Source organism: Lepisma saccharinum, chromosome 8 (genome assembly GCF_977018435.1).
Source record: "Lepisma saccharinum chromosome 8, izLepSacc3.1, whole genome shotgun sequence".
Lineage (NCBI taxonomy): Eukaryota > Metazoa > Arthropoda > Insecta > Zygentoma > Lepismatidae > Lepisma > Lepisma saccharinum.
In genome coordinates this window covers 33,613,647-33,900,533 of record NC_139236.1, presented here as the reverse complement: position 1 = coordinate 33,900,533, position 286,887 = coordinate 33,613,647, and the positions used below count along the sequence as shown (strand labels likewise).

The 286,887-nt window shown below is 37.7% G+C and overlaps 5 protein-coding genes across 15 annotated transcripts; 2 read left to right on the top strand and 3 right to left on the bottom strand.

Annotated features, from left to right (window-relative positions):
- Positions 1-51,806: 51,806 nt before the first annotated feature.
- Positions 51,807-95,900, bottom strand: LOC145990925 (ataxin-3-like). Of its 2 annotated transcripts, none has more exons than XM_083126461.1 (6): positions 95,810-95,900; positions 86,621-86,785; positions 81,827-81,963; positions 75,708-75,862; positions 55,733-56,125; positions 51,807-53,192 (listed from the first exon to the last, which is right to left on the bottom strand). In XM_083126461.1, the coding sequence occupies exons 1-6, from the start codon at positions 95,831-95,833 to the stop codon at positions 53,047-53,049; spliced, it is 1,020 nt and encodes a 339-aa protein (XP_082982587.1). In that variant the 5' UTR covers positions 95,834-95,900; the 3' UTR covers positions 51,807-53,046. The 2 variants fall into 2 exon arrangements, with proteins under 2 accessions (XP_082982587.1, XP_082982586.1); XM_083126460.1 differs by having other exon boundaries at positions 51,809-53,192; positions 55,733-56,143.
- Positions 95,901-96,111: 211 nt separating this feature from the next.
- Positions 96,112-109,743, top strand: Nek2 (serine/threonine-protein kinase Nek2). Of its 3 annotated transcripts, none has more exons than XM_083126457.1 (6): positions 96,112-96,223; positions 99,798-99,978; positions 100,803-100,960; positions 102,535-102,784; positions 105,259-105,398; positions 106,971-109,743. In XM_083126457.1, the coding sequence occupies exons 2-6, from the start codon at positions 99,829-99,831 to the stop codon at positions 108,166-108,168; spliced, it is 1,896 nt and encodes a 631-aa protein (XP_082982583.1). In that variant the 5' UTR covers positions 96,112-96,223; positions 99,798-99,828; the 3' UTR covers positions 108,169-109,743. The 3 variants fall into 3 exon arrangements, with proteins under 3 accessions (XP_082982583.1, XP_082982585.1, XP_082982584.1); XM_083126458.1 differs by lacking the exon at positions 96,112-96,223 and adding an exon at positions 96,284-96,412; XM_083126459.1 differs by lacking the exon at positions 99,798-99,978 and having other exon boundaries at positions 96,127-96,223.
- Positions 109,744-110,874: 1,131 nt separating this feature from the next.
- On the bottom strand, positions 110,875-116,948 carry ND-MNLL (NADH dehydrogenase (ubiquinone) MNLL subunit). Its single transcript, XM_083127406.1, has 2 exons — positions 116,810-116,948; positions 110,875-111,137 (listed from the first exon to the last, which is right to left on the bottom strand). Exon 2 carries the CDS (start codon positions 111,134-111,136, stop codon positions 110,963-110,965), a length of 174 nt encoding a protein of 57 aa, XP_082983532.1. The 5' UTR covers position 111,137; positions 116,810-116,948; the 3' UTR covers positions 110,875-110,962.
- Positions 116,949-133,820: 16,872 nt separating this feature from the next.
- LOC145990922 (uncharacterized) lies at positions 133,821-162,538 on the top strand. 5 transcript variants are annotated; one of them, XM_083126451.1, is made up of 8 exons: positions 133,821-133,885; positions 137,894-138,039; positions 139,256-139,392; positions 141,844-141,900; positions 142,965-143,108; positions 146,003-146,145; positions 147,856-147,991; positions 159,505-162,538. In XM_083126451.1, the coding sequence occupies exons 2-8, from the start codon at positions 137,946-137,948 to the stop codon at positions 159,592-159,594; spliced, it is 801 nt and encodes a 266-aa protein (XP_082982577.1). In that variant the 5' UTR covers positions 133,821-133,885; positions 137,894-137,945; the 3' UTR covers positions 159,595-162,538. The 5 variants fall into 5 exon arrangements, with proteins under 5 accessions (XP_082982577.1, XP_082982578.1, XP_082982579.1 ...); XM_083126452.1 differs by lacking the exon at positions 133,821-133,885 and adding an exon at positions 133,966-134,046; XM_083126453.1 differs by lacking the exon at positions 133,821-133,885 and adding an exon at positions 134,073-134,230.
- A 24,129-nt stretch (positions 162,539-186,667) lies between these two features.
- On the bottom strand, positions 186,668-201,927 carry LOC145991408 (uncharacterized). 4 transcript variants are annotated; one of them, XM_083127403.1, is made up of 8 exons: positions 201,888-201,927; positions 197,528-197,686; positions 196,197-196,333; positions 194,426-194,479; positions 193,447-193,578; positions 191,746-191,891; positions 190,902-191,037; positions 186,668-188,023 (listed from the first exon to the last, which is right to left on the bottom strand). In XM_083127403.1, the coding sequence occupies exons 2-8, from the start codon at positions 197,619-197,621 to the stop codon at positions 187,934-187,936; spliced, it is 789 nt and encodes a 262-aa protein (XP_082983529.1). In that variant the 5' UTR covers positions 197,622-197,686; positions 201,888-201,927; the 3' UTR covers positions 186,668-187,933. The 4 variants fall into 4 exon arrangements, with proteins under 4 accessions (XP_082983529.1, XP_082983527.1, XP_082983528.1 ...); XM_083127401.1 differs by having other exon boundaries at positions 201,828-201,903; XM_083127402.1 differs by lacking the exon at positions 201,888-201,927 and adding an exon at positions 201,805-201,885.
- Positions 201,928-286,887: the final 84,960 nt, after the last annotated feature.

Below are 286,887 nucleotides of genomic sequence, written 5' to 3'. Positions count from 1 at the left end.
CGACCGGAAGTGGCGTTATCTTGGAAACGGTAAAACTTAGGAGAAATCTGTTTGCTGATTCATCACGTACGCCTATATGTGAGAAAAAGTATGAATAGAACCTATGCTCGGAAATCCAAAATGGCGACCGGAAGTGCGTTATCTTGGAACGGTAAGACTTAGGAGAAATCTGTTTGCGGATTCATCACGTACGCCTATACGTGAATAAAAGTATGAATAGAACCTATGTTCGGAAATCGAAAATGGCGACCGGAAGTGGCGTTATCTTGGAAACGGCAAGACTTAGGAGAAATCTGTTGCGGATTCATCACGTACACCTATACGTGAGAAAAAGTATGAATAGAACCTATGTTCGAATCGAAAATGGCGACCGGAAGTGGGGTTATCTTGGAAACGGTAAAACTTAGGAAAAATCTGTTTGGTGATTCGTCACGTACACCTATATGTGAGAAAAAATATGAATAGAACCTATGTTCGGAAATCCAAAATGGCGACCGGAAGTGGGATTATCTTGGAAACGGTAAGACTTAGGAGAAATCTGTTTGGTGATTCATCACGTACACCTATACGTGAGAAAAAGTATGAATAGAACCTATGTTTGGAATCCAAAATGGCGACCGGAAGTGGCGTTATCTTGGAAACGGTAAGACTTAGGAGAAATCTGTTTGCGGATTCATCACGTACGCCTATATGTGAGAAAAAGTATGAATAGAACCTATGCTCGGAAATCCAAAATGGCGACCGAAGTGGGGTTATCTTGAAACGGTAAGACTTAGGAGAAATCTGTTTGCAGATTCGTCACGTACGCCTATATGTGAGTAAAATATGAATAGAACCTATGTTCGGAAATCGAAAATAGCGACCGGAAGTGGCGTTATCTTGGAAACGGTAAGACTTAGGAGAAATCTGTTTGCGGATTCATCACGTACGCCTATATGTGAGAAAAAGTATGAATAGAACCTATGCTCGGAAATCCAAAATGGCGACCGGAAGTGGGGTTATCTTGGAAACGGCAAGACTTAGAAAAAATATGTTTGCTGATTCATCATGTACGTCTATACGTGAGTAAAAATATGAATAGAACCTATGTTCGGAAATTTGAACGAAGCGAACAGAGAGATCGAATACGATGTGGACGTAGGGGCGGTTTGTTCATCCTCACAGAGCAGACCTCTATCTTGAATTCGACGTGGTGAAGAAGAAAAGCGGATACGCGTTTCCCGCAGCAGCAAACTTGATACTCGTGGACAACTTCGTGCCTCGCCTGTTCTCCAGGTGGAGGTGAGGAAACACAACACCGTCATCGACAGAATAGATTATCCAGGCATCACGTCGCCGGCAGTGGGAACTTTGAAATTATCCAAAACGGACGCAGCGTACTACCAGGCCGGGGATTCGAAGCGGGGACCAAAATATCGACGAGAAGTCACACGGTGCTCTTTCCCATGCGTTGCTTCCGGGATTCTTCTCGGACTACAAGGAAATTATGTGAAGGGGGGGGGGGACTGCGCGTTACGTTTCGAAGAGCTGCCAACAACAACGACGTACTGATGCACTGATGCGACGCAGTTCAACAACATACAGTTCGACATGCCAGATTTCATCGTAGTGCTTTTTCAGACCGGGAGGGACAAAAATCAGGAAAAAGATTCCAGCAAGTTTGACGACTGCAAGATCAAGAATGTTTATCTGAAGAACAGTAGAAACGAAGTGTTCCCGCACGAGAATTACAACCTCGACGTGACCAAAAACGATTACCTCAAATTTTACGAAGCGTTCTCGGCTTACAAACGCGTGACCGAGGGAAGCGTGGACATGTACTACACGCCCAGCGAATTCAAAGCACGGAGACCCATGACCGTCATCAACACATCTAAGAGAAAGAAGGTTGTGGTCAACGATCGAACCAACCTCAAGATCGTCTGCGAGTTTCACGATGCCTTGCCCGAGGATATCCTATGTAGTGGAACGTGGAGAGAAATCTTGGTGATTTTTTCGAGTAAGATGTTGGCAACACTGCGAGAAAATAAGGCTTATGCCTTACAAGAGCAAACTATTAAGGCGAGCCTCACCGAGCCTCATTTTCGGTCGCAGAATTCTCCATTTGGGTCTACTAATGTTGCTAACTCACTAGGCCGTATCAATATTGCGCGCTCAAGCATGATTTAATTTTATTATATTTTCAGATTGACCACAAAACAAGGTGTTGACAGGCAGTGTGTATATATATTGTAAGAAGATGTTTTATTATCAACCTCCACTTCTTGCAGTACATCCTGGACACAGCGTTGCAGGTTAACAAAGGATTTTTGGTCAGTATATATTTTTTTCTTAAAACTGTTCGGTTACTCGCTCGTTCCTGACATCATACACAAAAGTTTTCTCTGCGATGAGGATGACGCTACACAGAGTGTCGGCAGGCAAGGCATCGTGGAACTCGCACACAATCTTGATGTTGGTGCGATCGTTAACAACCACCTGCTTTCTTTTAGATGTGTTGATGAGGAACATGGGTCTGCGAGATATGAACTCGTTTGGATTGTAGTACACGTCCACGTTACCGGAAGTCACTCGTTTGTAAGCTGTGTACGCCTCGTACAGTTTCAGGTAGTCCTCTTCTGCGATGTTTAGGTTGTAGTTCTCACGTGGGAAAACTTCGTTCCTGCCATTTTTGAGGTAAATGTTCTTAATCTTGCAGTTGTCGAACTGGCTTGAATTTTTCTCCTGATTGTTACCTCTTCCTGTCTGGAAGAGTACGACTGCAAACTCGGGCATGTCGTACCGAATGTTGTTGAATTGCGTGGTTACGTCAATTCGAATGATTGCCGGAAGCAGGTTTTTGCACACACTGGTAGCCATAAAACTGAATGGACACTTGAGGATTTTTCAGGATGTCGGCTTTGTACTTGAGAGCATAGTTTGATTCGTATTCTACCACTGGCACGCGCAGCTCATGGATTTTACAATACACTTGGCAGCGTCGGGTAGTGTGTTGGAAGCAAGGTAGTCCCGTCAGGGCCAAAGTGCTGTATCGCATCAGTGCGTCGTTGTCGTTGGCAGCTCTGCGAAAAGTAACACGCAAACCACCCTTCCACATGATCTCCTTGTAGTCCGAGAAGAAACCGGGCAGCAGACGCATGGGAAACAGTACTGTGTGACTTTGAGTTTTGATTTTTGTACCTGCTTCGAATCCCCCTGCCTGGTAGTATGCTGCATCGGTCTTGGAGAGTTTCAGTGTTCCCACGGCAGTCGAGGTAATCCCGGGGTAGTCAACCCTATCGATGACGGTGCCGTGCTTTCTAACTTCCACCTGTGAGAATAGGTACGGCACAAAATTATCTACGAGTCTTAGGTTTGCGTTGGCAAGAAATGCTTCGCCGTTGTCTCTCTTCACTACATCAAACTTGACGTACAAATCAGCTCTGTGAGGGTGAATGAATCCATCCCCGACGTCCACATCGTATTCTATCTCTCGATTCGCTTCGTTAAGGTTGGCAAACGTGCGACGGTTGGGAGGGAAGGACTGCAACTCGTAACTTTCGATTTGTTCCATGATGGCTATTTATTATATGTTAATCTCCACGACGGCAGTGGTCGCGGCTCCTGCAAAATCAACCACCTCCCTCTTTTTGTTTGTCACTGCTAATTCTATGTTGTCTATGCGATTACGAGATACAGGAAAGTATATCGGTGGGAGGGTGTGTAGATAATTGGCTCCATGAATTTAGAGTTTGGTTTGAACGTAGCGATAATACCTGTCTGCTTGTGACTCCCTGGGATGCCGTCAGAGGATTGGTGATCATATCTTGATCATTTTTTTACAGAGCAGTTCGGGTAGGTTGTTATTTATAACCCCATCCTCAATTTTTTTGTTTTGTGTTCATGGCGATGGTCGTACCTAATGCGGCGACCCGTTCGCCCAGCGAGACGTCTCTGCTGACGAGTCTCCCGAAAGCTGCGTGCTCTAACTTTCTGTCAGCATCATGACGTACATCGAGATCGGTATTGGTATTGTAGGCAATATCGTGATTCTTGCATGCAGCATCCAGGGGATTCACACCCTTGTCGCCTCTTTTTAGTCGCTGTTCGAGTTTGGTACCGGGACCGCGGTACTGGTAACCTGGCAAGTGCATCTTGAAGGGTAGCTTGTTGATGATGTCGTTCACGAGACCTCGACCTTCGGCCACGTTCCAAAATTTCGGAGGTAGGGTGTTGATGATTTTGATGAGGTACCCTATGCCTTTGTCGTTATTCACAATGAAGTTGGCAAGCTTGGAGCTAACCATGTCCACAATTCCTATCTTCTTGTTGCGAAAGTTGCTGTTGCCCGCATTCTCCTCCTGCAATAACCAACAACCTGTCTATGAGCTTGCGCACGTCGTCAACCCACACAAACTCTTTGGGGCAGGTTGTTGTAGAGTTGACGCCGCTGCCTGTTTTGACCTGGTTCCATATCGGCTTGATGAGGTTCTTGTATTTTTCGCCGCTGCTAGATTTGACGCGATTCTGCGTAGCGTCGTTGTTTTGGTACAAGGCATCCGTCATGATCAAAATTTCCTTGTAATTTTGGTAATCTTCGTCTGTGTAATCTCTTGGTTGCTTTTTTGGTGATGAGTTCCCACAGTCCAACCGTGCCGGGATACCTGTTCCAGCTGTTTTTCTCACCCAAATTGACTTTCACGTTGTCACCCTCGAACGTTTCTCACAACGTTGCAACGTTTAGAAAGTCGTTAATTTTGTTTTTGTATTTTCCGTCGTTGGGTTTCCTCGTCATGTCGATCGTCGCGAATTCGAAATCGTCACTGTTCCAGCAAGAAGAGCAACGTTCCGAAAATTGATTGATCAACAGGCCGTTGAGTTTAGTTCAAGAAAAACGAGGTTTTCGGATTGTACCCAACCATGGAACTCAACGAGGGCGTGGTTTGGAAAATCGGAAAATCGAAAGTCACGTTCGAGGGTGACAACGTGAAAGTCAATTTGGGTGAGAAAAACAGCTGGAACAGGTATCCCGGCACGGTTGGACTGTGGGAACTCATCACCAAAAAAGCAACCAAGAGATTACACAGACGAAGATTACCAAAATTACAAGGAAATTTTGATCATGACGGATGCCTTGTACCAAAACAACGACGCTACGCAGAATCGCGTCAAATCTAGCAGCGGCGAAAAATACAAGAACCTCATCAAGCCGATATGGAACCAGGTCAAAACAGGCAGCGGCGTCAAACTCTACAACAACCTGCCCCAAAGAGTTTGTGTGGGTTGACGACGTGCGCAAACTCATAGACAGGTTGTTGGTTATTGCAGGAGGAGAATGCGGGCAACAGCAACTTTCGCAACAAGAAGATAGGAATTGTGGACATGGTTAGCTCCAAGCTTGCCAACTTCATTGTGAATAACGACAAAGGCATAGGGTACCTCATCAAAATCATCAACACCCTACCTCCGAAATTTTGGAACGTGGCCGAAGGTCGAGGTCTCGTGAACGACATCATCAACAAGCTACCCTTCAAGATGCACTTGCCAGGTTACCAGTACCGCGGTCCCGGTACCAAACTCGAACAGCGACTAAAAAGAGGCGACAAGGGTGTGAATCCCCTGGATGCTGCATGCAAGAATCACGATATTGCCTACAATACCAATACCGATCTCGATGTACGTCATGATGCTGACAGAAAGTTAGAGCACGCAGCTTTCGGGAGACTCGTCAGCAGAGACGTCTCGCTGGGCGAACGGGTCGCCGCATTAGGTACGACCATCGCCATGAACACAAAACAAAAAAATTGAGGATGGGGTTATAAATAACAACCTACCCGAACTGCTCTGTAAAAAAATGATCAAGATATGATCACCAAATCCTCTGACGGCATCCCAGGGAGTCACAAGCAGACAGGTATTATCGCTACGTTCAAACCAAACTCTAAATTCATGGAGCCAATTATCTACACACCCTCCCCACCGATATACTTTCCTGTATCTCGTAATCGCATAGACAACATAGAATTAGCAGTGACAAACAAAAAGAGGGAGGTGGTTGATTTTGCAGGAGCCGCGACCACTGCCGTCGTGGAGATTAACATATAATAAATAGCCATCATGGAACAAATCGAAAGTTACGAGTTGCAGTCCTTCCCTCCCAACCGTCGCACGTTTGCCAACCTTAACGAAGCGAATCGAGAGATAGAATACGATGTGGACGTCGGGGATGGATTCATTCACCCTCACAGAGCTGATTTGTACGTCAAGTTTGATGTAGTGAAGAGAGACAACGGCGAAGCATTTCTTGCCAACGCAAACCTAAGACTCGTAGATAATTTTGTGCCGTACCTATTCTCACAGGTGGAAGTTAGAAAGCACGGCACCGTCATCGATAGGGTTGACTACCCCGGGATTACCTCGACTGCCGTGGGAACACTGAAACTCTCCAAGACCGATGCAGCATACTACCAGGCAGGGGGATTCGAAGCAGGTACAAAAATCAAAACTCAAAGTCACACAGTACTGTTTCCCATGCGTCTGCTGCCCGGTTTCTTCTCGGACTACAAGGAGATCATGTGGAAGGGTGGTTTGCGTGTTACTTTTCGCAGAGCTGCCAACGACAACGACGCACTGATGCGATACAGCACTTTGGGCCCTGACGGGACTACCTTGCTTCCCAACACACTACCCGACGCTGCCAAGTGTATTGTAAAATCCATGGAGCTGCGCGTGCCAGTGGTAGAATACGAATCAAACTATGCTCTCAAGTACAAAGCCGACATCCTGAAAAATCCTCAAGTGTCCATTCAGTTTTATGGCTACCAGTGTGTGCAAAAACCTGCTTCCGGCAATCATTTCGAATTTGACGTAACCACGCAATTCAACAACATTCGGTACGACATGCCCGAGTTTGCAGTCGTACTCTTCCAGACAGGAAGAGGTAACAATCAGGAGAAAAATTCAAGCCAGTTCGACAACTGCAAGATTAAGAACATTTACCTCAAAAATGGCAGGAACGAAGTTTTCCCACGTGAGAACTACAACCTAAACATCGCAGAAGAGGACTACCTGAAACTGTACGAGGCGTACACAGCTTACAAACGAGTGACTTCCGGTAACGTGGACGTGTACTACAATCCAAACGAGTTCATATCTCGCAGACCCATGTTCCTCATCAACACATCTAAAAGAAAGCAGGTGGTTGTTAACGATCGCACCAACATCAAGATTGTGTGCGAGTTCCACGATGCCTTGCCTGCCGACACTCTGTGTAGCGTCATCCTCATCGCAGAGAAAACTTTTGTGTATGATGTCAGGAACGAGCGAGTAACCGAACAGTTTTAAGAAAAAAAATATATACTGACCAAAAATCCTTTGTTAACCTGCAACGCTGTGTCCAGGATGTACTGCAAGAAGTGGAGGTTGATAATAAAACATCTTCTTACAATATATATACACACTGCCTGTCAACACCTTGTTTTGTGGTCAATCTGAAAATATAATAAAATTAAATCATGCTTGAGCGCGCAATATTGATACGGCCTAGTGAGTTAGCAACATTAGTAGACCCAAATGGAGAATTCTGCGACCGAAAATGAGGCTCGGTGAGGCTCGCCTTAATAGTTTGCTCTTGTAAGGCATAAGCCTTATTTTCTCGCAGTGTTGCCAACATCTTACTCGAAAAAATCACCAAGATTTCTCTCCACGTTCCACTACATAGGATATCCTCGGGCAAGGCATCGTGAAACTCGCAGACGATCTTGAGGTTGGTTCGATCGTTGACCACAACCTTCTTTCTCTTAGATGTGTTGATGACGGTCATGGGTCTCCGTGCTTTGAATTCGCTGGGCGTGTAGTACATGTCCACGCTTCCCTCGGTCACGCGTTTGTAAGCCGAGAACGCTTCGTAAAATTTGAGGTAATCGTTTTTGGTCACGTCGAGGTTGTAATTCTCGTGCGGGAACACTTCGTTTCTACTGTTCTTCAGATAAACATTCTTGATCTTGCAGTCGTCAAACTTGCTGGAATCTTTTTCCTGATTTTTGTCCCTCCCGGTCTGAAAAAGCACTACGATGAAATCTGGCATGTCGAACTGTATGTTGTTGAACTGCGTCGCATCAGTGCATCAGTACGTCGTTGTTGTTGGCAGCTCTTCGAAACGTAACGCGCAGTCCCCCCCCCTTCCACATAATTTCCTTGTAGTCCGAGAAGAATCCCGGAAGCAAACGCATGGGAAAGAGCACCGTGTGACTTCTCGTCGATATTTTGGTCCCCGCTTCGAATCCCCCGGCCTGGTAGTACGCTGCGTCCGTTTTGGATAATTTCAAAGTTCCCACTGCCGTCGACGTGATGCCTGGATAATCTATTCTGTCGATGACGGTGTTGTGTTTCCTCACCTCCACCTGGGAGAACAGGCGAGGCACGAAGTTGTCCACGAGTATCAAGTTTGCTGCTGCGGGAAACGCGTATCCGCTTTTCTTCTTCACCACGTCGAATTCAAGATAGAGGTCTGCTCTGTGAGGATGAACAAACCCGCCCCCTACGTCCACATCGTATTCGATCTCTCTGTTCGCTTCGTTCAAATTTCCGAACATAGGTTCTATTCATATTTTTACTCACGTATAGACGTACATGATGAATCAGCAAACATATTTTTTCTAAGTCTTGCCGTTTCCAAGATAACCCCACTTCCGGTCGCCATTTTGGATTTCCGAGCATAGGTTCTATTCATACTTTTTCTCACATATAGGCGTACGTGATGAATCCGCAAACAGATTTCTCCTAAGTCTTACCGTTTCCAAGATAACGCCACTTCCGGTCGCTATTTTCGATTTCCGAACATAGGTTCTATTCATATTTTACTCACATATAGGCGTACGTGACGAATCTGCAAACAGATTTCTCCTAAGTCTTACCGTTTCCAAGATAACCCCACTTCCGGTCGCCATTTTGGATTTCCGAGCATAGGTTCTATTCATACTTTTTCTCACATATAGGCGTACGTGATGAATCCGCAAACAGATTTCTCCTAAGTCTTACCGTTTCCAAGATAACGCCACTTCCGGTCGCCATTTTGGATTTCCAAACATAGGTTCTATTCATACTTTTTCTCACGTATAGGTGTACGTGATGAATCACCAAACAGATTTCTCCTAAGTCTTACCGTTTCCAAGATAATCCCACTTCCGGTCGCCATTTTGGATTTCCGAACATAGGTTCTATTCATATTTTTTCTCACATATAGGTGTACGTGACGAATCACCAAACAGATTTTTCCTAAGTTTTACCGTTTCCAAGATAACCCCACTTCCGGTCGCCATTTTCGATTTCCGAACATAGGTTCTATTCATACTTTTTCTCACGTATAGGTGTACGTGATGAATCCGCAAACAGATTTCTCCTAAGTCTTGCCGTTTCCAAGATAACGCCACTTCCGGTCGCCATTTTCGATTTCCGAACATAGGTTCTATTCATACTTTTATTCACGTATAGGCGTACGTGATGAATCCGCAAACAGATTTCTCCTAAGTCTTACCGTTTCCAAGATAACGCCACTTCCGGTCGCCATTTTGGATTTCCGAGCATAGGTTCTATTCATACTTTTTCTCACATATAGGCGTACGTGATGAATCAGCAAACAGATTTCTCCTAAGTTTTACCGTTTCCAAGATAACGCCACTTCCGGTCGCCATTTTGGATTTCCGAGCATAGGTTCTATTCATACTTTTTCTCACATATAGGCGTACGTGATGAATCCGCAAACAGATTTTTTTTTTTGCTAAGTCATGAATTGGAGGGTTCTATGACAACCTATATTAATTCTCGTAAGAGAACAGAACGTGTCCTACGGGGCAAGTTAAGGGGGCATGTGCATGGCCAAAGTAGCAGCTAGCCTCTCCCCTTTCAACGTGAACTTGGGAGTGGCGCAAATTCCACGCCGCCGGAACGGACGTTCCGCCCGGTACGGAAGTTGATGTTTATCGCAGCGTCACAAATCCCACACCGGCTGTACGGAAGCTGATCTTCACGTGTATTTTTCACGAGACACGCTAAACGTCACGTGCATACGCAAGATCATGGCCTTGCGTAAAAAATCAAAAAATTTAAAAAACAATAAGACTTTACCGCCAGGCAAACTGCTCGAAATGGACGCCAAACAGAACACAGCTAAATTGATGATGAATAGCATGTATGGTCAGATGTACGAATTGAAAAACATTCCAGAAGAGATTCGCCCGCACGTCAATCAATTTTACGTTCGAAGGCCGTACGGGAAAACCTTTACTTTTTTGGTTGGGCACCACGCCAGGGGGGCCAGGAATCCTAAAAAAACAACAATTATTATTATTTTGTCTGTTTGCTTGCGTCACAATACACGCGCACGCGTGTGTGTGTGTGACACATCGTTCCCCCGAGAGAGGTTTACAAAAATCACGATATACAAACATTGTCGGAGTTGGAAAATTACGATATGGTGTATTCGCTCATTACTGTTGCCAGCCATAAATCTCTCTCTCTCTTCATCTTACACCAACGTTGGCATCTCTATTTTTCTTAGTTGTAAGTAAATTGCCAACACACTCTAGTTAATAATGCTACATATTATACACACACACACGCACACACATACTGTGTTGCCATCCATCTCTCTCTCTTTTACGGCAGTACATATTTGTTGCCGGCTCTCCTTGTTTAGTGTGTGTAGGTTGGCAAAAATTGCTTTATGCACTGTAAGGCAAGCCTCAAGCAAATTGCCAGCCCCTTGCTTTAGGTTAGGTTAGACCAAGAAAAAAAATCTTGGTGATTTTTTCGAGTAAGGTGTTGGCAGCTGTCGGTTGTTTAACTCTTCCCTCTCTCTCTCCTTTTTGTAAAAGGTTATGGTAAAAGTGCCAGTAGGTTGGCAACCTTGCTTTATGCACTGTAAGGCAAGCCTCAAGCAAGGTTGCCAACTCCTTGCTTTGGGTTAGGTTAGACCAAGAAAAAAAAGCTGTAGGTAGACTGTCGGTTGTTTAACTCTTCCCTCTCTCTCTCCTCTCTCTCTCTCTCCTCTCTCTCTCACCTCTTTCTCTCCTCTCTCTTTTTTGTAAAAGGCCATGGCAAAAGTACCAGTAGGTTGGCAATTTTGCTTTATGCACTGTAAGGCAAGCCTCAAGCAAGATTGCCAGCTTCTTGCTTTAGGTTAGGTTAGACCAAGACAAAAACCTTGGTGATTTTTTTCGAGTGAGGAGTTAACAACACTGCGAGTCCCATTTTCGGTTGCAGAACTCTCAAGCAAAATTGCCAGCTTCTTGCTTTAGGTTCGGTTAGACCAAGAACTTTGGTGATTTTTTTTCGAGTAAAATGTTGGCAACACTGCAAGCCTCACCGAGCCTCACTTCCGGTTTTCTGAACTCTCAAGCAAAATTGCCAACTCCTTGCTGTTTTAGGTTAGGTTAGACCAAAAAAAATCTTGGTGATTTTTTCGAGTGAGGAGTTGGCAACGCTGATTTTTACTTGAGGGCGGTCAACCGGGTTGATTGCACAAGCAAAGTTGCCAGCTCCTTGCTTTAGGTTAGGTTAGACCAAAAAAAAGCTGTGGGTAAGCTGTCGGTTGTTTAACTCTTCCCTTTCTCTTTTTTTTTGTAAAAGGCTATGGCAAAAGTACCAGTGGGTTGGCAACCTTGCTTTATGCACTGTAACGCAAGTCTCAAGCAACGTTGCCAGCTCCTTGCTTTAGGTTAGGTTAGACCAAGAACTTTGGTGATTTTTTTTCGAGTAAAATGTTGGCAACACTGCGAGCCTCACCGAGCCTCACTTCCGGTTTTCTGAACTCTCAAGCAAAATTGCCAACTCCTTGCTGTTTTAGGTTAGGTTAGACCAAAAACCTTGGTGATTTTTTCGAATAAGCGGTTGGCAACACTGCGAGCCTCACCGAGCCTCATTTTCGGTTTGAGCCTCATTTTCGGTTGGTGAACCGGCCAATCTGTACTACTAGTAATAGTAATAATAATAATATTTTAATTGATTAAAGTAATACTAATTTCAATATATAAATTAATATATTATTATTACGTGACTAGGTAAAGAGGCAAACAGTGTATGTTCATTCTGTAGCTTACCTGTAGTTAAAAGTAGAAACATTTACATTAGAGCAAGTGCCTGGCAATTAAATTAATGTAAAATAGAAGAAGAATTGAATACTATTGCATAACGAAATAAATGTTAGATACAGTGAAGTTTCTCATTAATATTGTATACATATTGTTATGAGTTGAAGTATGCATAAACCTTCTTTCTAATATCATTGAAAGCCGTACGATCCCAATATAATCCTTGCCTTCTAATAAATTCACTAATGCTAAACGAGTATTGTTATTATTTTATTACTTGGTAATCTTTTCGTTTGGGGGAGGGGGGCCAGACGCCCTAAATAAATACTTTATGTCTTTCAAAGCCGTATGATGTCAATCCTAATCATTGCCTTCCAATATATTCAGAGTAAAAATAGTAGTACTTGATAAGTATTTCGGGTGCTATACTTCAAAGCCGTATTACATTTATAGCTATAATCCTTCCCTTCCAATACGCGTTCAGAGGAAATTATCCATCGAATATGCAAAAATTTCTAAAGGAGTATATTTACATTATTTAATTTTACTTCATAATCCTTTCGGGGGGGGGGGGGTCCGGACCCCCAGCAAACTTGTTCTACGTATTATAGCGTAATATTTGCCAAGGAGACCAATTTAATTGAATTACTCAAAATAACGTTACTGGTTTACGTACGTACAATGTAAACGTCTAATGGAAAGCGATAAATACTTCCCCATTTGATGATGTAGTAAACGGATAGGTATTATTTATATTTCATTCTGAACCCTTCCACAATACGTGAACGTCTGTTATTTTGCCGGCGATTTTGTAGCGCTTGAAACTTCATTGTTGTTTCTGCAGCAGACGATTTTCTCGGAGCCCACATCTTACGCCAAACACACTTGCTGCCGTCACCCATATTTTGCAATTGAACACGTCCAGTTGACGCATGCACACTTCCCTGCCTCTTGCGATCGTGTTTTGTCTTCACGAGCTATTTTGTTGTATCCCTCCGCGTTCTACTGTGGGTGGGGTTTAGAACGCTTCTAACCATCTGCACGAGGTGTCGCCACAGTGCAGGGACACTTTTACGTATTGCAAGGGTTTCGTTTTCCTCAAATAGTATCAAAATAGGAAAACTGACTTCTACGGTGATGATGTTAATGTCAAGTACAATGAACATTGCATGACCCCAACAAAACAGTTTTCCATAAGCTTGTGTGGTTAACGAGATAATTGCATGTGAAAATTACGGTTTTCCCCATTTTTATGCCCAATTTACTTATTAAGCAGGGTCTTTTTTAAAATTTCGGCTTTGTAGGGATTACGCAGCCATATTTTCTGAAGGATAGAAAACAAACCCCAAGGTCCTATCTTTGCTCGTAACTGAAAAATCTGTTTAAAACGGAACGGCTGCACTGCGCGTTTTCGTCAATGTATGAAGGAGCCTTAAAGTGGTATCCGAACCAATATGTGCCTCCACCGGGAATCGAACTCGGGACCCCTTGATTACAAGGCAACGACGCTACCACTGCACCATCGGGAGGCTATCAAAACAATACTCTAAGGCCGCGTTCACACGAGGCGACTTGTCGCGGAGACCGGTCTACGTACTTCTTCGCAGCAAAGCTTTTTAAATGGGAGCGTTCACACGTGGCGACTGCTGTTGCCCGACTGCCAGAGACCGTTTTTCAATTGCCCACTAGCGCAACCGGTCGCGGAATCTGGCAGTCGCTGAACTTCGACCTGGGGTATTGTCGTAAATAAGCGAGTTCACACGTGGCGACTGCAGTTTCGCAACTTCTCTGCTCAGTGAATTACGAAAGAGGTGGTTGTTGCTGTGGTTCTTGCGCTTTTTGCAGGCTTCTGTGAAAAATGGAGAAGCTAGTAGATTCAAAAGTAACACGGAAGACCTTATATGTGAAGTGGAGAAAAAACCCACAATTTGGAACTGCAGATCTGATAAGTATGCCAGTAAAATACAGAGTGTCCGAAAAGTCACGCAACCCGGTGTTTACGACCGTATAACGGAATAGCGAAACGGAATTAGAAGAAACGCTTTCTGCCAAGAGAATGCCCTGTATATTGGGAAAATTTAGAGAGACAAACATATGTAAGAACATGCATGTTTTAATAACAAATAAGCAAAGTGTTGCCAAAGGCGGGAAAAAAATATTTGCAAATCGTGTGTATTGATGCACAGAACTCACTGAGGTAAATTATTGCAACATTTCACAATACCAACGAACAATTTGGATGGCCATCTATTGAATTTGACAGAAAAAGAACTTTGACGAAGTTTCAAAAACATTGCAGAAGGGAATAAATGGGCTGTTCCAAAAATCGATGTTTTCACAATATTACGCAGGACACTGGCAACACTGTTGGTGTCACGTGTCACTAACAGACGTGTTTCACCTCAGGCTATCACACTAAGGCACTTTTAACGACAAAGGAGAAAGTTGGTTATTCTCGAACATATGCAATAAATTACATACACCTTGCAACCCTGAAATGTGGGTACAGAAGAACGTGTATCAATGTTATGTTTTCTGTGCCTTAGGTGGTTGCTGTTTGCCGCGAACGGCATTCCAGATTGTGTCTACTTATGCTGACGTCGTGTGTGTGTTTTTAAAATGCCATATTCTACACAGGAATGAGTGTTTATTGTTGAAGAATATATCCGAACATCGTCATATTCTTGGGTAAGAGAAGCATTTAGGGATACCCACATTTCAGTGGGTATCGCTAATATCTCAATATACATGTAATTGTCATACGTACAATAAGAAAGAATTTTCAACCTTTCAGAAATACAGTCTCTGTGTTTGTTTTCCATTATTAGTTAATGTGAAATTGAACGTGTTGAAATAAAATATTTGATATCTTTTGTTCCGACACAATTGCTTTAGCGCCGACTTCTACCCTCTTCTTTCGTGATTTACGAGGATAATGTGTTTGATATTACTACTACTATCACCACCACCATTACTACTACTACCAATATTATTATTATTAATAATAATATTTTTATTATTGGCACGTTTATCCTGGTGCCCCCAGGACATAAAAAAAAATCATACTTGCTGTTATTAGTGTTCCTGTAACGTTCAAAGAGTGTAGACACTATTTTGGGACACTTTATTGTTGGATAATTATGTCAAGCACTGTAAAAAGCCTAAGGTGATATCTACATTACACTTAAAGAATGATACTTATTTTGAATACATATCATTTTTAATCTAACATGTATCCTTAAACAATTGATGCAATTCATCTGTGTGTGTTATTCGTACTATTTTAATAAGTTGTTCTCGGCAGTCATATAAGATGAAATGTGGAATTAGAGGAAATCATTAGGGGCAGAATAGAGTAAAATACATAAAAACACAATGATTACAATGACTAGCACTTGCAGGGAAGACAAGATGAAAGAAAATTAAGAGAAAGAGGAACACCAATAAGCCTTATAAACAAAAAAAAATGTATTACATGTGTAAATAAAATAGAAATATATAAAATTATGTAACATTTCTTGAAGTTTTCATGCAAATAATTTTATAAAGTAAACACAAAAGTGAACCGCTCCGGGTTCGAATCCCAATCTTCCCATGGTGTCTCCCTTCATCAATTTCATGACATCATCACGATTAGCCAAACGTGGCAGAAAAGTGAAGTAAAATAAACCAAACCAATGAAAATAAAATCACGCTATCACCTATGAGCAATTAGCAGAACATGTTGAAGGTTAAAATAATTATGCGAGGTTCTAAGTTGGCGTTTCTTGGTTCGACGTTCATTATATTTAATTTACAAAACTCTAAAAGTTTGAAAGTGGCAATTTTTAGTATCATATCCAAAAAAAATTCTCGATTTTGATTTGTTTTTCATTGAATTTTGACACTGTTGTGAATTTGCATTCCTTCCAATAAAATAATATTACCAAGGTCACCCGCAGGATTTTTCTCAGGGGGCCAGAATCATAGAAATTTATTATTATTATTATTATTATTATTATTATTATTGCTATTATTTTCGTCGATGTTACTACTACTACTTTGCAAATCATAAAATTCAAATTGAATTGAAAATACGTACTTTGGCGATATATACAAGTTGAGACTCGATTCTACCATTTAGATAGGAAATGGATTCTTTTTCTTCTTTTCAATAATCACTTTGTTGATGAACAGTTTTTGCCTTTTTGTACTTTTTCACAATGCACAGATGTCAATCAGAGTCAGAGACCACTTAATCTACTGTCCTTCATGGTACCTTTGATCCATGTTTGTAAGTTCGAAAAAAGATAGTCTCATTATTTTAGGGAGCTACTTGGGGGGCAAAAAGACCATATCCCCTCCTTGATGATGAGTGAGGGGCACCTCTCGGGTTACGACGTCCCTGACGCCTGTGAAGTGGAGTGATTATTTCAAAATATGGATGTCTCATTTTTATTTCCTATGACTGTACATCTTCGGGACACAACAATTCGGAAGTAATAATTGGGCATTGTTGACAAATGAAGCAGTATCTTAGTAACTGCGTTCACATACTTATCAATTACTGATTGCGTGAGTACCTCTGTAAGACCTTAGAACTTGGTAAAATTAAATTTTCACTGTGCGAATTAAGCATTCTGCTTTTTTGGGGTGGGGGAGGGTGAATGCCCACTTTTTGGCATATTTGTATTTTCATTTTGGAAACTGTTTCTTTCTGGAGTACTTGAATTTGAATTTGTTTCAAGTCCACTTTATGTGCAATGTACCTCCATTTTTTGGTTACGTAAATTTTCATAATATATTACCAGTCAGTAACTTAAACAATTCCCTTGCAGTTCAAGGGACTTTCTAACATTGGTTCTGACCTAGGTCATGAAATCCCATTTATAATATTTACACGTAATTTAGAAACAGTACCCACTTTAAACTGTAGGTTCAGTCCCGATTAACCTATCTGTTCACAAACTGGGCTTTAAACAACAATCCAATAACTAGCAACATCGAAAACTTGACCAACTTTCTATTGCCAAGTTCAAATTTAACGTTCATCTAACTTACCTACGTGTTTCTTGTTAGTACATTAATACATGTAAAATATCAGCACTATGGCATGAAAACTTAAGTGGAAAAACAGTCTGATGTGTCTCGGTCGGTAGGTCAGTTGCAGAAAAGCGTCCTTCTTTAATCCACAAGGCTGCATGCTTTTCGGTAGGGAAATCTTTGATGGCTGGACCGATAATGATTTTTCAATTGTGGTGATTGTTTCATAGTTAAGAAATGTTATATGGTTTCAATCTCACTCATTGAGGGGCATAAAAGCATCCTAGGCAGTGATAAAAATAATTTTATTTTATAGGAGGAAATCCCCTGTACCCCCCCCCCCCCGCTCTCCGTTAATTCGCACAGTGATTATTCCACTCGAGTTATATGCTTGACCTCAATAAGTGCACTTTTGTAGTCGAGTGGATATAGTTGTCGAACGCGTGTGTTGTCCTTATGCGCTAGGTACGTTTAGGTGAGTAGATGTTGAATACGCCAACGTCGGTCGCTATTTAATATTCGCAATTCATTTGCACGTACTTATAACTAATTTGCACGGGTTTTAATTAATTTGCAGGTACTTAGAATTAATTTGCATGTACTTAGAGTACTTTACATTTATGTATTTGCATGTTTATAACTTTTTATGAATATATATTTATTTATTTTATGAAAAATATGTATATAGAAGGTAATTAGAGGTACTAAACGCTATGCATATGTTTTTATATTCATTACTACAAAGTATGTAATGTAGGAATCGATAATAATTAATGTTTATAATATTGAAAATAAGAGTTTATGGTTTATGAACCGCTATGAACGGTGGTAATGGGTGTAGGTACAGGTCCAATTACGATTGGGGACGGTCCCAGTATTCGAACCCGCGATATGTAATATTATTAATTAGTACTATGTAATAATGTATGTTATTATTGTATGAAACACGGTGGTCTCAGACGCTAGACAGAATACTGTCTCAGAATCTCGACTCGGCGGTGATGCCAGACAGAGAGAATGAATTAATATTCATACAATATATGACAGTATTCTGTCTAGCGTCTGAGACCACCGTGTTTCATACAATAATAACATACATTATTACATAGTACTAATTAATAATATTACATATCGCGGGTTCGAATACTGGGACCGTCCCCAATCGTAATTGGACCTGTACCTACACCCATTACCACCGTTCATAGCGGTTCATAAACCATAAACTCTTATTTTCAATATTATAAACATTAATTATTATCGATTCCTACATTACATACTTTGTAGTAATGAATATAAAAACATATGCATAGCGTTTAGTACCTCTAATTACCTTCTATATACATATTTTTCATAAAATAAATAAATATATATTCATAAAAAGTTATAAACATGCAAATACATAAATGTAAAGTACTCTAAGTACATGCAAATTAATTCTAAGTACCTGCAAATTAATTAAAACCCGTGCAAATTAGTTATAAGTACGTGCAAATGAATTGCGAATATTAAATAGCGACCGACGTTGGCGTATTCAACATCTACTCACCTAAACGTACCTAGCGCATAAGGACAACACACGCGTTCGACAACTATATCCACTCGACTACAAAAGTGCACTTATTGAGGTCAAGCATATAACTCGAGTGGAATAATCACTGTGCGAATTAACGGAGAGCGGGGGGGGGGGGGGGGTACAGGGGATTTCCTCCTATAAAATAAAATTATTTTTATCACTGCCTAGGATGCTTTTATGCCCCTCAATGAGTGAGATTGAAACCATATAACATTTCTTAACTATGAAACAATCACCACAATTGAAAAATCATTATCGGTCCAGCCATCAAAGATTTCCCTACCGAAAAGCATGCAGCCTTGTGGATTAAAGAAGGACGCTTTTCTGCAACTGACCTACCGACCGAGACACATCAGACTGTTTTTCCACTTAAGTTTTCATGCCATAGTGCTGATATTTTACATGTATTAATGTACTAACAAGAAACACGTAGGTAAGTTAGATGAACGTTAAATTTGAACTTGGCAATAGAAAGTTGGTCAAGTTTTCGATGTTGCTAGTTATTGGATTGTTGTTTAAAGCCCAGTTTGTGAACAGATAGGTTAATCGGGACTGAACCTACAGTTTAAAGTGGGTACTGTTTCTAAATTACGTGTAAATATTATAAATGGGATTTCATGACCTAGGTCAGAACCAATGTTAGAAAGTCCCTTGAACTGCAAGGGAATTGTTTAAGTTACTGACTGGTAATATATTATGAAAATTTACGTAACCAAAAAATGGAGGTACATTGCACATAAAGTGGACTTGAAACAAATTCAAATTCAAGTACTCCAGAAAGAAACAGTTTCCAAAATGAAAATACAAATATGCCAAAAAGTGGGCATTCACCCTCCCCCACCCCAAAAAAGCAGAATGCTTAATTCGCACAGTGAAAATTTAATTTTACCAAGTTCTAAGGTCTTACAGAGGTACTCACGCAATCAGTAATTGATAAGTATGTGAACGCAGTTACTAAGATACTGCTTCATTTGTCAACAATGCCCAATTATTACTTCCGAATTGTTGTGTCCCGAAGATGTACAGTCATAGGAAATAAAAATGAGACATCCATATTTTGAAATAATCACTCCACTTCACAGGCGTCAGGGACGTCGTAACCCGAGAGGTGCCCCTCACTCATCATCAAGGAGGGGATATGGTCTTTTTGCCCCCCAAGTAGCTCCCTAAAATAATGAGACTATCTTTTTTCGAACTTACAAACATGGATCAAAGGTACCATGAAGGACAGTAGATTAAGTGGTCTCTGACTCTGATTGACATCTGTGCATTGTGAAAAAGTACAAAAAGGCAAAAACTGTTCATCAACAAAGTGATTATTGAAAAGAAGAAAAAGAATCCATTTCCTATCTAAATGGTAGAATCGAGTCTCAACTTGTATATATCGCCAAAGTACGTATTTTCAATTCAATTTGAATTTTATGATTTGCAAAGTAGTAGTAGTAACATCGACGAAAATAATAGCAATAATAATAATAATAATAATAATAATAATAATAATAATAATAATAAATTTCTATGATTCTGGCTCCCTGAGAAAAATCCTGCGGGTGACCTTGGTAATATTATTTTATTGGAAGGAATGCAAATTCACAACAGTGTCAAAATTCAATGAAAAACAAATCAAAATCGAGAATTTTTTTTGGATATGATACTAAAAATTGCCACTTTCAAACTTTTAGAGTTTTGTAAATTAAATATAATGAACGTCGAACCAAGAAACGCCAACTTAGAACCTCGCATAATTATTTTAACCTTCAACATGTTCTGCTAATTGCTCATAGGTGATAGCGTGATTTTATTTTCATTGGTTTGGTTTATTTTACTTCACTTTTCTGCCACGTTTGGCTAATCGTGATGATGTCATGAAATTGATGAAGGGAGACACCATGGGAAGATTGGGATTCGAACCCGGAGCGGTTCACTTTTGTGTTTACTTTATAAAATTATTTGCATGAAAACTTCAAGAAATGTTACATAATTTTATATATTTCTATTTTATTTACACATGTAATACATTTTTTTTTGTTTATAAGGCTTATTGGTGTTCCTCTTTCTCTTAATTTTCTTTCATCTTGTCTTCCCTGCAAGTGCTAGTCATTGTAATCATTGTGTTTTTATGTATTTTACTCTATTCTGCCCCTAATGATTTCCTCTAATTCCACATTTCATCTTATATGACTGCCGAGAACAACTTATTAAAATAGTACGAATAACACACACAGATGAATTGCATCAATTGTTTAAGGATACATGTTAGATTAAAAATGATATGTATTCAAAATAAGTATCATTCTTTAAGTGTAATGTAGATATCACCTTAGGCTTTTTACAGTGCTTGACATAATTATCCAACAATAAAGTGTCCCAAAATAGTGTCTACACTCTTTGAACGTTACAGGAACACTAATAACAGCAAGTATGATTTTTTTTTATGTCCTGGGGGCACCAGGATAAACGTGCCAATAATAAAAATATTATTATTAATAATAATAATATTGGTAGTAGTAGTAATGGTGGTGGTGATAGTAGTAGTAATATCAAACACATTATCCTCGTAAATCACGAAAGAAGAGGGTAGAAGTCGGCGCTAAAGCAATTGTGTCGGAACAAAAGATATCAAATATTTTATTTCAACACGTTCAATTTCACATTAACTAATAATGGAAAACAAACACAGAGACTGTATTTCTGAAAGGTTGAAAATTCTTTCTTATTGTACGTATGACAATTACATGTATATTGAGATATTAGCGATACCCACTGAAATGTGGGTATCCCTAAATGCTTCTCTTACCCAAGAATATGACGATGTTCGGATATATTCTTCAACAATAAACACTCATTCCTGTGTAGAATATGGCATTTTAAAAACACACACACGACGTCAGCATAAGTAGACACAATCTGGAATGCCGTTCGCGGCAAACAGCAACCACCTAAGGCACAGAAAACATAACATTGATACACGTTCTTCTGTACCCACATTTCAGGGTTGCAAGGTGTATGTAATTTATTGCATATGTTCGAGAATAACCAACTTTCTCCTTTGTCGTTAAAAGTGCCTTAGTGTGATAGCCTGAGGTGAAACACGTCTGTTAGTGACACGTGACACCAACAGTGTTGCCAGTGTCCTGCGTAATATTGTGAAAACATCGATTTTTGGAACAGCCCATTTATTCCCTTCTGCAATGTTTTTGAAACTTCGTCAAAGTTCTTTTTCTGTCAAATTCAATAGATGGCCATCCAAATTGTTCGTTGGTATTGTGAAATGTTGCAATAATTTACCTCAGTGAGTTCTGTGCATCAATACACACGATTTGCAAATATTTTTTTCCCGCCTTTGGCAACACTTTGCTTATTTGTTATTAAAACATGCATGTTCTTACATATGTTTGTCTCTCTAAATTTTCCCAATATACAGGGCATTCTCTTGGCAGAAAGCGTTTCTTCTAATTCCGTTTCGCTATTCCGTTATACGGTCGTAAACACCGGGTTGCGTGACTTTTCGGACACTCTGTATTTTACTGGCATACTTATCAGATCTGCAGTTCCAAATTGTGGGTTTTTTCTCCACTTCACATATAAGGTCTTCCGTGTTACTTTTGAATCTACTAGCTTCTCCATTTTTCACAGAAGCCTGCAAAAAGCGTAAGAACCACAGCAACAACCACCTCTTTCGTAATTCACTGAGCAGAGAAGTTGCGAAACTGCAGTCGCCACGTGTGAACTCGCTTATTTACGACAATACCCCAGGTCGAAGTTCAGCGACTGCCAGATTCCGCGACCGGTTGCGCTAGTGGGCAATTGAAAAACGGTCTCTGGCAGTCGGGCAACAGCAGTCGCCACGTGTGAACGCTCCCATTTAAAAAGCTTTGCTGCGAAGAAGTATACGTAGACCGGTCTCCGCGACAAGTCGCCTCGTGTGAACGCGGCCTTAGAGTATTGTTTTGATAGCCTCCCGATGGTGCAGTGGTAGCGTCGTTGCCTTGTAATCAAGGGGTCCCGAGTTCGATTCCCGGTGGAGGCACATATTGGTTCGGATACCACTTTAAGGCTCCTTCATACATTGACGAAAACGCGCAGTGCAGCCGTTCCGTTTTAAACAGATTTTTCAGTTACGAGCAAAGATAGGACCTTGGGGTTTGTTTTCTATCCTTCAGAAAATATGGCTGCGTAATCCCTACAAAGCCGAAATTTTAAAAAAGACCCTGCTTAATAAGTAAATTGGGCATAAAAATGGGGAAAACCGTAATTTTCACATGCAATTATCTCGTTAACCACACAAGCTTATGGAAAACTGTTTTGTTGGGGTCATGCAATGTTCATTGTACTTGACATTAACATCATCACCGTAGAAGTCAGTTTTCCTATTTTGATACTATTTGAGGAAAACGAAACCCTTGCAATACGTAAAAGTGTCCCTGCACTGTGGCGACACCTCGTGCAGATGGTTAGAAGCGTTCTAAACCCCACCCACAGTAGAACGCGGAGGGATACAACAAAATAGCTCGTGAAGACAAAACACGATCGCAAGAGGCAGGGAAGTGTGCATGCGTCAACTGGACGTGTTCAATTGCAAAATATGGGTGACGGCAGCAAGTGTGTTTGGCGTAAGATGTGGGCTCCGAGAAAATCGTCTGCTGCAGAAACAACAATGAAGTTTCAAGCGCTACAAAATCGCCGGCAAAATAACAGACGTTCACGTATTGTGGAAGGGTTCAGAATGAAATATAAATAATACCTATCCGTTTACTACATCATCAAATGGGGAAGTATTTATCGCTTTCCATTAGACGTTTACATTGTACGTACGTAAACCAGTAACGTTATTTTGAGTAATTCAATTAAATTGGTCTCCTTGGCAAATATTACGCTATAATACGTAGAACAAGTTTGCTGGGGGTCCGGACCCCCCCCCCCCGAAAGGATTATGAAGTAAAATTAAATAATGTAAATATACTCCTTTAGAAATTTTTGCATATTCGATGGATAATTTCCTCTGAACGCGTATTGGAAGGGAAGGATTATAGCTATAAATGTAATACGGCTTTGAAGTATAGCACCCGAAATACTTATCAAGTACTACTATTTTTACTCTGAATATATTGGAAGGCAATGATTAGGATTGACATCATACGGCTTTGAAAGACATAAAGTATTTATTTAGGGAAATGACGGAGAAGCATCTTAGGAATAGCGAAGAATGCAAACAAGAAAAAGGAAAACAGAGAAGAGGAAGAGGAAGGATTATCTACGAAGCGAAATGTAAAGAATGTCAGAGTGTGTACATAGGAGAAACGAAAAAGAGGCTGAAAGACAGGTTGAAACAACATAGGGATGATGTACGACTTGAGAGAGAGAGATATAAATGAGATATTTAAACACACGAGAGAAACAGGTCATGGCATAGAGTGGGATGAGGCTAAGCAGATAGGAAGGGAGAAGAGAAGAGAATGCTGGTGAGAAAATGGAAGGAGGCCAAGGAAACAGATAAGAAAGGTGAAGAAGACACAATGAACTGGAATGGGGGACTGAAGTTAAACAGAGAATGGAAGCAGGTGTTAGAAAGAGTGGAAAAGAGAAGAGAGAAAGAGGAGAGGAGAAGGAAGAAAAATGAAGGAAAAAGAGCGTGAGATTAAAAGTCCAACCACATTCTATATGGAAGTAAATATGTTTAGCCTTTTAGGTGAAAGTACAGTTGACAAGGGAAAGCCACCTGCTAGAAAGTTCCAGTACAACTTTCTAATAATCTGGAGGGAGTAATGTTTGTGTGTATATATAATGCCCTGTTTTTGTATCTTGTTACATTTGTACTTGATAGAGAGTCTGAAGAAGACCTTGCTAGAAGGTTGAAACGTTACGTTTAGTTTATGTTTTTAATGAAATAAATTACTGCCTTGGTCAGCATATTTAGTTTTTTTCATAGCTGCACATGCAAAGTCTACACAAGACTGAACGATAACATCAGTATTTTTGCTCATGACTCCCTGTCTCAGCAGAGATTTTGCTCTTCCAACAATCCCGTCTACTACTCCTTTTCCATGGGATGGATGTATCAGAATATTTCGAGATAAATGACCTCTTAAACTTGTTTAGTAATTTTACCATGACCTTTTTTGAGGACGGATCATCACTCCAGATTGTATTACTGGACTGGATTACATTGTCTACATTAGGACTTTCACATAGGAAAATTACTTGAAATCAACATGAACAGGAAACACAAGACAATTTACGGTGAAGATATTCAACCATAATGGATAGTACACTTTCCAGCTCTCACACTTTTCGCCGTACTATAAATCTGTAACTGAAATAGATGTGGTTGAAAGAACTGTATGTAAACTAAAAACTTAATTGACTACGTACGCTACCAGTGTTAGTAGTCAATTCTAGTGTCGTAAATCCTAGCAATAGGATTCCTACATCATAGTGTTCACTAATAGTTAATAGAATTCCAAGAACTGGGTTGCACTGTACTGATGTGCCTTATAATTTCTCAAGTCACACACGTCACATTATGTGTGACATAGTTGTTTCCACTAATTCCAGGAACGGAAAGGAAGCCTTTAGGTGTCTACTTTATCCTCAGAATAATGTTGCTTCTAGCTCCCCCAGTTTTTTGTCCATATCAAAAAGTATAGTTTTTTTCTGACGTGTGTGACAATACATCAGTATGCAACTGAGAAGCATGTGACTAGTCTACAGAAGTGGCAACTAGGAATATTTCTTTATTATCTGCGTAGAGAAGATCCTGCTTTTGGATTCTACATTATTTCTAATGAGTTTACCAGATTTTTTGCTAGCTGGAAAACCGAACAGAAAATCAAATAAAATGTATCATTTTGGGGGGAAATGTTGAAACATCTTTTTTTTAATGCCTATATGCAAATTAACAAACAAAATAAATTCATATCCAGAAATTCAGACTGTTTATTATAAAATTTCAATGTTTTGATATCTTGATAGGGAAATTTTACTTTTGGTTGAATGGGTTCATTTCATTGACCGTGGAACTTGGGAGCGAGTCATAACTCTCGAAGCCCCCAATAAACAAGTGAGCCAATGACGTCATATCAACCCAGCACCTATTGCTAACTTCCTTGTTCACGCTCTACGCTGTTGGTAACCTCGCTACCTACATCAGATTCGCGGTCAGCTGGAGATGTTTTGAAAGTAATTGGGCTCTACCGTACGTGCTACACAAGAAGACTATATATCAATTTGAACTTGAGAAATAGAATTCTAAAAACACACGCACGTGGAATAACATGGCTCAAAGGGAACACACACAATGAAATGTATTTTTTTTATCTCCGAAATTATACGAGTACTAGTCTTTACAAAAGGCCATTTTCGTACCTTCAAAGATACAAGGTCAAGTGTCCATTTTCACTACACAATTACCGGGTAATTTCGCACCTAAAAATGGTATATAGTGCTTATAAAAGATATAATAATATAGTTGTATCTACCTGTTATGCAACTTAAGACCATGAGCTCGTTTTGTTTTGAAGAATGGAAAAATGCCAAGGCCAGTGCATACATAATAATCAGGTGCATTTTAGCTCGTATCAATACGTCCTGCGCCCCCTTTTTTCCCCCTCAAGAGAGACCATGCCTGACATTCAAAATATTTTTCTTACTGGTATCACCGAATATGATTGGTAATATTTTCTCACACCACAGATACTCGATTTGAATTTCTGGTCAGACGTCAAATTGTCCGTGGCTTAGCGTTTAACACAAATTAATAAGTTAGGTGCTCTAGGTTCGATTCTAGTTCACCGTACATGCTCGTCATATCGATACAGAGGGAGAAAAGAAGCGTTAAAAATCAATACAAAATACACTGTCAAGCAAGTGATTTATTGAACTCGCTTTAACTTACCAAGCAGGATTGATACAAGTGGAGACCCGTGGTTAACAACATAGTTAGGCATTATAATATGTGGAAACTAGCCATGTCCTTAACGTCATAACTGTTGCTTCAGGTTTGTCAGATGCTGATTTTTTCTCATATTTCATTCCGGTATCTCAATATTTTCATATTTCATACCACAAAACCATTGTTTTTTCCCAATTGACAACTTTTTGTACAGTCACCGGCAATAAAAAATGGGACCCGTATTTTCTGAAATACTCACTTCGATGCAATGTGTGTTGCCTAACTCTACGGCGGTGGCAGAAATTGCCATTGAATATTTGGTATTAAAATCCACTTATCGCTGTACAGTTAGGTAACACACATAACGCATTGCAGGGAAGAGAGTATTTCAGGATATAGGTGTCCCATTTTTATTGCCGGTGACTTTACATGGAGGCCCAGGGCTAAAGTTCCTCCAAATACCTCTAAATCAAGGCCTTGCAAATTACCTCCAAATTCCTTTTAATAAGCTGTAGGACCTGGTTCTCAAGGGCAAGGGCGCCGAAACCGGGGGGCAGGGAGCCCGCCTACAAATTTCATTGGGCCCCTTTTATAAGGGACTCAATGTATAACTCAACATTAATTTATTTTCTAACAAAATATGTCAAAATGTCATCACTCATCCCCATCTTCGCAAATTAGCCAAAAGTGACACAAAAGCAAAGTATAATAAAGCGAATCAATCAATTAAATGTGTGATGAAAATTTCATAAATTAATTGAGAATTCTGAGTGATAACATTTAAGGTCCTTATTTCCTCGGATTTCTCATTCGAATTATTTCTTTTATTTACTATTATAAAACTTTTACACACATGAATTTTGCATACAAATTAGCGGTAAATTAGGCAGGATTCTCTTCTGAAATGGGTGTATCAACTCAGTGTGGAGGATGTTACCAAGCTGAGCATTAATAGTATCCAGCAAGTATTTTTGCTTTCGAACACACAGCGAAATTAGAAAAACACATGGTATATTATTTTGATTTAAACTTTAAAAGATATACTTCCTCTTCTTTTGGTGGCCCTCCATCCAATATAAAACTGCTTTGTCCAACAAGATGATTCGCTCGTGCCTCACCTGTTTTAAGGACAATACAGGAATATGGACTTGTTCTCTCTGCTCTTGAACTTGTGAAGAAAGAGGGCAATAGAATGGCTTCTAGACTATGGAAATGTTTCACAAAAGAAAACATTGTTTTTGGGCTGCAAATTGCTATCGATGTTTTCGGTCCTCTGGAAAATCTTAACCGGGATCTGCAAGGAAAGCAGCAAAGCATTGCGGGTGCTTTTTCAGCTATTGAAGCTGTACAGTTATTGTTTCAAGAAGAAAAAAAAAATACGAGAATTTTAAGCACCTTATTCATGCAGCTGAGAAGAACATGATATTCAGCCGATGTCATCTAGAAAAAACGATCATCAAAGCAATACCCAGGTAATGAAAAGTGTTCTTTCAGGATGACGAAAGATTATTTTTAGAATTCAGTATAACCGACCTCCGTAGCGGAATGGTTATCACACCGCGCTACAACGCCAGGTGTCCCGGGTTCGAATATCTGCCTGGGCATGAGAGTTCTTTGTGAGTGTCCCTTGATCAATTTCATAATTTAATCACTCGTCCCACTCGTCCTCATCGTCGCGATTAGTGAAATGGCAGAAAAGCGACGCTAAATAACAAAAATTACATCAAAATCAAATTAAATTCCAATAAAGGATAGGCAAGAATAAGTATTATAAACAGAACGTGATAATCAAATTGTCAATCAAAAGTTACATGTAAAGTATTATGTTGTAAATTATATGATCAAAAATATAGTGATTTGAAATGATACAAGTTTTCAAATGTTTTGCTCAAGTGTTTCTTCTTAGATCCTTACTACCGAAAAGAAAACTTTCTGCCATACAAGCTACTAAGGTTCTTTACATAAAAATGCACTCCTTAAATCCACGTAGGAATCAAGAAAAAAATTAATGAAAATAGTCATGGGCAATTTGCCGAGTAATAATTGTATATCGCACTGTACAGTCGACAGAAAATATAATAGGCAAATTGTCCATCACTTTCATTTACTTTGTTTTATGCAATGCGAGGTTCAACAATAGAAATAAAATCGCCAACGAGAACAATCCATTTCTTTTAAAAACACCACGAGGAGTACAAGAAAAGAGAATAGAGCTAAGAATATTTCTTTCCACTAATATTTTTGTTGTTGACAAAAGAAAAACATTAACAAGTTGTTCAACTTCTTCATAAATTAGTTGTGAAGCTCCAAATTGGTTCAGTTTCTGTGATGAAGTACAGCTGATGAGCTTCCACAAAGTCAGATCGATTTTATTTACCCTCGAAGTCTAGAGCGAAAGCAGTGACCTCATCAAAATTCTAAAAGCAAACTTGGAAGTATCCTACACGCACTATGCTTCTGCTCTTGAGCCGCTTTCCTTGTTCTCTGTAATATATGGAGACAGCTCGATTCGTTGCGGTCTGGCCACACTGAATCTCCCCTCTTCAATCAACACCCACATTTCTATTCGAAACATGAACGATGTTAAATACTTCTTGTCTTGATTCCATTCTATTTCTGGATCAAGACAAACTCTATTATAAGTAGTGCTAGGATTTTTATGACCTAAAAAATCACCAAAATATGCAAAATAAAATATGCTCTTATGACCTAACTAGTGTGGCCGCGGTGGCTCAGTCGGTAACGCGTCTGACTACCATGCTCAAGGTCCCGGGTTCGATCCCCGGCCGGTTCAAATCCGGGAACTTTTCTAACGGTGGAAGCGGCCCCGGCGCCTACCCAGCGTCGAATAACATGGGTACCTGGGGGAAACCCTGGGGGGTAAAGGCGGTCAGGGGCGTGATGCTGATCACATCACCCCCACTCACGACCGGATCAAGAAAGTGTGGGGCGTTACCCCCACACCCCCTATACGCCTTCATGGCGTGGTGCTATGCACAGGGGAACACTTTACCTTTTTACCTTATGACCTAAAATTTTACAAAATATACACTATAAAGTGAAGTAAAGTGTTCCCCTGTGCATAGCACTACGCCATGAAGGCGTATAGGGGGTGTGGGGGTAACGCCCCACACTTTCTTGATCCGGTCGTGAGTGGGGATGTGTGAAAAATATACACTATAATTTGAAAAATATGCCCTTATAACTAGACTGTTTCAAACATCAATATCTAACTTATGCTGAAATATTTTCATATAGCCTACATACTATTTTTAGTTCACTTTATGGACCCTGATGAGTTGAAATGCACAATGAATACTTTCTGTAAATTTTCAATTAAAAATTAAAAAGATTTTGCAGCAGTCAAAAAAAAAAAAAAAAAAACTCGAGTGAACATGGGAGTAAGAACGAATCCACTTGGAAAATGACTGTATATTTCTTGAAAATATGCTGAATATGACCAAAAATCCATCAAAATATGCTTTATCACGTAGAAATGGCCAAATATGCCAAAATATGACCTTAAAAAGCACCTCAATTAAATTAGTTTCTTCACAATATGAATTTCTATATATTTAGGGAACAAATCACCCTTACCAAAAAAAATATTCTAAGTCATAAAACTCCTAGCCCAAATTATAAGACACTTTCCCCTCTCATAATAGTTCTAATAACTGTTATAAATGTTATAACATGGTTATACACCACAAATGAAAAATAGAAGAGATGATTGTCTTACCTTCAGAACTATGTGCAAACATTATTCCAGAGTATTTGTCAATTGATCCAATTTCCTACGCAATAAGCACGTCAAAGGTATTCGACAGACTACTTGAGATTTAATTGCCCTTATATTATTAAACATTATCACTGTTCACAGAAATACAATCTGTGGAAATACTGCCGAAAAACAGACACAAATTAACACTGATAAACTTGATCTCTATTTCCAAAATTCGTCCCTCGTTCACAAACCAGTACATATTAAACAAGTGAAAAACGGCCCAATCCAAATGAAACAAATGAAAAACGACTCTTCCCTCTTCTGAACTGAAGCAACGGACATCCTTATTTCTAAAGTTCTAACCCTGCATCACAGATGATACGCTTTTAAAAAATAGCCAGGGCATAAATGTTCGTTCATATGTTGTTGATTCTGTTTGATACGCATCCAGTTTGGTGTCTAAAATCAAAATCAAACAACCGTCCCTCCCACTCGGTACTTCTAAATCTAACAAATCTCCATTGAACATTGTGGAAGACAGCTTTTTTTGCGGGGGCTTATCTGCTCAACATATGAATGATAAAGCAGTTATTCGCGAAAAGATAACGAACACAACATTCAAATTCACTCAGAACGTGGGCGGCTTAATATACAATTTTCACCCGGACAACGTGGATTTTTGGCGCGTCCTACTTCCCCCCTTCCTCCAATAAAAAAGGGAGCATGTGTATTTACGGATTTATTTACGAAAATGTAAAAGGCCTTGTTTTAAAAATACTTTAAGTGTTGCTGTTAAGGAACAAGTTTGTTGATTGATTTGTTGTTTTAAGTCCACTTTATGCACAGTAAGGCTAATCGGGACTGGACCTACAGTTTAAAGTGGGATCCGAACTACTTGAGCCTCCACCGGGTATCGAACCCGGGACCCCTTGATTACAAGGCAACAACGCTACCACTGCGCCATCGGGGAGGCCCGGAACAAGTTTGTGGAAGATATGTGTTTATACAGGGTGTATCATAAGTAATAGCGCAAACTGACACAGTTGAAAGTACACGATAATAGAAACAAAAAAAGTCTCAGTAAACATGGGTCTGCAAACGAGCCGTTTTCGAGATAATTGCGAATGTGTGGTTACAAGCCGCCACTGACTTCGTTGTTTGTAAACGTCGTCCTAGTTGGTAAAATGCTAATAAATGTGTGCGAATGTGTGGTTAGAAGCCGTCACTGATTGCATTTTGTAAACACAGAGTGCTTTACTCCTTGCGCGTTCCGAGTTTTGCTCTTTGTTTACAAAACAGAACATTTCCGAGAGGTGGCGTTGTAATCAAACAGGATGGATACGATCAGTATAGAGAATTGTACATGCTTGTGACCAATTCCGAAATGAACCGGGGGTGTTCGAAAGATTTCGAAACTCAATGCGGAATCGCGTACAGTATTGCATCCAGATGCAAGGACGACACTTTGAACACCTCCTTTAACAGGTACGAGTGTACAGTAATTGTAACATGTAACATACTAACGTTTGTTAAAGTAAGTAGAATGTTCAATAAAAGCAATGAGATCTCTAATGTCTTTTCTTACTGTATTATTAGCATTTTACCAACTAGGACGACGTTTACAAACAATGAAGTCAGTGGCGGCTAGTAACCACACATTCGCAATTATCTCGACCAATTGCAGACCAATGTTTACTGAGACTTTTTTGCTTATATTATGGTGTACTTTCAACTGTGTCAGCTTTCGCTATTACTTATGACACATCCTGTATAATACCTACATAATGACAGCTTAAATTGGTACATGATTTTGCAATATGCTTATTATGTTATGCAGCAGTAACTTCAATTAATTCTTGTCTAAAACAAGTGGAGATGCATAGTGGATCGGAATTCGGATCCCACTTTAAACTATAGGTCCACTCCTCATTAGACTTTCTGTGGATAAAGTGGACTTGAAAAATAGACTCAGACAAACAAATAGGCACGCTTTTGTAATCATAAATAAGGTTTTGGCGCCGTCTCGGGCAGTCGCCCAACTCTCAAATCGTACCTGACTCAGTCAGAAGGGCCGTGTGAGAGAATCATTTTGTCTACTGCGTCGAAATAACAGTTCCATCTTTTTTACTACGTTCCATGTGAAAAATGTCGGGCCTCCCCAATGCCGTAGAGCAATTCTGTCGCCCTGCATAAAGTGGACTTAAAACAACAAATCAAAATCAAATTATGGCCATTTTGATGCTAAATTTACCTTTACATTCTCCTCCCCAGATTGAAAATTTTGTATAAATCGCAATGAAAACTAAACAAGATGGGAAGAAAAGGCAGTTCCTGTTGATATTCCTGCTAGAATGATCAACATTTCACACAATGATGTCCTGCTTTTAAAGTTTTTGTACAAGCCTCGTACATTGCATTTTCAAGGGAACTTAAAATATATTTTTACAAAAATTCGTTACGTAACCGCTGAAGAAGAAAGTAAAATGACCGATCCACTTGGGTGACTAAAGGCAAGTATTGTCTTTTCTCGTATTTAAATAAGGACAAGTTCCTCGAGTGCCAGTTCGTTTTCTTTTCTTTTTCCTCTTTTCGCTGTCTTGGGTGAATTAAGAGCTTTCAGGACGAAAGGGAGATTGCAGACGGTGGGAAAGAGGGGTGGGGGACTTGTAGACTGAGTCAGAAGGCTGAGCACGTTCTCTCTAAAGTGGTGCCTAATGGAACGAAATGACCGTCATAATACTCGCCGAATATTACATTTCAGTTGATAGTTCTTTGAAGGAGACTGCTTTCTGCACAGTTTCTTTGCAAAGGTCGCAAAAATCTAGTTTTTTAAAAAAATCGATTGAGGTTTTCGCAAAAATTCTTTCGGATATCAAAGCTATCTGGTTGGAAAAAATTAACCTAAAAAGGATTATGCGTAACTACTGTATTTATTAATTAGTTCCACTCGTGGACATCGCAATTGGACGGAAGTTGCTCCTACCTGGAAATTGGCATCGTTCATTTTAAGTTGAAAGAAAATCAGGTTTATAATTTTGAAAGTTGATAACAGAAAAAAAGTTCAAGTAATTAATATTCCAGCAATGTAACCAAAGGGGTAAAATCAGTTCAAAAAAATTAATGTAAAATGCAAGTAGCAGGCCAGAGTTTCATGTTCTCTAATTCAAGGAATAAATGACGCCATGAGTACTCAACGGACTGATTTATGCTTTAGCTTCATGGTCTTGAGTTCTCAACATAATGAATAGAACAAGTGCGACGACACAAATCTTGCCGAAGTTTGCAAACAGTTATTTAGCGCCCAACGTGGGGCCCAATAAGGCAAAAAAAGGTAGAGGTGGGGAGGAAAATTGGTGCTGTAGGCTAGGAACTCACGTGAAAGTCTGTTTAGAATCCACTAAAGTGAAGTGTGGATTTTGAATGCTCTGAAGAGCAGTGCCAGTGCCAAGAAAGAAGCACTGGACCTGTCAAGGTCGAGACATGGTTTCGGCATCAGCTAAGAGCATTCAATGTAAATCGTGAGCGTCAAGCAGCACTAAGGTTAACTTTGCTCGAATCAAACCCTCCTGGACAGCCTAATCTTGACTACTGGTTACTGCAAAGGTTAATGGGACAAAACGAAGAGAAAAAGGTAGAAAAGATGGAAAGAAAAAACAGAGGAAAAATCTCGCAGGAACGATGTAAGAAAGAGTTAATGAGAGAGTTCAGAGAGATCCAGTAAAAAGTAATTAAAGGAGTTCAGACAGGTAATAGTGTCTTTGGAGGAAAGGTTGCTACTGGAGGAAGCTGAAGAAGATACTAGACGTAAACAGAAAATGGAAAATGAGACAACCAAGAAAGAATTAGAGTTACAAGAACTTCGCTCTTCGATTGAGTTTCAGGAAGAAAAGAGAGAATGATAAATGGAAGAACAAAGACAGCAAAACAAAAGAGAAGCTGAAGAGAGGAGATGAAAGCGAGATAGTGAACTGGCGATGATTTGTAATTTCATGTAGGGGCTGGAAGAAAAGAGAAATTGAATGAAAGAGGGTGAAAAAATAGAAAAGCAGAATTAAGATAGCTTTATCCACAGAATAAAACAGAGCAACTCGAAGACCTCCATTCAGAGGTAGAAAAGCTAAGACTTAGCTGCCAAGAAGAGATGAGAGAACAAGTGAAGGAAGCTGTGCAGAGCAATTAGGCCCCATTACAGAATGGAGAGAACAAGTTGAGAAAGACCTAAACTCCTTACAAGTTATGAGATGTAGCAGAGAATGAGAAAAGCTATGATCATAAGGAAGATAAAATACAGAAGTTAGAGAAGACCAAAGTAGTTGAGATGGACTGTCCAAGAACAGAGACAGACAATATGACTAGTAACTTCATCTCTCCCGAAAGATTTAGACAAATGCACTGAAGACATGGTTAACTCTCTTAGAGAGAGTTATTTTAAATTATTATAAAATTAAAAATACTCATGGAATGGCAGGAAGAATGGGTAAAAGCCCCAACATCCTAGAAAAACTACAAAATGAAAGATTTTCTCCCCAGTAGGGGACTCATACATTTCTTCACTGGTCATGGGCAATTCGACACTCACCTGTCTAAGACGAACTCAAGACAGGAAACCCAATGTATCCATTTCGAAGAGGATAACCCAGAACATAAAATCTATGACTTCCCCACAACAAACACAACTACCATAGATCTTAGAAGTAAATTCCCACACAAGGATACTTCGCAAATTATCAGAAGCACACACTGCATTACCCAAGACAAACTGGCGAATATTGATTCTTTAGAAGAAATGAGAAGATTCAAAAATAGGGAGCTTAACCAACAAGCAAATAGGGTACTACCAGGACCCACAATAAATGAACCAAGAAGATCCGCAAGAATAAAAGATTGTTGCCCAGCATAGGAAACACCTGCAGCATCTAAACCTGGCGATTAGAAGAAGAAAACATTATACATTAATGGAACACCAGGAAGTGGTGGAAGTGCATGGAACAGAGGGTAAGAGCTCAGAAGGTAAACCGAACTCAATAGTAGGGTGACCATAATATTTTGACTCCAAAATGGGACATCCCAAGGAGATCCTGAAAAATCGATACGGCCTAATTATAAAATTATTGTTATTATTAAAGTTTTACGATTATTATTATTATTATTAAAGGATGGATCCATGAAGAATAACTGAAATATGAACTCCCGTTGTCAAAATGTATCAATTATTATAATCTCGGTATGACTTACATAGTGTTTCTTGTTCCTTCTGATCAACTTTTGATGTTCGTCCTACGCTGAAGTTGAGGACTGCCAGAAGTATTTAACAGAAGAACCAATCTTCTTGAGAACAGCTTTATTCTTCACCAACCCTTCATAAATTTCACCGAAAACCTTACCCCACATATTCGACACACAACGTGAGATTTGTCTTTTGAGTTCGTGTCAAGATGCAGGAACTTTAAATTCATGTTGCAATTCTGTATTGAAACTGCATGTACGCTTTTTGGTTATGCTTATTCACTGCTCTAAAAATAACAGAACACACACAAAACATCCTTTTTAGCATGAAATGTCTCTCAAGTTTAGACTTGGTTTTCAAGATAACTCCTAGACTTTTATAAACACACAATGGTGTTTTTTTTTAATATCAACGGGACAACCAGGACACACCTCTGAAACGAGACTGTCCCGGTCAAAACGGGGCGTATGGTCACCCTACCCAATAGACATCAACACCTACACTTCCACCTACCCAATTCTTTCTATATCTCTCCTTCTCCTTCCTACCTCACTTAATTCTTTCCTGGTGTATCCCTGGAAGACAGCACTAACTCTTCCTAGCATTTTGCCAGGAGAGATATCTACTGACGATAACTCAATTCTAATACAGCTAATCTCTAATTCAACTACTCTAACCTGGTAACCCATATACTGAAATCAATCACTCAGACTTGATATTAATTATGTATAATTTTTAATCACCCCTTTATTTTCATGCAATATCAATTATTTATAAATCCTAGTGAATTTTCTCATAAATATTTAATATCGCAATGTAGTATTGTAACTCCTTTTACTGTGTTTTATTACCTCAAACCTGGCATGGTAATGGTTAACTGTTTCTAATTGTATTAGATTTCTAATGTATTTTGCCTTTGCAATATCATTGTATTATTCACTAATTTCATGTTGTTATTAATACCACTTTTTAGTACTTTAGATATTATTTAACCAAACATCTCTTGCAAAATAACATAGCGTAACTGACTCTTCCTTTTCAGTTAATTTCACTACCATAACTATAACTACAAACTTAGTAACATACATCACTAATAAACTCACTTAAGACTCTATAAAATAACACACGAAAATTTCAAAATCATCAACATAAAATGTTTCAAAGATCTAATTCATATTCATACCAACATAGAACTAACAAGATATGACAAATATTTCTAAACCAAACTTGGCCTGGAGTCCAGAACAAGTATGGTCACTCACAAAACTCAAAATTTAATATTATTTGTCATTATAACTTAAGAATTTGTATTATTGTAAAGTAGCATATGTAAACGAATAAAGCACACACAAAAGAACCATCATAATTCTGAGGTAACTGATGTCGATTTTTATTACAGACACCAGGACATCAAGCCCATACCTCTGAACGTATGCAGGTGGGGGCAGGCCAGGGGCGTTCCCTTCCACTTTTTCCTCAAGACAGAAGAAACTAGAGGAAGAACTCCTTAAAGAATTAAGAGAACAAACAGGCTTAGTCACTCAGAAAGACCAACTTCAGAACAACCAGGTCCGACTTAACAGAACTCTAGATTGATTAAGTGAAACTTTTTGGTTGTGATGTGCATGCATCACATTATACAGAATCAAGCCCATTACCATAACTAAAATCAAAACATACCTCTGAGAACTAAAATCTCCTTACTCACGTTCAAGGTGGAGATTGTTATGGGGCACTCAGTACATAATACAAAACATAGGGCAACACACAACCCTCCGAGGATTTTACTGACTGTAGGTCCAGGCGCCAGAGAACTGTTGGCCTGCAACCCTGCAGTTACTGGGGTGTAATGGTGTACTACATGGAAGTGAGGTTGACTTTTGGGTGCTTTCTCAAAAGGTCACCTCGTACATGCAAACCAGGGGTGCCCACATGGTTTTTTTTTGGGGGGACAACATTTTATACTAATTCTATATCTTCATACAAAAATGGGGGGGATCGTATCGTTTGATTGACTTATTATTGATTTTTAATTTTGGTTATTATGTTTAGTTTTTCTACCTACCTGTGGGTGATCGCGGCGATAGGGTTGAAATGAAACACCACCTCTTATGCCTTTAGAAATGGTTTGGATGGAGGGGGGTGTGGTATTCGCATTAAAACAAGGTTAGTCGACTAGACAAACTGTGAAGAATAAGGTTCAGTACGCTAACAATGGCAGTGGCCTGAGCAGTTTTGTACGTTTTATGTTAGCAAACATGAAAGTGACCCTAAGTACCTAAAGTAAACATATATCAGGGTAGCTACGATTTTTTGATTATGAAATTCCCTGACTTTTCCAGGTTTTCCAGACCAGAAATAAAATTTTTCCAGACATGTTTGTCGTCATGATTTTTGCTTTTGAACCTCATGTTTTTCAATTAAATATACAGGCACGTTAATTATTATGAATATGAATATACAGTTATTAGCTGAAAATTTACCAAGTGATTAATATAATGCTATTCAATGAAAAAATAAATAACTATTGTACTTCCCCATTTTCACTAAGTCATTACAATTAAGGTGGTGTAAAAAAATCAATAAAAAAATGTGGCATATATCAAAGCTTTACAATGTAACCTGTATACAACCTTAATTAGCCTATATCAATACAAATGAGAAACAACAGAAAATTAGGTCATGTACCTTTAGAGTTGGTTTGAGTTGGTGTTTTAAGTCCACTTTATGCACAGTAAGGCTAATCGGGACTGGACCTACAGTTTAAAGTGGGATCCGAACCACTTGTACCTCCACCGGGTATCGAAAAAATTTAAACAGCTATCATGTATGTGACTTCACAATCATGTATGTGACGGAGTACAAAAACTTCATTATTTTTAAGCATATCTTTGCCTTTATTGGTATATATATTGTTGATCTGCATAGAAATACAACTAGGCCTAGTAAAAACTGGAACATTTACTGTTTTACAAAATTAGGTTTATAATATAGAATACACAGTTTATAGAATAAGAAGGCCTACAGCTACTTTCAGAACAAAACATCAGACTACGTCAGAGTCTACCCATGTGCATTAACTGGTTCACTAAAGACAACAAGTCTTTCTGAAATTGTAGGCATGGGTAGTACCTGAACTATATCTTCTCTAGGTACTTGATACTGCTTAGCATTCTCTACATAGGAAAAACTCATTGGCGAAACTTTCTTAAGATACAAAACAGATAAGTCTTCATTTTCACCAACAGTCTGAAACTTGACAAACAAAATTCTGCCATCTTTTTTTCCTGCAACTTTTACCAAAATGAATGTCCCCACCACAACTGACGGATCATCCCCTGTCTGAGATTACTTCAATGTGAAACAAGGTTTCTTACAATCAGAATAACTATAAAAATTCAGTTCAGAATTGGAAGAAGTAATTACATGTACACTTTGTATTCCTTTGACTTCTAAAGCTTTTGACCAGTCTATAGGTTCAGACTCATCACTGATTTGCAGTTGCATTATTGGTATGACACTGATGTTAGGCATAACTTTAGCAGCAACTCTTACAAAGTCTGTAGTAGTTTGAACGGTTTCTCGTCTGGCCATTACTTCTGCATGCACTCGTGCCTTTGCTGAACCACCGATACCATCTATGACCCCTTTGCCATGAGATGTGGCAGTGTATTTGCAACTGATGTGAAATTTTTCTTTAAACTTTAAATTTAGTTCATGTAGGAGGTACGCCATATACCTGTTCTTAAATTCACTTGATGGCCCATCACTCCAAATGATTAATTCTGATTTACATTCAGGTTTAATTACACTTAGGAGGTTGGTTAAAAACACAGCAATACTGTTTTTAGTTTTGTCACTTGTGTCTGAAATGATAAGAAATAGACCTACCTACATTAAACAACGCTGCTGTAAACAAAGTGACAGAGTTGCGACACCATAACGCTGACTGCACCTCTCCTTGCCACTCACATGCATAATCCATAGCAAAATCAAGTTGTAGCACTAAACACCAGTTTTAAAAAATAAATTCGTTCTACATGCACAAAACACGTGCATATTCGAACAATGACGTCACTGATACTGCATAAAATCACTAATTTCTTGGGTGTAACACATCTCTGCAATGTAAAAACTACGACGAGCAAATGAACTAGTTGATCAGGTTGCTTCTGAACGGGTCGCAAACGAAGGACTCAAATTCACAGAATGGGTTCACGGGGGGAACGAAGTAGTGAGCCCCTTTGTTTTTACTCGGCATCCGCACCCGTCCAGTGTGACGTCAACCACAGCCAGTTACATGAAATTCTGCTCTTCAAGCTTTATTGCAGATCCAAAACCAATGAACTGTCCGAACACCAACCTGCTCCGCTTCACATATCAAAAGAGAACTGGTTCCGAACGGGTGTGTTCTTGAAGAAAGAAAATTTCCTCACCACACACAAAGCTAAAGCAACATTTTTTCCGCAAGAAATTCTGAGGATGGCTGGTGCGTAGGTTTCGTCTTGAGTAGCTTGTTCTCTAAGGAAAAATCTCAGGGCTCTCCAAATTCCGGTCTTCAACACGTTCACAAGAATGAGTCGCAAAATGAACGGATCCAAGAACCTAGATCCGAGAGTGAATAACTATATACCGCGTTTGTTAGAACCTGTCCCGTTTCCCGCGCTAGCGATCGCTCGACAGTTTCGGTGCCAATGAGAAACGAGGAAAAAATCGTCTGCTGGGCAGCGAGGAGCGAATGGAAGCCAGAAGAGAGGCGCTTACGTAGACGCTGTTGCGACGTTGCGCATTTTAATTGGCTGCCTGGCTTTGACTTTCCCCAGCACGGAGTAAAGCCAGCGACCAGCTAGCGCGGGAACCGGGACAGGTTGTAACAAACGCGGTATAGAATTGAAATGCGAAGGAACCATAATTTTGTACGTAACAGACTAACTGAACTGAATCTTTTGGGGGGACTGGAATCACAAGAACCGAATTCGGAAGTGGAAATAAACCGTTCGTTCATTTTGTAACTGGTTCTCCTGCAACTCCAAACTGTGCGTAAATTCCAGAAAATATGCAAAATTCCCTGGCTATTCCCTGACTTTTCCCTGACCAACCAAATTCCCTGACTTTTCCCTGTTTTCCAGGTTTTCCAGTCACGTAGCAACCCTGATATATTGCTTAAATATGTCTGTATTATACAGTGATGCAACCACAGAAGGTCATTGCCCCCCCCCCCCCCGCCCAAACCTTCGACGGAAGTCAATTTTAGGGTAGCAAGGGGGGCCAAACATTGACAGCCAAAGGCACCTGCAAGGGGGCACAGAGGAGCAATTACCTCTTCGATTTCAAATTTTATGCAAATAAAAATTCATATTGTAAAATTTTCTTGCTTGCTTTGCTCCCATTATCTGCTTTTCTCGTTTTCGTCAAGTTCAGAGCTGTAGCTAGGAGCGGCGGGAGTCGGCCATGGGCGCCGAATGATCTAAAAAAATTTTGTAAAGAGAGAATGCCTTGGCGTCCAGTGAAATTATTTGAGCCCTATTAAATCAATATTGTTTTCAATTGCAAAAAATTGGATCTAAAAATATTCTTTCTCGCTTCGCTCGCATTCTACTTGTTTTCTGTAATGTATTTAAATAATATATGTTGTATATTTGTAATTTTGTATTGAATAAGCTTTGAATATGTACACAATTTAGTATTAGCTTTTTGCATATGTATTTTCTATTTTATGTCGCTCCATCTTGCATATGTGTAAAACATATGTTGTACATGAAAGTTACACATGTATCTTCGGAATGAATTTATCATTCATTTTCTGCCATTCAAAAATACAGTTTGTGTGCTTGATTTTCATTATTAGCTAATGTGAAATTGGCGATGTTGAAAAAACATTTCAAATCGTTTGTTCCAAACAAATGCTTTAGCACAGACTTCTACCCCCTTTTGCATAATTTATGAGGATAATAACATCTTTGATACTACTACTACTACTGGTGATTTGAGTAATTAATTCTGCATAAACGGAGGGGATTGTTCTACCTTTGGGGGGAGTGCATCATGGGCCTTGGGCACCCCTGATGCCAACAGAACTCTAGAGGCTGATTCAGAGTTCATTTCTTTTACAGGAATCCTGAATCCTCGTGCCACATCATCCGAAGTTTGCAAAGTTATTTGGCACCTAATGTGGGCAGAAAAAAGTGAAAATAGGTACTGTCCGTTAGAAACTCAAGTGAAAGGCCATTTAGGTGGTTAGAAGTTTATTCCTCTCATCTAACAAACCCTGTACCATTGGAGTTTAACATTAGTTTTGATCTGATCTAAGTTTGTTTTGAGCTATTTCCAAGAATATTTATTGGAAAAGTGGAACACCAACACTGGTAGGCTGGAAATAAGACAAAGCCAAGCAGTAGCAGCTAACTGCTTGAACAAATTGTGGATACATTTGTTTAAAGTGGGATCCGAACCATTGTGCAATATTCCTTCACTGGGAATCAAACCCCGGAAACCTTGATTACACCAAACTGTAGATATTCTGGAGCCATCCATGAAAACCTGGAAAGCTATACATGGAGTGTTAATGCAACTTACCTGAACTTGACTGATAATTTCAAATAGAGGGAAGTGTTAAATCGCATTTACAGGATTGCTGCCAATTAGTGTTGTTGTGTCTGGCACATGCACCTTGATCTGTCGAAGAACTGGCTCACTTTTTGAAGAACTTGGACATTTTTTATGAACCTGAAGTATGGCTCTCATAACAACACAGCCAAGAATCAAGGAGATTTAAAAGTCAATGAAGAGATGGGCCTGAAAGATTTCGAGCGAGTGAGCCTAGAAAGAATTTTGCTAGAAACCCAAGTTGAGAAAACAGATTGAAGAATGATGGAGAAGACTAGAAGAGTTCTTCCAACTGGAACCTGGTGGTATGAGATGAGTTAATTCAAGGCAAGGGTCGGAGGAGGATCGAAAAGATGATCAAAGAAATATTCAAGAACTTATAGTAAATTTTCAGCTGATGGAAACAGAACTAAAACAACAAAACCTAAAACGATTCATAACCATGACCAGATGTCAGCACCAGTGATTCAAGCCAAGCTTCTAAATAGTCCCGTCACCTGTGTAATCGAGGACTTTATTTTTAAGTCCACCTTATGCACAGAAAGGCTAATTGGGACTGGGACTACAGTTTGAAGTGGGAACCTAACCATGATAGGCCTCACCAGGTATCGAACCCAGGACTCCTCCTGTAATTAACACGGTCAGTGAATGTTCAATTGGAACTTTATGTGGATAAAGCTTGAAAATACAGAAGGTGTCAGATGTCACAGTGCTTGACTTTGCTCAAAGCCAAACAAAAAAAATTAGGACATGACATGGAAGAGGGCATCTGGTAACATTACTCACACTGTATTCAGTATTCTCACTTACTTTACTAAACAAACTCCCTGAATTCTTTTCCAGGTGTCTTCGAAATAAATTTCCAAACCATTCTGTAATGTTCAACTTACTTTAAATCTAGTTTACAGTAGAAATGAAAAAGCAAAGGCTCAAGGGGCAATAATGCATATTTTAAAATATTTCCATTTTACTTACAAATGAATGCTCTACAACTTTAATGGCTTACAAATTTATGAAATGTCCTTATTCCCTGCAAGTACAATAACTACATTTAATACTGTCTGATTTTTTCAGGTTTTTGTATATTTTTTATGGAATTTCCGAACTTTTCCAAGCTTCTTTTAGTCATAAGTAAGGCCAGGATTTTTATGTATGCAAAACATGCAAAATATGTTCATAAATATGTAGAAAAAAATCGCTGAAATATGTAAAAAATACGTAAATATATTAAATATCTAATATATGTATTTGTTCTCATTCCTGTGCTGATTTTTAGGTTCATGGCAGTAAAAAATGTAAAGGTAAAAAAAAAAAATAAAGTGTTCCCCTGTGCTTAGCACCACGCCATGAAGGCGTATAGGGGGTGTGGGGGTAACGCCCCAGTTTCTTGTTCCGGTCGTGAGTGGAGGTGATGTGATCAGCACCATGCCTCTGACCACCTTTACCCTCCAGGGTTTCCCCCAGGTACCCATGTTATTCAACTCTGGGTGGGCGCTGGGGCCGCTTCCAATGTTAGAAAAGTTCCCGGATTTGAACCAGCCAGGGATCGAATCCGGGACCTTTAGCATGGTAGTCAGATGCATTACCAACTGAGCCACTGATGTAATTAAACTAAATTAATTTCTCAATATTATTATATTCAAAGAAGTTTCTTGAAATAATGAAATTGTAATATGCTTAATTACATTGGAAAATTTGTAATCTGATAACGTAAATAACAACAGTTTAGAATGCTGTGTGGCCATATATTTTTCACTACGAGAGATGCATTTAAATTTCTAAAATGCTGAAGAATATTCCCATTGAATTAACAAAATAGTTTGTCTGGCAAAAAATAAAATGTACACTTCATGCAACAATACATAAAAAGTGTTTGTTTTAGAATGTACCACGTAAATGGTGATACATTCTTAAAATCCACATGACTTTCCTATGTACTATTTCTAGTATTTTTGGGAGGTACAGTGTCTCTCAAAAGTTTTAGGACAACGACATTTTAAACTAGGCAACCCAATTTAAACAAGGCGTTGGTGGGTTGCGTGTAGAGTTAGGCTCAGTTTCAGGGTTGCCACACGCACAATAGATATTTATGAAATACGCGAAAGAAAGAAATCTGAGTATTATTGTATAAAACTACAAAAAAATATCAGAATTACATTTGTTGCAAATGATAAATACTTTCTGAAAGAAAGAAAATCGATTTTCTAGTACTTCATTGCTGATGAGTCTACACAAAGAAAAGAGGAGAGAGGAAACGGAAGGGGACAAAACAGAGGAGAAGAGAGAAAGATAAAGAGGAAAAGTAAAGCAGGGTAGAAAATAGAGGACAAAAGTGGATAGGAGAAGTAATGAAGAAAAAGGAAAAAGTTTTGTGGAAAAATGAGGAAAATGGAGCAAATAAGATAAGAGAGGATGAAAACGAGATCAGGGGAGGGGAGGAGATGAGAAGAAGGGAGTGGAGAGTAGAGTAAAAGAGAGAAAAGGAGATGAACGAAAAGAAGAGGAGAAGAGTGCAGTGGAGTCGGAAATCGAAGACAGGAGAGGAGATATGAGGAGTGAAAAAGAGTGGGATGGAGACAAGATGCGAGAAAAGTAGGAAAGGTGTTATGAGATAAAAGCAGAGGAGAAGGAGGGGAAAGATGAAGGAAAAGAGATGAACAGAAGAGACTGGAGACGAGAGGAGAGAAGAGGTAGTTGGAGAAAATATCGTCTCAGCGTTAAGAATTGATGCATTAATCAAATTATCGACATGAAACATTCAATAACATTTTGAAATGTATTGGAGAATGTATTAGAGAGGTGCGAAATGCCTTTTGGCTGAGTACAGATCAAGAAAAAATCTTCCACGTAAGATCTTACCTGCGATTATATCACTAAAAGCATGAATGTAATTTTTTATATTTATCCATTTTTTTTCCACTTCTCGGTTCGTTGAATTGCAGATTTTATAATTTAATATTTTCCCTCCCCACATTGTTAATTCTAAACTGAATCATTCCGTTTCACACGGCGTGAACAATGAACACAGTGGGATATGTCTAAAACTTACGAAAATTTTCTGCCATCGGAGGGTTTCGAACCTACGACCATCAGCTTGTAAATCCTTAACGGTAACCACTACTCTACAAGCTACCGCTACTGAAAGCAGGTAGGAGCTACCCAATGTGAAATGTAGATGCAACTCTCCTCCTATATGTAATGTGCAAAGAATACTTGTTTGTAACAAAGAAAACGAAGGTACGCGTAGTACGAGTCGGCGAGAATATTTAATGGAGAATAGCACATGATGAAAACTTTTCAGTCGATATTTGTGAAGGTATCTTTGCATTGAACTCGAGTGGAAAAATGGGTAAAATTGATCAGGTTTTCACATTGGTCAGGTTCTTCAACCTCTTGACTAACACTGTCAAATGTGATGTGATTCTATGAATACAATTTTCCGCCTGTTTACGTATAACGTTTCATATATATATATATATATATATATATATAAATATAAATGAATTAACACACGTTCAAAGGGATATTTTCATGTATAAGATCATGAATTATGATACTCTAACGATAATTGTGTACTGCTTGAAAGACATTGACAAATATTAATGAAATAACTATTTGTGGCAATTCAGGACATACTACTAATCTTACCCATTTTCTCATTCGAGTTCAATGCAAAGATACCTTCACAAATATCGACTGAAAAGTTTTCATCATGTGCTATTCTCCATTAAATGTTCTCGCCGACTCATACTAAGCGTACCTTAGTTTTCTTTGTTACAAACAAGTATTCTTTGCACATTACACATAGGAGGAGAGTTGCATCTACATTTCACATTGGGTAGCTCCTTCTACCTGCTTTCAGTAGCGAAAGCTTGTAGAGTAGTGGTTACCGTTAAGGATTTACAAGCTGATGGTCGTAGGTTCGAACCCCTCCGATGGCAGAAAATTTTCGTAAGTTTTAGACATATCCCACTGTGTTCATTGTTCACGCCACACAGTGTGGTATTTTCGTAATCTAGCTGGACAAAATTATTTAGCCTTCAATATGTGAGTTATACGAGGGTGGTTCAGCATGCTCCGCCCCTGACCCATTTCCAGTGATAGTAGAGACCTGTAATTTTATATGTAACATTGTTCATTCTTTAGACTAATATCCACAAAGTTTCAAGAATTTACAACAATTTATCTTTTTGATACAAGTTCATGATCAGTAAGAAGTGTAGCCACATGTGAAAAAATGGAAAAATCTGAGGTCCGAGCAGTGATAAAATATTTACTCAAGAAAAATCTAACACCGAAAGACATCCATGCAGATATGGTGGGAACTCTTGGAGACTCTATCCCCTCATATGACCTAGTGAAGAGATGGTGCCATGAATGTAAATGTGGTCGGCAGACCTGTGAAGATGAGCATGGTGGTGGCACATCTGCAACGGTGACCACACCAGAAATGATTACAAAAGTGTATGACATGATTTTGGCAGACCGGCGAGTGACTGTCCGCCATATAGCAGATACATGTGGCATCTTAACTGGCAGTGAGCATTCAATTATTCATAATCATTTGTTAATGAAAAAGATCTCTGCACGTTGGGTCCCGAGAATGCCGACGGTCGACCAAAAGAGGACACGTTGTGTGACAAGTCAGAACCTGTTACAGACAATAAAGGCTGACAAGCCAAAGTTTCTGAAGAGATTTGTTACAATGGATGAAACGTGCGTTCACCACTTCGATCCCGAAAGTAAACGCCGAAGCATGCAATGGAAACACCCCCATCCTCCACCCCGAAAGAAATTCAAGGTTCAACCATCAAAGGACAAAGTGGTGGCATCTGTGTTCTGGGATGCAGAAGGAATTATTTTGATAGATTATCTCCAACAGGGAAAGACAATCACAGGTGTTTATTTTGCAACCCTAATTGAAGAATTACATACTGCCATCAAGGAGAAACGCCGTGGAATTTTGGCCCGTGGTGTGTTGTTCCATTGTGACCATGCTCCCGTCCACACCTACCAAGTTGCGGTGGCTGCAATTCATGCAGAAGGGTTCGAAATTGTCCCTCATGCCCCTTATTCTCCAGATCTGGCCCCCAGTGACTTTCACCTGTTCCCGAACATGAAGAAACACCTTCGTGGAAAACATTTTGCCAGTGATTCCGAGGTTATGGATGTTGTGAATGCTTGGTTGCAGGACCAACTAAAATAATTTTTTCTGCTGGGATTGAAGCACTGGAAGGCCGATTGGAAAAGTGTGTTAATGTTGCAGGGGACTATGTTGAAAAGTGACAGTGATTTGGTTTTACTACGAGGGTTCCTTCTATGTCAGGGGCGGAGCATGCTGAACCACCCTCGTATATGCTGTAAAGTGTTGTAGATGAAATACAAAAGCACTGCCAAGGGTTGAGACATATATTTCAAGAAAATATCTCATACTAATAATAAAATATATGATGATGATTGGCGTTAATTACATCCACTGTTTCCTTGGCAAACACAAACTTGATGGGAAGACAATATCTAGTAGAAGATGGGGAAGGGTTTTGCCATATGACGTGTTTGAGGTTTTGGCTATTCACTGAATACAATTGAATAGTCACCATTGACAGGCTAAACAAACTTTCGTCAGTGGAATTTTTATCAGAAAATTTTTGCTTAGATCTATTTTGTTCGGCTCCATCGCAACACCACTTCACAATTAGTTCTAAAGTCTTCAAGTCTGTAATACAATCAAGACATCTTCTTGTACTTTGCACAATAGCGTAATAGTGTAATCCAGAAGAGATTGCAGTTTTATTTCTGCGAACGTTTCTGTTACAGTAATATCACTAGGATAGCACAACTGTTTTGGCGCTTGGACTTTCTTATAACTAGGATAAATATTTTTCTTTAATTGGTTAGTTGTATGGCGTATTGCGTTATATTGATGTGTCGAGAGATTCGCATTGACCATTAATGCCAGGGCTTGGTCTTCCGACAGTCCACTTTGTTTTAGTCTTACCAAACACTTCCGCGCTGTTTTTATCTTCGTCCCTCTTCTAGGCGAAAATTGACAAAGCTCTTTTACAATTGCTGCTGAATTTCTTTTGCCTTCCTTCCGAAGCTGTAATTCGGCTGCTAATGATATCTCTTCCTGATTCGATGTTTCGAGGATGTGTTGAATTCGCCTTTCTTCTGTTTTATCACTAGCACTCTCAAAGTCTTTTTGCGGTCTTCCGACCCTTCTACTTGGTCCAGGTAGTGAAACACTTTCGACACTTTCAGTAATAATATCAGGAAGTGATATATATTGTTCTAACCACAAAGAATTCATTTTTAAAAAGCGTTCTCTATGTCTTGCGGACTTCAACCACTTTTGTTCTATTTTTTTGGCTAACACTTCTGATTGTTACTTTTAAACGTTTTATAATGTCTTCCGAAAAGGACGAGGCACCACATTTTTCCATTATATAATTTAACAAAGCATCCGTTATTGATTCTTTGGCGTTGGTATACCACACGTCGAAAACATTCCGCCGTGAAATTTGCGTAGCCATTCTGTAATTTTAAAAAAAGTACATGAGTGTTGCAAACATTCGCAAACAAATTAACATCATCTGTGTAGGTAACAAGTAACTCTTTCAGAAAACTAGGATAATAGATCTGTATAATGTGCTATAATGTACTAAAACTCTAGTCCAAACTGACTTATACGTTTTTTCATACAGAAATAAACGTGACTTTTTCTGATGCTGCTCATGCTTAAGCTAAAACATATAATAATACACCAACAAGTGTAACCTTACGTTGAAACACGAAAGAAAATAAGAACACCACATAATCACCACTAGCACACACAAACAGACCGTATTCATCGAGCAAACTCAGACGAATGACGCGATCGCTTTCAGCACTTGGCAGGCGGAACTCAGGTAGTCTGCTAGTGAGACCCTTTTTCTATTGTTCAGTGTGATTTCTTGGAATACAGAGCCTAGTTTCATGTAATATGGTTCAACTCCTTTGCAAATTAACAAGTATTTAACCCATGTAGCCAAATCCGAAAATTGACTTTCGTCCAGCTAGATTACGAAAATACCACACAGTGCGCCGTGTGAAACGGAATGATTCAGTTTAGAATTAACAATGTGGGGAGGGAAAATATTAAATTACAAAATCTGCATTGCAGTGAACCGAGAAGTGGAAAAAAAAAATTGGATAATTCTTATAAATATAAAAAATTACATTCATGCTTTTAGTGATATAATCGCATGTAAGATCTTACGTGGAAGATTTTATCTTGATCTGTACTCAGCCAAAAGGCATTTCGCACCGCTCTAATACATTCTCCAATACATTTCAAAATGTTATTGAATGTTTCATGTCGATAATTTGATCAATGCATCAATTCTTAACGCTGAGACGATATTTTCTCCAACTACCTCTTCTCTCCTCTCATCTCCAGTCACTTCTGTTCTTCTCTTCTCCTTCTTCTCTCCCCACCTTCTCCTCTGCTTTTATCTCATAACACCTTTCCTACTTTTCTCGCATCTTGTCTCCATCCCACTCTTCTCCACTCCTCATATCTCCTCTCCTGTCTTCGATTTCCGACTCCACTGCACTCTTCTCCTCTTCTTTTCGTTCATCTCCTTTTCTCTCTTTTACTCTACTCTCCACTCCCTTCTTCTCATCTCCTCCCCTCCCCTGATCTCGTTTTCATCCTCTCTTATCTTATTTGCTCCATTTTCCTCATCTCTCCACAAATCTTTTTCCTTTTTCCTCATTACTTCTCCTTTCCTCGTCTATCCTCTCTTTCTTCTCCTCTACATTTTCTCTTCTCCTTTCGCTATCTCCTCTCCTTTGTCACCTTTCACTTTCTCTAACCTCTTTTTCTTTCTGTAGACTCATCAACGATGAAGTACTATAGTGCGCGTCAAATCTCCTGCATATGGCGATAGCCAATAGCAGCGCACTGCAGCGGTGCCATGTCGAAATCTCACAAGGAAAAGAGACAGCGTGGTTGAGCGAAACGCCTTGTGACGGAGAGCACGGAACATTAGATAATATAACATATAATAAACTTAATGGGAGAAAAGAACATACCTGATTATGCCAGAGGGACTGCATAATTGTTTCAATATTCTCAAGGTGGAAGTTGTACAGCCTTTGTAAGATATTTTGTCCCGTGAAGAGTACGTTATCTTTTTGGCAGTAGAAAATTCGCCACAATCGTAAATTTCAAAGACGGTTCTACGAACTACGTCTTTTTCAAAGTCATCTAAGTTTGTCGTTCTTTTTTGGTACGTTAATGTGCTTTCTAGGTGATTGAAACATTGGAGCAGGCCCCGATCCACATTGTTTTGCCCCCGAACATATCCGAGAAACGGTAGCTTGATTCACACCACACGCTTGAGCTGTTAGAGCCTGGCACTTCTTAAAGTCGATTTTACTTCTCTCTTCTTCACTCGAACATTTTTTTTTAAAAAAAATTGTACACCTAAAAAATCACCTGTCGTGCCTGGCTTCGTACAACACTGCATTGTTCTCTCTTCTCTCGCTATCACTACCACTTGGTTTACTCAACGACATGCTGCGCGCGCGTGCACGCACGCACGCACAAACACACGCACACACACAATTCGTCAATTTCTCCTTCTACCATCACTGGGAACGAACCTGCTCTGTTCCCTTCGCTAATTGGAAAGTTTCGGAATGCGACAGGAACAAAGGGAGAACAAAAACGATACAATGCAAATACATTTATAATAACATTGCTTCTACAGAGGGAACGGTATAAGCTACAATCACGCTTGTTTTTCGTACATACTCGCAAAATCATTATCTTTCCATCTGTTGAACTACTGACACTTGAAATAATATATTTATATCCGAGCGCCAGGTACACGATTTAGTGGCGAGGTGAAACAGGTTCTGAACTAGGCAACGCCGCACGTCTGTGATTCGCTGGTGCTGTTCAGCAGTTCAAGGCCATATGCAGGAGATTTGACGCGCACTCTAGAAAACCTATTTTTTTTTTCTTTCAGAAAGAATTTTATCATTTGCGATATCATAGTGATATTTTTATAATTTTATACAATAATACTTGTTATTATGTCTTTCGCGTATTTCATAAATATCTATTGTGCATGTGGCAACCCTGATATTGAGCCTAACTCTACACGCAACCCACCAACGCCTTGTGTAAATTGAGTTGCCTAGTTTAAAATGTCGTTGTCCTAAAACTTTTGAGAGACACTGTACAAGTAAATACATTCTGAGATATTTATTTTTATTTTTGTTTTTTTGAAGAAATAAAAGTTTGAATGCTTATTTCACAATTATAGCTCCTTACTCAATAGAAAAATCTGAAAGATGGCCCAAATGCCGCATTTTATATAAAAATATGTACTGTAAATGGGAAATATGTAATAAACCTCAAAATATGTAACATGAAATTCACATACATTGTTCCTAACATATTAATTGACAGTTATTTTTACTTTTTACTGGCTACATAAAAATAAAAAAATACATGTAACTACACAAAATTCTGGGCCTTAGTCATAAGTCAGTTTCCCTAACTATTCCAGGTGTTACCCACGCATTGTCTTTGTGCAATAAAAACCAATTAAGTACGTGAACAACTGTTTCTACAGCAAAAGTGACCTCTTTGTACCTTGGGGGCAATGAGTAAAATAAAAGTGCACAGATAATATAAATTAATTTTATTATATTTTCTTAAGTGTCCAAAAATGTCATTAATGCATTAACAAAATAGGAAACCTAGAAAATGAGTTCACATCTTCCAGTCTCGACACATCCACATCAAAAATAATGTTAATTCTCTTTATTAGAAAGATGAACTTAGATGCAGAGGAGAAAACAACAACGTTTCTTGTTCACCACCAAAAAGGGCATGCACTGGATGTTCATAGATTAACAAAACTAATGTCAAGTAATTATACATTATTTCAGAATTCACAACTTTACTGAAGCAGAATATGAACACAAATAAGGAAAATATAGCTACTACTGGTCATTTCATAGTCATGTGATTTTTTTCTTATTAAAGTGGAATATAAATTTATGCTTTGTCATGTGAAATATGTCAAACAACAATGTATAATTTTAACCTGTTTATTCTTGTTGTTGTAACACAGATGTTGCCTTATTTAACTTTTTATTTTGTAATATTCATGTTAATTTATGAAACTTAATATCACAAATTACATACAGCTTCCCTTCCCACACAACCTTAGTTGAGGTTTTGAAAAAATATGAAAAGTACAAAAAAACCTTACAATTATACTTGTTTAAGCACACTTCATTTAACTTCATACAGCAATATTAAATAATTTTTAAAAAACAACAATTTAATGGTCTTCCTGTATAAATAATTGATCTGAGAAAAAAAACTTTGTTTGAAAAAACAAGATGGTGGCTTACAGACGTAATAAATATATATATATTAATATTTTTATTACACATAAACTTAATGATAATTGAAGCAAAACCTAACCCTCATAAAAAATGTACACTATTGTATATTTCAAACTGTGATTAACAATACAAAGAAATCTTTACAAATGTGCAATAGCACTCCAAGTGTCATTTTCTTAGACAAAAATAGTATTGTGTCTGAGGCAGTTATCACAAAATGATCAAATTAACAATGTACAAATCACATTACATGCACCATCGATTATGCCAGTATATATCCACAATATGAAGAAAATAAAAAAAAAAAATAATATTCATCTATCGAAAGCCTATATAATTTACACATTTGTATCACTTTCAAGCTTTTAGCAAACACCATCATTCACAAAACACACTTTCTTTCAGAATTTGATCTTTGTGACTAGAATGTGTATACACACGCATCCACACACATCTGTGCACATGCTCCCTTCCCCCAAACACACACGCATATTATAAAAGCCATACTTCATTCAACATGTGCTACGTATTCACTTTCTTGTCTTTATTTGTTTCACATGTTGATGATGGAGGAACTGCATTTGATTGTTTTTGATTCTTTTCCAAATAAGCTAGTCTTTTCCTTCTCACATCTTCTGCATCAATATGATTACTCTCTTCTTGGCAACCTGTAACAACAATGTAATGAAAATTATTTCAAAAAACAAATTGGCAAATTCGTCCTTCAACAACGAAGCACAGTATATGCGAGTGTGTGTGATATACACGAAGTATTCAAAACATTGCTCCTGAATCATCTCATTGCACATGTAAGTGTTGAAATATGGCAACTGTGCATCAACGTGTGATCCCTGCAACTTTATACTTTTTTTTATATCAGGTAGCGAATATGTTAGCATCACCCAAGCTGAGAAGGAACAATTTTGACTGGGTCTGATGGAAGAACAACTTTCAGAATAAATTTTGGGGTCAAGCAGAGAGTTTAAGGTATGCAATTCCAATGACTATCATTTTGTTCTCATATCATATATACACACACAACACTCACCACTATAGAGCGAACACAAACAAAAGAATCTTCAGACTAAAGCAGAAGTTTAATAAATAGTTTAAATTAATACCGTATTTACGTGTGTATAGTGTGTGTGCGTGTATAATGCGAATCCTAGGTTTTGATGGGTAAAAGTTACAAAAAATTATATCTCGTATATAATGTACATTACAATCGAGTTTCAAGAAATGGCTTTCTTAGTTATAGGTCATAAAGCTGTTGCTATGCTGATCAAGAGTGAATAATATAATATCTATTCAATGAGTCATCTGTTGCTATGTGGACCAAGAGGAGAATTTTCTCTTGTGTAAACAATAAGTCATCAACCCATGCCACCTCCCCCTCCCTCCACTGTGTTTAGCATCCCAAAGCTTTCACTCTTTAACCATCTTAATTATTCTGTAAGAGTAAAAAGCGAGATCAAATTTATGTTATGGATTTGCAGTGCTAGGGTACTTTCTATTATTTCTCGCCCAACAAATACTGCTGATATGCATCTCATGTGACGGAAGGTGCATGCTCGAATTTCGCAGAGTTGCACTGCTTTTCTTGGTGTTGCAGAACATTACATTACAAAGTGAACAATCGTGTGAAATGGCCTTCAAACTTTTATACGTGGTTTTGCTCATTCCTTCTTTACTTTTTAGAAGAACTTCAAAATATATACTTTTTCCGTGACTAATGTAACATTTATACAAGGCACATTTAGAATCTTCAAACTAGCAGTTAGCAGCACAAAATTTCTTCCATAAGGAATTTGGCCAGTAATACATTTTAATTATTGTTTTCTTCTTCCTTGTTTTTCTTTCATCCAAAGCACCATAGAAATCAGAACGTTGCTTCATTTTATGATGAACTTATTTCAACCGCATTTCACATTAGTGTCGTTATCTTGAATGGAATATTGTTGCCATATTCAGAAACTGCAGGATATAAGCTTTACAACGATATATAACATGATAGGGTTCCGTAACATGAAAAATCAATGCAAGTGTCCCAAATATCATGGAATGACCCTGTACGGTTTCATGTTGGCCGTCTGAATTATTCCATGCATAATACACACCACAGTTTTTGGGAGCAAAAAATTTTGGAAAAAAGTGCACATTATACATGAGTAAATACGGTAAATACACTTAAAATAAGTTACTAACTTTTTCCACAAAACTTCTAAAGGTTCTATTAATTTTTATTTACATGCATTTATTAAACTAAATCCCATGGAACAACATCCCTCTGAGGGCCGGAAACTGCCAGGCAGCTTTTTCATTGGGTGACACAAGGTCAGTGCATCAAGTCCCATAGCCGCTGTTTCCTGGCTTATGTTACTGCTACATATTCTTCTCCAAGAAACTCAATTGTCCTCACGATACTGGGTCAAACCTGAAATTTTGGGGGGTCCACCAGCTCGCATGAAATGCAAATGATATACTTTTGGTTATGCAGGAGCCTCTTTTATGCATCACCATTTTAACTAGGGCTGAGCCGATACCACTTTGAACCGATGCCGATACTCTTACCGATTACCACCAATACCGATAATTGAAAAATGTAATATTTCAAAGTTGTTCAAAATATTGATCAATATTAGCGTGCAAGCAAGTATTCTACAGGAGTAGAATACATGCTTCAATTTACCAAGAATTTTGCTCTAAAATATTTAAGAATTACATCAGAATATTACAATACATGTTATGTGATTACAAAATCCACCTTTCACGCAAAACTGGTGCAATTTTTTCTAAAAAATCGAATTTTGCATACTTTGCAGGATAATTTATTTATTTATTTATTTATTTCGTCTTCTTTTACATGGCGAAGTTAAGGCTGTGGAGCCTTTTCTTCCAGCAAAAGTGTGACACAACATTTTTGCAGACCCTGTGAAAGAGCAATATGCTGGAAAAGTATCGGCCAATACTGACACATTGGTATCGGCTCAGCCTTAATTTTAACCACTTTTTAAACCTTCCACCACAAATTATTTTCTCCTATCTCACTGAAGAAGGACCAGTCTGTCTGAAAATTTGGAAGACAAAATAAGATACATCTTATGATTTTACCTCATTTTTAATATGTTGAGAACTCACGGTGTGGAATACTACCTTTTAAAATATAAATAAACCTTACAATACTGATACAGTCGTACAGTATACTTACATTCTAAGCTCATTTGAAGAGCCTTTTTCAATTCCTCTTCATCCTCTTCTTCCTGAACACCCGGTGCTGTAGGTTCGCTTCCACCTTCCAAACTCATTATTAAGGCCTTTTCCAGTTCCTCATCATCTTCCTCTGGCTTTGTCTGTTTGCTCGTCATACTTAATTTCATCACTCTCTCTAATTGTTCCTTTTCTTCCTCCTCTTCCAGTTCCTTCAAACTAGTTTTTAACACCACTTTCAATTCATCGTCGTCTTCCACACTGGTACTCGTGGAAGCACCACCCTTCTTCTGCGAGGCCTTCACGTCCGCCAATAGTCGGGGCTTCACAGTCTGTACAGCTGGTGCCACTCGTAATAAACTATCAGCTTCGTTTTCAGGTAACTTCCCACAAACTACAAATATTGAGTAACCTAAAAGAAGATGGCTTTTACTTTGGACACAACACTTCATTCTTACACTGATGATATTATAAGTAATATCAATGCATACTGAAAAAGAACTTACAAATTTTAAATACGGATTTGCTCTTGCATCACTGTGTCAATTCATCTGGGGTGTATTAGGGGAAACAACAGCCTTCTGCTATTTTTGTAAGCAGGTTTAAACAGCTGTATTCAAGAAGACTTTCTAGTATCTGCTTTAAACTTAGAACTCCCAGAAGGGAGCTCTACTACTCCTGTAGAATCTTCTTCAGTGACCTGTGCTAATGCTTACTTTGTGGTAAAGTGTCTAATTGTCCTGAATGATGTTACCCACATTTTCAAGAAAATCGCCAGCAAGGTAAAAAAAAAAGTTAGGAAGAAAACTTCTGTTTTTCTTGTGGGATCTGTAAGCAGTCCCCTCTCATTCCTGCCCCACCAAGAATTAAAGGTATATTTTCTGATATGTAAGTTCTATGTTTCTCTATATACAGTTGGTAAATAACATATCATTAGAACATATTATGGAAACATTACTATGGAAAATATAAAAATTATAAACAATTAGCATCACTTCTGCATTCCTTTCAAGGCCTATGTTCATAATCTAGCTTCATCTTGAATTTAAAAAAAAAATCACAAAAATACACTTTCAAACAAAACATTATAACCTAATATTAAGGCAAAATATTGATGTAAACAGGTAAGCCACAGATGCAGTAGTACAGTGGGGTGCATAAGTATTACAAAGCAAATTATCCATCACCATGTTTATACTCTCTATTTTACGCAAAGAGAGCTTCAAAAATTGAAACAAAATGCCAAACAAACTGCTGAGAACCTCTGCACCAGTATATGTAAGAATCCTGTCTTTTAAAACACGTAGAATGCAAGAGAAAATATAATGAAAATGCAATACTTGTGCATCCCACTGTACAATAGTAGAATAATTAAGAACATTATAGAAAGAAAAATGTGTGGGTCATCATCCACCCTCCCCTTCTCAGGAAAGAATTTGCAGATAATAGCATGGGAGGTAAATTTGTTATGGATATGGTCAGTGCATAGGATATTGTGCATGTAAAGAAAATTATATTTGCAGTTCCTGGCAGCAAAAAAATCTAGCACACAGGGGATTATCAGTCACTAAGCAAGTAAGGTAGATGTCATGATTACTTATACATGATTCTTTAATTGCTATTTATAAAGAGTAGGGAATATGGCAATTCTAATTTCAGTGATACCAAATATTTTTACAACTATCATCAATAAAAACATTTAATATGTGCACTTTTGTACAACTTCATAACTAATAAGGACAGCATAATAATAAATTCCTTACAAATAACTTGTATTAATGTCCAAAATGCAAAGGGAAGTCAATAAATAGGTCACAATTGTTACTAAAAAAATACTATGTGAAATGCAAACCTGAAAAAAACATTTAATACTTCTAGACATGATTTCATTCACTATTTTAATGCACTGCACATGCATGAAAGCAAAAAAACCTACATGTAAAATAAATGTAGAGGTCATCCTTCAATCAGCGAACACTCTTGAACAATGTGCTCATTTTAATAAGCACTTGACTTTAGTCAGGATAATCATATGCAATTGTTTCATTCTGTCCCTCACATTCTATATTCTTAAGTGTCCGACTCTTACCACAAGCATTGAAAAATTTGAGTTCTTAGATCTTAATATTGTTTGCTTCAAAGACTTACTGACTGAGAGCTTTCGCTTATGCTTACTTGGACATACACCTGGCATTGGGAGGGGGGGGGGGGGGGGCTGGCCATTGATAAGTGTTGTGTAACTTCTATAAAAAATCTTAGGAATTCTGAAAATTGTGGTACCATTTGTTCTTTGAATTAAACAGTAAGTAGTATAAAAGTATATAGGATAAACCCAACTTACAAGTGTAGAAAAGGCGAGGCTATTTGATTGAACAATCAGATTTGCTTACACTTAAAACAATGCCAAGATGGGGCCTGTACCCCAATTCTTCAGGTGTGATATGCTCTGATTTTTAAGAAATTCTGAATTTCTAGTGTAGAAAAGGCGAGGGCTCAACAGATAGATTTACCCATACTTAAGACAATGGCAAGAGGGGCTTATACCCTAATTTTTCAGGTGTGGAGGTTCGGGTTTAAGTCCTCATAAAATATGAAGCCTCCCCTGATGGCAAAATGATAATATTGTTGCCTTGTAAACAAAAGGCTCGGGGTTCGAGTCCTGATAAAATATTTAAGATTGAAATACATGTGGCAAAATAATATGTCCACAAGTGAGATTTTGAGAATAATTACTGCTAGTTGATAGCCCCCAAATCTGAAACCCTGGTAAAACAATGTTTTACAACAATATATTGTACAAAAACTGAATTTCTCAATTTTCTTATTTTCTCATGTTTTATAACCACTTGCTCAATACAATAGAAGAATAGTAGGTAGGCATAATTAATTGCCTCCATGTCCTGCCGGCACGCAAGAGATAAAATCTACATGCTAGAAGGGAGCATTAATGATTTTTCTGTACGATTCACTGAAGGGGGCATTAATCTTTCTGTGCGACAGGGGGAAAAAGTGTAACATGTTGCAGACATGTAAAAGTGTAACAAAGATTATTGAGATAAAAATACATATTTTCACACAGTGGCAATGAACTGCACCCCCTTCATGCTGAAAGCAATTCTATTCTGATAATATGAGCCTAGGCAAAGACTTAGAAAATATTATGGCAGTTCAAAATCCAATTTTGTCTGTATAAGGGTCTCAGAACCCAGTAAAATGTGGGCATATTCCATATTGAGAAGTGTTAATATTGTTGCATTGTAATCAGGGGCTTTAGGTTTGAGTCCTGATAAAAGATTGAAATATATACAACTGCCCACACATAAGATATTCACTGCTAGCTGATAATACAGTTGAGGTTTCAAAGCTGGTAGAGTGTCTGGGACCTCTCTGACAGCAAAGTGTTGGTATTATTGCTTTGTAATCAAGGGGCTTCTGTGTTTGAATCGGATCTCTAGAATTGCTCCGTGACTCTCTCATTTCTTACATCATAAACATATGATTTTTCCCCTATGAGAATGACGCTACATATGGTGTCATCTGGTAAAGCCTCGTGGAATTCACAGATAATTTTAATGTTTGTCCTGTCATTAACCACAACTTGTTTCCTTTTTGAAGTGTTGATTACAAACATGGGTCTCTGTGTTTTGAATTCATCTGGTGAGTAATACATATCAGTACTGCCAGTAGTGACACGCTTGAAAGCCGAAAAAGCCTCATATAATTTGAGGAAATCATCCTTGGACATGTCTAAATTGTAATTTTCTCTAGGGAATACCTCATTTCTGCCATTTTTAAGATATATGTTTTTGATGTTGCAGCTATCAAATTTACTTGAATTTTTTTCCTGATTGTTGTGTCTTCCAGTCTGAAACAATACCACCACAAAATCAGGCATGTCAAATTGAATGCTGGAGAATGAGTTTGTAGCATCAAACTCATAATATGTGCCAGATGCGGGCTTCTGTACAGATTGATATGTGTAAAATTGCAGAGGAATCTGTGGATTTTTTACTATATCTGCTTTGTGTTTAAGAGCGTAACTGGCCTCATATTCAACAACAGGGATTCTTAGCTCCATAGTCTGAATAAGGCACTTGCCTGCATCAGGTAAGGTATTAGGCAGAGCTTCCCCTGTAGAGTTTAATGTGCTGTATCTCATCAAAGCATTATTATCATTGGCAGCTCTTCTAAATGTAATTCTTAACCCGCCTTTCCACATAATTTCTTTGTAATCCGAGAAGAATCCTGGCAACAGGCGCATGGGGAACAGCACAGTGTGGCTCTTGGTTAATATTTTATCACCAGCCTCAAATCCACCGATTCTGTAGTAAGAAGCCTCGGTTTTGGATAATTTTAGAGTGGCCAAAGCTGTGGAGGTAATGCCGGGATAATCCACTCTGTTTATAACAACGCCATGCTTTCTGATCTCAATTTCAGAGAACAGATGCGGCACAAAATTATCTACCAATCTTATATTTGAATTTGCCGGATAATCTGTTCCATCCAGCTTTACAACATCAAATTTGATGTATAGATCTGCTCTGTGGGGGTGTATAAAGCCATCCCCTACATCAAGATCAACCTCAATTTCTGTGTTGGGTTGATTTAAATTTGCAAATGTCCTCCTGTTTGGGGGGAATGATTGTAGCTCATAACTCTCAATATTTTCCATTGTATGTATTTTTATTTAAATATTAATCTCTATGATAGCAGTTGTTGTGGCTCCAGCAAAATCAACTAATTCTTCTTTTTCATTAGTGACCATCAATTCAATGTAATCTATTCTATTATGGCATACAGGAAAATATAATGTTGGGGATGGATTGTAGATGATTGGCTCCATGAATTCAGAATTAGGTTTGAATGTTGCAATGATGCCGGTTTGTTTGTGAGTGCCTATGCCATTTGATTTGGTGATCATACCCTCCGCCACATTACAGTGAATATTCAGAGTCTCTATGGCTAAGAATTTAGGTATATTCATAGCAGTGTGTTTGATGGCCGCTTCAAGTTTTGTGTTGTTCTCAAATCCTAACAGCTCTCCTATAGTACCCAGATCCACTGTTTCTGTAGCAGATACAATCTCTACTCTGTGAGTGACAGAATTTTGACTTAACACTACACCTCTGGGTAATTGAGCATTTAAAGTGGACAGATTATATTGCCCTGGAGTGATGACAATTTTTTGATCCCCTACTGCAATTTTGTTGTTGTGGTGTGTAATATTAGGTATCAAGTACATGCCATAAAATGCTCTGAGAGCTATTGTTTTGGGATACACTATGTCATCATGCAATTTGAGTTTCAATATTGAATTTTGGCTGGTGAGATGGAATACCCCCATGATGTTTCAGATACCACAAGGCTTTTTGAAAATTTTCAATTGATGGTTTATTTATTTGAGACATATATCTAAGAACAGATAAACACAAATGTCCACAATTAACATCTTTGAAGTTCTGAACACGGGCATTATTGTAATAAAGATTAGCTGATTTTAGATATTTTACTAAATTTTCAGGTGGAACACCTCCAAATGAATCAAACACAAATGCCTCATTGTTTAAATATTTAAGATAACAAATCCAGTGAGTGCCCTGATTTTTGTACTCATCCAAATTAACAATGCCACACTCTTTGTTGAGTGGTTGTTCTGGTAAAGAATCAGACATGTAAACACCTCTAAAATTTTTGATGCCCAGTGGCTTGATTAAAGCTTCAATATCTTGGTTTGTAAGCGGCTCTTGTTTTTTTTAAACTTATTCATGGCTCTCTTAACACCTTTGCCCTGTTTCTCCATGGCCAGGTTATGGCGCCTCTGCTCATCTAATTCTGCCCTATTTTTCTTGGCATCTATTACTGTTTTTGCTATGGCAGCTGATCCCCCAGCCAAGCTCCCCACAGCCCCCAGTGCTGCTAAGATGGCAGGGATAGTAAATATGAAACCCCCCACATGTGATTTTTTTCTTGATTGCTGTAATTTTTTTAATTGGGGGGTACTAAGCAACAATTTCATACCATGTCCCTTGGCAATACAAGAGCTTTTTTTCTTGCGCTGCTTTTTGGTTAAAAGACTGTCAATAGTTTTAAGAGATTTGAGACCTGCATAAGGTATTTGATACATAACACCCTTGGCCTTCATTGTAGGTTTATTATATACATATTTACAACCCCCACCCCAGTTTTTGTTTGGTGCTCATAGCTATGGTGGTTCCCAATGCTGCTATTTTTTCACTCAAAGAAGCATCTTTGCTTACAAATCTGCCAAATTCAGCCTCTTCTAATTTTTTGTCTGCAACATGTCTCTTGTCAAGATCAGTATGTGTGTTGTATGCTATGTCATGGTCTCTACAAGCAGCATCTAGGGGATTAACACCAGGATCTCCTCTGTTTAATCTATGATCCAATTTTGTACCGGGACCACAATACTGATAGCCTGGAATGTGTAGTTCAAATGGCAGCTTGTTTATAATGTCATTAACAAGCCCCCGACCCTCAGAAATATTCCAAAATTTAGGTGGTAGAGTATTAATAATTTTTATGAGATATCCAATCCCCTTAGGGTCATTCACTATAAAATTAGACAATTTTGTGCTTATCATGTCCATAATTCCAACCTTTTCATTGTAAAAATTGTGGTTCCCAGCATTTTCCTCCCCAGCTATCACCAATAACCTATCTACAAGTTTCCTGACATCATCAACCCACACAAATTCTTTAGGCAGGGTGTTGTATTGTTTGATTCCACTGCCAGTCTTGATCTGTGACCATATGGGCTTGATTAAATTGTTGTATTTTGCCCCACTGCTAGACTTGACTCTTTTTTGCGTGGGATCATTGTTCTGGTATAGAGCATCTGATTTTATTAATATTTCTTTGTAATCCTCATAATCTTGCTCTGTATAGCTGCCAGGCCTTTTCCTAGTCATCAATTCCCACAATCCAGGTGTGCCGGTGTACTTAACAAAAGCACCTTTTTCTCCGAGACGAGATTCTGAATATACAATTATATCATCTCCCATAAATGTTACTCTGAAATTGCCAATTCTATGAATGATGCTCCCATCAAGCTCTGTGTCAGCATATAAGCCAAAAACCTCATCTTTGTTGTCTTTAGGTGTGCTTAAATATTTTTGAGCAAGAAGACCCAATTCAATAGGATCCTGTGTAGCTTCAATTCTTCTAGGAGCAATAGGACTAGGTGTATGAATACTGGAAAGTGGGGTGAATGGATAATCTAATATGTTCCTTGCAGCTACAGGTACGAGCTCTGTGATCAAATCTTGATTTTGCTCTGTAACAGTTTTGATATTCTTACCTAAATTATTAATAGCATCAATTACAGGCTGTTCTGTTTGTTTGTGTTTTTCATAAATTCCCCGGTTCTCTGATTTCCATCCCTTGAATCTTTTTACAAGATAATCTCTTAACTTAAGATCATCAATGATTGGCCTTTTCATGGTTATTTATATACGTCTCAACGTCTAGAAAATCGTTGATTTTACTTCTGTATTTGCCGCTACTGGGTGTTCTTGTCATATCAATTGTGACAAACCCATAACTGTCCTGGTTCCAGCACTTGCTGCAAAATTTAGAAAAATCATTGTAGCTCAAGTCCCCACCTACATATTCATCATGTATGTGTTTGAGGTTGGTATGATCTTGATGAAACACACATATAAAATTGCTGTTGTCTCGGATCAGTTGCTTCGGAATTTTTGAAAAAGTCTGTGCCAGGTAGAAGCAATCAATGTTTTTGTGCCGCCCCTGTGTAAAGAAATTTCTAACCTTGTTTTGATTATCCAGTATAATGTCATCAAACACAACAACAGAATTATCGAGACATTCATGAAGTGGCTTAACATCTGGTTCAAAAGTAGCAATATCCAATCCATCATATAGCTTCATCAGCTGCTGATATTTTAATTGTTCCAAGCTCTTAGAGAAAACATACAAGTGCCTGTTTTTCCAGTCTAACCAGTTGGGTGCCAATAAAAAATTATCAACCATTAGTGTAGTTTTGCCACAAGCAGATGGCCCAACAATAAGACACCTAATATTTTCAGGCAGCAAGTTGCCATTTCTTTTATTCTGTTGTTCAGGTTCTGGCAGCCTTTTTATAACATCCCAGGTGCTCATATTATTATTTTGTTTGCATCGATCCAGCTGTTTTCCGGATGACCCAGCCATTTGACAAATAACTTGTTGCCTTTTCTGCGGATGATTTTTTCTATGAGATAAGTGTCAGGCTGTTTAGTTTTGGTGAGTTCTTCTTCATAGAATCTGCCTTTGAGAATTTCTCCTCGATGATCTTTTATTATATATGTGTTAAGGGTCCCGGGTTTAACTTGAACCACTGTAAATAATTCTGTGCTCCAGTTTCTTGTAAAGCCTCTTTTGAATAAGTGCTTATATTTGCTGATTCTTACTTGATCACCCACCCTGTATTTGGTCCTTCTTGTTGTTGGCTGGTATCTAGGATAATAAACAGTCCTGATCAATTTTTGCTCATCAGATGAAGTTACTTCAGAGGGTTTCATGTTGATTGTGGAATGGACCGAGTTGTTATATTTATTTAGAAGTTCTGGAAGAATATTAATCCATTTATAATTACCTTGGAGGGTAAATTGTTTATACATAAGATTTTTTAGGGTTCTGTTGAATCTCTCTACAATTGAGGCCTTGAGATCACTGTAACTCGAGTAATGTTTTATTGCTTGGCTTTTAATAAATTGTTGAAACACTGAATTATAAAATTCTTTGCCATTATCTGTTTGCAAATAGCGTGGTGATCTTCCTGAATGATTGATGATTGTCCTGAGGGCTTCTGTAACACATTTTCCAGTCTTGGATTTGAGTGGCACAGCCCAGGCAAATTTTGAAAATGTGTCTATTACAGTAAGTAGATACTTGTAGCCCTTGTTGATTTTGTCTAAGTTTTTCAACTGTCCACTTGACAACTCAATCAAGTCGCTCTGCCATAAATCATCTATGCCCTTTGTGACTACTGGGAGTCTCTTAAAATTATGTCTGGCCTGTCTGTGTAATTCATCAACTATAATTTCTCTAGACATAATATGAAAACAAGAATATTGCAACTATGGGGTGTTCAGCAGCTGATACTGCAGGATTTTCTAAATATAATTTGTCCCCTATTTGTATTTTAAATTCCAGAGATCCATCATCTTCAATATAGGCTGTTTCTAATGTATTGGGATCTGTAAAATCCTCTAACTCTACACTGGTGACCTTTGCTTTGTTCTCAGCATTTGTTATTGATAAGGTAGGGTAGTGGTGTGCCTGTGGCTGATGCCAATATTTGATCTTGATTGGTCTCAATGTGCCCCCAACAAAAAACTGGTAATAAAATTGTGCAGGGGACAGCATATATATTTTGCCACCTGGTGTAAATGGTGAATCATATTCTTTGTTGGGGATGCTGTACAATTCAAGAATTACTGTATGTTTTGGATTCTCGATTATGCCAGTTATTTCTTTTTCTGCTGTAAGCAATCTGCTTGTTACAGATTCAAGATGCTCATTGATGGTCCTAACAACATCATCGTGGCCTGGCTTGATTTTTATGTCCACAACAAGTTTCTTGTATTGTTGCACAATCTCTTGAAGCTGGGTGGCAAAAACAGACAGAGCATTTGCTTGATTGGATTCCATGGTCCCTAGCTGTTGCTTGATATTAGCTACAATTTGCTGTAAATTTTCAACAACTGCCAATTTTGAATTTTGAGCAGTAAGATCATGGACCTGTCTTCTGATATCCTCAAACAGGGCATGCAGTTCATTAATATGTTGATTGGTTGGAAGAGTGGCCACTGTCTGAGTGAGTTGTTTGATCTCTGCTTGGATATTCTTGATATCTTCTGATTTCAATATGCGATTCACTGCTCTCTTAATATTTTTAAGTTCCTGTGATGTAGGAAGATTTGATACTGTATTTTGCAAAGATTCAAGTGCCAATTTCACATTATTTAATTCAGATGCATCAGCCACATTTTGCATAGCATTTTGGAGCAGGGCTATATCTGCCTGAGTGGGTGTGGATTGTTGTAAAATTTCAAGTTTTGTTTGGATATCATCGATCAAGTGATGAAAATGTGATAGTTCAGATTCAGTGTTGAGGTTTTCAAGTTTTGTGATCTGTTGCTGGACACTAACAAGGGTATCTACAATCCCAGGCAGGCGAGATTCTAGTACATTTGCCAAATCATTTTGCACTGCTGCTATTGTACCCTCAAGATGGGTTATGGTACTTTGAATTTTTCCAAAATCTTCATATGTTTCAAGTTGCAGCTTGATGTTGGCAACACTACGAGTTATTGCACTCAAAGCATCAGAAGATGGCAAATTGTTCATAAAATTTTCAAGTGTCTCAATTTTTTCTTTAACCTCGGCTATGGCATTGTGCAGAGGATCCAGATTAGGTATCTGGAGTGACTGAATCTGTTCTTTTAGAGTGGAAATCACTAGATCAAAATCTTCTTGTGATTTTATGCTTTTGACAATTGTTTGGAGCTGTGCCTGGACATTATTTATTTGCTCTTCCAATTGTTGTTTCAATTGCTCAGAGTTGGTGGCCTGGGTCTTAAATTTGGCTTGAAGAGCTGCTACAGCTTCTTCTAAACTTTGAAAATTATCTAATGTTGCCAGATCAGTATATTTCTGAAGCAGCAATTTGAGTTCAGAATCAATTTTAAGAAGAGGGTCCATGCATTGTGATTGTAAATTTGTAATTTCTAATTGAAGACTGGCATTGAGTGTGGTTTGTAAAGCTTGTAAATCACTTCTTAATTTCTTGACTCTGACATCAAGCATCAGAATCTCATCACTGTGATCTTCATGTCTTGTATGGCCAAATATATCATTAGGCATTTTCTTTTAGTGGTTATTTATTATAGAGTATCTGATTCTTAATTCTATAAAAAAGGGTATAAGCTTGTCATATGACCCAGGGACCTCAATATATAAGCAGTCACCAGCAGAAACAGTATATACAGTGCCAGAAATCATGTTTGAGTGCTTAATTCTATAAATATTTCTCCCTATTGAAATCTTGACATTGCCCTCAGGGGTTGTAATAAATTGCAATTGCCCACCTACAGGTAATTGGTAATGATTTAAATTATTGTTAAATATGTACAATATTTTGCCTGTTTGATCATCAACATCTGTAAGTATGCTGTTCAGATGAATAATTAACAAGCCACTCAGTTTAGACAGCATATCAGGAGAGGGTTGTGGTGTCGGCAGCTCCATAATAGCCTGTTTCTTGAACCCAAATAAGTTCATAGGCATGTTTATTTATTTCAAATCATGCTCTGTCATTGGGCATTGTTTGCCACTTCTCAAATCACAATGACCCCATGGTAAAGTATGTATGCCACATGATAAAATACATCTCTTATCATCATGTGGGTCCAGGGCCACTTTTCTTACAATATTTGAAGTCAATAAGTGATCCACACTCTGGATTCTGGATTCTGATGTTTTGATTGAATTCTGGGATTTGAGGCAATTTTCATAATCTTCAAATTGAAGATCTTTTTCAACAGTTACTTTGCCAATACCCTTGGCCTTTTTGGCAACAGTGCCACTACATGTCTCAAAAGTGTACATCTTGGCCCTTAACCCTGCAAATGCCACAATAACATCACCAAGTGTCTCATCTTTTAACTTGCCAGGCACCTTTTTGTTGTGGGGTTGAATCTTTGTATGTTCACTGGTATCAAAGTATTGAAACAATTCAGGCTGTGACATATCTTGATAAACATCTTCTGTTTGAATATCAAGAATAAAACTATCCGTGTCCATGTACAATAATTTTACACGATCACCATAAAAAGGTTTCAACACATCATAATACAATGTTAACATATGTAATTTGGACAATTCCAATATCGCAGCCCCTACATAAATAGGTTTATCAAACTTGATCTTTGTTTTCTTCATGTTGAAAAGTGCCATGTGCTCATCATAAATTTTTCTGTAATTGAAATTAGGCTTTGCAACCAATTTTTTGCTCCGGCTGGGGTCAGTAATTATTTTAACATCGGTATGTTTTCTGACATTTTCAATAGTTTTGCCATAGACAGAATTCACCATCAATTTAAACAAGGCCTTATCAAATTGGCTCTTTGCAGATGTTCGAAGCTCCGTGTTTGTATCAATGTATGGTTTCAACCATTCTGAGTGCCTGAACCTCAAAACTTTGCCAACTTTGGTCACTTGAACACCATGTTTCATCAGGAACTGGAGGTTTTTGTAATATATGACATAATCCTGTTTTGGCTCCAGGGTCATCATGAGCTTCTTCTGTTTAGAGCCAGGTGAGCACTGAACCTCGGGAATTGGGGGCAGATCAGAAAATATGTTGTGCAAATTATCTGGAATTGTCAGATCAACCTCTAAGAACAGGCCATAGTTACTGTCATCAAAATCTTTAAGATCTTCAATATTGAAATCTTCAACCCACTCAAGCCCTGCATATGGCAGTTTTTTCATCATGGCGTGACCATAGAGGCTGTTTGCATCTACATACACTATATAATTTGATGGCCGTGCTGGATCATAATCAGGCAGCATAATATGCTTGTTATTTGCTCTGGCATATCTCTGGGAACATTGCACCATCCCCCCTCTTATACATTTCTCCATAAACAGATACGTATCTTGATCGTGGATCAGATCCAATTGCATTTTAGTGTTGAAAAACATTGCGGCCCATGCTAGGCCCGGGGCACTGTAAAAATACACTGGGTCCAGTTTATAATTTTGCATAGAAGATTTTCTGAATGCCTGCAATATATCAGCTAAGAGGGTCACATCAAGTTTCAAATATGCCATGTGGTAATCACCAAATGTCTTGCAATTTAAATTGTTCCACATCAACTGGGCATGGTGATAATCATCATCAGTGATTCCAGATCCTCTGATTTTGCTGTAAAACTCTTCTTGTGGTGGCAGGGAACACTCATCAAATTTAGAAAAATCTGTAACATAGTCATATGGATATACACCCTTCCGCCTAATTAATTTCAGGTCCTGATTTGGAAACATAGAACATGTGATTTTGAATTGATCATCAGATAATTGACTGGCCAATGTAGCCAGGCTAGCAGATAAAAATCTGTAAGAATCAAGAAATCTTATGTGAATAGGAATACCATCAACTTTAATTATTTTGCTAATAGATATATATTTTTCATCATTTTCAGCTAAAATATTTAAATTCTGCTTGTTAAACCCCTCGTACCTGATCAGATGATGGAAATCATAATTGGATGCTCCATGGCAAAATATGGGGACAAATCTTGGTCTCTTGATCTGAATATTGCAGCTATTACACAGGGCCATTAAGAATTTACCATCTGTATGAGAATGGTGTTTCACCTTGATATTTGTATCTGAAAATTCAGAATCACATACCGGGCATTTTTCTGCATTGTTGAAATCTTCAATCTCTTCCTCTGTTAAAGGCAACATGGGCTTTGATTTTAATAAGATGTTAGATGCTATGTCACGGCACTCATTTTCTATTCTAAGTGCAAATTCTTTGATGGCATCTGGTCCCATGTATAAGTGTGGCTCACTAGCTACACCATCCTGTACAACCATATAACAAAAACTGGAAGGTTCATGTAGCTGGTATGGTGTACTTGAAGATTCTTCAGGATCTGGATTGCAGAATTCAAGAGGTTTGACGTTCGATTCAAAATCACAGACAATATATACTGGGTGTTCCAACGAGGCTTCATACTTTTTGAATTTGCAATTTTCACTTGGATTGGGCATCACCATATGAACAGGTTTATGGTTGCCACAGTATTTCAGATGCTCAATTAACTTGTTTTTAGCAACTTCTGCATTCACTTCCCGAACCCCATTTATTATTTTTTTACCATCAAATTCAGTTAAACATCTTCTGCACGACTTGAATATTGTATTGGATTTGCCTTGTTGTTTTCTCACTAAAGCTTCAAGACTGTGTATCAGAGTGTAATGATATGTATTATTCCCTTCAATTAAGAGCAGATCAATCGGAACAGCAGAATCATCATCAAGTGTACTGATTCTGAGAGGTGCTATCAAGCAATTGCCAGTGGAACAAATAAATACATTAATAGATAATTGTTTGCCATTGATGTGCCTGGCCTTTTTTTCAAATTTATCAATATTCTGAACAGACATTGGATATTCCAAACCCTCCATTGCATCGTCAAAAAGATGTTCATGTTGTTTGTAATAAGTTATTCTCTCAGGATGCCTTGAAACTGGATACAAAGCAGCTAAAATACACCACAAAAAGCATTTCTGGTCGGTATTTTCAATATTGACCACGGCTCTTTTGTTTTTGATATTGGCAGGTAATGGCAGATATGTAGAACCTTGTAATGGGTTGAATTCAGAAATATTAACATATAACTTGTGTGATGAACCGCATAGGCTCCATCCTGACTCTCTTGCAGCAAATTCAGAGTGTTTAATATTCAATTGCTCTATCAAACTGCTTATTATTTTGTCTGAATTTGTATTTGAATAAACCGGTACAGTTTCTGTTATGTGGGGTTGTGTAAATTTTGTGCCATTTGGTTTCTTATATTGAGTATACAATTTGAGGGACAGCTTATAAGAGCCATTTTGTGCATTTAGAATTGCCTGTATATCAGGTTTTTTACTGTTCAAAAAATTCTCAATACCACATCTTGGCTCTGATACAAACCGATAATCCCTAAGTTGGGCATTAAAACTGCTATGGATAGGTGCATGGCGTGGCTGCTTTGCAGGTGAAGCATTAACAGGTGTTTCATGCTTCCTTTTCAGACCAGATGTGGATGGTTGTGAGGGCAATGCTGATGACTGTACATAAGAATTACACTTATGCCATTTGTAATATGCCTTGCTTAATATTTTATGGCATCTTGGACACATTTTTGTGGCTTTTCTGCATTTCTTAGAGTTACAAATACGGCAATGCCTAGCCCAATGAGAACTAGATATATTTTTATTACACCGATTGCAATATTTTTGTTTTGGCATTTTTTCTTGTTGTTTATTATATAAGATTTTCTGGGCTTCAATTCAAAACTTTATACTTAATAAAAAATATCAGTTGGGTTCAGCAGTTAGTGGCTGAGCTGGTGCTTTTATACCCAAACAACAGCAGTAACTAGGTTTTGGTGATAGTTTTGCTGATGTACAACACACTTCACCAGGTTTAAAACCTCATCTCTATATCAACTAAATACAATTCAAAATTGGATTTTGAACTGTGCAATAAATATTCTGTAAGTCTCACTTGTGTTTATATTAACAGAACAATACAAAACCAGAATTGTATTCAGGATTGTATGTGTTCATACAAAAAAGCCATATTTTTGACAAGTTTATAAACAACAATCACACAGATATAGCTTTTACACACATGGCCGAATCTGTCTGAGCAGAGGAGGGAGGGGGGGGGGTTTCAGATTTGGGGGCTATCAACTAGCAGTAATTATTCTCAAAATCTCACTTGTGGACATATTATTTTGCCACATGTATTTCAATCTTAAATATTTTATCAGGACTCGAACCCCGAGCCTTTTGTTTACAAGGCAACAATATTATCATTTTGCCATCAGGGGAGGCTTCATATTTTATGAGGACTTAAACCCGAACCTCCACACCTGAAAAATTAGGGTATAAGCCCCTCTTGCCATTGTCTTAAGTATGGGTAAATCTATCTGTTGAGCCCTCGCCTTTTCTACACTAGAAATTCAGAATTTCTTAAAAATCAGAGCATATCACACCTGAAGAATTGGGGTACAGGCCCCATCTTGGCATTGTTTTAAGTGTAAGCAAATCTGATTGTTCAATCAAATAGCCTCGCCTTTTCTACACTTGTAAGTTGGGTTTATCCTATATACTTTTATACTACTACAGTAGATAAACATAACATGATTCCTGCATTTTACACTTAATTCTTTCAACTTAATGTATTTTTTACTGTGGTTATTCTATTTGAATACTGACTGAGCTTATTTGTGTTATTAACAGACAGGATTTCTATGCAAATGCATGTTTTTATTCTTATTGGAAGGCTAATTTCAAAGATAATTGATTTTTTATTTTCTCTCATAAATGTAGCAAGAGATTAGTTATACATATAAAGGTAAGATTACTAAAATTAAAAAGAGAGAGGTTTTGCCTGTTTTTTTATGTATTACAATTACATTTGTTACTGAAAAAAAAACATTTCCAGTATTTTGTTCACACACAAAATACGTGCTTTCCACATCAATAATAAGACTTGAAACCATACGAGTATATCATGCTATTATACAGGGCTACTATAAATGATTCATTCGATTTCAAAACACTGTATTTTCGAAAGTATTGCAAATACATATTGTGACGTTTTTCTTAGTTGCATGATCGCATTTGAGCAATTGAACTTATTACGCAACATAAAACTGCACAACTTTGTTCCAGCATTGAAACGCTGTTACGCTATGTGTCTGTTTATTTCGCCGATGACGTAATTTGCCGGAAGTTCCAATAGAGGGCAGTGTGGGGGGCAGTGTGGGGCTCTCTGCAACGGCTTGGTTGTTCTTCGAGAACGAATACAGACTTGCCCGACGACTCGCAAGGAAGCAACCTTTTAGCAATAAGCTCTTCACAGTTTCAACTCGTCGATGGGGGGATATTTTCTGGGGGCAAGTTTTGAACATTGAAATTCTCACTTACCAGACCTACGAGAGAAGATAACTTGCAAAGTGAGATACGGCGAACCTTTACAACGGGGATTGTGGTTACGATAAATCTGCATGATTACGTGTTCGACTTGCTGAACGAATGGAACTTTCCTGCAAGGCACGTACAACGTCGACATAGATCGTTTGCAAGGCAGAAACGGTCTTGGAAGAACTACGAGAACACCAATCTCAGATTTGTCACGCATGAGGCGCGTGGTGAAGCAGAGTCTACGAGTGAAGCAAAGGTAACCAAAACGGAAGAGGTTACTCATCCCCATTGAATAGCAGCAGCAACGGACAAATTGGAAGGTGATTTGACCAGGTTCCACTACATGTCAAGTCAAGAAAGGTAACCATGACGGAAGAGGTTACACGGCATCCCCAGATGATTCCAATATGGTAAAGAAGAGAATAGGAGAGTTTCCACTGCAGAACCGAGTCTTACCACAGAGTGCTGTGAACGAGAATGCATGGATCCGATGTCATGTGGTTTGATGTCTAACTGAGAACTCAAGGTACGTAAAATTGAACTGTTTTTGCAATTGTAGTTATTCAGTGCCCGAATCGCCTAAGCATTATCCTTGGAACGATAAGTGCAAATTAGTTTCTTCGGCGAGTAAAAAACTGAATTAGCAACATGACAAAATTGGCATATGTCGTCCGAAAGACCAGAGTCCCATCTAGTAGTACCTTTACTGGGTTGATTTGAATACGTCAAAGTTGACAATATCCTTGTGGAAAAGTTGGTCGCATGTTCTCAAACGAAAATAAGCCACGCACAACGAATTGTTACAGTACAAATGAGGGAGCATCAAATTCATTCATGTAATAATCAAAAGGATCTATTAAGTAAATATTGGTTAGGGTTCCAATATGCGGTATTTTAATGATATTTTTTGAATGGTCAGTTTTAGTATGAATTTGGAAACGTCCGTGGACTGTAATTAAATTACTGAGGCTGTAAGAACCTCATTTGTGGTAATTCATTACACAATTTAAATTGCCATTGTTTTTTGACGCAGCTCGTCTCAATATTTAGCGATTGTTATATGAATGTTGTATTTGATTGAATTGATCACGGGCAATCTCTGTTGCGCAGTCCGTTGATAATAAATGACCAAAAACTTTAAATTTATGTTATCTGTGTATACCCAAGAAACCAAGTTGTTAATGTAGAATTAATTGGGCGGATAACTTGGTGGGCTGTAATATTGTAGGCAAGTAAATGGGGCTTATGAGCGTTAGTAACGCATCTTTGGGAGAGAGAATTTAAATAAGTATTTTGAAGACTAAGTTTCCTTTCTTAATTGTTTACTACAAGTTTCAAGTTTGTCCTGCACGTATGTGTTAGGCTCGTGGATCCCATCTACGGGACTGAAGTGAGACGAACAACGTTTGATGAACTTCAAACTCATTATTTTGTATGTTGATCGGCGCGATATTAAATAAACAATTCTACTACTTCTGGGTCACCTTCCATTAAATTAAGATATTTGCATGAGCGCACCGATCACGTTACAATATATGAATGATACATGAAAATAACTGGAAACTTGCCAAGTTTTCCTCACATTCTACAAATGTTCTATGTTCTCTGGCCACACGACACACATCCAAGTGGTAGTAGAGTTCCACCCATATATATTGTAGCAATCCCCTGTCAATGGTCATCAGAGAAGCACTGATGCATTCCCTGAGCCTTCCCAGGTTTTTTTCTGTACTCTCTTCTGAATGCATGCTGCACTGCAATAACAGATGAACATCTCACATATTCCAACACACAAAAACTCTTTTCTCGGTTTGTTGCCATTTTGTACAGCTCGTACTGCCAACTGGTGTGTCACGATGCAAACTTGGTGAGTTTACAGTTATTTTCATGTATCATTCATATCTGTATGTGAAATACTTTGGAAAATACAGTGTTTTGAAATTGAATTAATTATTTATAGTAGCCCTGTACATAAATATATTGTGTAAAATTTGTGGTATGCAATTACTACCATGGGTGTGTTGGATCAAATGAAAGGAAATTAATAAGTTGTCAGTCCTTACACATGATAAGGCTGGACTACTTAAGTCATGGCCTTCGACCTTTGCAGCAGCAGGCACATTGGAAGCAAGAAAGACATGGGGAAGTAGAGACGGAAATCTTCCATTTTACTTTCAGCGGCAGTCTCTTCCTGCAACCGGTCAGGTGGTTGAAAAGACTGCTACAGTAGCTTCTTACAGTCTGCCTGTTAATCACACTGAGGTGTGAGAAGCAGATGAAAAGAGGGTCACATATGAACTGTGGCTCTGACAAGAGAATAAATACATGATTTGAAAATATAGAGATGAGAGATCAACCGAGCTGTCACTGCTACCCTTGCTATTCCTCAGCGCACATCACTAGTGTCAGTCCACAATAATTTGTATCAGTTGTTGTTGGTTCTTTTTATACTACTTTTGGCTAATCGTGACAATGGAAATGAATGGTGGTAAAATGGAATGAACAGAAAATACAAATGCATATGGATGACCCAACACAAAACATTACTGGGTTACACCCCTTACACCCTGATTTGTATCAGTTGCGTACTAGTGGCATGTTGCAGAAATGGAGCAACAACTCTTAAACAAGAAATAGAAGTGTGTTGTCCACACACATGTTTTATTGATGGCTTTCATCAGAGAGGAGTTGAAAATATTAAGTAGTAACATTATTGGCATTCTGTTGGCAGTCATGCCCAATTTCAAACACATTACCTAAATACTAACATGATAGTGATAGAACAGCTCAAAAAAAATTTTCACTACTATTTTTAAACATAGCATAAAATGTAGCTGCAGCTACAGATTTTGTAACTACAATGGAATCTCAATTTTACATTTTACAGGGGACTAAGCTGAAGAAACTTAGATGCTGGAAAATGTAAAATCGAGGAAAATTTTATGACTATTGCTATATTGGGACCATCAAGATTGAATGTATAATGCAGAAAATGTAAAATATGGGTTCCACTGTAGCTACAGTAGTGCTGCTACAATGACTTCTGACCTATTGTTGAAGAGTTCAGGAAAAATGAACGTAGTATATGCAAGGGGAGGGGGAAGGGGAGGATAACTTGATGGCATACCTCTAGTTCCTTAAATTACATCACTAATTTTCTATCACATGCTTGACTGCAATCTGTTTTCTATGATCCTTTACCAAATGATCCATTGATAAGATTACTCTTTATGCCTTACCTTCCTGTTGAAGTTGTGCTAAAAACATTGCTAAATATGTATCCGATATAAGTTCTGGCCCCGTCAGAAGTGAATTTAGATTGAACCATTGATAACCTAACTTTCGTACTGTGAACCAATGATCTTTATAATTGCATATATAAGCCTGCATGTCTCTGAAAGAAAAAAGATAAATAGTCAAAACAGAAAATATGCACATCAGTGTTTCTTATATGTAATCTAAAAATAAAAGTACTATCAATTGCAAGTGGACTGGAATTAAATGCTTACCAATGCTATTAAATTACATGCGTTGAAAATATATTTGACAGAACCATGATATGTGAATTATACATTTGAAGATTTAGGTAGGTCAATTTTCTGTCGTAGGTAGTGCTCTCTTTCGTTTCATACATTTGACACTTAGATTCATCGAAACATGTGTTTTTTGTAACTTTTCATATACATTTTCAGTACAGTTTTGCAATTAAAAGTTCTTTTTCTGAGTTTGACAAGCGTTGACTTACGTGGTTTTCTCCCCTTCACTTACCTTCATAAAAGCAATAACAAAATAGAAGAACTCAGTTTCAGATTATTTGTAAAAATATTGGATCTACAATAATAATGATTCCCTCCACGTCAGATCGATGAAGCTGTGGGTAGTTTTGCTTGACCATCACGTAAATTTTCTTATATTTTCACTATTAGTAACTCAACTCAAAACTTATTTCATTTTTTAACTGCCCTCTTGGATATAGTTGTGTTTTTATTCACCATGGTAAACAAAAACAAGTGCCTACAAGAGTTTTGATAATTTAAAAGGCTGAAAACCATGGGTGGCAATCTTTTACAACAGAAATGAGGAATTGCAGCTGAAGTTCAAAGTTCTTCATGACAATTTTTCACTCCAAAAGTGGAATTTTTTTTAAATTTATGAATTATAAGGTCAACTGTCAGACACAATTTTGATCATGGATACTCCTACCAGGGCCGACGGAAGGGAAGGCGAACCGTGCCACTGCCCAGAGCTGCAAAATTTGAAGAGAAGGAAAAAAACAAGCCTATTGAAAACTTGCAAGTTATATTATAATATTATATTATATAACTTGGAAGTTAATACATGCCAACCCACCATTTTGGAGTAACATATCAGTAGTCTCACTTGGAAACCACTGGGTGCCACAAGGTGGGAAAGAAGATTTCGTGCCTTAACTCTGTTGAGATATCAAGTGGGAAAGGTCAATGATGCGCTCCTTCAATGGTGACAATAAAACTGTCCAAATGGTCGCACATGAGGCTCAGTGTATTGGAAACCAGTTGTGTGGCTTTACATTCCTTTGCTCACTAGTTACCTGGTATGACTTTTTACTCCACGTAATGTAATGAGCAAATGTCTTCAAAACTGTAATCTACGATGTGTTAGATGATTTCTTGCAAACATATCAGCACTTTGAAAAAAGCAGGAGTGACGAAAAATTTCAGTTTCTTAGACTCCACTTGGCATCTTGGCAGGATCTCCCTTCCTCCACTCGTGGGGGCATGGGGGGATGGCGACCTGTGAGTCCCAGTTGATGGGAAAGAATTGGCATCGAATTTAGATATAGATGATCCAAAGATAGGCAATACTGTACAGGGTCGAAATCGAAAGAAGAAGCAGTTTCAGTATGATGAAACTGTTGAAGATCCACAAAAACGGTTGATTTTTATTACCAGGTCCTAGATGATTATTTTAGCTCTAAGAGAAAGATTTGAGCAGCTTAAACATCATAGTGAATTTTCAATTTCCTTTATGATATTAGTAAGCATAAAGACATGCCATCAGATCTTTTGTCTGAAAAATGTAGAAAACTTGCCAGAATGTTAACACATTAAGGCTACTGAAATAAAAGATGAACTAAAAGTGCTTTCGGCTATAATAGAACAATAACACCAAAGGAGACCTTAAACTGATAAAGGGTCATGATTTTACACCTAATGTGTGGGTAGAACTTCAAATTTATTAACTTTATCGGTAACCTTGACAGGTAGCGAACAAAGTTTTTTTGGAAATTAAGGCTAAAAAAAATACTATCTTTGGTCAATCATGTCTGAAACATGCTTGTTTCCATTTTAGGCAAGATAGCATTATACGAAAAAGAATATTACATGCAAATTTAAAGGTAAAGTTTTCTGTGCATATAGCACCATGTCATGAAGGCACATTTAGGGGATGTGGGGGTAGGGCCACACCCATTCTCGATCTCGGCCACTTTGGAGGTGATGTGATCAGCACCCCTCTCCGGCCATCTTTACCTTCCAGGATTGCACCCCAGGTACTCACTAATTTGAGGTTGGGTGAACCCCAGAGATACTTTATGCGGGGCCAATGCAGAAAAAAAATCAGACTTTAGATCACCCACGCAGGAGATCCGGGAATATTACATATAATTATTTTAAAAATACCATCATATATCACAAACCTACAACGATAAACCCTATGAACTCAAGGCTTAATTTCTTCCCTAATACTTGTTACATTTAAGATAAGTTTAAGAAAGAGAGAAAGTTTCCATAAAATATAATTTATAAAATTACTGTCACATTTTTTAAAGTTTAACTGTGGTCAAGCGAGATATCCTTTTGTGCTTAATAGTATCGAAATAGCGTAACAAGTCCCATTATTTATTTTATAGTTTGATGATTTACTTAGGAATATATTGATTTTCAATTTAGTGTTGCTGCATAATGACAGAGGGGGGGGGGGGTTGAAAGGGAGCAGCAACTGCTGCCACCGCCCAGTGGCATTACTAGCGCCCGCCCTGACTCTTATAGTATTTAGTAAAACCTTTGGGTTTCATTTTGTGGTTCAGACTTTTGTACATTTTAAAACTTCTCAGATACCTGTAAAAATGACAATGCAAAAATGCATACAATGAAAGAGAAAGTATTCCCATTCCATAATTTTACATTTTGTGGCTAATGCTTAACATCCAGGTGTCATAGTTGAAAACAAAGTTGTCAAAATTTGAATAGAAAAATTAAAAAATTAGAACGAGAGTGTAAATATTTCATAAATCAACCAGTATATTTCAGCTCTTCTTAAAGACTTATTTTGATTTTGATTTGATTTGCTTTATTTCACTTTGCTTTTGTGCCACTTTTGGCACAAAAGCAGGTAGCGAACAAAGTTTTTTTGGAAATTAAGGCTAAAAAAAATACTATCTTTGGTCAATCATGTCTGAAACATGCTTGTTTCCATTTTAGGCAAGATAGCATTATACGAAAAAGAATATTACATGCAAATTTAAAGGTAAAGTTTTCTGTGCATATAGCACCATGTCATGAAGGCACATTTAGGGGATGTGGGGGTAGGGCCACACCCATTCTCGATCTCGGCCACTTTGGAGGTGATGTGATCAGCACCCCTCTCCGGCCATCTTTACCTTCCAGGATTGCACCCCAGGTACTCACTAATTTGAGGTTGGGTGAACCCCAGAGATACTTTATGCGGGGCCAATGCAGAAAAAAAATCAGACTTTAGATCACCCACGCAGGAGATCCGGGAATATTACATATAATTATTTTAAAAATACCATCATATATCACAAACCTACAACGATAAACCCTATGAACTCAAGGCTTAATTTCTTCCCTAATACTTGTTACATTTAAGATAAGTTTAAGAAAGAGAGAAAGTTTCCATAAAATATAATTTATAAAATTACTGTCACATTTTTTAAAGTTTAACTGTGGTCAAGCGAGATATCCTTTTGTGCTTAATAGTATCGAAATAGCGTAACAAGTCCCATTATTTATTTTATAGTTTGATGATTTACTTAGGAATATATTGATTTTCAATTTAGTGTTGCTGCATAATGACAGAGGGGGGGGGGGTTGAAAGGGAGCAGCAACTGCTGCCACCGCCCAGTGGCATTACTAGCGCCCGCCCTGACTCTTATAGTATTTAGTAAAACCTTTGGGTTTCATTTTGTGGTTCAGACTTTTGTACATTTTAAAACTTCTCAGATACCTGTAAAAATGACAATGCAAAAATGCATACAATGAAAGAGAAAGTATTCCCATTCCATAATTTTACATTTTGTGGCTAATGCTTAACATCCAGGTGTCATAGTTGAAAACAAAGTTGTCAAAATTTGAATAGAAAAATTAAAAAATTAGAACGAGAGTGTAAATATTTCATAAATCAACCAGTATATTTCAGCTCTTCTTAAAGACTTATTTTGATTTTGATTTGATTTGCTTTATTTCACTTTGCTTTTGTGCCACTTTTGGCTAATTTGCGAAGATGGGGATGACACGATGAACTTGATGAACGGACACTTACAAACATCTACACCCAGGCCAGGATTCGAACCCGGGGCCCCTGGTATTGTAGCGTGATGTGCTAAACTCTCTGCCACAGGTTTTTAAGACTTATGGAACAAAGAAGAATATACCTGATGCAATCAAATTTATCAACAATACTGGGATGAGCATATTAGCTGGCAGTTTTAAAATTGCAGAAATAAGACAAACACATTTCACTGGAGCATATTATGTGTATGGAATAAATTCTACGCTTCTTGGAGATTAATTCAAACAACACAAACGGATACTAACGAAAAATAATTTCTTATTAGGGTCCGTTATTCTTTTAGTTACATTTCTAGTCTAACATGATAACAATAAAGAGAAAAATCCTGCCAGATCTTATTTCACACAAGCTCATGCTATACACTACTAAGTGGTTTCCAACCTTTTTGACTTGCGAAGCCCTTTTTAGAATCAATTTCTGTGCCGGAGCCCCTTAGACCTACAGTACCCTATGTCTTACAAGTTCATGGTACTTAGAAGTAATGTTACGGAGCGGAGGAAGAGGAGGGTAGATAGTAAGGGAATGTAAAGTAAAGAGATATCTAAACAATTGCGCAATGTCCATGCAATGAAATTATATTTTAACTTTGAGCATTTGAGCGGCTTCTGTATTTTGTTTAGCTAAGTGGAGAATCCTGCTTCACAGAGATATGTAGTTGAGAAAGGCAGCAATACTAATTTTGCTTTCTCAGACAAGATTTTGAATTCATCTTGTAAATGCAGCCAGAACTCCGGTAGACTTTGGTTTTGAAATGCGATTTTTAGTTCGCTATGAGATGTCAAATCTATGAGGACCTCGTATTCCACTGAGTTTACGCTGGGTATTTCTTTGATCACGCTGAACACATTCAGTACCCATTTAAAGTCATCAAGCACCTTCTCTTGAGCTGTTGGAAAATAATGTTCAAATGAGTCTTTCAAAGCTTCGAGATGCGCCTGAATATTTTTCTATATTATTTCTAGAACATTGTTATTATTTTCAATCAATTTTTCTACATTATTTCTAGAACATTGTTATTATTTTCAATCAAGAAGCTTTTTGCAAGAGGGAAGCAATCAATATCTTCCTTTTCTACGCACTCCAACCAATACATAAGTTTCCTCTTAAACGAAGACACTTTAGAGTTTGCATAAAAAACTGTGGCAGTTTTTCCTTGCAATGACAGATTCATTTCGTTCATGTTGCTAAAAAATGTCAGCCAAATATGCCAGTTTGCACACCCAGTCTTCATCATTTAAAACCGTCGCCAATTGAGTGAGGTTCATCAAAAATGCTGCTACCTCTGCACGCAGTTCCATTTTTATGGCATCATTCAACACTATCATAAGCTCAGAAGGCATTTTTCTCGATGATAGCATGTAACTTGTGGCTCACTCTCGTTGTCTGTATGTCTCGCGCTACAATAATTTTGGAGCTAGTGGCAGCAGAATGACCAAGCATCGTCTGCTAGAGGAGGTGTGAAATTCAACTTGGCAAATTTCCGTTCAGAATGTCATTTCTAGTTTTCTTATTTTGATTCTACTTTTTGTTTCTTAATCTATAATTTCATTCCATTTTTATTTATTTTCCTGGAATGGCCGCAGAGCTCCTGAGAAGTGCACGTGGAGCCCTAAGGAAACCACAGGTTGGAAACCGCTGCACTACATCAATACCAACACAAAAGGAGATGGAGACCATCAGAGATTAGTATAGTTAACTTCAATTTCCATCACCAAATTTGGCATACATTAATACTTTCAGATTCCAACAAACATGTTCCGATTAAATGAGAAAATAGCAAACTTACGCTGGATTTCTCTGTGCAGCAAAAGCCCTAGGTTCCGAGCTAGTGTATGGAATGAGTTCTAATCCCCACACCTCCAATGCACTACTAATAACTTGAACAGAAAAATATCCACTGTCATCCATATTCCCTGAAGGTTGCTGAAAATATAATGATGTCATGTAATAACTAGAAACTAAGCAGAATTAAAAATAAAATGCATTCATTGGTAGTGAATAACTGTATCACAGTAAACACAAATTTGTATGAAATATAGAAAATACATCATCCATAAACATCATACAAACACTTTTATACTTGCCTTCAAATCTTGACAATCACGTAGAAAATATTACATAGGGAAGCATTTAATATGTTAATGAAAACCATGAATCATGAGTGTATTATGTGGGTTAATCAACGTAAGTTGTTTGTGCAATCATTACATGATCCTGCATAAATGGGGATATTCTTTGACAATTTATTACTGCTCTCGCATTTTAAGTTGCAAAAAAGGAAATATATAATACCCAGATTAAAAAAAAAATACACTATTGCATCCATTACCATTCAAATAATGAATATGAAGGGTTAGATGAAATAAACAGGTAAATCAATGTTTATAAAACACCAGAAAAATAAAATTTTAATTCCAAAACGTTGCTGAACATGTAAATGAAAAGGTACAAAAAACATATGCTTTGATGAATGAAGTGTCAAGTGTAGGGAACGAAAGAAAGCATGTTGTAAAGTCCAGTACAGCATCCACACGGCAGGAAATGACATCAATACTTTGCTTATGACAGAAAATTGACTTACCTGGTGTTTTTCCCTGACCCTTCATGTATGAAATACAAAACTGAGGTTTTCTGGCATATTTGTTGAACTTTTGCTTGATTAGTGTTCATAACTGATGCTGAGGCCAATTTCCCTGGTTTTACATTAATGTCAGAAGCATTTTCAAGTGGGGAAATTTGAAGTTCGTCAAAGATTTGAATAGTATTTTTTATCTTGGAAACTACGAATGCTACAGTTACAAATGATACCTCGTTTTGTTCAGTAAAGATTAGGCTACAACCCTGTAGTTGAAAAACCCTAATCTTACTTTACTAAATAGAAGATGATGATTAAGAAAAAAGTAAAAAATCTTTTATCATTTTTTTTTTAAATTTATTTGGCCCCTACGTAGACAAAGGCAGGATGTCAGGGTTTAAAATGTACCAGCATATTGCCTGATATGAGTTCCATTCTTGTGGCAAGAATTTCACACTTGCTGCTGATACTTTTGAAGAAAAAAAATTGTACAAGGTATGCTTTTTTGGCAGGAAATTCAAAATTACAAACGTTCTTTTATATCTCAGAAACTATGAATGCTAGAGTTATATAGATCTAGTTTTCCTCAGTACAATCTAGGCTATAAGCCTATGGTCAAGAAACCAAATTTTCATGTATCAAGTAGAAGAAGATTACATTTTTTAAAAAAAACTATTTTCTTATGAAATTTGAAACTCGTAAGACTACATTGGGACGTAAAGGTTCAAATCTGTACCTGCATATTGCCTGATGTGTGTTCAATTCTCGTGGCGCGAATTGCACACTTCCTGATCACCAAATAGAATAAATGCATGATGTATATTATTTAGATAATGTAACGTTATCTTAATGACAGAGCGACCTTAACAATTGGCTAACATAACTCAGTTTCATTTCAAAAATAAAGAACGTTTCTAGATTCTCCATCTCGGTTTCCTTTCGTAAACGTGCGAAATATAAACAAAACGTCATTGTTCTGCAGTGCTTATCCTCAATCGGTTTCCATTCTTGACGATTGTTGTTGTTCTCTTGTGTTCCTTGGAGCAGCGGCATCTTTGATGATTTGTTCTCGTTTGTTGGAATTCATTTATAATAGAACAAATCAATGTTAACAGCTGTGGTTCATTCGGTGGAGGAGTTGGTGGCATGGTACTGTGCGTTTACGTATTGTACTCGTATATATATTTTTTTGCTTTTATTTGGAGAAAATTTGCATGTAAATCAACGCTCTTTTGTGATTGCGTCTGTGTGAAGATGAAATTTTAATTAGTCTGGTACAGTGCAACCAGATCAAGAGGACTTAACATGTCATGTAAATGAGTTAGTACATCTGATTATTTACACAATATAGTAAAAAGTCAAAACTAGATAATGCCACCCATAAAAGTCATTCTGATGCCAGTGTCAAGAGGAATTTGAAGGTATTTCACCAGTTTAATTTGAAAGTGATACAGAAGACGCGAACAAAGGTGACCCTCATGAAACATCGCTCCACCTTGAAAAAATTCATAGGGCAAACCAGAGCCCACCTACAAATATTTTATCCACCCTTGTACCCACCCTAAGAAAAATTTCTGGTGACGCCACTGCATATGACACTCAAAACATGTATCTGTAAACGGAACGACTTAAGATGACCGGACCCCTCTCAGATTTTCTTCATACTTGACATGCTCACAAATTGATGCCTCCTAATCACGAATCTGAAGTTAAAAGTTGTTGGAAACGTCTAGAAATTGCAAAATAAGCGAAAATAAGGCGTTAGTTTTCGGAATGAAAACAGTCGATTTTCGCGAAATGTTCTGTTTCACAAGGAAATATACAGGGTGACTGGTAATTAGAAGTATTCCCTGAAAGGGGTTAAAGTAGAGACAATTTGCAATAAATTTGACCATATGATACCCCGTCCGAAAATTAGTAGTTTTCGAGATAATCGAATTTCAATTGTTTCTATAAAAAATGACAATTTTCCACATAAAAAGATGAATTGAGAAAAAACTGCTCATTGTATGCCACTTATTTCAGCGTTTTCTGATAGCTAACAAATAAGTGGTTCGTTGAAAAAAAGTTTTTCCCAAATAACAATCACATGTAAGTAACGGGTGGGTCTAAACTTACAAGTGATGATAAAAAAATGCACTCTTAGTTTACTTGGCAACGTATTAATAACAAAAATGGTATGACACAAAGCGTACAAATTACTTAAATTACTTCCTTGTGACATCTGCTATGCAACAAGGTACAAATGTTGCTAACATTCACATTTGTGTACAAGAAATAATACTTCATTCATCTTCATGTGAATGGAATCAATGAACAATACAATTAAAGAACATCACACATCTTGCTCAAAGTGGGCATCTCCATTACGAATGCAGGCACGCAGGTTTTTACGGACATTTGGTCTCTTAACTCGTGATGTGATGGTGTCCTTGATGTGTTGACCAGCTGTTAAGATCCTCTCCCTGAGCTCTTCTTGCGAGTTTACCGGTGTCTTGTCATGTGGCTCCAAATGTAAAAGTCGCAAGGCGTCAAATCGGGGGATCGAGCCAGCCAGGGAATCGGGCCACCTCGGCCAATTCATTTCTTTGGGTAATTTACATCCAGCCACTGTCGCACGACCAGGCAGAAGTATGGATGGGCGTAATCAACAATCACCATTTGATCGAGCCATTTTTCCTGCCCCAAATCTTAAATGGCATCACTTATGAACATTTTTTGAGGAACGGGATGGCAATGTTGTTGGGAGGATGTGCCTCTATCTAGTGCCTCTATCTACAAGACGTGACATGATTTATCAGCATGATGACTGCCCAGCTCGATCCCCCGATCGATTTGATGCTTTGCGACTTTTACATTTGGAGCTACATGACAAGACACCGGTAAACTCGCAAGAAGAGCTCAGGGAGAGGATCTTATCAGCTGGTCAACACATCAAGGACACCATCACATCGGGAGTTAAGAAACCAAATGTCCGTAAAAACCTGCATGCCTGCATTCGTAACGGAGGTGCCCACTTTGAGCAAGACGTGTGATGTTCTTTAATTGCATTGTTCATTGATTCCAGTCACATGAAGATGAATGAAGTATTATTTCTTGTACACAAATGTGAATGTTAGCAACATTTGTACCTTGTTGGATAGCAGATGTCACAAGGAAGTAATTTAAGTAATTTGTACGCTTTGTGTCATACCACTTTTGTTATTAATACGTTGCCAAGTAAACTAAGAGTGCATTTTTTTATCATCACTTGTAAGTTTAGACCCACCCGTTACTTACATGTGATTGTTATTTGGGAAAAACTTTTTTTCAACGAACCACTTATTTGTTAGCTATCAGAAAACGCTGAAATAAGTGGTATACAATGAGCAGTTTTTTCTCAATTCATCTTTTTATGTGGAAAATTGTCATTTTTTAAAGAAACAATTGAAATTCGATTATCTCGAAAACTACTAATTTTCGGACGGGGTATCATATGGTCAAATTTATTGCAAATTGTCTCTACTTTAACCCCTTTCAGGGAATGCATCTAATTACCAGTCACCCTGTATATATATTCCTGATACTACCACGACACCAAATTTTAACTATGTTTGCCTAACCTAACCGAAACTAACCTAACCACACGTCAGCGGTTCGTGGGGCTAGCGTCAATGGTTCGCAATTATTTTGCAATTTATAGACGTTTCCGACAAATTTTAACTTCAGATTCGTCATTAGCAGGCCTCAATTAGTAAGTATGCCAAATATGAAGAAAATCGGAGAGGGGTCCGGTCATCTTAAGTCATACCCTTTCAACACTATCTGATACCCAGGATGTTCCCAAAATCACACAACACTCCTTGTGACATGGGTGTCACAGCTGCATTATCTGCACACAGGTGTCACGACCAGCATCTAAGGGTTAAAGCTGCATTTGAGAATTGTCACAATAGTGACTTCTAATGGGCATACGTAGAACCAGCTTCCAAAATCTACTTTAAGATTTTACATGATAATTCCTACCTCCAAGAATTTTCTATAATCTTCGCTATCTACACCAGATTCTGCCATTCTCTTTCGTTCTTCATCGTCCATCTGTTGAGCCAATGTTGCCAAATCTACGGGTGTAAAATATGGCCCCTGTAGTAGTGCATTTAAACAATGTTGTGCGCACAGGGAACCTTCTTGCTGTAATAAAAAAAAAACAATGATAATATTTTTCTCTCTCACAAATATGATGGAAGTTTTAAAACTTACAGAATTATTTAGTTCATCTTAAAAAAAACACCATTGAAAAAAAAGGATGGTTGATTAATCAGTAATACTCAAGTAGAGAAGGTTTGCTTAAGTAATATGGGTTAACAATTTGGTAATTCAATGTCTTGTACCTGTTTGTATCTATGTTCGCTTTTCTGCCACTTTGGCTAATCTTGACAATGAGGATGAACGATGATCTGATGAAATTGATAAAGGAAGGCATACAAAGAACACCCAAAATTGACCCCTTTAGCTCGCAGTATTGTGAACCAGCATCTTGGCATACTGTAATTCGATTTCGGAACACAGGGAAGGTCACAGGTGTGAATTTTTATGACCAGTTGATGGAAATTGTGTGATGGGTCAGTCAGAAATACTCAGAATTTCTTACAGGGTGTGACAACATGCAACTTAAGATCATCACAGAAGCTATAAGGGTTGTTCAAATGAAACATAGACACAAAGATAGCATACTGGTATTACTTCGACAGAGGCTACAGATAAGCATCCCCTCCCCCTCTCTGTTCAGGCAACTGTCCCAACCCTGAACAAGTTTCTGGATACCCCCCACAAAGAAGGATGCCGGTTGCGTGTTGAACCACTCTTCCACAGCATCTTGAACCGCTTACCCTTCAGAGCTTTGTTCACTGGACCAAAGATGTGAAAGTCGCAAGGGGAAAGATCTGGGATGTATGGTGGTGTTCCATAACATCGCACCGAAAACAGCGCAGTGTGTTCATGGTTGCATTGGCAGTGTGTGAGCGTGCGTTATCGTGGAGCATGCTCACACCTCATGACAGTTTTCCCGGCCGTTTGTTTTTGATGGCCCTTGATGGATTCTCTAAGGTGCCAGAATAATGTTCAGCATTGATCGTGGCACAGACTGGCAGCCACTCCAGTAGCATCCCCGTAAACGGCACTTATTCTTTGCACATGAATTGAATGACGCCCCGTTGTACGTGCTTGGACATATCAATTATACACCCCTTGTGCTCTCACTTCCTTCTCTGCTGAGACGCATGCAACAGACTGTGCACATTATGTTCTGTTACCATGAACCACCAAGCCCTACAGTGCTGCCATCATCTGGTGTCCCTGCCAAATACTTGCAATGTTGCCAGTTCTGTCCATGTTTCACTTGAACGACCCTTATGTGTTAATAATGATGCACAGCATATCACATAAAAATAAAAAATTAATATATACCTTGCAATCACCCTTAGTTTCGAGCAAAGGGAACTAACAGGTGTACCCTTTACAGTAGATTTTCTCTATTTTATGCTGATCATGACTTAATATTTGCAAAGCAAAATATTTCTACAATAGTTTTTCTTTTATGTACGTATTGCTTGCATTCTAGAATTATTTCTCTTGTAGTCTACAGTTATATAACAGACTGTTTGTTTTTTCACAGTTATGTTGCTATATTACAACAATGTAACATTGACAACATCCACTGTATAACGGATTCTCTTTTTATTTTAAAAAAAAATTTAACCATTGTTATAAATGTATCTTTAGTCAAACTGAAAATAAATGTCTGATGAAGGGAGCGTGTGTTCTCCTGAAACGTCACAACGAAAAACTGTGTCTTTATGCTTGTAATAACCATAGACTACAAGAGAAATATTTCTACAAAAAAATTATCCACATTCTGCAGGTGCTTGGCAGACAGAAGGTGGATGAGAACATTACCATCTGCATCAGCAGACTTGGGGACAGCATCAGCTGTTTCATTCCCCTTCATGACCCTGCACCAAATAGTGCTCATTACTTTAAGGAAGGTTCAAGTTTCGTGTCAATGAATGCAAAAATTCTACAATAATCATAGTCTTTCTGCTAGAAGAATTTGAAAAAAAAAAACACCATAAAACAATCAAAACCGTTTCCACTAAGAGCCCTAAACCTGACTCACCAAACACAACAATGAAAGGATTTAGGAATATTTTGTTAATGCTAAGCCTGAAATCTGGCCTGTCTAACCAGTATGAATGCACAATATAGAACATGTCTCCAATTCCTTTAATACTTCTTATACTCACTAAATACTAAATATGCAGTCCTGGTAACATATATGTAAGTAAGATTTGGGGGTCACGTGTTAAAATTGTACACTTACGTCTGTCTATATATGTTGCAAAATTATGTTCTTCATTACTGCAATCATTCTCCATACATAAACATAACACCTATGTTTGATGATATGAACAAGTGACGTTCGGCTGTCTACAGCATTGGCACACTGTTCATTCAATACTTGCACAGCATTAGTTGCTGCTTGGATAGTGAGAACGACGAGGTTGAAGAGCATGTGGAATGTGGACTTTGATTAGAGATAGGTTTGGCAATAGTGTTCGAGCGTTATTCTAGAAAAATGGCATTTTGGGCAGTGAGGAAGCTAGTGCTACAAAACCTATATTTTGTTACAATATGTGCTCATTGGGAAAAGATTTGGAGCGAATTGACAATATAGAGAGTCTCCAATTTTGTTAATTTTCGGTATACTAATTTTGGTCTCCTAATCACGAATCTGTTGTAAAAAAACGGGGGTCACATCTGGAAATTTGAAAAAAAGCAGACTGAATTTTTTTTTTCATATAGGTGTATATGCGTAGTTTTACGAACGAAAATGTAATCTCCTGTCATTGTTTCCAACCATGCCTTTGTTTTACAAGAAAATGATTTATGATGTTCAATTTTAGTACAAACCCTACTTTTTCGATCAATTTAGGGGTGAAATGAATGCTAATGGAACCTAACCTAACCTCGTGTGAATGGTTTTTTGGGCTAACGTCAATGATATGTGGGGCTACCCGTGGATGGTTTTTGGGGCTAACGAACAATGTTTCATGAAAATGTACAATTTCCAGACGTGACCCTGGTTTTTTACAACAGATTCGTGATTAGGAGGCCAAAATTAGTTAGTATACCGAAACAACATTACAGACTTTCTCTATATTGTCAATTCTTACCAAAGATTTAACTGATATCCCCACAAAACTTTTTCCGGTAAGGTTAGGGTAACAAAGTATCTTGAATTTCGTTACTATTTGGTAGATTAACTAATTTTGGCCTTATGATCAGTACATTATAAATGTGTAGCTGCACGAACCATGCACGGGTAGCCCCACGAAACATTTATGGATAGCCCCACGAACCATTTCCGGTTAGGTTAGGTTAGGCAAGCTTAGTTAAAAAATTTGTTCGTAAAACAATGCGATACAGCTTTAAAAAAAAATTCTCAACTTACATCAGTTTTAATAAAAGATTTGTGATTAGGCCAAATTTAGTTAGTATACCAAATATTAACGAAATTGGAGACATTCTCTATATTCTACATTCGCTCCGCCTAACCTAACAAGGACATTTAGTGACAAAATAACACTGTACACACCATGTGCTTGTTAGAGAATAGGTGCTCCCACAAAGATCCATATAGGAGCATATGGAAGGGAAAAATCATTTTCCAGAATAAGGTAAACGTCCCTAAGTTCGACAGGTTAAGGAAAATTTTTACAGTTAATTGCTTGTAGTGGCTTTCGTATTTCATAAATGCGAGTAATTTTTTTTTTGTCTGAAAGTTTAAAGATTCTACTTTAACCCAAAAAGTATTTTGCATTCCAACAGTTATGTTACATAATTATTAAAAAATCAAAAAGTGAATTTTACAATATGTCCCTAAGTTCGACACCCTGTCCTTAATTTCGACAGTTTGTGTACCGAAATTCGACACCCCCTTATATCTCAACATCAGACACTAAATATGCAGATGTTAATAATACCAATAACTGCACATGTCCTCCTATTGGCATTTCATTATATTCAACTAAAATTACAGATTTATCAGGGCATGAACTGAACAAAAAAAGATTTGTTGTTAACCCCCCTCTTTTATGCTCAACAAAATTTAAAATATTAACATGAATTACTTACCATGCCAAAGGCTAGGTACATCAAAGCAAATAAAACACTGAAAATGTTGATTGTGTTTATATTACAACTTTGAAACATAGTTTTACAGGGTGATTCCCAATGGTGTATCAAAATCAAGGAAAAAATTTTGAGGACTAACTATAACATTTACTTAGCCAAGCCTAGATGCTAAGGAACAATTGCTGTTTGTATCTGTGATATTGATAACATTATACCTAGTCTTACCATAAATACTGTCCCAACGTTTGAGGGTGGCTGTACTTCCACCCGTACAAGCGAGAGACGGCAAGAGCGGCTGCGTGAAGCGTGAGTCATTGCTTGTTGAGATGGTCAAGTGGAAAGGTGTCTGTTGTAAGTGTTGAAGATGGAATGGGGTGAGTACAAAAATCGTGTGGCCGTGGTAGCGTTGCACAAGGTAGGCAAATTACCAGGGGAGATTTTCAAAACCCTCCAGAAGCTGAAAATCTCCAAGAAATTTGTGTACTGCACTATCCAGCGCTTTGTTGAGACTGTTACAGATCGCCCACGGCAAGGAAGACCACGCACAGTACGAACACCAGAACTTGTGATAGCAGTGGCAGCATGAGTGCGACAAAATCCTGTACGGAAACAGTCAGTGATGGCTCGTGAGCTAAAGATTTCAAGAATGTCGATGTCTCGTACGTTACGCAGTGACCTGGGACTCCATGCTTACAAACGACGCAAAGGACATCTGTTGACAAGTGAAGTCAAGCTCCAGAGGCTCCGGAAATCAAAGCGGTTACTTCAGCGTTACGTGGCAAATGGGCACCGTCAAACCCTTTTCACTGATGAAAAAATGTTCAGTGTTGAGGAGACTTTCAATGCCCAAAATGGCAGGGTGTATGCCACATACTATCGGGAAGCTGCTGACAAGGACCCCAGGATCCAGAGGGGTCACCATCTTGCATCAGTCATGGTGTGGTGGAGTGTGAGCTACGAGGGCACAACGGATCTCCATTTTTGTGAAAAGGGGGTCAAAACTTCAGCCAAAGTGTACCAGCAGACAGTGCTTGAGAAACTATGCAAGAGTCTTACCGACATCATCTTCCATGGAGAGAACTGGAGCTTCCAGCAGGACTCAGCCCCAGCACACAAAGCACGCACCACCCAGCAGTGGTTGGAGGCAAATGTTCCTAACTTCATTTTCACGTCAGATTGGCCCTCTGCCAGTCCAGACTTAAACCCTTTGGACTACAAATTGTGGCCCAAGCTTCAGGAGATGGCTTGCAAGAATAGACATCCCAATATTGACAGTTTAAAGTGGTCTCTTTAGAAGGCAGCTGCGGAGTTTCCACTTGATGTGTTGCGTAATTCCATTGATGAGTGGCCACGAAGACTTCAGAAGTGTGTCAGTGCTAAAGGTGGCCATTTCGAATAATTATTTGTGATTTTGGTTCATAATGCATCCATGCACCTCATGTTATTCTGATATTAAAATATCTCTCACCATTTTGTGTCTATTTACTTACAACTTTGGGACAGTATTTATGGTAAGACTAGGTATATAACACTAATAAGTAATTAACATAAATTTTAAACAAATGCAAAACAACTTTCTGTCTGAAGTTAGGTGTGAGTCCTCAAAATCAAAGACCTAACTCTTAGACATTTACTTTTTTTCTTGAAAACATATCTGACCCTTTCCCCCCTTCATTACCAAATCTGGCAACTCAACAGGACCAATAATTTGAGGGTCTGATATGAATGAAATATTACTTTCATTGGTGACAAATTCCTTCTTGGTCACATCAACACTCTTAAGTCCAATCACTTTTATTACATCTTCCAGGATCTCCTGAACAACACAGAGGTAAGTAAATTTTGATGCATTTCTTTTCCCCCCTAAAAAATCCACAAAAATGAAATCCCCTTTTACATCACTTTCATTGACAATCTCTAATGTCATTTCATCTGACTCCTCCTCTTGCCAGTGAGAATCACTTTTTTTCCAATGACAGTGCACTTTCATCTGAAGATTCTGAGTCACTCACATCAAGCCATTTCTCTCCCTTTTTGCCTAAACTCTTTGTCTTCTAGTTCTGTGCAGCAAGTTTTTTCAGCTCTCTAGTTCTTTTGTCTCATCTGCTTGATGCTCTTTCTCCTCCTTTGTTAGCAGTGGTAGCGTCATCGGCTTGTAATCAAGGGGTCCCGGGTTCGATCCCCGATGCAGGCACATAGTGGTTTGGATCCCACTTTAAGCTGTAGGTCCAGTCCCGATTAGCCTTACTGTGCATAAAGTGGACTTAAAACACGAAATCAATCCTCCTCCTTTGTATAGTATTTGATCATTTAAGGAGATGTAATCACAGCAGGCAGTCTTTCTCTTTGCTTTCTTGGAAATTTTTTGGACTTGGCCAAATGAAGCTAAAGTAAGGAACAAATTAGGCTGAGTTTAATGTAAATTAATTATCAAGCGGCTCCGGTGTACATCCTTTGTTCCTCAATGTTTCTGCATTGTAAATGGCTAGAACTTATCGAAAATTGTTCGTTTTTGTACCAGAAATGCAAAAACAATCACGTAAAGTGAAAATGACGTGTAGAATTTGAGATTTCCAGAGCTTTGGGAAATTTTGAACGTTTCCCACCCCGAACCAAAAAATTCTGTCCCCCACACACCTACATTTTTCACAAAATCGTAGAACAAGGAAAATCGTGTACTGTAAGAGGCCAAATTTAAGTTCTGTGTAATATTTATCATTAATCAGGCAAATTTTGCCACATTTTCACAGAATTATTAAGAACATTAAAAAATCGTACACAAGACAAAATTTTCATCATTCGGCTATTTAATTTGCATGGAGTTTTAGTTCAGTTTATCACATTAAGCCAATATAAACACTTAATTATAACGTGACATTTTTTGGTATTATTATTGCAATTTTGTATAGTTCAGGTCCCTAACATTAAGTGACGCAGGAAGAACGAGTGATTTCATGGAAATAGCAATGACACAAGAGAGAAAAAGTATGCAAAAAGCCCAGAAATGACGTTTCAGGGAATGTCCCAAAATTCGACATGCACGGCACCAAACTTCGACGCCCCCCTGTCGGATTAATGTTGCAATTGCCGTAGGGCAATGAAACTGGTATTTTCATGAATGGTAAACAACATGCCTTTCAATGCACATCAAAACCCAACATTGTGTATTTTCGAATAAATTTCGACACTTGTCGAAATTTGGTGCACCATCCATTTTTGTGCTCATATGTTCGACACCCCCCTTATTTTGTTACATGAACAACCTTTGTCTGCCACAACAGATTAGGAAGCTCAGAAAACAGCTCTAAAACAATAATAAAGTATTGAAATTTGTTTTGAAACAACACAAAACTGGTAAAAACCTTACGTAGAAAATTTACCTTCTTATGAAATCCACTAAAAATCAGTCGATTTTTCGCAGTTAGCAAATAGTGCCGTCATAATTTCTCCCGCGCTGCTGCTATGTCTCATCTGGTGCAACTGCCCTTTTCACGACGTGGGGTAAACCTGTACACTGTCGCATGATACATGCACGATTTTCTGCATTGCATAGTTTTCTTATCTTTTACGATTTTTCAAATACCCTGTCGAATTTAGGCACATTGTCGAAATTAGGGACATTTACCTTACGCACAGTAAGTAATCACTAAGACTCTGAAGTGTATGTTAACAGGCACAATTAGAAATTGAACCATGTAAAAATTGTCTCAACAACATGACAAATTCTGAATTAAACAATCGGTACTTGAACCTATTCGCTCAATGTAAAATATACAGCAGAAATTTTAAAAAATCGCTCTTCAAGAAAGACAATTAAAAATATGCCTTTTTAGATGTACAATGAGCAGATGAATCCAACAATCGAAGGTAGGCCCTCAAGAGGTATCGATTATATATATCGGTGGCTAACTGAGGGACGTGGGGGGAGACGTAATTCAGTGTGTGTGTTAATGATTACGTTCATCTAATTTAACATGCGAAAAGTCGAATATGTAAGCAATCGGTAACAGTTTCATACATCGGAGACACATTTCTTCATTTTTACAGAAGAAACTACTTACGGAAATGAGTTTCTCTAAGGTTTCCAACGTTAGTCGAGGTATTTTCTTCCATCGTGGTATCTATTTGACCGGGAAATCATGTCAAGTGTTTCCAATACCTTTTTTTTAACTATGCTTGCCTAACCTAACCTTATCGGAAATGGTTCGTGGGGCTATTCGTCAGCTACCCGAGCATAATGTACAATTTGCACACGTGACGAACACGATAGTAGGTATTTTTCGGTGAAGAAGGTTTGGAAACAATGATATTCGAAAATAAAAGAAGCGATATAATTCGCAAAGTAAGCAATATCGCACAGTTACGTGCGTTCGGTAGCACTTAGAAAAATGCGTTATTTTAGTAGAAAAAGTGTTTGTTTTCGTGTAAAAAGCATAATGGCACCTTGAACTATGTTCCGCAATACACAATTGGTAAGTACGAACCATGCGATACACAAAATATCCGATTTTAATGTGTCTCCGATCTATGAAACTGTTACCAAGTAATCTTATTTCCAGAATGTTCATGTCAGACATTTATTTTTCATTTTTAAAAAGTTGTAACTTTCCATTATCTAAACCCAAATTATGTCTTGTCAATTGAACTGTAAACTGGAAGTAATTATGCTTGTCAATAAATAGCGGTTTCTCGTATGGGTAACATTTTATTACTAGCTTAAAAGCTTCTGTGGCGAACGCTAAACTCTGATATTACAAGCAAAATACAACATGCATCTAGATTTATTATGAGTAAAACATTTATATCACACCGTGATTAAATACCAATATTTTCAATGAAGTACAACATCCATCACAAGAGATACGGTAAACAAGACACTCCCTTTATCACATAACAAACATATCGGTACAGTTACTACACGGTAGTACGTATTCTGATCATATATTTAAAAAGGGCTCAAGTCAACAACTATTTACAATTTATTGATATTTTTATTTTACACTATTTTGCAAATTTGCGTACCTTTTCATGAAAAATTGCCTCCATGTTTCCACCACTTATTACGTAAAAACATGGCAGTTGCGAATAGCGTATAGAAAACAAATGCCTGCGAATGCGAACATGATCAGAGCTGCAAACTATTATGATAGACTGCTCTACAATCGTACAATAATCTACAATGCAATGCCATTTACTTCTACACTAAAGATAAAACCTCAGCTTTAAATAGTCATATTTAACTAAAATTTTAACTTTAGGCGTAAAGACAAGTGACAATCGAAAGTGAAAAGAATTTATCTTCATTTTAGCGTTACGTCTAATAAGATGGATAGTTGGCAATCCTTACTGTTATCGAGGGTAATTTGAAACTTTACATATGAATTACGGAAAACAAACATGGGAACAAGTGTACAACGAACATTGCATTATGTTTAGGTATGATATAAGTGAAAACGTTATTTGTTCGTGTAACTGTTTTCCTGTAAATATGATCTGTCTAGGAAATAACGGCTTCTATATTTTGAGGCAGAGTATTTTCATTCGGTTGAATTTTGACAGTTAACGGAATGACAGTGAAATCCTTGACCGGCTACAGTGAATTTCTTTGGATTTATTTATTTTTAGGTAATTTCAGTTTAATATACATGTCACTTGTACAGTACGAAACAACTTGATGAGAGGTTTGGTTTTGCCTTCAATTATAGTATCTGAAATCAACAGATGTTGCGGGTTACTTCATGCAAAGTTTAAATTTTTATTTTATCTGTTCTTTTGACATCAATATTAAATATTCATGTTACGTGAGTATTTATGTATAAAAGAGAGAAACCAAACATTGTACATATTTTAATAGTCATTGGTCTAAAGGACGTAATCGCGACGATGGCGAATTAATTAAATAAATGAAGGATCGTACAATGAAACAAATTTGGCAGGGGATGCTGACAGCTGCAGTTTTGTGATGCAGCAATCTGATGACAATTTTATCACAACCGTATGTAGGTTTGCCATATGACCAAAGAAATGTTACTGTAAACATTATCATCATTCGATTTTTAAGGTAGTGACTAGCTTCACCGGGTGGTGAAACTAGCTACCAAGCTATTTTCGCAAGGTTTTAAAATGCATGCACGTGATCCATGACCTGGCCTGGCTTGTTAATGGATGTATGTATGCATTACTTGTTTGCGTGTATCAAGCTTGCATTGTTGTGCATTTATTTTCATGTGGGTGACAAGAACTTTTGTACATTCTGCACACCATGGAGTTGAAAAAATACTGCAAGGTCCAATATGGGTTGGTGCTGGTAGTATGTTACATGACGTAAATATGAAGAAGTATTACATTCCTTAATGCTTTCATTGTTAAGGGTAACAGTTCGCTATATCGGAGACACATTAAAATCGGATATTTTGTGTTTCACATAATTCGTACTTACCAATTGTGTATTGTGGAACATAGTTCAAGGTGCCATTATACTTTTTACATGAAAACAAACAATTTTTCACATACAGAGTGATTTTTTTTATTCCTTTCTTCACTTCTGCAACACACAATATGGCGGGCACATTTTGACTCAAGTTGTGGATATGCAGTGTTTCCAACCTTCTTCACAGAAATATACCAACTATCGTGTTTGTCACGTGTGAAAATTTTACATTATGCACGGGTAGCTGACTGATAGCCCCACGAACCATTATGCACAGTAGCTGACAGATAGCCTCTCGAACCATTTCCGATAAGGTTAGGTTAGGCAAGCAGTGAAAAAAAAAGGGGGTTTATGTCATGAAACGTACGCAGCATGCAGTTCACGTAGCGAAAGCAATGGCAATTGTGCGTCGGTGAGATATTTCTCTTGAAAAATACATGATTTCCAGGTCAAATATATTCCACGATGAAAGAAAATACCTCGACGAACGTTGGAAAGCTTGCAGAAACTCATTTCCTTAAGTAGTTTCTTCTGTAAAAATGAAGAAATGTGTCTCCGATATAATGAACTGTTACCTTGTTAGGTTTAGGGCTGTCGACATTAAAATTAATTTTGTAAATATTTTCCATGCCTGATTGTGCAGTTCTGATCTTCAGCACACTGCTATTCCCACCACCTGGTGAATGTAGTTTAATTTTTTAAATCCCAGTTGTTTTGGAGGTCATGGTACCATTGAAATTTACTCAGCTGTAACATTTGTAGAAAATAATTTAGGTAGGTGCTCGTTAAAAAAATCATAGATTGTATCATTTTTCCACTGACATTTTGTATAAATAAATGTCTTAGGAAAGGAACTTTCCCAAATGTATTGAAATTATCAAGGGTTGTCCCAATTTATAAAAAGGTGAGAAAAATTGTTTAGCCAGCTACCATCCCATCTCACTGACTCCAGTGTTTTCAAAAGTTTTAGAATCAATTATGTATTCTCAATTATGCAATTACTTGGACCATAATAATGGAATTTGCGAATCACAGTTTGGTTTCAGGAAGGTTAGGCTAACTGCTGATGCCATGGAGAGATTGGATTGATTTGGTGTTTAAGTCCACTTTATGGGACTGGACCTACAGTTTAAAGTGGGATCCGAACCACTATGTACCTCCACCGGGTATCGAACCCAGGATCCCTTGATTACAAGGCGAGGAAGCTACCACTGCGCCATCGGGGAGATTAGTCAAAAATATACTTAAGGCTTTCGAAACTAAGGACTTTGCTAGCTCCTCTTTCTGTGACCTGAGCAGGTCTTTTGATTGTGTAGAACACACTTCACTTTTTAAAAAAATGACGTACTATGGCATTGGTGGTGCGGATCTTAAACTTTTTCATTCATACCTTCCTGAACCGTAGCCCAATTGTATAGGAATGGAGAGGTCAAATGCGGTGTACCTCAAGGTTCGGTTCTTGGACCATTATTGTTTGCTCTCATGATGAATGATATATAATCATACATAACACACTTAAAGCCGTCACTGATAATACCCTGTATCAAACTTCTTTGTGGTTCAGAGCTAACGTTTTTTGCTGAATGAAAGTAAAACCCAACACATGTTTTTTTCAGTCTAAGAGACACCCCAATGGATAATAGCTCAGATAATGTGAAATGTGTAGGTATTGTCATTGATAATAAATTATCATGGGAGCCACATATTAAATACATGACTGCCAAGCTCTCCAGGGTTATATATTTGTTAATTGAATTTAAAAAGTCATCTATCTGAAGATTATGTAAGATCAGCTTACTTTGCTTTCTTTCAAAGCATTATTTCATATGGAATATTACTTTGGGGAACTGCAGTTATGTACAGGAACTTTTAATACAGCAGAAAAAAGCCGTGAGAATAATTACCAACTCACACAAATTAGTTCATTGTAAGGCACTGTTCGTTAAGTTAAAATTTATGACTGTGATGAATCTATATATTTATACTGTGTATGTAAATAAAAATTTGCCACAACTACAAAGTAGACAAGATGTACATTCCTATACTACAAGGAACAGCAGGCATATAAATATACCCTACCATAGACTCGCGAAATCCTTGAACAGTTATGAGGCTGAAGATTTAAGACTATTTAATAAGATACCTCTTGATGTGACAAATATGGCTGTGAATGTATTTAAACATAAACTGTATGCCTGGTTAGTTGCTACACCATTGTTCTCAACTCATGATTTTTTTAAAATTAAAAATATTGTATTTTAGTGCAACTTAGCCATAAAAGGGGTTATAATTTTATATTATTTTACAATATATTTTACATGTATTTTGTTTCTTGACCTTGTCTATTGCTGTACAAGCTTAATGATAATAAAATATTATTATTAATAACACAGATAATGAGTTTTGTTACCAATATCATCAGAAAACAAGCAAATGTTTGTACACTCCTGTTCAGATAAAGTGGCACATTCTACAACTGTTAAGTCCTAGAAAGTGTGCCACTTTATGTGAAGAGCAGTGTACCTGTTCTCCATTTTTCATGTCAATCATTTCTTACAACTGTTGGTTCCTTATTTGCAGAATCAACAATCACATGCTCATATGAATCATAATGCCAACAAAGCTTGAAGATTATGAAGTGCTGGATGTGATTGGGAAAGGTTCTTTTGGTGTGTGCTATAAAGTAAGGAAAAAATTAACAAAGGAAGTCCTAGTTTGGAAATCAATTGACTATGGAAAAATGTCAGAAGATCAAAAGCAGGTAGGTTGCGGTGTTTTCAACATTGGACATAAGACATATATATATATATTGGTAACAGTTCGGTATATCGGAAACACGTTTCTTCATTTTTACAGGAGGAACTACTTACGGAAATGAGTTTCTGCAAGCTTTCCAACATTCGTTGAGGTATTTTCTTTCATCGTAGAATATATTTGACCAGGAAATCATGTATTTTTCAAGAGAAGTATCTCACCGACGCACCATTGCTTTTGCTATGTGAACTGCATGCTGCGTACGTTTGATGACATAAGCCCCTGTCAGTGTTTCCAACTCCTTTTTTCTCACTATGCTTGCCTAGCCTAACCTTATCGGAAATGGTTTGTGGGGCTATCCGTGAATGGTTCGTGGGGCTATCCGTCAGCTACCTGTGCATAATGTACAATTTCCACCGGTGACGAACACAATAGTAGGTATTTTTTGGTGAAGAAGGTTGGAAACACTGCATACCCACAACCTGAGTCAAGATGTGGCCGCCATATTGTGTGTTACGGAAGCGAGGAAAGGAATCAAAGAAATCACTCTGTATGTGAAAAATTGTGTTTGTTTTCGTGTAAAAAGCATAATGGCACCTTGAACTATGTTCCACAATACTCAATCAGTAAGTACAAACCACGCGAAACACAAAATATGCAATTTTAATGCATTTTCGATATACGGAACTGGTATATTTTTTTTCTAATCCTTTTATTTAATATTAAGTTTCCAAATATGTAAATTCAGGTATGTTGATGGATTAGCTTTCGGTTGGTTTACATATATATATACGTATGTTTGGTTTTAATTTGCATGTTTTTCATTTTCAGCATTTGGTGTATGAAGTGAACCTCCTTCGCCAACTGAAGCACCCAAATATTGTGAAATATTATGACAGGATCATACATAAAGAAACAACCACTCTTTACATAATAATGGAATATTGTGAAGGTGGAGATCTAGCAACATTAATAAACAAGTGCAAAAGGTAAGAATTATACTATCCACGTCCCATGTGTCAAATAGTGGATTTGTATTGTCTTTCACCTCAATATACAGATGGGCAGTGTCCTGCAGCATGCTGTAAGCTCAGAATTCCTTGGTAAAAATCCAGGGACGGTATGGGCATCCATATTTCTTTCATTAGTTTTGTTATTTACCCTCTTGGTAGCTTCATGGTTAAAATCTAGCTGCATTTATAGTATACTAGCACCAGTATATCTGAAATCTTGGAAAATATGAGTACTACAAGCTTCGATGGCAGAGTTTAAAATTCAGTCAGTGGTGGCAATTAGGGGGGGGGGGGCAACTGTATTGTCACTATTGCTCCCGCGCTATGCTAAATGTTATGTATGAAGGGAAACTGAACTGTCCTTGCCCCCCAGTTTTGGATCCCAGTCGCTGTCACTGAATGCTGTAGTGGATCATTAAACTTTGTGACTTACAGCTAAAATGCTGCTGGATGCTACAGAAGAAAAGTGCTGCTCATTCATAAATCATCTGGTGTAGAACATCTTAAAACACTTTAAAAGAATAATTGACACACACAGTGACATACTGTGTAACTGCTGCAACCTATTTCCATCCATCTTCCCAGTGCTTGTCAGTACAACTGTCAGTCGACAGTTATTAAAAAAAATCGAAAAGAAAAACCAACTTCAGAGATTATAACAAACAAGGTGCATTTTGTATGCTAATATGCGTTACAAGTGAATGTGTGTATGTACAGCCAACGGCAAGGTAATATTAGGGTCATTCCATGTCAGCTCCAGGTCATGGTACCCATGATCTCACATTTTGATGCAACTTTGCAAATTTAATCCTTCCATGGTGAGAAACCACATATTTTTTTTTGTCTCTAACTTAACTGCTTTCATTTTTGTAATCCCTTCAAACTTTCAGTGATTTCATCTTCTCTTGTGTAAGCTACGCCGCCTTAGAAAAAATCTATCTTCCTTACAAATTAATCAATCTTTTTTTTAAAATTTCACAACAATATTAACCAAACCATGAGGATTTCAGAAAAAAAAATATGACTAGATATCACATATATTAGTACACCTATAAATTAATAAAATATTATTATCTGATTTTTTTTTTTGAAAACATGAATTGCCATTGTAAGTATTTTTAAAATGAACTCGGGTGTGTGATATGACTTACTCAGATATAAAAATTATGTTTTTTTATTAATTCTGAAAATATGACAAATTTATTTCTTAAATTTTCCTCAATAGACAGAAACCAACTTGTGCTCCAACAGTCCAACATAAGCATTTGGCAGGAACTGGCAAATGATGATGATGACGGTAAAAGAAAAATAAAGATATAATTGTCTTTCTTGTGGAAAAGCCCATAAGATCCCATAATGTACAGTCATAGACGACACAAGTCTGGATTGTAATGATCATATTGAAAGCAATGGTGTTATCACAACCCAGAAGTATCCATGACTGTACCTTTGAGTCTAGGCAGACAATAATACCAAGGGATGTTTTTGATGCAATTGTGGTGGTCCACTTATTTCTGTTAATTCTTAAAGAATTTTGAATCTTTTTTTAGAAGCAACACCTTTTTGGAAGAAGGATTCATCTGGCAAGTATTATATCAGACCTCCAAAGCACTTCAAGCTTGCCACTCTCACTTCCACCCAACGAGGAAAGTAATCCTACACAGAGACATAAAGCCTGCGAATTTGTTCCTTGACAAAGATGGAAATGTGAAACTGGGGGATTTTGGTTTAGCCAAGGTGTTAAACAGTGACTTCAGCTTTGCAAAGAGTGTTGTTGGTACTCCCTACTACATGAGCCCAGTATGTATTTTTTTTGTTTGTTTTTTTATGTTGTATTTTTCATCCTTAAATGTTTATTTTCATTTGTATTAATATATTCCATTATTACTTTTCCCACCTCCAGATTTTTGCACTGAGCAGATATTAGAAATAAGGATTTTTTTTCAAAATAGATGTATGGTGTTTACCTTTATGCAGCATTCTATTATATGTAGTTATGTATAGCACAAATTCATCAAAAGAAATTACATTTACAGTGGAACCTCGATTTTACGTTTTTCATTGGACCAAGCTGAAAAATCTTAAAATGCTGGAAAATGTAAAATCGAGGAAAATTTTATAGCATTTTGCTCTATTGGGAGCATGAATATTGAATGTATAATGCGGGAAAATGTAAAACCGAGGAACGTAAAATCGGGGTTCCACTGTATATTCATAGTACAAACATGGTTAAAATTCACTGTTTTTGCATATCAGTTTTGGTGACCCACTCTCACCATTAAAAAGATATTGATTGTTTTTGTTCTAGACTATTGATTACACTCTGTCAAAGTGTGTTAAGTACAAACATTTCAAATTCACTATTAAGGAAACTAATGAAAACTAGTAAGTACTACATGTAGTGCACCAGCTGCAATTAAGTGAACTAACTACAAATTGTCCAGTTTTGCCATACTATTATCCATAATGCACTATTGAATTCTATAATCAATAGATGTAGACTCATAACCTACAGCTAATTAACCAATAAAAATCTGTAACAGTTAACATGGATTTAATTCATATTTTGGGAAGTGAAAGACACAGTAGTAAATAAGTAGAGAGAGGTGATATACTCACTTCTCTGAGAAACTGGGTTTCATTATTGTTACATTAATTTCAATGGCCACTGCCACCATCTCATTGGAACTCTCACCTGTCTATGTATGGAATTAATATTTATTTATATAAATTATTAAGTGAAACTGTATTTAACATTTGATCTTTCTTTTTGTTTTCCATTTTTCTGGTTAATTCGTATCAGATTTGGATAAGTAGTTAAAATTAGAACACAGATAATATGGCAAATTTGCAAAGTGATACAATATACAGGGTGGTTGTAAAGTAACTCCCTATTAAAATACTTACAACTTTTGTAAGTAGCATCCTATTTATATGAAACAAAGTCTATTATTATCCCTGAAGTGGCATAATTTAATTGCTAATTTGTGCTTTCTGCTCACAATGGCACGAGCAGCTCATCATGACCCGATGTCTGACACTACATGAGTGTGCTCATGGCATCTCGTTATAAAGTGTGGCAATCTGTGGTACAGGAGCAGAGAAGGAAGGTGGCAGGGTGTTCAAGGACCTCGTTCTTCAGTGGATACCAAGATTACCAGAATTTCAATTCATAATATGTGGTAGATACTCTCGCAGTAGTGGTTGTTCCTCAACATGCAAACTGAAGGAGAAAATTTGCAGTGGTGCAGAATCTGTTTGTGCCCGACCCTGTGGCCGAGTGGTTAGCACATCGCGCTGCGACGCCAAGGGTCCCAGGTTCGAATCCCGGTCGGGCTTGGTTGTTTGTGAATGTCCATTCATCAATTAAATCATTTCATCACTCATCCCCATCTTCGCAAATTAGCCTAGAGGCACAAAACGCGAAGTAAAATAAACTAAATCAATCAATCAGAATCTGTTTGTTTGAAGTCCTGAAGTCAGTCATCAGCTGCAATTGCAGATTCTGGTGGTCTGGGCATCAACTGAAGAACAAGGTCTGTGAACACCCTGCCACCATCTCTGCTCCTGTACCACGGACTGCCACACTTCGTAAGGGAATGTCAGCTGGGCACGCTCACACAGTGTCAGTCATCAGGTCATTATGGGCTGCTCTTATCACCGTGAGGAGAAAGTACAAATTATTATCAATTAAATTCTACCACTTTAGGAATACAAGACATTTTGTTTCATGGAAATGTTTTGCTCTTACAAAAGTTATAAGTATTTTTCAATAGGGAGTTACTTTTCAGCCACCCTGTAGAACAAAAGTAGTCAGTATTTATCATTAGTATGTGATGTAATCTCTTCACATTTTCAAACATTTGTAACAAAAGAGAATACTGCAAGACAAACAGCTGTTTTGTGGCTCTGACTTTCACATAAAATCTTCAGTATTTGTTAGTTCTTATTTCAAGCCGGTCCATAAAGTACACGTTAGCATAATAAAAATCTGTGTTAGCTTCAAGACCCACTAGGAACAGCAAACTTTAGGGAAAGAAAGATTATCCTTTGGAATTAAATTTTACAGGTAAATGTCAATCTCTTTCTTCAAAGTGAAAGAACTTCAAAATAACATTCCATTTGCATATTAAAAAATTTACATGTTCTAGTTTGATTCATGAAAAAGAAATAAGTTTCATGAAATATGCCCTTTCTGATTATCTGATGAAGGATAATTTAGTAATCAATCAAACAACATAAGCAAAATTTAATATGTTTGTTCATACTTTCAGGAGGTAGTAAAAGGATGCCCATACAACAAAAAATCTGATATCTGGTCCATGGGATGCTTAATATATGAATTGTGCTCTCTTATCCCACCTTTTACAGGGTCTAACATAAGACAGCTCCTAGGAAAAATTAAAGATGGAAGGTAAGCACATTGGTATTTGCATTGAAAAAGTAACATTGCAGGATATTATAAATGTGAAATGTGAAATTGTTACCAACATTGATGACTGATATAAATGGCAAACATTTTGTGAAGAATATCAAAAGATGATCATCACTATAGCTTTCAGGGGCAGCATAAGGATTGGGCGACCAACAGGGTGTCCTCCTTAAGTAGTGACAAAACCTTAATTTTGATTACATAAGTGTCGCTATTTGTTTCAAGAAGAGTTTTTACAAACCAGATATTTAAATAACACGAGGTAGAAAGAAAGGAGTTTTGAAAAAGAAACACAGATGGCAGGACAAGGTGAAAGAAAATAAATTGTTAAGAGGATAAGTATTGAAATAAGTACCACACAGTAAGACAGTGGCCGCATAACATAAGATGACACCAGGGCTGGCTTTGTAGTACATTTGTGTGAATCAAATTATGAACTAGTCATTGACTTTCAATTTTTTTTTCTACATACAATGTTGGTGCAAAATAAAATGAAATAGAACATTTTGCAGGATAATAAGTCTACAAATGTGTTATGCAACATTTTTTTGCAAACTGAGATACCAAGCTTCCAGAAAAGTTTTTGGTAGCATCAAATTCAAATCCCTACTCTATATATCTATGTGAATATGTTCTTTTACGTTTTGTAATTCCAAACTGTTCATGAATGTTTCCATTATTGTGTGCGAGGTAACAGTATCTTGTAGCTGTCTTTTAAGTTTCATGCCCCATTAGGTTTTATTGCTTTCAGTTTATTAAGAGCTGAGCCAACACCAATACAACTGCTGATAATCTGTACCCAAAATAAAAGAGAACTTTGAATTTTGCATAATTTCCAGGATAATTAGTGTTGCATGCCATTTTTGTGAAGCCCGCAAGACCAAAACGTCATAAAATTATCAGTCAGTATTGGTAAATAAATTCAAACCGACACTTTCCCTTATGGATACAACTGGCATCAGCCAATACATTGGCATTAGCTCAGCCCTATTTAAAATATTCATAATTTTACATGAGATATCATCTAATCACAAACCCCATTTCTACCTGCAAACCTGTTGTTAAAAGAATTAAAATTTTGCATTTTTTCAGGATATTTAGATTTCACAAGTGTGTAGTGCAGCATATTTACGTAATTCAGAAAAATATCTGCCAGTATTGGTGATTCCATACCTTCCAATACTTATACATTGGTCCTACAATTGAATTGAATTGAACCAGCAACTGCTGATACTCGGCCAATTTTCACCGGGATTTTAAAATTGTAACAGTTCATAAAATTTAAAAATTGTCAAATATCAATTCTTGATTGAATTTTTTGTAGCAGAAAGCACAAAACAGGACAATTACAAGGGAGCTTCCAACAATCTGCAAACAGCACTTGAGTAAAATTTCTTTCAGCTTACCTATGTTTTTTTCTCCCTGATGAAAAGTTAAAACCTTGCTGTTGTACTGTTTTTGTGGTTTCTGTTGCAAGGTCGGTCAAACATGACTCCTAGCATGTGGAAATTAAGATTTTTGTAAAAAATTCAATTTACTGTATTATTATTTCAGATTTCACCGTATCCCTCCTCATTATAGTGATGACCTACAGAGGATCGTAGTTTTCATGTTGACTGTTGAAGATGATCTTCGTCCAAGTATCGAGATGCTTGTTCACCATCCAACAGTGCTTATGCATTTAAGTGAAAAGACTGCACAATCTCAATCATTCGCCAAACGTTTAGGTGCTGCTGGCAACGAACTTTCAGATGAATGCTCAGCTGAATTGGCTGATGAGTGTAATGGTGAAATGCATCCAGAAAGAGCACAGTATTACAAACAAAAGGGAAATTCAGTTGAAGATATTCAACAAGAAAAAGCTGAAATGCATAATGAAATTGAAAACAAGGTATCGGAATCAGTATTGCGTGAGAAACTGGAGGCAGTTAAGCACAAGGAAGCTGTTCTCCGTCTGAAAGAATTAACTCTTGTAGAGAAGGAAAGGATACTGGAACGAAGAGAGAAGAAAATATTGCTCTTAGGGAAACTTGTACAAGAAAAGCTAACACGGGCTGATGTGTATCTGAAGCAGTGCAGGGACACGAGGTCATCATACAGTGGTACCTTGAAGAGCAGCCACAGAGCAAAAAGTCCTCTGAGGGATGTATCATTGGACACTTCTTACAGTGCAGATCCTGGAGACACTAGTGTTCTTCCAACTTCAACAAAGCTGAATCCCGATGTAGTTACCAAGCCTCAATTTGTACAGTGTAAGCAAGAGAAAAGGGTTCATTTTGAGAAATTACCAGAAATAACACAGGGCAAGGAGAAAGCAAGAGAGCCATTTACGAAATTACAAAATGTCGAGCAAATGCCTCCTTTGCCCAGTTTGGATTATGCACCAAAATATTCTGTGCATGATCTAGAAAAAGCTGTTCTCGATAACTATAAAAAAGGAGTCTTATCCAGTGCAGGTACAGTTTTATCACATGATATCCATGACTATAATCCCAGAACTTTAGAAAGATTAAGTGAAAGGATGTCGTGGAATGAAAAAAGGTGTTTGTGGTTGGAAACAAAGAGATCTGCTCATAATAAGGCATTAGGAAAGGACAAGGAAAACATAGAATATTCTCTTCCCACCAGAGAAGTTCAAGATCTAGTAGTAAAGGACACTGTAAATAGTAAAGGTAAAACTAGGCAGGATGCTCTTCCTACGACATCAAAGGCTGCAAAAGTAGTTGGAAAGCTTTTGCATAATTTGAGATAAATTTTTATGTACCTGAGAGGTTATGATTGTATTGTACAAAATAGGAAGAGTTTTTATAACGAGTGGAAAAATTTTTTATTCCTCCGAGTTTGTCAGCTGATAGGAAAACTAGCCATTTTTTAAATGAAATCCTTACACATGTATAGCCATGGAAAAAATGTTAACAGGGTAGGGGGCAAGAAGGGGGTACAGTAACAGACTTCGGGTTGTAACAACCTTATTGAAAGTCTTCAATCTCACTACAATCAAGCAATGCTGGGCAGATGTGCACAGTATAAAAGGAGATACCCGTAAGTCAGGAGCACCCTGATAATGGGGATAATGAAGCAGATCAAAAACTGTTCATTGCACTCATGTGTCCTCCTAATTCCTCCTTCATGTATTTTCTCCATCCTTATTCTGGCACGAGGATCTCCTTTTTTGTTGTGCCTGAACATATGAGCATATGGGTCTGCAGAGTAAAAAAGAAACTAATTCCTATGTAGACTTTTGCTAAGAATAATTACCGGTAAGTAATCAAATCCAAGTGACAACAATTTAAACTTATATGACTTTACAGAATATGTGTCCATAACAAGAAAGTCTATGAAATTTTTCAGTAAATTAGTAATCACTTTAGACAGTATTAATTCCATGTTTATGTTTGTGTAATGATGTTGATGTTACTGCATTTCCTAATTCTTTGGTCTAATTCATACAAATAAATTCCACTGGCAAAACATTTCCTGGAGAAATACTGACATAATAATTCATGGAAGTTTTAACTTAAGAGCTGCACCTTCACAAAGTTGGATGGTGATTATGTAAATATTTTAAACAATATTGACACGCAGCTTCTCATGTTATGATTTATCTATACATAACAAAAATGAATTTTTTGGGTGATTTTTTTTTCATGTGACAGTAATTTACACAATGTCAGCTTTAAGTTTAGATCCTAATAATTTGGTGAATTGTGCATCCAGTGAATATTTTCTTCATTAGAAATGCTAACTATAGCATTATGTACTTTGTATCTACCATGATGTGTAGAAATGTATAATATGTTTGACTTGTGTTTCCTGCACAAGATGTGAAAATGGTTGTTGTTTGGTGCTATAATTATTAATTTTTATATCATTGTTACTACCTCAAAGTTTTTGTATACATAATTATATTTGTTACACATTAGAAGAAAAATGCAAATAACTAATGTTGGTGCTAAAAGTAGTTTATGAAAAGTTCTCTATGTACAATATAAGTAACTATTTTGCTGCTGCAGACTTCCATCCACTTCTTATATGCTAATACAGCATATATTTTTATTATGTACATGTGTGATTTTTTTGTTTGTTTATGCTCTCATATAATGGACTTGTGAGTTGGTATAATTTAATCACTCAAGTGCTTGGTATTTGGCAGTTTATTTAATCTCGGAAGTGTGCAAGAATAAAAGCAGATGTAGAAATGCCAAATGGAGCAAGTAAGTTGTATTTTTGTTCATTTACAAACATTGTATTGTAAATGTTAATTTCATGACAAAGAGACATTTTGTTTCATATGGAATTGTAATGAATTTCCTGTTATTGCTTTATTAACAAGATATTTTTGCATATCTCTGCATGTTATTTCTCTATCCACACCTTCATTAACCAATCACAGAAAGTAGTACAATAAAATCTTGTGCTAGTCTCACCATGTCCAATATAAGCAAGTACTTACTTTATCCGTGAATCAGATTTACGGATTAAGTAAAAAGATGTTACAAGTAAATTAATATTTCAACTTTTTCCCCATTTCTTGAAATATGACACAATTTTATTATTTTAAAAAGTTTTCTTGAGAAATGTGAAAAAAATCACAACCAAATTCCCTCAACATGAACTGTTCTAATAATACAGGATCCATCATGAAAGTTGGTGCCACACAACCACAGTTTCATTTGTTTGTTGGTACACAGAATTACATTGAAGTTGCAGCGCACATCAAAGGAGAATGCGTTTATTGTTGAGTGTTGTTTCTATTCATGTTGACTTGGTCGTGCAGTTGACCAAATGCAGATTGGACAGTATTTGAGCAATGTTGACAAGTATGCCAATGAAAAAATAAGGTTCTTCTTTGGAAACATCCGTAAATAGAAATTATTATCTACATGAATTAAGTACCCAAAGACCGAAATGGAGTTACAGTGTTTTGGCTAAATAGGGCAGTATAGACATATCACTGTCACATTTATTTTAGAGGGATCCCATGCCATACTCAATTGTGCCAGCAGGATGGAGCTATCTGCTCAGAATTTTACTTGCTTTTCAATGGACCAGCCTATCCTTAAACATTGAACTACTCTATACCATCTGATATGCTAAAGAAGTACGTTTTTAAGCACCCACGAACAATTATGGGATTTGTAAAAAAATAGTGTTCCAGATTGCATTTACAAACACGTTTAGGAATTACCCGAATGTAATTTGAAAAACAGTGGAAAACATTTTTTACGTTAAAAGTAGTCGGTGAACATAGCATTATTAGGTTTCCATGTGTAGGTTCAGGAAAGCTTATTATTCATTTTGGTGCATGCTGTATATCCATGAAGTTTAGTTTTCATGTGTAACAACATATTTACAAATATGGTAAGTGCTTGCTTTAATGATGGTTAAGTGTCCAACTAAAAGGCCACATCTCCAACAAAAATATTTCTTTGCTTCGGGTGGATGGATAAAAGAATCATTCTCTACGTGAATATTACCATATTTATTTACAAGTCTACCGTAACACAGAAATATACAGTACTAACAAAAATCATCGAAATAAATGTCTATGGCCATGATGGTGCCTCTCCTGGCTTCAACTGGCGTCCATACAGGGCACTTTTATCTCTGAATCTCGTCAATCTCTCAGTTTCCTTTACATCCAGCCACCACCCAATCCCATAGCCTGTGAGAGGAACTATGGTCCATGCATAGTACTTGACGACAGTAAAAAAAACCATCCTGCAAAACATAAATGCAACATGAAAGAATAAAATAGAAAGCAAAGCAAACATTTTGAAAAGAAGGAAATGAAGCATCAAGACTCGGCTGGACCTTTGGTTGATGCCAGGGCAGCTGTTTTTACATTTTCCTCTTTCGAAAAACTGTTACAATATTCTAAAATATGAGAAACTACATGTGCTTAGAATTCATATCAGCAGTTTTTCAAAAGAGGAGGAAGGAAGATTCGAAAATAGTTGCCCTAATGTTGGTCAAAGATCCACTCAAGCCTTAAGTTTATGGAGACGTTTGTATCCTTGGTACATGCAAGGCCCATTTACTGTACAATGATATATATTTATTTTAATACATATATTTTATATTATATTTAATAAATTACATGTAATTTAAAAGACAAAACTCTGAATATTGTATTTAATGATTTAAAATGTGTTTATATAGGGTGTCTGATAAGTCAATGCCTATTTTTAAGTTGCTAATACATAATGTAGAAACTATTGTATAATGGTAACTATCACAGGGAATGAAAGCTAATTCTGTAGCATTTATGTTGCAGGTAACTGAACATGTCACCAAAGCTTAGCACAGATGAGCAAGCAAGAATTGCTGCGAGGTACGAGGTATGGAAATCTGTAGTTCATGAACACCGTTGATGGAGACCTGAGAATGATTAAAAATCAATGCTGAATCCCAACACCATCAAAAAATGTCATCGTCAGGGCTCAAAAAATCCCAGTTGCCAGGTCGCCATGGCGACTAAAATTTTCAGCCTGGCGACTGTGAACTTTTGCTGTAATATTGCTTTTTTTTTTTTTTTTTCAAAATTTTGAAGATTCTAAGTTCAAATTGCAATACAGCAAAAGTTAGCAAATGTTTTTGTTTTTTTTAATCAACGTTGTGAACATTTAATAGAATCAGTAACTAACTATTCCTTACTCTTTGTCCCCCAACCCCATTTCCAGCTTTCTCACATGATTTAGCGATGTTTTGAATACGGTGATGCTCAACTTCTTATAGTATGCTGGTGCCTAGCTCTGAAGAAGATTTTTCGAGCACTGGTCATAGTTAATTTATGAGAAGAGGTTCTAGGTTGGATGCATAACGTACTGGTCGACTGTCAACATCACGATTGGAAGAGAATGTTGCTCACATGCGGGGAAATGTTTGAAAGAAGCGTCCGTAAGGCAAGTAGGGTAACATGCTATACCGTTGAGACTGTTTTGAAAAAAGGATTAATTTTCTGTTCCTGGAAGCCTCATTACATCCAGCAAACGTTTCCCGAGGGCTGTGAGCACCACATGGAATTTGCAGAAATCATGATCGGATGGAAAGATAATCCTCTACTGATTTCCATACCTTGTACCTTGCAGCAAATCTTGCTCGCTCTTCTGTACTAAGCATTGGTGGCATGTTCAGTTACACACAACATAAATGGTAGAGAATTAGCTTTCATTTCCTGTGATACTTGCCATTATACAATGGTTTCTACATTATGTATTAGCATCTTAAAAATAGCTATTGGCATATTGACACCCTGTAGATGTTTAATTATTGAAACACAATCTTGTATGGTTTTAACTGACGAAACCTGTTTGCAACAGGTTCTCACTGAACTGGCCAGTCAACTCATGTCTAAAAAAAAGTATGAAGAAAATGCAATTCCATGAAATCACTTTTAATAATTGTAAAAGATGGGAAAAGGACCACATTCATTGTGTTAAGAGCAATTGAAGTCAAGGGAGTTGGATCAAAATTCTGATGCAGCAAATTCATGGTGTTATTGTCTTGCAAATACACAGAGCAATGCATATGAGCTAGAGACTTCTTAACCAAGTCGCAATGTGTAATCGACACACAAAGGGCATGCAGATCTCTTTGAAATATTGTTCATATGCACAGGAGTGCATTCACAACTTTCTTGACACAAACTGTGGTAGCTCACAAGGATAATGGTTGACTGTACAGACAAAAAGAATCCCAAAATCTGGATTGCCTCAGATGGAGTGTTCCTCCATCAAGTATCAAACTTAACACCCCTTGATTACAAAGGGTCAACATTACCACTCGCTGTCAAATCACATAGTACAACGATTACATATATTTGTTATTCAATATAAAAAATTATCTTTACATTATGTTTTCCAGGGAACCCAGTAGAAAAAAGTTAAAATGTGAGAAAATGTATATTCCAGGAAAAATTTACTCGAATGGGTTAATTTATGAAGCAGGAAATTATAAAATCCAGGAACATAAACAACGGCTCTACTATACTATTGCCAGTCTTTACAAAAAAAAAACTCTTCCTTTGCTGAAAATTTTGAAACCACGCACCTAAACAAGAACAATGTGCATGTTTCATTCTGTGATTTATAATAATACATTTTGCCCATTTTTCCAAATACTAGGTGCAAGTGTAACTGCATGCATAGATATTACTACAATTTTCTTTTGTTTATATCTTCATCAATCCCCTGCTTTCGCAGGCTACACAATCACTACACACTGTCCTTGGAATCTGTGGAGCAAAGCAATGCACACTGCTGCACTCACTTCTCCTCTCACACGTTCATTGGTCGAGCCCTCTCAAGTCACCACTTGCGCAGACATTTGTGTCAGTTTGCCCACTCCAGATATTCCCGGGACAGCGTATATGTATAGCTTCCACATCAACTCTTGAACAGAAATTTGCCTGTCTTTTACTTTAATAGTGAGCATACCAGGTGTGCCAGTTAATAATTCTTAATTTCGTCACTGGATAGCGCTGGAAAGAAAGGGTTGGTGCACAGTCTCAACTGTTACGTCAGTGTGTTGCCAGGACAGTACCTGTCAAAATGCCATGGATGTGCAACCGAGTGCGAGTGATGGTGATGTTGGGTTTCTGTGGTAAACATGTCGACCTTCAAACCAAATAAGGAGCATGTGTGGCACGTCCTGCTTTTCTTGTTCAATCAAAAGAAAAACGCGAGTGAAAGCCATTGTATCCTTGTGGAAACGTACGGTGACAATGTCCTAACGCAAGATGCATGTGTGCGTCAGTTTAGACGATTCAAAAGTGGTGATTTCGACTTGAAAGACAAAGATCACTCGGGCCAGCCGAAAAAATTCGAAGATGCCGAATTACAAGCACTGTTGGACGAAGACGATACGCAAACGCAACAACTGGCAGAGAAGTTAAATGTTGGTCGCAAAACCATATCTGATCGTCTTCATGCCATGGGAAAGATCCAGATTGGGCAACAAGACACATAAAAGTGATTTTGCAGCACGACAACGCCTCATCACACACAGCGAAAGGCATCAGACACACCATTTCTGCACTTGGCTAGGAATTCTTGCCCCACCCGCCATACGCACCAGACAGCCCCTTTGGACTACCACTTGTTTTCATCGAGGTTTCACTCACTTTCCCAGCAACACTTCAACAATTACGAAGATGTCGAACAATGGCTTGCTGACTGGATCACCTCAAAATGTGAACGATTTTTCTGGTAGGGCATCCACAATTTGACGGACAGATGGGCAAAATGTATAGCTAGCGATGGCGCATACTTTGAATAAAGCATCTGTTACCTTTCTCCCCAGATACACTTGTTTTCTTTCGGATCAATTAAGAATTATTAACCGGCACACCTGGTATACATGTCGTTCATTTTCAATCCTCATAGGGAGATTTCACACCGAAGAGACATGTGTTACGCGACAACCTGCAAGCGACACCGAAGAGAGACTGCAAGCAGCACGTGTCGCTTGTCGCGTCTCTCGGGCTGGACCATTTTCTGAATACCGTGCATCGTGTTGCCTGAGTTTGTTGTTCGCATGCTTCACTCCAACAAGCTATATTTAAATTCTAGAAGAGAGCCCAACCGGAGGTCTTACAAAATGTTTGAAGCTATAATTTGTTGTTATGATAAGATATCGATATGTACAATGTTGTTGATACAATAACATATATCGATATGTACAATGTTTTAAGATTTAAGAACAACGTTCTTTTCGCTTTATCAAGTTTTTTGGTGCAGTTATCACCAGCTATTTGCTTTCAACATCATGTGGAGAGGCTGTGCTATGGCCATTTAGGACATGACTGCTTTTATTTGAAAAGGCCAGCAGATGGAGGCACGCTAGTCCAAAACTGATCAGTCAACATGGTAAAGTACTCCAGTGCAGCGTTTCTCAACCGCCGGGCCACGACCGACCCGGTACGGGGCCCTCGAATCAACTATACTGAGCTGCAAAAGGTTCTGCTGAAAGTGGTTGACAACTAACATAATCCCAATTTCATATTTGAGTTGTGAGTTTTCATTTTTTAAGTCCATTTTATGCACAAATAGACTTAATCAGGATTGGACATACAGTTTAAAGTGGGATCCGTGCCTCCACCGGGTATCGAACCAGGGATCACTTAATTACAAAGAGACAATATTACTGCTTCGTCATCCATATTTTTATATTTGTCAACAATCCTACACGTAATTAAACTATTACTCTTTACAATTACGCCAGAATTTATTTATCAATATTTAATTTCATGGTGCATGTTAGTTCTTGTATAAAATCTTAAATACTGGAAAGGTATTTATGAGGAAAATTCTTGGGATCCAGGCAGTGACTTTAAAAGAAGGTTGAGAACCACTTCTCTAGCGTTTAGGTCTTCACTTTATCCAGGATGGAAAGTCTAGTGTATACAGTTTGAAGTCAGTGTATATAATTTCTCAGTTTTCTCATGGACAACATGCCTCTCCCGAGTTTCAATAAATTGCACAAATTTTACAATGTGATTTACATTAACAATGTCTCTTGTCACTTTTTTTCGGGTGACTAATAACCTGATTAATGCAATTATATCAGTATCATCACGCTAACTGAGCAAAGAAACAAGTGTCGCTTGCAGCTTGTCTCTTCGGTGTGAAACTCTCATGTCGCTTGTCTCTTCGGTGAATAAGTACATAGAGACAAGTTTGCACTGTTAAACATTACAATGATATTTATATAAATATATATGTATATATACCTATATATAAGCAAGTTATTGAATGAAAATAAGAATTTTCACTTTTACAGGCAAAGGAAAAATAGGGCTGGGACAAGTATGTAAATGATATTAGAAACTTTGAATTATTTCTGATTCATGGTACAAAAAAACAAAGGCAACAACAAGGATATTACATATGTTTTTGATTATAATTAATTTACATTTTGTATATAAATTAGAATTAATTATTGTAGAAAACATAATAATTAGGGCTGAGCCAATACCAGCCAATACTTTTCTGGTGTTTAGGCTTTCACAGGGTCCACAAAAGGTCATGCAACACTTTCATGAAGTTTCGTCGGGGTAATAGGCAAAATTTGATGTTTCCACCAATATTATGTAGAAAAACTGTATTTTGTGATTACATCTCAGGTATTTTAATATTATGATTAAATTATTGAATATTTTGAAGAAAAATTTATGCTTATAATTAGAATGGAATACTCACTCACAAATATTAATCAATATTTTGAACAACTTTTAATTGTTACAATTTCAAGCATTTGCATTGGCTCAGCGCTAATAAAAATCATGACATTTATACTACATTTTAAGCTAAGATTATACACATCATTTACTATATTTCCTCCTTAACTTTCCATTGCCAACCTACACACTGCTCTTCAAAATGTTCACTTACCTTTATAATGGAGAAAATTAGACTTCGATTTCCTACTTATTCAATTGTTTCCTTTCCCTGCTTGAGTGCAGCCTGCTGAGCTTTCCACTTTTGAGTGTGAGAAAAATCAGCATAAATTGAAGATGTGGCCAAGGTGGGGAAGATTATAATGTACTTGTATCTCCTCCAGAAAGTTCTAACAACACCTATGGCCATCAATCTGCAATAGTACAAAAAATAAGTACACAGATATTTATATTGACAACGACACCTTCAGAGAGCTTTCACAGGGTTCCCACGCAAACTCCAAATCCATTTTCCCCGAGTTTTCCAGAATCCTCATATTTTTTCCAGAGTATTGAATGCACAGTAAATGACTACTATAATTTTACAATGGCCTCCTCCATTTCCCCTCATAGCCATACCATCCTCACCTTCTTTATTACTGTTTTCTGATGCAAATAACAAAACTAGTTCAATAATAAAATAAAATGACACTTCTTTGCATGTAATTAAGAACAAAGATGACCAGTTTTCTAGAACTTTAAACAACTCTGAAACAATTTCTAACATATCTGATATAGAACATTGAAATATTTTCACACTTTCATAGATGTTTATAAATGGATACAATATCAATTAATCTGTAATGCGTACAATAATAGTTAAGACAAACAAATTATTGGAATTTTTAAAACATATAAAAATGAAGTGACAATTATTAGTACCAATTTAAAAAGGAATAATAAGTTATTGAGACTGAAATATAAAACAAGAAATGTACTTAACGTCGAATACAGCAAATTAAGAAACTTTACTTCTCAGAAGCTTCAAGTTTCTTAATTGTTCTGCAATAGCCTTTGCTTCTTGCATCTTTTGTTGTTTGGCTTGTAAAGCACAGATCTCACTTGCTTTACATTTCATTTCTTTCCTTTTGTTTTCTTTGTGATCACATTTCTTTCTCATCTTCTGCAATGCTTCTTTGTATCTAATACATGCACCTGTAACACTCTGGATCATATCTTTGCTTACTTCTACATTTGACACTCCTCCTACCACTTTCACTGCATCATAAACTTGCCGAATAGCCACAACAGACTCTACTTTCAAGTTTTCTATTAAAACCTGCTTATTTACAGAAAACCCACTTTCCACATATGCATTATCATGTGATAAAATCAAAACCAACTTAACAGTGCTCCATAACTCAGAGAAGTCATCCTTGCCCTTCATGACACTTGTAAAAAAAGAATCTAGTGCATCAGTTTTGATTGAAAAGTTACAAAACTTCTCTTTCAACTCCTTTTCACTACTGACATTGTGCAACAATGTCTTAAACTGGCAAATTACTTTATCACCAGTTACAGCCTTCATTCTCTTTCTCCTGAGAAGTTCCTGTATCAGGTATTCCATGAGCTGAGCACATCGCTTTGGAAACTGAGTCATTTGCTTCGGAACTAAACAACTGGCGGCTCTCACCAACCTGAAATTAAGGAAACTACGTTCCACAATCTTCTCTGTTGTTGGTTGCAAAAAAATTCTACAGCTATTAAAAAACATAAGCTTCTTCTTTTCATTCACCTCTTTAGCTTCCAAAGCAGATTTGGCACCAATTCCAATATCAATCTTTGTCAAAGGAATCAAGTTGTCAGAATTCCTGACATCAATTTGCATTAATTTAAAACTATTTTTTGCATTGTTCAAGATGTCACTTTTTATTAATCTCCCCATTACATCTCTAACAACACTTTCTAGGGAGTCATGAAGAAATGGGAACATAGGTTTGGGGGTTTGGAACACTGTCAAATATGTCATTCTGGCATATCTGTTGAGAAAACTATTTCACTACATGATATTAATGTAGATCTGCTGGTCCTACAAGTAATTCCACTTTACACATATGTGAGCTATTGAGGCATGTAAAAATTCATGTGTCATGTCATGACTATAACAATAGTTGAACATGATCAAAAACTTAAAATATGAACAAGTATTTATGAACAGTATATAATTCATATATGGCACTAGTAAGTAAATATTTAAAATTCTGTTCTAAATGCAGTAAATACACAATCAACAATATTGTACAGTATATGAACAGTAAATATTTCATATATGGTACTAGTAAGTAAATATTTAAAATTCTGTTCTAAATGCAGTAAATACACAATCAACAATATTGTACACAAAAGATGGCAGAAAATAAATATTTCCCTAAACAGGACACTTTTTTTACTATTTTGTAAAAAAAAGAAGGAAGAAAAACTTAAAACTACTCCCTAATAAGGGAAATCAGATGAACACTGGTTAACTTTAGACATCAGGTTATTTTTATTATGCATTTTCCACATCTTGAAATATATTTTACGTCATGTAAAAGATCGAAATCGGTTAATTAAATTTTAAAAAGTGCAAAATTTACGAGGGTATACACTTGGTCACCAGCCCTGGAATCACATTTAAGAACATGAAACAAACAAACAAATACATATGAATTCCTTGCTGAAAGAGAAATGCTACAACAGCTTGTATTATCCACAGGCAGGAGCATATCATAATCCCTCAGTTTTGCTTCATTGGGAACCATTAATCAATTACAAGATTTTTCCCTGAGATTTGTATTTTTTTCAAATTCCCTGAGATTTCCAGTTTTTCCAGGTGTGTGGGAACCCTGTTTCAGATCAAAGTGGCAGTTGTCACTTGGAAACAAACTTACTGAAATAAGTACAACCTTTCGTATCAAAATGAAATTACAACCTGTACATATCGCTTCACACTTGCATGTCACTCAGACTGGGCAGTTTTCTCAATAATTTGCATCATGTTGCCTCAGCCTTCGGTCACACATGTGTATTGGATGTTTCTTTACATACTGGAGGAGTCCTTGCTGCTTGTCACTTCAGTCTGAAAGTTCCTGTGTATCTTCTTGTGACTGTGCATCAGTTCTTAGTTATAAGTAAGACCTTGTGGTAACACTGAAAAGCACTTAATATTTGTAAGGACGTTTGCAACAATATGTAGGTACTTATCACATTACTTGCATCCATGATAAATGGAGGAAAATAGCAAGTCAAGCCAAATGCTATGTTTCAGAAAGTTGCTGGTTTGTTTCCTTATGTAGTGGTCACATTCGACCCGGTTGCAGATGAACTTTTAGTCTGGCAAACATGACAGAACAACCAACTATGTAAATCACATTGACACTAAAGTATTCTGGATGCCCTTGATCCTCTGTACTTGCACTAGAAAGTTTGAATTGTTGTTTTAAGTCCATTTTATGCACAGATAGGATAATTGGGACTCGACCTAGAGTTTGAAGTGGGATCCAAACCACTGTGCAATGTGGTTCCACCGGGTATTGAACCCAGGACCCCTTGATGACAAGGTGACAACGTAACCAATATGCCATCGGGAAGTCCCCACTAGAAAGTGGAAAACTGCATAACGTATGGAGATTATGTTGTTTACAAAAGTTTTCCATTCTCTTTAGCTTGCAGAGATTTGTTGTAGTGAAATAATGAGTGGTTTTATGTGGCACTATTTATTACGTTGTTGCCAACTCTGTCTGATATGAACCATATGTGGGAAATGGTGTATTATGCATTGTTATTTAGAAAATGTTATTGGTCTTGTACAGCATGGCTGTGGAGTGGATTTATATGCATTCAAATTTTAAAACACCCTAAAAATTGCATATTATGGTCTACAATTTGCTTTATGTCTCCACCCCTGGGGTACACTACTCCCCATTCCAATAATTGATGGGATTCTCATCTCTAGCCCCATGTTTTGTGTGCGGGTTCTTGTTTAAAGTAGTGTTACAAAAAAGCCAGCTTTTTTGAATGGACGGTTTTTTCCAGATAAAAAGCCAGCCTTTTTTTTTTAAAAAAAATGGAAATTTTGTCTTTTTACCAATTGTGGCTAACCAATTTCACCTGCGGTGTTAGTTAAGAGATTACAGGTTCATAATGTCATACTTAGGAATTAGCTAAATAATTTTACATAGTCTAGAAGCCAAAAGACAAATATTCGCCATTTCTTCTACAGGGTGTCCAAAAAATCAAACAACCAAGACTTTGAACATTGTACAAAAAAGTGAGTGAGACATGAATCTTCCACCGAGTATTAGCTTTGTCCATGTGGATATTTTTTTAAATATTAAGCTAGAAAATTGTGTTGTACATGAACGTTAAATATGGGGGAAAAGTTACTAAGATGTAAAAGCTTTTGTACGAAGTAGCAAGTACTGTTACCAGTAACCCTTTCCTCTCCTCCCTGAAACTACCCACCCACCTTACAGTAAACACTGGTTAAAGTACTTTTCGTTATCTATCAACTGTTTCTGGCAACACTGATCGTAGAGACACTACGGTCAGTATTCTGTGCCTCTACTCCATGTGACGCCAATCTTTCTTTCTTCTATCTTGAAAATGCGACTCAGATCGCAAAATATAGAATTATTTCTCTTCGTGTAGTAAGTGTTTATTGTTTCCTTAATCATTTGTATTTATCCGCCCTTCTGGCACCTTTTCTGATCCTATTTCTGTATGTATGTGTATATATATATATATATATATATATATATATATATATACACACACACACACAAAGGCTGTCACAGAGAAGGGCTTGGCAACACTGCCTATGGTTTCGTCACTAGTCGCGTCATGTAGAATGACTCATTCTGTTTCCGTAGCAAGTTGTCACATGTGAAACCACGTTAGTGAGCAGCTGTGTTGATTTAGTTGGAACGTGTTTCGTTTACCCCTCCAGGTTTTTGTGTATAACATTGCTTTTCGCGATGAGTACTCAAGATGAACAGCGACATGCCATAAAATTTTGTTGGCGTTTAGGGAAAAGTGCTGCGGAAACATATGCAATGTTTCAACAGGCTTATGCCGATCAAGACAGACTGAGTAGAGCCACAGTATTACCAAGGAGTCATTGAGACTGCGCCACCACGTAGCAAAAAAGAGGCTGCATTTGAAGAACTCCTTCATACGATAACGATAACGCCCACCTGCATATGGCGCGGGCTTTTCAGGATTACGCGACGAAGTGAAAAATATAAATTTTCCCACATCCAGCATACAGCCCGGACCTTGCACCCTGCGACTTTTGGCTATTTCCACTTTTAAAGGCCACTTTACGTGGTCGTCATTTCATGACGAACAAAGAAGTGATCATCGCAGCGCAAGTTTCCTTCAGTTCGCTACCTGACGACGAATTTTCAAAGACATTCACAAAGTGGCAGGAGTGTATGGACGCTTGCTTAGCTGTTAATGGTGCCTATTTTGAAAAAGATGTACGTCGACTCGATATGGCTGATTCGGAATAAAAATTTTGTGGTTTGTAATTTTTTTGTTTCATTTTAATGATTTTTGGAGGGGTCCATGTACATGCTTGTCTTTTAAATGCTACACAGTCACGAGATTTTGACCTATTGCGCTCATTTTGGTCTCAATCGGCAGCTAATGAACCAAATTTTCACACTAGTACATTTGCTAGCCAATGGAGGTTGCTGTTTTCCTATACAGGAATTAGTCTCACCTTCTCTGCGACAGCCTTTGTGTATATATATATACACACGTGGGTTAAGTCATAAGTGATGGCAACTATTTTTTTTCTTGCCAACAGGGGACAACATGAAAAATCTAAGATATATGTTTGGAATGCACTTTCGAAAGAAGCCACCAGATGGTGTATGTGAACAACGATGGGTAGTAAGCATGCACGCAAGTTCAGTCGGTGAGTGACAGCGTTCAAAAATTATCCTACACGATAACGCGACAGCTCACATGGTGGAGATTGTTAGGCGCCACTTACAGCAGTGGGGATGGAAGGTTCTTCTCTTTATCTAAGTTCATGTGACTATGATCTCATCCCCAAAGTGAAGAAGCCATTGCATGGGAATCGGTTTGCCAACAAAGAAGAGATCGTAACAGTATTTTGGGCAGAGGTGGCACATGCAGCAGATGGTATTCAGCGCCTGCCCCATCACTGGCAACGAAAGTGGATAACCTGGGTGAATACTTTGAAGGTTGTTAAACAGTGTAGTCTTGTGTACTTGTTGTTTATGCCATAATAAAACACAGTTGTCCAATGTCCTGTCATTCGAAGGTGCATTCCATACACTTTCAAACGTATATCTTAGATTTTTCGTGTTGTCCCCTGTTCGCAAGAAAAAAATAATTGCCATGACATATGACTTAACCCTCGTATGTAATAAGCCTACTGAAATATGAAGTTAACACTTGGGGGAAAACCATCAAAAAAGCCATCATTTTTGCAACTACTGCTTGTGTCTAGTTGTTAATTCCATGTCGAAAGTTGTACTTTAAATTTAGATATTGGCATCTGTGGAACAAGAAAAATGTAGCCAAGTAATGTATTTTCATTAATTTGAAACACTTTGGAGAAAAAAGCCCAACCAATAAAGCAGCGGAAAAAAACTTAGTTTGTTTTCCACAGAAGCCATTTTCTTCGACCAATTCCAACTCTAGTTTTAAGCCCACTTTTGCATAGAAAGGCTAATCTGGACTAGACCTACAGCTTAAAATGTGATCTGAGCCACTATGTACCTACACTGGGGATTGAACCTGGGAGCTCTTGATTACAAAACAACATTATGACTACACCATATTTTTTGTGTGCTTGGCTAATATAATTCTTCAGAATGGTGAAAAATAACTGCATTTTATCAATACAGACCATTTACAAAGGAGGAATTGTTGGCTAGTTGCTGAGACTTACTTCATGGATTTGTCTCAAATAACGGCTACTACAAGCACGAGATATAAAACTATTAAAACTGCAAAGCAATAAGTACAATTTTTCATTATTAAAAATATGCACATATTATTAGAAAAGTATCTGGTAATTTGAATTCACACAGGGTATGAGATCCATTACAGAAATTGATTCAGCATTCAAAATAACAATAATAATAAATATCTGAAAATTGGAATTTTTTATTGGATGAATCCTGGACTGCAGATAAAAGTTCTTTTGTGAGCGTACCTTTATCAGTATATCTAATCACCACCCACAACCAGAAGTGACAGAAAAGAAGTTGTTCTTGCAAATTTCATTAAGCTACTTCACTCACCCTTTTCAATGAAGGGTTTTTCAATATTTATATAATTTGTGGAGCAGTGTATCGCAATGCTGGTGATTCATCTAAGGCAGCCAGGATTTAGAGAGGGGGAGGGAGCTACAATAGCCAGAACGTCCACTGGCTGAACACTGCAGAATACAGATTCGCCTGAACCTGGATGCAATGTAACCACAACCTTAGAAGTTCAGGTATTTAAATTTTTGTTCTTTAATGTTTTATTCAATTTCCTGGTATAGTACAAGGAATCAAAGTATCACTCACATTATGACCCAAATTAGAGTGCCATAGGGGATGTAGTGTGTAGAAATTTCTGCCAGCACTCTCCCTGCTCTACCTACTGAGCCAGCCTCAGTTTCACTTGCGTAAAATTATCCATCAATGCTACTGCAACAGGATCTGTTACCTTTGAAACACTGATTATTTTGACAGCGACAAGTGGCTGGCATTGGTAGAGCAGTGGCACATTGTGTGAATGACTCAGTTTCGAGTCCTGGTTGAGCCTGCATTTTTCACTGAAATTTGTACATGGAAAAAACTTGGTTTGGTGACAGGGATTTTCCAAATCACAATACTTGGTACTGATTTAGAAAGCATGTGTCTGTAGTTACAGGTTTTCCTGATCCGGCTAGTTAATGCTCCCCATGATACAGAAAATTAAGTTGACACTTGTCACTTAAGCTATCTGTATGCAATCAAATGACACACCAACAAGTCCTCGAAAGGGAAGTGACGGCAGAGCACACGTCACGTTCTTGTTTGCATTCATGGTTACTGTCCAAGAATTTCTAAATAGGAACAGTTCTAATTACAGCCTTTCATGACCGACTGTCAACCAATCAGAGCACATGCTATTGAAATCAATTATCGAAAAAAAGCAAGCTAATTCTTTGCTGTGGTGAAGAGAACGTGGCACGGAAAAAGAAAACACATGTTGTGACTTGCGAGAAAGGATAGGAGGAGCAGTGGAACATTCTCGTCTGTATTTATTCAACAAAGAATGATGTATATTTCTACAGCAGTGAGTGATGAGATAATAGAATATATTTCATAACCAACCATAAAATGTAATATTTCCATGTTGATCTTAAATGTTAGTTTAGATAAACAAAATGAAAAACTACTCCATATTTCTGTGGAAACTAGATTTTATGAAATTAAATTATATCATTGTGTTCACATTGCTTTGCTGGTGTCTCAGATTACAGCTAGATTATAATACCGAGAAAATACATCAACATCATACTTCTTTCAAGTTTCTAATATATCCTACACCAGTGGTTCCCAAAGTGTGCACTGCGGTGCCATGAAATGTTCCAATATTTTCACTGAAATTACACTTACTTGTCAGTCTACATATGGTTCTAGAATTGGACAATTGCATCTATCTGTTTATTCCATGATCGTAACATTTAGATGATTTCTCTAGAAACATAAATCTGTTTTTCAAGAGTATCTTTCACAGCTTATCAACTTGTTTGAGAAATACTTTGAACACGATAATATTGACAAGTTCGCATGAATTTAAGACCCGAGTACAGTCATCTCAATGCTCCATCTGAATTTACTTCTGCAGAAGAAGAAAATCTTTTTGAGCTGTTTGTGATAATACATGAAGAGCAAGCTTGGAATCACGGAACTAACTCAGGAACAGGAAGGAGGGTGTCCCTGTCTTCTTTGATACCAAGATTTGAGAAGATATGCAATGAACATAAGGCTCATCTGTGACATTAATTACAACTGTAAATTCAAACAGTGATATAATTGTTCCAAATATTTGCTTATTTAGTACTTTTTACAAATAAAATGTTTCTGAATTTGAAATATGTGTTTATTTTTTAACTTTCGGAAAGCAACCTAACCACACTAACTGACCGTTGCAACTGATATGTCTACAGTCTGACTTTGGCAATGCGGAAATATCTTGAAACACTAAGGCTGAAGTGAAACGAAAAGTTTAGGAACAGCTGCCCTACACCATCCTTTCGAAAGAAAATCGTTATCCTTGTTCTCGTTCAATGACAATTTGATTGTGTACAAATATCTTTACATTCTGTCAAAGATCTTGTCCTGAATGTCATCAAAGCTCTCACACTACATCATAAAAAAACATCATTTTTTAAAACTTTTATTACAACTAAATTAGTTGTCCGAACATACTCTTTTGTATTCCGGTACATGAATATTAACAACCAGGCTGAAATATTTAAACTAGTGATACAAGACACAGCACTTATATATCTTATTCCATATGTCAAATTCGAAATCTATCAGGTCCCTGCGACCTGGCAACAATAGATTGGTTACTTTGCTCAGGAATAACTCGAATATTTTAGAAGCTCTAACTGTAATCCTTAAAATACTGGCACTAGATGATATGTCACCTTAAATTACAATAAGAACAAATGGTGGCACTCGCACAAGGAAAATCTTTTTTTAGAATGAATTTCGTCACCGTGATTCCTAATATTGTAACATTTCCTAATAATAGATATACAGACGTACAAAATATTTTTCTTCAAAACTATAGCGATTCACAAAAAAAAAAAATTACGAAACATATTATGCGTGTTCTCTAAGGCAAAAATTATTCTCTATCGTTAAATGTATTTTGGGTATGATTTTACAATACCAGACCATTCTCCAATTTCGTCCATATTTCGCATACTGACTAATTTAGGGCTCATAATCACGAATCTGCAGTTAAAGTTTGGCGCTCTCGTGTGGAACTTTCAAAATAACGTGTAGAAGGTTGTGAATTTACAATACCAAAAAAAGGCATAATTTCGTTAATAATTCTAATACTCACTAATTATGGAGTCCTGATGACGTATCTGCAGTTACGATTTGGTGGTCACATGTAGAAGTTGTAAAATAGCATTGTAAATTACCACGGTGATTGTCGATACATAAACAACGAAGAAGCCATGTTTTCTCATGTGAACAAGTGACGTTCACAACTCGTTATGTTGTGTTCAGAAGGTTGCTAAAGTGTTGTGCGATAAGTGAGACCCGTTATTCGTTACGTTGCGTTCAGTACACAAGAAGGTTGATAGAGTGTTGTGCGATAAGTGAGACCTTCAGTTCGTCAGCTGTTCATGTGAGAAAGATGGTGTCTTTTGAAGGAGAAAGTAATGTCCGGAAATTGTGCTTTGGAAAAAGCCATTTCTTCTCAGATTTTCTTTATGGTACCAGTAGTATAAGCCGGAGACACATTAAACTCGTTTGTTTTCAAATAAAAATCATTGCTACTTACCTCATATGCATACCGGAAGATTTTTCAAGCTGGGGATCACTTTTTTTCCCATGAAAAAAGCGTTATTGTTAACATTATAATCATCTATTGGTCGTTGCTAATTCAGCGCGCAAATTTTGACTCATGTTGTCTATCGTCAGCTGATATGCAGTATCGTCAGCTGAGGTGCAGTGTTTCCAAACTTATGAACCGATAAATGCCACACAAACTATTCACAAAAGGTTTTTAAGCGAAAATTGAGGCTAGACTCTACTTTATGTCCATATCTGCATGGTGATTGCTTCTTTGCGTTCGCGGTGCGCGATCGTTGTGCGGCACCCGGCATCTCTTCAGGTAAGTACCTTTTTCTTTTTACACTTTCTGTTCACGATAGCCCCACTATCCATTCACGGGGTCGAGGTATGCCTGTTAGGTTAGGTTCCATTAGCACTCATTTCACCCCTAAATATGTGCTTCATCATCTAAAAAATTCCTCAGTACGTTCAATTGCGCATATCCGGACAACATCGGTTTTTCTCGATTTACTCCTTCAGGGAATTTTTGCTCTATTTGGGATTTACGTTGTTGAATTCCTTATAAAATAAGCTTTCCAACGATATATGACACGTATTCCTTAGGAAAGGACGTAAACTAGAGTCTTACCTTACATTGGAAAAAAAAAAAACTCGCTCACACGTCATCTTGTCAAACTACCGCGTGGTTGCTACACTGTGAGGGGGTTACATAACCGAACGCACGGAACATTTGATTCACGTAGTCGACGGTAATGGCGGCACGAGCTATCGTACAACGGAGATGCATGATTGATGAAAAATACCTTATTTACAGGCAAAATACGTTGCACGATTCTAAAAAAGAATTTCCCCGGCTTCAGAAAGTCCTCAAGAACGCAATTCCGTAAGTACTTTCTCGTCTTTTCTCCTGTAAATTTTAAGAAATCCGTCTCCGGCTTATACTACCGTTACCCTAGAAATTGCAAAATAATTGCGAACCATTGACGTGTGGTTATGTTAGTTTCGGTTAGGTTAGGCAAACATAGTTAAAATTTCGTGTCGTGGTAGTATCAGGATCTAGAAATTGCAAAATAATTGCGAACCATTGACGCTAGCCCCACGAACCATTGACGTGTGGTTAGGTTAGGCAAACATAGTTAAATTTTGGGGTCGTAGTAATATCAGGAATATATATTTCGTTCTTTAAGAATTCGAAACGTAAAATCTTGCGATAAATAATGAGCAATTGTGCATTGTCGGTTGCGATCACTGACCCCCTTATTTTGCAAGTTCCACACGTGAACGCCAAATTTTAACTTCAGATTCGTGATTAGGAGCCCTAAATTAGTGAGTATGCGAAATATGAACGAAATTAGAGAAGGGTCCGGTATTGTAAAATCGCTCCGTATTTTGCAAACGTATATAAGCAAGGCTATTACAAACAAATGTACTCTGTGAAAATTTTTACATTCATTAAATATAAATAATAATATACTGCACCACATATTAATACCACAACTTCCATTACAGTCCAAAGAGATGGATGTTGTGTCAAAAAAACCATGTATAAAATGTTTTGTTAGGCAAAGGCTTATATATAAAGAAACATTTATTTTATAAACAAAAACAAATGCTTCTCCCATTAGCAGATACATTTAAAATATATCACATAACTAAATCAATTAATTAATGAAAAGAGAACATTGAAATGCAGTAATTGTCCCTGTCTATCCGATTATGGATATTTTGCATTATACTAATGAAAGATATTTTCGTATGTTGTTTTAAGTATTATGCAATTTATCCGTTATCACGGAAATGAAATTTTAAACAAGGACGATGCGGGACAGAGATTTTTCTGTCGGGACTTGATCGGGAGAGTTTTTTTTTTTTTAAATCCTGATATTCAGGAAGGGAAACTTTTGCTACTTCCCGACGTCTCGGGAAATTTTGCGGGACGGGGTATGTTCGAAATTTCAAGGCGTCGTAGAAATCTCGAATTCTAAACACCATTTTTCTATTTAGTGATTATCTATGCATTTATCAAATAAAAACTAACAATTTCCGAGAAGTTACAGCCACTCACAATGCAGAAATCATCGAAAAATAACCACGTTTAAAAATGACCATTTGGAAAATCCTTTCCCGAAGTCGGGATCGTAAAGATTTTTTTTCTTTCGATGTGGTACCAACTTTCCGAAATCTTCACACCCTCATTACTAAATACTTACTTATGATTTCTTTTTCTTATCACAAGAGAAAGTTCGCCGAAAGGCAAATCAAGGAATGGGGCAAATGATGCCAACCTCATTTTTAGTCTAGTCTGTGATGCCAACTGTGTGAACCATAGACATACTACTACAAGATGTTACAGCTGCGGGTTAAAAATGGTTGACAGTATGGCGGCACTGGAAGGTCGTTTCCTCGCGACCACCGACGGCAGCACCGTCGGGGAAAAAACAGAAGACGAACGCTATGCGCAAGGACTCGCGGATTGCTCGAAACGACAAAACACTATCGTGTTCCGTACCATTCGCGTTTCGATACTTTCTAACCGCGTTCAGCCGATTTGCGCGTATAATAAATTATACGCGCAAATTGACTGAACGTAGTTAGAAGTGGCGGAAATTAATTATATGCAATTCTTTCGTTTAAGTACAAACTTTTCGTATTAAAATTGATTTCTATCACAAAAATAAAAGTATACGAAAATTATATGGAAAACGTACTATTACCAAAACTTCCTGAAATTGCACTCTTACTTTAAGCGGAACTATATAATTTCCTCTAAAGGCATTTTTAAAAACATTCTTCATCATACGAAAATGACAGTCTTAAAATAGGTGACTTTTTTTTTTCTTGGGTGGAGAAATGGAATGAAATAAGTATACAATAATTCAGAACGATTTATGTCATGCTAATCCATATTTGAAAAAAAAAAAAAAAAAAAATCCTGACTGATCCTTCCGCTATACAGGATTGTATTGCAAGATATTACACCGATCAATAAAACATTTTGTTTACCACATATTAAAACGAAAAAAATGACTGCCTACAGCAACTATGCTCCATTCAATAATAAAAATTTCAATACTGTCAGGGATCAGTTCACATACCTTATGGCCATGGACGTCCGAAAGGGGGGAGGGGCACGCCCTTCCCCCTGGATAATGAATGTCTGACAAAAGGTATATATTTCACACATAATTTCATTTCAGTCAGTAATTTATGTTAATTATTATAAGGGCGTTGAAGAACATGATAATTTCAGACTGAAGCAGTGTTTTTTGAAGGGACATCACTATTATGGGGGAAAATATGACTCCTTTGCCCCCTGGAAAAAAAATTGCTTTACTTGCCCCTCCCTGGAAAAAATCCTGTGGACGCCCATGCTTATGGCACTGATTAGAAATAGGTTAGTCTGCACAGAAACAATATAATAATTACCAAGAGAATGCTCGGAAGTTTTCTCAAAAATCAAATAAATAAAAAGTACTAGGTTGAATGCTATGAAAAGGTTCAGCCTTTTAACACAAATTTACTGTCATGACACTGACCATTAAGTTGAAGTGAAATTTCATACCTTATTGTAGCAAGTGCAGCAGCACCTACTATACATATATGCTTTTTACACTGAAAGAAAAGTATGAAAATATACTTTGGAAAATTAATAGTTGTTCCTTGAAGACTTCTTTCAGCATTTAAAGCAATTGAAAGAATGAAAACCCCTAATATTGAAAATTAATATTTCTACTTTAAAAAAAACAGAAAATATTAACAAAAATAATATCTACACACACACACATATATATATATATATATATATATATATATATATATATATATATATATATATATAAAATGATATCTACAATATCTCTTACATAAAACAGCTTATTTAAAAACCAAATACTCATCATTTACTAAATAGCTGAACATGAATGAAGAAATGTTGATTTATTTCCCTCCACGATGAACTTTGTGCCAGCTGATACGAGACTTAAACAGAGAAGAGCCATATTTATTACACTTCCCACGTCCAAGTCCCATACCGGACTTTGCATTTGTATCTCTTCTATCTTGATGTGTGCATAAAACACGCACACAGGTGGATAATTCCTAGAAATTAAATAAATGCTCTACAGTGCCGTACAGTAGGATTCATTTTCTTGCATTTTCATCTTCAAGTACTATGTACTGGGAATTGCCCAATGGGTAACATAGTTTCCCTGGTGACACTAACATTTCAGTAGCCAACATGCTAGAATGCTCACCACATAAATGTGAGTACACTTTGAAAAAATAAAGTTGACCGACGCTATGGCAATCAAACAAAAATAATGTACTTAATGTACTCACTTTAAGAAATGCATGACTTCATTATCAACTTTGGCTGCTTTTTCCTAAGGACATACGAGCACCATTACAAAAATGAAAAATTCATATTGGACCTTGCTACTCTATACCTCCTTTCTGTAGTTATTACGCATAGTTTTATAACATGAGCAACTAGTATTTAATGAAGTACAGCATAAACAGTGTGCAGCAGAGACTACTTACTTTCATACATCTCACTGGACTTGATTAATCTGTTATATCAGTAACTACTGTACTGCGTGTATCATGATACATGCATGTTACTGAACACAAAAATGTTCATCAAAATAGATAAATTGTGGAAATGATCACACTCTTAAGTGTTGTTTTTTTCCCACAGAAAGGTTTCTCCGAACTGCAAAGTTATTCCCACAGTTGTTTGCAGTACTGAAAGCACCTTTTCATTCTCTTGTATAGCTTCTAAAAAATAAAAAAAATCACACAATGGGAACCATGATTTTCTGTAATTATTCTCAAAATAAAAAAAAATGTGCAATTACATTCATGAGGTGTTGAGACTAGCAGAACAAGTTATTTTCACCATTTTTTTTATTATGGTAACAGTTTCATACATCGGAGACACATTTCTTCATTTTTACAGAAGAAACTACTTATGGAAATGAGTTTTTCTAAGGTTTCCAACGTTAGTAGAGGTATTTTCTTTCATCGTGGTATCTATTTAACCGGGAAATCATGTCAGTGTTTCCAACCCACCCTTTTTTTTAACTATTCTTGCCTAACCTAACCTTATCGGAATGGTTCGTGGGTCTGTCCGTCAGCTACCAGTGCATAATGTACAATTTGCACACGTGACGAACACAATAGTAGGTATTTTTCGGTGAAGGTTGGAAAACACTGATATTCGAAAACAAAAGAAGCGATATCATTCACAAAGTAAGCGATATAGCACCGTTACGTGCGTTCAGTAGCACTTAGATAAATTAGTAGAAAAAGTGTTTGTTTTCGTGTAAAAAGCATATTGGCACCTTGAACTATGTTCCACAATACACAATTGGTAAGTACGAACCATGCAAAACACAAAATATCTGATTTTAATGTGTCTCGGATCTATGAAACTGGTACCTTTATTATTAAGTACAGATGCTATTATATTTCACACATTGTCAATTTTTGCAAGTTAAATCACTCAACTAACCACAGAGCTTAACACAAATTAAAAATGATGATTATTGATTATTATTACCACTTTTTAAAGAGAGCAGTGATATCACATGGTATAGATGATTATTTTTTGAGACATAGAACCTAACAAGCAATGCAAAACAAAATCTTACAAGAGAACGTGACTGTTTTATAAAATAATTCCCACATTGTGAGGAATCATGAGTTTAGGTGAAAATTGCACAAAAACGAGGTTGACCACTTGGTGAAAATAGTAACTGAAAATATGTTGCTTTCAATACAAAGTTGCATTTACCTCAAATGATCCTTAAGCATTAGCTACATACAAATAGAAAAGGCTGCGACTATTTTCAAATAATTACCAGAATCATAACGTAAGTAGGATAGGATCATTAGGTTTAATTATCTGATTATTTCCGCGCGTGTGTATAATTATAAAAGTAAGAGAACCAAACCTGGTCCACCTAAACCATTCAAGCAAGAAAATACGAGAGGAATTAAAAAATAAGTTATTGTAGAAGCATAACATCACAGAATAAGTTATACACGTGGAACTTAGCCCTTACAGAACAGTATATAATATTATTACCATTTCATTAAAATTCCTGAGTTTTTATTTTAAACAACAAATGATACACAATTACAATCAGAAAGTTCGATTTCGATACTGAATGCAAGCCTGTACCACAGAGATGAAATGAACGGAAGTTGGTTCGCGTTTGGCGATACTTCTTCATCACTTTTTGAAAAATGCTTTGATACGTATTACACAGTGATTTCATACAATGTTAAATTACGATTTCATTAACTACATTAGGCAACACTTATCGCATCACCAAAATAATATTCTAATGACAAGAATCAGACGACACAATTTCAAAATGTAAACAGACTGGTCGGCCGGATGAAGCTACTTATCCAAATTAGAAACTAAATATTGTGTAAATGAAAGAGTTGTAGAATACGTACATTCCTGGTACTATTTGTAAATATTACACATATTCTACTCTTATTCTCGCAATAAAATTTAGTAGAAGAAAAGGTTCGTGAATATGGACACGAATTTGACTTCAGCCGGTTCGCGAGGAACAGTAGAAACACAGAATACTAACTACGGTCAACCAATCTCCCATAAGACTGAAACAGCCCTGGTGAGAACAGACTTCCGGCAACTGCTGAATTCAAATTAAAGACGAGAGGCGGAAATAGCAAGGGTATGTTTTGTTACATAAAGCTCAGCAATACATGGTAATTTCCATATGAATTTGTGAACGGAACCATTTCCGAAAAAAATCGCCGATTGTCATGTCTATCTGTTGATAAAATTTTGAAGTTATTGGTTGCTTTATGTCCTTGTCCAGCTTCGTGTGTAGTGGTATGATTTTCAATTTTTCAAGACTAAGACAAGTCAAGTTTTTATTATTTTAATATGCTAGCCAGTTTTCATTAGACATCGGGGTATCGGTTAAATTTATCAGCGCTTTTCTCTTGCTGCGAAGAGACTGAGTGTAGTTTGTACCATAGATCCACAAGTTGACAGCTAGACGTTTCAATGCGAGGTGTGTGTGTACCAAAGCTTTCAGCGACTGACAAGTTTATGAAAAACCACATGACAGATCCGGTATAGGCTTTGGTTGATTGATTTTGGGAGCTGTTTACCCACTGTCCCCCCTCGAGAATTACGACGATTTTTTTTTCTTTCAAAGAAATAGATTTCAATGTTTTACAATGTAAAAGTAGTTCCAGCGTTAGGAAAGCAGAAATAACAGAGATATTTGATTCGATTCCAAAGTATGGTCAACGTAAGTTAAAACCTGCAATTTCGGAGTATTGTCGCCGCTTTTCGTTAGTAAAAACTGTGTGTATGCACACTAAAATTCCAAAATAACACGTCTTGTGGAAAGTCATTGTGGGTGCTATATTCGCTTGCGCGAAGCCTTCGGGGTGTTCTGCTACACCGTAAAGTAAAACACTAAACTAACTGTAACAGTTTGATATAGCCAAAACACATTTCACTCGTCCACTTTATCTTTTTTTACATTCGTACTTACCTATTATTGCGAAACATTATTTAAGGTGGGGTTTTGCTTTTTTCACTGAAATAATTATAATTTTTCACATTACGAGTATTTATTGTTCGTTGCTTTTTTGCTTCTGTTACACTCAATATGGCAGGCAAATCTGGACTAGTGTTGTCTATCATCTGTGGGTATGCAGTGTTTCAAACCATCTTAACCGAAAAATTTCTACTTTCGTGTTAAAGATTTTTTTCCGGGTTCCTAGACCCCATGAACCATGCACGGATAGCTCCACAAACCATGCATGCATAGCCCCACGAACCATGCACAAATAGCCCCACAAACCATTCATAAATAACCCTACAAACTATTCACGGCAAGGTTAGGTTAGGCAAACATTGTTAAAATTATCATGTTCTGGGAAAACAATGGCATCATTGGAAACACTGTCCAGGGGTTACGTCATCAAATGCACCGAACATTTGGTTCACATAGTCGAAGGTAATGGAGGCAAGAGCTTTTGTGCATGACAGAGACATTAATGTCGAAAAATACGTGTTTTACCGGCTGAATAAATTGAACGAAGGGAGAAAACACTTCCACGACCTTTCAAAAGTCTACAGAAACTCGGTTCCATAAGTACTTTCTCCTGTAAAATTGAAGAAATGTGTTTTGCCTATATCAAACTTTTACCAAAATTGTTAATATTCACTGTTGGTTTAATTATAGAATGAAATCATGAAGTGCAAATATTTTTTTTATGTGAACGATGTAAATTTACTACAGCATCAAAATTCATTGAAAAGCAAAATCACTGCATGTACGTAATATTTACGTAGCGGTAGTTATACAGTAATATGGGAACACAGTAGTGTTCTAGGGTTTAGGAAGGTTCAAATTTCGTGTGACACCAATTGCCGAAATTCTACAAAAATTAGTCTTTCTGCTAGGAGAATATGAGAAAGAACAACATAAAACAATTGGAACCGTTACATATGTACAGTAACATTCTCTATCATAATTATCTTTTATTTATTTATTTTCTCAAATAAAGGTGTGTACCACCTTTCACTTTTCTCAAATAAACTGGGTGTACAAACGAAAACCACAGATACCTCCCATGAAATAGAGACAAAAGTGCCCCTTCCACTTTGCCGAGAGATGCCTCCGTGAGGAGCTAGACAACGCCGAAAACGTGTGAAAATGAACTTCACACCTCTGCACAGCCAGTATCAGTGAAGATAGAAAGGCGGAACAAAAGAAGTCAAAAGGAACACCAATGTCGCCCATCCGAAAAACACCAGACGGCAGCTGCGCAACACATGCGCATAGGGTTCCACAAAGGAAATAGAAGTGTCCCGCAAGACAAGTGAAGGAAAAGGGTAGCGATCGACAACGGTAGGGACAAAAGAAGCAATGAAGCATGAAGTAACAATTGCACAGTGGCAAACAAACAACATGGCTGAACCATGTACGCGTCTGTTGCCTGTCGAGTGTCACGGACCACTTTCCTTGCATTCTCGGTGTGTTTTTACATCCTACGTCGTCCTCCCGTGGTTCTGCAACTCCGCACTACTTTTCTCGACTGCACTGCTTCAGCCATGGTGTTTGTTTCCCGCTGTGCAATTGTTACTTCATGCTTCATTGCTTCTTTTGTCCCTACCGTTGTCGATCGCTACCCTTTCCCTTCACTTGTCTTGCGGGACACTTCTATTTCCTTTGTGGAACCCCATGCGCATGCATTGCGCAGCTGCCGCCTAGTGTTTTTCGGATGGGCGACTTTGGTGTTCCTTTTGACTTCTTTTGTTCCGCCTTTCTATCTTCACTGGTACTGGCTGTGCAGAGGTGTGAAGTTCATTTTCACACGTTTTCGGCGTTGTCTAGCTCCTCACGGAGGCATCTCTCAGCAAAGTGGAAGGGGCACTTTCGTCTCTATTTCATGGGAGGTATCTGTGGTTTTCGTTTGTACCTTACCTTTAGAATCACCCTGTATATGTGCTTGCACACATACCAATATTTTGTTGGAGTCATTATCGACAATGACCCCAACACCAAGATGGATGTTGCACATGCACTGATAAAATTGGGAGTATTGATTGGGGGGTGCAAGAAGTGATGAAAGCGGAGATGTCTTGTGCAGGAAATGAAAGAATTATTTATACTGCATTTGTTACATCTTCGATATAAGTACAACCTCGATAGATATGAAAGATGTTACTGGGTGCATTCAATAATCACATCAAGATCTCTGGAAGGCAGTTTTTATAACCTTTTCAGAAAACTACATGGCAATGAACTAAAATTTTCGGATTATTTTTCAATGAGTACAGTATTTTTGAGTACCTTGTGGAGCCCTTGTCGGTCACTATTCAAGCAAAAGAGAAAGTAATGGGTTTATTGAAAATTTTCCATTTGAGGGAGGTTTGTATGTAATGAGGTGTAAGGGTATATTTTTTTTTAGCCAAAACTACCATAAATTCGGCCCTTCTGAAAATTTTAGCAGTATTGAGGAAATTTAAGGATGTTGTAAGGGGTGTAGATAAATCACTGGATACAGTTATGGGACTATCCAGGAAATACTTGCTATGACAATAAGTGTGTAAATAAAGGGATAATGTTCGGCCTGTTTTCCACCATTTCTATAACTAAATTTTCTCACGAAAAGTTGAAAACTATCCACTTTATTGTACAACCTCCTCATTTACACAAATATGACTGGGTGTGTGTCTCTTTTTCATAGCCTGAGGCATAGTGGATGTTGGTCCAACTACTGATTTACTAAGGGGATCTCTGAATGCAAACCAACCTGTTGGTGCTCATTCCGGAAACTTCATCGCTGAGTGTGCATGTGTTCTGTATGCACGTGCACAGAATGGTCTCTTTCTTTGACTTGAACCCGTGACTATCCATCTCCCACCTAGCATGCTTCTCGCCACGTTTGTCTTTTGTCAACCTGACTTAGTGGTTAGCACATTGTGCAGGACCACATGTGCAGCTGTACCACACTGAATTTATTAGTGTGTGTGCAAACGTGCTTAGGCTAAAAAACTCATAATGCTGGAAAATAATTCTAACATTTTTTCATGTTGGAAGCATGAAAGTAAAATGTATTATAGATTATTTTTTCTTAATTTTCATGGAAACATTGTGTCACATTTTTGTACTTTGGTTTCATCATTGTATTTGTTCTGTCTATATTTGTAGATGCTAACTAGGATAGCATCTTAAGGGCAACACAAGAAGAGGATTGTTCAAAATGGCAGACGAAGAAGCATCCACACTTAAAAAAAAGCAATATAGAAATAAACAATGCTTTCTGAAAAAATGGCTAACTATCCCAGAATTCAAAGGTATGATTTTCTTCATTAATTCTTGTCTTTCTAGCTATCTACAGTTCATTTTCATTGTTTTATTTCTAGTCTTTGTTGTATGGTTTTGTTTAAATTATGTCTTTAATTTATTAATTGCTTACACTATTATTTTCATCCCTGAAATTTGAAGCTAGCTAATCAATTTTATTTTTGTAAACCTGCAATATTGTACCTGTTGTGGTAATTTTATATATTTTGCATCAGTGACATCATACAAATTGGAAATAACCAAATTTAAAATTACAATATGATTAATATACATTTTAATAAATCATTGATAAATCTTCTAATGAATTAATTTGTCTAAAAATTGACAATTCCTATTTTTTTGTATTTTTCTATTGCCATTATTTTACACGTTCCCACCTTTTAGTTGGTTTCTCTCATACACACTTTGTGCTTGTCATTAAACAACCTCTTTTCTTTCTCAACAGCGCACCCTTCCTCCAGAAATTCAAGTACTACAACCCTTATTGTGTTCCTATCAGGAGGATTAACCTCCAAACTGTCACAGAAATTGATGTTGAACTGTAATAAGAGATTTAATTTTTTGCATCTTCCACCACCCAAAGTGTTGTGTGGTTGGCACCATTTTGAACAAAAATAGTGGCCATGCCCATGGTTGTTATGAATTGAAACTTTGGTAGTTGAGTTGCAACCAGTGTGGGTGGCATGCCACTCCAAATATTGGTAACCAAGGGAGGAAAAAATTAATAGATATACTCTGTCCCGGGAATCTGTGGAGAGAGAACGAAAACAAGTCTCTGCGCAAGTGGTGACTCCAGAAGACTTGGCCAGTGAACTTGTGAGAGGGGAAGTAAGTGCAGCTACCAGGCCAATGAACTTGTGAGAGGGCAAGTAAGTGCAGCTACCAGCCATTTGCAGCAGCATGCATGGCTTTGCTCTGCCAACTCGCTTTCTCCCCTTCTCTTCAGTTATGCATGACCTTGCTCCAGAGATTCCTGAAACAGAGTATACATTCCTTTATGGACACCTGTATGTTAATGAGACAGGATCTACAAAATTAAAGTGAGAGCGAGATACTAAATCGTGGCCTGAGCAGAAATAAACTTTGGACCTCTTGATTACCAACCGATAGCATGACCACTAGATTGTCAAGTTGGCTCTGATGTGGTTTTAATTTTATATATAATATTTAACCTATATGTATAACACATTTGTTTCTCTTTCTCAGGCTGGCTATCTCCAGTTGCACAAGAACCTCATGCAGCATATTGTAAATTCTGCAAGAAGATCCTTGTGGCCGACAGGCATTGCTTACTACTTCACACCGCATCTCGGAAACATCAAAAGAATGCTACAGTGCATGAGGTATCACAGTCCCATCTAATTTAAAACTATAAGTCCACTCTTTTTAAACCTATAACAGGGTGGCTACTCACCAGGAATTCCGAGAATTATTCATACATTCTGCATGAATTTTTCTCCGTGGACGTGAAAAATTGCAGCTCTTAATACAAACCCCATTGAAGTTATACATATTTATAAATGCCCTGTGGCAAGTTTTTCACACTTTAGCTTTTATTTTTATCGAGGAAGGAAAGGAAAGCTGCATGGAGAATAAAACGAAATTCAATCTGTTTACTTTGCAAGAACAACCTACCTGACTGATGGAAGATTATTGCAAGATAAGATATCTTGAAGTTGATTAGGTAAATTTTAGTTCGAAATAGAGAAAACATCTGCTTGTGTCCTTGAATTTTTGGAAAGTTCGCCTTGATAACGGGGAATTATACTTCAATTTTATCATGGTCAGCCTGTATAATTATAAAACAAACCTTGCAGATGCTTTTTTTAACATGACATTAAAAAACTTCTTAATTCATGTACAGGCAACATTCTTGATAAAAACTGCACAAAACAAATAAACAGCATGCATGATACAAGACATTTTAAAAGTCCCAGTCCTCAAAATCAGGGTCAGTTAAGACACAGCAAAAAAGACGCAGTCAAGATTTTGCATTTACTTTGTTTTGTGTGATTTTTAACAAACTTTTTTTTAACCTCATTTATGCATTATTTTGATTAAAAAGCCAGTGGTTTTTTGTGTAGAGAGATTTTTGTGAAGCAGTTAAATTCCTGACACTATTTTCTGATGTAAATTCATTGTGTAAATCTAATACTGAGAAAACTGTCACAATGTATTTTGTGCATAACACCCCTTCCCAACACTTCCTTAGTAGTGAGCAATAACATTAAAACTGTTTACAGCAAACCCTCCGATGTGGAGTAAAATAATTGAAAGACTAGTGTAATTCTTCACTATAAGTTTATTAATCAATACCGTGATATACACTAAGATTACAAGACTTTGTATTTTTAAGTTTGTGTTCTTCCCAGGAGATATTGTCTAGGCCATTGAAATGAATGCCCTGTCTTCCATTTCCATGTGTATTTATGTTTTACCATTGTTAACCTGCTGATTCGTCATCTGGGAGATCAAAACCTTTTTTATTTTAAATATATACTTCACCAGGTGGCTACATACAGGGGAACCTTTTATCTTCTGATTCACCATCTTTTAATGACAATCTCTGCCACATTATTGTGGATAACTTGTGGCATTTGTCTTCAGTCATTATAACTTGAATGTTAGGTTAACAATACAGTCTGTGAAGTCTTGATTTTATATTCCCATGCTTTAAATTTTCCCCCTTTGTACATTGTACCTATCTGGTCTCTGTAATTGTCTAGATTACATGTATGGAACAGGTAAATTATATTTAACTTCTTCATGTTGAAAATAAATCGGTTTACCTAAATATTGAACATATTTAATCTTCGAAGTTTTAAAATTTAAGATTTAGTTGCCTGTTATAAACATAGAAGCTATTTTAAGCAACTTCATACTGGTAATGTGCGAATTACTCACAATTAAATACAAACTTTAGGCTAAAAGATTAAAAATCGGCAACTTACGTGTGTGAGTATGAGATTTTTCGTACTACGTTTCGGAGGTTACACTACCTCCTTCTTCAGGTTTAAAAGATGTTATTCAGACACCTGACATGGTGCCTCGTCGTGAAAGTGAAGGTTAAGGATTTAGGTTAAAAAGTTGCTTGAAGGACACTTTCTAAAAAAGAATATAAATTACACATCTAAAACCGCGCAATACTATAAAAACAAAAGAACATCCAAGGCTGAAGTTGGCGAACTGCTGACCAATGCTCAGGGTAGGCGAATGCACGGTGTCAGCCCGTACCTGGGGAAAGAGAACTTCCCCTCCTCAATTCTTCCAAACTGGGGCTCCTTGGATTGGTGACTCCCGAGCCCCAGTTTGGAAGAATTGAGGAGGGGAAGTTCTCTTTCCCCAGGTACGGGCTGACACCGTGCATTCGCCTACCCTGAGCATTGGTCAGCAGTTCGCCAACTTCAGCCTTGGATGTTCTTTTGTTTTTATAGTATTGCGCGGTTTTAGATGTGTAATTTATATTCTTTTTTAGAAAGTGTCCTTCAAGCAACTTTTTAACCTAAATCCTTAACCTTCACTTTCACGATGAGGCACCATGTCAGGTGTCTGAATAACATCTTTTAAACCTGAAGAAGGAGGTAGTGTAACCTCCGAAACGTAGTACGAAAAATCTCATACTCACACACGTAAGTTGCCGATTTTTAATCTTTTAGCCTAAAGTTTAAGCAACTTGAACTAGGATATAACATGTGGTGTTTTATTTTCTGAACTGTGTCTGTGAACACAGACATTCTCCATTTAAGTGGCACTTCATAGATTTCTTGCTGAAAGTTTTCTTTTTCTTTTTACAGATATCTTCTGACAGTGCAGGCAATCAAGTAGATGATGATTTGTCAGGGTGTAATAAGGTATGTGTGATTCATACATCAGTAAGAAGAGATAGTAAAAGGGGATAATGGATTCATTTATTCATTTCTGTCCAGAGGCAGGACTTTCCTTGCAACCTCCATGCTGTTCGATGTTCAGCTCTTCACTTTGTAGCACCCATTTATTTTGATGTCAATCATTTGGAATCTTCTTCTTCCCCAAATTTTCTTTCCCTCGACCATCCCTTAGGATGCAGTTTCCTCTCATCCGGTGACCCCACCAATTTATTTTTCTCTTCATGATTATCTCCAGCATTGATCTCTCTTCCCCAACTCTTTCTAGCACTGTTTCATTTCTCACTTTTTCTGTCCATTTCACACATTCCATTAGTTTCCATAACCACATTTCCAGAGCTTCCAGTCGCTTTTTCCTTACTTGTTCTCATTGTCCATGTTTCCACACCATATAGAGCTACACTCCATACAGATCCACATAAAATATTTTTCTTTCTATTGGAGGCTTCCTTCGCCATTGCTATTCTTACTTTTATTTCTTGGATGCATTTCATATCATTGCTTATGATGTATTCAAGATATTTAAAGCTGTCTACTTGTTCGATTTTCTCACCTCTGATATTCACATTTGCCTTCCTCTGCTTTCTTCCGATCACCATTGCTTTCGTTTTATTCACATTTATTTTCATTCTGTACTGTATGCTTCAAATTTCACATGTTGGTGATGTTATTAATTAATAGGTTAGCATGCAACATTAATTGGACATTATCAATTGTCTAGTGCTTTTAACTACTTAAATGTATATCATAAAATTACACCTATTAATGCTTTTTTACCGCATGAAGTTGCCTTTGAGAGTGGAAAAGTTGTGCATTGGCTCTCGGCATATTAAGAAAATCTTGATCAATTGGTCATGTACAGTATTACACTATGTGTACTGAAGATAATGCAGAGCATAGTAATAGCAATTTTGTTAGATAAAAGGCCATGACAGGTTGAATGTGGTCTGCAGACCTTTGGGTGACCCTGGTATAGAAAATCTGAACAGTATAGGAGTTCCTAAGATGTAGTATTTCAAATTGTATTCCAGGGTACACAGACTGATAAGGGACACACTGAAAAGAAGCAGCCAATTTTAAGTTTACAGTGTGCAAGTGACGATGATGATGACGACAATGATGGAATTGGGATCTCAGATCAAGCTGAAACAGAAGATCGGAAAGTTATAGAAAAGGTAAAGTTGCATTTGAACAAATCAGGGGAAAATTTCAAACACATATTTTATTAAATTACCTCAAATATTTTTTGTCGCCACATTTCATACTGCTATCATCAGGAATTGGAGTAGAATTATAAACAAACTGTTACTACATTTTCTTGTGCTATGAATTAGTGCATGTGTTGAAAACACTTGAGACTTGTGATGAGGAATTGTCCTAAGAGTTTTTTAAGTCTAACAATCTAATCTCAAATGACAATGCATTCAGTTTTGACTCATATTTTGAAGATTTTTTTTTCTGGATTTTTACTAAGTTTGGCTTAGTATCTTGAAGATAAAGCTGAAGAACAGGCAGGCAGAAAACCACATGTAGTTTTATCCTGAAAATGCTAAATTGATCGTACTAGAATATAGGAGAAATTCTTCAGAAATTGAGCCAAGATGATTCCATTATTGTTCGTATTGTTTGATCCTACTAGTGATACTTGAATTTGTACATTAAACGTATTCAGAATGATTGTAGTTCTAAGCACACAAATATTAAATTACAGTATTTTTGTTGTAGTAAAAATCGCAATTTTAATCACTTGTTATTAAAATAGTATTTTTTTGTCTGTCAATTAATTTTGATACTTTTGCATTATTTATTGGATATTAGTTGGAGCTCTTGTTTGAAGTGGGATCTGAACCACTATGTGCCTCCACCTGGTTCAAACCCAGGTCTCGGCGATTATAAGGTGATGGCATTACCACTATGCCATCACAGAGAGCCTCGTTGGATATTATACTGCAGGACATGAAAATGCAAGCTTCAAGGTCAACCATCTCTTTCCTTGTACAAAATAATCGGTGTTACGAATTGTGCTCAGCATTTGAAATGTTTTATTCATTCGTTGAGAGTTTCTCTTGTTATTTTCTGTCACATGATATATTTAATGAAAAGTATAAAATAAAACATAAAGAAGTCTAAAGTCTGAAATATGAAATCAGAGGAAAGAAGTGTCAGCACAACATGGCAACAGTGCCCTGGCTACGCATGACCATGAGGCTCACATTTTCGTGTCCTGCAGTATAAAATATTCTTGATTGAATTTGTTATATCCAATTCTACATTCATCAGTTCTGATAATTTTGTCTGAAATAACTTGTGTGTCATAGCTTCATGATGAATATATTTTTGTATGGTCTTGCCTTAAAGCAAATTGAAACATTCAATAGCACAAAACAGAAAAGAGAGGGAAGGGAAGGGGGATAGTGGAAATTTACCATTACATTTACCTGAACCAAACAAAGATCAAATGTTCATAACTATCGTAGCACACTTGCATGCCAAATCCGATTGCAGAAATGAATTTCCGAGGGAAAAAAGAAAAGCCTAACAATATGGCAGTCACGTTCGGTCATACCCTTTCTTTGCTGGGGTACTCAGATATTTCATTTTCCATTTCGTTTCCAAAATAGAAGTATAATGAATGCTTAGTGTCGTTACTTGTTGTAACCTGCCTTTGGCTCGACTTCTGTTGCTTTTTACAGTAACCTGCATTCATTACAAAAAATAAATCTAATAATCTGTTCTTTTGAATCAAAAGTTGTAGTACCAAAATATTTTACCCATGACCATGCATATTGGAACAACTCAGTACTTACTTGAACGTTCAGTTTAACAAAATACTGTCTGCTTATTTACAGAATAAGAATATATATTTTAAAAAGTTGCAAATAACTCCCACAAAAGTTGCACGATCCAATTTAATTGAGTGATATTCTCTGTTCATATGCCAGCCTAGACCTAATTGAAATGAACATGAGCTTTATACTCATACGCAGAATTGGTTCTTTTTTTAATCGAGGAAGGTAGGAATTATAGTCATACAAAAAGGTATTAAACTTGTTCTGAAAATATAACAAAAAAAGTAATTAATTATTTATGTGCAATTCTTAATTAATTGAAACTGATCTGATTGCCTTGCCCACTGTTATTGTTCCTTTAATCCAAGATTAAATAAAGTGACAACTTGACAGTGTCGAATCTAGAAAGTCAGTCAGTAGCTCTGGCAACGAAGTACTTAGCTCTGAAGAAACAACTCTTTTTGGTGGCTTGAAAAGAAAAGTATTCTCAAAATAACAACATACCCCAAGAAACTAAACGTTGGCTCTTCACCAAACAAATTAGAAATTTAGGTGAACTGTCTATGCATTTTTTAACCCTTAACCTTTAGCTGCCGAACATCTTGTGTGCCTGTATTCTCGTTCACGCTGGCGCATTTTCAAGCACGCACTTTTCAAACTTTCCTTGAAGTACAAAAAAAAGTAACAAGAACGATTTGTCGTAGACAGATGAAATTTGTTTTGTTTTCTTTCTTAGAGATTGGGCTTTCAGCAGATGTAAACGTTGTACATTCTGCCTCCCAATGTTAAACGAAGAAGAAGAAGGAGAAAGTTGAATTTTTTAAAAAAAATTGGCCTACGGCACCAGCATGCCCCCCTCAATGGATCAAAGTGAACAAAAAAATGTCGTATGTAGCGGTGGTACATTCCTACAACCGTGCAAGATTTTGTTGAAATCAGACTGATACTTCTTGGGAAAGAACTTAATAACCTTATATAAAGTGGCAGTATTGCAAGCTTCGTGACAATCTTCGAAATTTTGCTTCTAGAATTGGCCCTATGGATGCTGGAAGGACCAAATTTGGAGGGAAGCACGTCAAAAGACCACTCTATGAGGATGTGTAATGCACGTGCCACAACTTTCAAAAAAAGAAATTGAAATTACGGGGTTCAGAAAGTATGCAAAATTACGGAAAATTTCGAACTTTGGGCTAATGGTCACATTTAGCTAAATTGTGAAAATGTATATGTATTGGAACTGCAATTTTTGCAGTTGCAAATATCATATTTTATTATTTCAGGTGATAGATGTTGTATGGCCTCTGCCAAGGAGAGGGCTGCTCTCATGCTCGGTGACTGACACGTCAAGAGGCTTGCCTGCTGCAGGTCTCAGTGTTAGTCTTTATATTCTACAGGAGGGCAAGTGGATCCTTTCATGCGAGGGGTGAGGATTTTATCATGCTTTTTCCTCTAATTTAAATGGTATGTTATGTTGTTTTAATATAGATTGATTGATGCATATAGTGTACATATATATATATATATATTTTTTTTCATCGTTTGCTAAACCTAGAATGGTTCTCACATCAACTTACCCTTTTAAGATCTTTAAACATATTATTAAAAGTTTTAATATGTGGAACTCCCCTTGAGAAAGACTTTGCAATGGGTTTAATATGTTGAAAGAAGACAAAGTTGAGAGACACATTAATTGGTTTATTATTAGTATCGGTCAATTAATCACATTGGTTAAATCTAGCTTCCCCGATGGCATAGTGGTAACATCGCCACCATGTATCATGTAACATCCCACATTCAATACCTAGTGGAGGCACATAATGGTTTGAATCCACTTTATAAGTCCAGTCCCAATTACTCTATCTGTGCATAAGGTGTACTTAAAACAACCTTTTGTTAATTGTCAAAATTGCCAATTATTTTACCAATTCAATATTTCTCTAAATAACATGTAATTTAGTTCTGTTATTTTGCTATTATATGAATACAGATGTGTATAACTCATATACAGGGTATGGCAATTTTGCAACACTGGATATAGCTAGTTGTTGTGTCAGAGGTAACATGTGACTACTGCTATTTTGCAGCCTCTACTTTACTATTCACTTACGATGGAGTTGTGGAACGGGGTACAGCGTGCATTTGCTGTAAAAGAGTATTACAAGAAAAGAAGTCCTACCTGTTCGGCATGTTGGACTTCTTTGTACAGCACTTTCCATTCTGAGAATATTGTCTGGCATACATACACACTTTACTTTACCAGCACTTTTCTCCAAGTTCTTAACCCATGGTGGCATATTGGAACATTGAAATGTTATTGGAATGCACACGCTAAACGGAAATGCAACTATCATTATTTTTGTAATACGCTTTGACAGTGAATGCGCACTGTGCGACTCCATCATAACTGAATAGTAAAGCACAGGCTGCAAGATTGTGGTAAATCATATGTTACCTCTGATGCAACAACTAGCTATACTAAGTGATTCAAAAACACCCAATTCATTGCCGCACCTTCTACTTTGATATTTTAAAGTAAATGCCTAAAAACACACTTTCCTTTTTCTGAGGCAAAAACATATTTCACTTTCCTGGTTGCATATATCAATTAAAGAGGTGAATGAACCATCCCAGGTCATCATGAAACATTTGCAATTTTATATCAGAATTGGAAATTTTATATTAGTGCTTTATTAGTATCAGCAGAATTTCATATTAGTTCATCTCTTTTTTTATACCTAATTATTTTCCACATGTAAGTACCTATAGTAATTTAGTGCACAATTATTAATAATATTAATATACTGTAAAGTTCTGTGACCCAGGAAATTAACAGAACTGTTTTACATCTGTTTTGTGGATAAGTAAGTACTTTATTTCAGTATATTAATTTGCTACTGCATATCTCATATCTTGAAACATTAATAATAATAATAATAATAATAATAATGTGCAGAGTAAATAATGTACAGCAAAATACATATTCATAATGTTGCTTTTTTGTTTAAGTATTCATATTTAGTATGATTATGATCTTTGACTAATTACCTTTCCATTGAGAAATATTGTTGGAGTAGAAGTTTATTGATTGAAGAGATTTCTGATTTCTAGTAACATTGGGTTTGAAATTTTGCAGTGTTACAGATTCACTGGGACAGTACTCAGAGTTTATGCATCAGAAGGATGCACATGTTGGTAGATACAAGCTGCATTTCGATGTCGACAGATATTTTGCACTACGACGGCATGGGTGTTTATATCCTTTTGTAGAGGTAAGTCTTTTTTTATGTTAACAAATTTATACAACAACAACAACAAAGAAGATTACTATTTCACATTATGTATTTTAACCATGTTATACCCTAAAATTTAATCTATGTTATGTGATTTATATCTTGAATTATTTATATAAGACATAAGCAAGTTACTAAAGATATATCTGCGAAACTTACTTGTAAATATTCTATTAATTTCTGTGGCCTCTGCCACCATCCAATTGGGAACTCAATGCTTTACAGTAAAGCAGAGGCAGAGGCCACCGAAATTAATAGAACATTTACAAGTAATTACTTACGTGAAATTTAGAGAATTTCTCACTTCCACATTGCACAATTTAATGGTTAAATCCTATTAATTTTGAAGATCCACTGTCTTCATTCACAAAAGGGTACGACGTTTGAAGCGGAGAAATTAGATCTCCTTTTGTGAATGAAGACAGTGGATCTTCAAAATTAATAGGATTTAACCATTAAATTGTGCAATGCGGAAGTGAGAAATTCTCAAAATTTCAAGTAAGTAATTTTAAACTGCATTTACTGCAACCATCATGAATTTACAAGTAAGTTTCACGAATATATCTTTAGTAACTCGCTTATTTCTTATATTATCAACCACGTTGTTTATTCCCCTCAACTTGAATTATTTCTATTGTCATTATGAAGTGGACTTGGACAGGCAAATTTAGAAATTTAATGTTTAGAGGATGAGGGGTATCGTGTTTACAAGCACATGCATTCTTCAAGTGATGAGTGGTATCCCTGTCATACCACCTCCATGTGGCAGCAATTACCACGTCGTTTCTTCAAATAGGGTTGCTACGATTTTTTGATTATTTAAAATTCTCTGACATTTCCAGGTTTTCCAGTCCAAAAGTAAAATTTTTCCAGACATGTTTATCATCATAATTTTTGCTTTTGAACCTTGTGTTTTTCAATTAAATATATAATCTGGTAATCATTATGAATATTCACTCTCACAACTTTTTTTTTTTTTTTTTAGCAAATTTCATTCTACAAACACAAGAACATGTGAAAATTCTAAGAGTAAAATGTAAAATTACAATCGGCATCAAATGTATTAGGTGCTACAATCACGTTCATCTAGCCTTCAGGCTAAGGTAACAGAGGTACATTATTTCACCATAACAGATCTCCACAATATGGAAACAACAGAAAAAGTTCATAAACCATACACTTTTTTTTTCTTTCTTACATTTATTAGTACACAGCATCTGGAGAAATTTTTGTTGCATATAGGAATTCTCCCTCCGGGGAACGTGGCACTGACCGTGCTTTGTTGAGGCTGAGAGCTATGCCAGTCAGCCTTATCTGGAAAATTTAATTGTTCAGAAATCCCAACATGTGCCTCGAAAGGTGGATAAAAATGTTGACTTGCCAGCCAAATGGAAATCGGACATAAATATGACCACCTGGAACGTAAAGACAATGCTAGCCCCTGGGAATATGCAGGACATAGCACAAGAAATATTAAATAATGGTATACAGATAGCAGCATTACAACAAATTAGATGGGCTGGAACTCTACATTGTTCTGTAGAATTATTTTCCTGTAGTTTACGTGTGTTCTCGTGAAACGTCACAACAAAAAACTGTTTTCTTATGCTTGTAATAACCGTAAACTACAGGAAAATAATTGGACAAAAGAGACTTCACGTTGTTTTACAGTGGAACAGGACAGAGTGGTACAGGTTTCATAATAACGAAAGAAGCAAAATTTGTGCCGGTATGTGACAGAATATGCAAGATCAGAATTAAAAGATCTTCTAGAAATACAACAATTATATCAGCATATGCTCCCACGGAAGATAAGGATGACCAAGAGAAAGAGGAATTCTACAATAAGTTAGAGTAAACACTAGAAGAATAACCGAAGCATGATTTAATTACTGTTATGGGAGATTTTAATGCTCAAATTGGTAAAGAGGATAACAAAACAGGAATAAGTGGATCTTACTCTTTACACAGAGAAAGGAATATCAATGGTAATCTACTCGATCCGTTTGCAATTAGGAGAAACTTGATAATAAAAAGCACTTGCTTCCCACATAAAGATAAACACTTGGGGACATGGATATCTCCAGATGGAACAACAATAAACCAAATGGACCGTGTCTTGGTATGTCAGAGATACTCCTCTTCAGTCATAGATGTCAAAAGTTGTAGAGGACCTAATTGTGACTGATACGGTCCAGGTATTAAGTGTATAGCTACAAGGCTTGGCCATTACGGCCAGAAGAAGATAAATCATAAGCAGATGTATTCTGTGTATAATCTTGCTGTATAAGGATTCAATGTACTTGAATGTTTCGGACATAACGTCCAGTTTCTATTAAATATGTTAATTGTTCACCGTCTGGTTTTTATCTTGTGCAACTTATATTAATCTATATTACCATTACCATGTCCTTAACTCCGAACCTATCAATTTGGCGCTGCGGATAGTGAATAGAGGATTTGAATGATTCTAATTGTATCGTCAGGATGACTTTATCGGCACGGGATACTGACAAGTAAGGTTTCATGTAGCAAATCAACAAGACTGTGTCTTACAGGTAACATTTAAGTTGCTAATTTTGTTCACGCTTTTGCAAAAGCAAGTTTCAGTTACACATCATAACTTTCATACATGCCAGTGATTTCTATCAGTTAATGTAATTTGAAGTTTCAATAACATGGCTCTCAACATTACATTCAGCGAATTTGCTGAAGAAAATGAAGATATCGAAAATTATTTCATGCGTTTTGATCAACTCTGTCTTGCCTAGAATGTGGCAAATGAAAGGAAAGCCGCAGTTCTATTAGGAGTTATTTGTCCTAAGGCTTTTCAAGTACTTTGCAATATTACGGCTCCTGAAATGCCATGTAATCTAACATATGCTGTCATTCTCGACAAAATGGTTCAGCACTTCAGGCCCAAAACCAACAAGTTTACGGAAAGATTCAAGTTTCGAAAATTTATTCAGTCTCATGGAGAATCAGTTACTCAATTCGTAGTGAGAATCAAACAACAAGCAGCCAAATGTGCGTATGAGCAGTATTTAGATGAGGCACTTGTTGAACAATTCCTTGTTGGTGTACAGTCAGACAGTACTAGAAAAATATTATTATCTGAAAGTGATCTATCCTTTGCTAAATGTCAAGAAATTGCTTTGCATTGTGAGTTATTAGAACGAGAAGTTAAATTATTCTCGAATAAGTACAATGCAGATTCTGTGACTCTTGCCACCAACTCAAGAAATTTGACACAGATGAATCCAGATTGCCACACAGGCCCTTCGACGAGTTCACGCTCGGGCGAAATGAAGCAGAACAGCCGCAATCAACCTCAGAAATCAATAGATACCAGGCAAAAATTCACACTTCCAGTGCGGCAATTACACAAAGAATCACGCACAAGGTCTATGTCCGGCAAGAAACACAACCTGTAGCTACTGCAAATGAAAAGGCCATTGGAATATACAATGCAGAAAGATGCAGAATGATAGAGCAGTGAATAGAACGTCCAGTTCAATCTCACGGAGCACAACATCCGATGAGTTGTCTACGTTCAGCTTCAACCATCTCAACACTGATGCGCTCAGTCTTCATTCCACACTGGTTACTTCTACTCAACATATTTTGGATCAGCAATTCAGTTCGTATAGCTTCATAATAAAATCTCCAAATCAATAAGTGTATTGTTAAATGTGAAGTAGATACTGGGTCTGCTGTTACTCTTTTCAACGAAAAGTATTTTGACCAGTTGTTTCCACACTATGTTAAATCTAATTCCAGCCTAAGATTACGAGGTGTAAACGAAGGATATGTATGTGTTACAGCACAAACATCCGTCAAATTATACTTAGACAATAGGGATTATACTTTACCTGTCTTTCTCTGTCAGGAGAAACTTTTATATCATATCCATTGATCGGTCGTACATGGTTGGACATTATTCAACCATCTTGGAGGCGATTATTAGTTACAGCTAGTGTTCTTTCAACTAACACCGTACAAGGTAATATTACTAACGCTGGTGCCGACGACCTAAGGTGAGAAATTTATTCTAGATAGGAGAAAATCTTTGATGGTGATTTGACCAAGCCCATTGCACCTTATTTAGTCGATATACCACTGAGATCCAACTCCGCACCAGTATTTCATAGACATTACGAAGTTCCTTACGGTATTCACTACCGTGTTCAGGACTCCATCCGAAATCTAGTGAAAGTAGGGTTATAGGAACCGGTCGAATATTCTGATTGGGCCTCACCACTTGTCGTTGTTACCAAGAAAGATGGCTCACTTCGTCTCTGCACTGACTTCTCAGGAACGGTGAATAAAATGACTGGAAACGTCAAGTTTCCCATTGCTAGAGTCGAGGATATTTTCTCTAAGTTGGCCAGGTGTAACTACTTTATGGTAATTGACATTCAAATGGCTTACGGACAGTTGGAACTTGCCAAACCCATCACTGTCGTCAACATACCTTGGGGATTATATAAACCTCACAGACTACCTTTTGGCATCAACATAAGTGGAGATCTGTTTCAAATGGTCCTAGATGACATTCCTGGAGTTTCCTTCTACTTTGATGACGTCATCATCGGAGGTGAAACATTGCAAGAATGCTTCACATGCACGTGTGATGTCCTGAGTCGTCTGGCCAAACACAATGTGAAAGCAAGCGCCAGCAAAAGCCAATTCCTAACCTCATCTATCGAGTACCTAGGATACAAGATTGACGTCACTGGTATACGGCTGTCAGACAAGAACTTGGAAGCCATCCTAAATTCTCCACCACATCAAGACAAATCACAATTACGATCTTTCATCGAGATGATCAACTTTCATCGAGAGTTTGTTCCCAACTTAGCTTTGAAACTTCACTTCTTGGTTTCTTTACTCAAGAAAAACGTATCTTGGAACTGGGACAATAACTGTCAACACGAGTTCGACAGCATCATGACAGAACTTTGATAGGCAAATCCTATTGTGCCTTTCGACCCAACAAAGCCAATTGTACTTATCACCAATGGGTCTCCTTTCGGCTGTGGCGCACAATTGTGTCATCGAGCCGACGACGGTCTGCAGACCATTGCCTGCTCTTCTACCACCTTCAGTGAGATGGAGCGGAGATACTCCCAGGTAGAGAGAGAAGCTCTAGCTATAGTTCACGGAATCAAGCGATTTCACAAATTTTTACTCGGATCCAAGTTCGAGATTGTTACAGATGCACGTGCTGTAAAGTTTATCTTTTCTCCGGATCGAGCCAGTTCAAAACATTCATCCAATAGGTTGATGAGATGGGCTCTACTTTTATCTTCATACCGATATAATATAATTCATTCCAGCTAAGCTAAGCAGGTTGCCTATGCAAACACATGACACAATACCAGCTGGAGAAGAAGAACTTCATGTATATTTCGGGTCCATTGAAGACTCTATAGCTCCTCTTTGTCGAGACTCAATACAGAACGCCCCTTCAGAAGACCCACTGCTTTCATTAGTTGTCTCCTGTGTAGTAAATGGTTGGCCAGATCAACTCGACACGTCTACCAAACGGAAGAAGCTCGCACCTTTCTTCGAAAGAAGAGCTCACCTTACGTACAAGCAGGGAATACTCATGTGGTCGGGTAGACTTATCATTTCCACAGTTAAACGGAATTAAGTTCTTAGAGCTTTACACGATGGACACATAGGTTCAACTCGCATGAAAGAGTTGTGTCTATCCAGATTTTGGTGGCCAGGCATGTCAGCAAAGATTACGGATTTTGTAGCGAGCTGCAATACATGCCGAGCTAATGCTCCTAAGGTCCGCAACGGACCCGATTCTTCATGGCCTCTCGCTTCTTATGTGAACGAGACATGGCATATATATAGACCACTTTTTCTTTGCAGGGCGTAAGTTCCTACTGATAGTAGACGCCTTCAGCAAGTGGACAGAAGTATGGCCTGTACACACATTGGACTCAAAGGAAACGATCTGCTGGCTTATGCAATCTTGCGCCACGCTAGGGATACCAAATACTATCGTATCCGACAACGGCCCAACGTTCACTTCTCTCGAATTTCGTAACTTTTGCCTTAAGAATGGCATCAAACATGTTACTTCACCACCTTATCACAGCCCTAGCAACGGCTTAGCCGAACTATACGTTTGTACTGTCAAAACCGCTCTTGTCAAGCTTATAACTGACAAACCCAATCTGAGCACACTTGAACTTGATATGGGGATTGCCAACCTTCTTTTCATTCTTCGGAACACGCGACTGGGTGGAAAAGGAAGCCTACCAGCACTTTCGGTCTTGAAACACCGACCCAGATTTTGGTGGGAACAAAACAATCTGCCTCTGTCTAGTGAATCTCCGTTCAAGCTGAGGAAGTCAGCAAAGTTTCGCCATCAACTCAGCAGTTTGGGTTCAATCGCCTAAACACGGTACTCCGAATTTCATCCCAGGAGTTGTTATTTGTCGTATTGGGGATAGCATCCTCTACGAAATCATGCTAGAAGATGGAATGAAACGAGTGGTACATCCCAGGTGGTTGAAGAGACGTGTTTCACGTGACACTGCAGATGGCGACGACTTCAACGTTACAATACCAAATAGAAATTCAGCCAACCCCAGTGGAACAGTACCAAAACCTACACCAGATCGAGCCGGATACCCAGGACCAGGTCCTAACATGCCTCACTCATTTCTGAGAAGTCAACCAGGATTCGCCACCCAACAGATCGATACGGTTATCAGCATACCTGATTTTTTTAATGGGACACCTGGAGGGATGATACGGTCCAGGTATTAAGCGTATGGCTACAAGGCTTGGTCTTCACGGCTAGAAGAAAATAAATCATAAGCAGATGTATTCTGTGTATAATCTTGCTCTATAAGGATTCAATGTACTTGAATGTTTCGGACATAACGTCCAGTTTCTATTAAATATGTTAATTGTTCACCGTCTGGTTTTTATCTTGTGCAACTTATATTAATCTATATTACCATGTCCTTCACTCCGAACCTATCAGTGACTCGGGCCATTTCCTTCTGAAAGTAAAAGTTCGAGAGAAAATAAAAGTAACGCAACAAACAGAACAACTGAGAAGAATAAAATGGAATGTGAAACAATGGAAGAAAGAAGAAACTAGACAGAGATGCCAAGAGGGTATAACACAAAAAATACAAAGATGGACAGAAGACGAGAGGGGTTCAATCCAAAGACACTGGGAGAAAATACAGGGAACTTTAAAAGAAGTAGCAGAAGAAGTAATCGGAGGACATAAACAAACAACAGCCCCAAAACCATAGTTTGATGAGGATTGCGAGAAAGCAATAAGGGAGAAAAATGAAGCAAGGCAAAAGATGATACAAAAGGAAACTAGAGGAAACATTCAGAAGTACAGCGAAAAAAAGGAATATAGCTAATAAGGTGTGCAAACAGAAAAAGAAAGAGATAAGAAAGATGCAGATGACAGAGATAGATGACTGAGTAAACAAAGTGAAACATGGAAAGTATATGCTGCAATCAAAGAAGTAAACAAAGGCTATCAACCAAAGGAAATTGGATATAGAGATAAAAATGGAGCAATGATAGGATATCAGTATAGGAAATTAGAAAGATGGGCGGAATATTACCAAGAACAACTAGGGAAAGAAGTGGAAGAAACGGAACTAACAGGAGCACTTGGAAATACTGTATATAATCAAGGTAGTACCGAAGATACACCAACGTTGGTGGAGATAGAAACAACAATCAGGAAAATGAAAAACAACAAAGTGCCAGGAGAAGATGGTATAATAAGAGAAACGATAAATATGGCAGGCCTGCCAATGAAAAAAGAAATTCATGAGCTCCTGAAACAATTTTGTCCAATCCAGAAAAAGGGGGGATCGCACAGTATACTCTACCGATAGACCAATAAGGTTGCTAAATGTGGTGTATAAAGTCCTTACCAGTATTAATGAAAGATTGAAAAAATACACTGAATACATAATAGAAGAATATCAGCATGGATTTAGACCAGGAGGGGGCACAACACATCAATTATTTGTAATACAACAGAAAATTTGAAAACACTACGAGCACGCAATAGACCTGATTTTATTTATTGACTACCGAAGAGCATTTGACAGTATAAACACCTAAACTCACTAAAGCCATGCAAGAACTAGAAATCCCTAATAAATTGATAAACTTTATAGAAATGACAATGAAACAGACCAGCTCAAAAGTAAAAATAGGGAACAGAACAAGCAGAGAATTCCCCTACTATAGAGGAGTCAAACAAGGATTATCAATTACACTTTTCATACTGGCAGTACATGTAGCAGTACAAACAGTAGATAAGAGAGGGTCAATTTTCACAAAGAGCACTCAAATATGCACGTATGCGAACAATATTGCAGTAATAGCAAGAACAGGAAATGATTTGAAGAGAACGTATCAAAGGCTGGAAGAAGCTGCAAACAAGTTAGGATTAGAAACTAATGTCAATAAAACAAAATGCATGATTATTACACAAAAACCAGCTCAATATAGAGAGAAAAAGATAAAAATGAATGGGAAGGAATTTGAAAGAGTCTGCTCATTGCAGTACCTAGGTTGACTATAAATGAACAAAACAAAAAAGGCAGCATGATAAAGGAAAGGATATGCATGGGCAATAGAGCTTAGGCAAACATGTGGTTATTAAAAAGCAAATTAATATGCAGGAAACTTAAGATCACCATATACAAAATATTAATCAGACCAATAATAACACATGGTGCTGAGACATGGGTAATGAATAAAACAGAAGAGGAAGGCATTGCGCAAATTTGAGAGAAGGTGATACGCATAATTTATGGACCGATAATCGAAAACAGTTTCTGGAGAATAAGGACTAATGAAGAAATTAACAACATAATAGAGAAAGAGGATATGGTGAGATTTATTAAATCACAATGAATCCGATGGCTGGGTCGTGTACAGAGAATGGGAAAGGATAGAATGCAAAGGAAGGTGATGCAAGAGAAAAATTTACTCAACAAGAAGAGGAAGACCAAATGAAGAGATGGATGGATAATGTCCTAAATGATCTGCGTCACTTGAAGGTGAAAATATGGTGGGAGATTGCAGAGGACAGGGACAGATGGAGACACGTAGTTGAGGATGCCAAAGTCCACAAGGAGCGCCATATGGTAAGGTAAGGTGTATATAGGAATTCTATAGGAAATGCCGACTAAGATCTATAAAATAGTAGACGATAACCTCATCTTCACCAACCTTTCTGAAAATTATGATCATATTGTCAATGTACTTTAGGTATCAATCAGATATCTGGACTGTTTTTATATCAAAGTTTTACTTTGATATTCTTTCTAATATCTAGTATTATAAAGGTGAAAATTTATTACAGAAATTCGAAGGAACCATAGTTTTGCACAAGACTGAGAATCATAATAATGAAAGAAACAAGTTTCTAAACTGAATCTTTTTTGGGAGTGAAATCACAAGAACCAAATCCAGAAGTGGAAGTGAACTGCTTGTTCATTTTGCAACCTGACAAGCCAAATTCCCTGACATTTCCCTGTTTTCCAGACGTTTATCAACCATGAAACTATACATGATATTTCAGTTTTATCTTTTTGTTCATGTGCATACATAAACATACATACTCAAATCGCAAAAAAATTATTGTTACTATTAACAAATGCAATTTGAACATGTAGATTTTCCCCTATGAACATTATGGGATAGAATTCATAAACGCTGTATTACACTTCATCCACCACTTTTTTATGATGTATTTTAATTTTTACAGATAATAATGTAAACAAAATAACTTGTTCACAACATGCAACAATTAGGGGCCTACTGGGAAATACTCGATTTTCAAAATTTTCCCAAAATTATATGGTTTTCTAAAATTTTACATATTTTCCATTTTTTGTTACCAAAATTAGGGAACAGGGATTACATGTCCCCAAAGAGTTGTCCTTTGTCATGCTGCCCTGCAAATTTGGTCCATCCAGCATTCATCGCACCTTCAAAGGACTAGCATTACAGAATTTGGTTGTTGTTTTTTTCATTATCTAATGTTGTATACTCCTTGCCATTAGCAAGGGATTAAAATTTCCATTTGCTGAGATTTCAGTTCAGTTGTATTTTGACATGGCTGAAGAAAGCAAACCAAGATGGACTTGCTTGGAACACATTCAAATATCGATCTCTTCGTGTAATGGACCCAAAACTGATTTTCTTGCAGTCTTAGCAAGTTCTGAACCCACAGTTAGTGCGAGGGTCATTCGGAAAGTAACTTCTGTTTTAGTATAAAAGAAGCACCAGGACATTGTGAGAGTTTTTATTATATATAACTGAAAGAGACAACTCTAAGCTATTTTTCTACATAAGCACCATTTCTGTTGAGACACTTATCATATCGGCGAACAAGGTTTACAATACCCATGTCAAAGAAATCTGCTGCCTGTGTATTCAGCCACGAAAAAACTCATGGCAACTGTGTTTTTGGACAGAAAAGGGATACTCTTGGTGGAATTCCTGGAACGAGGCACAACAATCAACGCGCAAGTGTATTGTGAAACCTTGAAGAAATTGCGACGAGCAATTCAAAACAGGTGACATGGCATGTTGAGGTCTGGCATTGTTCTCATGCACGAACGCTTGCTCGCATACTGCTGCTCGAACCAAGGACATTCTCCAACATTTTTAGTGGGAATTGTTTGACCACCCTCCTTACAGCCCAGATTTGGCCCGTAGCGATTATCACCTCTTTCCACAAATGAAGAAGTGGCTAGGGTGTACAGCGCTTCAACAATGACCAGGAGCTCAAGGACAGTGTTCTGCATGGCTGAATGCACAGGCGGCTGATGTCTTTGACCTGGGTATTGTAAACCTTGTTCGCCGATATGATAAGTGTCTCAACAGAAACGGTGCTTATGCAGAAAAATAGCTTAGAGTTGTCTCTTTCAGTTGTATATAATAAAAACTCGCACAATGTTCTGGTGTTTCTTTTATACCCAAACGGAATACTTTCTGAATGACCCTCGTATAATCCTCTATGAGGTTTGTGTGTATGATGAGTACCCCTTAATCCTCTTTCAAAGTAAATTTTGAGTTTTTAGATGTGTTTTACTTTGTTCTTGATAATGAGTCAATGTCCATGACATTTGTTATAAACAGTACATTTGTTTTTGTTATTTTTGCCGACTCAAATTCATTTTATTGTCAAGAAGTTTGGGTGAAGGGGCAAAGAGCCTCAGTGGTGAAGTACTCAGGTGACTAAAAAACAGATGTAGTACACCAAGAAATTAACACATGAAAGTATGTTATGAGTAAGCATTAGAATTACTCTTTGAACTGCAGTCTTGAATGAACTTTACTATACTACTGAAAATATTTCAGGCTATGAATTAAAGTTTTACTTTTCATCCATTAAAAATTTCCATATGTTGTGTGTACGTAACGTAAGTCATGCGTGAACTCAAAATTATTGTTTTTATTTACAGGTTGTCTTTGATATCCAGGATGTAGAGCAACACTACAACATATGTCTTCAAATTAGTCCTTTTGGTTATGTCACATTTAGGGGAAGTTGATAAATTTCTCCCAATTTACAGGAACATTCCAGTTCGAAAGAAATTCAAACCAAAATATTTTTTATTTTATTGCTGTAACTGTGAATTTTCAGAAATATTTTAATTACACAGGGTGAGTCACCTAAAATTACCACCGGAAATATTTCGTGAACAACAAAAAATATTGAAAAACTACTTTCGCAGATATAAAGGTGTGAGAGGGGTTCATGAAATTTGTGGACACAGTATGTTCAACTAAGTAAGGAAGTATAATTTTCAACACAAACTTATGTTGTTGTTTTTGTTGTTTTTTTAAATTGAAACCCCCATATTATTTTAGTGCAATTCAAAGAATGGCTTTTGTTACATTGTAATATGTCAAGTAGTTCTCAAGTAATTGTAACGTGAAGTTGACGCTTGACACAGACATCTCTGAAGTAGGGCTGTGCGATATCGATATCGAGTCAATATTTTTAAAATATTGAAGCATTGATATCGTATACATATTACGGAATGAATTTTTCTCTACTTTCAATTGCACTAAAAATAATATGGGCTATCCATATTTTTTAAAAAAAGTTAGTCCCTCTCATACCTTTATATCTGCGAAAGTAGTTTTTCAATATTTTTTGTGCACAAAATATTTCCAGTGGTAATTTTAGGTCACTCACCTGTTTAGTTTTTAGTGATAGTTACAAAAGTGCTGTAAAGGTTGTATTTTATATGTTGATAATAACAGTATTTACAATTTTTTAAAGGGAAAACATTTTTATCCCTTTGGTAATTTTATGGCTAATTTCATAGTGATATGCTAATTACCAATATCAGATATCAGAAATAATATTTTTTCCATGGTACTAACTGATACCATTCAGGAATCCATATTGTGAATTAGTTAAGAAACGTGATTAATTATGTGGCAATATTATGTGCCAAAAAAATGGATTCCTTCAGAATAATTATAATGATAATAGACTGATTGTAATACTGTGTTTATGATGTAAATGAATATTAAAAAATATGTTTGTGTACAACTCTTATAGACTGACATAATAAGGTTTCAGTGTGTTTTTATATGTGTAACTAGTGAAAGTTTTTCCGGTATTAGATTTAATATCAGTAATCTGAAAAACTTTAATAAAAATATTTTCATTGACTGGCAACATTTTATGTTTGCCCACTGACATTTTGTCACACCAAATTTTGAATAATAATAATAATAATAATTAGAAAAAAATACTTTACTAATCAATTACAAACGATACAAGTTAGGGAGATTTCAGACCAAAGTGACACGCAAAACATACTGCTTGGGAACGAGCCAATCAGCAGCAAGTTTCACACCATAGTGGCATATCAGGCTGCACAAGCCAGTCGCAATTAGCCTTCCTGTGCATAAAGTGGACTTAAAAAATAACAACTCAAAACTTAATTCTCTCTCTTTGAGTACTGGCTGTTCAGTTTATATTAACTTAGCATGTAACCATCTGCTGTGCTTTCTGGTAGTCCTACAGAACAGTCTTGGTGGCCTAATGTGTTCAGTTCGATTCTCAACATAAATTACTCCAGGTTAAGTCATGCCTTGGGCATTGGCTGTCTTGGGAGTGTTAATTCATCTAATCACAATTCATGATTTTCGTTATGATTATCCAAAATAAACAGAAAAGCAGTGCAAAATAAGTGTGCTGCTCCTTCAAGGAATACATACACACTGTGTAATTGTCAGAACAAATAAGTGTATGAATTCTTTCTGCGTTGTTAGTTTGTGAGAAGGAGAAAGCAGTGTGCTTAAATAGTGATGTGAATAGGAAACATATGTTGTAACATGTATGTAAATTTAATAATCAGCAAAAGCAGAGTTGCCAACTTGGAGAATATGTGGGGCTAAATGACCACATTTTGTTCAATAGAAAAATGAGACAAGAACATTAAATCAAAATCCAGCATTTTTTTTTTGTTTGTTTATCTTAGTCATTGCAACCATTTCGTTATCATTAACTGATATTATATATACTTAAAAGTATGTAAAGAATTCACATGCATTATTTTTACCAATATTAAGCTTAATCTCATAGTCCTGCTAAAGAAAACAACAACTATTTTTGGTTATTAACATAAAAATGTTGGTTCACATTGATATGAATGCCATGCCCTCATGTAAATGATGAGCAGATGGGCACACTCCATGGAAGTTAAAAGTTTTGAAGAAATCAAAATATGGCACCATGCTTCCTCCCTCCCCTGCTGTCCAAATAAAAACAGGAACTGTGTAACCACAACTGAAAAATTCTACTGCGTTAGAACCTCACAATGCAATAATGTGTTCCTATGAGATTATAATTTAATATTAAATGTACTTTTGTAGGTTTTCTGGTCCCAATACTTAATGATATCCATAATTAGCAAAAAATTGGATGAATTGGACAAACTCTACAATAATACAACTAAGCTAGCAATATGAAATAACTTGTTCTAGAAGTTAAATCCTGTTTGAGTCACAGTTTTCACATAAATTTTCAATAAGTTAAAAAAATGTGTTATAATACCTTGTATCTTTGGAACAGCAATTGAAGAGAAGGAGGAAAAAGGAGTGTGTTTGTGTGTGTGTGAGAGAGAGAGAGAGATTTAGTGGGACTAAAATTTATAATAACAACCGATAGTAAATATGCGTCATCACAATTTTGTATAAGTTACCGTATATCTTTCCTGTTTTATTATTTGTGAAAAACATCAGAAATAATGTTTGTACTATTACATACATACATATATTTTGTAATATTGAGCATTGCATTTTGGTAGCCAAGTTTATTGAGTGGGTGTATGTGTGTGCCTTTTTACACTGTGTATGTATGTGTTGTATCTCTGTATTTGGTGTGTTTGCATGACTTTGGGTACATACCTACATTCAAGCTTTGTATGCTACTTTTTTTGTAATTGTATATAATAATAAATTGTTTAAATACGACATTGCTAATATATTTCTACTAGATGTATTCTGTTTTGGAGGGATGCATTATTACTTTTTGGTAAGTATACTGCAGGACACAAAAATGCTAGCCTCACGGTCACGCATAGCCAGGGCACTGTTCCCATGTTTGGCTGATGCTATCTCTCTCTGATTACAATATTTTATACTTTTCTTTAAATTCTGTAGAATTACGAACAATTTTTTTTTGAACCTCTGAAGTTTATTTTTCTTCTAAATCAAGTCTCAGCTTTTCAGCAGTTCAAAATTCTCCATGGTCATAAAAACTAAAACAGATCTATGCACATACTTTCTTATCAAAATCATCTAATCTGGTTATATTTCTCTCCATTTTGTAGTGTTTTCGTGGTATATGGATGTGGGCTTCATTTCCTTCCAAATTATCTATTCCCCTTTAAATGCTTTGAACAGTCATTCTGCCTCTCCAGTCAGCTTTTAAACTTGTTTGAGGTTAATACTACTTGCCATTTCTAGAATATCAGCTAACGTTTGGAAAAGAAGAAAAAAACTACACATGTGCAATAATACTCATACTTTATTTATTGAAGTTCTGCCTGCCGAATGGTTTCCCTCGATGTGGCATACAAGTGATATTTTCATTGTCATAGCACTATTAAGGTCACTCAGGGAGAGCCAAGGTAGCTGTCATTAAGGCATCTGACTACCATGCGAGAGACCCGGGTTTGATACCGGGGGGGGGGAGCCAGGATTTTTTCCACCTGTTCAAGTGGCTCCGGCACCCACCCAGCATAGTATAAAGTGGATACTTTGAGGAAACTGGGTAAAGGCAGCTGATGGTGCTGATCACATCACCCACACATTCAGCCATGATCAGGGAAGTGTGAGGTTCTAACTCAACACCCCTATACACATTTGTGGCATGGTGCAAATTTTAGGGGAGCACTTTATTTTTTAACATGCAATGAAATTAAACTCTCTCCTACCCTAATGTGCTTAAAAAACAAGAAGACTTGCAGCTACAGATGGAGGGGTGGTGGAATGACCGAATGTAGAAGAAATAATAGTTTGGATATTTTCTCTCTCTCTCGCTCTCTCGTCTGACAAGATGAGGTAGGCTGGTTTTTCGTGCCCAACGCTTTACTAAATGACTGACATAAAAAAAACCTCCTCTCTACAAATATGACTGCTGCTGGGAAGAGGTGAAAGAGGGGAGTGAGAAGACAGTTGACCTTGAAGCTCACACTTTAATATACTCCCAGTACAGTTCCTGCTGCTCAATGGTCTGCTGGCAGATCTTTCCAGCTACCACATAAGTGCTTCCATCCACTGAGAGGAGCCCTGGAAAGAGTGCTTTATTCTCTGCCACCCAGAACTCGTATTTTACCTTTATGATGGAAATTTGAATACTTGGGTGGCCACATTCCCAGTAGAGGGGAAGGGGAGCAGGTATTTCAGTAAGCGGAAAAGAATTTAGCATCTAATGGCTCAAATAACACACTGATGTTATTCCTTTGCCCTCTCAAAGGACTTGTTCAACAACATGGTCATTTGCTGTGTTTTCATTTGGCTACAACAGCCTGTAGGCAATAGATACTTATTGGGGAAATCTGTACTTGGATAAACCTGATCTATAAACCAGTAGCATATCCTGAAAATTTGACCTCGTTTACCACAATTGTTATTGTATGTATTTATTATGCACCCGCATGTAGGTTAATTGTCCTCCTCCGTGGCTGCGGGATGGCATGAGTTCGAGTCTGCCTGGGTTTAGACTGGTGGGGAAATTGGGGAGCTCTGAGTAGGGTAACCCAGTCTCAGGTATCTCCTATTATGGCTAGGGGTTCCACATGCTGACCCCCACGTCACCCCACCTCTAGGTAGGATTGTGGGAGAGAGATTGGCCTAGGCCCTTCAAGGGCTATCTAGCCATGGGTTATTTTTATTATTAGTATGTAGGTTAATTAGATATCATAGAAATAAAACAACCACTTGGAGTTCTCATATGATGATATATAATTAGCAATTTCCAGATATTAAAGCTAAATCTATATAAAAAGCATGGTAACATGGAGAATATGCCACTGCTATAAACTGTGGCACAACTGCATCTTCAGGACCAAATTCAGCCATATATAGTTTTTTTGTTAGACAATATACAGGGTTAGCCTAAAAGAAATAGACAGTTTAAACACTTTATAAATTGAAATTTGTTTGTTACAACAGAAAGCATTTAGTACCATTGCATAGAGAAAGTCTAAGTTTACAACCTCCTCTTCTCGTTTGTCTTCCTGACATCAGCATCACGTGAGCACCCTTACGTCAGTCGAGCAATATGGCTGCTAGTCAGCTAGAAAAGGTTTTCTGTGCGCTGAATTTGCAAAAACAAATCTGTTACTGTTGCGCACTGTCATTTTAGAACATTGTATGGCAAACGACCACCCACAAGGCAGTCCATCTATGATTAGAGCAAGAAAATTGAGAAAACTGGTTGTCTGTGAAAGGATAAAAGTCCTGGGATATAGCATTGATATTTGCCAGCTTACAAAAGGGTCACATTTGTAACTTAGCCATGTAAACTTCAGGACGTACTTTTCAAACCATGTAAGTATTTCAGTCCTATTATTAAAACCAGTGGCGGTCCCTCCATGGAATAGAGGGAACAGGCTGTTCCCTCCTATTTGTCGCCCTTTTCAACCACTTTCAATTCACTACGAGGACCGACAATTAAGTAATGAGAATGATTTTATATTGTCCCACATGTGCATTCTATCTCTGAAGTAACGCGTTCCTGATGTAGTGTGGTCCATAATCCACAACCTGGCAACACCTCATGAACTTGTGATAGGCATGCTGGGAATTATGCCGCCATGTCGGGATGGAGGTGCAAGGGTGTCGTCACGTAATAACTATGGAGCAGCGAGTGAACATCAAGTTTCATAAAGGACATTCTGAAAACTGCTTGCTGGAATAAACATTTCTTGAATTCTATTGTTGTGGAGGACAAAACAGAGCATTTTACTACGGTCCTTTTACGAACTAACAAATTGCTGAATGGAAGTCACTAAATTTACCAAGAGGCAAGAAAATGCATTCATGGTGGTTGCGGTAAACGCGGTTTAAAATTACTTACGTGAAATTTAAAAGATTTCGTAATTCCGCGTTGCACAATTTAATGGTTCAATCCTATTAATTTCGAAGATCCACTGTCTTCATTCACAAAAGGGTACGGCGTTTGAAGCGGAGATGGTACCGCGTCAGTACATTGTTTGTTCCCGGGCGGCGGTGGTTGCGATTTTTCCCGTTCGGCAGCACTGGCGCGCGCATCTTGGTTTGCGTCGTCTGCTTCCTGTTGTCCGGTGGCGTTGCCAGTTGGGGGTTGGGCCGTGTTGCTCGGTAATGTGCCGTTCCTGTTCCCCGCGTGGCTGGAGGGGGGTCGAGTATGTGTATAGCATCTTTTCTTTTTCAGGTCGGGGATCTTTCTGAGGACAGGGTGCCAAGTTGGGTGTGCTTGTCCATTGTCCAGGTTTAGTGCTGGTTTCTGCTGGATGATAGCATGGGTTTCTTTGATGGTGTTTTCTATGACAGAGCCGGTTGGGTGAAGTATGGATATGGAGGAGATGGTGTGGTTGGTGGAGTGGGGGTGTTGGGAGAGGCCTGATTTAGGTGTGTCGTTTTTGGAATCTTTTACATGTTCGTTAATCCGTTCTTGGACGGTGCGGATGGTTCTGCCAATGTAGGTGTTGTGGCATTGGCATGTGGTCTTGTAGACACCGGGGGATGCAAGTTTGGGTAGGTAGTATCTCTTGAAGTTGGGTAGTGCCCTTCCGATTTGGGATATGGGTTTGTGTGCTACTCGGATGTTGAAGGGTTTGAGGGCCTTGGCAAATTTTCCAGATGTGGTGGGGTGGTATGGAAAGGCGATCCATTTGGGTTTAGGATTTTGGTTCGGGTTATCTCTGTTTCTTGGATGTCTGAACTGGGTTTCTGTTTTTGCGCACCACATGGATAGTTGGCGCTCGGTGTAACCGTTGTTTAGGCCTATTTCCGTTACGCACGCTATTTCATCTTGCAGGTCATCTACTGTGCAGCTGTGTGTGAAGGCTCTTCTGTAAAAGTTCATCCATACTCCAGCTTTCTGTTTTGGTGGGTGGTTGGATTTTGCATGGATATACTGGGTGCCCGAACCTGGTTTCCTGTATACGGATGTGACGAACTTGTCTTGGAGTCGTCGGATGCATATCCATGCAAAATCCAACCACCCACCAAAACAGAAAGCTGGAGTATGGATGAACTTTTACATGATGCTATACACATACTCGACCCCCCTCCAGCCACGCGGGGAACAGGAACGGCACATTACCGAGCAACACGGCCCAGCCCCCCAACCCCCAACTGGCAACGCCACCGGACAACAGGAAGCAGACGACGCAAACCAAGATGCGCGCGCCAGTGCTGCCGAACGGGAAAAATTGCAACCACCGCCGCCCGGGAACAAACAATGTACTGACGCGTGTAACGTTTGTCCCTTGCGGTTTACAATCCTTACATTGTTAAAACAAAAAAAAATTGCAAGTTCTATTTTTTTGCCATCGTGGGCGTTTCGCCTCACGATCGCTCTCTGCTGCTGCCTCCTGGTGGCATATTTTTGCGGCTTACGCCCGCTTGTAAATCCTGCTGCGATTGCAGTTCAGTTCATCCTCCGACCTCGGTCTTTCTCGCTCGCTTCGAACGGCACGCACCAGCCAGGTGCTTCGTCATCCAGTCCCAACCGGCTAGAGAGTACCTGCCGAACCACGCCTGCTGCGCTGACAGCTAAATGGGAAGAAGGCAAATGGAGTGATCACTTGGATTTTTTTTGTGAAAGGAAGGCGTTGCAGTTCCATGGGACGATTACAATAGTGGTGAGGTACGTACAAACTTTAACTAGACCGAGAAAAGTGGGAACAAGGTTAATTCCTTGCCGTTCGTCGCGTAAGTGTCGGAAACCCCGTAACTTTGACATAACCCAATTGAACAAGCAAATTGCGAGAAAACTATATATATATATGTTTCTGCTTTTACGTGTTGGACCTGTGATTCACTATCTCGCTACCCTGTTGTAGCACGGCGAACTTTTTGTAACGACGCAAATCGCGTACGTTTGTGTTAGTGTGGCATAACTTCACGAACCGATCCTTTCGGTTGAATTTGGCTTTTTTGTAAAATAAACGCAAGAAGAAGTGTGGGGAATTGCTTATAATCTCTTGGTAATTTTACAATTGGGCAAAATTAGAAATTTGAAGCCTTACTGCGGAACTCGTGGTTGTAAGAAGCACTACCTTGTTCGAGCTACGACAAAGGCGTGCGTGTTCGCACCAGAATTAAATGAAACAAAAGGAAAGGACTTGCACTAATTGCAACCCCCCCCCTTTTTTTATTTCCTTTTTGTCCTAATAGCGATCCTGTATAAGTAAAGGTAGCACTAGTTGATGCGTAAAGGATAGGGCCAAACGATATATTAATATATGTATAAGCACGTACGAGTTACGTTAAAGATTGAGGCCGTCTAGGTCTTTTTGTTGGATTGGGCAAAGGAAGAACGTCACGTTCTTATTTTTTTGATATGCTACGTATACTGTATAAGAGAGATGAATGTTTTGGGAAGTAAAATTATTACATAAGATCAATTGATATCACGACAAGATTGTTAAGTGGAAGCTTTCTTTTGCTTCGTGTTCTTGCTGGTTTGTTAAAATTGAACATGAGTTTATGTAACGTAGTAGAATAGAGCGCTGGTCGCTCGGTTTGTTAATCATTGATCATGTTATTGAAATCACACCCAGTGCAATACGTGGGGATTTGTTGTAATATTCAAATAATGTAAAAATGGAGAACAATCTTGAATGCAATTATAATTGTTAATTGAATTGAGTAGCATCTTAATTATTGGTGAAACGTTTGAACAGTAAGAGTTGCCCGTTAGCAACGTTACGTAGAATCCTAAAATTAACTTGACAAAAAAAAGGAGTGTGTACACGTATTCAATTTTTTTATGTAATTTACATTACACGGAGAAGTGAGAAAAGTAGTTACGTTGGAGGAATACTATCCTTTTTTTTGTTACAGCGGAGAAGGTCAATGTTGCTATTCGCTGTCGGACCCCTTTGAAACCTTGAAGCACGGTACGTGCTAAACGTGAGTTTCTTTTATTTTTGGGTCACCTTCCTCCCCTTCTTGTCTCGTGCTTCCTGCACTTGTCGCCCGTAAACTCTCGCGTCACTGTGGGGGAAGCACGACGCAGGAGTAGGTGGAATTACTTCTTGTACGTGAAGAGTGGGTCTTGGATTTTTCCTTTTTTTGAAGGCGAGTTGCCGCGTGCGCTTCCAGACAATTTATCGCGTGCAATCTCACTTAAGCCCTCTCCACGCTACAAATTTTGGTAGCTAGAGCATTGTTTTTTTTTTTCGTTCCGATTACTCAATTAATACCCTTTTGTTAGCATTGAAAGCAAAATTTTTTTTCCCTCCCATTAATCCCCCCTTTTTTTTTCTTGTCCCTTTATATAACCTTGGCAGCAAACTTTGGTTCCTTTGATATAACAATTAACCATATATTTTTTTTTGTACTAATTGACGTAATTTTTGTCCCTCACATTCACCGCCCCCCCCCTTTTTTGTTGGGTATCATTTCCCCTTTTTATAGTCCTTGCCAGTTTTTCGATTCTGGTCGCCTACTATTCGTCCTTGACTTGTTATTTGGTGTTTAGTTTTTCTTACCTTCCACTCGTACCGGGTGTTTACATATTTCAGGATTTCCGTGTTTTTTTTTCTTTCTGTTAGCAACATGACATTTGATATTCCTCCTCCTTATACTCCGTCCCCTTTACCTCCACCCTCCCCTTCAACATTGGATTTTGTAAGTGGTCTCCTCTTACCTCAGCCACAAACGCCCGTGCGCGACCTTGTACGCTTTAATGCCTCCAAATTTCTTTTTCAAGACCTGCCAGTGTTACACGGACTAGATATTCCTCTTTTATTTACCTTTTTTTTACGACTTCATAAGATAGTTACCTTGGAATTGCTTGACATTGAGTCGGTTTTGCTATGGGCCATGCAGTACACCTTGACCCCCCTTAAAGAGATTTGGCTGGAAGGCCTTTTACAAAAGTTGCCTTGGAAATTATTCAAGTTAATGATTTGGAATCGGTTGATTCCACATTCCTTATTGTTGCCATTTCAGAACGAGGTTTTACATCGGGTGCAGCAACCCGGTGAGAGTTTGTACTCATTCGTTCGCGACATCTACGACGCTTATCAAATTCTCCCGGTAGAATGGTCGGAGTCACAATTATTAGGTACGATTATTGAGGGTATAAATTTTCCAGCGCGTGCCTTACTTTTGGGGCATTCCCGTCCACAAACTATTGGGGATTTACTTCTTATGGCCCAAAACATTTGGCAGCCGGAATTGAAGTGGAATCTCCAACGCAAACCGGACAATGTGGACATTTTGGCACATGTGCCTTCGGTAGACGATTCCTCAGTTCCAGATATTTCGCCCCATCAACCAGTTTCTGTTCCATCATGCATGCCAGCGGTAGCGTCATCAACTAGGTTGGGCCAGGATTCCAATTTACCTTTGGCTTTCGGTACAACACAGGTGGATACCCCTCCCTTTTTACTGCATGCTGAATATCCCTTCTTGTTGGAAGGTCACCCGACACCCACACTGCGGGTGCTTCTTAATCATTCTCCCGTTTTGGCATTACTTGATACCGCTTCTTCGGTATCTATAATCTCTTCTTCTTTGTTACATACTCTTAAAGGTTCCTTTCCTATTTTTTCTGACCAATCCATCGAATTGCGAGATGTTACTAACCATTCATTTTTTTTATCCTCCTTTTGTTACCTACCTTTGCGACTTGACCGACTTACTTGGAAATGGCGCTTTTGGGTGTCGGAAGCTCTCCCCTTTTCATTAATTTTGGGCACAGATTTTTTGGTCCATACCAAAGCAACCATTTCTTTTGAGACGAAACTTTTATCTTTTCCCTTTCATCAGGAGGGTGTACCTATTGCTTTCCCTGAACCTACCCAGACACATATCTCTGAGGCCCTTCCTGGTTCCTCCTCGAGTTCGCCGGAAACTTCTCCTGTGTCAGTCATTACCGATCCTCTTCCCGTTCACTTAGATAACCAATCCTTACAATCATTGTTATTTCAATTTCAGGATGTGGTTACGGAAAAGGTTGGTACTTGCACTTTGGATCCGGTTTCGATACCTGTTGTGTCAGACATCCCTTTCCGATCAAAACCCTTCCAACTTAATCCTGTTCAAACTGACATAATGAGGAAACAGATTGAAGAGTTGCAGGCTCAGCATATTATAGAGCCCTGCCGGTCACCTTACTCCAGCCCGGCCTTTCTGGTTCCCAAAAAGAACGGTACACACCGTCTAGTATGCTCATATAAGAACCTTAACCGCCTGATAGCGTATGATCAATTTCCACAACCGCGCATAGACTTATTGTTTCAACATCTACAATCAGCGGCAGTATTTTCTTGTTTGGATCTCTGCCAATCGTTCCATCAGATAAGGTTAGATGAGAGGAGTAAAGACTTGACAGCATTTGTCACTTCTTTTGGCCAGTATAGATATACTCGCGTTCCGTTCGGAATTAACCTTGGAACTCAGATATTGTCTAGGGTTCTCGATGAGGTGTTGGGCAAGTTTAAATACAAGTTCCTTTTGACCTATGCAGATGATTTATTGATATATTCACCCGACGAGTCGTCCCATATGGGACATCTTAGAGAGGTCCTTCAGGTTTTGCGATCGGCTGGTCTTACTGTCAACCCGGATAAATCTATTTGGAAGGCGTCGGAGATTAAGTATCTCGGTTATATCATTCGTAAGGGCCAGATGGTTATGGATCCGGATCGGATTTCAGCTATCCAAGATATTCCCGCTCCTACGAGCCAGAAGGGTGTTTCCCAGGTCATGGGTTTACTCTCGTATTATTCCCGGTTTCTTCCCCAATTCGCTGATCGTACGTCTTTTCTCACAGATAAACGGAAGAAAGACGCTACCTTTGTATGGACTGCCGATGATCAAATTCGGTTTGATAATTTGAAAGCCGCATTCATTGAACATACGGTTCTGGCCTTGCCAGATTTTACAAAGGAGTTTGTACTTCAAACGGATGCTTCAAGTTTAGCACTAGGTGCTACCTTAAACCAACGTGAACTGGATGGCTCCTTGCGTCCTATTGCATTTGCATCGAGAAAGCGTACAACCTTGGAACGTAAGCAATCTATATATGAAGCGGAGTGTTGTGCGGTGGTGTTTGGCTTCAAGAAATTTGAAACCTATTTAACTTCTAAACATTTTGTTCTCCAAACAGATAATCAGGCATTGTCTTGGCTTTTAAAACACCCTGAACAATTTGGTAAGTTTGGTCGATGGCTTTTGTATTTGTCTCGTTTCTCTTACCATGTGGAACACATTTCTTCCGCTAAAAATCCGGTGGCCGACTGTCTTTCCCGCATGCATTCTTCAGACGATTTTGCGGTAACGTCTCCGCCTTGTACCAGTTTGGCTTGTGCGGCTCCAAAATTCAATATCATTCCTTTCAATAAATCTGATATTGCAGTCTTGCAAAGACAGGATCCAGAATTGTCACCTATTATTACGCATTTGAAGAAGAATCAACAGGTTAAACATTATCATTTACATCAGGATCTGTTGATTTGGCAGCCGCCTCGTTCTACTTCTTCTCTAGTTGTTGTTCCTCAAGTGCTTAGACATTTGTTATGTCGTTATTATCACGACACCCCTGTCGGTGGTGCGCATTTAGGCGTCAATAAAACCATCAAGAAAATAGCGACGCTTTTCTGGTGGCCTACTTATCTCTCCGATATCCGCCAATATGTCCGTTCTTGTGACATTTGTCAGAGGGCCAAATTGGCTGTTCGTAAACCTCCTGGTTTTTTGTCTTCGGAGGTTATACGACACCCTTGGCGACGTCTATATATTGATTTGGTTGGTCCTCTTGTTCGTTCCACTAAGGGTAATGTGTATATTTTGGTGGTGGTGGATGCCTTTTCCAAGTGGGTGTCCTTGTTTCCGCTTAGGTCGGCTACATCCCATCATATTATTGACAAGCTACGCACCTTGTTCTTATTGTTTGGTGCTCCATGTGAGTTGGTCTCGGACAATGCCTCTTATTTTCGTTCTAACCTCTTTAATAATTTTCTATTTGAGTCAAATATTCGCCATATTTACACTAGTGCTTATTATCCCAATCCTTCCTTAGCGGAGAGATTCATACGGAACCTTAAGGCTTCGTTAATTTGTTACCATTCTAAGGATAACTCCAAATGGGACACTCATCTGGAAAGCATAGCTTTTGCCTTCAATACTGCCCAACATGATAGCACTCATACGTCTCCATCTAAAATAATTTTTGGTCGAGACATAGACGGCCCGATGAATTTTTTTTGGGAGTTACAAACTGATTCTGAATTGGCTGCTCCTCCTTCGCCGGAGCGGGCACATCGCTGGGGTGAGGCTTATCAACATCTATTAAAGTCTTGGCGCTCTCGCCAACTTAAATACGACCCCTCCAGATCCCAGGTTTCTCTGAAACCAGGAGATATGGTACTTTACCGTACTTTTCCCCATAGCAATGCCTTGCTCCACATATCTTCTAAGCTTCAAGAGCGTTGGTCGGGTCCGGCCCAGGTGTTTAAAATGCTGGGTCCGGTTACCGTCATGTTGGTTGACCCAGATACCCAGCAAATGATCCGAAAGGTCCATGTCTCTCATGTAAAACCGTACATCATTCGAGATATGGAAGTTGATTCCCAACCGGTTGCTTTATCGGATTCGGAGATGGCAGCTACGCTTCAGTCTTCCCCTGTAAATCATTCCTAAAATTTTTGATATTCTTATGAGTAAGGTCTTTCTTCCAACGTGATTACTGGCTCATCTCCTTACTTGGTCATTGTATATACATATTATGTACTTTTTGAAAGTGTATTCTTTATGTTTATGTATCAATTTTAAATTTCACCTTTTTCTAGTTATGCCTAGTCTTGTTTATATTCCTGTGTAGATATGTGATAATCTTGCTTATTATGCTTTATTGAGAAATGATGTTGTTCTGTCTTGCATCCTAATGTTATCCCGGATTTGGCATCTTTTGTAATAGTGCTACCTTCCTTTTCCTTTTCGTAGTACTTTTCCTCCGCTCCTTTCCTATATTTTTTGTTTATTCTTCCTTTTCACCTTCTCGTTTTTTCATTCTTGTCTTTTTCCTTTTTTTCTATGTTTTCTTCTGCGAGGATGGAAGTGCTAAGAGTTCGTTTCCCGAAAAGTCAATGGTTTACATCTTCCGTTGTACTCAGCGTAGCCATAATATCCAAGTCTAAGGCAAGTCCGCATGGTAACATACTTCAGTGGTGTGATGGTTTTCTACAAGCAGCGCCGACATTTATCAGGAGTCCAGGTGTATCGACCGGGAGGCGTACACGACGTCCTGTTATCTTCGTGCTCAACAGCTTGGTTTTCATAAAGACTTATGTGATTTTCGAAATTTAATTAGAGTTAATCTCTAATCTGTGATTGGATATGTGTATGTCTTCAGGTGTATTAATGAGTTTTTGGGGGTTGTACCAATGGTTTACTGTTTATGGTAATATTGTGTGGTTGATGGAATGGGCTTATCTTGGTGCCCTTATTTTTTCGGGATCAGTGTCTTGCCCTTATTTTGGTTAAAGGGGGGTTTTGATTGCGCTTGTCGGGGGAATTTGTAACGTTTGTCCCTTGCGGTTTACAATCCTTACATTGTTAAAACAAAAAAAAATTGCAAGTTCTATTTTTTTGCCATCGTGGGCGTTTCGCCTCACGATCGCTCTCTGCTGCTGCCTCCTGGTGGCATATTTTTGCGGCTTACGCCCGCTTGTAAATCCTGCTGCGATTGCAGTTCAGTTCATCCTCCGACCTCGGTCTTTCTCGCTCGCTTCGAACGGCACGCACCAGCCAGGTGCTTCGTCATCCAGTCCCAACCGGCTAGAGAGTACCTGCCGAACCACGCCTGCTGCGCTGACAGCTAAATGGGAAGAAGGCAAATGGAGTGATCACTTGGATTTTTTTTGTGAAAGGAAGGCGTTGCAGTTCCATGGGACGATTACAATAGTGGTGAGGTACGTACAAACTTTAACTAGACCGAGAAAAGTGGGAACAAGGTTAATTCCTTGCCGTTCGTCGCGTAAGTGTCGGAAACCCCGTAACTTTGACATAACCCAATTGAACAAGCAAATTGCGAGAAAACTATATATATATATGTTTCTGCTTTTACGTGTTGGACCTGTGATTCACTATCTCGCTACCCTGTTGTAGCACGGCGAACTTTTTGTAACGACGCAAATCGCGTACGTTTGTGTTAGTGTGGCATAACTTCACGAACCGATCCTTTCGGTTGAATTTGGCTTTTTTGTAAAATAAACGCAAGAAGAAGTGTGGGGAATTGCTTATAATCTCTTGGTAATTTTACAATTGGGCAAAATTAGAAATTTGAAGCCTTACTGCGGAACTCGTGGTTGTAAGAAGCACTACCTTGTTCGAGCTACGACAAAGGCGTGCGTGTTCGCACCAGAATTAAATGAAACAAAAGGAAAGGACTTGCACTAATTGCAACCCCCCCTTTTTTTATTTCCTTTTTGTCCTAATAGCGATCCTGTATAAGTAAAGGTAGCACTAGTTGATGCGTAAAGGATAGGGGACAAACGATATATTAATATATGTATAAGCACGTACGAGTTACGTTAAAGATTGAGGCCGTCTAGGTCTTTTTGTTGGATTGGGCAAAGGAAGAACGTCACGTTCTTATTTTTTTGATATGCTACGTATACTGTATAAGAGAGATGAATGTTTTGGGAAGTAAAATTATTACATAAGATCAATTGATATCACGACAAGATTGTTAAGTGGAAGCTTTCTTTTGCTTCGTGTTCTTGCTGGTTTGTTAAAATTGAACATGAGTTTATGTAACGTAGTAGAATAGAGCGCTGGTCGCTCGGTTTGTTAATCATTGATCATGTTATTGAAATCACACCCAGTGCAATACGTGGGGATTTGTTGTAATATTCAAATAATGTAAAAATGGAGAACAATCTTGAATGGAATTATAATTGTTAATTGAATTGAGTAGCATCTTAATTATTGGTGAAACGTTTGAACAGTAAGAGTTGCCCGTTAGCAACGTTACGTAGAATCCTAAAATTAACTTGACAAAAAAAAGGAGTGTGTACACGTATTCAATTTTTTTATGTAATTTACATTACACGGAGAAGTGAGAAAAGTAGTTACGTTGGAGGAATACTATCCTTTTTTTTGTTACAGCGGAGAAGGTCAATGTTGCTATTCGCTGTCGGACCCCTTTGAAACCTTGAAGCACGGTACGTGCTAAACGTGAGTTTCTTTTATTTTTGGGTCACCTTCCTCCCCTTCTTGTCTCGTGCTTCCTGCACTTGTCGCCCGTAAACTCTCGCGTCACTGTGGGGGAAGCACGACGCAGGAGTAGGTGGAATTACTTTTTGTACGTGAAGAGTGGGTCTTGGATTTTTCCTTTTTTTGAAGGCGAGTTGCCGCGTGCGCTTCCAGACAATTTATCGCGTGCAATCTCACTTAAGCCCTCTCCACGCTACACGCGGTACCATCTCCGCTTCAAACGCCGTACCCTTTTGTGAATGAAGACAGTGGATCTTCGAAATTAATAGGATTGAACCATTAAATTGTGCAACGCGGAATTACGAAATCTTTTAAATTTCACGTAAGTAAGAAAATGCAGCTCGAAAAGCCAAGGGTGAAGACAATGTTTTTTTGTTTTTTTTAATGATAGCAAAGACATTATTCATCATGAAATTGTTCAGAGGGTGAAAGTGTAATTGGTTGTTACTATCGTAGTGCTCGGATTGATTATGGAAGAGAACTGACCGTATCAGACCTCAGTATCCTGAACCAGGCAGTTGGTTCCTGCTCCACGATAATGCACGGTCCCACAGAGCAGTGGTAGTCTATACATTCCTAGTCCAAAAACAAGTGAATGTGTTGAATCTTGGTCTTTACTCCCCAGATTTATCCCCCTGTGATTATTTCCCGTTCCCGAAAGTGAAGCTGCTGCTGAAATTACGCACTTTTGATGAGCACAGGACCAGTCAACAGGTTGTGACGTCCAATCTTCAAGTCATACCACATGAAGACTTGCAGATGTCATATCGATCGTTGGCCAACCGTGCCAATTACTATATTGATGCAGGAGGGATGAACTTTTAGTAATAAACAAGCAATGTTCAATTATTTTGTTTCCTTTTCACAATATAAAATCATTCTCATTACTTTATTGTCTGACCTCGTCTATATTAACGTAATAAGAACGCTTCTTTCTCGCGAAATCAATACTTCCAAAAGTAACACTTGAGGAGAAGCTTTCACCCGCGTCATTTCACTCTCTACTCATCTGCTGCTGACCCGAGTATTTCCAAACACGCGCGAAGGTAAATGCCCCACTGCGGAAGCTGAAACTCCAAGCTGTTTCCCCAATAGATATAGTGAATTCGCTTTTCTTCGTGTTTTTCCTGTATTGTGGAATTTAACTGCCTCCTAGTAATAGTTTTGATTGTGGTAAGTCGAAAACATCCTAATCTCATTACAAACTTGTGTCTAACATTCATAACGAACTAGAAGAATTATCTACCGTGTAAGTGCCTGTTAAATCCTTCGAAATAAGCTGGCCATGGAACAGCTCGCATCCACCTGTTCCGCCAACTCTAACCCTGAAGTTCCAATGCGAGCAGCGGTAGGACAAGAAAGCAAGGGTCACGAGTGTTGTGTGATCGATCAGCTGAAGGCGAAAGCTTTCAGTTCATTGAACTTTTCAGAAAAGACAGCGGTCCTTTTAAAAGGCAAAACTATAGTAAAGTGAAGTAAAAACTAAAACAAAGTCATACACAAGGCATTTTCAAACGAGCTATTATAGCTCTGTAAAATGGCTAACTGGGTGTTCGTCCAGTGGCAAATTTTATTGTTGGCCTTGTTTGTTGTTTGTTAGTGAGAAGGGAGTCTGGAATGGTACGGGGTTTTGTGACAGTAATAATTTCCACAAATCTAGCGGACGTCATGAAAAAAGTCAGAGCCATCTGCATGCCATTACTGCATTAAAAACATTTGGATTCACAAGAATTGATATGCAACTCGATGAGCAATGTCATCATGATGTAGCCATCCATAATGAAAATGTAGAAAAGAATAGGCAAGTGTTGGAACGTTTGATAAATGTCACTTGTTTATTATCAAAACAGGAATTGGCATTTAGAGGTCACGATGAAAGCAATACTTCGCTTAATAAAAGGAATTACATCGAACTAATAAATTTGGTTGCGGAATATGATGAAAGGCTTTCAAACCACTTGTCTACCGCAAAGACATTCACAGGAATGTCCAACAGAATTCAGAACAATATGATTAATTCTGTAGTGGAAGTTATGTTTGATGAAATAAAAAAGGAAATTACCCAAACTCCATTTGTTGCGATATTGATGAAACTACAGACATTGCTGACAGAATCAACTTTCAACAATGATGCGCTATGTGACGAACAATGGCAAGGTTGAAGAACGTTTCTTGGGCTTTACGGATGTAAGTGGAGATAGGTCTGCAGTGGCTTTAGCTGAACATGTGTTTGAATGTCTGCTCAAATACAACATCGGTCCAAACAGCCCAGAATTAGGATTTAGCTGCAGTAATGTCTGGAGAATTAAGCAGCTTGCAATCTCCTGCGAGACAAAATTATCCAGATGCTCTATTTGTACATTGTTTTGCGCACAGACTTACTCTGGTTCTTTCACAAGCCATAAACGATTCCAAGGACTGTAAGATATTTTTCAAAACAATAACTGGGTTCTCAGCATTTTTTTCAAAATCTTCGAAAAGATCGCATGCTTTAGATAGAGAGGTAAAAAAACAACTTCCCAAAGTTGCACCCACAAGATGCAATTTCAATTTGAGAATCGTTCAAACAGTTTTCGAGCATCAATTATCATTTGAAAATTTCTTTCAAAACATTATTGACAATCCTGATGAATGCGACACTGAAACATATCTTACTTCTCGGGGGTTTCTGGCTTCACTTCAAGATTTCGATTTCTTATTTCTCTTAGAAATTTTCAATGAACTCTTCTCTATCACTGACGCTCTCTTTGAGATTCTGCAAAAGAAAGCAATGGATATCAATTACTGCTTGCCCAAAATATCTGAATTTAAAGTTATTGTATTAATGGAAAGAGGGCAGATTTTGACATGTTTTTGGAGAAGATACGAGATAGTCATGAACTACCACCAAAATGAAGGAGAACAAGCAATCTTGATGTGAAAACAAGTTATGTAAGGCTTTATAACGAAATAGTAGATAACATTGCACATCAAATCTCTGAAAGATTTCGAGAACTAGGGAAACTTCAATTTCTAGAACTTGTTGACCCAAGCAAATGGAGCGAACATAAAAAATGTTTTCCTGAAAGTGCATTCCATTCTTTAAAGGAGACATATATAGCCAGCATTTTGATTTTTCCCGATTGCATGCGTAGTGAACTTATTGCATCCTACTTCAGTGGGATAAGTGTGTCGGAAGCAACTACTTTCTTGAAAAACACTGAGCTGAGTGAAGATGGTTTTCCAGAACTTTTCAAATTGCGTTGCCTCATTTTGACTATTCCCACTTCTAGTGCTTGTGTTGAACGGTCCTTTTCCACTTTAAAAGAGTGAAAACTTACACTAGGAATACCCAAAATGAAGAAAGACTATCAAATGTGTTCTTTATTTCGATAGAGAAAAGACTGAATGAATCATCTCAAGAACTCGCATGGCTTCTACGATGCAGTTATCGACAAGTTCTTAACAAAAGAAGGAAGAATGGACTTGATCTACAAATAAAAAGATGACACAGGTATGTTCGACAAAACATTAATTTCCCTAATCAATAAGTTTTACATTATTATTTCTTACTAGTTGTTCAACAACAAAGTACAGGGAGTCCATAAAGTCCTGCAAAAAACTAAAACTCTAGAACTTGAAAACTATTAAGTTTATTAACAAAATATTTTGTGTGTACTTACAGCAAGGTTCAAAGTTTATTTCCTGCTTGTTAGGTTCATCGCCAAACCTCCAATTGTGCACTATTCACGTCCAAACACTGTTGCAGTCTTTTTGTGAAACCGAGAATTGCGTGCTGACGGTGCTCTCCTGGGATATTCAGAATCACATCTCTTATTTTTTTCTTTTAGGTCATCCAGATTAGCTGGTTTCTGTGAATACACCTCGGTATTTACATGTCCCCACAACCAATAATCGCAAGGTGTCAAGTCTGGTGATCTTGCAGGCCAAGGTGTGAGACCTCTTCGGCCAATCCATCTCATCTCACAGTCTTCGACTATCAGCTCGTGTACAAATTTCAACTTGTAGGGCCGGGCCTTCACCTTCTTGTGTACGATCTTGTGTAATGTTGACTTCGGTATTCCCAGTTCCAGTGATCTTCGTTTCAGCGATTTCATTGGACTCCGATGCACGCTGTCCTGCACTGACTGAATCACATCGTCACTCGATCCTGGCCTTCCACTGTGTGGCAAATCTGACACACTTCCCGTGGCCTTGAACTTTTCATACAATTTGCTGGGGATGGTTTCCCATATGTTGTCTGGAACTTTCTCTGCACTGAAACACAAGATTTTAACTCTGCAAACCACAGAACACGCTGTGCCTTTTCCTGGATGGACGCCATCTTAAGTCACATGATCACGTGATTACCAGTGCAAGCGTCACAGCAGTGCGGCCAGAACAAAACTTTAAACTTCGACCCTTCTCACCCAAAAAATGTGTATTGTTAAATGCAATAGCTAAAAAGGTATAGTGTTTTTTTGCAGGACTTTACGGACTCCCTGTATTTTGTTTTGAATGTTTTCCTTACATTCTCATATTTACTTTATTATTATAATGGCCATATGTAAAATAAATGTCTAATATGTGTCACTTCTGACAATATGTAATATGTGCATCATATATTATTCGTTATTTGATTTATTTGCAATAATTGTTGAACGGACACACATACCTATACATATATATGTGGGGGGGGGGGGGGTAAGGGTGCAAGTGAGGTGACCTGTTCCCCTGCCTGATCTAGCACTGCACACCACTGATTAAAACTCTTCTTTCTGTAAAACTTTCAAAGTGTCTTATTTCTTTTAGGCTAACCCTGTATATTGACCATATTGGTTCCTATACTTACTATTTTTTCTTCTTGTTTTCATGACCACAATCCACTATGTTGTGACATTCAAGTGCATCTTAAATTGTCCTCCCAATGCTGGTTTCTTACTGGGAATCAAAGGAGCTGCTTGTTTTATGAGTAAATGCAGAAGTCGTTAGGAAATCTGAGGAAAAGTATTGAAAAATCTGCCAAGATGATTACGTGTAGCGTTTGAATATGAGTGTTTTTGCAACCTTCTTACTAAGAGAACCACACCACAACTATCACTATTGAACCTCTCACTTAATGCAAGCCTGAATTTATATACGAGGGGGTGCTGATAGTCCTTAGCTTTGCCCCTTCCGATTTTCCTATTTTAAGAATTCTTTTTTGTTTGAAAGCTATATGTTTCTATATGTTTGTTACCAAAAATCAAATCAGTGGTACTAATGGAACTATTTCTTTTTCAGTTGATTAGTTGAGATGGCGGGGCTGTCAGTCAAGTTCAGTGATGTTGAGAGCAGAGCAGTGATCAAGTTCCTCTTTCTCCAGGGAAAGTGCAAAAACCATATATGACGAGATGCTACAAACAATGGGGGGCCAAGCCCCGTGCTATGCTACTTTAAGAACTGGATTGTCAAATTTAGGACAGGACATTTTGTCACTGAAGATGAACTCCGCCGTGGGAGACCCTCCATAGTGATTGTGCCCGAAACAATTGAACAGGTGCATGAAATGATTCTGCTAAAAAGATAGCAGAGGACCTAGGCATATCCCGTGAACGCGTTGGAGTCATTATTCATCATCATCTTCACGTGACAAAACTGTCGGCCAAGAGGGTGCCCGAAATGTTTGCATGCCGACCAAAAACATGCAAGGGTGCTTGCTTCCAGAGCAGGACGGCAATAATTTTGTGGAACGTTTGGTCACGGAGGATGCAACATGGATCTATTTGTATGATCCAGACAAAAGACCAATCAAAAGAATGGCGTCACAGTGGTTCACAGAGACCAAAAAAGTTTCATGTTCAAAAATCAAGTGCAAAGGTTCTTGCCAGTGTTTTTTTTAGGATAGGGATGGGGTAATCTTTGTTGATTATCCACAACAAGGTCACACCATTACCGGGGCTTACTATGCTTCATTACTGGACAGGTTTCACTCAGAGCTGAAGAAAAACGCCATGGAAAGTTGTCTCGAAAAGCTGTCTACCTTCACGAGAGCAATGTTGCAATGCAAAAATTGGCTACGTTAGGGTTTGAAACCTTGGATTACCCACCCTATTCAGCTGACCTGGCCCCATCAGACCACCACCTATTCCCAAATTTAAAGAAATACTTGAAGGGACAAAAAATCAGCAACATTTCTGATGCAATTGTAGCTGTAAATGCATGGTTTCACACCCAACCTAAAGAATTTTTTGTAGATGGCCTAAACAAACTGCAGGACCGCAGCAACAAATGCATCGAATTGAAGGGAGAGTTTGTTGAATAAATCCTTCATAAAATTTGAACTTTGTATTTTTTTTCCCTTAGGAAAGCTAAGGACTTATGAGCACCCCTTCCTATGTGGTCCTCTTCTTCAGAGCAATTTTCTTGGTGAAGAAAATGTCCTCTATGGGTTTAAACAACTCCATGCTTGGCATCTTTTGAGATTAGCATTACTTTCTCAAGGCTGAACTCATCTGTAGTGCTAAACGTCAGAATGGTTAGCAACACTAGCATGGAACAAAACCATGGCTTTGTATTGAATTTTGCCGTTTCAGAGCTCTACTCACTCTTAGGTTTCCGTTTCTTCTGCGTACTAGACCGTCAATTTGGTGAATCTAGGGTTCCAAGATTGCCTGCTCAGTGATTGTAACCAATCAAGTTTATAACTAAAAATTAAATAATTGATGTGTTGCAAGCAGGCAATTGTGTTGGAATAAAACCAGTCTCAGAAGTGTACATATGGTTGGGTCACACTGTGTGAAACATTGCCGCAAACTGAAATCTGTCTCGGGATTTAGTGTATTTTCCAAAGTTTTGTACGTCTCAATTCTGCCATGGTAAAACCTGACAGCTTGTTAAAGTGCAATAAAGGACCGGTTCTCTGGTAGAATATGGAAACACTGACTCTCACAAAATAACCAATAAATGTTCAATACTTGTAGATGAATCTCAAAATGAGATTATGCAATATTTTGCATGTACGTGCTACACAGACTATGTATTAGAAATGCATTTGATAGGTTTACAATATGCTATTAATATTTTCCCCCACTTTTATATTTGATTTGTTGAATACTTAATATTTGAACTGTTAAAAATGCAATAGTAAATTAATAATAAATTAATGTTGTATATGAATAACAAAAATATGCACAGTTATCACCTGCATGTTGTGGTTCAAATGCAAAATATGCACATTTAACTTCCATTCAAATATTGAAACAAAATGTTGTGTGGTTCAAGGGAGTTCAATTAATCATGAGCATCCACATATTCCACAAAAACAGGATGGCATAAATGGATTTTCAACTCGCCTCCCCCTCCCCTCCCTGTTGTGAGATTTGAAATTAAAGTACACATTACTGGAAGTCATCACACAAACAGTAGTAATAAAAAGTATTCTGACTAGAAATAAAAATTATTCTGGTATATTAAAATAGTTTAATTTCTGCTACATGAGGTAAATTAGCTTTACAATGTCACTGATACAAAATTATTTACAGTACAAAATGGCACTATAAAATAAGTGAATACAACCACATAAAGTTGCCATAACAGATGATTGAAATCATGATAATACATATTAAATGACACACACATTTCGTTTTTACTTTAGCATATTTTTTTTCTAACCAAATTGGAACAGAACAGATATACAGGGTAAACAAACAACTACATACAGGATAATATGCATGGTAACATGTGTTATAGCTCTTTTCCACTCTTATGGCAGGCGCTCTGTATGCTGGCAAGGGAATGGGAGAGCAGGGAACCAACCAATGTAGCACAATAAGAAACACAGCAGCCAGTAGAACGAGGTGCACATAGTAGTTCCTCTCCTCGACATTGTAACTCTCGGAGCCACTGCTGTTTTCTGGTATTCCCCGCTCCCCACTTCCCTTGCCAGCATATAGAGCACCCACGGTAAGAGTAGGATACCTATAGTAAGAATTCATATAATGTGCTGATGTTTGGTTTATTGTTATAAAGAAAAATAACTGACCTGTTATTGAAACCAGTCACAGTATCTAACACAGTTTTATGCTTGTCTTTAATTCGAAATTTAATTTTCACAGTTGATCACTCTTTAATTACTGGAAATCACTTCATAATAATATTAGTGTGTTTTTTATTTCCCTAGTTAGATTGAACATATAGGAAATTTAGCCCACCTCATTCATTTCATTGTATATGAATGGGGAAAAGGAATATACAATGAGAAAAAAAACTGTTACAATTCAGCTAGTCAATTACCAAACTGAATGCAACCATGCTACAAAGCCAGGAGTTGTAGGAAATCCTGAGCCTTTCACTGTACAGTCAGTCACACAAAGTGTTGTTGATCATTGTGTTTCAGCATTTCAACCTCGTATTGCAAAAAAACAAGCTGCCTTAATAGTGATGGATATTTTGGGTCTATGTACCGTTGAAAATGACTGACTGTGTGGAAAACCAAGAATTACAGTGGAACCTCGATTTTACATTTTTCATGGGGAACAAGCTGAAAAAACTTAAAATGTGGGAAAATTCAAAATCGAGAAAAATTTTACATTTTGCTATGTTGGGATCATCAAGATTGAATCTATAATGCGGGAAAATTGTAAAATCAGGGTTCCAATGTACTCATTTCACCTAGGCAACAAACCAAAGACAAATGAATTTTCACATTACCAATCATGAGATATGATTATTAATGTACCATGAGTGTCACGCAAGAAAGTGTCAGATGAAATTTGATTCATCTATATAGATTCATAATTGTGATTCACTCAGTACATGGAAAATTGCATATCTCCCATCCTTGTCTTGTTTGTCATTTCAAATCACAGTACAACATAAAATATAATAAATAATACAATACACAAAATGTCATTTTATAGAATAGAGTACTTTTGTATTAAACTCCATTCTTCTCATGATTTTACACAAGCAGCAATCACACACAATTTTGCTCTGCATATCGACAATTCTGATTGCACAATTAAAGAAATAAAAGCACTCATACTCAGAATTTAATACAATCACACAATATCATCCAGACTATTTCATCAAGTTTGCAATTGAGAAACGCACTTGAAACTAAGCAAGTGCATTTAATATGATATCTATATGCCACTGAAGCAAGATGATAATGATGTTGATATAGATTCATGCATGCCTTATTATAAAGATATAGGCAAGAGAAAATAATACTTATGATTTGAAAACTAATGCTTTTCTTCACTGGGGTGTCTGCCACATGGGAAATCCAGGTTCTACTCCCAGAGTGACACCAGTTGAATAAAGGTAACAGGAGGATGGTGCAGACCATGTAATCTTTACCCTGGCAATGATCTAGAATGTGTGGAGCCCTGTCTCTAACCCTTCATGTCACAGTGCAATACGCAGAGGATAGCTATACTTCTTTTAGTTTTGTTGGGTCAGTTGTAGGTATTACTTGACCATTATATTTTTCATTACAAAACATTATCCATAACCAGCTAGCCTAACAACCAGTTTCTTGCACTAGCACTGTTGATATGAATCTTTGTAAACTGTTGATATCACCTCACGCACCCAAGCTAGCATTTCCTATGCTTGTCCGTATGGGAGGAACAAACTTCACAAGCTGCCTTGCTGGCCAAGTGCACTGAGTACGCATGACCTCACCACCAAAGGTTATGATTAGAACCCAGGCTTAGGCATGGGTGTTCCTTTGTGAGCACCTCTTCATCAATTTCATGTAACCATCATCACAACTGGAATACGAAGGCAGAAAAGTAACATAAAACAAATGTAAATCTACACAACCTTCTGTCATTTTCTGGTAAGTTTTACCCCATCTTTTAGAATTCATTGGTTCAGACGTTTCATCCTTCCAGTTTTCTTCTTTTTTTTTTCACAAAGAGAATGAGTCATCTGGAGTCTATGCAGCTTCTCACATATTGAGATTTATATTTTCTTGTTCTTTCGTATAGATTAATTATTATTAGTGTTTTACGAGTCCCCCCCCCTCTTTCCAATCCTATCACGATCGCCTTCCCTATTTATCAACCTCCTTGTGGTTTGTTTAATATGATCTATTAAACACAAACATAAGATTTTTATCTGTTCTTTTGGAGGTGCATTTTGTGTTCTGCAGAAGCTTTAATGTAGTCGAAGTAATTTCGGAGTTGTATCAGAGTCCTTTAAAGGGACAAAACTACTACTGCCACTACACATTTTGTGGGCTGACTCTCCTTCAGAATCACTTGTTTCTTCTCTTCCTTTGCCATCTTTCTATACTTCTTCCTACTGATTGTATTTCATATTCCATTATCAGTTTATCTTCTTGTCTGTCTGTCTTTACAACCAAAACAGAGTATGAGTTCATCCAAATAAGTCTTTATTATTTATGGTTAACCATGTACAAGTCTGAGAAAGCTTCAGAAACAGTAGTAAAATTGATCGGACTTCAAACTTCTACGTGGACCAATGAGTAAGTTGTTGAGAACACTGGACATTTCAATTAACAGGAATTTATGATTAAGAAACAGTATTTTACCAGTCTGTTACTGATTGCTAAAATACAGTGATTTTAACAGCTGTCTCATACCTGTGGACCCTACCACCTCCCCTTGCTACCCCTATATCCCCCCTACGCTCATACGAAATATGCAATTTCTTCACTTACACTTGCACCTTCTCCATGCAAACAGAAATTAACATAGAACTGGATATTGGACTAATGAAGCAAATGCATATGGAAATATTGATTATCTGTATAAATTGTTCAGCAGAAATTCTACAATGTAAATACAAAATTTAATAAGGATGTGTAACAGTTCCATATGAAGAAAAGGCAACTATTAGTTTATCCTGAAAATATATATCCCTCTCTCTCTCTCTCTCTAAGTTTATGATCCAGCTGTGATACTGTGATGTCTGGACTGGGATCAAGAATTACGCTATATGTACATATTGCAACAAGAAATGCATGCAACACACAACTGTTATATTTATAACTATTAGGCAACTGTAACAATTTCATTTAACAAGTGAATATTAAGTTGTCACATGCAGAAGTACTAATGAAAAATGTCAATGGATAGTCTGTGTGTGTGGAATTGGGATTGCATCTACTTGTTTGTACCAGAACATTAGATAACTATACCTATATGGCACCACAGCTACTACTGCTGCAATAAACTTATGTACATGAGCATAGTGAGGGTGGGGGTTGGAGATGCCACACCAGTCAACCCATCCACCTACCCAGGAACAAGAGATACTACATAAACAAATGCTCTCTTCCTCCAAATAGACATTTTTTTTTGTATGGTTCAAATTAAACTGAAAAGATATGCATGTTCATCATGCTTACAATGCATTATATGCCAACTTAATAATTTTAGATAATATACTATGTACATAGTATTGGAACAAGTCACAAGACTCCTAATGGTACAACATCTTCTCATGGGAAGAAACACATAGGTCACAATAACAACCGGTCAGTCGATTCACATTTCACACTATCAGCATGGCAAAGTCCATTCATCCCAGTTAAAATTTCACAAATCAAATTAGCTTAGCACAAATTGCTTCACGGTAATTCCTTTTAGCAAAGGAATCTATGTACAAATTCTAACTACACTCATCAAAATAGCTTATTGCATAGCAAATAATTAGGAAAATGTACCACCATAAAAACAGCCTCAGCACAATCGTTCTAGTACATTATGTTTGCATTGAGTCACTATAAAGCATGGTATGACATGAGATAAAATGATGCAGGATGATATATTCCGACTGCAACATCCCTTCAGGTACACTCTTACACTGCAAGATGGTAGTTCAAGAAGTGATTCGAAAATACACAAGATTTTTTTTAAAGGATAATTGTGCTTTCTTTGTACAATAGTTTATCCACTGGAATGTGAATGCTGTTATCGAAGTGCCTCATCAGCTTCCCCTGAAGGTAGTGTAACCAAATGGACTTACTTGGAGACAAATGTTATAATGTTCACTTGGGTTTTGGATGTCGAACACAACCTGGAATCCAAATTGATTATTCCGTCAATACGAGGAAAACTATAAGGAGTTGTACACAAAGTGCAATATATTTAATCATCACATTAAAACTACCAGGCCATCCCTATCAGTAACATTTTTTCTTGCATGCCCTATAGAACACAACCATCCATAATACTTTAAAGATGCATTGTTCGCAATACCCATATGTAGACAGATATGGTGAGTGGCAGTTTTGTAAGCATGCGTTCCATGAAATGTGAAGGGACAGGTGCAGAAAAATACACTCCCACACATCACTCTATAGGAGTTTAACCATGGACCGACCTACAGTGGCTGCTGCAACACGTAACATCACTCCTAAATGAGTGAAAGTATCAAAGGTGGTTTCAGAAATTCAAACTGGGCAAAACTACAGTCATTAATATGCCATGCCAAAGGATACCTGTTCATCTGGATAACGATGGTATGAGAACTTCCAATTAGAGAAATTCACAGGCATCTACAGGGCTTCAGTTAATTGCCAAGTCAATTCCCTGATAGTTTTTCTTGTATGTACGCATTGCTTGCATTATAGAATTATTTTCCTGTAGTTTACGGTTATTACGCGTATAACAATGGATAACATATTTTTAAATTTTTTCCTGAGAGCACAAAGACTATGTTCTAATAATGAGGATATCAAAAATGAAGAAGAAAGGCTTTTTAATATAGCAAAAGAAAATGGCTTTCACACTAACAGAATAAACCAAATCAAAAAACAAGTCGCAAGAAAACTAAAGGAAAAGAGAAATACAGACAAAGATGAAAAATCTGTTGAAAAGAAATTTGTGTGCATTCCATTCCACAAGGGATTCTCACATAAAATTGCAAAAATTTTTAGAAGTTTTAATTTCAAAATTGTTTTTAAATCACCAAGAAGTTTGGAATGTACATTTAATGAATTCAAAATGAGAAACTCTCTACCAGATGTGGAAACCACAGGAATATATAATATAAGTTGTTCATGTTCAAAGGATTATGTGGGACAAACAGCAAGGAAAATGGCAATAAGATGGCACGAACACGATTTGGACATTATAAATCTAAACCCAAGAACATGTTTGTCAACTCATATCATCGAAGAGAAACATTTGATTAAAAAGAGAAGGGTTTTAAAAAGATTAACGGGAAACACAGAGTTGAATGTCTGGGAAGCTTCGTTCATTGCAGAAGAACACTGGAATAAATTAAATAATGAAAATGGTAACATAGATCCAGTATGGAGTTTTCTTTTTCACAAATGGAGTAAGCCACCATCTTTAAAATTTAATGTAACAGAAAACATCAAGAGACTTTGTGAAAACAATGATGAATTTGAATTACCTGATGATATTTGGGATTCATAATTTTAAAAAATCTGAAATAAAAATAAAACAGACTGCTTTTTTCACAGTTAAGTTGCTATATTACAACAATGTAACATTGACAACATCCATTATATAACGGATTCTTTTTGTTTAAAAAATTACTAACCATTGTTATAACTGTATCTTCAGTCAAAATGAAAATAAATGTCTGATGAAAGGAGTGTGTGTTCTCCTGAAACGTCACAAAGAAAAAATGTTTTTCTTATGCTTGTAATAACCGTAAACTACAGGAAAATAAAACAATTCCCTGATTTCTTACAAAGAAGAGGGAACTATTTCTGGGCACACTGGTTACACGGAATATGGATCCTTTGCCACATCATTCACAAGCTTCCTAAAGGAAACATGCCTGATGCGGCAGTGAAACTTTGATTTCACCTCCAGTAGACTTTGATGTGTGTTTGAAATATCTGGAGGTGCAAAGATTGAAAGATCGAAGGATGTTGTGTTGTGTGTGCCACAGACATTTATTATAATGGTGTGTTCTTTCCTGGTATATGCATGAGTGAAAAAACTAAGTTTGATTTAAGACCAATTTCATTCTTTGGATATTAGTTGTTTTTAAGACCAATTTCATTCTTTGGATATTAGTGACAATGGATAATGTCCAATTAACATTGCATTCTAAGTCCACTTTATTCTCTGATGGGCTAATTAGAATCCTAACCACTGTGTACCTCTACTGGGAATCAAACCTGGGACCCCTTGATTACAAGGTAATAACATTAAATAATAATAACCCATGGCTCGACAGCCCTGGAAAGGCCTTGGCCTATCTCCTGACTGCCAATCTCCCTCCCACAATCCTACCTAGAGGTATGGAGTTCTTCAACTGGAAATGGGATGACATGGGGTCAGCACATCAAACCCTCAGCCGTTATAGGAGATTTCCAAGACCAGATTACGCTACTCACTCATAGCTCCCCAATTTCCTCATGATGGTGGGTTGTCATCGATCCTATACACAGGCCGAAAACCCAGAGACTGAACCCATGCCAGCCTGCAGTCGGAGTCCAAAGCACGAACGCCTTAGACTACATGGCCACAGAGGAGAACAAGGTAACAACATTACCACTACTTTCATAATTGGGAAAAGAGAGATGCAGTAGTATATAAATACGGAGAAACTAGTACTCACTTTATCCGCGAAACATGTTTTTTCTTTGTTCTATTAATTTCAGTGGCCGCTGATAAAGTGCGTACTAGTTTCTCCATATTTATTACCACTACATTATTTGGAAGGTCCACATGTGAAGAAACCAAGATAACTTTTTGGATGACCTAATACCCAAGTATCTGCAATGTGGATGTGTGAGCAAATAATGTAGCTGATGAAAATTACACAATTGCTATTGGAAGTAGCAAAATCACTCATGTCATTTTCTCAGACAGCAAACAATGGATGCCACCTTGAGTACATAACTATCTTCCGTTCATGAAAATATCAAATTAGAGTTCAACTTTACATACATAATCAAATCAGGACTTACCTCTACAAAAGGATAAAAACTGTCATGACGACGTAAAGAGAAGTAACGATCTACATCAAAATGCATCCTATATCGACCTGCATTTGCTTCTTTCTGATGCAGGAAGTCCGAGAACAGCCCTTGGGAGTCTGTTACACTGCGAATTTGAAAGCATGCAAAAACAATCAAAGATCTAATAGAAAATTGCTGTTCAACTGCAACATGACATACATAATATAAAATGAAACATTTCTGTTTAAACCCATCTCTTGAACTTTGAGATGAGAACTAACTTTTATAGAATTCGTATAAACATGCAGCAAAGATAAAATTATCAGCAATGTTATCAATACACATTGGTATGACTTTATCAGCTGATATACACACATTCCAATATGGTACTTCTAAGTATTCAGAAAATTTTAGTAGGGATGGATGGATTGTTATGAAATTTTGGCCAATACCAATTAAGTACAGTTAAAAAATTTACTGAAACCAATAACCAATATTCTACCAATCCAATATATTCCAAATGATCCTTGAAGAACCTGAATGGTTCATTGACCTCCTTAATAAATGTGTTTCGAGGTGACTGTAATGCAAACAATATTTCATATTTAGACATTTACTTTCTTAAAAAGTAGGGCTTATCCATAAAAATTACACCAAAATGGCACAATTTTCCACTAAATTATAAGATATTTATAGATATATTGGATTGGTAAAATAATGGGTAATTGTACCGATAAACCGATATTGGCCTATACTGATAAGAGTAACAATTAAAGTTCCATCGCTAATTTTTACAAACTGTGTGCTGCTATTCACAACCCACAGACAACAAAAACTATCATTTCTTTCTCACCCTTCACAAAGGAGAATCCACTTGCTGTCCTGAAGTTTGTAAAGACTGACGCCAAGGCCAGCTGCTGGTAAACCTCTTGATATGTCAGTCACTTTACAAGAAAGAGGCCCTCTTGGAGGTGGTGGTGGCCGCACTACTTCTATTATCTGAAAATAACACCTCCTTCACTAACAGCACATACCTTTTTCTCTTTACTACAATGTCACAGTATTAGAGAAATTCCAAAAGTGTAGAGTTAGTTTCATCTGGCAACGTGTTGGCTTAAAATTTCAAGTACAAACTGACTTTTATTACAATAAAAATAAAATGATCTATTCACACTACACTCTTTGCATTCCTCGATGGTGTGATGGTAACATCTTCGCCTTGTAATCAAATGATCCCAGGTTCGATCCCCCGGTGGAGATGTTCAGATCCCACTTTAACCTGTGGATCCAGTCCTAAATAGCTTCTCTGCAAAACCAAGCATTATCTGGGCAGATCAAATAACGTATGCTTGTTTAGAAGTTTGATCCCTGGGGTGGATGATTCCAAGTGGAAATGTTCCTGCATAAGTTGATCTGGTGATCACCCAGCCTCTCATCAATGGTAGTATACTGACACGATAGCTCAGCAAATGAAAATTTCTGTAAGTGTGATTTCTTGCAGACAGTGTTACCATCTACATTATTCAAAACAGTTTTTGCAATAGGAAAATTGGTGAAATATTTATTACCTCTTGAAAAAATGGTATAACTGGTTCACATCTTTCCTAAATCATCCACTCTAAATGACAGATTACGTTATGCTGTAACACTGTAGAAGATGGTGAGATCAGTGTGGGAGGATGGTGAATGGGCTTGACCCCATTTTTACTGAATATGGGTATCATACTTGATGACTACAGTGGTTGTTTGTGGAGAAAATAAACCATTGATTGATTTGGTGTTTTTAAGTCCACTTTATGCACAGTAAGGCTAATCGGGACTGGACCTACAGTTTAAAGTGGGATCCGAACCACTATGTGCCTCCACCGGGTGAGAAAATAAACCAATCTGACCTTTCTTCAAATTTTGGAAATTTGGGCCTGGGGTTATTACTAAAGTACATACGGACTGTTGGAAAGAACAGCTAGATTGGACATCCTTCTGAAATTTGGGGGACTTTACGAAACATCCTCCATTAATAAGCTGGCTAGCCATAAGCTACATGTGTCCTATGGCTATACCTAGGGTGCCTCTCCGATGACATAGTGTTTAAAATCCTACTTTAAACTGTAGGTCCAGTCCCAATTAGCCTATATGTGCATAAAAGTGGACTTCAAACAAAACTCAAACTATACTTAGGATGAAACGGAGACAGGTGGCCTGAGTACCAGAGTGTGGTATTGATCGTACCTCTACTATGACCAAGATCAAGGATGTGCAGAGCCCTCCCCCCTCCCCTTCCATGTTCTTTCATAGTAGAGCTTTACTTCATTTTTATTTAAAGTTTGTAAACTTACATTTTGGAAGTAATGATCCATTCAACATCAAACATTATCAAGTGCAGAAAGCAGTGGAGATTGGAAGAGCAATGAAATATGACCTTTTCTCCTTTCAATATAACATTTTCAGGAAAGTTGACAAAATTTGAGGATACCAGGATCAACAATGCTGCAAAGAGTTTTGTGTAATAAGGGAGAAAATGTTCCAGCTGAAGATAAAGATAGAAATAACGTACCTTTTCTTGAAATCCTTCTTCATCATGCTCGATTGGTTCAGAAAATTCATTGTTGTCATCGCTGTGGTGGGAGTCTGAATCTGTACCTGTATCCCTTCTCGATGATTGTGTTCCTTCAGATGTCTGAGTGCCCTGAACAGTAAATTCCAAGTTATCAATAGTTGAAATAACCATACTATAGATATCAATTCAAGTTTCTCAAGGATATGCACCACTGTCTTTTTTTCCATACTATAGCAAACTTCTATGGCAATACAAGGAATGATGGGGTGAAAGATGTCCATACGAAGACAGCATCAATTACCTCCTTCCCTTTACCCCTTCACCCAGTCTCCCCTCGTTTGGGGATCTTCTTGTGACCTGACTGGAGAAGACAAAATCACCTGGATACAATGACTTGTCTCCAGTTCTGTTAACCTCCTCTCCATGCCACCCTCCATAGCAATGTCACATTTAACATTTACCTTTCATATGTAGCACTACAGCTGTTTTAACCAATTTTAATACTCTTCCCTCTGTAGTTTTCAGTATGTAAGTACTTTTGTTCCTTAACAACAATCCTAGTGAAACCACGTGAACTTCGAGAAGATTTTATGACATGCTGAACCAAGTACCTTTTCACATTGACACATGGTTTCAACACACATTGTAAATTAAAAACCTTACACACACACACTATTTTGATGTTGCATCAAGTGTATAAAGCATAGAGAAAGTATTTAATCCAATTATTAGCATATTATTATTTAATTAACAGCAGAAAGTTCTAAATTTGCAAATCAAAATGTTTTATTTTCAATTAATTTCTAATACATTTTTTAAAATTGTTAGCAAGATAGATAAATGATTAATATGTAGTCATGGACACTTCTGGGTTGTAGCAAAGCCACTGAATTTCAATGGCATCATTACAACCCAGAATTGTCATTAACTATACATGTTGCCTCATGTTTTACACACAAATAATTTTTAATTATACCTTATTGCAGCCAAGGAAATCATCATCGGATTCATTGCATACATCACCAAAAACCTGTGAGAAAAGAAAAAGGGCAATGTGAAAAACTATAAAAAAATTTAATTGAAGATACAAAATTATCAAATATGTTACAGTAATTTTGCTGGCAAATTATTATCACTCGCAAAACTATTTATGATAAAAATGTCACTGCAGATTCTCAATTGACTGACTGTATGACATGAAATAACAAAATCTGAGCACCATGAATAAAAACTTAAGCCAACGGTGTTCCGAGTAGTACATAATTTTGGATAAGTCTATAGAAGTACAGAGAGTACCAATGGAGCCACTGCACCATCAGGCAGGCCCCTAGCTATTAACTGAAATTGAAACAAAAAAATCACAGTGTGGTGAAGTAAATGTTGTAAAAGAATAGTATGGAGAAAGTTATCTATTTCCATATTGTCCACATTAAATTCAAAGGCTCACTGCCTGCATCAACGTGGGTTAGGATTCCTACAAGCTGAGCATAAATAATTCAGTGACAGGACACCACCTCTGTCCAAGATGCCACATTATAACCTATATTTGGGACACAAGAACAGTCTTAACGTCCAGCCAGTTGCAAGGACCTAGAACTGCTCCTCCCCGTGGTGAGCTGGGAAGAGATAAGTCTGTGCACTGGATGGTTGTAGGTGGGGGAGAAAACTTAGCATTCCACTTATGGGAGTGTTATTTTAATTGTTCTCTTGAGAATATCAAACTTCCGATGGTGTAGAACAGGGGTTTCCAACTGGCGGCCCACGATGCTTTTTTTGCAGCCTGCAAAGCCAGGTTGCAAAATACATTAATTTTATGTATTTTTATTAAAATACATTCTATTTTTACTGAAGGAACGGAAGCTCTGTGAAGAAAGACATTATCACAGGTAGAACTTATTTTGCAGTCAATAATGATCATCAGAAGAATCTAAAGTGACGTAACTTTCTCTTCACACCATGCATTCCACCTCTTCGCTATGCGGAATGAACTTGCCCGCTTCCGCGAAGGCTTCACTCTTTGTGTTTAGAAACAAACTCCAGAGCGGCGCTATAGAGATATGTTTTACTACGCACGAAAAGATTTCCAGTGTTCCAACTCGGATTGTACTGTGACTGATTGTTAAAGTTTGTGCAAATATCGAAATGAGCAATATCTCCGATAAACGTAAGATTGAAAATGAAAATAGAAACTATCAAGAACGTTAGGAAAAAGACTACCTCTTTACAAACAACAATGCCAAGAACAGGGGCCAGAGTTTTTCAAATACCTTTCAAAGGAACGCTTTCCAAACCTTCCAACATTGAGGCCCTGCCAATCAACTGTTGGATATAATTTTGGCCCTCGAACCTTTTGAAGTTGGAAACCACTGGTGTAGAAAAACACATCAGCAGGAAGAGTACAGGTTGAAACTTCCATTTGATTAGCTGTAACTTGAAATTGTTGTTTATCCATAAGGAATACATGGGAGTCTATAAATAACTTAAAAACTGCTTTCTGCAACTTGGGGAGAAATTCATACTCTCTCATACCTTCCTTCTTTGTGTGTGTGTGTAGTAGTAGTAGTAGTAGTAGTAGTAGTAGTAGTAGTGCCCATTCCGACAATATTGGAATAAATGCATATCTGGTGCGAAACTGTCACTCTTCGCCTTAAAGGCTGTGGACTTCCTACTTGGTGCAAGAAGAAGAACAGCAACATCAAAAATGAACTTCAACTATAAAATAACGCACACTAGATTCACAGACTAACCTCCTCAACTGCAGCATTCTTCTGGTGCTTCCTGGAAGCGGTGTGAAGCATGAGGCATCGTTTATCTGCCACAAGTATCCTTTTACACAACTTGCAGTAAGCAGAGTTGGGTTCTTGGGCAACAGGAGACAGCCAACCTAGAAGGGAAAACATGAGAATAAATTCAGAATATCCCAAGACTAAGTGTTACTAGCTTTTGAAGTGGAAATTATTCAGTGGAGGATGATTGCTGAGCCTTCGGGAATAGCTGAGGGCAGGGGTAGACAAAACTTAAAATAAACCAGGCACCAGCATTTTTTTTACCAATATGGGCTAAGAAAGCCATGAATCCAACTAAGATAAGCTATGAAAAGTGATTTTTAAAATATTAAATTTATTATTTAACACAACATTGGATTAAAAGTACATAATTCTTGCACTGTGAGTGGTCTTCCTGAAGAAGGCTCAACTGGTAACAGCATGAATAACTAATACATTTTAATATGGCCGACTCTTATCATATCGCTGCAGATTTTAAAATTTGGCTAGCAACGGTGTAAAAATTTATAGTGGCATGTTTATTATTCTGACTGAATGATACACAGGTAACAGAAAACACACAAACACTAAAATACTGTATTCGTTATTAAAAAAAAGGTAGGTAATGGAAATTTTTGTTAGTGAACTCGAAATATTAAAAAAACAACTTAGAACTTAATTTAAAATTTCAGGTGAGCAATACACTAATTTTCCTAGGAGAGTGAAAATCTCAAGCACTGCCTTACTGACACTTGATATGTAGTGGAATTCAGATGGTGGTGACACAAACAACGTATCATCCAGGGAAAACTAATTACTGTGGTCTCCATAGTACCACAAATTATAATGTAGTTATAGTTAAAGCAATGGATCTCCTAGGACAGTTTCAATGTTGGTTGTTGAAGGTTTGAAAAGATGAATGTGAGTCAACTGACACTTTAACCTTTGTTCTGAGCTACTATTGGCCATCTCTAACATGCTAATGCATAGGTAGTTTAGTCCCATTTTATATCTTGTTAAAATAATATATTGGTTATTTTACATGGCTCCATTATCACTTTGGTTAAGAAGGATGAAGAGGATGAATGGCGAACTGACGAAATGGCTAACCGTTAACGAACACAACATTTAAGCCTCACCAGGGTCAAACCTTGGACCTCTGGTTTCATAGAGAATATGCTGAACACACTGAAACAGAGGCAGCTATCATTATCTGAAATCCATATAATGGATATCTTAAATTTTTAAAATAAATTATACAATGCATGCAATACAAAGGAAATAAAAATAACATGCCATACTTCTACACTAACCTTTAAATTCTGGAACTGTTAACCATTTCTTTACAAAATGTTGCTTGTTTCTATACTGCTTCTTCTTTCCTGAAACTGATTCTTCCTCTGCCATTTTATTCCACTAATAGAATACCGGTAACTTAAAATGGCCAAATGAAAGAAGATGGCTTAAAAAACCTGCAAAAATGGGGGGGAAATGATAGTTTACACCACAAATAATATCAGTTGTATTTTTTCAATGCAGATATTACCCCTTATATGCTAACATGAAGCCTGTTGAATTTTCAGATTTTTCCTTCCTTCACCATTCAACAATGACCATTTATTCATTTTCATTTTAGGGGCATGTTCAGTTGTAACGAAATGCACAAATCAAACAAAAATAACTCACATCTTCAACCTAGTGAAACCAGTTTATTTTACTTAAGAAATGATCTAGACTTGATTGATTGATTTGCTTTATATTACTTCGCTGAATGCTCTAGACAAAAGCAGTCAAGTGTTATGTAGAAAGTTTTCACCTGTCATCCACTGGAAGACATGTCCTCCTGGCAGAAATGAACTCAGTTGCAGACATGTTTCCTTATTTTAATTACATTTTAAGAGCACTCGCCTTGCTTTGAGTTCTTATTTTAAGTCAGTCCACTTTGTGCACAGAAGGCTAATCAGTACTGGACCTACAGTTTAAAGTGGGATCCTAACAACTATGTGCTTCCACCAGGTATCAAACCTGGGATCCCTTGATTACAATGCCACAACATAACATTATGCCATTGAGGAGGCACACTCATCTTGTTTATGTTGCTTTGTATCATTCTCCGTTCAAATTATAGTGTATTTTTCAAACCCTTGTAGTTTGAAGCCATCATGCACATGGATTGTCTGCAAATAGCAGATGAGTTTCATTTAAGACTACAGTGGCCACGTGGATCACTATTGTGATCCAAAGAACATTATCATTTTTACCTATTATTTGTCAAAATTTCTGTTTTTATAGCAAGAACGTACTTTTTTGAAGTATTCTGGTTCACTTAACAAAAAATTATAAGTCATTTCACTCAACACATCACAGGAGGGATGAAATTCTAAATTTAGTGCATTACATTCGGAAGTGATGAAACCAAACAAACATATATCTTAGAATCCTGTTTTTGTTATGTTCTTTCCCAAAAAAATTATAAACATTTTTTTGTTGGTTTGGACACACCCCTTCTTATATTTATAACAGATTTTAGAAACACATACTTGTATGTAGAAATAAGAGGGCATGCTGAAAAGTAATGTCTCCTATTTTTTTTATTAGAAATCAGTTGAATTTATTTGAATATAAGAAATGTAGGCAACTTGTCCATTATCTACACAATTACTTTTCCACATAATCGCCCATGACGTTTCATATAAGAACAAACTTCACGTATGGCATGAAAATAGAGTTTAAAAAACAACCAATAGTTGTTGTAACAATGGGGCAGGTTTCTTTTGAATGAGAACATTTTAATTCTGCCATGCAATGGCTACTAGACTGTGCATACACAAAGGAATCTGTGCAAATAAGCTGTTTGAAAAAATGATGTTCCACAGCAAAATCGAATGCAGAATACATTAATTCTGCCATTATGATTGAAGCTCTAAACATTTCTGTTGATCTTCAACTAGGGTGACAAGATGTCCTCTTTTATCCGGACATGTCCTCCTTTTTAGGTGTCTGTCCGGCATCCGGGCAGATTTTTTTAGAAATCTGCAAATGTCCGCCTTTTTTGGAAAGAGTATAGCATCGACCAAAGCAAATGTGCTGCACAGAGAATGCTTCAATACATAACAATAATCATATCACTTGGGGCACATTAAGTATTCGAGCAATGTTCAGCTAGCATATGGGTGCGGAACACGACCACTTTCCCGACTCAGTCATTCTTATTATTCTAACTCGTTGCTCGCCTTCCGAGCGCATCCCAGACTGCTGGAACGTATGTAGTGTGTGCAGTTCCTTTTCGATCGATTGATTTGGTTTATTTTACATCGCTTTTCTGCCACTTTTGGCTAATCGCGAAGATGAGTGATGATATTATGATTTAGACGAAGGGGCATTCACAAAGAACAACCATGCCCAGGCCAGGATTTGAACCCGGGACCCATGGCGTTGTGCTAACCACTTCACAGAGGTCGGTCAGTTTCTTTACGAGTTATACATAGGGACGTGAAGTTTTAGTTTTATTTTCCCCTAAATTTCAATGTTATTTTTTACTGCAGTTTCGGTGTTATTTTTCACAGTTTAGGGCAAAATTCGGTGTTATTAATTACTGTTCCTTTTTTTGCTTAGGATTCTCACATTGTCTTAGTTCTGGAAAATTGAGATAAATTTTTGTTTTAATGATAAAAAAAATTATGGCTTATGAGAAATTACCAATTTGCTTGTGTTTGGAAAATTATTTCATCTCATCAGCCAATAAATATGAAATGTTAATTGAATGATAACACCCAAATCTTTTAACACAATCATACACATGACATTTCCCTAACAATTCCAGAAAATCCCTCTGCGACCTCATAATACAGTTTTGTGTACACACACACATGCCCTTCACCCCCCCCCCCAGAAGCACAACAGGTGCTTCTGCCTGAAAATTTTCCCGTTTCTACTAAATTTTCCTTCTGGGACGACCCCCCGAGCGAATTCTATTTCAAGACGAGGTTAAACACGGTCAGTAACGTCTGCGCCAAACTACAATTTTTGAATCAAGCTATCCCCAGCTAGACTATAAATGACAGAATAGTGCTTCAGGCAGTTTTTCTTTAAAAAACAAACAAGAGTTATTCCTAGTTTATATTCCATATTTCATGGCGTTTTTCGCATTAAAGTGTAAAATTCGGTGTTATTCTGAAAAATGACACAATTCGTGTTATTTCGCGATTCCGAAACACCGAAAACTTGCCTCCTTTACCTACCCAAATACATTTTAAAAACTTTATTTTGCTTTCCTAAACTTTTCGGTGTTATTGTTAAAACGAAAACTTCACGTCCCTAGTTATACATAATATGCGATACAGAAATGTGTAGTGAGAATTTGAAATGGAGTAAAATTCTGTGCTTCAAATTATAGATATTCGTAGTTATGATTGCCATGTGTTAAATAATAGATTAGGAGATGCTTTTGTTGCTTAAAGGTTCAGTAAATTATTGAAAAAGATCATCGGAGAAGAATCTGTGAGCAAAGTGTTGGTGAGATTTCTACAAGTATATTGATCAAATTATGAGTAATGGCAAATAGTTTGCCATTTTTTGAGGTGTCCTCTTTTTTATGACTTTGTCCTCCTTTTTCGCTATGCTCTGTCCTCTCTTCTGAATGTGTATGTCTGGTCACCCTATCTTCAACCATTGGGGGTGACTTCTCTCTACGGATCTATTAGTGAAATGCGCAATACTGGAAATTTCCATGTGTGAGAGAATAAACACCTGAAGAGATTGTGTCACTTGTGCAAACTGCTGCATTAATGATCCAATGCTGTTCTCTCAACAGTATACTTTACATAATAAATAAATAAATCATAGGAAACTAACCACAAACTGGGAAACTGTTAACTACACATACTCAAAACATTGGAGACATAATAGTTCTACACAACAGACGCACCAAGTATTTAGCATAAATTATATGTATAATACAGAACAAGCATCTGCATTTATATATCAACAGTCAACAATAGGATGAGGTTATCTCAACGGATGAAAAATGCAGAGCACTTATATTTATTGAGTTGTATTTAGGATAACTCAGTGCATATGGTAGAAAGATATTCTATTAAAAAATAATATTATTAAAGGGCGCTGATTTCTGAATGGTGGAGCCCTTGTACCTTGCAAATAGTCCTTTCGCACTTTAAAAACCATTGTATGCGAATGTTCTTGAGCAATAAAAAGAAAACTTTATTTGAATGAAATGTAAATATTACACTGATTCTACACGATAAATAACTCAGTGGTTACTCTCTCTCGGATTTTTTTTTCAGTGCAGGAGCAGGATACATTTCAATGTACCTCAATTTGCACAAGTCTAGGATAAATAACAGAAAAGATAGTCACATAACATTTAGAAGCCTCTCTCATTTCATATCTTATAGATGTTATTTTTGACAAGCTACCTACAATATAGCAATAAAAAACGCGCCAATCAACTTCCCGGTGTTTATCATTTTCGAAAGCTATGGATATACGCATTCCTAAATAACACACAATTGACAAATACAGCGATCTTGCGAGTTTCATATCCAACAGAATTAATACTACTGGAACTCACAAAATTCAAAAAATATTATTTACCACCAGATCAAGTTTTTTTATATTACCGATTCCCGATTTTACAAACATAACACAGCTTACCGCAGCATACTCATGATGACCACAGATTATATCGCCGTTTCTCCTGTTCGTTTTCGTAGCAGACTCCCAATCCATTCACTTGCATTCAATGTGTTGGAAGGGAAGTGGTTGAATGTTGAATTCAATGTAAGTGGTATCAGAGACAGAGAGTATTTATTTGTCTGTCTCTGTGGTGGTATCGCTTCACATTTTGATTTTAAGCCGCGATAAGTATTCAACGAAGAAACCCAAGGATAGAACATATCAAAAGTTTCATCTGTGTTTGATTTGACCATAGAAAAGTTAGGTTATAGAAGTGGAAGCTACTTTTAAATCTCGCTGAGCTTGAAAATTGCAGTTCCGTCGGTGGGCAATAGATGGCGCGGCCGTCTTCTTTTGCTGCTCGCAGTAAATAGGGGGGAGATTCATTGTCCCACTGGAGTTTCCTTCACCACAGAAAGGACGGGGGTAGGTTGTGAAACACGTTTTCTGAAAACGAGGGGGGAATATATTTCGTTTTCTGATTTCATGCAGTTTTTGAATTTACGGAGTGAGGACTTTGCCAGGCAGCTACAACCCTACCAGGGTTCGATATCATTGAAGATTGATTTTTTTTTTTTGGGGGGGGGACAAGAAGATTGTGGTCTACACAAACTATACATATATATTATGTATGTGCATGAAAATTAGAGGATAGTAGATACTGGATACCTGGAGGAAACTCTGAGGGGGGTAAATGCGGCCAGGGGCGTGGTGCTGATCACATCACTCCAAGCTTCGGCCGAGATACGCCTTCATGGCGTGGTGCAAAGCACAGGGGAGCACTTTACCTTATTTTATTATTTATTATAGTATGGATCACATAAATGATACATCATGAACAATATCTATGTAAAATATGATCTCTCGTTGTCAAGAGCTCTTCATTTTTATAATCTCGGTATGACTACATAGTGTTTCTGGCTTCTGGCCAACCTTTGATGTTGGTCCTACGCTGAAGTTGACGAGTGCCAGAAGTATTTTGCAGAAGAACCAATTTTCTTGAGAACAACTTTATTCTTTACTAACCTTTAATAAAGCTCCCCGAAAAAGTTGCATCACATATCAATATCTAACACAAAACTCGGGATTTGACTTTTGAATTTCGTCTAGACACAGAAATTCATTCTTTTTAAGAATCTCTCAAATTTAGACTTGGTTTCAAGCTAATTCCTAGACTTTTAAAAAGCGGGACAAATAGTGTTTCTTGTATAATATCGACGGGACGACTGGGACACGCCTATGAAACGGGACTGTCCCGGTCAAAACGAGACGAATGGTCACCCTATCTTAAAGAAACGATTTTATTTCGAGCAAAGTGAAACAAAAATTATTTGAATTTCACGTTATTCACTTCATTTTCATTTCTTGTGCGGCGGGTTCGAGTAAAGACTGTTGCAGTCAAGAAATGATTGTTGCGCCGGTGCATGGAATTCGCCGCCCCCAGTTTGTACTTCAGTTATGAGTTATCATTATTTTTTTTAATTTTGCTCAGGCCAATCGGGACTAAACCTACAGTTTAAAGTGGGATCCGAACCACTTGTACCTCCACCGGGTATCGAACCCGGAACCCCTTGATTACAAGGCGACGACGTTATCACTGCGCCATTGGGGAGGCCCACACACTGTACTCGTTATTTCAAAAGTGGTAATAGAACTTTCCACGAGCGAAGTTGAAATACTTTAAAAAAAAGTTTTTTGAGAACTGAATTTGAAAATTCAGGCGCCAGTTGAAAATGCCTACATTTTACATTCCCAATTTCGCCTTCAAATAAACACTCAAAGAATCTGTTAACAATTAGTAGTGTAATCGGGTACGTTCAAATCAACACTTCGTACGAGGCCTATTATTATTTTTAATTTAACCACAATGGAAAACCTATTTTGATGATGTTTTGTCGATTTTATACTATTGCATATCTGTGTTTTCTCACCTCACACTTCGTACGAGTGTCATAATTTCTTTCGAGTTAGAGTACGTAACACCTACACCCACGCCCACCGACGCACACCCACACAAATTTACTTCTGGTCTACTTCCGGTCTACTTCTATTGCATCATGTTGCGCAACACGTTATTTCGCAACATTGCGATAGCTCGTAAGGATAAACTTTTGCATCATGTTGCGCAACAAGTTATTACGCAATATTATGATGACCCCGTATCTGACGTGGTGTTTTCTGATTGGTTGGTTATGACGTAATGCGAGGACGTGTTGTTTTCTGATTGGTTGGTTATGACGTAATGCGATGACGTGGTGTCTTCTGATTGGCGCTTAGGTTACTTAAAGGGTTTTCGCATTACAGATCAGTCAGTATCGTGTAGTGATGGGAAAAGTCGTTCCTTTTGCGGATTCGATTCCTTTCGTTCCGCTCACCTAAAGGAATCGATTCCTCCAACTCGTTCCTTCGTTCCTTTCGTTCCACTCCGGCTGTCTCGTTCCAGTTCCACCATGATTTCGTTCACTCGTTCCTTTTCGGAATCATGATTCCTGGAATCATTTCCTCTCGTTCCGAGGAAGGAGGCTCATGTTTCGTTCCTCCTTGCCAGGAGAGGAGGTGGGGGAAATTGAAAATAATGTAGGATGGAGTTTTGTGGACCTGGTAAAATGTGTGTGTGTGTTAATTACACGCGGCTAAAGCGTGGGCCCATTCAATGTTATTTTGCAGCGTTTTACACTTAGCGGGTGCACTGCTAAACAATGGGAAATTACAAGTACTTTACTTTGAAAGGAGAAAATTATCATCATGCATTTTTTCCCCATTTATTACTGATATTAGCTATAACAAATTGTAATCACACTAAAAGCGATGGAAATAAAGCTAAGAAAAATATGCCATGTGGTAAAACAAAATCTCTCAAAAAGGCCGATTGCGTGTAATTGATTCGACGTAAATATAGCAATATCGTTTTTTTAGAAATATACGTTTCTTTTATGTCGACAACAGGAATGGTTCATAACTGATATTTTCTTTTTACCTTGTATATATTCTTGATAAAGGTTGTGTAATGGGAGGGAGAGGGGGAGAAAAATGAACCGTCGAATGTAATTAATAAATTAAATTGTCATGGATGCCAAATGATTACTGTGCTCTTCTCTCAATGTAAATGTATTTTTATTAACTTCAAATATATAGTTACGTCCCTTTCTTTTTAGAATTCGATGTTCTTATGATTCAGATTTCAGCGAACATTTGATTTTACGAAGTGCAGGTGTATCTCAAACACACCCGCACCCTTGCCTCTCTCCAGGCTGTTTGGTCGGAACGAAACCTCGGAACGATTCGTTCCGACTCCAAATTCTCGTTCCGATTCCAAAAACTCGTACCAAGGCTCACTGACTAGTCCTTCAAACGTACAGTCCGCCTATTGGGGAGCTTGGAGCGAGTTAAAAACTATAGTAACGCCCTCCATTATATTTGGTTTCTTGGTTGGTTCCTTCTGACCTCAATAGCGGGTGAAGGAGGGAGAGGAGTTTAACCGCGATGAACCCAGCAGGAAACTTTCCTAAAAACGGGAAATTTTGGAGCCAAGGAAGGGAAAAGGGTGAAACGTCTAAAATGTGCAAGAAACGGTGGAATTAGATGTCTTGCATTAAATAATACTTATCTTTTATAAACACCTGAAATGTATTTTCTTTCAGTTCGAACTCAGTTGATCGCAGTTAATCGTGATTGAGTTAAAAAGTGTAACAACATTCAAGTAAAGCCGGAGCCTGTGGCTGAGTGGTTAGCACATCGCGCTGCGACGCCAAGGGTCCCGGGTTCGAATCCCGCTCGGACTTGGTTGTTTGTGAATGTCCATTCATCAATTTCATCACTCATCCCCATCTTCGCAAATTAGCCAGGAGGCACAAAACGCAAAGTAAAATAAACTAAATCAATCAATCAACATTCAAGTAAAAATATTAATTAACAATAACGACTCAAATAAAACAGATTTTGTCCAACATGAAGAAAATAAATTAAGTACATACTCAATGATTTATCCACCTCTACATATCACGGCTCTATTTTTTTCGCAACAGACCCCCTTTAAATTTATTCACAATCATCTAATTTGGTAGCCGACTCCCGTGGCGGAGGGGTTAGCACTTCGCGCTAACTAGGGGGTCCCGGGTTCGAATCCATGGATGTTTGTGAGTGTCCATTCATCACTCATCTCCATCTTCGCAAATTAGCCAAAAGTGGCACAAAAAGCGAAGTAAAATAAAGCAAATCAATCAGTCTGATTTGGTGTTAAATTTGCCTTTACATCATTTACACCCTCCTAGATTAGAAGTTCTGGATAAATCGTGAAAGTATGGATAATTTATTTTCTATTTTATTGTTGTATTTCTTGGTTGTGGAAGACCAGGAATTTTCAAGTCGAAAGGGAAATTTTTTGCTACACGGGAGGGAAATTTTTCTCCGAGCCAGGGAAGAATTTTGCAGAATTCACAATGTCCCTGCTGTTTAGCCCAGACCACTCGGAATGGGCAAAATACAACTTTCCTCCTACCCCCCCCCCCTCTTCCCTCTCCTCGGAGTGCCTTTTCAATGCTGAGGCAGATGGCGGGAAAGTAAGGGAACAAAAGGACAAGAGAAGCCGCTTGTAGAAGTTTCTCGCATGTGTTGACAACGACGCAGGCGCAGTAGCTAAAAACAAAACCGGATTCAATTCCAGCTGACTTCCGGAATCGGAACGATTCGTTCACTTGCTGGTTTCGTTCCTTTGGAACGATTCGTTCCGGAACGACCCATCACTAGTATCGTGAGAGTGTTTGAAGAGTGCGGACGTGTTGTTGCAGTGCTCCTCATAATTTTTTTCTTAAAAGTTAAGTATTTAATTTATTTTCTCTCTCTCTCTTTCTGGCTCTACAGCCTTTGGTGGGCCTTGGCCTCCTCCACAATCAGCCTCCATTCCAATCTATCATCAATTCTTCTCCTCCATCCTTTAATTTTCATTGTCCGCAAGTTTGCAGCGACGTCATCTATCCATCGAAGTCGGGGCCTGCCCTTTCTTCTTGCATGGTGAAGCTTTCCTTTGAACATTCTTCTTGGCATCCGGTCTTCCATCATTCTGTCCACATGCCCCAACCACTTTATTCTCTGGGCTTTGACAAATCTCATTATATCTTGGCCTTTTATTAAATCATCTAGCTCTGCATTATATCTTATTCTCCAGTCGTCATATTCCTTCACAGGTCCATATATCTTTCTTAATATTCTTCTCTCAAATATTCTGAGGGCATTTTCATCTGACAGTTTCAAAGTCCAATTATCTGATCCATAAGTGACAACTGGTCGTACTAGTGTCTTATAAATTTTAAGCTTTGTATTTCTTGTGATCAGTCTATTTCTAAACAGCTGCATATTTGCAAAATATGCACGATTGCCTGCCTGTATCCTTTCCTTTATTACTTTACTCATATCATTATCACTATATACCATTGTCCCCAGATATTTAAAACAAGGAACTCCCTCAAACTTATTATCTCCAATTGTCAGATCTTGAGGTGCTCTTCTGATCTCAGAGTTAGACATTAGTTACTTTGTCTTTTTTCATTTACATTGAACCCTATTTTTATTGCTTCTCTTTCCATTTGCTCATAGATTTGTTTAAGTGTTCTTATTGTTCTAGAAATGATTGTAACATCATCTGCATATGCACATATTTGACTGGATTTTCCAAATATGGTTCCCTTTTGATCAACTACATTCATTACTTTGTGCAATGCTAGATTAAATAATAATGCCGAAAGGCCATCCCCTTGTTTCACTCCTGTATTGAATTTAAACTCTTCACTCAGTTTACTACAAACTTTCACTGGTGCCTTAGTACCACTCATAGTTATTCTTATTAGTCTTATTATTTTGAGGGGAAAGTAGTGCAGGTGGACGGGTTGAACGTCATCAAGTGGGGATCGCCTTAATGGATTTCTCTCGTAAGGCATGATCACCACTTGATGGCGCAGTGTTGCCAACTCCTTACCCGAAAAAATCACTAAGGTTTTTGGTCTAACCTAACCTAAAGCAAGAAGCTGGCAATTTTTTTCTCGCAGTGTTGCCAACACTACGCCCGAAAGTAAAGCTCGGTGGGGCTCGCCTTGATGGTTTGCTCTTGTAAGGCATAAGCCCTATTTTCTCGCAGTGTTGCCAACATCTTACTCGAAAAAATCACCAAGGTTTTTGGTCTAACCTAACCTAAAGCAAGGAGCTGGCAACCTTGCTTGAGGCTTGCCTTACAGTGCATAAAGCAAGGTTGCCAACCTACTGGTACTTTTGCCATAGCCTTTTACAAAAAAGAGAGAGGGGAGAGAGAGAGGGAAGAGTTAAACAACCGACAGCCTACCTACAGCTTTTTTTTGTCTAACCTATCCTAAAGCAAGGAGCTGGCAACTTTGCTTGAGGTTTGCTTTACAGTGCATAAAGCAATTTTTGCCAACCTACATATACTAAACAAGGAGAGCCGGCACTGCCGTAAAAGAGAGAGAGATGGATGGATGGCAACACTGCACGGGTTCAACATCATTAAATAAAAATCGCCTTAATGGTTTTCTCTTGTAAGGTATGATCTCTATTTTCTCGCAGTGTTGCCAACTCCTACCTACACCTTTTTTTTACTTGGCAAGGGCTAGAGAGAGATATCGTAATTTTCCAACTCCGGCAATGTTTGTATATCGTGACCTTTGTAAACCTCTCTCTCTCGGGGGAACGATGTGCCACACACACACACACACACACACACACACACACACACACACACACACACGCACGCACGCGCGTGTATGTATTGTGACGCAAACAAACAAACAAAATAATAATAATTGTTGTTTTTTAGGATACCTGGCCCCTATAACCTCGCCAGGGTGCGTGGTGCCCAGCCAAAAAGTAAAGGTTTTCTAACGGCTGCGGTTATCTACAACCGCACCTCTGTAGAGTTTAACGTGTTTTGTTTTTTCTCAAACTTCCATGAAACTCTACAGAGGACCTCCGTAATGCATGCAACGTGTACTAACGACTCTAGTGTTATTTGATGTTGTGATATTTTTGGATATAAAGTTTTATTGTGAGATATAGATAAAAATAATTATGTTTATTATAATATTTTCTTGATGAAGATGGAGAATATGTGCGTGTTACAAATAAAGTTGCATGCTTTTTTTTCTAGTGTGTGTATGTGTTTTTGATGTTTCGACAGCATCTGAAACGATAAAAAAAGAAAGAATTTTATTGTTAATTTTCTTGTGTAAAAACAACAACAAATTTTTTTGTGCAAATTTTCTGATTTGTCTCTCGTGCTATAGTGCAAAAAAAGATATTGTAACTGATAACTAATGAAATTGACATTTGTAACTGATCTGAACTAGTGAAATTCGTATTGTGCCATTGTAACTGATTGTGCTAGTACAAAAAATTTCTTATTGTGCAAGAAAAGATGTTAAAAACTTGTTAAAACTGCTCTGTGACCCTCTCGTTCTTCACGTCGTAGGCGAAGGACTTCTCTGCAATCAGGATGACACTGCATAGGGTATCCTCGGGCAAGGCATCGTGGAACTCGCAGACGACCTTGATGTTGGTTCGATCGTTGACCACAACCTTCTTTCTCTTAGATGTGTTGATGACGGTCATGGGTCTCCGTGCTTTGAACTCGCTGGGCGTGTAGTACATGTCCACGCTTCCCTCGGTCACGCGTTTGTAAGCCGAGAACGCTTCGTAAAGTTTGAGGTAATCGTTTTTGGTCACGTCGAGGTTGTAATTCTCGCGCGGGAACACTTCGTTCCTACCGTTCTTCAGATAAACGTTCTTGATCTTGCAGTCGTCGAACTTGCTGGAATCTTTTTCCTGATTCTTGTCCCTCCCGGTCTGAAAAAGCACTACGACGAAATCTGGCATGTCGAACTGTATGTTGTTGAACTGCGTCGTCACGTCGAATTCCATGTGACTTCCCGACGCCATCTTCTGCACGCACTGGTAACCGTGAAAGTGAATCGGCACCTGCGGACTTTTCAAGATCTCCGCTTTGTACTTGAGGGCGTAGTTCGTTTCGTATTCCACCACCGGCATTCTCAATTCCATGCTCCGGATGACGCATTTCGCCGCTTCGGGTAAAGTGTTGGCTATCGGCTTGGTGCCGTCCGGACCCAAAGTAGCGTATCGCATCAGTGCGTCGTTGTCGTTGGCCGCTCTTCGAAACGTGATCCTCAGTCCTCCCTTCCACATGATCTCCTTGTAGTCCGAGAAGAAACCAGGCAGCAGACGCATGGGAAAGAGCACCGTGTGACTTCTCGTCGATATTTTGGTCCCGGCTTCGAATCCCCCGGCCTGGTAGTACGCTGCGTCCGTTTTGGATAATTTCAACGTTCCCACTGCCGTCGACGTGATGCCTGGATAATCTATTCTGTCGATGACGGTGTTGTGTTTCCTCACCTCCACCTGCGAGAACAGGTGAGGCACGAAGTTGTCCACAAGTATCAAGTTTGCTGCTGCGGGAAACGCGTCTCCGCTTTCCTTCTTCACCACGTCGAATTGAAGGTAGAGGTCCGCTCTGTGAGGATGAACGAACCCGTCGCCTACGTCCACGTCGTATTCGATCTCCCTGTTCGCCTCGTTGAGATTGGCGAACGTACGACGGTTGGGAGGGAAAGATTGCAATTCGTAACTTTCGATTTGCTCCATTTTCACTATGCGTGTTATTTATTATACGTTGATCTCCACGATGGACGTCGTAGTGGCACCTGCGAAATCCACCACGTCTTCTTTCTCGTTCGTCACCACCAACTCTATGTCGTCTATGCGGTTGCGACATACCGGAAAATAGATCGGCGAAGAGGGCGTGTAGATGATCGGTTCCATGAACTCGGAACTTGGTTTGAAAGTGGCTATGATTCCCGTCTGCTTGTGACTTCCTAATAATTTGTCCGAAGATTTCGTGATCATGCCTTCCGCCACGTTGCAGTGTATGTTCAGAGTCTCTATGGCCAAGAATTTAGGAATGTTGGTTGCTACGTGCTTGATGCCAGCTTCGAGTTTGGTGTCGTTCTCGAAACCTAAAAGTTCTCCCATGGTGCCCAGGTCCACGGTCTCCGTCGCGGATAGGATTTCCACTCTGTGCGTGACCGAATTTTGAGAAAGGTATGTGCCTTTGGGTAATTGAGCTTGCAAAGTGGAAAGATTGTATTGTCCTGGCGTGACGACGATGTGTTCGCTTCCGACGCTAATTTTGTTGTTGTGATGCGTAACATTAGGTATGAGGTACATGCTGTAGAATGCACGCAGAGCCACGGATTTAGGATAGACGATGTCGTCGTGCAGCGTGAGTTTCAAGATCGAAGATTCGCTCGTGAGATGAAACACGCCCATTGTCGTGATGCTGTTTCAGGTTCCACAATGCTTTCTGGAAATCTTCGACCGTAGGGTTATTTATTTTAGAGAGAAACGCGAGCACGGAGAGGCAGAGATGACCGCAGTTCACGTCTCCGAAATCTTGAATGCGTTCGTCGTTGTAGTATATAGAGGTTTTGTTCGTTTTCAGGTAATGGACTAAATTTGTAGGTGGAACACCTCCGAAAGAATCGAAAACGAATGCTTTGTTATTGTCATCGTTTTTGTGGTAACATAAAGTCAACCGTCCAAGTTGACTACTCCGCATTCTCTTCTTTTAACGCTTGAAGGTAACGAGTCGGACATGAAAACTCCTCTGAAGTGTTTGATTTGTAACGGTCCGATCAGAGATTCAATGTCTCGGTTGGTGAGTGCTGTTGTTTCTTTTTTTAAAACTTCTTCATCACGCCCTTCCCCCCTTTCTTCTCCATGGCCAGGTTGTGACGTTTCTGTTCTTCCAATTCCGCCTTGTTCTTCTTCGAGTCGATGACTGTTTTCGCGATGGCGGCATTTCCGCCAGCCAAACTTCCAACGGCCCCCAATGCTGCCAGGATGGCCGGGATGCTGAATATGAAACCTCCGATCTTTTTCTGTTTCCGCGAACGCTGCAAGCGTCTCAATTGAGGTGTGCTGAGCAGCAATTTCATTCCGTGTCCTTTGCTCAAGCAAGAACGTTTCTTCTCGCGTTGTTTCTTGGTGAGTAACCCATCGAGGGCACCTAGATTTTTAAGATTGGAGTATGGTATCTGGTACACGACACCCTTGGGCTTCATGTTGATGCTCTATGTGTTATTTTCACGGTATGTTATTTATATATATATTCTGAGATTTTTTCTCGTGTAGTTTTTTTACGGTGTGTTATTTATATATAAATGTTCTGAGATTTTTTTCAAGGCCTCGCAGTCGTTACACAAATTCTATTACGTGCTTCGTTTTCTTGCCAAGAAGTTCCTTTGTCCCCTTGTACACGATTCGAGTTTTGTTCTCGATTAAAATAGATAGCTTCTCGTCGGATAACATGTTAGCGTATCGATCTGGTAAAAATAGACTGTATTGTGCGTTGAGCAACAGCCGTACCTTGGGACCATACTGGGTAGAAACGATTGAACCGGAAGTTATCGTGTAAGGTTTGTCGACTTCCAATTCCTGAATTTTTACATACTCGACTGACAAATTTAGCATTTGTTTTAATGCTTGGAGATCACTTATTTTTTCAGTCGTCATATCAAAGAAAAATTTCAAAGTGTTAGAGAGAAATTTAATTGTTTTTTTCACGATGTGTGTTATTTATATATACCGAAGATTATTTTTTTTCACGATGTGTGTTACTTATATATATTTTTTTTCACGATTTGTATCGAAGATTTTTTTAACAGAGGAAGAAAGTTCGTGCTTCGGAGAACGCGATGATGTGCGTGATGATTTCTTCAGTTTCCTGTTTGGACTTACGCCAATCATCAGTATACCGTCTTCTCCCCTGCCTCGCCTCGTGCAGTTCGTCCAACCTCTCGTTCAATTTCTTCCCCGCGGCCGACAGAAGAGTGTCGAGATCACCGCACCTCATTCCACTGATCTCCCGAAGACGGTCCTTGAGAACTATTTCGCATCCCATGTGAAATGCCGGCGTCGTTTTAGCTATGATCACAAGTTTATTAACATCTCCGTTAACTACCTTTTTGAATATTTTAGATAGTAGTTCGTGCGGCAAATCAGTTATGCAAGCCATGTTGTTTTTTTACTGGATGTTATTTATATACCCCACCCCAATTTTTGTTTTGTGTTCATGGCGATGGTGGTACCCAGTGCGGCGACCCGTTCACCCAACGATGCGTCTCTGCTCACGAACCTTTCGAAAGCTGCATGTTCCAATTTTTTGTCTGCTTCGTGACGTGCGTCCAGATCCGTCTGCGTGGTGTTGTAGGCGATGTCGTGATCTTTGCATGCCGCGTCCAACGGATTCACACCCTTGTCTCCTCTCTCCAATCTTTTCTCGAGTTTGGTACCCGGTCCGCAGTACTGGTAGCCAGGTAAATGCATCTCAAAAGGTAACTTGTTGATGATGTCGTTCACGAGTCCCTTTCCTTCGGCCACGTTCCAGAATCTCGGAGGCAGCGTGTTGATGATTTTGATCAGGTAACCTATGCCCTTGTCGTCGTTCACGATGAAGTTGGAAAGTTTCGTGCTGATCATGTCCACGATGCCAACCTTCTCGTTGTAGAAATTACGAGTGCCTGCATTCTCTTCGCCGGCTATCACCAACAATCGGTCCACGAGTTTCCTCACGTCGTCCACCCAAACGAATTCTTTGGGTAACGTGTTGTAGCGTTTGACGCCGCTGCCTGTTTTGACCTGGTTCCAAATCGGTTTGATGAGATTCCTGTACTTCTCGCCGCTGCTCGATTTCACCCTATTCTGCGAGGCGTCGTTGTTCTGGTACAAGGCATCCGTCATGATCAGAATTTCCTTGTAACTTTGGTAATCTTCGTCGGTGTAATCTTTCGGCTGCTTTTTGGCAACGAGTTCCCACAGTCCCACCGTACTCGGATACATGGTCCAACTATCCTTGTCGCCTAAATTGACTTTAATGTCGTTGCCTTCGAAGGTCACCTTCGATTTCCCAATCTTCCACATCACACCGCCGCCTTCGCTGGTTTCCATGCTGGGATACAATCCGAACACTTCATCCTTGTCGAATTTCCCCGTGCTCAGGTAGTCTCGTGCCAAAGGTCCCAACTCGATTTTATCCGAAGACGTGCTACCTACAGCTCGACGTCGTGCCGGTGCATCCTTCAGTTCGAACGGCGTCGAAGGAATGCTCGAAATGGGCGTGGGTACGGCGTAACTTTTAGCTGCGAGCGGTACGAGTTCGTTGATCAAATTTTTATTTTGTTCCGTGACACTTTTAATTTCTTTACCTAGACCGCTGATGGCATCGATCACGGGTTGATCCTGACGTTTCTTCTCTTCGTAGAATCCGCGATTCTCGGATTTCCAACCTTTGAAGCGTTTCGCGAGGTAATCGCGAAGCTTGAGATTTTCGTCTTCGATTTTTCGTTTCGTCATGACGTTATTTATATACGTCGTTTCTCACAACGTTGCAACGTTTAGAAAGTCGTTGATTTTGTTTCTGTATTTTCCGTCGTTGGGTTTCCTCGTCATGTCGATCGTAGCGAATCCGAAATCGTCACCGTTCCAGCAAGTAGAGCAGCAGCGTTCCGAAAATTGATTGTAGTTCATGTCTCCGCCTACGTAGTCATCGTACGCGTGCTTGAGGTTGGTGTGATCTTGACGAAACAAACATATGAAATTAGCGTTGTCGCGTACTAACTGTTTTGGAATTTTGGAAAACGTTTGAGCTAGGTAGAAGCAATCCATTCCTTTGTGACGACCTTGCGTGAAAAAGTTGCGAATTTCATTTTGATTTTCCAGGATGGCGTCGTCGAACACAACGACTGATTTTTCACGACAATCGTCGAGTGGTTTTATTTCCGAAGCGAACGTTGCAATGTCCAGACCATCGTACAGTTTCATCAGTTGCTGGTATTTGGATTGCTCCAAACTTTTCGAGAACACGTACAGGTGCCTGTTCTTCCAATCTAACCAATTCGGTGCGAGGAGAAAATTGTCCACGAGCAGTGTCGTTTTTCCCACACCCCGAAGGACCTACGATCAGACAGCGGATGCTGTCGGGAAGCAACTCACCGTTCTTTTTTTTTTCTCGTTTGACTTTCCGGATCCGGTAGACGCTTCACCACGTTCCACGTACTCACAAGATCACTTCGTTCGCGTCGATCCAACTTTTTTCCGGAAGTCCCAGCCATTTGACAAACAGTTTGTCACCTTTCCTACGCAATACTTTCTCGATGAGGTACGTGTCGGGGTGTTTCGTTTTAGAGAGTTCCTCTTCGTAAAATCTTCCTTTCAAAATCTCGCCGCTACTATCTTTTATTATATACGTGTGTCGGTTTCCAGGTAAAACTCGAACCACGGTAAAAAGTTCCGTGCTCCAATTTTTTGTGAATCCCTTCTCGAAAGTGCGTTTGAATTTGCTGATCCTCACCCGGTCTCCAATTTTGTATTTAGCTTTTTTTGTTGTGGGTGTGTATTTTGGACAGTAAACGGTAGAAATTAAACGCTGCTCGTCGGATTTCGTAACGTTGGCTGGCTTCATGCCTATCGTTCTGTGTACCGTATCATTATAGGTGTCGACGAGTTCCGGCAGGATGTCGACCCATTTGTAATTTCCCCGAAGCGTGAATCGTTTCCACATGTGTGTTTTCAAGGTTCGATTGAATCTTTCCACGATGCTGGCTTTGATGTGACTGAAGGTCGAATAATGTTGAATGTCATGTTTTTGAATAAACTTTTGGAATACAGCGTTGTAAAATTCCTTCCCCTTGTCTGTTTGCAGAAACCGTGGTCGTCTGCCACAGCTTTCGCGAAAAATTGATTTGAATGCTTCCGTGACGCATGTTCCCGTTTTCGCCTTCAAAGGTAGAGCCCATGCGAATTTCGAAAATGTGTCTATGACGGTGAGGAGGTACTTGTTGCCCTTGTTCAATTTATGTACGTTTATCAAATTGCCGCTACTCATCTCCACGAGGTCACTTTGCCAGAGGTCGTCGATGCCCTTGGTTACCACAGCCAAACGTTCGTAGTTACGGCGTGCAGGTTTATGCAATTCTTCGACGATGGCTTGCCTAGACATTTTTTTAGAGATTACGTTTCAAGAGAAGCACAAGCGTGATGGGATTCAAAGAGGGTGGCACTTCGCTCGTGTTTTGAATGATCAGCTTATCGCCGGCACTCACGTCGAAAACGGTAAGATCTTCGTCTTCGTGTATTTCATATATGTTGTGCGTTTCGTTCCAACGTACCAGAGGAATGTTTCCTGCTTTCTGGACACCACGATTCGATATCAAGGTCATGGTGGGAACGCTAGCTTTTCTACCGTGAGACCAGTACGAAAATTCGTTTATCTGAATCGTGCCATCGAGGAGAAACTTGTAGTACGGATGATAAGGATGCAACATGTACAGTTTGTTACCTTCGACGAACGTGGAGATTCTCTGTTGATTGGGAACGCTGTTGATTTCGATGACTTGCAAGGTGAACAATTTGGCGAATTTAGTGTCGACGCCGAGCAGATTACTGTGAACTTGTCCGAGTTTATTTTCGATGGGCAGCAAATGCTCGACTATGGTATCTGTTACGGCAGAAAACGACGGTTTGATTTTCACTTCCACGTTCAACTGCTTGTAGTTTTCGTTGAGTTCTTGCAACTTGGCACCGAAAGAGGCCAGCGTCGATTCCTGCGTGGATTCCAGCACTCCGACTTGATCTCTGATGTTGACGACGATGTTCTGAAGGTTCTCGACTTGATTCAATTTCGAGCTCTTCTCGGTAAGATCGTTCACGATGCTTCGCATCTCTGTAAACTGCGTGTGAAGGTCGGCGACGCTCTGCGAAGTGGGCAGCGTCGACACCAGCGAACTAATTTCGTCTCGAATCTGTTCCACGTTCGCCGTTTCCGTTTCTAGTCGTTTCAGCATTCGAGATATGTTTCTTTTCAAAGCGTGCAATTCTTTGGAGGTGGGGAGATTGGCCACCCTACTCTCGAGATCGCTCAATGAACTTTTGATGTCGCTCGAATCGGATAGTGCCGTCACCGCCGTTTTCAATTTTTCCAAATCTTCGCTCGAAGGCACGCTCGTCCGTAACGATTCCAAGTCACCCTGTATGTTGTCGAGTACGTGATGAAAATGAGCGAGATTCGTTTCGACGTTCAAATTTTCTAAATATTCGATCTTCTGCTGAACCGTGCTTAACGTGTCTTGAATGCTCGTCAACGCTCTTGCTTCAACGTGAATATTTTTAATTTCTTCGTTGATCAATTCCAAGGATGCCTGAAGCGTAGCGATGGTGGTTTGAATGTGTTCGAAATCTTGATAGGCCTCCAATTGAATTTTTATGTTCGCGACGCTTTTACCGATGACCTGCAGTTCGTCCGACGATGTTAGGTTCGTCATGGTATCTTCCAAAGTCTGTAACTTGGATTTAATTTCTTCCAACGTGCCGGTGAATTCTTCTTGTAATTTGGAAACGGCGACGTGCAAACGTTCTACATCAATATCGTTCACCACGGTTTGAAGTTCGGAGAAATTCTTTTCGATTGCGGAAGTTCGTTCTTCGATTTCGAGTTTCAATTTTTCCAAATCTTCATTTTTCGATTGAAATTGCTGTAATTTGGCCAAATCATTTTGAAGCGAATCCACGCTCAACTGTATATTTTGAACGCTGTCGTAAGAAGGTACGTCGACATAATTTTTTATGAGCGTTTTCAGTTCGGAATCGATTTTCAGAATGGGGTCGAGACATTGCGTTTGGAGCGTAGAGATTTCCGACTCTAAACTTTTGTTTAAGGTCTCCTGCAAAGCAATCAAATCGGTCCTCAACTTCTTAACACGAACGTTCAACATGATAATCTCTTCTGCATGGTCTACACGCTTGGTGTTGCCGAAAATGTCGTTAGGCATTTTTGGTTAACGGTTATTTATAATAGGATAGACGATTCGTAATTCTACGAAGAGAGGAATAAGTTTGTCGTAATCTCCGAGGAGTTCCATGTAAAGATAATCTCCTGCAGAAACATCGTATGCCATGTTAGAAAGCATTTTGTCGTGCTTGATTCGAAAAATGTTCTTGCCGGTAGATATTTTGATTTCGCCTACGTTCTCCGGATTCACGGTGATCCGAAGTTTCCCGTCGATCGGAATTTCGTAGAAATGTAAATTGTTGTTGAAGACGTAAAACATCTTGCCCACGTCCTCATCCAATTTCGTCCAAATGCTGTTGAGGTGAATGATCAACAGACCGTTGAGTTTAGGTAACACGTAAGGTAAGACTTCATGATCTGGTATGGACGGTGCAGTTTCCATGATGATCTGTTTTTTGAAACCGAACAAGTTCATAGGCATGCTGGTTATTTATTTTTTGTACGTGCAAGATTTTTTGTTATTTTCAAATTTTTTGGTTCGATGTTAGGTATACTTTTTTTTTCAAATTTTTGGTTTGATGTTAGGTTAACTTTTTTTTTTTGTTATTTTCAATTTCTTTTTAGTTTGATGTTAGGTTCACTTTTTTTTATGGACATTTGTAACATTTTTTTCCATCTCTCAAACAGTTGTGTCCCCATGGGAGTGTGTGGATTCCACATTGGAGAACGCACCTCTTGTCGTCGTTGGGATCCAGGGCAATCTTCCTCACCTCGTTGGTGGTCAACACATGGCCGACGCTCTGGATGCGCTGTTCTTCTCTTAGAACCGACGACCTGGTCTTGAGGCAATCGACGAAGTCCTCGAATGTGAGATGCTCCCGAACCACCTGTCTGCCGACACCCTTGGCCTTCTTGGTAACGCTGCCCTCGGCTTTGATGGCATAGGCCTTGGCGCGAAGACCTGCAAACTCGAGAATTACATCACCGTCCTTCTCGTCTTTGAGTTTGCCAGGCACCTTTTTGTTGCGGGCCAGGATACCATACTTGTTTTGCTGGGGATAGCCCGAGGTGTCGAAGAGGTTAACCAAAGATGGAACAGTGGCTATATCCCCGTACGCGTCGTCCGTGCGAACGTGGTACACCAAGCTGTCCGTGTCCGTGTAGAGTATGCTAATATTGTCGTTATAGTGCTGGCGTAGTTTCCCATAATATATTTGAAACATGTGCAGCTTGCTCAGGTCTAATACTGAGGCGCCAACATAAATTGGCTTGTTGAGCTTCACCTCGCTCTTCCTCATATGCACCAGAGCAAGCTGTTCATTATAAATGGTCCTCGATTTGAATAACGGGTTTGCTACGAGCCTGTGACATTGTGCTTTGTTTGATATTAGCCTCACATCTATACGATTCCGTACATTCTCCATGGTTTTCCCGAACACCGCATTGTTCATAAGCTTGAAGAAATCCTTATCAAGCTCGGACGTGGCTGCGGTGCGGTGTTTGGTGTTGACTTCAATATATGGACGCAACCACGGAGAATGCTCGAACTTGAGGATGCGGTGAACTGCGTGGACCGCGACCCCTCGCTGCATCAACCACCGGAGATTCTGGTAGTGCAGGACGTAATTCTTCTTGGGTTCGAAATCCATGACGAGCTTCTTCTGGTTGGAATCGGGTGGACACTTGAACTCGGGTGCAGGGGGAAGATCGCTGAACAAATCCTGCAGCTTCTCGGAGAACTCAAGGTCCACCTCGGCGAAGAACCCATGTTCCGAATCGTCGAAGCTTTCGATGTCGAAGTTGGAGGGGTCAGCCCACTCGAAGCCTCTAAAGGGGAGTGGCTGCATCATGGAGTGTCCGTAGAGGTTATTGACGTCCGTGTACATGATGTAGCTGGACGGTTGTGAGGGGTCGTAGCCGGTGGCCATGTGGTGATTGTTGGCGCGCGAGTGTCGCTGCGACACCTGGACCATGCCACCCCGCACGGCACGTTCCACAAACAGCACCATGTCCACGTCCGAAAGAAGCTCCAGCTCGATCTTCGTCACCAGAAACATGGCTGACCACGCCAGTCCGGGGAGACTGTAGAAGTAGGCAGGGTCCAGCTGGTAGATCTTCATTGCGGTCGCACGGAACGTCTGGAACACGTCGGCGAGGAGCGTCACATCAAGTCTGAGGTAGGCGTCGTGGTAGTCCCCGAGAGTTCGACAGCCCAGCTCGCGCCACATGGACTGGGCATGGTGATATTCTTCGTCGGTGATGTTCGAGCCGCGTAGCTGACTGTAGAACTTCGCCTGGGGAGGTAGCGACGTCTCTGCGAACTTGGAAGGGTCTGTGATGTATTCGTAGGGATAGACCCCCTTACGCTTGAAGAGGCCGGCGTCCAAGTTCGGAAAGTTTCCGGAGGTAATGAGCATTTGCTCGTCGCTAAGCTTCCCTGCGAGAGCATCGAGGCTGGCCGGGAGGAACCTCAGGGAGTGGAGGAAGCGAAGCTCGACGGTAGAGTGTGATCCTGGGATTCGCACCCACTTGCTCAAGCTAATATAACGCTCCTCGTTCTGCGCCAGGACGTTGATTCGCATGTCGTCGTACCCAAGATGCTTGACGAGGTGGTGGAAGTCGTATCCCGAGCCATTGTGAAAAAACACAGGGATGAAGTGCGGGTCCCGGGCCATGAGGTTGCATCCGTTGCACCAAGGACCAACATACCTACCGTTAAAGTGATCGTGGTGTTGGACTTTACGGTTGTTGGCGGTGTACTCCTTGACGCAGACAGGGCAAGCGATGGCCTCGTCGTGTCTACGTTGATCGTCGGGGGACAGTGGGAGCATAGACTTGGGGGCCAACAGTACCTTCCCTATCTCGTTGGCCTCGACAACCATCCTCTCGAGGAAGTGTTTGGCTGCGTCGGGGCCACGGTACACGTAGGGCTCGGGGGCGATGTGCTGGTCTCGTCGCACCACAACGTATGCGAAACTGGATGCCTCGTGGAGTTGGTAAGGGGTGGTGGAAGAAACTTCGGGGTCGGGATCGCAAGTGGACAGTGGTTTGAGGAAGGCTTCGAAATCCGCGATGATGATAGCGGGATGCTCTACCATGGCACCGTGCATGCGGAAACGCTCCACGGCGCCAGGTTTGGGCAAGACTGCCACCCCAGGCTCGTTGGCATTGCAATAATGTTTGTGGCGAGCGAGCTTCTCTGCAGCGATGTTGGGACCTCTGATGCGCTGGTAATCCTGCTGTTCTTGATTATCAAAAGTTGACAAGCACCTGCAACAAACTTCTATGTGTTGTTTTTGTTTGCTTGTTTGGCTCGAAACAAGCCGAGAGAGCGAGCGAATGAGGGTGTAATGGTGATGGGTCTCGTTCTTGATGAGCAGAAGGTGAATTTCTCGAGCATCATCGTCGTCTACGTCGCTCACCCGGATGGGGTACACCACATTTTTGTCAGTGAGGCCATAAATGTTGATGGCCAACCGAGGGTTGTGTGTACGGGCCTCGAACTTTCGAATGTCCGGGACCTCCACGGGATAGTCGATCCCAACCATCGCATCTTCCAGCTCTGACTCGTAGGGTAGGTAGTGGTTAACTCGGTGTGGTTGGTTTTTCCAGTCGACGGGGTGCAATGCTGCCAGAACACACCATACGAAGCACTTGGCGTCACTGTTCTGAATGTTCAGGACGGCCTTCTTTGCCGCAATAGTAGGTGGTAAGGGGACATAGCTGGAGGCGGAGAGAGGTATGAACTTGCAAAGTTTGACGCACAGTTCGTGGGGTTCACCGCACAGCGAACCCCCCGAGCCCTTAGCTTGATGTTCCTCTTGTTTGGTCACCAGCTCCTCTGCAAACTTGTTGTAGATAACCTCGAGGTTGTCGACATCCGCCAGATGCAGCGTCTTCGCCTTGGTGTTGTGGCAGAAGCTGTAAATTTCATCAGACGGCTTCTTGTACTGGCAACGTAGCGATGCGTAGAATTTGGTGGAGTGCGTTGCAAGCGCATCGCCGAGGATGGAAATGATTTTGGCTTGCACGTTCTCCAAAAAGCTACGCACGTCGCATGAGCCCTCCGAAGTGAGGATAAAGTCCTCTAACAAACGCTGGAAAGCAGAGTGGTTCGCTTTCGCCATAGGCTTCACACGTTTGGCGGATGGTGGCGAGTCGGCTTCCGCTTTCCTCTTGGTCGAGCTGGTCGACGGTTGTGGAACAGGTGCTCCGACGACAACTTTGCATGATGTTATATGCCTCTTCAAATTATTAATGGTAATATGTTTACCGCACCTGGGACATGGTTCGGTGGGAGCCAAATGCTTGCCTGGCACGCAGGTGCGACAATGTCTTGCAAAATGTTTGTTTGATATGCTTTTTTTGCACACACAGCAACTTTTCTCAGATTGCATCTTGTTGAAAATATTTGTGGGTATGTTTCTAATTCGCAATAGTGAAAATATTTGTGGGGTATGTTATTTTATATATATAGTGGAGGAGTGTTACAAAATAAATGCTTTACAATAAAAAAAATCTTGGAGGGCTAATTCGCTATAATAAAATATTTGTGGGGTATGTTATTTTATATATATATATATAGTTGAGTGCCACAAAATAAATACTGTGCAATAATTCACAATGGTGTTGGGTTTGGTGGGAGTGTGTTATTTATGTATATGTTACTTCTTGCTTTTTAATGAATCCTGTAAATAATTGGAAAAAAAAATAATTAGGCTTGTGTATAGAAAACACAAAAATATTATGTGTACATAATTCTACCAAACAAACTTTTTTTTCTAACCCTCAGCCCTCTTGGCGTATGAAGTATAAATCATAATTTCAGAAAAAAACATAGTTATTTTCCGGTCGCCATTTTAAAAATCAAACCATAAGCATTATTTATGTTTATAGTATTTGTCGAGTAATAGTAGATAGAGTAAGAATCGTTTTTCTACAACCCATAGTTGATGAATTATAAAACATCTTAGAAATTACATCTTGAAATTTTAATCCAAAATAACTTGAAAACAGCAGGCAGTAGTCATCACCTTTTTAATAAGTTGTAGAGTACTTCTAATTTTGTATCGAATGCTATTAAAATTTTCGAATTAGAGTAAAAACTAAGCCGGCAAATCAAGTCTCTCAAAAAAATAAAAAAAATGTCTGTATTTCCGAAACTTCGAGGGGGTGGAATCGATTTTATTTGCTAGTCGAATAGTTCTCGTCGAATCCTATCCAACAAACCTAAAATCATCATCCTAGCTCAATTAGGAGCCGAGAAAATCAATGTCTTGGAAAACGTCTTAAGATTTTTGTCTTAAGAAAATTTTCTTGACAGACCGGAAGTAACATCTTGAGATACCGGAAGTCGACTTTCTTAAAGATTGAGATATTTGTCTTAAGACGTTTTCCAAGACATTGATTTTCTCGGCTTCTATGGGGCCTAGAACCATGTAACTTTGGTCTATGTATATACCAACACTTGCCCGACCCTGTCGCCGAGTGGTTAGCACATCGCGCTGCGACGCCAAGGGTCCCGGGTTCGAATCCTGGTCGGGCTTGGTTGTTTGTGAATGTCTATTTCATCACTCATCCCCAATCTTTGCAAATTAGCCAAGAGGTACAAAACGTAAAGTAAAATAAACTAAATCAATCATTAAGTTCCGTGTTGCAATCATGAAATTAAATTTTAATTAACTTTTTTTTTATCCATCTCTCTCTCAAATCTATATGGCATGTCAGCCATTTTGTTTACGTGGCAAAAAACAATCTCAAGCCATTTTTTTTTTTTGCAAATGCTCGTTGTAACCATAAGTATAATTGGATATAATTGCGGATTTTATTTAATTTTAGGTTTAAAATCAATAAGCGTGCATAAAAAAAACTAAATATTTTAAATAAATAAGATTCGAATAACTATGTACTTCCACTAGCCTTTGCGATGGCGCAGCGGTAGGCTTGTATTCAAGGGTTCGATACCCGCACAAGTGGTTCTTGAAACTGTAGGTCCAGTCCCGATTAGCCTTACTGTGCATAAAATAGACTTAAAACATCAAATCAATCAGTACTTCCACTAGCCTTTGCGATGGCGCAGCGGTAGGCTTGTATTCAAGGGTTCGATACCCGCACAAGTGGTTCTTGAAACTGTAGGTCCAGTCCCGATTAGTCTTACTGTACATAAAGTGGACTTAAAACATCAAATCAATCAGTACTTCCACTAACCTCTGCGATGACGTAGCGATAACGTCGTTGTCTTGTAATCAAGGGTTCGATACCCGGTGGGGACATAAGTGGTTCTTGAAACTGTAGGTCCAGTCCCGATTAGCCTTACTGTACATAAAGTGGACTTAAAACATCAAATCAATCAGTTCTTCCACTAACCTCTGCGATGACGTAGCGATAACGTCGTTGTCTTGTAATCAAGGGTTCGATACCCGGTGGGGACATAAGTGGTTTTTGAAACTGTAGGTCCAGTCCAGATTAGCTTTACTGTGCATAAAGTGGACTTAAAAAAACGTCAACTCAATCAATCAATCAGTACTTTCACTAGATATCAAAAACACGCAACTCTCCTCTATTTTTCCTGTCTTCCTCTAACAATTTAACACATTTATTTTTTTGAAATATGCCCCGCACACATATTTCCTACCTACCAACAACGGCACACGGAAGAAAAAAGATATTCCAGCTACCAAGATGCATGCTTCAAATATATAAAAGCAGAGAGAGACATGAAACACCTTCTATATTCTCTCTCTTTTTGCATGTTTTGTGAGTATATTTTCTTCCACAAAAGCAATGCCATACTTATAAATCAAAGCCAACTCATGCAAGCTAAGAAACAAAGTTACTTACTTTTAGAAATTCTGCGGAAATGCTCTTCACTGACGTTGAAAATGAAACACAACTTTCTACACCAGCGCTTTAAGTTTTATACGGTTTTCTAATGACGTCAAAAATGATATGTTAGCCAACGTAACGTAGACCAATAGAAATCCAAGAACTAAATTTTCTAGAACATTCCCCCCCCCCCTATATTTCAGTCATATCATTTTGTGTGTTTGAAAATTCACAAGTTAATGCATCGCATCGCATCATTGTTACCTATGCTGTTAACTGGCGTCACTAAAAAAAACAGGAAGTATAACTTCCGTCGTCCCAAAACCTACGGCAGATAGCAATCTGTGACGCACGCGATGACTATCAGGGCTATGAAATAAATAACCGGAAAATTCATTGTATTTTTTCTCTGCCACCAAGCATATTGACTACGTATTTGTTGAATTTGTGTCATTGTGTCAACGTTGATAGCATATGCAGAGAGAGGGAACGAAATTGTCGTTTTTCTAGATATCCACAGGCAAAAGCGTAATATTTTTTTCAAATACAATATGACAGTCGCTTTTCGATACCGAAAAACTAAATGCAATAAGTATATATATATTTACAATATTAATGTTTATTTAACAATATCTACCTACGAATTTGCCTCGAACGAAAACATGTCATAGAAAAACATTTTTCCAGCCGTAAATTCAAAAATTTTGGCCCCCCGCGCGCGCGCGCGCGCGCGCGCGTGTGTGTGTGTGTGTGTGTGGCACATCGTTCCCCCGAGAGAGAGAGGTTTACAAAGGTCACGATATACAAACATTGCCGGAGTTGGAAAATTACGATATGGCGCATTCGCTCATTACTGTTGCCAGCTATAGGTTTTTCTCTCTCTCTAGCCCTTGCCAAGTAAAAAAAAGGTGTAGGTAGGAGTTGGCAACACTGCGAGAAAATAGAGATCATACCTTACAAGAGAAAACCATTAAGGCGATTTTTATTTGATGATGTTGAACCCGTGCAGTGTTGCCATCCATCCATCTCTCTCTCTTTTACGGCAGTGCCGGCTCTCCTTGTTTAGTATATGTAGGTTGGCAAAAATTGCTTTATGCACTGTAAAGGAAACCTCAAGCAAAGTTGCCAGCTCCTTGCTTTAGGTTAGGTTAGACAAAAAAAAAAGCTGTAGGTAGGCTGTCGGTTGTTTAACTCTTCCCTCTCTCTCTCCCCCCTCTCTTTTTTGTAAAAGGCTATGGCAAAAGTACCAGTAGGTTGGCAACCTTGCTTTATGCACTGTAAGGCAAGCCTCAAGCAAGGTTGCCAGCTCCTTGCTTTAGGTTAGGTTAGACCAAAAACCTTGGTGATTTTTTCGAGTAAGATGTTGGCAACACTGCGAGAAAATAGGGCTTATGCCTTACAAGAGCAAACCATCAAGGCGAGCCCCACCGAGCTTTACTTTCGGGCGTAGTGTTGGCAACACTGCGAGAAAAAAATTGCCAGCTTCTTGCTTTAGGTTAGGTTAGACCAAAAACCTTAGTGATTTTTTCGGGTAAGGAGTTGGCAACACTGCGCCATCAAGTGGTGATCATGCCTTACGAGAGAAATCCATTAAGGCGATCCCCACTTGATGACGTTCAACCCGTCCACCTGCACTACTGGGGAATATTATACTCTTCAAGTACCTTAAAGAGTTCATTTCGATTAACACTGTCAAAAGCCTGCCTGAAGTCAAGAAATAAAAAATTCAAATCCACATCATGTTCATAAAACTTTTTCATCATCTGTCTAATTATAAAAATCTGATCAGTACTGCTTCTGCCAGGGCGAAATCCACATTGGTACTCTCCCAGTATATCTTCTGTGTAACATTTTATTCTCTCACTGATCAATCCTGACAAGATCTTATAGACCACACTAAAAAGTTTGATGCCTCTGTAATTTCCGCATATCAATTTATCACCTTTCTTATAAATTGGGCATATTATTCCAGATTTCCATTTATGTGCCATTGCTTCATTTTCCCATATCATTACAATCAATCTATGTATTGCTGCCAACAATGCGTTTCCACCAAGTTTGATAAGTTCAATTATCACTTTATCCTCGCCTGGAACTCTATTATTACTCATTTTCTTCATTACAAATTCAACTTCTTCAATACTAGGTACTTGTACCTCATGACCATCCCTATTTTGTATATTCTTATTATACCGCTCTTCTTCTTCTTGGTCTTCCACTTTACTCAAAATCTCTTTAAGTGCTCTGCCCATATATTGAGTATCTGAATATCTTCTACAATTACTTTCCCATTCTTATCCTTACATACTTATATTCTTGGCTCAAATCATATTCTCAATCTATTTATAGCTCTATAGAATTTTCTTATTTCACTTTGCTGATTTAGTTCTTCTATTTCTTGCATCTTCTTTTTATACATCATTTTCTTCTTTTCCTTGCATACCCTATGTGCTTTCCTTCTTAATTCTTTATACCTCTCAGCATTACTTCGAGTTTCCCTCTGTAGCATTCTCTCTCTAGCTTTATTCTTCTCATCTATAACCTGTATGCACTCTTCATCAAACCACTCATTCCTTTTAGTTTTCTCTTCTCCAAAAGTTTCTTGTGCTGCCTCCTTTATCACTCCTTCTATTATTTCCCATTCTTCCTCAACCACTCGAAGTCTGTTATTCTCTTTCTCCTTCAGTTTACTCTGTACCTTACATATTCACTAATAACTTCTTCGTCTTTCATTTTTTTCATATTCCACTTCTTTCTCTTGGACATCTCGTTTCTTTGCACCGTTATCAATTTTTCCCTCATTACTAATTTTACCAGGTAGTGGTCGCTATCACAATTGGGCCCTCTGCTGCTTCTCACATCAATAACTGATAAGGCATGACGTGCATTAACCAGTACATGATCAATCTGGCTTATTGTTCCGTTAGGTGCCTTCCATGTTCCTAAGTGAATTCTTTAATGTTCGAAACAGGTACTTGTTATGATCATGTTGTTCCTGACAGCAAACTGGCAAAGAATTAATTTATTTTAAAGCTACATATTATTTATTATTTTTAAGTTTAAAAAGTGTATCAAGTGATTTTTTTCATAGTAATTTCGATCAGATTGAGTTTTGGTGTGGTCAGATGTTACTTGTTGTCTCCAGAAATTCTGTATAAATAATATAGCTGAAAATTTTATCGTAGTAGCTAAAATTATTTTATTTTGAAGGTGGTTCAAGTTGTTTTTTCACACAGATTGAATTTGTATGAATTTGCTTTTGTATTGAATTTTGTATTTTTTCCCGAGAAAATTTATATATAAATACCAGAGCTGAAAAAAATTATTATAATTATAACCATTGTTTTTTAAGTTACATTATATCAATTATCGTAAGTTTAAAAGTGTTTTTTTTCTAGTAAATAGAATCTTATTGAATTTTGAGTTCATTGTGCGTCTTATTGTTATTTACTTAAAGCATATTAAAAAATGTCATCTACCAAGTTCATCGAATGTGCTATTTGTGGGAAATTAATCTCCAAAACTAATATTAGCAAACATAGGGCAAGATGTAGTGAAACAGGTTCGAAAATAAATCGTTTGTTACCTACTAAGCATTGTACTCAATGCGGAAAAATAATTAGCATTGCACATTTAAGTAAACACATGCAAATTTGCAAAGCATCAACCGGACATGGAACATTCAAAAGGAAAATTGATCATCCTGAAACTGAAGCTTCTACTTCCAAACAAATTAAGATGTATAATGACCAAAAGCCGATTAGATCTGCATTCAACAACCAACTCCTGGATTTTCGTTTTACTTCGAAACCAGGCTGTGATATTTCTAGTTTTTTGAGTGAAATTAAAAAATCTATCATAAATATTTTGAAAAATAAACTGGAAAACAACTCCAAAAAAGTATATGTTGATCTAATATGTAAATATAAGAAAACCGATGGTACAAGAAATATTTTTTTCACAAAACGAAAAACCAAGTTCTTTATTTGGCAGACATTGATAATTTGAATGTTTTTTATTCTAATCTTACTAGTGAATTGATTAGGAAACATGATGAATTCGAGGCTAAGGGATCAGGTTGGTCTTGATGTAGAAGTCCTCACAGATTAATCGCTTAAGTAAACAAATTTACACCTTTTTCTGCTTCAAGCTACGTTCCATTTCCGGTAGAAATTCAGCATAAGAGAGCCGTGCTGAACATTTATAACACCGACAATAAGTGTTTTATGTGGTGCATTTTAGCGGCGCTTCACCCGGTTCATTGTTCAAATCATCCGGAACAGGTTAGTCACTATAAGAAATTTATCGACGAGATTGAATATGCTATGGCAGGCATCAAATACCCTGTTGCTATTTCGACATAAAAAAGTTTGAAAACAGGGTACGAAATGGAGAAGGAAAACGATTAGCTATAAATGTATATTCGTGTACTTCAGTTAAGCATTTTGTGCATCCTGTTAGGATAACTAATATTGTTGATGACGAAGCCATGGAAATCAATCTGCTTCTCATTGCTGACGATAATGTTCATCATTACACGCTAATTCGTTCACTCTCCCGCTTAGTCAGAAGCCAAGCAACCAAGCATAATGCACACATTGAAGTTCGTCGCAGGTGTTTAACCGTATTCGAGGATCGTGACCGACGTAATTACCAAGATTTCCAAAATCAAGAAATTGCCAAACAAAAACTTGCTGAACATAAAATCTACTGTGGAGTTAACAGACCGGATCGCATGTTAATGCCCAAAGCAAATGAATTCGAAGAATTTAAAATGCACAAGGCCTTGTTGGAACATCCGGTCATTATCATTGCAGACTTTGAGGCTTTTCTCAAACAATTGTCCTATTGCGATCCGGATCCCGAATTTTCTTCCACAACACCGTACCAGCTTCATGATCCAAATAGTTTTGGATATGTTGTTGTTTGGCAGGATAGGATAGATAAACCATTTATATATCGTGGACCGAATGTTATTGAACTCTTTTTTAAAAAGATGGTGGAGGAGGTTGACAAAATTGACAGCCTCTTATGCCAATCGAAATCAATGCTTCCATTATCCAGCGATGAACTTCAATCTTACAATAACATTGAAACGTGTCCGGTGTGTGATCAACATTTCACGGATGAGAATCGGAAAGTATTTCACCATAATCATTTCACCGGAAACTACATTAGTGGAATCTGTAACACCTACAACCTCAAAATCCTAAATTCGTACCAATATTTTTTCACAATGGATCTAATTACGACTTCTATTTTTTAATTAGGAATCTTGGATACGATACGCAAGACGTATTCTTGCTCAAAACGAAGAACGTTATATTTCTACTGTATAAGTAAGAAAGTTAAAATTCCAGGAACGAATGAAATCATAGAGATGAGGTTTCTAGATTCTTTTAGATTCCTATCGGCAAGTCTTGATGCTTTAGCGAGTATACTTACCGACGAACAATTTAAAATTACAAAAGCTAGTTTTCCCAACATACACGTAGAACTGATTAAACGTAAAGGCATTTATCCTTACGAATATGTAACCGATGAATCTAAATTTGACGATAACAGTCTCCCACCTCAAAAAGAATTCTTCAGTCAACTGAAAAGAACCGGAATTACGAATGAAGAATACGAACATGCGAAATTAAAATGGAAGGAATTGAGATGCAATACTCTCGGCGATTATCACGATGCATATCTCAAATTTGACGTAACAATACTTGCTGATGTTTTTCAGGTATTCAGAAAAACGGCAATAAATATTTATAAATTAGATCCAGCATACTTCTACGTGGGGGGATGGTGCAATTCTCGCAGAGACATGCAAAAGCAAACAATATTCACATGTCTGAGAATCAATACGATGCAAATCGACCATCGAATTACATATTTTACGCTGACGTAAACAATCTCTACGGATTCGCAATGATACAAAAACTTCCCTACCGAGGATTCGAGTGGATAAATCCCATTTCAATTGATATTAATCGTTTCGACGATCGTGAATTTGGTCTGTTTATTGAGGTGGACATTGAATTTCCAAATAATTTGCATGATACTTTTTCCGATTTACCTCCGGCTCCCGAAAATAAATGTCCACCTGATTCTAATCAAAGCAAGCTTATGTTAACTCTGGAGAGAAAAGAGAGATATGTCGTCCACTACAAGAATCCCCAGTTTTTGATTGGGAAGGGTGTTCAGGTAGTAAATGTGAGAAGAATTCTCAAGTTCAAACATTGTCCATGGTTAAAATCTTATATTGAGACCAACACGAGATACAGAACAGCTGCCATTTCAGAATTAGATAAATATTTTTATAAACTAATGAATAATGCCGTTTATGGAAAAACGATGGAGAATGTCAGAAAGCATATAGACATAAAATTGGTTTCAGATAATAATAAATGTAGAAAATTGGTATCTGATCCTAGATTCAAATCGCGAAAAATTTACAACGAGAATTTAACACTTTTTAATCTAGATATAAAATTAATAAAATTCAGAAAACCTATTTACGTTGGCGCAACAGTTCTCGACTTGCCGAAATTGTACATGTTCGAATTTCATTATAATATTATGAAACCTTTCTATAATGATAAGCTGTCAATTGTGTACATGGATACCGATAGTTTTATTTATGACATACAAACACCTAACCACTACGAAGATCTTAAACATCCTTCCATGCTTGGGTATTTCGACACTTCTTCCTACCCTCAACCTAACAGATTTGGAATTCCTTCCCACAACAAGAAGGTTCTTGGTAAGTTCAAAGATGAATGTAATGGTGATATTATTGTTGAGTTTGCTGGTTTGCATTCGAAGATGTATACATTCAGAACAGAGAGCAGCGTCACGAAGAAAGCAAAAGGAACGTGCAAAGATACCGTGGAAAACAAACTAACATTCCAGGATTATATTGATTGCCTTTCTTCACAGTCGAGGATACTTCGAGAGGATAATAGAATACAAAGCTCAAACCATGAGATTACAACAAATAAAATAAAAAAAAGTAGCCCTGGATCAACACGACGACAAGAGGTGTATTCTCAAGTGTGGAATCCATACTTTGCCTTGGGGACACTTTACTTTATAAGTTAATAATTTTTGCACTCAACACATGTGAATAAAATAAACCCAACACCTAACCAAAATTTTGAAAATAACAAAAAAAAATCTACACGTAGTCTAATTTCTTATATATTTTATTGTGTCTAAAACTTTAAAGTAAATAAAAAAAATTAATGTTTCTTTTTACATCGCAACGATGAGGATAGTCAGTATGGGTTTTGGTGAATCTCAGACCTCCAGGAAAAATAAACTCTTGTAGGATTTTTTGTGTAGCAGTGAGACATGCTAGCACCGTAAATTGAACTGCATATCACTTAGATTTTATTGAAAAGCAAGCAGAAGTCGAGTTGGAAGCAGTTTGAAGACTGAAATAGCTATGCAAGGACACTTATTATAATGTTAATATTTTAGTATAATGTTTAGAGAATTGCTTCTTGATGATGTTTCGTGTTCAATTTAATCTATTGTTAGATAAAAACACATATTAGAATTTAAGGACGGAAAATATGAAAAACGAATGAATGCTACGTTTTGACTAATCATGAAGATGAGGATGACAGTACGTTTCATCGTTCAAACGTTCAACGTTTGAACGATGTAACGTACTGTCATCCTCATCTTCACGATTAGTCAAAACGTAGCATTCATTCATTCATTTGAACAATGAACCGGGTGAAGCGCCGCTAAAATGCACCACATAAAACACTTATTGTCGGTGTTATAAATGTTCAGCACGGCTCTCTTATGCTGAATTTCTACCGGAAGTGAAACGTAGCTTGAAGCAGAAAAAGGTGTAAATTTGTTTACATAAGCGATTAATCTGTGAGGACTTCTACATCAAGACCAACCTGATCCCTTAGCCTCGAATTCATCATGTTTCCTAATCAATTCACTAGTAACATTAGAATAAAAAACATTCAAATTATCAATGTCTGCCAAATAAAGAACTTGGTTTTTCGTTTTGTAAAAAAAATATTTTTTTAATATGCTTTAAGTAAATAACAATAAGACGCACAATCAACTCAAAATTCAATAAGATTCTATTTACTAGTAAAAAAAACACTTTTAAACTTACGATAATTGATAGAATGTAACTTAAAAAAAATAGTTATAACTATAATATTTTTTCAGCTCTGGTATTTATATATAAATTTTCTCGGGAAAAAATACAAAATTCAATACAAATACAAATTCATACAAATTCAATCTGTGTGAAAAAACAACTTGAACCACCTTCAAAATAAAATAATTTTAGCTATTACGATAAAATTTTCAGCTATATTATTTATACAGAATTTCAGGAGACAACAAGTAACATCTGATCTCACAAAAACTCAATGTGATCGAAATTACTATGAAAAAAAAATCACTTGATACACTTTTTAAACTTAAAAGTAATAAATAATATGTAGCTTTAAAATAAATTAAATACTTAACTTTTAACAAAAAAAATATGAGGAGCACTGAAACAACACGTCCGCACTCTTCAAACACTCTCACGATACTGACTGATCTGTAATGCGAAAACCCTTTAAGTAACCTAAGCGCGGACCGCGTTGAAAACATCCGAAACAGTGAGCCAATCAGAAGACACCACGTCATCACATTACGTCATAATCTAACCAATCAGAAAACACCACGTCATCGTATTACGTCATAACCAACCAATCAGAAAACACCACGTCAGATACGGGGTCATCATAATATTGCGTAATAACTTGTTGCGCAACATGATGCAATAGTTTACCCTTACGTGCTATCGCAATGTTGCGTAATAACTTGTTGCGCAACATGATGCAATAGAAGTAGACCAGAAGTAAATTTGTGTGGGTGTGCGTGGGTGTGCGTGGGCGTGTGTGGGTGTGCGTGGGCGTGTGTGGGTGTGCGTGGGTGTAGGTGTTTCGTACTCTAACTCGAAAGAAATTATGACACTCGTACGAAGTGTGAGGTGTAAAAACACAGATATGCAATAGTATAAAATCGATAAAAAACATAATCAAAATAGGTTTTCCATTGTGGTTAAATTAATAAAAATAATAGGCCTCATACCAAGTGTTGATTTGAACGTACCCGATTACACCACTGCAATTGCATAGGAAAGGCAACCTTACTTTCGAGTAAAAGATTCCGATGATCTTTGCGGTGCCGGAAACGCATCACCCATCCCATCTCTTCACTCCACCCCTAACAACGGTGCTTGGAAGGGAACCAGCGAAAAAGAAAGCCCTTGCCATTGGTTATAGCCTTGCTGGGATACATGACATCTGGCCAATAAGGACGTTTGAAACCCACGTGACTGTCATCGAAAGAGCTCTCCCGAAATTTGTGCTGGAAACAGCAAAAGAAGACGGCCACCGACGGAACTGCAATTTCCAAGCGCAGCGAGGTTTAAATGTAGCTTCCCCTTCTATAACCTAACTTTTCTATGATTTGACAAAACTACTGTATGAGAATCAGGGTTGGCAAAATTTGTGTTTTTTTTTTTAAAAAAAAAGAACAAAACAAACTTTTTTTGTTTAAAACATGTTCCTTTAGTTTTAAACAAAAGAAAGTCAGCCTTTTCCCAGTAAATTATAGTTAAAGTTGTTAAAGAAAAATACTCATTTTTATGAGTACAGTCCTATTCTATCGTACAGTGGCGGCAAGAACAGTTTATTTCCGTTTGGAAATAAGGTTTACCATACTGCGAGGTAGGGGTATGCGGGACAGAATTTTTTGGGTCGGGACTGGGAATTCTTTAAATCCCGACATTCGGGACGGGGAAAATTCTCAATTTCACGACGAAGTCGGGAAATTTTCGAGACGGGATATGTTCGAAATTTCTCAAAGCTCTTGAAATCTCGAATTCTACACGTAATTTCCATCTTAAGTGCTTGTTTTTGCACTTTTGGTACAAATACTAACCATTTCTGATAAGTTCTAGACATTTACAATGCAGAAAACATCGAGAATTGACGACTTTTTAAAATGACCATTCGGCATTTCCCGACTGCTTGGGATCCCGAAAAGTCGGGAAGTCATTTCCCGAAGTTGGGATTGGGACGGGAATTTTTTTCCCTGATCCCGGTCCCGACTTTTCGAGATCCCGCACACCTCTACTGCAGGGACAAAAGTTGGGGGTAATAGCTCCCTTTTTTCCGCCACTGCTGAAGTAGGTTAGGATTCATATTCATCTAAATTTCAAGAAACTAAATATTATTGAATTACTATCCTCGTCCTGGAAAAATCCGGGTGAAATATTTCCTGCTGCCTGAACAGTTTATTTAGCAGAAAACAACCTGCAGTGTCATAAAAGATTCTCCAGATCAATTTATCTTTCCAAGTACAAAATTATGTTACCAAAAGTAAGCATCTGCGCTTCATTCAGTTATACAAACCAATGAATCGTATCGCATCGCAAGAGGAAAAAGAAGATCACGTCATGATCAACACGCATTGTGTATTATATTAGTTTCCAGCTTCCACCAGCCTCAAATTTATAGGACGGTACGAAACAAATAAATGAGAAGTTTCGAATTCTACAGTAAAGCACGGGTCTTTCTTGTCGCACAACAGTTTTGCTACCTTGTGCATACATAGCTAGTCTGCCTAACCTAACAACGTAGGCATTTAGCTTAAAATTAAAAAGCCTTCTCCTGTAACGTCAGAACGTAGTAGCTCAAGTGCTGTGCGATAAGTGAAACCTGTAAAGCACGGATTAATTGACACAGATTCAATGAAATGACAGAGTTGCCAAACAAAACAATATCACAGACTATAAAATATCAAGTACCAAAATGTGTTTTAAACACTTCTAAAACATTTGTAAAAAAAACAAAGCCGTGTGTTTTAAACGTTTAAAATAAAGTGTTTTAAACACTTTTGTTTTAAACATGCCAACCCTGATGAGAATTGAGAAATAGCTAACCTAGCTTTCGTGGTGGAGTGGTTAGCACAGCGCATAACTACACCAGGGATACCGGATTCGAATCCGGGCCTGGGCATGAGTACTCTTTGTGAGTATTCCTTCATCAATTTCATTCTATCATTACTCAGCGACGTGCACTGAGGAGTAGCTAGTCTAGCAGAGATAGATCATTAAATTTCTAATTATTTTCAAATCAGAATATTTATTATCTTCTTGAAGCCACAGTTCATATGCAATGCTTTTTTCACGCGCTTCTCGTCCCTTGGTGCGATCAGGGGGCAAGACTAGAAGGAACTACTTTAGTTGGCTTTCCCACCGCCTTCAGGTAGAAACAGCCGCCGGATGGGAAAAGGAAGACTTCTCTACCTCCCTTGCCCACTCGTACCCCGCTACAATGGTTGAAAGGTCGTGGCTTCAAGAAGCCCAGTGTGGGGGTTATTCCTCAGTAAAAATAATAATAATAATAATAATCGATCAGACAATTCGATTATCGATGGTGGGAAAAGGACCTCCGGTTGGGTCAATTTTCCAATGTAAAGAAGTGGAATACAGATCGTCATCGAGCTCATTTTCTCATAAAATATCGGAAACAAAATGGATCACTTGAAATTCTTGAGTCATATAGAGAAACAAAATAGTAGCTTTTTCCGAGAGAATGTTGATCTTCCACCAGCAATTTCGTGTTAAGACTTCTACAGGTTGAAATAAAGCTTACATAAATTACAAATATTGAAATACTTCAATTTTACAACAGTGAAATGAAATGTATAATTTTCGACATTGTGTACAAACACAGCGTTATTCCATGGAGTTTATTTTAGTTTAGTAAACATTTGAGAAAGTTTTAATTAAACTTTTAATCTTCCCAACTGTTTACCATTCATGTTCGGATATGATGACAGTATTTTAACCAATCTTTTTAGCTTTACATTGTTTCTGAGGAAGTTCCTAGTCTCTGCTTACTTTTTTGATGTGCCGGTCTCCGTGGCGGAAAGGTTAGAACAGCGCGTTATGACGCCAGGGGTCCTGGGTTCCAATCCCGACCTGGATGTTCTATGACTGTCCCTTCATCGATTTCATCATATCGTATAATACCAAGACCTTCAAACTTTGAAGTTCAAAGAATCCGGACTCAGCAGGCACGGGAGTTAACGGAAAATAAGAGAATTAATGTAAAGTCAGCGATACCAGGAACGACGGTTGGAGGAGAATAATACCGGCTCAGCCAGTCAACGTTCGAAGATTCGGATCCCATTTAAATAGCCCGGGAGAGAGAGATCAGGAGCAGAAATCTTACTATCACAAGCGGAGTGTGTCATCGAGTATTGAAAGTCAAGCATTGTACTGGGAGTATACGAGTTCCAGCGACCGCATCAGCGAATAAGTGTTGGGAGGAGATAACCGGTTTGAACTACGAAGCTACAAGAGAGAGAGAGAGGAAGCCATCTGATTATGAACCAGCAGGTAACGTCCTTTGCGATTAGCCAAAAGTGGCAGAAAAGTAGGGTGACCATACGTCCCGTTTTGACCGGGACAGTCCCGTTTCAGAGGAGTGTCCCGTCGGTATTATTTAAAACCACTATTTGTCCCGTTCTATAAAAGTCTAGGAGTTAGCTTGAAAATCAAGTTTAAATTTAAGAGACATTTCATGCTAAGTAAATATTGATGGAATTTGGTCTGCGTTTAAAGCACTCCTTAACAATCAAAATGTTCCATTATCGTCGAGAACATTCGAGCATACAACAGTTTAGGTTGTATCTTTTATGTGTGTTCCTTTATTTGTAGAGTACTGAATAAACATGACCAAGAAGCATGAATGTAGTTTCAATATGGACCTGCAATAAGAATTTAAATTCATGTGTCTTGACACAAACTCAAAGTTCAAATCTCTCGTTGTGTGTCGAATATGTGGGGAGTTTTGTGAACGGTTGATGAATACTTCTGACATTCCTCAACTTGAGCGTCAAAGGTTGATCAGAAGGGAGTAGAAACACTATATAAATCATACAGAGATTATAAAAGTATATTTTGAAGACGGGAGATCATATTTCATTTATTGTTTAAGATGTATTATTTACAGTGATCCATACTCTAAAAAATAATAATACGTTAATAATAACAATTATATATATAATAACAATATTATAATTATGCCTAAGCTATTTTTCAGGAAAGGGGGAGGCAGTAACCTGACATCCTTGGGATGTCTCGTTTTGGGGTCAAAATATTTTCGTCACCCTAATTATGCACCAAGCCTAAACAGTTAGTGTTGCCTTACAACAATTTACCAGCACAACAATGACGGTATGTTAACCATTTCCCCAGAACCAAATTTGCCCAAATAGCCAGGCATTAAAAAATAATAGGCTAAATCTGTGACTGAATAGCAAATATCACAATTTATTGACTTCTCACAGTCGGAAAAAAGTTGAAACCAAATTCTATCAACAAGGAAAACAAAGTAAGTACATGATTTAATAATAATCTTTAACAATTCCCAATTGCACTGGAAACAGTATTAGTGCTCAGTATTATTTAAAAAAATATATATTTTACAAATGTTTTTCTGTTTTAACGATTAAGTCATATTTGGATTTTGCTACAAGAAACACATTAGTGTTTTGTTTCTGCAACGCATACAAGCGATTGGGGCGTGTTCAAATATGTAATGATAGTTAGAAAAATAGAATATATTTTTAATTTAATCTTCAAGGTCTGCACAAGATAAAATTCGTTATAAATGGTAGTTTTTATTAATATGGTTGCACGGAACTTGCATTGGAAACACTCTATTTACAAGTTTCTTGTAGTTTTATTGTAAAACCTATTTTAATGGTCTTTCAAAATTTTTATTCTTACAATTCCTGGCCATATGCATTCATAATGACATTTTTTTGTTTGAACATCTCTCTAGGGCATTGAATCACAAAGGATAACGAAATATTATTAGATAATAAGAAGAATGTCATTTTAATCCATAGACCTTTTTGCGTTACAATATTTATAAATTTCCCTAGATACTTATTTGCAATTTTGTGCCGTGGGCAACACTTGAATAAATTATTAGTAAAGAATTCTATCTCTGCAGATTTTCATTTTAATGACAATATCAAATTTTTGTACGGAAATAAAATTTCAAGAAATTTGTATAAGGGTACAAAAATGTTCCATATTCTACAAAGATTAGTATTAGAGCATTCATTATTGAGAAATCATCCATCAACTTGTGACGGTCCTGTGAATCCGCACAATATAATTATATGTTAATTGAAATTATTAATTTCATATTATACAAATCACTTTGTATTAACAGTTCAAAAAATGTATAATAATTACTTTGTACAACATTAATTATGTTTTATGTTATTTATTACTGAATACGCTGTATAAACAAGATATTTGGAATTCTAACGTTGCTATAGCAACGAGAATCAATAGTTATTATGTGGTAATGTGTGTGACAAAATGGAAATATAGGTAATAGTGAACTGCATATTGCTCAGTTATTTCACTAACGTGGTAACGAAAGGTAAACGTGCAAATGATTGACTAGTGAATGTCACAAACTATCTTTAAAAAAAACTATAAAACAAATCTATTGATTCTTCTCAGTGTTGCCTATGCGTTTCAGAAATATAAAATATTTGTAAGACACGCGCGAACAAAAATTATTTGTAAGACACGCGCGAACAAAAATTACCCCATTTTTTAAAACTCTTGCTTCAAACGCAATGGATGGCGGCGTCTTAAACATAAAATTCATTAATAATATTAATCATGCCACTACAATAAGCATCCAAACAAAATGAATGCTAATCATGTTTAAAAGCTTGCAAATGCGTGGATAACATTTAGATATGTCCTGTCGCAGTACAGGTACATTTTGCACAAATTCTTATGTTATTACATGGGAAATTATGGTAGAAATGAAATAGTAAATTGAATACATTTTTGCTTCTCAGATGACAGTTGAAGACTTCGACAAGTGGAAAGCGAAGCCACGAATCTAAGACTGCCGGATTGATGGCACAGCGAACGTTCTACATCCAAATTCAACTTCACGACTTCGATGCCTCCTCAGAAGCCAATCAAATAGGAGAACAAAAGCACCAGCACCTAGCAAGAAGAAGACTGTACAGACAGTAGGTGAGAGTTTCTTTTATTTATATAATTTCATTAATTATGAACTGTGTAAGTCAAAAGGCGACGTGAATATTGAAATCCAACATGACGTATGTATATCCTTCTAGGAGCACAGGAGATTCAGGCACTGTCGGAAAAACAATAGTAGTTACAACGAAGAAGATACGTTGCAAAAGAAAATACGTTGGGGTAGGGCCGAGACCAAGACAAATGTTTATTTATTTATTTTTTAATTATTTTAATTAGGACGAGAACGAGACCGGACCACGAGATACAATTTTTCGGGGCGGGGGAGGGTTAAGATGCAAACGTTATGTCCTTTACCCTGAACTACTATGGACGTTGATAATCAAGCAACTACAAGTACTATGGAGGGGTCTGTCAGACCGCTGTTTTTTGATTTTGAACTGTGAATTAGCTGTTTTGCTAGTTTCAATTTCTGACGCGTTTCACATGACTTGGCATTGTTACAGAAGAGTACTGTAAAGTAGTTTTCAATTATTATTGTTTAGAGACTTAACGTAATTTATGCAAACATGAAGAAAACCAGTCAAAAATTGCAACAATGGCTCGTTTTTTATTATTATTTCTTGAAATTTCAAATTCTTAAAATTTCTGCAATTTGGGGTAATAAGGGAAGTAATTCAAAATAATATTTAATATTTTGCTGAAATTGAAAATGAGTTACGAACCATTTGTTACACAACGTAACAAAAGATACATGTATAACTATGGTAATGTAAGTACGTCTGTCAGACCGCTCCCCGAAAATAAAATTCAATATAATTTGAGTAGTGTATATTGTTCCTTCTGGCCCATTTATTTTGCATTTATTTATTTTATCCCGATTTGAGCAAATTTTCCTAGGGGAAAATATCCAAAAAATCCAAATTTTAATATTTTTATAGCATAAAAAATAATTATGTTTTTTTATCAAGGTTCAACTAGTCATTTTTATAGGATAAAATTCCCCCACAAGCCTAAATCAGTATATGTTAAGCATACATTTACAGTTATCCAGATTTTAAAAGAAATAGATGTGGAGATACTGTTTTGAGTTATTAGGAGTGCAGTGCAGTGCTCTGTAGTGTAGTGTATCTAATTATTTCTCAAATGTGTGTATTCTGATTAATTTTACGTCTGAAACGTAGATACTGTTTGAAGTTATTAGCAGTGCAGTGCAGTGCTGTGTAGTGCAGTGTATATAATAATTTCTCAAATGTGTGTATTCTGATCAATTTTTATGTCTGAAATGTAGATACTGTTTTTGAGTTATTAGCAGTGCAGTATATATAATTATTTCCCAAATATATATATATATATTCTGATTAATTTTACATCTGAAATGTACATGTGTGTATTTTTTAGAAGAAAAAGATATATATAAAAATATATATGTACTTCGATGTGTAGAATACTAATAACATATAAATTTATAATTATTTTTATTAAGTATAAATTGTTCTAACATTTTCTTTAAAAAATTGAATATATAAAACCTAAGATTTTTTTAAAAAAAATAGATGTATAAAACCTAGGAAATTTTATTTTTAAAATTTTTAATATATATAAAACCTAACATTGTTATAATATATATATATATATATATATATATATATATATATATATATATATATATATACACACACACACACACAAATTATAAAAAAATATTAACAAAAACCAAAAAAAGAAATTTTGTATACAAAAATTTATACCACATCAGACATAAATGATGAAGGCTGATATTCCAAATTTTCTATCTAAACTAAAACAAAAAATTTTAGATTGAATTCAAAATAAATTTATAAATGAAAGATGTTCTCTCAAAATATATTTTAATATATAAATAAATAAATAAATAAATATTTAGTATATAAATTCTCATAGTGAAAAACAACAATACATTCATCGTACCCGTGTGTTAATTTTACACTATAATGATATTATTTCTTTGTATGATATTTATGATAAAATTTGTGAAGAATTTAAGTTAAAACAAGAACAGTTTCAAGGAAGAGGATCAGGATGGCGATTGTGTGATACAAATCATAAACTTTAATTAAAAATAGCAAGATATGAGCCTCTTGGGGGTGGATCTAGTTATATTGAATTACCCGATCAGATCAAAAACAAAAAAAGCTGTAATAAATATTCAAAATAATGACAATAAATGTTTTTATGGTGTCTTATAGCCTATTTTCATCCAGCATCTGACCATAAACATCGTAATTCTAATTACAATTATTCTGAATATATAGCAGAGTTTAAAAAACCTATGTCAGGTATAAAATGTCCAGTAGATATCTGGAAAGATATCAATCAATTTGAAAAACAATATGAAGAATACTACAATCAACCAATATCTGTGTATGTTTTTGGTATTAATAAAAAATATAAAATTTACGTACTGCGTCACAATCCACCAGAAGATGGCGCATATTATACATTTATTATGTTACAGAGAGAAACAAGAAACACTATTGTCTCATACAGGATCTAGGACGATTGGTACACAAACAAATAACACTACATCGTGATAAAATAACAATATGTGATAGATGCTTTTCAAAAATTAATGGAGGTTGTAGGAAAACACGTGAAGAGAAATTAAAAGAACATATTAAATATTGTTTTCTTTACCCTCCTGTGACTTATGATACTTCATGCAAAAGTGTAAAATTTAGTAATTATAAATCGTTAGTACAACATCCATTTGTAATCTATGCGGATTTCGAAACAATACAAGAACCAATAGCAACATGTATCCCAGATTCGAAAGTATCAAGTACAACACATACAGCTAAACATAAAGCATGTGGTTTTGCACTAAAATTAATAAACCCATATGAAAAAAATAAGTCAAAAGTATATTTTTATCAAGGTGAAGATGCAGCCGAAAAATTTATTCAAAAACCTTAAGAGTGGGGTAAAAAATATGGTCCAAAATTACATAAGGAAAAACCAATGAACAAACTTACACCAGAACAACAACAGGAATATGATAATGCTTTAAGTTGCAAATACTGTAATAAATATTTTATTTCTGATAGTGAAAAAAGGATGCACCACAATCATTTTAATGGAAAATATAATCATACAATTTGTAATTCATGTAATTTGCAAATACAGAAACCTAACTTCATTCCAGTATTTATTCACAATTCACAAAATTTTGATGCACATTTATTTGTCAAAAATTTGGCATATGATGCAGAGAATATTAATAATATGCCAAGCAGTAAAAATAAATATATTGCTATAGAGAAAACTATGAAATTAGAAAAAGGAAAAAGTTGTTCTTAGATTCCTGGATTCATATCAATTTCTTTCCAGCAGTTTAGCTACTTTGGTGAGTCAATTAACCAACAAAGAATTTGTTCATACAAAATAATAGTTTGGAGAGGATAAGATAGAATTGCTGAAAAGAAAAGGGGTCTTCCCATATGATTACATGGATAGTTCTGAAAAATTTGGAGACACATTTACCATCGAGAGATAAATTTTATAACAAACTTCAGGATAAAGAATGTAGTAAGGAAGATTATCAATATGCACAGAGAATCTGGAAAATACTAGATTGCAAGACAATGGGAGATTATCGTGACAAATATTTGATTTTAGATACTCTCCAGATGGCTGATGTGTTCCAAAATTTTCGAGAACGTTGTTTTAAATTGTATGAACTAGATCCTGTATTCATGTACACAACACCCGGTTTATCCTGGCAAGCTATGCTTTTAAATACAAAAGTTGAAATAGGTCTCATCAACGATATTGACCAGATCATGTTTGTTGAATCTGCTAAAAGTGGTGGTATAGTCCAGTGTCCTTTAAGATATGCAAAAGCAAACAATAAATATTTACCTAGCTACAATCATTGTGAAGCATCTAAATATATATTATATGTTGATATGAATAATTTATATGGGTATGTCATGACTCAATCACTGCCAATCGGTAATTACGAATGGATGAGCAAAAAATAACTTGAAAACAGAGATTTCTTAAACTGGTCTGAAGATCATCCAGAAGGTTGTTTCTTGAAAGTTGATTTAGAATATTCATCTGATCTCCATGACTATCGCCATGGATTAGCTATGGCACCAGTTTCTCAGAAGGTGCCAGGTACAGAGGAAACAAAATTGATATTATTATTCAAAAACAAAAAAAAATATAATGTTCACTATCGATTGTTGCAATATTACTAGAAACAAGGTTTGAAACTTACCAAAGTCCATCAAGGGTTAAAATTTAAACAAGACAAATGGTTAGCTCAATATATTGAAAAAAAAATACACATAATCGAATACAAATAAATTCAAAAGTTGAACAAATTATTTATAAATTAATGAATAATTCAATATTTGGAAAATTTTTACAAAACAATAGGAATTTTGTAATATGTAATTTGGTATTTGATCCAAAAAAAAATCTAAAACTTGTTGCTGATCCTAGATTCAAGAGTTTTACAGAAATCATTGATAGCAATCTAACTCTTATTGAAAAAAGAAACACTAATGTAAAGTTTAATATGCCGATAGCTGTGGGTACTGCAGTTCTTGAATTAGCTAAATTAGAAATGTATAAATTTTATTACAATATTATGAAACCCAGATACAAAGATAAGATTGAAATAGCATACATGGATACTGATAGTTTTGTATATGTGATAGAAACACCTGATTTATACAGTGATTTGCTTTCTATGAAAGAATATTTTGATTTTAGTAATTATCCAAAAAAATATATATTACACAATGTCAAAAACCAGATGATCCCTGGGGAAATGAAAGATGAGGCAGCAGGGTCTATAATAACAGAATTTGCTGGTCTAAGACCAAAAATGTATTGCCTGAAAATAGATGGCAAAGAAGAAATTAAAAAGCTAAGAGTGTAAGTCGACCATGTACAAGAAATTTTTCAATGGAAGATTTTAAAGAATGTTTATTTGAAAATAAAATAAAGAAGATGTCTGCATATCATCTGACTAGCAACTTGGATGGTGTGCATACTACATTTAAAAATAGAAAAGCTCTTGATGGCAATGATAATAAATCGCAAATATTAGATTGCAATGTCCATACTAGAGAATATGGACATTATAATACAGGTAAACAATGTGATAAATGTTTATGAATTAAAAAGTATTAAATTAGTATTAAAATTATTCTATTATCTATTAGAAAATATACGTATATATTAGTATTAAATAGTATAAAAATTAAAATTGTTCTATCACTCTTTCATTCTTTATATCTTATATGTATGATTTCTCTACAATTAAAATTGCATTGCATATGGTATTTTCAGGTAAAGTTTCATGAAACTCGCATATTAACTTAATATTTGAGCGATCATTAATAACTACCAATTTTCTTTTTGATGCATTTATAAAAAACATTGGTCTGTGAATTATAAACTTGTCTGGATTATAATACATATCAATATTTCCTTCAGTTACTTGTTTAAATGCACTAAATGCTTCATATAACTTCAATAGTTCAAACTTCAAACTGGCTGCTATCTTTCTCCTGATTGTCATCTCTCCCTGTCTGAAACAATACAGCTACAAACTCTGGCATATCGTATTGTAGAGATTGAAACTGATTAGTAATATCGAATTCAAAAAATTTACCCTCCACTGACCTCTGTATACATTGATATGTATAAAATTGTTTCGGAATTTGAGGATTTTTCAAAATGTTGGCTTTGTATTTCAGAGTATGATTCAATTCATATTCAACTATAGGCATGCGTAACTCCATAGACTGAATCACACATTTTGCAGCTTCGGGTAAACTAGCGTCATTGGGTGTTCCATCTGGATTCAAAGTTTTGTATCTCATTATTGAATTATGATCATTGGGTGATCTGCGAAATATCATATGATACTTAAACCACCTTTCAACATAATTTCTTTATAATCAGAGAAAAACCAAGTAGCAATCTCATGGGAAACAGTACTGTGTGACTTTTGCGTGAATTTTTGTTCCATTTTCGAACCCACCAACTTTATAATATACACTCTCTGATTTGTATAATTTTAATGTCCCCATTGTAGTGGATGTAATTCCAGGATAATCAATTTGGCTATGAGTGTACCATGCTTTCTGATTTCAATTTGTGAATGGAACAAAATTATCTATAAATTTTAAATTAGCAGTAGCTGGATGTTCTTCACCATTACTTTCTTGACGATATTTTATATACAGATCCGATCTATGTGGATGAATAAAACCGTCCCCTATTGTAATGTCAAATTGAATATCTTTATTCTGTTCATTGAGGTTAGCAAATATCCTCCTGTTTGGAGGAAATGGCTGCAACTCATAACTCTCGATATTTTCGATTGGTATTTATTTATATATTTTTAAAATATTAATTTCTATTATTGCCGTGGTATTAGCACGGGCAAAATCGATGATCTCATTTTTCTCATTTGTAATTGTTATCTCTATGTAATTAACTTTATCAAGAGAAATAGACTGCTGGGATTGGGGAATAGATGATAGGTTCCATAAATTCTGAATTTGGCTTAAATATAGCAATGATACCTGTCTCCTTGTGGCTACCAACTGAATTTTCTTCAGCTTTAATAATAATTTCTTTGGCAAAGTTGCAGTGAATATTTAATGTATCTATATCTAAGAATTTTTGTATAAATGTACCTATGTGCCTAATACGTGCTTCTAATTTGCTATTGTTGGGGAAACCTAGAAGTTCGCCAATGGTAGATAGGTCTACTGTTTCTTTGGTGTATACGATCTCCACTCTGTGTGTTACAGAGTTTTGAGATAGCAATACAGTGTTAGGAAGTTCAGATTGTAAAGTAGATAAGTTATATTGTCCAGGAGAAATAATATTTTTTCATTACCTACAACTATAGAATTGTTGTAGGTAGTTACATTTGGAATCAGATACATGCTGTAGAAGGCTCTCAGAGCTATGGATTTTGGATAAATAATATCATCGTGGAGATGTAGTTTCAAGACCGAAGTCTCGCTGGAGAGATGAAAAATTCCCATATTTAATATTCCACACTGCTTTTTGAAAATCTTGTAATTTGATGTTATGTCTTTATATAATATTCTAAGCATCGTAATGCAAACATGACCACATATAATTTGATCGAAATTTTGAATACGTTCGTCGTTGTAATAAATCTTAACATGTTTTAAATAATGAATTAATTCTGTAGGCGGTACCCCTCCGAAAGAATCGAAAATAAAAGCATTGTTATTTTGTTTATAATAGCATATCGAGTGGGTACCAATATTTTCGGACTTATCTAAATTCACCACGCCACATTCTCGTGAGTGGGGACTATCTTTAGGGAGAAAATCAGACATGAAAACCCCCTAAAATGTCGAATTTTAAATATTTTAACTAAAGATTCAATGTCTTGGTTCGTGAGGGCTTCTTCTTCTTTGTTAATTTTCTGAGTGCCCTGGACTTCACACCACTGCCTAATTTTCTTTTCATGGCAAGATTATGACGCTTCTGCTCTTCTACTTCTGCCTTATTCTTTTTTGAATCAATTACAGTGTTGGCAATAGCAGCACTGCCCCCAGCTAAGCTCTCCACTGCCCCTAAAGCCGCCAGGATGGCTGGAATGCTGAATATGAATCCACCACTATGTGTTTTTTTTCTTGTATTTTGCAAACGTTTTAATTGTGGTGTACTAAGTAATAATTTCATTCCATTTCCTTTAGCTATACATTGCCCCTTCTTTTCCTGTTGTTTTTTTTAGTTAAAATTGGATTATTTTTTAAATTTTTAAGATCATGATATGGCATTTGGTACAAATTCCTTTAGGTTTCATTTTGTTTTTATTATTATTATTATTATTATTATTATTCACGGTATTTATATTTATATACATATATTACAGACCCCATCCTAATTTTTGTATTGTATTCATAGCAATGGTTGTGCCCAATGCTGTTATTCGTTCACCCAAAGAAGCATCTCTGCTGGTTAATCTTCCAAATGCAGTCTCTTCCAATTTTTTGATCAGCCACATGACGAGCATCCAGATTTTTGTGTGTGTTGTATGCAATTCATGTTCTTTACAAACTGCATCGAGAGGATTAATCCCCCTGTCCCCTCTTTTTAATCGTTTCTCAAGTTTTGTCCCAGGACCACAGTATTGATAACCAGGTACATGTAATTCGAATGGGAGTTTATTAATAATATCATTTACCAAACCTCGACCCTCTGCTACATTCCAAAATTTAGGGGGAAGAGTATTGATAATTTTAATTAAGTATCCTATACCTTTGGGATCATTTACAATAAAATGAGCTAGTTTATTGCTAATCATGTCTACAATACCCATTTTCTCGTTGTAAAAGTTGTTGTTTCCAGCATTTTCCTCCCCTGCTATAACCAGCATCTATCTATCAGTTTTCTCACATCATCTACCCACACAAATTCTTTAGGTAAAGTATTGTATCGTTTGATACTACTACCAGTTTTGAGTTGGTTCCAGATAGGTTTAATAAGATTCTCGTATTTGTCCCCACTGCTCAATTTAACTCTATTCTGACTGGCATCGTTATTTTGATATAAAAAGCAGATAGTATCAAAATATCTGAGTAACTCTGATAATCTTCTTCTGTAAAATTCTTTGGTTGTTTCTTGGTGATGAGCTTCCAATAATCGAGGAGTACCAGGATATCTAGACCAGCTATTTTTCCCACCCAAATTAATTTTTATGTTGTCCCCTTCGAATGTTACTCTAGATTTCCCAATTTTCCATACCACACCTTCATTTGACTCCATGGTCGCATATAATCCAAACACTTCATCTTTTTCAAATTTGCCTGTACTCAGGTAATCTCTTGCCAAGGGAACCAACTCGATTTTTTCAGGTTCGCTTATAGCTTTAGTAGGTGGTTGTTGGAGGGTCAGAGGAGTATTGATAATAGATAAAGGCGTAGGTGGAAAATCTGCATAGTTTCTAGCAGTAACAGGTACCAATTCATTTATGAGATTTTTAGTTTGTTCTGTGACACCGTTAATCTCTTTACCGAGACCACTGATCGCATCGATAATTGGCTGTTGTTCATAGAATCCCCTGTTTTCAATCTTCCAACCTTTGAAACGTTGAACAGGTAATCACGTAATTTCAAATTATCTTCAATTTTATGTTTTGACATATTTATTTTTGATTAGAGGTTATTTTATATCGTTTCAACGTTCAAAAAGTCGTTGATTTTATTTCTAAATTTTCCATTGTTAGTATTTCTAGTCATGTCGATGGTAACAAATCCAAAATCATCACTGTTCCAACAAGGTGAACAGAATTTTGAAAATTGGTTATAATTTAAGTCACCCCCACTTAATCATCACATACATGTTTCAAATTAGTATGACCTTGACGAAACGAACAAATTAAGTTTGTATTATCTCGTAGTATTTGTTTAGGAATTTTGGAATAAGTTTGAGCTAAATAAAAGGAGTATATTTCTTTGTGACGACCCTGTGTAAAGAAATTTCGGATTTCGTTTTGATTTTCCAGAATAACATCATCAAAAACTACAACATAATTTTTCAAACAATCATTGAGAGGTTTTATTTTTGATGCAAATGTAGCTATGTTAAGTCCCTCGTACAGCTTCATGAGTTGCTTGTACTTTGGTTGTTCTATACTTTTAGAGAATACATACAGGTGTCTATTTTCCCAATCTAGCCAACTAAGGGCTAGCAGGAAATTATCTACCAGCAGAGTGTTTTTTCCACAACCTGAGGGGCCTACAATGAGGCACCTTATATTATCAGGTAGCAACTCCCCATTCTTTTTACTAGTTTCTACTAAATCTGGTAAACGCTGTACCACATTCCACGTTGGTGTCAAAGAATCACTTGGTTTGCATCTATCCAACTTCTTTCTGGCAGTCCTAGTCATTTAACATACAATTTATTATTTTTCTTACGTAATATTTTCTCAATTATATATGTCTCTGGATATTTTGTTTTACTAAGTTCTTCTTCATAGAATCTCCCCTTCCGTATTATATTATAATTATCTTTTATGATATATGTATTTATATATTCCCTGGTAAAACTTGAATTACAGTGAATAACTCTGTACTCCAATTTTTGGTGAATCCCTTCCCAAATAAATGTTTAAATTTACTGATTCTCACCTGTTTTGTATTTTTGTTTCTTGGTAGTGTATTTATATTTTTGACAATAAACAGTAGAAATCAACCTAGACTCATCAGACTTGGTTACCTCAACAGGTTTCATGTGACTAGATCTGTGTACTGAATTATTATAATTATGAACTAGCTCGGGTAAAATTTGTACCTATTTATAGGTACCCTGTAGAGTAAATTGCCTCCACATGTGATTTTTTAATGTTCTGTTGAATCGTTCCACTATAATCCACAAGTACCTGTCTTGGATTTTAGAGGAATAGCCCATGCATATTTACAAAATGTATCAATAACTGTGAGCATATATTTGTAACCATGATTTACATTATGTAAATTTTTTAAAGTTCCTGTGCTCATTTCTATCAGATCAGCTTGAAACAAATCGTCTACACATTTTGTTACCACACTCAATCGTTTGTAGTTGCGACGAGCTGTTCTATGTAATTAACTAACTATATCTTGTCTTGACATCGGGTCCTATAAGAAAATATGACATAAAATGGATTATTTTCAGGGTATAATTATTTCACTTAATTTAATAATTGGTCACCAGCTTCCACATGAAAACCAGATAATTGTTCATCCTCATGTATTTTATATTTCTTTACAGATTCATCCCAATATGAAATAGGCATCTGAAGTGCTCTATACACACCATCTTTTCTCTGTATGGTGAAATTTGGTACTTCTATATGTTTTCCCTTCTTCACATAGCCAAATATTAAAAATGTAATATTACCATCAAGAAAAAATTTATGAGACTGAGTGTAGGGATACAATTTGTAAACATTACCTGCATTAACATAAGTCCTGTCTCCTCGTACATTTGCTACACTCTCAAGTCTAACTATCTCAACAGTGAAAAATTGACATAATTCAAGATCGTCTAATCTTCTTAATACTGATTCTTGATATTCGTTTATAGTGCGTACTACTTCACCGAAGCTGGGTTTGATTTTTACATCGACATACAATTGTTTAAATTGTTCTTTGAGATCATGAAGTTGCGAGATAAAACTTGATAAAGGAGATTCTTGACTTGTTTCGAGGGTACTAATTTGTAGCTTAATGTTAGAAATAATCTCCTGTAAACTTTATACAAATTTTCAATTTAGTACTTTGGCTTGCAAGATCGTGTACCTGACTTCTGATTTCTTCAAACAATGCATGAAGTTCGTTGACTATCTGGTTGGTAGGCAAAGTAGTGATGGAGTCTTGAATTACAGCAAGTTCCGCTTGAATGTTCTTCATGTCCTCTGACTTGAGTATTCGATTTACTGCTCTTTTTACAGATCTGAACTCCTGGGAAGTTGGTAAATTTGCTACAGTATTTTGAAATGTGGTCAAAGCTTGTTTGACAGCATCCAACTCCGTAGCATCTGCAACATTGCTCAAAGCATCTTTAAGTTGTTGCATGTCGTATTGTGTAGGCGTAGATCGCTGCAATATTTGTAATTTATTCTGTATGTCATCAATCAGATGATGAAAATGGGATAGTTCAGATTCGGTATTAAGGTTTTCTAATTTGGTAATCTGTTCTTGAATTATGTTTAAAGATTCGGTAATGCTTGGCAACTTGAATTCCAGAGTTTCCTGTACATTTGTTAATTCATTTCTCATGGTTGTCAAAGTGTCTTCAATATGAGCTATGGTACCCTGTATCTTTCCAAATTCTTCATAAGTCTCCAACTGTAAATTGATACTGGCAACACTGCGTGCGAATGCGTTTAATTCGGAAGATGAAGGTAAATTACTGATAAAATCTTCTAACGTTTGCAGTTTGGCTTGAACTTCTGTTATGGCCCTGTGTAACTCATCAGTTTGCAATTCAATTTTAATATTTTCTAGTGTTGGAATTTCGAAAGATAGAAATTGCTCTCCTAATTCGAGAATACTAGCATTAACCTGTTCGTACTGCTCTTGCGTTTTGATAATTTGAATAATAGAAAGCAGTTCGGTACGAATAGTATCTGCTTGATTGTTTAATTCTTGTTTTAATTGCTCCGAAGTGCTTTGTTGAATTTGACGAAATTTATTAAGTTCATTTTTCAACTTGATTATGCTCTCTTCCAAATTTTGAACATTGTCTATTGAGGCTAAGTTGGTATATTTTTGGAGTAGGGATTTCAGTTCGCCATCAATTTTCACTATGGGATTAATTAATTCAGTTTGGAGACTTATAATCTCAGCTTGTATATTTAAATATAGTGAGTTTTGTAAAATTAATAAATCTGATTTAAGTTTCTTAAGACGCTCGTCTAATCTGGCGATGTCGCTGAAGTTATCTGGTAACTCTTTTCGCCTCCTATTTGAAAATATATCCTTTGTTTTTATTTATTTATTTTTATTTTTAATTTGTTTTATTTTTGTTTGGTATTTTTATATATTCATGAGAGGATAGATTACTCTTATTTCGATGAAGAGAGGAATTAACTTATCATACTCCCCAATTATTTCAGCATAGAGGAAATCACCTGCTTTCACATCATATATTGTGTTGGAAATCATATTATTGTGTTTAATCCTATACAAATTTCGACCTATGTGTGAAACTGCTGCATTGGATGGAGCGATACTTATTTGAATTTTCCCTGTGAAGGGAATTTTATAAATTGTTTGGTTATTATTGAATACATGTAATTGTTTACCCGCATCCTCATCCACTTGATACCAGATACTATTAAGATGGATGATAACCAGGCCTCTTAGTTTACGATGAAAATCCCTAATAATATCCATGTTTACTGGAATTCTCTCTATTTGTCGAATATTTTTTCTTGAAACCGAACACATTCATAGGCATTATTTCTTTTGGTTATTTATTTATCGAGTTTGGCATCAAATTAAAGAGAACATCAAAACAAAACCAATGCAAAAAAAACCACCTTTCTACGTTAGTTGGTTCTCGAGCTATAAGAATTTTAATAATTTGGAAAAATTCGAAGGAAAAGAATCAAGATTGGGGGGGGGTATACAACGCATAATGCTTTTCTTCATAGCATGGAAGAGGAGATAATAATCTTTTCATGTTTACATATTCTCCATGTTCCGAGTTATCTTCGATCTCTTTGCATGTCACACAAAAACAGTGCACTGTTTACTGCGGGTTATTTTCCAGACTTACTGGCACATACCACAGAGTTCAACTTCCTCAGTAAAGGGTATTCACCCGTTAACTATTAATTTGCATAAATTCTTGCGTCAGAAACTTGCTTGACACCGTGTGAGAAAGACGCGTATTTCTTAGTAACCAGTTTTTTGACCTTCTCTTCATGACATCATCAGTAACCAATGGGTAAATTTTTTAAAACGGGGAAAACCCGTTATTTATTGTGTCCGTAAAGTATAAAGGTATTCGCATGTGGCTACTCGGTTATTTCATTTTAGTGTGCACTTGTGAGCAGATATGTTTGCTTATAACTAAGAAATGCATGTTAGAAATATATATATGATAGACACAGTTCGGGGCTTCAACCACTTGCTCCATCAGGGCAAGTTGAGTCTCTATTAAGTCTCTATCATAGTTTTTTGTCAGCATCGCATGAAGCTGAAAGTTAAACTTTTTTGACTTGTGAAAATTTTCTCTTTAGTACTGGTTTGTTTGTGTCTTTGAAATATTATATTACTAGCTTTAACTTGTAATAATTTCAAGATTCTACAAAATTTTCTTAATCTCTCATATATTACTAGCACTTAAAATTTATATTTTAAAGGGAAACAATTTTGATGCACTAACACTAATTGCTTCGCAATTTGCTTAGTATTCAATATATATATATATATATATTTATAAAATCAACTTCATTACTATACACAATTTTGAATGCTTTACATCCAAGGTACACACACACACACACACACACACACACACACATATATATATACATATATTTATATATAGTTTTTTCTTCTAAAAAAATACACACATGTACATTTCAGACGGAAAATTAATCAGAATATATATATTTTGGAAATAATTATATATACTGCACTGCTAATAACTCAAAAACAGTATCTACATTTCAGACATAAAAGAGAATCAGAATACACACATTTGAGAAATTATTATATACACTGCACTACACAGCACTGCACTGCTTAAAATATACTGATTTAGGCTCGTGGGGGGAATTTTGCCCTATAAAAATGACTAGTTGAACCTTGATAAAAAGAACATAATTATTTTTTATGCTATAAAATATTAAAATTTGGATTTTTTGGATATTTTCCCCTTGGAATATTTGCTCAAATCGGGATAAAATGAATAAATACGAAATAAATGGCCCAGAAGGAACAATATACACTACTAATTTGAAGCAACAATGACAAGACCTAGTGACCTTGACAGCTGTAGTCAATACCCGAAGTGAAAGGTGTGGATAGGGGTCCACTTCTGGTGGGAGGGTGCGAGAAATAAAGTAAAAGATAAATTCAGCGCGGTTTGAGAGGCGGTCCGTTGTAGTTAAGGGTTAAGTGGGAGGGAGAAAAGATGGGAGAAATGCAGATAGTGAAACAGAGAGAGAGAGAGAAAGAGAGAAGGAGAGAGAGAGAGAGAGAGAAGGAGAGGGGAGGATGAGAAAAACAGAAAACCGAGAACTGAGAAAAATAAATAACGTGTTGTACACGATCTAAACTGTGTAATTTAGAGATATAGGGCTGAACTTTGAAGCCTGTTACACAACTGATCCAGACTTCCATTTGAGCGAAATGGATTCTTAGTTTCGTAACGTTCGACTTGCCGTAACAAAACTTCGGTGAATACACTTGACTCGTAGATGTTTCCAACGAGAATGTTGGCGCATGTTATTAAATTTCGTACCGTATGCTTCGTTCGTGACAATCTGAATAATGCTCTCGCCTTGAATGATATTAGCAGTGGCGTATCATGAAAAATTTGACCTTGTTTACCGTTGTAATTCTGGAACCGCTGTAGCTCAGTCATTATTACCATGCGGGAGAGAACCCGGATTTTTCCCACTGTTCAAGTGGCTCCGGCGCACCAAGCCATCACCCAGCATCGTGTAAAATGGGTACCTGGAGGAAAATCTGAGGGTTATACGCGGCCAGGGGCGTGGTGCTGATCACATCACCCCCACCTTCGTCCATGATCAAGAAAGTGGGGGGCCCTAACTCCACACTCCATATAAGCTTTCATGGTGTGGTGCAAAGCACAGGGGAATGCTTTACTTTTTTTACGTTACCGTTGTAATTCTTGTTTAGTGTGTATATTTATTATACACCCCCTATCTAATGAATTAGATATTATAGAAATAAAATACCATTGCAGGGATGCAAGTATGACAAAAGACGAGTCCGACAGCTTCAAATTTCCCGGAAATTTCGAGTTTTATCATGAAATTTCCCTTTCACAGAAAATTGGACCTGAATTTCTCTTCACCAAAGGAAATATAATTTCATGTAGCAACACTGCCTCTGCCAAGCGCGGCACAGAAACAGAAAGGAACACGCAGTTATCTCCAGACAATGCTGTCTCGCAATCCCGATCGTCAGAAGGGTACGATGGAAACTATCAGTGGCGTACGTTTTGAGTTTGAGTTTTTATTTTAAGTCCACTTTATGCACAGGAAGGCTAACCGGGAGTGGACCTACAGGTTTAAAGTGGGATCCAAACCACTTGTGCCTCCATCGGGTATCGAACCCGGGACACCTTGATTACAAGGCGACAGTGGCGAATGCAAACCAGCCATAAAATTATTTAAATAATTTACTTGAATTCTGGTTTACAAGTTGGTTTTAACAGTTTACATAATATGTAATGAGTAGTTACCCACATAATAAAGTGCATAAAAATATACGTTTAAAAAGTTGATTTTCCGGCGGTAAACACGGTGACATAGAGAATAAGCTTCCGGTTGCATTGTAGCTCTACTTCTTAATAACTAAGATTCCTGCATCGGGTCAATTTGTGTCTTTCCTTGTACCTTTCAGAGGTGACAAAGCGAATCCGCAACATAATCAACATGCTGCTAAAAGGAACAATGTTAAGTGGGTTGGTAAGTACATGTTTTCTATATTTCTTTATGTTCTTGTTGTGTCGCCATTTTAGTATGTTGCTGTAAATGAGAGAGGGAAACCTCTTTCGTACGAGGGGCGTTCAATAAAGATTTCCCCTGGCCCACTTATTAGTCTTCTACATAGCTGCCACCCAGAGCAACGCACTTCTCCCGTCATCGTATGCAGCTGCGCAGATCCTTCTTGTAGAACTCAGCAGGTTGGGACTAATCAGTGTGTCATCATCTGGAAAAAGCCTGCCTTTCTAAAATAACGTCCTGGATGGAAATAGGTGGGCGTATTTAAAGGGGGGTTCAACGGGTCCAAACCCCCCCTTAGGTCCAGTAAAATTACCAGATTACCTGTTCTATCAACTTGTTAATAATGAAATTTTTTCCAAAGCAGAGAAATTACTTACTACTTACTTAGACACTATGATGAAGAAATAAGAGACCTAGAACACCCAGTCGTCAAATCTCAAGGAATAATGCACCAGCTGATTGATTGATTTGGTGTTTCAAGTCCCCTTTTGGTATAATTACAGAATACCGGGAGTATCTCTGATTGCTTTCAAATTTGGTATACTCACTAATTTTGAAGCATCTAGTGAAGATCTGCATTTGCCTTCTTCCACAGAGATGCAAAAACAATCCGTCTTCACGTACAAAAAATCTCAATATTATGTCAATTGTGGATTATGAACTATATGATGTTAAGTTCCCCGTTCTTGAAAACTGGAAGAAAAACTACACTTTTTAGTGAATTTTTCATTATAATACGAAAATGCAACAAAGAAAAAAATTTAGATGACGCTTATTAAAAAATAGATACTTGAAGCTTTCCAATGAGGTATATTTGACTTTTTCCACCCACGGAGTACAATTTTACAAGCACGCAAACAGAGGGCTCAATATTTTTGTCACGGATAGTAATACCATAAGTAAATTATTAAGCAAAAAAGGGCCGACCCTTCCAGTAGGGGCAAATAGAGAGTTCTAAGCCATCATGATTGGGGCTCGTGGGGCTCGATCGCCTTAATGGATTTCTCTCGTAAGGCGCAGTGTTGCCAACTCTTACCCGAAAAAATCACCAAGGTTGTGGCGCTCGTCGTAGCCTTTTATGATGTATATTTTGAGGGCAGAGTTGGCAACACTGTGGGGGGGGCACTGTAGCCTTTTATGAGGGGGGGGTCTATTGTCCTCTGTTTACATCTGGCAACACTACCGTAGATTTTTTGACAGTGTTGTTAACCTACTGGGTTTTTTCACTGTAAATTTTTATCAAAGGACCTGAGGGGCCTATGTATTTTTTTATGTCTGGCAATACTGTTGGGGGGGCCTAGTGTTGGCGACACTGTGGGTTTTTACTGTAGCCTTTTATGAGGGGGGTCTATTGCCCTCTGTTTACATCTGGCAACACTACCACTATTCATACTTTTTCTCACATATAGGTGTACGTGATGAATCACCAAACAGATTTTTCCTAAGTCATGAATTGGAGGGTTCTATGACAACCTATATTAATTCTCGTAAGAGAACAGAAAACACACACACACAAAAAAAAACAATACTGTGGTCACTACAACAAATAGTCTTCTTCAACCCCAATCCAACAACCCAAAAATCATCCTAACTAGAACCATGTAACTATCTGCCATCTGTTAGAGGTTTTGTGAACTATGTGGTGTTTTGTTTGTGTGTAAAAAAAAATGCAATGCTTTTTGCACTTGGTTATCATCACCTAACATGTTATTAATTGTTTTTTAAAATTAATTACAACTGAAAACTAATAATTAATATTATCTAAAGTTACTAATTAATATTATACAAATAATTGATATATTTTTTTTTGTTCTTGTTGCTAGTGTTGGGTAATTACAGTTGTTGCAAAATATTAGCTCTCGCGTATGGCAGTTTCTGAGTTTTGTTGGGTATATATAGACGAATCGAAATTTTACTTGTTATGTTAAATTGTATGTTAGGGTACATGGTAGGAGAAATCATTGTATATTAGAGCGCTCTTTTAATGATTTGCCTATAACTGCATACAGGCAGCCGTAAATTTAGCATAAAATATCCTGATCCTGTTTCTTCTAGCATGTGCGACGTTTGTTGTGGTGGGCTTCTTGGGGGAAATGTGATTCTCCCAGTATGTCATCTGACTTACTAGCATATGCGATACGAAGAACAGGTGTGTATGTGGCTTACTAGGATTAGGCTCATGGTAATGAGGTCCTAGTAGCTGAAACGTTGTCGGGGTATTTTGCAAAAATTTTCCTTAAACAGTTAACAAATATAATATATATTTTTTTTAAATTCAGACATTAGATGGATTTTACAAATATATTTTTAAAAAAATAGGTTAGGTAATTGTGGCTTCTACAGCTCGCCAAGCAGGGTGCTCTTGCATAAGCTCTTATCAGTCTGTAAGTCAGCAACAAGCAACCTGCGCTAGAGGTAGATGCTCTTGACATCATGAAAAATGAAAGCTTTTTCACTGTAAATTTTCATAAAAGGACCTGAGGGGTCCATGTATTTTTATGTCTGGCAATACTGTTGGGGGCCTAGTGTTGGCGACACTGTGGGTTTTTACTGTAGCTTTTTATGAGGGGGGGGTTTATTGCCCCCTTTTTATATTTGGCAATTTTATTGGATGTTCCTTTTTTTGAGGCTCGAAATTATTATTTGAGGCTTGAAATCATTATTTGATGCTCGTCGGTGTTGCCAACCCACTCTACAAAAATTCTACTATATGATCTTTCACTGGCTAACCTAACCTAACCTAACCTAACCTAACCTACTCTAACCTAACCTAACCTAACCTACTCTAACCTAACCTAACCTAACCTAACCCACCCCAACCTAACCTAACCTAACCTAACCTAACCTAACCTAACCCACCCTAACCTAACCTAACCTAACCTAACCTAACCTAAAGCAAGGAGCTGGCAACTTTACTTAAGACTTGCCTTACAGTGCATAAAGCAAGGGTGCCAACCTACTGGTATTTTTACCATAGCCTTTTACAAAAAAGAGAGAGGAGAGAGAGAGGGAAGAGTTAAACAACCGACAGCCTACCTACAGCTTTTTTTTTCTTGGTCTAACCTAGCCTAAAGCAAGGAGCTGGCAACTTTGCTTGAGGCTTGCCTTACAGTGCATAAAGCAATTTTTGCCAACCTACACACACTAAACAAGGAGAGCCGGCAACAAACACGCACTGCCGTAAAAGAGAGAAAGATGGGTGGATGGTAATATTGTATGTGTGTGCGTGTGTGCGTATAATATGTAGCATTATTAACTAGAGTGTGTTGGCAATTTACTTACAACTAAAAAAAAATAGAGATGCCAACTTTGCTGTAAGATGAAGAGAGAGAGAGAGAGATTTATGGCTGGCAACAGTAATGAGCGAATACACCATATCGTAATTTTCCAACTCCGACAATGTTTATATATCGTGACCTTTGTAAACCTCTCTCGGGGGAACGATGTGCCACACACACACACACACGCGCGTGCGCGTGTATTGTGATGCAAGCAAACAAACAAAATAATAATAATTGTTGTTTTTTAGGATTCCTGGCCCCCATAACCCCGCCAGGAGTGCGTGGTGCCCAACCAAAAAAGTAAAGGTTTTCCCGTACGGCCTTCGAACGTAGAATTGATTGACGTGCGGGCGAATCTCTTCGGGGGGTGTTTTTCAATTTGTATATTTACCTGTGCATACTATTTATTATTAATTTAACTGTGTTCTGTTTGGCATCTATTTCGAGCAGTTTGCCCGGCGGTAAAGTCTTATTGTTTTTAAATTTTTTGATTTTTTTACGCAAGGCCATGATCTTGCGTATGCACGTGGCGTTTAGCGTGTCTCGTGAAAAATACACGTGAAGATCAGCTTCCGTACAACCGCCTGGATTTGTAACGCCGCGATAAACATTAACTTCCGTACCGGGCAGAACGCCTGTTCCGGCGTGGAATTCGCGCCACTCCCCAAGTTCACGTTGAAAGGGGAGAGGCCGGCTGCGACCATGATGCTCGGGTAGAGTGATGTAAAGTCCAATGTCAAAATAATCTCATCCTCCGTTCTGTTTTTGAGTGCCACGTTTATGTGAGGGTTACGGCGTACGCAACCCCCGACCAGCTTGTGATGATACTCGAGATACTACCGTGGGAAACACAAATATTGCTTGTTCTGCAACGCTTCGCTGAAATAGTAATGCGAGAGATGCCAGTTGAGTTTGTGCTCTCGAACCTGGTCCGCTCGCAACACGCTCTGGCAGCACAAATTTGGGTTGCCCTAAACTCAGAGGCCTAGTGAGTTGGCAATACTGACACGACCTAGTTTTTGCTTATATTGTCGCCGCAACCGGATGTTTTTTTTTTGGTGTATATTGGCTGCACTGCATCCTGTTTATTGCAAAAATAATCCACAGTGGGTTGGATATTACAAACAATACGAGTCCGAGTTTTGAAAGTGTAATGTCTGGCATCGAATACCCGGTGACTATTTCTGATACATCAAAATTCGAAACACGAGCACGAGATGCAGAAGGAAAACGCTTAATGATCAACGTGTATTCCTATACGTTGGATAAACATGTTGTGCATCCCCGTCAGGATAAGCGATGTCGACGATGATGATGCTCGTGTGATTAATCTTCTTCTAATTTCAAACGACAGTGTTCACTATTACTGTCTCAGGAATGTTATGCGCTTCCTTTTTTCTCTATAAAAAAGAGAGATTTGTGTTGATTGTTTGGTTAAAAAGAATTTCCTAATTATTTGTTTTTTTGTCACAAGAATTGTTTGAATTTCAAACATTCCTAAGTGTTTGCTTAAAGATTGATGCATTAACCTGTTAAGAATGTCACATTAATAATACCGGCTCGGAAATGTCATGTCTTGTTCCTCTATAGAAGGTCATATAAATGTGCTAATTGGTTGGTTAGGGGGGATTTTTTGATTAGTAAATTGAGGTTATAAATACGTACGTATAAAGGTTTTGCTAATATGAAATGCTAAAGCTTAGTACTTGGCTCTCTCAGAGATTCGAATTCTATTAGGTTAAACAGCATAGAAATTTCACAGCAAGAATTCTCATATTTACTGACGATATTCTTAACAACCTGTGTTTTGATTCCACTACAAAAACTGTATACAAAATATGCAGTCCCTAGAATGAGATGGATGAGGCTTATGAACCTCGACCTATACAGTTGTACAATCTGGCAATGAATAGATGTTGTTTTTTTTATTAAGCATATCAGAGTGTTTTCGCTTATTTTAATATCAGGCAACAATGTTAGAAAGTGGCCCCAAGAATAAAATTTAAAATCACTAATGTGATATGAACTTTTTTACTTGTGTGTATTTGAATATGAAAGTAAGGTATTTTGAATAATTGAGGGGGACAATCACAAGTAAGCTTGCAATGGTATTGGGAGGTGTCACGAGTTCAAATTTTAGACGATTTCTGTTAATCTGCTAAGGCGATATCAGTACGAAAAAATTTGTAAAAAAGAAGAGGCTAATGGCAACGATGAGGATGAATAATGATAATTATGATGAAATTGATGTGTGGCACTTAGAAAACAAAAACTTCAAAGTGTATTGCACCAACAGCTACAATTGCCCCCCTCCCCCCAAAATACAAGACAGTTAACAGAGGTGTGTATATTTGTTGGTTTACGAGTCTGAGGGCTTAAGTTAGTATATTCACTATAGCTATACATATTAAAAAAATGAAATGACCTGAGCAATAAAATATAACAATACCGATTCTGGCTTTTTGTTGGATGACGTAGTGGTAACGTTTGTTGCAATCACACCTCTGATGGTGTATAAAACTTAAATGTTTTGCATAACATGAAATATTGTTAATGGGAATGTGTTGTTTCTAATGTTAAATATAGAAAGCAGATAACAAGAAAAAAAAAAGAAATAATGTTGCAGGTAGATACGGAGCCTCAGCCCAAACACATATATGATCAGACAGGATGTCAACGATGCATTCATAACTAACATGTGATTATTCAAAAATTGAAATAGTACAGTAAAAAACAACTAACTAACTAACTCTCTATGTTTTTTTTTAAACCGGCACGAATGAGAAAGGAATAAAGGAGATTTTTACAGGAATCTTGTTGGGAAACCTGATGGTAAAGGACCAAAACGAACATGGAGATGAATCTAAAAGAAATCTGTAAAGATTGGAATAGAATATATATAAATTTTGCTCAGGATAAGTACAAATTGAACTGTAACTACGAATTTTCAGAATCAAGAGTGCTAGAGAATTAATTAATTAATTAATTAATATTTAATATAATCAAGGTAGTAATATAGTATTCTTATTGAGAAGAGAATTTCTAAAAAAACTTATTTTTCCTCGTACGTTTACTAATAGCAGTTACATTTGACATGTTTGACTAATCGCGAATCAACGTACGGAAGCCGTTGGAAGCAGTTTGAAGACTGAAATGGCTATGGAAGGACACTTATTATAATGTTAATATCTTAGTATAATGTTTTGAGAATTGCTTCTCGATAATGTTTGGTATATAATTTAATCTGTTGTTAGATAAAATACATAATTATCAGAATTTAAGGATGGAAAATATGAAGAGCGAATGAATGATACGTTTGACTAATCGTGAAGATAAGTATCACGTTTCTTATATAAACGTTGAAACGTTTAAGAACGTATAAGAACGTTTACTGAAACGTTTCAACAATTGTTGAAACATTTATGAACCTTTTTGCCACATTGTGTTTGTGTGTAGCGACTAAGGACTGAACTTTCATTTAGTGAAGCAAATTTCGCCCTGGTTACTATATTTTCAAGTATTTACACTGTTGGAAGTCATTGTAAAAATTTACAATACTCTATCGTTAAAATTTAAGTCTTTCTGTTAATTTACACAAACACTATGAATTAAAATTGATGTCAGCGCCGTGGCAAGAATGAGAAGTAAAGATGGCGTTGGTAATACTAAAGACAGACACACGCACCCGTACACGTGCGCACACGCACACACACACATACACACATGTAAATTGTCGATTGCTAATTTCGCACTTGTTTCTTATTTTTTCTGTGATTCTATGGAATGAAATCATACTTCTCCTGGAGAAGATATTGTTATCTGCTTAAGTTTCTGTTTCAATTCTTGAACACTACGTTTGCGGGAAACAAAATGAACATGGTGATGTACAATTTTTCGCTGGCTGAACAATATTGAGATATACGAAAATCTTTCAAATTTAAATATGAATATTTTATTTTGCACAAATATCTATAAACATTATCAATTACAATTGTGTGCACCATAAATATATTTCTGTAAACCGAAACGGTAAAATTACATTAAGCTTCCCCGATGGCGTAGTGGTAACGTCATCGGCTTGTAATCAAGGGTCCCGATTCGATAACACGGTGGAGGTAAATAAAGGTTCGGATTTTACTTTAAACTGTACGCAAGTGGATTTAAAATACACTTTATTTAAATTACATCAATTATAGTTAAGTTTGTTAATAGTCGATACTACTTTTAAAAAGTTATTGTTAATTTTTACGGTAAATGGATATCAGCCGAAATTGACGACTTGTAGCCACCTTGGTGGCCTAGGGAGTACAGAGGTTTATTCATAATTTCGTTACTGAACGTTTCCGGTTCGAGTCCTGGTTTTGGCATAGGAGTTGCTGTGTGCGAGTCTCTTGGTCACATTAATCTAATCAGCATTCATCCTTATCTTTGTTATTGACTTAAGAGTCAGAAAAGCAATATATATATTTTTTTCTATTCAAGTTTAAGGTAGTTTCTCACCGTGGCCGTGCGGTTTAAGACGTCATGCCTTGGTCACCGGCTACGGGACGCGCGCAGATTCTAGTCTCCTTGGGGAAGCGTTATAACCTGAGGCTTGGGTTTTTTTATTGGACCGGTGGCCACCCACCATCGTGAGGAAGTTGTGAGCTACGAATGAGTAGCATAACACGGTCATGGAAACCTACAATAACGACTGGGGGGTTCGTCGTGCTGACCGCACGTCAGTCCATAACTGGTTGGATCTACATCTACAAGTGGGAGTCAGACTGGCGGACGGCTCTCGAAGGGCTGTGGCGCCACGGTATGATTTGGTGATCATCTGGAGAACTATGAGAGAAAGCCACAAAGGAGACCTCAGCCCAAAACAGTGCAAGGAACTTGATCGCTCGAAGCCCCGATGTTGACGTCCGAGTTTGCATTTCAATTAGGTTATTACTTCTACTTTAGATCAGTCGCAACGCTGGGGTATAATTGATTGATTTGGTTTGTTTTATTTCGCTTTTCGGCCACTTTTGGCTAATCGTAAATATGAAGATGAGTGATGGTATGATTAAATTAAAATTGATGCATGGACACTCACAAAGGACGGCCATGTCGGGATTCGAACCCGGAACCTTCGGCAATGCGCAAGATGGAGATGAATGGTGATGAAATGGCTGAAGTGGCACTGACAAATATATATTAAGGGAATAAAACAACCTCCAAAGAGGGTTGGCCGTGGGTCTAGGCGTCAGAGCCTATCTAGCCTGCAAGAATTCTGCGCAGAACGTACTACGAGTTGAGCTGAGATGAGTTTTGGTTTTAAGTCCACTTTATGCACATAAAGGTCAATCGGGACTGGACCTACAGTTTATAGTGGGATCTGCATTAATTGTGCCTCTATCGGGTATCGAACCCGGGATGACTTGATTACAAGGCGACGACATTACCACTACGCTATTGAACGTCCTACGAAGAAGAGAAGTTGGCATTTGAGTGTGTTCATTTTTAACGTCACCCCCCCCCCCCTTCACACTCTCCGGTTCCCGGTTAATTTTCTCATATTCTAATTATCAAGCGAGAAAGAGCTTTTACCTCACTACATAATTTTCCCAGGTCTATTACAACAAGTGGAGTTGCTTTTGATTGAGCAAACGCACGAACAATGCACGACACTAGCCGAGAATCGATTCTGGATTCTGATGCGATATTCAAGGCGCCCCGTCACAACACGATAGCCACATAAGTTGTACGTATACAGGGTAACCGGTAATTACATGTATTCCCTGAAAGGGGTTAAAGTAGAGGCAATTTGCAATAAATTTGACCATATGATACCCCGTCCGAAAATTAGTAGTTTTCGAGATAATCGAAGTTCTAATTTTTTAATAACAATTTTCCACATACAAATTGAGAACAGCTTATTGTATGGCACATACTTCAGCGTTTTCTGGTAGCTAACAAATACAGGAGGTCCAAAAAAATGTACTCACTGTTTGATAGTCCATATCTTCTGACAAAATTGACTTGTGGGTACAATTTTTGGCACTGAGAGAGAGTTATGTTAGATGTTCAAAATAACCACCAGCAACTTGTAAACAACTCCTATGGCGCCGAACTGCAGACCGTACTACGACCGTCAGTGTATCTGGCATAATGGCAGCACATGATGCTATTTTTTTTCACGTAGCTCGTTGAGTGTAGTTGGTTTTGTCGATACACATCATTCTTGACGGTCCCCCACAGGTAGAAGTCCACTGGTGTCAAATCAGGGGACCGAGGTGGGTACTCAATAGCACCGCGTCGACCTATCCACCGTTCGGGGAGTGTGTCATCCAGGTACGACCTGACATCGCGATGGTAGTGAGGCGGGGCTCCATCTTGCTGTAGGTAAAACATTTCATCGCCAAATAGGGTTCGGAGGGCAGGCAGAATCCTTGACTGAATCATTTCGAGATACACCTCACCGGTTACGGTACCCTCGAAGAAGAAGGGACCAATCAAACCACGCAATAACAGACCACACCACACGTTAAGCCCCGGTAGATTCACCGCCTTCTCCATATAAACGTGAGGATTGACGGGCGACCAGTAGACACAATTGTGGAGGTTCACAGTACTGTTAAGTTTGAATTGCGCCTCGTCAGACCACACAACTGTCCCCCTGCAAATTCTCTATCCTCGCGAACCATGTGCTCAAACCATTCGCAGTATTCGACCCTACTATCCGGATCGTCCTCGTTGATCGCGTGTAGCAGTATTGGAATGTACACTTTCCACTGTGCACCCTTCAGAATGCGTCTTACGCTAGACAGGGTATTAACTGGTTCCGCTGCTATTGGTGGGTACTCATTCTTTGCTAACATCCAAGACTTGGTAAGTGGTAGTACACCATGTTTCAGTTGAAGTGTTCGGTCTGGGAGCTGCTCTTCTTTCTCCAGAGGAAGTTCGGTGGTTGATGCTGGGGGCATAGCATATGGATTGCGCACCCAATCATAATTGTCGACAGTGATGGAGGGAAAATATTGTGCCATGTTATTCTAACGTCAGTCACCACTCGCACTGTGACCAACTCGTACGTTAGTGTGCCGCAGGATCTACTACAAAATACTATAGTGCGCCGTGAGAAGAAGGACGTTGGGAACCACTGGACTACACAGTGCTAGGAACTGTCCCAGGGTAAGAGCCCTCCTCGAGAACATAGTGGTAATGTCGTCGATTAGATTAATGTGACCAAGGGACTCGCACACAGCAACTCCTATGCCAAAACCAGGACTCGAACCGGAAACGTTCAGTAACGAAATTATGAATAAACCTCTGTACTCCCTAGGCCACCAAGGTGGCTACAAGTCGTCAATTTCGGCTGATATCCATTTACCGTAAAAATTAACAATAACTTTTTAAAAGTAGTATCGACTATTAACAAACTTAACTATAATTGATGTAATTTAAATAAAGTGTATTTTAAATCCACTTGCGTACAGTTTAAAGTAAAATCCGAACCTTTATTTACCTCCACCGTGTTATCGAATCGGGACCCTTGATTACAAGCCGATGACGTTACCACTACGCCATCGGGGAAGCTTAATGTAATTTTACCGTTTCGGTTTACAGAAATATATTTATGGTGCACACAATTGTAATTGATAATGTTTATAGATATTTGTGCAAAATAAAATATTCATATTTAAATTTGAAAGATTTTCGTATATCTCAATATTGTTCAGCCAGCGAAAAATTGTACATCACCATGTTCATTTTGTTTCCCGCAAACGTAGTGTTCAAGAATTGAAACAGAAACTTAAGCAGATAACAATATCTTCTCCAGGAGAAGTATGATTTCATTCCATAGAATCACAGAAAAAATAAGAAACAAGTGCGAAATTAGCAATCGACAATTTACATGTGTGTATGTGTGTGTGTGCGTGTGCGCACGTGTACGGGTGCGTGTGTCTGTCTTTAGTATTACCAACGCCATCTTTACTTCTCATTCTTGCCACGGCGCTGACATCAATTTTAATTCATAGTGTTTGTGTAAATTAACAGAAAGACTTAAATTTTAACGATAGAGTATTGTAAATTTTTACAATGACTTCCAACAGTGTAAATACTTGAAAATATAGTAACCAGGGCGAAATTTGCTTCACTAAATGAAAGTTCAGTCCTTAGTCGCTACACACAAACACAATGTGGCAAAATGTTCATAAATGTTTCAACAATTGTTGAAACGTTTCAGTAAACGTTCTTATACGTTCTTAAACGTTTCAACGTTTATATAAGAAACGTGATACTTATCTTCACGATTAGTCAAACGTATCATTCATTCGCTCTTCATATTTTCCATCCTTAAATTCTGATAATTATGTATTTTATCTAACAACAGATTAAATTATATACCAAACATTATCGAGAAGCAATTCTCAAAACATTATACTAAGATATTAACATTATAATAAGTGTCCTTCCATAGCCATTTCAGTCTTCAAACTGCTTCCAACGGCTTCCGTACGTTGATTCGCGATTAGTCAAACATGTCAAATGTAACTGCTATTAGTAAACGTACGAGGAAAAATAAGTTTTTTAGAAATTCTCTTCTCAATAAGAATACTATATTACTACCTTGATTATATTAAATATTAATTAATTAATTAATTAATTCTCTAGCACTCTTGATTCTGAAAATTCGTAGTTACAGTTCAATTTGTACTTATCCTGAGCAAAATTTATATATATTCTATTCCAATCTTTACAGATTTCTTTTAGATTCATCTCCACGTTCGTTTTGGTCCTTTACCATCAGGTTTCCCAACAAGATTCCTGTAAAAATCTCCTTTATTCCTTTCTCATTCGTGCCGGTTTAAAAAAAAACATAGAGAGTTAGTTAGTTAGTTGTTTTTTACTGTACTATTTCAATTTTTGAATAATCACATGTTAGTTATGAATGCATCGTTGACATCCTGTCTGATCATATATGTGTTTGGGCTGAGGCTCCGTATCTACCTGCAACATTATTTCTTTTTCTTTTTTCTTATTATCTGCTTTCTATATTTAACATTAGAAACAACACATTCCCATTAACAATATTTCATGTTATGCAAAACATTTAAGTTTTATACACCATCAGAGGTGTGATTGCAACAAACGTTACCACTACGTCATCCGACAAAAAAGCCAGAATCGGTATTGTTATATTTTATTGCTCAGGTCATTTCATTTTTTAATATGTATAGCTATAGTGAATATACTAACTTAAGCCCTCAGACTCGTAAACCAACAAATATACACACCTCTGTTAACTGTCTTGTATTTTGGGGGGAGGGGGGCAATTGTAGCTGTTGGTGCAATACACTTTGAAGTTTTTGTTTTCTAAGTGCCACACATCAATTTCATCATAATTATCATTATTCATCCTCATCGTTGCCATTAGCCTCTTCTTTTTTACAAATTTTTTCGTACTGATATCGCCTTAGCAGATTAACAGAAATCGTCTAAAATTTGAACTCGTGACACCCCCAATACCATTGCAAGCTTACTTGTGATTGTCCCCCTCAATTATTCAAAATACCTCACTTTCATATTCAAATACACACAAGTAAAAAAGTTCATATCACATTAGTGATTTTAAATTTTATTCTTGGGGCCACTTTCTAACATTGTTGCCTGATATTAAAATAAGCGAAAACACTCTGATATGCTTAATAAAAAAACAACATCTATTCATTGCCAGATTGTACAACTGTATAGGTCGAGGTTCATAAGCCTCATCCATCTCATTCTAGGGACTGCATATTTTGTATACAGTTTTTGTAGTGGAATCAAAACACAGGTTGTTAAGAATATCGTCAGTAAATATGAGAATTCTTGCTGTGAAATTTCTATGCTGTTTAACCTAATAGAATTCGAATCTCTGAGAGAGCCAAGTACTAAGCTTTAGCATTTCATATTAGCAAAACCTTTATACGTACGTATTTATAACCTCAATTTACTAATCAAAAAATCCCCCCTAACCAACCAATTAGCACATTTATATGACCTTCTATAGAGGAACAAGACATGACATTTCCGAGCCGGTATTATTAATGTGACATTCTTAACAGGTTAATGCATCAATCTTTAAGCAAACACTTAGGAATGTTTGAAATTCAAACAATTCTTGTGACAAAAAAACAAATAATTAGGAAATTCTTTTTAACCAAACAATCAACACAAATCTCTCTTTTTTATAGAGAAAAAAGGAAGCGCATAACATTCCTGAGACAGTAATAGTGAACACTGTCGTTTGAAATTAGAAGAAGATTAATCACACGAGCATCATCATCGTCGACATCGCTTATCCTGACGGGGATGCACGACATGTTTATCCAACGTATAGGAATACACGTTGATCATTGAGCGTTTTCCTTCTGCATCTCGTGCTCGTGTTTCGAATTTTGATGTATCAGAAATAGTCACCGGGTATTCGATGCCAGACATTACACTTTCAAAACTCGGACTCGTATTGTTTGTAATATCCAACCCACTGTGGATTATTTTTGCAATAAACAGGATGCAGTGCAGCCAATATACACCAAAAAAAAAAACATCCGGTTGCGGCGACAATATAAGCAAAAACTAGGTCGTGTCAGTATTGCCAACTCACTAGGCCTCTGAGTTTAGGGCGACCCGAATTGTGCTGCCAGAGCGTGTTGCGCGCGGACCAGGTTCGAGGGCACAAACTCAACTGTCATTTTTCGTATTATTATTTCAGCGAAGCGTTGCAGAACAAGCAATATTTGTGTTTCCCACGGTAGTATCTCGAGTATCATCACAAGCTGGTCGGGGGTTACGTACGCCGTAACCCTCACATTAACGTAGCACTCAAAAACAGAACAGAGAATGAGATTATTTTGACATTGGACTTTACGTCACTCTACCCGAGCATCATGGTCGCAGCCGGCCTCTCCCCTTTCAACGTGAACTTGGGGAGTGGCGCGAATTCCACGCCGCCAGAACAGGCATTCTGCCCGGTACGGAAGTTAATGTTTATCGCGGCGTTACAAATCCAGCCGGTTGTACGGAAGCTGATCTTCACGTGTATTTTTCACGAGACACGCTCAATGCCACGTGCATCCGTAAGATCATGGCCTTGCGTAAAAAATAAAAAAAAAATTAAAAACAATAAGACTTTACCGCCGGGCAAACTGCTCGAAATAGATGCCAAACAGAACACAGTTAAATTAATAATAAATAGTATGCACAGGTAAATATACAAATTGAAAAACACCCCCCGAAGAGATTCGCCCGCACGTCAATCAATTCTACGTTCGAAGGCCGTACGGGAAAACCTTTACTTTTTTGGTTGGGCACCACGCACTCCTGGCGGGGTTATGGGGGCCAGGAATCCTAAAAAACAACAATTATTATTATTTTGTTTGTTTGCTTGCATCACAATACACGCGCACGCGCGTGTGTGTGTGTGTGTGGCACATCGTTCCCCCGAGAGAGGTTTACAAAGGTCACGATATACAAACATTGCCGGAGTTGGAAAATTGCGATATGGTGTATTCGCTCATTACTGTTGCCAGCCATAAATCTCTCTCTCTTTTTTTATTTTACAGCAACGTTGGCATCTCTATTTTTTTTAGTTGTAAGTAAATTGCCAACACACTCTAGTTAATAATGCTACATATTATACGCACACACGCACGCACATACTATATTGCCATCCACCCATCTTTCTCTCTTTTACGGCAGTACATATTTGTTGCCGGCTCTCCTTGTTTAGTATATGTAGGTTGGTAAAAATTGCTTTATGTACTGTAAGGCAAGCCTCAAGCAAAATTGCCAGCTCCTTGCTTTAGGCTAGGTTAGACCAAGAAAAAAAAAGCTGTAGGTGAGTGTTGGCAGCTGTCGGTTGTTTAACTCTTCCCTCTCTCTCTCCTCTCTTTTTTTTTGTAAAAGGCTATGGCAAAAATACCAGTAGGTTGGCACCCTTGCTTTATGCACTGTAAGGCAAGCCTCAAGCAAAGTTGCCAGCTCCTTGCTTTAGGCTAGGTTAGGTTAGGTTAGGTTAGGTTAGGTTAGGGTGGGTTAGGTTAGGTTAGGTTAGGTTAGAGTGGGTTAGGTTAGGTTAGGTTAGGTTAGGGTGGGTGTTGGCAGCTGTCGGTTGTTTAACTCTTCCCTCTCTCTCTCTCTCCTCTCTCTTTTTTTTGTAAAAGGCCATGGCAAAAGAACAGTAGGTTGGCAACCTTGTTTTATGCACTGTAAGGCAAGCCTCAAGCAAGGTTGCCAGCTCCTTGCTTTAGGTTAGGTTAGACCAAGAAAAAAACCTTGGTGATTTTTTTCGAGTAAAATGTTGGCAACACTGCGAGAAAATAGAGCTCATGCCTTACAAGAAAAAAACATTAACGCGATTTTTATTTGATGACGTTGAACCCGTGCAGTGTTACCACCCATCCATCTCTCTCTCTTTTACGGCAGTGCCGGCTCTCCTTGCCCAGTATATGTAGGTTGGCAAAAATTGCTTTATGCACTGTAAAACAAACCTCAAGCAAAGTTGCCAACTCCTTGCTTTAGGCTAGGTTAGACAAAAAAAAGCTGTAGGTAGGCTGTCGGTTGTTTAACTCTTCCCTCTCTCTCTCCCCTCTCTCTTTTTTTTTTTGTAAAAGGCTATGGCAAAAATACCAATAGGTTGGCAACCTTGCTTTATGCACTGTAAGGCAAGCCTCAAGCAAGATTGCCAGCTCCTTGCTTTAGGCTAAGTTAGACAAAAAAAACCTTGGTGATTTTTTCGAGTAAGATGTTGGTAACACTGCGAGAAAATAGGGCTTATGCCTTACAAGAGCAAACCATCAAGGCGAGCCCCACCGAGCTTTACTTTCGGGTGTAGTGTTGGCAACACTGCGAGAAAAAGGTTGCCAGCTCCTTGTTTTAGGTTAGGTTAGACCAAAAACTTTGGTGATTTTTTTCGGGTAAGAGTTGGCAACACTGCGCCTTACGAGAGAAATCCATTAAGGCGATCGAGCCCCACGACGAGCCCCACGAGCCCCAATTGAAGATTCAGTACTCTCTATTTGCCCCTACTCCTTCCTTCGGACTTGGCGTTCCCACCCGAAATACCCATGCTACGCCACTGGACGAAACCAACCAAAGACCCCCTGCTCCTCTTCTCACCTGGTTTTGTTCTATTTCCTTGACCTTCGCTAAAGGTTTAGCAAGGTAAGCGTCCTCGTCGTTTCCTGTGTAAAATTCATTATCCTACAATATTCTAGGAGCAAGTTTTGACAAGTCCTTGACAGGATCTTTATTCGTTTACCGGGCGGGGAATGTTATGCTTCTGTGATTGACGGTGTTTCCATCAATGGCCGAGTGTGGTCGCCCTGTAAATTGATATCCGACCACGTTAGAATTGCCTATGCGAGTGCTATATGATCTCATAGGATGAGGCAACTGGGTCATACACCGTCGTCATCTCCTGGGAACGTTGTTGGGGTGTGTTTTAGAAGGAAAAACTTGAATACTGTTCTATCTTCACACTTTACTACACCCTAACAACCCTCAAACAATAGCAGCTATTACTTCATGTCTAGCAATTGCAGTATGTCATATGTAAAGACGCTTGTATACCCATTTGCATTCTCAGTCCCATACGGCCACTGGAAGTGGATTAGATAAATCTTTATTGAATTCCCCTCGTATGTTCGCAATCTAATAACTTATGAATATGATGCAAAGAATTGTCTCTCTACTCTAAACTAGTTCCAGTGGTAAATTCTCGGGACAGACACTGGAGATATTACCGTTCAAAATGTACTAAAACTATTGCGCATGTGCAGTAGTGCTTCTTTCTTGACACAAACGAAATCTAGTTGTATTACTTTAGACCATATACTAAAGTTAACACTCTATTTTTCAGGTTCGAGAAATAATTTGACAAATAAAAAAAAAAGTCGATAACTGCCCTTAACTTAAAAAGAAAAACCTCCGTCGATGAGTGGCCTGTTTGGCCACGGGAAAAACTAGGGTTCCACTTTCTAAGGGTGTCCTCAGCCTTAGGGGGCAGGGGAGGGTGAGGCCCACAGTTTCCATAAGGCTCTGGGTTCCGTGGAGATTGTTATGGCTGCCGAGATCCAGCCGAGCCTAAAGTCTTTGGTCACCCTCTTCCCCCACGGGGCAGCAAATAGGGTTTGGTGGAAGCAGCAAAAATAGGAAGGTCAACTTTGCCGTTTGATCCAACTACCTTCCCACAGGAGTTTTCTTAACAGAGAGGCGAGACGCCGACAAATTCCAGCCAGTCAATATCGAGTTCAATTGCTCGGACTCAAGAATCCTGCTGCGAGGCAGTGACGTTCCCAGGGAGGGGGTCATAACCCCCTTTTGGCCTAGTGCTTCTAAAAATAAAGATCGTACAGGCAGTCAAAATGAGGGCTGACTACTATAAAAGTAATATTTCCCTTTTGAAAACCCTGAGCACGCCAATGCTGCGAAGGTGGTGGAGGCCGAGTTTGTTTGCAACCATTTGCCTCTCGGAATGCAGGAGTCGCCACCCGACTTATCGCTCAGGGTGGAGGAAGGGGGTAATGGGGGGAGGACAATACCGATCCATCTAATACAAAGCAAGAAAATCTCGACGAATAAATACCCCTTTAGCTCAAATACGCACTTTTGAAAGGAATTTACTAGTAGGCTATATTAAATGTGATTACCCCCCAGAAAATATCCCCCTGTATATCTCTTCTGGCGCCGTCACAATTGACCCAAGACTTAAAGCCCGAGCATTCAAAGAACCAACTTCAAATTCTATTTTCGTCTCTTGTGTGGAAAGGCAGGAAGGGTCACATGAACCCTTGAACCAATCGGCTTGGTCCAGTCGCCATGGTGAGGGTAAATTATTGTGGTATTCTGCTTTGTCCAACTTATGCCTGATAGCAAAACAGGTGGCAAAGGCGAGGATAAGCCTAACCAATGGTCGCCTAATATGCGAGAGATGGGTGCATGTTGACAGTAGAAGGTGTCATTTAAGACTGAGCAAAAATCTGTCAAGTGGCAACGTCGGTTTTTGCACCCACATTCGGAGACGAAAAGACTGGGTTTGTTGAAGTTGGTTTTTTGAGTTCTGGGGCTTTATGCCGTGTTCGAATCTGTTTGTTTCCCGTCGCTTTTCCCTACCGTTCAAGACGTCCTGATTTGGGTGGCTAAAGAGTACCACTGTTACCACTTTCTCCCACCAGGAGGCAGTTTAAATGTCAACAGTGTACTCAAGTGTGCTTGTCAATATTAATTCGATTTCGGAGGCAGATTGCCTGCAGGCATTACCAGTGCATAATTAGTGAGGTTAGTTAACTGGACTATCCAATCTAACTATTGCATATTTTGGGGAGAGAAGGAAAAGTATAAAAGGAGGAGTGTGGTTCGAATCTTGTACTGTTACCACCAGGCATGGATGTATGTTTACATTAAAGAAATACTGAAAATAAACATACCAAAATACCCCAACATAGGGGATGCAAATTTTCGCTGTCAACGGTCCAGTGATCGGCCAACAACTGAGGGCAATTACATCCCACAATTATCGGTCTTTAGACCCAAGCCAGCTGTAATTAGATTTGATTGTTGCAAATAAAAGGCATCAGGACACCAGTTGATATAGGACAAGAAATTTAATGTTTTATGCCGTATACTTAGGGCATCTCACCACACAACATACATTACCAAACAGGTGAACAGCGCAGCGAGTTGACAGACCCATTCAACACTGGGTGAAGACAAGTGAAGATCACAAACCGCGCTCGCGACGTTTCGTACACACAAAAAAAACACTAGTTCATGCGGAGTATTAACTTCGGCGCACGTCATCAAATGAAGTGTTTAAGTCCGATGAAGGAAGACTGTTTTCTCTTTTCTATTAGATCACTGTGGATAGACCATTTTCCTATTGCAAGAAAGATATTGCGGAGCACGAAAACACAACAATCTGTTGTTCGTGGGGTTATTTGGAGAGTGAAAAGTATATGGTTCTAATTAAATTAATTCCTCATAACTTCACTGCGAGCACTTCACTTCTGGCAACTCGTTAAGTTTATGCTTTACCTAGTTGACGTGTTTCACATAGATCTTGTAGCGCTGTTAAAGTTCAAAATGTTGATATTTCTCATGCTGTCCGTAGATGTCAAAATCGTAGCCGATCAGTTTGGAGGTTGGAATTTATTGTTTTGGCTCGTGTTCTTTTACAAGTCAGTATGTAGGATTCTCGGCGCCTGGGAGATGCTTGACTTCAAGACAACAGGAGACTCGTTGTTCTCAAATTTCATGGTGACGGCGAGAATCGTGTTCCGGCGGGGCTATTTGTATATTTATAAATTACACATCTGGGGCGGTGGTTAATGTTCCTCCCCTGATCACCGTCTGCATTCTGTAATCTTCTTCCCTCTGCAGAGTATGAATTTATGTTGACAACAGCCGAATGTAGAGTGGATGAATATCAGAGTTTATTGCAGGACCATACTGGCTTCCTCATCTTGATTGTAGGTTCGTTGATTTTAAATATGGTTGGCCCGGTGATTAAACAGATGGTTGGGTCCGTGGGAAGGTTTGCCTGATAGGGACAGTTGTGTCATTCTCAGAGAGCGAGAAAAAAATATCGGAGAAGTTTGAAGAGAGACCGAAATGTTAATTGGTGCATCGGTCATACATTTCCCTGCTCCCGAATAAAATTTGCTGAATTGAAATGAAGCAAATTTTCCAGCTTGCTGTGGTGACACATCATGCAGGACTTCTGATGTTTCTTGCATCATGTTCTCTTCGTTGATAGCTTAGGTCAGAATGTTGCCGTAGCACTCATAGACTTAAGTGTTCGGGTCACATCTGCCTCTCTTTGGCAAGTCTGCCTGTCTCTTTCTTTCTCCCTTTGCTGTTGTTCTCTGCTGCTTCTTCTTCTGTCTGGATTGGCTCTGGGCAAGTGAGTTGTGCCCCCACTGCTTCACCTGATGTACCTGGCATCATCTTCCGTCTTCCCAACTGCTAACTCTCCTACTTTGGGATGCTTAGGCATACGGTTGGTATGAAATACTGTACCGCCCGCATTGCAGTGTCCTCGTGGAGTAGACTCTTAGCCCACCTTGGCTTCTTTTTCTGTCATCGCATCTGCTTGGCTGAAGTTCTCGGACCGGAACAATGTTCAGTGATCTCATTGGTGCATCTCCTCCTTCTTATTGGTAGTGGTAGTCTGTGCTGGGATAAGTGGCTCTTTACTGATGTCCAAGTCTGTGAAAGTTTATAGGCATTAGAATATTGCTTAGTTGAAAGTTCGAACTTATCTTCATGTCACATGTCTATGTCACAACTTCAAGTCTCTTGACCGCTTTAAATTGTTTGTCCTCTTGCACTCCCTCCTTAGTTCTGATCACTATGTCTCTTGAGATTCTTCATTTAATGTATTTTGATTATGTTTACATAATTATGATTAATAATGAAAATTACAAAAAAGTTTCATTTAGTTTAACATAGTGAACATATGTATAATATAGTAAATGCATAATTTGTTAACTTTTTAGACATTCTTGTTACATAGTAATGTTATATCATCTCTTATAAAATGATTACTTCTTAGAGTTGAAGTTAAAAGTTGAAAATCGAAGTAATTACAGCTTACTATATTAAGATACGAAAACTTTATTTTATTTTATTCATGCACCACTCTCTTTGACTCCATCTCATAGCTTCTTAGGTTTCTCTAAATTCAATTTCTAGGCTCAAGGTTTTATCAATACTCTTACTTAAAATCAATTTCACAAACATACTTAAAACAAGGTAGATATTAGTTATGGCACGGGCACACAGGCCCCTGGATGTGCATATTCAAATTATTTAGGCCCCTTGGGCAATTTCTCTGCCTCATGGCAGGAATGATCAGTGCATCCTCGGCACATTCTTTATGCTACTCAACATAGGCCTCTCTGGGCAACTCAAACTAAGTTTCTCAACTTCATTACATAATAACCTCATTACTAAAATTAAACCCTTGTTAAGTGTTGTCGGCAAGTGTGTGATAGGTGTGTGTATTCTGTATTTTACACCTTACACTACTCTAAAATATGCATCTTGAGCCACCAAAGATGTTAATGTATTATTATTATCATAGAAAGCAAACAGTGAATAATCATTTTTGAGATTTAACCTAGATTTTCTCCTTATCAAAACTAAATGGTTCATAAAACTAGTTTTGTTCTTATTTGTTTCTAATTATCAAAAAAACATAATCATTATTTCTACTATACAGACCCAACCTATTTTCTTCATCATCATCCTTGGCCATTCCATGCCTCTGGCTGGGTCTGTGTGCCTAGTCTATCCAATACTAACTAAAATAAATCAAAATACACTTTTAGATAAAACACAGATAAAAATAATTCAGATAATAATCAATTAACATATTCTCCTTCATAGAATACTTTGTTTATATTGATAAACAAATGTGAGAAAAATCAAGCAAAAATATATGTTCTTACATTATAAATGTGCTAATTGCACTTAACAAAATTAACCAATTGGTTACAATTTATATATTACTAAAATTATATTGGGTGAATTACAGAGTCACAGGTGCAGAGTTATAATGATGAACCTGATGATACAAGTTTACTACGCACATGCGCATAGAAGAACAAACAAAATACAAATCATAATTATAGAATAAAAAGTATTTAAATTGAACAAAAGCATAAAATTTATACACACGGAGTAAATATTATCTCGAACCAATATATCGGCTCATAGTAGGGTCAAGTGCCCATATTTCGCATACTTAATTTCAAATTAGATTTTCAGTACCTAAATGTAAACAAAATAAGCCATAAATGTGTTTATAAACATTGCACATAAATTTATTAATGTTTCTGAAAGTTATATTAACATTTATAAGAAATACTTGGTATATTTTATGAAACAAAGTAGTAGTATAAAAGTATATAGGATAAGGACAGAATTTTTCAGAAAGGAAGAGCCCCCCTCATGCAGATTTGGCTATACTTAAAACTTGCTCAACATGCCCATATGAGTTTTTTGCTCTAGTGTGGAACTCTGCCTAACCCAAGGATTTTGGAAAAATTCCCGAAGGGGATTTTTCAGAAAAGAAGAGCTCTTCTCATGCAGATTTGCTACACTTAAAACTTGCTCAACATGTTCATATGAGTTTTTTGCTCTAGTGTAGCACCCTGCCTAACCCAAGGATTTTGTAAAAATGCCCTCGGGCATTTTTCAGAAAAGAAGAGCTCCCCTCAGATTGATTTGCCCACACTTACAAAAGTTGCATCAGCCAGATTTTTGTCCATAAACTTGTCAAAAATTGATATTTTTTTGGCTACACCTGAAATTAAGCAAAACACCCACACACACACATATATACCCACACATACCCCCCCCTCACACACACACACATACACACACATATACACCCATACACACACACATGTAATGCAAGAGCTCTTGCATCATGCTGTGCAACAAATTATTATTCCGCAACAAATTATGATGCAAGAGCTATTGCATCATGCTGTGCAACAAATTATTATCCAATGCAACAAATTATTAGCCATGTATTGTTTTTTAATTGCTTAATTATGATATAATATGATGATGTGTTATATTTTGATTGGTTTATTTGTTTCAGAAGTTTTAATTTGTGCTTAGGGTATATAAAGAGATTTTGCATTGCATCAGCCAGTATTGTGAGAGTGGCTGAGGGGAGCAGATGTGTTGTTACAGTCCTTCTCATACTTACAGGCCTGTTTGTTTTAATTTATATTTCTGGTATATTGAACAATATTTTGCCTGACATCCAGCTTGTTTATTGTAATCCACTCATATTTAGGGTCAGGCTTATATCTCTCCCAGCCTGTTATACAAAAAATCAATACATAACAAGGCTATTCTAGACATGCATGTCCGTGCAGGTATTTGCGGAGGGTCAGTTTAGATCAATATTTCTACTTGTGGGCTATTGGCCTTACAACCTGTCATAAGATAGGCATAGAGTTTTGATTTAAAACCCAAAAAATTATATAATAAAACCGAGGATAAAAATTAATAATAATATTAATAATATTAATATTAAGTATATACACTAAATATACAAATCACACAGCTGAACCTAACTGATATTTTTATTAAGTATAAAGTTTTGAATTGAAGCCCAGAAAATCTTATATAATAAACAACAAGAAAAATGCCAAAACAAAAATATTGTGACCAATGCAATAAAAATATATTTAGCTCTAATTGGGCCAGACACCAAAAGATTTGTAACCCAGACAAATGCAGAACTCCCACAAAAATATGCCCCAAATGCCATAGAAAATATAACATGCAATACTTCACATATACACATAAAGATACTTGCTCTGCACAGTTATCAACATTGCCCCCACAACCATCTACATCTGGTCTGAAAAGGAAGCATGAAACACCTGTTAATGCTTCACCTGCAAAGCAGCCACGCTATGAACCTATCCATAGCAGTTTTAATGCCCAATTAAGAGATTATCGGTTTGTATCAGAGCCAAGATGTGGCATTGAGAATTTTTTGAACAGTATAAATTCTGATCTGCAGGCAATTCTAAATGCACAAAATGGCTCTTATAAGCTATCCCTCAAATTGTTTACACAATATAAGAAGCCAAATGGCACAAAATTTACACAGCCCCACATAACAGAAACTGTACCGGTATATTCAAATGCAAATTCGGACAGAATAATAAGCAGGTTGATGGAACAATTGAATATTAAACACTCTGAATTTGCTGGAAAAGAGTCTGGATGGAGCCTATGCGGCTCTCCGCACAAGTTATATGTTAATATTTCTGAATTCAGCCCATTACAAGGATCTACATATGTGCCATTACCTGCAAATATCAAAAACAAAAAAGTTGTGGTTAATATAAAAAATACCGACCAGAAATGCTTTTTGTGGTGTATTTTAGCTGCTTTGTATCCAGTTTCAAGCCATCCTGAGAGAATAACTTATTACAAACAACATGAACACAATTTTGATGAGGCAATGGAGGGTTTAGAATATCCAATGTCTGTTCAGAATATTGATAAATTTGAAAAAAGGGCCAAGCATATCAATGGCAAACAATTATCTATTAATGTATTTATTTGTTCCACTGGCCGTGGCAATTGCTTGATAGAACCTCTCAGAATCAGTATAATTGATGATGATTCTGCTGTTCCGATTGATCTGCTCTTAATTGAAGGGGATGGCACATATCATTACACTCTGATACATAATCTTGAAGCTTTGGTGAGAACACAACTAGACAAATCCAATACAATATTTAAGTTGTGCAGAAGATGTTTAAGTGTATTTGATGGTAAAAAAATAATAAAAGGGGTTTGTAAAGTGAATGCAGAAATTGCCAAAAACAAGTTAATTGAGCATCTAAAATACTGTAAAAACCATAAACTTGTTCATATGGTGATGCCAATGCCAAGTGAAAATTGCAAATTCAAAAAGTTTGAAGCCTTGTTGGAATACCCAGCATATATTGTCTGTGATTTTGAATCAAACCTCAAACCTCTTGCATTCTGCAATCCAGATCCTGAAGAATCTGCAATTACACCATACCAGCTACATGAACCTTCCAGCTTTTGTTATATAGTTATACGGGATGGTGTAGCTAGTGAGCCACACTTATACATGGGACCAAATGCCATCAAAGAATTTGCAGATAGAATAGAAAATGAGTGCCGTGACATAGCATCTAATATTTTATTAAAATCAAAGCCTACGTTGCCTTTAACAGAGAAACAGATTGAAGATTTCAACAATGCAGAAAAATGCCCGGTATGTGATTCTGAATTTTCAGATACAAATATCAAGGTGAAACACCATTCTCATACAGATGGTAAATTCAAAATGGCCCTGTGAAATAGCTGTAATATTAAGATCAAGAGACCAAGATTTGTCCCCATATTTTGCCATGGAGCATCCAATTATGATTTTCATCATTTGATCAGGTACGAGGGGTTTAACAAGCAGAATTTAAATATTTTAGCTGAAAATGATGAGAAATATATAGCTATTAGCAAAATAATTAAAGTTAATGGTGTTTCTATTCACTTAAGATTTCTTGATTCTTACAGAATTTTATCGGCTAGCCTGGCTACACTGGCCACTCAATTATCTGATGATCAATTCAAAATCACAAGTGCTTTGTTTCCAAATCAGGACCTGAAATTAATTAGGCGGAAGGGTGTATATCCATATGACTATGTTACAGATTTTTCTAAATTTGATGAGTGTTCCCTGCCACCACAAGAAGAGTTTTACAGCAAAATCAGAGGATCTGGAATCACTGATGAAGATTATCACCATGCCCAATTGATGTGGAACAATTTAAATTGCCAGACATTTGGTGATTATCACATGGCATATTTAAAACTTGATGTCACCCTCTTAGCTGATATATTGCAGGCATTCAGAAAATCTTCTATGCAAAATTATAAACTAGATCCAATATATTTTTTCAGTGCCCCGGGCCTAGCATGGGCCGCAATGTTTTTTAACACCAAAAAGCCATTGGATCTGATCCAAGATCAAGATACGTATCTGTTTATGGAGCAATGTATAAGAGGAGGCATGGTGCAATGTTCTCAGAGATATGCCAGAGCAAATAACAAGTATATTCTCAATTATGATCCAGCACTGCCATCAAATTATATACTGTATGTAGATGCCAACAGCCTGTATGGTTATGCTATGTTGGATAAACTGCCATATGCAGGGCTTGAGTGGGTTGAAGATTTCAATATTGAAGATCTTAAGGATTTTGATGACAGTAACTATGGCCTGTTCTTAGAGGTTGATCTGACAATTCCTGATGATTTACACAACAAATTTTCTGATCTGCCCCCAATTCCCGAGGTTCAGTGCTCAGCTGGCTCTAAACAGAAGAGGCTCATGATGACACTGGAGCCAAAACAGGGATATGTCATATATTACAAAAACCTCCAGTTCCTGATGAATCATGGTGTTCAAGTGACCAAAATTGGCAAAGTTTTGAGGTTCAGGCACTCAGAATGGTTGAAACCATACATTGATACAAACACAGAGCTTCGAACATCTGCAAAAAGCCAATTTGATAAGGGCTTGTTTAAATTGATGGTCAATTCTGTATATGGCAAAACTATTGAAAATGTCAGAAAACATACCGATGTTAAAATAATTACTGACCCCAGCCTGAGCAAAAAATTGGTTGCAAAGCCTAATTTCAATTACAGAAGAATTTATGATGAAAATATGGCACTTTTCAACATGAAAAAAACAAAGATTAAGTTTGATAAACCTATTTATGTAGGGGCTGTGATATTGGAATTGGCCAAATTACATATGTTAACATTGTATTATGATGTGTTGAAACCTTTTTATGGTGATAATATAAAATTGATGTACATGGACACGGATAGTTTTATTCTTGATATTAAAACAGAAGATGTTTATAAAGATATAGCACAGCCTGAATTGTTTAAATATTTTGATACCAGTGAACATACAAAGATTCAACTCCACAACAAAAAGGTGCCTGGCAAGTTAAAAGATGAGACACTTGGTGATGTTATTGTGGAATTTGCTGGGTTAAGTGCCAAGATGTACAGTTTTGAAACATGTAGTGGCGCTATTGCCAAAAAGGCCAAGGGTATTGGCAAAGTAACTGTTGAAAAAGAGCTCCAATTTGAAGATTATAAAAATTGTCTCAAATCCCAGAATTTAATCAAAACATCAGAATCCAGAATTCAGAGTGTGGATCACTTATTGACTTCAAATATTGTAAGAAAAGTGGCCCTGGACCCACATGATGATAAGAGATGCATTTTATCATGTGGCATACATACTTTACCATGGGGTCATTGTGATTTGAAAAATGGCAATCAATGCCCAATTACAGAGCATGATTTGAAATAAATAAACATGCCTATGAACTTATTTGGGTTCAAAAAACAGGCTATTATGGAGCTGCCAACACCACAACCCTCTTCTGATATGATATCTAAACTGAGTGGCTTGTTAATTATTCATCTGAACAGCATATTTACAGATAATGATGATGAAACAGGCAAAATATTGTACATATTTAACAATAATTTAAATCATTACCAATTACCTGTAGGTGGGCAATTGCAATTTATTACAACCCCTGAGGGTGATGTTAAAATTTCAATAGGGAGAAATATTTATAGAATTAAGCACTCAAACATGATTTCTGGCACTGTTTATAATGTTTCTGCTGGTGACTGCTTATATATTGAGGTCCCTGGATCTTATGACAAGCTTATACCCTTTTTTATAGAATTAAGAATCAGATACTCTATAATAAATAACCACTAAAACAAAAATGCCTAATGATATATTTGGCCATACAAGGCATGAAGATCACAGTGATGAGATTCTGATGCTTGATGTCAGAGTCAAGAAATTAAGAAGTGATTTACAAGCTTTACAAACCACACTGAATGCCAGTCTTCAATTAGAAATTACAAATTTACAATCACAATGCATGGACCCTCTTCTTAAAATTGATTCTGAACTCAAATTGTTGCTTCAAAAATATACTGATCTGGCAACATTAGATAATTTTCAAAGTTTAGAAGAAGCTGTTGCAGCTCTTCAAGCCAAATTTAAGACCCAGGCTACCAACTCCGAGCAATTGAAACAACAATTGGAAGAGCAGATAAATAATGTCCAGACACAGCTCCAAACAATTGTCAAAAGCATAAAATCACAAGAAGATTTTGATCTAGTGATTTCCACTCTAAAAGAACAGATTCAATCACTCCAAATACCAAATCTGGATCCTCTGCACAATGCCATAGCCGAGGTTAAAGAAAAAATCGAGACACTTGAAAATTTTATGAACAATTTGCCATCTTCTGATGATTTGAGTGCAATAACTCGGAGTGTTGCCAACATTAAGCTGCATCTTGAAACATATGAAGATTTTGGAAAAATTCAAAGTACCATAACCCATCTTGAGGGTACAATAGCAGCAGTGCAAAGTGATTTGACAAATGTACAAGAATCTCTAGAATCCCGCCTGCCTGGTATTGTAGACACACTTGTCAGTGTCCAGCAACAGATCACAAAGCTTGAAAACCTCAACACTGAATCTGAGCTATCTCATTTTCATCACTTGATTGATGATATCCAAACAAAACTTGAAATTTTACAACAATCAACACCCACTCAGGCAGATATAGCCCTGCTCCAAAATGCTATGCAAAATGTGGCTGATGCTTCTGAATTAAACAATGTAAAATTGGCACTTGAATCTTTGCAAAATACAGTATCAAATCTTCCTACATCACAGGAACTTAAAAATATTAAGAGGGCAGTGAATAGGATATTGAAATCAGAAGATATCAAGAATATCCAAGCAGAGATCAAACATCTCACTCAGACAGTGGCCACTCTACCAACCAATCAACATATTAATGAACTGCATGCCCTGTTTGAGGATATCAGAAGACAAGTTCATGATCTTACAGCCCAAAATTCAAAATTAGCAGTTGTTGAAAATCTACAGCAAATTGTAGCTAATATCAAGCAACAGCTAGGAACCATGGAATCCAATCAAGCAAATGCTCTGTCTGTTTTTGCCACCCAGCTTCAAGAGATTGTGCAGAATACAAGAAACTTGCTGTGGACATAAGAATCAAGCCTGGGCACGATGAGATTGTTAGGACTATCAATGAGCACCTTGAATCTGTAATAAGCAGATTGCGTACAGCAGAAAAAGAAATAACAGGCATAATCGAGAATCCTAAACATACAGTAATTCTTGAATTGTACAGCATCCCCAACAAAGAATATGATTCACCATTTACACCAGGTGGCAAAATATATATGCTGTCCCCTGCACAATTTTATTACCAGTTTTTTGTTGGGGGCACACTGAGACCAATCAAGATCAAATATTGGCTTCAACCACAGGCACACCACTACCCCACCTTATCAATAACAAATGCTGATAACAAAATAAAAATCACCAGTGTAGAATTAGAGGATTTTACAGATCCCAATACATTAGAAACAGCCTATGCTGAAGATGATGGCTCTCTGGAATTTAAAATACAAATAGGGGACAAATTATATTTAGAAAATCCTGCAGTATCAGCTGCTGAACACCCCATAGTTGCAATATTCTTGTTTACATATTATGTCTAGAGAAATTATTGTTGATGAATTACACAGACAAGCCCGACATAATTATAAGAGACTCCCAGTAGTCACAAAAAGCATAGATGATTTATGGCAGAGCGACTTGATTGAAATGGCAAGTGGGCAGTTGAAAAACTTAGACAAAATCAACAAGGGCTACAAGTATCTACTCACTGTAATAGACACATTTTCAAAATTTGCCTGGGCTGTGCCACTCAAATCCAAGACTGGGGCATGTGTTACAGAAGCCATCAGGACAATCATCAATCAGAGTGGAAGATCCCCGCGCTATTTGCAAACAGATAATGGCAAAGAATTTTATAATTCAGTGTTTCAACAATTTATTAAAAGCCAGGCAATAAAACATTACTCGAGTTACAGTGACCTCAAAGCCTCAATTGTAGAGAGATTCAACAAAACCCTAAAAAATCTTATGTATAAACAATTTACCCTCCAAGGTAATTATAAATGGATTAATATTCTTCCAGAACTTCTACATAAATATAACAACTCGGTCCATTCCACAATCAACATGAAACCCTCTGAAGTAACTTCATCTGATGAGCAAAAATTGATCAGGACTGTTTATTATACTAGATACCAGCCAACAACAAGAAAGGCCAAATACAAGGTGGGTGATCAAGTAAGAATCAGCAAATATAAGCACTTATTCAAAAGAGGCTTTACAAGAAACTGGAGCACTGAATTATTTACAGTGGTTCAAGTTAAACCTGGGACCCTTAACACATATATAATAAAGGATCACCGAGGAGAAATTCTCAAAGGCAGATTCTATGAAGAAGAACTCAGCAAAACTAAACAGCCTGACACATATCTCATAGAAAAAATCATCCGCAGAAAAGGCAACAAGTTATTTGTCAAATGGCTAGGACTTCCAGAACACAGCTGGATCGATGCAGACAAAGTGATAATATGAGCACCTGGGATGTTATAAAAAGGCTGCCAGAACCTGAACAACAGATTAAGAGAAATGGTAACTTGCTGCCTGATAATATTAGGTGTCTTATTGTTGGGCCATCAGCTTGTGGTAAAACTACACTAATGGTTGATAATTTTTTATTGGCACCCAACTGGTTAGACTGGAAAAACAGGCACTTGTATATCTTCTCTAAGAGCTTGGAACAATTAAAATATCAGCAGCTGATGAAGCTATATGATGGATTGGATATTGCCACTTTTGAACCAGATGTTAAGCCACTTCACGAATGTCTCGATAATTCTGTTGTTGTGTTTGATGACATTATACTGGATAATCAAAACAAGGTTAGAAATTTCTTTACACAGGGCCGACACAAAAACATTGATTGCTTCTACCAGGCACAGACTTTTTCTAAAATACCGAAGCAGCTGATCCGAGACAACAGCAATTTTATATGTGTGTTTCATCAAGATCATACCAACCTCAAACACATACATGATGAATATGTAGGTGGGGACTTGAGCTACAATGATTTTTCCAAGTTTTGCAGTAGGTGCTGGAACCAGG

Bases quoted from the DNA above. Each gene is read 5' to 3' on its own strand.
- Nek2 (XM_083126457.1), top strand. From the start codon at position 99,829: ATGCCAACAAAGCTTGAAGATTATGAAGTGCTGGATGTGATTGGGAAA. The intron at 99,979-100,802 runs GTAGGTTGCGGT...TTTCATTTTCAG, and splicing joins TGTCAGAAGATCAAAAGCAG to CATTTGGTGTATGAAGTGAA. The intron at 102,785-105,258 runs GTATGTATTTTT...TCATACTTTCAG, and splicing joins CTCCCTACTACATGAGCCCA to GAGGTAGTAAAAGGATGCCC.
- ND-MNLL (XM_083127406.1), bottom strand. From the start codon at position 111,136: ATGGTTTTTTTTACTGTCGTCAAGTACTATGCATGGACCATAGTTCCT.
- LOC145991408 (XM_083127403.1), bottom strand. From the start codon at position 197,621: ATGGCAGAGGAAGAATCAGTTTCAGGAAAGAAGAAGCAGTATAGAAAC. The intron at 196,334-197,527 runs GTTAGTGTAGAA...TTTCCCTTCTAG, and splicing joins AACAGTTCCAGAATTTAAAG to GTTGGCTGTCTCCTGTTGCC. The intron at 191,038-191,745 runs GTGAGAAAGAAA...TCAAATTCGCAG, and splicing joins TGGATTCTCCTTTGTGAAGG to TGTAACAGACTCCCAAGGGC.
- LOC145990925 (XM_083126460.1), bottom strand. From the start codon at position 95,833: ATGGAGGCAATTTTTCATGAAAAG. The intron at 81,964-86,620 runs GTAGGAATTATC...TTATATTTTCAG, and splicing joins ATTATAGAAAATTCTTGGAG to CAACCTTCAGGGAATATGGA. The intron at 75,863-81,826 runs GTAAGTTTGCTA...TTTTTCTTTCAG, and splicing joins GCTGCACAGAGAAATCCAGC to AGACATGCAGGCTTATATAT.
- LOC145990922 (XM_083126451.1), top strand. From the start codon at position 137,946: ATGGCAGACGAAGAAGCATCCACACTTAAAAAAAAGCAATATAGAAAT. The intron at 139,393-141,843 runs GTATCACAGTCC...TTCTTTTTACAG, and splicing joins AGAATGCTACAGTGCATGAG to ATATCTTCTGACAGTGCAGG. The intron at 146,146-147,855 runs GTGAGGATTTTA...GAAATTTTGCAG, and splicing joins TGGATCCTTTCATGCGAGGG to TGTTACAGATTCACTGGGAC.